This window comes from Thunnus thynnus, chromosome 14 (assembly GCF_963924715.1).
Source record: "Thunnus thynnus chromosome 14, fThuThy2.1, whole genome shotgun sequence".
NCBI lineage: Eukaryota > Metazoa > Chordata > Actinopteri > Scombriformes > Scombridae > Thunnus > Thunnus thynnus.
The window spans coordinates 15,733,947-16,020,887 of record NC_089530.1 but is presented as its reverse complement, the minus strand read 5'-3'; the positions used below and the strand labels follow the sequence as shown (position 1 = coordinate 16,020,887).

The 286,941-nt window shown below is 40.1% G+C and overlaps 17 protein-coding genes and 2 long non-coding RNA genes across 36 annotated transcripts; 9 read left to right on the top strand and 10 right to left on the bottom strand.

Annotated features, from left to right (window-relative positions):
* Positions 1-34,982: 34,982 nt before the first annotated feature.
* Positions 34,983-43,268, bottom strand: chst3a (carbohydrate (chondroitin 6) sulfotransferase 3a). Of its 2 annotated transcripts, XM_067610205.1 has the most exons (5): positions 43,195-43,268; positions 42,794-42,941; positions 40,456-40,618; positions 39,764-40,297; positions 34,983-37,945 (listed from the first exon to the last, which is right to left on the bottom strand). In XM_067610205.1, exons 3-5 carry the CDS (start codon positions 40,533-40,535, stop codon positions 37,249-37,251), a joined length of 1,311 nt encoding a protein of 436 aa, XP_067466306.1. In that variant the 5' UTR covers positions 40,536-40,618; positions 42,794-42,941; positions 43,195-43,268; the 3' UTR covers positions 34,983-37,248. The 2 variants fall into 2 exon arrangements, with proteins under 2 accessions (XP_067466306.1, XP_067466305.1); XM_067610204.1 differs by having other exon boundaries at positions 42,794-43,252.
* Positions 43,269-50,205: 6,937 nt separating this feature from the next.
* cdhr1a (cadherin-related family member 1a) lies at positions 50,206-64,027 on the top strand. 2 transcript variants are annotated; one of them, XM_067610202.1, is made up of 17 exons: positions 50,206-50,563; positions 51,406-51,501; positions 51,941-52,086; positions 52,208-52,258; positions 52,374-52,463; positions 52,620-52,706; positions 53,334-53,450; positions 54,459-54,602; positions 55,494-55,572; positions 55,699-55,799; positions 56,191-56,394; positions 57,186-57,338; positions 57,462-57,626; positions 58,569-58,636; positions 60,867-61,095; positions 61,192-61,449; positions 62,790-64,027. In XM_067610202.1, the coding sequence occupies exons 1-17, from the start codon at positions 50,485-50,487 to the stop codon at positions 63,354-63,356; spliced, it is 2,634 nt and encodes an 877-aa protein (XP_067466303.1). In that variant the 5' UTR covers positions 50,206-50,484; the 3' UTR covers positions 63,357-64,027. The 2 variants fall into 2 exon arrangements, with proteins under 2 accessions (XP_067466303.1, XP_067466304.1); XM_067610203.1 differs by having other exon boundaries at positions 62,018-62,882.
* Positions 64,028-66,691: 2,664 nt separating this feature from the next.
* lrit2 (leucine-rich repeat, immunoglobulin-like and transmembrane domains 2) lies at positions 66,692-71,649 on the bottom strand. The gene is made up of 3 exons (XM_067611110.1): positions 71,438-71,649; positions 70,380-71,170; positions 66,692-68,559 (listed from the first exon to the last, which is right to left on the bottom strand). Exons 1-3 carry the CDS (start codon positions 71,545-71,547, stop codon positions 67,748-67,750), a joined length of 1,713 nt encoding a protein of 570 aa, XP_067467211.1. The 5' UTR covers positions 71,548-71,649; the 3' UTR covers positions 66,692-67,747.
* Positions 71,650-72,792: 1,143 nt separating this feature from the next.
* lrit1a (leucine-rich repeat, immunoglobulin-like and transmembrane domains 1a) lies at positions 72,793-79,387 on the bottom strand. The gene is made up of 4 exons (XM_067610197.1): positions 77,390-79,387; positions 76,471-76,931; positions 75,228-75,533; positions 72,793-74,914 (listed from the first exon to the last, which is right to left on the bottom strand). Exons 1-4 carry the CDS (start codon positions 77,509-77,511, stop codon positions 73,848-73,850), a joined length of 1,956 nt encoding a protein of 651 aa, XP_067466298.1. The 5' UTR covers positions 77,512-79,387; the 3' UTR covers positions 72,793-73,847.
* Positions 79,388-80,691: 1,304 nt separating this feature from the next.
* rgra (retinal G protein coupled receptor a) lies at positions 80,692-85,420 on the top strand. The gene is made up of 7 exons (XM_067610200.1): positions 80,692-81,003; positions 81,402-81,558; positions 82,024-82,145; positions 82,847-83,000; positions 83,102-83,219; positions 84,522-84,635; positions 85,256-85,420. Exons 1-7 carry the CDS (start codon positions 80,925-80,927, stop codon positions 85,397-85,399), a joined length of 888 nt encoding a protein of 295 aa, XP_067466301.1. The 5' UTR covers positions 80,692-80,924; the 3' UTR covers positions 85,400-85,420.
* LOC137197083 (uncharacterized) lies at positions 82,082-100,367 on the bottom strand. The gene is made up of 3 exons (XR_010931347.1): positions 100,283-100,367; positions 82,833-82,982; positions 82,082-82,168 (listed from the first exon to the last, which is right to left on the bottom strand). It is a non-coding gene; the product is annotated as an uncharacterized lncRNA (long non-coding RNA).
* slc18a3a (solute carrier family 18 member 3a) lies at positions 95,282-99,123 on the top strand. Its single transcript, XM_067610199.1, has one exon. The coding sequence runs from the start codon at positions 95,758-95,760 to the stop codon at positions 97,318-97,320; it is 1,563 nt and encodes a 520-aa protein (XP_067466300.1). The 5' UTR covers positions 95,282-95,757; the 3' UTR covers positions 97,321-99,123.
* chata (choline O-acetyltransferase a) lies at positions 98,693-107,411 on the top strand. The gene is made up of 15 exons (XM_067610196.1): positions 98,693-98,809; positions 99,132-99,227; positions 99,618-99,809; positions 100,253-100,371; positions 100,979-101,032; positions 101,159-101,339; positions 103,184-103,361; positions 103,474-103,643; positions 104,262-104,362; positions 104,500-104,628; positions 104,715-104,837; positions 104,928-105,069; positions 105,275-105,337; positions 105,430-105,567; positions 105,704-107,411. Exons 2-15 carry the CDS (start codon positions 99,180-99,182, stop codon positions 106,133-106,135), a joined length of 2,070 nt encoding a protein of 689 aa, XP_067466297.1. The 5' UTR covers positions 98,693-98,809; positions 99,132-99,179; the 3' UTR covers positions 106,136-107,411.
* Positions 107,412-107,570: 159 nt separating this feature from the next.
* On the top strand, positions 107,571-109,168 carry c14h10orf53 (chromosome 14 C10orf53 homolog). The gene is made up of 3 exons (XM_067610201.1): positions 107,571-108,014; positions 108,093-108,212; positions 108,525-109,168. The coding sequence occupies exons 1-3, from the start codon at positions 107,921-107,923 to the stop codon at positions 108,587-108,589; spliced, it is 279 nt and encodes a 92-aa protein (XP_067466302.1). The 5' UTR covers positions 107,571-107,920; the 3' UTR covers positions 108,590-109,168.
* Positions 109,169-109,413: 245 nt separating this feature from the next.
* On the bottom strand, positions 109,414-125,817 carry ogdhl (oxoglutarate dehydrogenase L). Of its 2 annotated transcripts, none has more exons than XM_067610194.1 (23): positions 125,673-125,817; positions 124,748-124,974; positions 124,095-124,265; positions 123,201-123,303; positions 120,860-120,975; positions 120,599-120,753; positions 119,943-120,089; positions 119,765-119,855; positions 119,481-119,660; positions 119,234-119,362; positions 118,666-118,845; positions 118,410-118,562; positions 117,629-117,731; positions 117,269-117,397; positions 116,672-116,822; positions 113,966-114,093; positions 113,703-113,881; positions 113,476-113,547; positions 112,824-112,949; positions 111,812-111,884; positions 111,551-111,714; positions 111,315-111,469; positions 109,414-111,184 (listed from the first exon to the last, which is right to left on the bottom strand). In XM_067610194.1, exons 2-23 carry the CDS (start codon positions 124,970-124,972, stop codon positions 111,061-111,063), a joined length of 3,054 nt encoding a protein of 1,017 aa, XP_067466295.1. In that variant the 5' UTR covers positions 124,973-124,974; positions 125,673-125,817; the 3' UTR covers positions 109,414-111,060. The 2 variants fall into 2 exon arrangements, with proteins under 2 accessions (XP_067466295.1, XP_067466296.1); XM_067610195.1 differs by lacking the exon at positions 125,673-125,817 and adding an exon at positions 125,438-125,568.
* Positions 125,818-126,747: 930 nt separating this feature from the next.
* On the bottom strand, positions 126,748-154,279 carry parga (poly (ADP-ribose) glycohydrolase a). 4 transcript variants are annotated; one of them, XM_067610191.1, is made up of 18 exons: positions 154,185-154,279; positions 153,341-153,400; positions 152,504-153,163; positions 152,230-152,362; positions 151,358-151,480; positions 151,148-151,228; positions 150,203-150,277; positions 145,745-145,837; positions 144,422-144,576; positions 139,509-139,588; positions 139,340-139,400; positions 138,249-138,324; positions 136,613-136,760; positions 131,942-132,020; positions 131,678-131,786; positions 130,989-131,094; positions 129,551-129,679; positions 126,748-128,812 (listed from the first exon to the last, which is right to left on the bottom strand). In XM_067610191.1, exons 2-18 carry the CDS (start codon positions 153,367-153,369, stop codon positions 128,631-128,633), a joined length of 2,319 nt encoding a protein of 772 aa, XP_067466292.1. In that variant the 5' UTR covers positions 153,370-153,400; positions 154,185-154,279; the 3' UTR covers positions 126,748-128,630. The 4 variants fall into 4 exon arrangements, with proteins under 4 accessions (XP_067466292.1, XP_067466294.1, XP_067466293.1 ...); XM_067610193.1 differs by having other exon boundaries at positions 154,012-154,258; XM_067610192.1 differs by having other exon boundaries at positions 153,341-153,403; positions 154,095-154,258.
* Positions 154,280-155,329: 1,050 nt separating this feature from the next.
* myofl (myoferlin like) lies at positions 155,330-176,190 on the bottom strand. 2 transcript variants are annotated; one of them, XM_067610187.1, is made up of 55 exons: positions 176,026-176,190; positions 175,685-175,847; positions 174,839-174,894; positions 174,611-174,702; positions 171,257-171,365; positions 170,947-171,043; positions 170,116-170,285; positions 169,598-169,726; positions 169,135-169,197; positions 168,993-169,043; positions 168,780-168,810; positions 168,580-168,695; positions 168,337-168,463; positions 168,143-168,246; positions 167,968-168,036; positions 167,834-167,877; positions 167,663-167,745; positions 167,503-167,541; positions 167,148-167,272; positions 166,906-167,019; positions 166,431-166,608; positions 165,958-166,082; positions 165,731-165,840; positions 165,329-165,521; positions 165,044-165,199; positions 164,755-164,886; positions 164,479-164,642; positions 163,953-164,067; positions 163,151-163,253; positions 162,895-163,034; positions 162,633-162,797; positions 162,262-162,349; positions 161,946-162,023; positions 161,593-161,774; positions 161,282-161,440; positions 161,084-161,185; positions 160,700-160,861; positions 160,427-160,592; positions 160,261-160,331; positions 160,151-160,165; positions 159,967-160,065; positions 159,396-159,524; positions 158,419-158,574; positions 158,190-158,281; positions 157,926-158,096; positions 157,640-157,788; positions 157,366-157,505; positions 157,147-157,235; positions 156,974-157,069; positions 156,731-156,872; positions 156,526-156,625; positions 156,187-156,380; positions 155,999-156,108; positions 155,761-155,908; positions 155,330-155,640 (listed from the first exon to the last, which is right to left on the bottom strand). In XM_067610187.1, exons 1-55 carry the CDS (start codon positions 176,077-176,079, stop codon positions 155,602-155,604), a joined length of 6,294 nt encoding a protein of 2,097 aa, XP_067466288.1. In that variant the 5' UTR covers positions 176,080-176,190; the 3' UTR covers positions 155,330-155,601. The 2 variants fall into 2 exon arrangements, with proteins under 2 accessions (XP_067466288.1, XP_067466289.1); XM_067610188.1 differs by having other exon boundaries at positions 167,503-167,538.
* Positions 176,191-188,117: 11,927 nt separating this feature from the next.
* Positions 188,118-192,596, top strand: LOC137197074 (centrosomal protein of 55 kDa-like). Of its 3 annotated transcripts, XM_067610185.1 has the most exons (6): positions 188,121-188,292; positions 188,439-188,504; positions 188,793-188,952; positions 189,214-189,340; positions 189,721-189,776; positions 192,161-192,596. In XM_067610185.1, exons 1-6 carry the CDS (start codon positions 188,224-188,226, stop codon positions 192,187-192,189), a joined length of 507 nt encoding a protein of 168 aa, XP_067466286.1. In that variant the 5' UTR covers positions 188,121-188,223; the 3' UTR covers positions 192,190-192,596. The 3 variants fall into 3 exon arrangements, with proteins under 3 accessions (XP_067466287.1, XP_067466285.1, XP_067466286.1); XM_067610186.1 differs by lacking the exon at positions 189,721-189,776 and having other exon boundaries at positions 188,118-188,292; XM_067610184.1 differs by lacking the exon at positions 192,161-192,596 and having other exon boundaries at positions 188,118-188,292; positions 189,721-189,874.
* Positions 192,597-192,725: 129 nt separating this feature from the next.
* LOC137197073 (free fatty acid receptor 4-like) lies at positions 192,726-196,921 on the top strand. Its single transcript, XM_067610183.1, has 3 exons — positions 192,726-194,267; positions 194,345-194,476; positions 195,211-196,921. The coding sequence occupies exons 1-3, from the start codon at positions 193,728-193,730 to the stop codon at positions 195,595-195,597; spliced, it is 1,059 nt and encodes a 352-aa protein (XP_067466284.1). The 5' UTR covers positions 192,726-193,727; the 3' UTR covers positions 195,598-196,921.
* Positions 196,922-197,082: 161 nt separating this feature from the next.
* On the top strand, positions 197,083-204,304 carry LOC137197072 (cone cGMP-specific 3',5'-cyclic phosphodiesterase subunit alpha'-like). The gene is made up of 22 exons (XM_067610182.1): positions 197,083-197,754; positions 198,062-198,214; positions 198,720-198,809; positions 198,975-199,115; positions 199,240-199,314; positions 199,417-199,481; positions 199,613-199,679; positions 199,810-199,857; positions 199,990-200,139; positions 200,429-200,572; positions 200,666-200,731; positions 200,840-200,986; positions 201,116-201,223; positions 201,318-201,427; positions 201,515-201,602; positions 201,712-201,812; positions 201,957-202,064; positions 202,154-202,217; positions 202,312-202,386; positions 202,487-202,570; positions 202,710-202,860; positions 202,964-204,304. The coding sequence occupies exons 1-22, from the start codon at positions 197,287-197,289 to the stop codon at positions 203,002-203,004; spliced, it is 2,544 nt and encodes an 847-aa protein (XP_067466283.1). The 5' UTR covers positions 197,083-197,286; the 3' UTR covers positions 203,005-204,304.
* A 2,929-nt stretch (positions 204,305-207,233) lies between these two features.
* Positions 207,234-213,483, top strand: LOC137197071 (leucine-rich glioma-inactivated protein 1-like). Its single transcript, XM_067610181.1, has 8 exons — positions 207,234-208,000; positions 208,161-208,232; positions 208,829-208,900; positions 208,991-209,062; positions 209,940-210,011; positions 210,418-210,587; positions 210,681-210,845; positions 210,974-213,483. The coding sequence occupies exons 1-8, from the start codon at positions 207,804-207,806 to the stop codon at positions 211,789-211,791; spliced, it is 1,638 nt and encodes a 545-aa protein (XP_067466282.1). The 5' UTR covers positions 207,234-207,803; the 3' UTR covers positions 211,792-213,483.
* Positions 213,345-245,045, bottom strand: LOC137197069 (serine/threonine-protein kinase MARK1-like). 6 transcript variants are annotated; one of them, XM_067610174.1, is made up of 19 exons: positions 244,677-245,045; positions 241,693-241,893; positions 236,483-236,536; positions 227,307-227,355; positions 226,600-226,665; positions 226,144-226,214; positions 222,648-222,704; positions 221,903-222,139; positions 220,066-220,185; positions 219,258-219,357; positions 219,009-219,121; positions 218,717-218,918; positions 217,818-217,999; positions 217,511-217,605; positions 217,207-217,347; positions 216,813-217,064; positions 215,815-215,841; positions 215,149-215,193; positions 213,345-215,032 (listed from the first exon to the last, which is right to left on the bottom strand). In XM_067610174.1, exons 1-19 carry the CDS (start codon positions 244,725-244,727, stop codon positions 214,687-214,689), a joined length of 2,409 nt encoding a protein of 802 aa, XP_067466275.1. In that variant the 5' UTR covers positions 244,728-245,045; the 3' UTR covers positions 213,345-214,686. The 6 variants fall into 6 exon arrangements, with proteins under 6 accessions (XP_067466275.1, XP_067466276.1, XP_067466278.1 ...); XM_067610175.1 differs by having other exon boundaries at positions 217,511-217,602; positions 244,677-245,044; XM_067610177.1 differs by having other exon boundaries at positions 218,765-218,918; positions 244,677-245,043.
* An 8,327-nt stretch (positions 245,046-253,372) lies between these two features.
* On the bottom strand, positions 253,373-274,095 carry efemp1 (EGF containing fibulin extracellular matrix protein 1). Of its 4 annotated transcripts, none has more exons than XM_067610171.1 (11): positions 273,876-274,093; positions 273,152-273,255; positions 272,930-272,975; positions 272,454-272,732; positions 259,572-259,694; positions 259,156-259,275; positions 257,694-257,813; positions 257,341-257,460; positions 256,337-256,463; positions 256,055-256,247; positions 253,373-255,366 (listed from the first exon to the last, which is right to left on the bottom strand). In XM_067610171.1, exons 2-11 carry the CDS (start codon positions 273,230-273,232, stop codon positions 255,205-255,207), a joined length of 1,371 nt encoding a protein of 456 aa, XP_067466272.1. In that variant the 5' UTR covers positions 273,233-273,255; positions 273,876-274,093; the 3' UTR covers positions 253,373-255,204. The 4 variants fall into 4 exon arrangements, with proteins under 4 accessions (XP_067466272.1, XP_067466270.1, XP_067466273.1 ...); XM_067610169.1 differs by having other exon boundaries at positions 273,866-274,092; XM_067610172.1 differs by lacking the exon at positions 273,876-274,093 and adding an exon at positions 273,346-273,370.
* A 1,142-nt stretch (positions 274,096-275,237) lies between these two features.
* LOC137197621 (uncharacterized) lies at positions 275,238-283,980 on the bottom strand. Its single transcript, XR_010931486.1, has 2 exons — positions 283,866-283,980; positions 275,238-277,803 (listed from the first exon to the last, which is right to left on the bottom strand). It is a non-coding gene; the product is annotated as an uncharacterized lncRNA (long non-coding RNA).
* Positions 283,981-286,941: the final 2,961 nt, after the last annotated feature.

Sequence of the window (286,941 nt, the reverse complement as noted above, 5' to 3'; positions counted from 1 at the left end):
CTCTGCAGTCCTAAAGTAGAAGTCATCTTGATGGAAACCAGGACATTAAGCTGGTAAATGTGTATATACAGTACACATGATGTTTTAAAACTCGCCACAGTTCACTTTCCTTTTCTTTGCACAAAAAGAATAGAAGGATACACAAACTTCAGCTCTCTTCGTGCTGCTGCATGTATATATTGTGCGTGTGCTCACAAAAATGAAGATAATCTGCACATGTTAGTTTCCATAGAGTTTGGTGTTTATGCTTGTGCATGGGTATAGATGCATGCATGTGTGCGCATACTGTGTGGATCTCTGTGCCTGTGCAAGTTTTACTTCAGTCACAGGAATATACTGTATGTGCTTGGTTGTGCATTCAGTTTTGTACAGACCTCAATACCTTTAGTGGCAGCTTGCTCTGTGTTGTCTGTAGCAGGTTCAGGTTAGAGAATGAGCACATTTAACAAACATTATTATAGTGTCATCATAAAAAAAATGGAAGCAGAAACCTAAAAGTAACAACCTGAACACATGCTCTTAATACTTTGTTAACTGAAAAATGTACACAGAATTGAATGCAGGAAAATATTAAGTTTTTCTAATGTGACCAAAGTAGTATATGGTTCTTTTCACAGGCCCCACAAACTTTTTTACATTATTTAATGACAACAAACCTTGATTTATATATATATATAAATTTAATATAGTCACTTTCTTAATCAGTGGTATGAGGGCTTTTGTCTTTTCTGAGTATGAATACAGAATACAGGCTTCTTGGCTTGATGTGAAATGCCAGGTGAAAGTCACCTGAATCAAATGTAGCTATTCTATAAATTTAACATTAATGCTGAAAGTTTGAAGGAGCTGATTTTCGCTAATTGGACTCACAACTTATTCTCCTACACACCTGTCTGAATACAAAGAGTGTGCAAAGATCACTTTTTCTTTCTAAATTATTTAATAGAAACACAATATTTTAAATAACACAATACTAAAAACAGATTATCATCATTACATTTCAGTTTAAATAACCTGTTTTGCAATAAACATTTTTTTCCTTGTGTTAATACCAAATCAGAACCTGCTATGTCCACCAATGCCAGCAAGCAGGCACAACGCATTCTGGTCTATGTGCAATCACTGAATACAGCATTCCTGTTATAAATCTGTATCATGGCTCCTCCAAGCCTATTAAATATCTAGGGAGGTACATTCTTAGTGTGTGGGTGCTCCTTTGTGTGAGCCACACATTATTTGTCCTTCATTGTTTTGAGAAACTGTTTCTTGTGTGCTATCAATGTGAAAAACAAGAATTCCTTCTTTACTCTGAGATGACACCTCCTGATTGATGCCTTCTGTTCACACTGATCGTACATTATAGAGCACATTACAGCATATTGCGCATTTCAGTAAGGGTCATTTTCAGAAAGCCGTTTACTCTGCCTCTGCAGAAAATCTTGAATAAATTTAATTGTCTGCATCCACCATCAGAAATGACTTTATGCGTTTTGCTTCATAATTAAGAGCTTTCACATCCATAAACTTAAATCACTGTGCACAGCTGTTGAGGTGTAATTAAAGCATTAAATATGTGAACGATCAACTCCCACTAAACAAGATGACACCAACACCCCCAGCACAGAACTTAGAGGTGAACTGCAAGCTGGCTGAGCTTTTTCTAAAACTAAGACCTGGAGTGTTTCACTCTTTCTTCTGTTTTCCAACTCTCAGATGTCATTCCCATAAATCTCACTGGTTCGCCTCAGCATTAGCAGCTGAACTGATGCTAACACCATTAGCTGATGATTTAATGACACTGTAGATGAGGACAGTCATCCTCTTTCTATCATTCTCTCTTTTTTTCACCCCCGCCTTCTGGCTGAGGATACAGGGAATCTGTGTGTTTTTGAGGATGAGGGTGGTGGTGCTCGTATCTCATCCACCTCCATTACGCCAAGGTCACTCCGTTGCTTTTCTTAATGTGATCAGGGAAAGTGTCACTTTTGCAGTTCTGTGGCAGTAAATAAGAACTGGCTCTAATTTGAATGTAGTGTACCAGAGGCCCTTTATGGGTTGTTAATTTAGTGTTTAAATACATTTAACAGTTGAGAGAGAGTACTGATTAGGCCGGCTCTCCAAGTGAAGGCTATTTTTCTCTCCACTATTTCCACTGACTTGCTATAGATTATTATTGTTATGATGTGACAGATGAACGTCATGCTTATTTTGAATTAAGAGGAACTTCAAAGGCAAAGAGAGCAATAAAATGTGTCATTTTCTTAAATCATTTCTCCTTTTGTGTCCTTCAAGTTTCTAATTTATTTATTTTTGTTAAAAATAAAAGGTTTTGTTTAAAATGCACAAGTTAACATTTTAAATTTGCATACGTACAGTAAGCACAGGTTTTAAAGTGACTTATAGCTGTCATAGACAGACATAATGTGTTATAATTTTATATCAAGAATGAATTTGTGCAGGTAAGTTTTCATGTCTTGCATCTATATATCTGGTCAATATCATCAAATGGCCATCATGTCATAAGTTTGCACTTAATAATGGTAAATCTACTACAGTTAGTACATTAACACACAAATAAATTGATACATGGCCTCATTTGCTGAGCTAATCCTAAAGAACAGCCTGCAGGACTTCAAGTTGTTCACTATGAACCCAGCAGCAACAACTGATGAAGTCCTTGGCTTTCCATTGTCTTTTATTATTTTTTTAAGCCAACACTTTCGCCCACTTCCTCCACCAGCTGAGAGCACACAGTGGCCATGAAAGCCAATAAGGCCCAGCCAGCCACCTCCACACAACAGATTTCTCCTGACACCTAATGCCAGTTATGAAATTGGGGGATAAGTTAATGTGTCACAGTAGCATTGATTTTTCATTTGCCTCTCGCTGCCCCCAGTCCCAGAGCCAGCCCAGTCCTTTCCTTCATGCTTCAGGATGGATTACTGTGGCCCCCGTTGAAACGGAGCATCGTGGGGTGACAAGGGAGCCGATGCGGGTGTTCATGAGAGGTGCTACACCTGATTACAGGCGACACCATACCACCGTCATCCACTGTGTCAGGAGGGCTCAAATATCAACATCAACTCCTTCAGTGCAGTTTTAATTTACCCAATAAGAAAGTATTCCTAAATATTACCTTTATTAAATATGTACAGTATTATACAATTAATTTAAAGCAGAAAATTGGCATATTATTTATTTTCTGTATCTGATCTATAAACTGACAGAAATTTGAATTCAGCTCTAATGATGTGATGAACAATAAGAAGGCCTCTACAGCGGGGATAAAATGAGTGGTACAAGAAATCTGGTGCCTGGTCCCTATGAAAGGAAAAATACGCTCACGTAACAACAACACGGTGCTCAATGAGCTATGTCCTCAGTTCCATATGAGATTGGTTAATACAAAAGCTTGCTGGTGAAAAACATTGTCCTGGTCCCAGTGACAAAGACAAAGTGCCTGTGTTTGGCGTACGCGAGTCAAAGGGACAGGTGACGACAGGGAGGGAGACCAGGGAGGGAATTTGAATTTCACATCTAGGAGGAGGCAGCATGTCATTAAAAACCCTAATTTCAGTGTCAGGTAGACTTACAGGTGATCCATCATCTTGTCAGAAGAATTTTATTTTATTTTCAAAGGAGTTCAAAGCAAGCTTTCCAGACTTTTTACTTCAGTTTCAATTAGATTTAAACACAATTAACAGAAAAGTCTAGTCCCATGTGTATGGTCGAGAGATACCTGCCCACTCATGCAGATCTGGGGGAAAACAATTCATAATACAACTGAATACCAAACATTCTACATAAATGGGAAAGTAACCAAACTCTGTCAATGTTTTATATCCACAAGCACAATGCAACTATATCATAATTAATAGGTTATATAACTCCAAGTTAATAGTCCAGTGTTGCACACATAGCTGCTGCAGCCCTCTTCATATACCACCAGCAAACTGCATATCAGCACCCATGAATGCCATTTATTGGTACATTTCTAAATGTTAACGCCTGTCAACTCCAATCTCTCCAAAGGAGGCGCACGGAAAATAAAATGCATCTGAGGGGACCTGAGAGGAGGACACACGTTAACCCAGATAGGCTGTGACAAAACACCATTACCTTCTCCTGTTCACACAGCGACATACAGGACAGCTAGTAGTCTCTTGTCCCTGGGAGGAATCCATCTAAATGAGATGCACACACACACACACACACACACACACACACATGTTCACACACTGTGGGAGAACATTTTTTGAACAAGAACCGTAAACTTAGTTTTCTGTTTCTGTAAAACATAAATCAGCATCTTTAACTACTCTTTGTTCTTAAAGTTGAGCCACTATTAGAGATAAGATAAGATAAGATAAGATTATTATATATATTATATTATTGGATCATTAATACTGCTGCATTAATGTATAAGCAGCTTTTTTATGTTATAGCTGGTTGAAGTGCAGCTAGTTTTAACAACTTTATGTACTGTTTGGAAGTTTAATCTATAACAATGCATCATGTTTTATCAGCAGATCAATTGTTAACTAACTATAGCTGTAAAATAAACGTTGTCAGGTAAAAGGGTTAGGGTGCAGTGAGTGGATGAAAATACTCAAGTGAAGTGCAAATACCTCAAAACTGTACTTAAGTACAACTCTTGTGTAAATATACTTAAATGGCGGCATTTGTATAGTATTTTTACATGTGGACAGGAGGAGCTGGGGGTATCAAAACTCCAACCCTGCAATTAGTGGACGACCGACTTGACCCCTTGAGCCACATATACATTCCACCATTTTATGCAGAATATGAATGAATAGTTAATTGTGCACTACTAAACGCACACTATAAAAGACAGTCTCAAATCCTTTACACCCTGAAGTGTGTAGATGTTGAATGGTGACAGACCTCAGATGGATGTGACACCAGCAGTCCATCCACAGTGTGCTCCTGCTGGTGTCGTAACATGGATATATAACCACTGTCGTCCTTACATCAGGCTGCCTAAATGGACAAAAATGCCAGAGCAGCAAAAAAATGGCGAACAAACCCAGGGCTTCATTAGCAGAACCTTCCCAGCATGCTTTGCGATGACAAATGATTGACTTGGAACAATATCTAAGGCGATCAGGATAAAGTACCAGCCATTTCAAGGCTCAGCAAAATTCAAATTCTAATTAGACCTTCCACCACATTCCAAATAAAAATGGGTCCCTAGATGGTTTACCCTATCAGGTGTCTCTCCCAGTCCACTGAAACAAAACGAATAAAGAAAATGATTAAAGCGATAACAAAGGCATAAAATTCAAATTATAGCAGCATCACATCTGGGATCTGTATGTCACTGCACTACCATTTCTGCTCTCCCTCTCTTTTTCTCTGACTCCTACTAACCCATTCAAACACACACACACACACATACACACAGCATTCCTTTCTTTCTGCATGAGGGCAATCAAAGAACAGATCAAAAGACAGAGAGCAGGAGAGAGAGAGACAGAGAGAGAGAGAGAGAGAGAGAGACAGAGAGAGAGAGAGAGAGAGAGAGAGAGTGAAAAACAGGGAAATTAAAAGGTAGAGAGCGAGAACGCAAATAGGCTCTCAGCTTTAAGGTTATTAATGACTCCTCAAAAATGTGCGACTTTTCCAATCTCTCTGAGAAGCGCTTGAAGGAGCCTGCAGATGAAGCTGACCTTCACAATGTTCTTTGGTCTTTAGTTAAGAAATTCACTCACCATTATGGCATCATTAGGGAAACAAGGATAAAATTACTCCATGGTTAATGACCTATAGGATCCCCACCAAAATTTGTTTCAGATCTAATAAAACTGAGCTTAACACACTCGAATGAATTATGAGGACTGCTACGCGGGGTATTAAAATGTGGGGAAATAGATTTTCTGAAGCTAGGAGGACTGGACTTTTCAAATCAGATAGTAGAATGGAATTTTCTGGGCAATAAATTCTACCATGTCTCAATTTCATTTTTTTTTCCTCACAGAATTTTTCAGGCTATGATGGAATCTGTGAGTGGGATGGCCTCTAAAAATTCATTGCCAATTGCCGTCTCCTCCTCTATCCCCTTAAGGTAGATAGATTGATGGATGAATGGCTAAATGGGCAAATAAGTGGAGAAAAGTATAACCGAACGAAAACTCAATGTATGATGGAAATAAATGATTAGATACACATAGAGATACTTTAAAAAATCCCAGAAGGCACAGCAAAGGAGATAAGCAGCAAGTGCCTTCAAAAAGTGTCAAAATCCACATTGATGCTGATTATTTTATGTGTTTACATTTTCTCTAGCTTGCCGCTAAATTTAGTACATGCCAAGCTGGTCATTAACATAATGCAGGGGCAGTTGAGAGGACACACAGAAACTCATTAAAGGGGACAATATAAAGCTGCAGGCAATTGTGCCTCTGCAACATGCAGCACATACACATGCATCAAACTGTACTCACTAACACACCTATGAAACTCTGCATGTAGCTCAAAGAAAACTATCATGAAATAAAAAAAGATGCAATTTTAAAAGCAGCATTGGTTTAGCATGGCTTGCTTGCAGCCCCTGAGAAGGGGTTTGTGAGCTAATGGCATTTGCTCTCTTTAAACTTTAATCTTTCCTATTAATTCCCTGCAACTGGAGAATGTGCGAGAGTTAATGTTCCATGAACGTGTTTCTCACTCTGCAATCTCTTCAAGCTAATTACCTTCAGGTGCTAAATGGGGGGAAATTGCAATCCATTTGGAAGGGAGAAATTTCACCTCCCCTTTGCCTATGTAACACTGTGGGTGCAGTTAAAAAGAAAGAAAATCAAACATAAGAATCCAGATGTAGAGTACATTTAATCAAAAAATGGACACTCTGTGAAGAGCCCTGATTGGCTCTCCCTTTCCAAGGTAGCTTTGGGAGAGTAAATTGCTTCCTGCAGTTTCCCGCCTCACTGCTTATTTTGCGGGTCACCTGGAGGTCAGCAGGTGCATCAGTGGACAAAACGTCGAACAGATGTCTGACTGACGTGGATCACGCAGATTGGCAATCAAAGTTTTCTGAAGAGAAAGATGAGGCACGCTGAATGGCCATTCTGAAGGGTGAACACCAAGGAGATACAGAAGAAGTCAAAATACAAATTAAAAGCAGATTAAGTCAACGTGACAGATTCACGGTTGCTTGTACGGAACATTAAATCTCAGGGAGTGACATGGTATTTGTCAATGACAGAATCAAGTTGCCAGTATACAAATGGTTCCCCAAGTCAATCACTAATCAGTAACGCAGGATGAACAGGCTCATTGCAGACAAATAGCTTTGATAAGTTTTACCTTTTAAGGGCTAGCCTGTGGAGGAGGGTTATGTGAAGAGGAAGTAGAGAGAGATAGGGTCAGGCCGAGTGAACAGTGGGGGTTCTTCACTCTCCACAGAGGAGCCTGGAGCGTGGAGGGTCACTTTGTCCCCTGTTTGATCTTTGTCTTCAGATGACACGGCAGGAAATTAAAGATGAAAGGAGGTTCTGACTACTGTCTAATAAACACAGAGACAGAATGCCCTCATTTGCTGCCACATATCCGGTCTAAATATGTCGGATCCGTGGGTGATCTGCTTTCCCCCTTTTCAGGCAGCACACGTAGACCTGGATTAGCCAAGCCCTTTTGTACACAGACTCATCAAAAGAGCAGACTTATCCAACTGTGTGTCAACTTTAAGAATGTGTTTTTGTCAGGACAACTTTATTTGTTTTGAAATCCACCAAAAGTTACAAATTGAAAGCTGCATATGTGAACATTTATTGTTTTTCTAACTCATTGCCAATGCACTGTAAATGGTCTTTTTCATAGTCATTAGATGCAGTGGCTGTGCTTAATTCATCACTGAATATATTTTATGAGCATACTTAAGAGATAAAACGATTTGTATCAAAAAAAAAGTCAGATTGTAATTTATGTAAGTAATTCCAATACTTTAAACAAAAGGGAGGTGGTGTCCTGATGTGCAATGAAAAAAAAACAGCAACACACATTTTTTTCTTGGCCATATTTCTTGTGTGTAATAATAAATTGATTAGTAGTGGGGAGTACTACAAACAGTCCATATCTTAGACAAACACTCATAGTGCCGGCCCTGAGCTCCCACCGTGTTGAGGAATCTCCTACCAACAGCACTCCCTCCCATTTATCTCAGTGGCCGAGAGCTGGAATAAGAAGAAACATCAAAAGGAGAGCATCCCAGATAACTGTAGCACTGTTTTTCTAACACCTTATGAAAAACACTTCCATTCTGGTAACTAAAACCCGAGAAAGCAAGATAACTTACTCGGTTGCACTCTGTGTGGCCTTTTTGCTCGATCATTTCATGTAGATTGCTTGAAGGCATAAGTAAACCCTGAATGACCGTTGATGTTTTCTTGTGTTTTTATTTTTTCTGAAGCCTGTTACTGTTTTTTTGTATCTTCCTAAAATGCCAAAGCTATTTGGTTAAATCATTAGAGGTGTTATGATCGTAGAATGGCCCAGGCGAGTAGCATCCCTGTGTAGTAGTGAAAGGTTATTTTGTTCATGAACACTTGAGGGTCCACTGATCCCTTGTAAGTGTCTGTTGGAAAATGCATTGACATTTTACGTGAATGGAAAAACCCTCCTCAATAGACTCTCTTTCATTGCTCTTCAGGTTTCAGGTCATTATACCCGCAATAGGGGACCACTCAACCTAGTTTGGTATTACCTCTGAGAAAACCCTTATGCTACTTCACTTACTCCATTCACAAATTTAGTTTCAGAGGTGAGAGATATAAACCTTTGACCTGAGGAGAGATTTTGATCACGTAAAGGTGTTTGTCCTGTGTTAGCATCATCGATTATTTTTTCATAGCTTGAATTTAGGAGAGATGATGTCATTGCCATTGCTGTAATTTTTAAACTCACATAAACTCACATAAATCAATCATTTTTTAAAACATTTTCCAACATATTTGTCAGCAACAACAATGTAGCATTGCCAATAGATTTGTTGCAATTTTCTAGATTCATATTGAATATTATAAATCATAAAGATATATTTCTAAACCCTAAATAATAAAAGGTGAGTTGCTTCCACTCATATATGACGTCTATGTGTAGATACATGTGTGCACTCATTTCACATATAATGTATGTGTGGATAAAGATACTGTACAGTGTACCACTATGTACAAATGCTCCTGCATTCAAAAAATACTTAAGTAATAATACAGATGTATTATCAGCAGGTATCACAAGTAAAAGTAGTTGTTGTGCAGAATGTCCCATTTCAGTTTGTTATATTATTATATTATTGCAATGTAAATATTCATGTATTAACATATAAGCAGCAATTTAGTGTGGCAGCTGGTCGAGGCAGATATTTCAACTACTTTAAATTATTTTGGGTATTGTTGTCTATAACAATGCATTACACTTTATAAGACCATCATTGTATATTTTGTATGCAAAATTATAAATGTAGTGGAGTAAAAACTACAATATTTTCCTCTAAAATGTAGTAGTAGAAGTTTAAATATAAAAATAAAAATACTCAAGTTAAGTATAAGTGCCACAATCAGACTTAAGTACAGTACTTGAGTAAATGTACTTTCCACCACTGGCAGCAATACCTGAAAAGTATCATTCAATCCAAAAAACAATACAATCTTTGAAGTGTGCAAAATAATGTGTCGATTGAACTATTTTCATTATGAAGCTTTTAATTGTGGTGTTGTTGTCTTTGGAGATATTCCTGCTAGTTTTTATTAAAAGAGCAATCTCAGCTACACAAAGATATTTTTATTGCAAGGTTATTGCATTGGGTTGCATTATATCATATATACTTTTTCACAGGTATTGTTGTGTCCACCTCCTGTATGATTTCAGGGAATAAAAAGTGAAGTAAAGTTTCTCTAATCAAGCAGGGTTTCAGATATAGTCATGAGCACCAATCTCCATAGACAAGTCCATTCAATGTAAATGCTGCACCTGCCACGAGTTGTAAAAGCTTTTGCGATTTCAGTGAAAACAGGGTTCGCATCATTTGGAAAGGTAGACTTGCCATTTCACGCACCAGTATCCCAGCAATCCGTAAAGACCTGGAGACATTCCTCGGCAGGATTAGAATTTTACGATCACCACGAAAACGACTTCACCCCCAAAAAGTCATCCTTTCCATATCTGCTTTTCTTGCTTTGTCCCCAAAATTTTGACTTTAATTGCTTTAATATTCTCTCTATAATGTGTTAATAGTGTATTCAATAGCATAAATTGTGAGCATTAAATTTACCATTTTCCAATTTATTAATGGATAACAGCGGGTTATCAATTAAAAATACAACATATCTTACAGCAAAACCTGAATAAATAACTGCCAATTAAATTAAAAGTTTTATAATTCAGGTGCCCACCAGCACTGAACAACACTGAGATGGACAGAGACTGTATGGATAGTAGTTGGCCAGGCTTCCCAGTCAGGGTGAGTCGGTTCAGACTGATAACGTAGGTAATGGTGTTTCTGGAAGAGTGGGGCCAGATGAAACACACCACACAGACAGATACCACAGGCATACTGGTCCCTTCTGTTGGAAAATTTCATTTTTTCCGGCAGGAAGCCATGAATGCTGAGGCTGAATCCAAATCCGGTTTTCCGCACTTTATCAGCGTGTGGCCCACCAAGTGGTGAGATGGTGGGGGGAGAGGAGGGCTGAGAGGGGGGGTGATCCACTCAGCCGAGACCCTCCACTTTAATCCAATTTACAGCCTCCCCCAGCAAAAGATAATTACAACCCTTAAACCAGCTAGGAGAGGGGTAGAAAGAAAAGGCCTCACTCACCCAAACTGTGCCTCTGGCCCCTGAAGTCTGCACCTAGAGAAAGAGGAGAGGGGGGGCTCTGTTAGCAGGACTCAAGCAAAGGCATTGTGACAAACTAAGAGTGTGTGTAGCTAATGAGGCAAAGTGATTTTTTTTGCAGCAAATGGATGCCCGCTGGGCAGCAGTAGAATGCGCCCCGGGACTTCTTTGCTCGCTGATGTTCACCACAGATGTAGGGGAGGTGTATTTTAGGTTGGTATTTCAATAAGTGCGTGTGTACTCCATGAATTGATGTACTTCAATAACGCATATTTGTCCTCTCTGACGTCTGTGGTCACCATTTTGTGTATTAACCCTGCATCCAAGGATCCTATTCCTTTTAATAAATGTTTAATTTGTCAGGAATTTAACGCCATATTTAATTTGTGTATTTATGATGTTTTTGTAGTTTGCTTATAAATGGAATGAGCCTGTTTGTTTTGTTGTTTTTTTGCAATAAATATAGGCCTAAATAGCTTCCACTTGCTATAATTATTACAGTAAACGGACGCTCTGGAATTAAAACTTAAATTTTCACCCCATTCCTTTTCCTGGTCTGCGTCTTTGTCAGAGGTCTTTGAAGTGAGAATGAAGGAATGGGGTTAACTTTTGCAAAAGAATGTGAAGAAATAATAATGAAGGGGCTCACAGGGGAGCGGAAACGCTGGCCAGTCCTAATTAATAGAAGGAGAGACACTCCCAAAGTCTCCCATTCACAAGCTCACAATGGAGTTCTCCACCAAGCAGAACCTGGAATGGAATATGGGAGGAGTGAATGGAGACAGAGTAAAAAAAAAGAGGGGGGGAAAGAGACTCAAGCCCTCATTCTCTTTGCACCCGTCTCCTTTATTGTGTTTCTATTTTATAGCATCAGTCCCAGGCCTATGGTCCTATAGTGCACGTTTCTTTCAGTGAAACTGTGTTCAGAGAATCCCACTGGTCAGTTTTGTAAATATGGGCCCTGGCAGTGTGCATGAAAGGATGGCACATTTCCAGAACTTATCCAATGTAGGCCTCTCCTCCTGCTCTTTCAAATATTGTTCCATCCTCTCCTCACCCCCATTACTCTCTCTCTCTTTCAGGTGCATTAACAGTGCCTGGAGTCAAGAGCATTGGCAGCCTATATGGAAGTTGGGGGGATGTGGAGGGGTTATTTTGCCACAAGTCAAGTCAAGAGGGGAGGGGTTTGTGAGGGGCAACAGAAGAAGTGTGGACCCACCTGCCACTCATTATCCTCCCAGTTAGAGGGTTTAGTCTTGACCTCTGAACTTCAGAGCTGCCCCACACCACTAATCTGTTAATTAACCGAGAAATACCCTGGAAAAACTTTGAACGGCCATTGTGTGTGTGTGTGTGCATGTGTGCACGCAAGTGTTTAAGGAGAAGTGACAACAACAGCAACAGAGAGAGGGAGATGTATGGTGTATAGCGGGAACACATTGTGGCATGTTACTCTGTACATAGCTGGCACATACACTCACCACAGTGTTGCTGTAGAAGTAGGACACGTCAGCCATTTTAGCCGTTTTACATAGTCAGAACTCATGTTTGTTGCCAATGTATTCATCCATCTGATAGAGGAGATTTCTACAGCTTGATGACACTCATTACATTTTACCAGGCTGTGAATACATCACATACATCTTTTTTATTGTTTAATTTTTTATGATTTGTGTGGAACAATTTGTTTTTCTTTCATGATGCTATGCTATGTAGTTAAGTGTAGTGCAATGTACATGTATACTGTATAGTGCAAACCATTTGCTGTTTTTTTTTGACATTGTAAACCTTGTACAACAAGTTTCCGCAATATTGCATTTAATTATGGTTGTGTCAATAAAGTAAATTAGAATTTGAAAATCACTTACCCTAAAACAGTGACCATTAGGTTGCAACTAGCAATGACTGTAGACGAACCCTAATCCAAGTGGTCACAAGACAAATATGAGATGTCGCTAGATGAAATAAGAAAAAAAAGACATTTCTGCAGTACAAATTATGTTTATTTTCTTGTGAATTATCTCTAATCTTTTGCTTTTTTTATTGTGAAATGTCATATTTTTTACACTCTTCAGACTTTTAAAATCATTCAAATGAAAAAATACAAGAATAAAACATTACTTAAAAGGTTGCCTGGTCAGCTGCTTGAGAATTTGTACCATGGCTCTTTTGAGTCACTGTCCTCTAATGCTTGATTATCTTGCCTCACTTGTAAGTTGCTTTGGATAAAAGCGTCTGCCAAATCACAAAATGTAAATGTAAATGATCACAGACATATTTAATTTGTGACAAAGGGTCATGGGTGGTCATAGATTTGCTTTGTTCCTTTGGAAGGACAATTATGAAAAAACTCACATTGTGTTTTAAGAAGGGAACTTTTTTTTGTGGCAGATTTTAATTCAGGAGACAAAGTTCTTTGTTTGCAATGTAATATTATATGTAAGATGTTGTGTTCATGTCACCACTGCAGCATTTCTGGTGTTTTATACTGTAAGTCTACGAGGGCTGGGCACTTGTGTGTGACACAATAAACATCATAACTAACTAACTAGCTATACAAAAAAAAAAACAAATGTATTAATACATTTCATACATTATAGCAACAAACATTTGGACCTTCTTGTCATTTGCTTTTTATTTCCTTGTCCTGGCCGCGTCAAAAGGCCTGTTTTATTTAAGCTGATTTCTGATACATTATTCTACACTATAATGACCCCATAACACTAATATAATAAACTATATTTTTCTTGGTTGATGAGACACACCTGGTAGTCTTGCTGTAAACAAACAAAAATCTCGGAGGTTGCTTTGACTGGTGAGGCAGCTGATAAGTGGGGCAACAAAGTCAATTAGTTCTGTGTTTATTAGTATGTGACAGGTGCTGGGTCATGCAGATTAACTCACAACCCTTGGAGGGATGGGACAACAATAATGGTGAAACATGTCCGTCCGACCAGAAAGTAAAGGTAGCAAAAGGAACATAGCAAAGCCTGCTCAATTAATTATGTGGATTAATGAAGTTCTGCTTGATTAAATGTCGATGGCATTAAAAACGCCTATTTTTTCTCCCCAATGTGACATAATGGACACTCTTACATAAATAATGGAATCCTTCATGGTTACGGAAACCAACACATTATACGTTATGAACCACTCCTCCTCTTGAACCCTCAATCGATTAATTAAGGCTATTGGCCTTGATTAACTAATTGCAGGTTTCATACAGGTTTGACCTCTAACCTTCAACCTTCCCTGACTGGGAAGGATATTGATTCAAGGGGAATGGTTTATTTTCAGCCACTGCAAAATTACCTTTAAAAAGAGTAGCTGACAGAGTGTCTTTTCATTGACCTGTTGTAACTATTGTTTTTATACACCTCAGGTTGAATGAGTGCCTCAAACATCAAATTGCACCTGTTTAGACAGCTATTACATTAAATAATTGTCAAGATGAAGTGGAGGATCAATAACACTCTGTTTTCTGAAAGCTACTGATGCAAAAACTTACCTATCCTGTGATAATAATACATTTTTTATTACTTTCAATATAACAAATGAATTATTTTCACTGTTTCTCTGTATAAGAGTGAATGTGATTTGATCAATTTGACAGAATAGTTTGTTGCATTGCATTAAACCATAACCTCTCTCAATCAAAAGTGTGTTTATTTCTCTTTTTTCTTATGATGGAGGGTCTTTCTGCTTTTGTGACAAATTAAGCATATGATGTTTGCAAATGCGTTTACAGCATACAGAAACTGATGTTTAAATAACATCAAGAAAATGCTCGGCCTCCTAACTTCATGTGCACCAATCAATCACCGGTCAGTGGAGCAAAGCGATGCAGGCATAATGAGCTATAGTATGGTCAAACTATGGTCAGCCTCAGGATGTCCTCTTCATGGTAACACTTTGATCCGATTACTAACCGGCCCCCTCCTGGTCTTTACTGTTCATCTCAGTGAGTTTAATCTCTCAGGGTCGTAGCAGGTCTGGGTTTGTTCACAAATCTGCCATAGCTGTTGGGTAAGCAGTGGTGTTAAAGGGGAACTCCACTGATTTTACACATCAGAGTCTGTTTACAGGTCTTGGGGAGTCCTGCTACACACGTGAAAAAAAAAGTTGCATAAATCCCTTTGTGGCTTCATGTGACGTTGCTGGAAACTTGAGGCCAGCGGCTCGAGGCTACATTAGCACTCCACTAGCATAACACACATCATTCTCCAACCGAACAGTTGCTGGGCAAGTTGCACTGTGGATAATGTAGGTGCCAGAGAAGATGGATGCGTGGAAGGCAATATCTCTGATTCTGCAACATTGATTTTGATCCTTTTTACTGTCCATCATGAGTGCAGTGCTAATCGGTGTAGAGCTCTTCAAAGGAAAAATGTATCAAATAACTAAATTAATACACAAAATGCAAAGGGAATTACATGTGATAAACTTCCACTGTGTACGTTTCTTATTAGGATGAACAGATACTGCCACAGTGCTACTTTTCCTTGCCACTATTCTTGTCATCACCATGGAGCCCAACTGTAAACAGCATTAAGAGTTTGTTAATATTTAAACAACTAAAGTCATGACACAAACTCAACAACATAACTAGAATCTGACCTCTAAATATCAGTTTTGGGTAGATGATTAACTAAAGGTCACGTTTGTCTTTGCTCTCTTTTTTTTTTTTTTTGTATTAAATCCAACAGGGTGCCTAAAATATTAGTTTTACTGCACCTTCCTCAAGTGGATTTGAGGATTCATGTGAACAAAATCCCCCTGGCAGAATTCGAAACACCACTGATGTGTCAACATATCAAATAACCATTGTGAAATGCCATGGCTGCATTCATTCCTTGTTTTGGTGCTTGTTGAACAAGGCGGCATGGCATTGCTCTCCCCTCACCCTGTGGTCTGTCCTCTGGGGTGCAAGGAATCTGAGTCACTCACTGCACATCAGGCTTCCCCCCCCGGGGGCCCTGGCACTAGCAGAGGCAGGTTAACAAACTGTAAAGGCTTCAACTGAGCAGCACACAAACTGTTTTCTCTCCACAAAGGGATTGGCTCCAACAAATGTCATAAGCCTATAATGAGATAGCTGATCTCGGTAGTAAAGAAGAAAAGAAAAAAAAATGCTTCCCCTCTGCAGTCAGTGGCTATTAGAGTCAGTGAGAGTAAAAAAGGGAAGCTTCCCCATTTTCTTAGAAGCCCTCGGAGGCTGGCCAACATGACAATGCTGGTCAATTAATTGGTGAAAAAGTGAAAATCCAATTAATGTGTATCAAGCTGGCAGTTTTGCATGATGATGGCTCATTAGGAGACCAAGCTGAGGGTGGAAGAGTAGATGGGTGGAGGGGCTTAAACCCCACTCATTAAAGCTCTGTCTTTCTCAGTGGGGTTTTAGGGACTGGCTTATTTATGCAACAGGTTCTAAACAAAACCTCAATGTAACGCTTATTTAATAGATTGGAAGCTGATGAATTCCTAAATGGCATGGGTGGGGTTTCTTTGGTTCTCGGGCATAACTTACTTTCTACGTAGTTGCTGCACTTGTTCATAAATTCATGAAATGATGGCTTAAACAACAGTAAAGAAGTGAACATCGAATAAGTTTTGAATAGTCACACACACACACACTCTCGCACCTATACAGTATGTCAGTGCATATTCAGTCACACCCAATACATACACACATACACATGCATATATGCAAACAGTCGGTTTTATCTGTTTTTTTATCTGAATCTGTTTTATACATTTATTTGTTTAGTTGTTTTAACCTGAATTTAAAAACCCAACCAGAGATGGGAGCCTCAAATTAGCATCTGTATTGTGTCTGTTAAATAAACTAACACATAAATAATACATAAATATTCTTGCAAAGTTTTAGCATCAGCAACATGCAAACCATCTTCAGTTCACACATGGCACATGGTTTATATCATTGTGGCCTGAAGCTGGTCAGTATATCCCTATGCTTTCAAATTAACCAATAACTGTCCTCTGTCAATTGAAATACTAAACAGGATATGTAACAAAAAAATGCACATTGGAACACGTAATTGTTTCATAATGTAACATGTGCGCACAAGAGATGCTATCAAAATTGTTAAAAAGGGGGTAATGGTCCTATCATTGCTCTACAAAATGAGATGATGGTGTTCTCTCGGCTACTTCTGAACCTCACCATATACTGACAAAATAAAGAATGTGCTCCCATACTCTCGCAGCCCGCCTGTGTTTGTCTAGCCTCTGCCTCTATGTGTAAGATTAATACTCTTGCCACACTCTCATAGAATAATGTCACTTTAATCTTGTTTGGGGCGAAATTCGAAGTGGAGTGTGTCTACTTGTTTCCTGAGATTACTTCATCTTTCTTTCGGCAGCGGTGTGTGACTCTGCCGCCTGCTGTCCCCTGGCATTGGATGTCCCATTACCCTTCACACGCCGCAACTTTCTGCTGTTTGCACAACACTGGCCACAGGACCCAACAGGAGACCAGTATACTATTGATGTTTTAGTTTTTCTTTACTACTGCAAAGCTCATTGTAGTTGTGCGTAGCCTACTATAGACAACTACAGCCAGTGGCTGAGACATTGTGTATATGTTTCTTTAAAATGTTTCACTCAACAAAGAATATCACTGCGTTATGTGTTGCTCTTGTTTTTGGACTCAAACACATTATGTACCAGGAAACAACATGATTTCTTCTGTTTGCTGCTTTGTCTTTCTGTTTTACAGCAGCAAGGCAAGCCTTTGTTGTTTTGAATGGAGGAAGAATTAACTTACAATTTACTCCGCCAAGCAAAAAATACTCACTCTACTACTTTCTCAGATTATTGAAAAAAACATTAATTGGAGACTAATTTGAAATGTGTCCAGATTTTTTTTCCAGTAGCCTATGAAAATGTTTCTCATATATTGTACCTCAAGCCTCAATTTTCAGATTATGAGCCCATTTGCTATTCAGTAACTTGTATTTGTATTCTCATTCAATAATTTACAATAAGTGTCAGCACACTTATGCTTTTCCACTGTGTTGACCCCAGCATTTCTGAGTGAATGAGCTGCAGTGCGTAAGCTATAAATCTCTAATGAGGCTTGATGTAAACACCACGATACAAACCACATAAATTCCTAACACAACAACTCAGTCATTTGCACCTTTTGCACACACACACACACACTCAAAAACACACAAACACAACACTCTGGTCCAATAGCCACAATTCAAGATGTGTTTATTCTTTCTTTTTTATTGTCTTTTTTTCTGTAATTACTATGTAAATAAATAATTTGACTTGACTAATGCACTGAAGGTCTAAATCTATTTGGATAATTGCATGTTTCTTATTAGTTAATATGAATCACAGTTTATGTCAGCAAATGGCCAGTGCTGCTGGTTTTTCGCAGCTTCTTTAAGTGTGAGTTAGAGAAACACACTTTGTATGGCAAGCCTTACGCGAGAGGAGCAGTGTGTTTTTCCCCTCACTTCCTAATAATCTATTCTGTTCAGCCAGCTGCATACATTGACAAATGTTCCCAGCATTAGGTATTTACCCGGTGAAAGGTAATAGATGCAAGGGTTTAAAAATGCCTGCTGCAAGAAACAGCAAGCACACTGGGAGAAAAAAAAAAATCACAATAGGAAACATTCTTCTCTTCTTCGCAACAGGAAAATTGTCTATTTGCAATAGCCAACACTGGAACAAAGCAAGGACAACATTTAAGAAATTTTTTTAAAAATTTGCTTTTCTTTATCACCAATATGTGACTTAAGAATTTTTTTAAATTATTGAACACTGTTTATGAGGAGGAGAACACTGTGCAATGACAATGTGCACTGCTTGACCTAAAAATAGAATGAAGAAGGAATTACTGTTTTGTTATTTACAGTCATTGTTATTTACATTTCCTTGTATAATTGTGTCCTATGAATGAAGAGTGCATGTGGGGGTTGATGTTCTGTTTGTGTGGCTTCATTCTGTTCTCATCTGTCACGAGCTGCACTGAAGTTCTTCACAGATTCATTCATACTCTGCTTAAGATACAAGCTAATTCACCACCATTTGTATGGTAAAACACACACACAAATGCGTATATACACCCTGAGTGATCCAGGGGTTCAGCTTTTCAGTCTAATCTGTAGATTGTCTATTAGGTTACTTTGTTGTAATTTTCCTTCACATCTCTCTCTTTGTGATTTATGTTGCTTGTTCTTGGAGTCTAATGAAAGCTGTGACAGTGCATTAATGAGGCTGCTTACTTTGACTGAACTCCACTTCCTCCATTTACCTCCCTCACCTCAACACACATTTCCTCTCCCACTTTTTTTTTTGTACTTACTGTTAACATTGTGCCCACTGCTACACTTTCTTATCTCACACTTCTCAGAATTATTTTCGTATTTACTGGCTCTTACTCGTGTTACATTCTTTGACATGGAACAATGTTAAAATATGATGCTGAGCAGGGCGATCAAAGCAAAACTGTGTCAGTGTTGGAGACAAACAAGATTACACTTTTGTTCATGGTTTTCATCTGTGTTCTTGCCAATTTCCTTTTTTTATATATATATTTTATCTCCTGTAAGTACAGTATCACTGTATTACTAAAGTGGAATTCCCATTTATGCATCTATCTAAGCAAACACATACACTTGCTTATTTAAATATGTATTTATAGAATAAATGCTGTCATGTTTGTGGAAATACTGCAGATAATACTTGGATCAAAGCCGAGAAATGAATTACAGAAGTTGTGAAAACATGTACCAGATTTTATCAATTTAACAATAATCAGAAATCAAATAAAGTCGATAATAATTAAACAAGATATTCAAAATAGATAGGAATAATGTCTCAGTATACTGCATATCCACTGCTGGCCAGGGGATTTAAATGAACAAAACGGCATTACAGACACAGTTAAGAATCAAAGAATCTGTTGGTGTTGTACGCTTTCCCTCTCAGCCTGCTGGGATTAATGGATAACTCCGGTGAGAGACGCCTCTGTTCTTAGGCAAGACAAAATGACCACAGGCAGCCAAAGAATTTGGCGGTCAGTAACTGTAGCTGTTTCCCATACATATATTATTATAGCAATAGCAGCAGTGGTGATTGAATTTCTGACCTTTTGTTGAAATGGTAAAGGGGGAGGGGGGTGCATTTCAATTTTTGTTGTGTCATTCATGTCTTAAAATAACTACAGGGATGAAAGATCATGGGTTGATTCAATTACAGTGCTGTGTAAAGGCTAAAGATTACTGTATTCTACATGGAACCTCACTTGTACATACCTGAGATAAATATAGATACCGATTTCAAACACTTTAAATGGTTTGAAATAGGTTAAGCGAACACTCTCATGTTTGCTCTTTGGAGCCCAGTTGGAGCCTAAAGCTTACAGTACAGTAAACAATCATTTGACAGCTACAAAAATGAAATGACACAATTATTTCATTCACAAACAAACCCAACACATGGCTCAATCAATAAAATTAAAGCATGATGATAAAATACATTTATAGCTAAGTACATTCTCAAGATGACAAACCTGATATTGGACTCTTCATGTCACAGAATCCATCCAACACTTCAGAAACTAAAAGCCGCCAAACTAGAAAAGTTTGGTGGTAGAACCTGGCTGGCTCTGCCAATCAATAGCAAAGTTCACATTAAAAACTGCTGACAGCTGTGGGAGAGAGTTCCCACTTTCATCTAGCGCTGTCTGACCCTGCAGCTAACCTCAGCGTCACCCTCTCCCTTCGCAGACCTGTTCTCTTTATTATTCTTTGTCGCATCCCACAGCCCGACCCACAGAACTGTCCCAGCCACGTTTTTCACTTATCACCAAACTTTTGCCTCATTTCATTTTTTTTTTTTTTTAATGAAAGAACACTTCACTTGATAGCCTTGAACCGACAGCCCTCCACTCCCGCAGAGGAGCCCACCCAGCAGCTCTGTCTCACCATATCAACTTGTTTGCTGAAAGAAGGAAAACGAGCTCCCCGAATGAAGTGTGTGTGTGTGTGTGTGTGTGTGTGTGTGTGTGTGTGTGTGTGTGTATGACAGAGAGAAAGAGGATTTGTCTTTCCCCTTAAACTTACTTTTTTGTTTATCCTGTAAAACCTCAACTTACTGTTAAAATGAATCAGCTAACAGAGAGTGGAAAAGACAGAATATGTAAATAAAAACAAAAAAAACCCCCACAACCCTTGATGATTTTCAGTCGGTGTGTCTGTTGAACTTTGGTCTTTTGTTCCTTACAGCTGGATTCTTGGTGGTGGAAACGAGAGGCTACCACTTGACAGTCATTGCTCCAAGATGAGGTGCCTCTGTGTTAATGCAGGCCTCTGCTGCCCCTTAGGGGTGGAAGAAGGAAGGATTTTTGAAAAAGTTTGAAATTTGAATTTGAAAAGGCCCCTCAGCAATGGAGGGAGGATTTTTCAGATGGGTGCAGTTTACCTAAAACTAATGTTATGAGTAACATCTATTTCTCTGAATGAAGGCAACTCAAATTTAAATTTTTATTAGATGTTTGTTTTTTTGGTCATGATGATGAATTATTTTTGATTTAATAATATTCTCTCTGAGTGAAAGTTGGGCCTGAGCATTTCTGTCAGCCTGGTGTTTGGTGTGTGCGTGGCAGGTCTAATCCCATTAGTGCTGCTGATCCTGGGCCTCAGGATCTGCTGTGTCTCTATCAAACCTGCTTTATGCTTTGTCTGTTCAACTCCAATCTGTTTGCTTAGCAGCAGCAGTAAACAGTCTTGTTTTCAGGCTGGACATAAAAAAGACCAAAGCAAAATCTCCTCAGGCTTGTTACACACCTCTTTTCATTGTTTCATTTGTGTACGTCAACATCACGCTGAACAACTGTTTTACGTGAGCCTCATGAGGAAATATTTTAGTATCATATCTGTACAACTTCTCCATCTGCCACCAGAAATGTTAAAATTGTCAGTTTTAGCTTATGTATAGCCAATACTGCCCCCTGGGCATCGGAAAGAGATTTTATAACCCCCCTTTGTCACTTAAAATTCAAAATGTAACATTACAGGTATTTCCATTTTGTCTGTGCTTAACTTGAAATTCAATATGAATAGCTTTAATAGGATAAATCAGGAATATTATATACAAAATTTAAAAAAATGTAGCTGATGGTTAAATAATATAATTTTAACATAATGAAATTATAATTAATATAATGTAAATCTAATGTCTTTCCTGTTAATGTTATAGTGTTTGCACTCATGAGTTTCATTACAAAGTTTTAAAAAAAAATGTTATTAAAACTTTAAGAAATGACCTGATCATTTCAGCTGTGAAAAGTAAATTCACAAATGATTCACAGTATAAAAATGAAATGAATACAAAACAGAAAAGGTTTGGGACTATTCTGAAAGTAGAGCAGGAAATGTTGCTGTGGAAACAAGGTGCTTAGAAGCTGTGTAGGTCCACATCAAACCCTGTCAGCAAAGGTCAGAGCTGGAGCAGAAATATAGATGCTGTAACATTTGTAACAGAAACTGGCTCTTGTCATGGGGAGTGTAATGTTTTGCGGTGTTTAGGAGGCTGAACTGGAGATTGAGAGGTGCTATTTATGTCATACAGTCAGATTAACAACGGCCAAACTCTTTTATAAGGGTGTCTGACATGAGATGTACTGGTTCGAAGTGCAAATATTAATTATTGTCCTCGACTGGTTGCTGTTGCTGACAAGAGGGTCTCTCCGATACCAAAATGCAAAAAATATGTATTGCACATACTCACAAATGCATTAGAGAGAGCTGGGTACAGTCAAAATTCATTGTTCATTTTGGTAACTACTGGATAAACCTGAAGGATCAAAATCAAAAAGAGTCATCTCCCAAATCTGAATCCAGTCAGTGAATTGTAACTGCAATTTTGCAATGGCTGTATTTTTTTTTTTCAAATCATACCAGAACTTAAACACAAGGCGAGTTATACTGATTATGACTCTGGGGCAACGTTATCTAATCACAGTTTGGTGTCAGGTAGTATCAGATGGGCTGAGGAGGATAGTGATCAGGTAACCTGAAATAATTCTGGTCTGATTTAGAATCACCCCTTAATGAGCTTGTGGTGATGGTGCAGTTAGTTGTTTTAACTATGAATAAGTCAGACTGCTCAGCATCCCTGAATGCCTATCACCAAGAGGCCTTAAATAGGGAAACCTATATCTCCTGGGAAAATAAGGTGTCCAGTACACCAAGATGAGAGGTGGGCAACTGGAGGAGTGGGAGTTCAGGTATCCCGAGGCATAATTTATGAGAGAGGTTAAAAGACATTGACTTCCAATTAGGCACTGTGACGACGGTAATGTGAATAACAGCGTGGCTTACATTTCCCTAAAGAGTTTTGCATTCCTGAAACAAGCCATTTGTGGTGGCACAAGACAAGCAATAGTCCACAAGTTCCACTTTCACAAAAGATCATTTAAAATGTTTTTGTGAAAAAGCTGCAAGTGTGTTTGTTGTATTATTGTAGCCTATATTTGATTATAATTGTAAAGCAATATCATGTCAATCCTCAGAAATATAGGATAGAATGATAGAGTGGACAGTTGCATTTAATTTATCATTAACATTTATCACATCAATTACTACATTGTTACATCGATGATTAATATGATTCGTTATCAGGAAACTTTTTTTTTTCATTTCAGCATCTTTTATTTTGTCATCCCATCTTGTGAAACAGGATAACATAGCAGTTTGGCTATTTTAAGGAAGAGATGGTGGCCAAATAGAGGGCCAGGAGGAAGTGTATGCAATCTCATCATATCCTAAGGTGTTAAGTTCCTTTTTGTGAGTATTAGTACATGCACTTAACCTTCAATCCCCAGCCACAGCCCCTTTGGGCTTGTTACCTAAGAAATATGTCTCCTCTTTTCTCTCCTCGGTGAGGTTCCCCTGAAACTTGTCAAAGAGACAATGTAGAAGGAAGTAAGAGATAAAGTTGCCAGGCTCTCTTTCTGTGCAGTGTTTATTTGCTGTGTCAAGGATTGAGAGATTACACTGTTTCTACGCGGTAAGGGAGGAATCTGGTCAAGCATTGCCTCAGGCTAAAAACATCACTTGAAGAGGCAAAGGAGGATTACTGACACCTGCATTAAGAACGAAAATCCTGACTTGGGCCCATTTGCTGTGAGTAGGGAGTCATCATCAATCATTTATTTTAAGTGTGGACAGAGACCGTTTACACTGTAGGGACATTATATTGGGTAACGGATACTAAACTCTGAGAAACTGTACAGTATTAAATGGCTGTTCTCGCTCCAAGTGAACAGTTGGGATAGTATTCCATCTGTTACCAAAACATTTAGATCTTTTTAAGTTTTTGTGGGAATAAAAGCATAATCTTTTTCTGAACTTTACGGAGCCCCCTGAGAAAAAAAAAAAAAAAGATCCATGTGTTTATCTGTACTCTCTGTTTAGAAATATGTGTGGTTTATAAACCATGCTCTTGGGTTCATAATCTGTGCCCTCAAATTATGAATCCATGCCCATAGATTTGTAAGAAATTTTAAAATTATTTTTAGATATTATAATATTATTATTAATTATATTATCTTTTTTTATTTTTAAATAATTTTTAAATGTATAAATTGTCTTCACCCTGTTTGATGCTTTATAACTGGATAAGCAGTCGCACCATAAATGGATGTCTCTCAAATTGTCGTGACACAAAGATTGGCTAACAAGTATGCCTTTAAGCTAATGTTAGCTACTTCCCCGCTACCTTCAAACTGAAAGGTTTGTTTTGGAGTGAAAAGCACAATAAATACAATGTCACACAATAAAAACTGTAAAACAGGGATTGCAAATCTGAGGGCACAGTTTACAAATTGATTTAATTCAAGGGCACGGTTTATGAATCCGAGAGCACTGTTTATAAATTGTGTGTACAGAATTCTAAAGATTTCCGAGATAAATTTCTCATTTGACCCCAGGGGGGCTCCATAGAATTTGGTGTCATTTTAGCACTAAAAAAATTTTTTTTTTCCATTAACAGATATTATAAACTCATCAGTAAATGATAGAGATTAATTTGTGTACATTTTTTTGCCACATTCATGAATATGCAGTGCCATATTTTAACATATAGCCTACATCATATTGGCATTTACAACTCTTATTAATTGTTACCTGTCCTTTGTATTCAATCTACAGATGCCCACTCAGAGGCAGTGGGGATGGTAACTCTAACCCACATGCTGTCAACAGTGTGATTGATCACCAGCAGATAAACATCAGATCAGTGAGAGAACAGGATAGACATTGATCCCCAGAGGAAGAGAGGACTTGTCACACACCAGCATACACAAACCTCTGCAAAACATCTGTCAAAATACCACAGTGACAGAGAACTGTACCTCTGTGACTAACATGGGAACCCGCAGACAGCTGTCAGCTGTTTGGGATGCTGGTTGATGACCAGAGAGTACAATTCTTTTCCATTACTTAACTCAAAAACACTGTCCAAAAAGTGAAAAGTTTAAATATGGCAAAAAGTGACCAATAATATTTGAAGGTGTGCAACTCTCCTTCGAAAGTGGAGAATTAGACAAATAGGCAGTTCGTTGTCTTTTATTTCCTGTAGGACAGCGGAGATGAACTCCTCCTGCCCTAAGGCACACCAAACAACAGAAGAGGGTTAAGTATCCCCTGTTGTTCGTTTGGCTGCCATAAAGGATCCCCTGTGGCAATACTGTCACAAACAGAACAGAAAACAGAGTAAGAAATGTGTGTGTTTTTACAAAATGTCAATCCCAGCGGGTCACATGAAGCTCTCTCACCTGGCTGGGCCCTGAATATGTTTTTCCTGTCATTAGCTACAGACCTCATGCGATGCCATACTTAAGAACAGAAGAAAGAGAGGAAAAGAAAATGAATGAGAAGTGAATGGTCAGTCTGACAAAAGGGGGCCAGCCTTGCGTCGACAGGAAGAAAAGCATTAGCGCCCTTTATGTGCATGGCGGCGGATTTCCGTGTGCTACACTGTCAGTGTATTTTCCCCTTAATTAAAACAGTCACAAGTTTCATTGAGCGGTGAATCAAAGGGTGACTACACCATAAAGCAGACTCAACTCTGTAACCCTGAGTATGTGTGTCCACATGTGTGTGTGTGTGTGTGTGTGTGTGTGTAGAGTTTGGGAATAAGACTCAAGCACACACAGGGACTGGGGGATGAAGGGGATTTAAGCTGTGCCCATTCCCATGGTCAGTCACTCAGAATTGGTCATTACTGTCCTGCCTGGAGATGAAAACACAGCGATTAAGAATTACTTGGAGGGGAAACATGGCCATTTCTAAACTGCCTCCCCTTAAGCCTGCACCCTCAAAGACACAAACAATTTTAGATCCCTTTATAGTTTTTTATTTACATTTTGTCACTCAAATAATATTCATGAGTGACTTCAAGCCGCCTGTAAATGCTGCCTGAGTTTGAGACATTACCTTCAAACCAATCCCACTTTCTTACTTTACCTAAACAAATTGTCATGTTAACCCTATAGTGAAACAGAGCTGGCTTCTCCAATGACAAACCTCGCCATCTCTCAGCAGAATAACACAGCAGGACAATAGCAGACTCAATCGAGGCAAGGGAAGATGCTTGCTCCACTTTGGCCAGAGTATGGGATCTCCTCTCTGCGGCTTTGTCATACTTGGACTCTGGATCAGGAGAGGACCCGATCCCTAACGGCCTAATGACCCAACACTTTCCACACCATTTCATTTCCTTGACAAGAGAGGGGCAAACCTGCACCTACGATCATACCCTCATCAATTATAAATCATCCAATGGTCTGATAATTAAAAATGCAACATGATTTTTTCACCCCCACCACAAGACACAAACCTTCTGGGTTTTGTTGGAGCAGTGTGGGATTCCCCTCTCATGTTTTCTCCAGGGGACAGTCAAAAAGAACGAAGGGCATGAATTATGCAGGGAGGATACATAATGGTAGAAATTGCTAATCATAGCTCACGCAACTTGAGAAGGTTGAACCAGCAGACTGATTGACAGAGGGGTGCAAAGAAGATGACTGAAGATAAGGTAACACTGAGGTCAATAGAGTCTTCTGTTGGGGTTTGCTGTTCTGACATTGGTGGGGTACACCCATCACTCAGGACAGAGGTGTACTGAAGAGCACTGGCAATATAAGAGGACAGACTGACAGAATGCTATTGCTATTTTCATGTGTTTGACTACAGTCCCAGATGAGGTTTGGGCCAGTGGAAGAACATAAATAGTGTCAATACCATATTCAACTTCATGAAGTTTGATAGCTGAGGGTGAAACATATCATTTCTCGAATCATGTAAAGATAAGGCTGTAATAGTTGGATAAAAGCCACAGTTTTGGAGGTAGCTTGATAAAATTTTAATGAAGACAGTGGCAGCAGTGACGGGATTGAGTTGTTTGACAAAGCTGACATTCCCAGCAGTAAATTTTAATCCCCAACTCAGGCACTTCAGATAGACCTTTCCTATGGGGATCGGTGTCTGGAAGATATTCAGCTGCACACTGTTACCTTTTGTTTTATGTCAGTCTAACATAACCTGGCTGCCTTTGTGAAGTTCACGGGGAGATTAGGGAGTGATTAAGAGGGTTTAGGATTACTTAGTGGATGGCACTATATCATATGATATCAGTTTCTGTTGAAGATGCTGCTATCAGTTTTGCAAGATCAGTTACATTGTCTTTGCACTCTTTTACTCTTTTGTGGTTTACGATCCTGAGTCCTGCCAACAAGGTTGTTTTCTTCTTTCACTTTTATTTTTTTCTGTTTCATTGTAGTGTATGTATTTTTAAATTCACTATAGAGTGCCATATATTTATGCTATGTATATACCTATTTCACTTTGTATATGGAGTGTCTTGGGTACATAACTTTCCTTCAGAATGAATGAAGTCATGTCTCGTCAAACCTCATCTTACCTTAGCTCAATGTATGCTACGACACCCAAAAATTTCCTACAAAGTTATTCTGAATGAAAAAAGTAACACATTAATACACAAACACTGCCTTCTTAATTACATATAAAACATATTGATCATTTATAGATATTGAATGTCTCAGAGTACAATTGTGCGGTACTTAAAAATCATCCATGTCCGCCAAAGACCTGCTGACAAAATTGTGTGAAACTAGACAGGAAATTTTAGAGTTATTTTGGAAGCTAATCATTTAATGAATGAGTGCATCCAACTGATGTCTACTACAACTATTATCATTTTGTTTTGGTACATCTAACATAAAAAGAGAATAAAAATAAAGTTAACAACACACAGAACTGAAATAGATTAAAGGGCTACAATTGCAAATACAATAATACATTAACTCAAACCACAGTCCATTCACATTTTTGTTGTGTAATACCACCATTATCAAGACTGTGAGTAACTTGGTACAGAGTGTGTGTGTGTGTGTGTATGCTGTTTATTGTCACTCCTCTCTCTGTCACAATGATAGAGTGTGTGTCTGACAGGTGCTGTGATGTCCCTGACCCCATTGTATTCAACCAATACAGGCTCCTCACACAGGAAGAGCAATGGAAACAATGGTACAGGTGAGTCTGGGAGAATTTCCCCTCAAGGGCTGCCCACCTGACTGCTAGGGAGATGTGTGAGTGAGTGTGTGGGGAGTGGGGGGGGGATCTGTTGACACAGTCATGTTGTGGGGGCTCGCCTCCCTTATGGGGACAAAAAGCAAGTCCCCTTAACATAAATTATTAATTTTAGGGTGAAGACTTGGTTTAAAGTTAAGGAACATTTTGGGTTGCCAAGTAGGAAACAGAAACCACACTTTTGAAGTCAAAACAGGAGTGAGGTAAGGATGTGTGATGCCAGCATTACTTTTCAGTATGGTCATAGACTGAGTGATGCGAAGAACAACTGAAGACTAACCTAGAGGCATCAGATCAGATGGACGCTCTCTTCAACACTTGAAGACCTCAACTTCGCAGACGACTTGGCACTGATCTCATACCCACCACCATATGCAAGAAAAAACATCCCGTCTCAACACCTTTGCACAACAATTAGCTAGAGGAAAACAGAGGTGATGACCTTGAACACGCAAACCAATACAAGTAGATGGAATAAACCTACCCACAACAGAAGAGTTTATATATCTTTGAAGCACTGTTAAATATGATGGAGGAGCAAGCAGTGACATCAAAAGCTGATTCAGCAAGGCCAGAAACACCTTCAGAATGCTTAACAATGTGTGGAATAGCCAGGAGCTGAATCCAAATACGAGAAAAGCATAAATAGTGGGTTTTTATGAATATTTATTTTGTGCAAATATTAAAAAAATTATTTGTTTTTGGGAAGAAAAAAAGGACGTTTAAAATAACAGCGCGCAAGTCAGGACTCGATTACATTGTTGTCTCCATTTCTCTCCTCTGATCTGCTCTGCTGTCTTTCTCTGTGTTAAAGATGTATAAATAATTGGAGGTCTGTGTGTTGGATGAGCTTTGGTTGAGTAGTCTCGCGATACCAGACAATCAGAGATCTCCCCGTCTACCGATCGCCTGGGGATTTCTAAATGTAAGGTAGTTGCCTCAATGGCAGCGAGTACAGCTGCTAACAAACCTACGCCACTTACATTTTTTCAAGGACACGCCTTACCGGAAATAATGCTGTCCCCCCATTCTCCTCCGTAGTGAACTGCATGTCACCACCCCAATATGAAGGACCAACCTAAAGATTTTGGATTAGTTTTTCAATACTCTTTTTAAACTCTAATTTTTTCCACCCAGTTTTAACAGTTAAAGCTGAGAGAAAAACAAAAACAGGATTGTTACACCTATTTCCACTTGTATTGGAATAGAAATACAAATAATTTTGCTGTCTCAACAAATACAGATACAAATACAAATACTGGACTCTCTGCACATCCCCAGTGTGGAAGTCCCCCCGCTACACCATCAATAACTGTACCAGAGCTGTATTCTTTCTACCCTGAAATACAGCTCAGAATGCTGGACAATGACAGAGAGCGACATCTCAAAGCTGTCAACATTCCCCACAAGGAGCCTCAGAAAACTCCTGCATAGAGAGACCTGGCATCGAGCAGTGGAAAGAGAACTGACAGCCCTGAAGCAGACCGGGGGTACCATCCAAAAGTTTGCCCTAAAAAGATAGGAGTGGAGATCCTTTGTTGCCGGCCTTCATGCCAGTAGGCATAAAGGGCAGTAAGTAAGTAAGTAATTAAGTAAATAAGTAAGTTTAGGGTTATGTTAAGGTTAGGGTAAGGCAAGTAGTGGTTACGGTTTTATGGATAAGGTTAGGATAAGAGGATAAGTCTCCAGGAAATGAAAGTAAGTCAATGTAATGTCCTCTGAAGTTATGGAAACACAACTGTGTGTGTATGTGTATATGTGTGTGTGTGTGTGTGTGTGTGTGTGTGTGTGTTTATGTGTGTGTGTGTGTATGTGTGTACTGTTCATGTTGTGGGGACATAAATCTGTTTTCACTCACATTTTAGGGAATCGCCTTAAGTCCCCATGACATAAATCATTAAATTTTAGGGTGAAGTTTAAGATAAAGGTTAGGGTTAGGGTTAGGGTTAGGGTAAATCCCCAAAATATTAATGTAAGTCAATGTAATGTCCTCTGAAGTGATGCACACTTTGAAATGTCTATGATGCTTTTAATATTTGAGTACACACAGTTTGTCTTTCCCCACTAGAGGGTGTCCACTTCTCTGGTCAGAGCTTACCTATAGACAGAAGAAAACGGCCTTAGCAGTATACTTACGCTCCTCACAGTTAATCCTCCTCAACATAATGAGATATACAATGTTAAATGTTAAGATGTCTTTAGACTCTGTATCCTTTTTAACTCATCTTTGTCTGCAGCACAGGTGTTACGTTCTAAGATGCTCCTCATGAGGGATTGCTCTGTACCATTCAAGATTAGTAAGTAAGGGGACATGTGTGTTAAGTTCAGCCCTGGCTGCCTGCCTGTCATTATTTGCGGATTAGTGCTGGCCTGCACCCTCTTTGATGTGGACATCTTTCACACTTCCGTCCCATTGAGCTCTAGGGAACGGTGAACGGAACGGAGAGAGACCGACAATGGATTGAGGAGGAACAAGCAGGAGTCATCTTCTGCTTTGTCTTGAGCCGCAGAAAAACTTCCTGTAATGAGGAAGATAAAAACGTCACAACAATTACCCCTGCACATATGAGCAATCACCTGTGAGAGGCCCCTCACACATACAAATGCACATATGCCCACATGCATATAGAGCATACATATATGCATTTTGGCACGTCTGTGTGCACTCACATACTGTAGGCTACATAGTCATATACTCTCTGTACACACACACATGCACACACACACACACACACACAGAGGGGAAACGTGTGACACTCTTGATGATCCTGTGGGGTCTACTGCCCTCTGCAGGACACACAGGAAACAGTAAGTTCAGCACACTATGTAGTCACATCCTAGCTTTTTATGAACATTATATATCCTAAAATTATCACTGAAGATAACTACCACATCAGTATTATGTTTTAGTACATAAGGCTGAGTTTATGGTCTTAGTATTAAACTATGTTTCTCTGGAGCTGCTTCCTAGTCCAATGAGCCAGCCTATCTGTCCATGGCCAGTGTATGGCTGAGTGGAGCCACCTTACAGAGGCAAACACAAGGCTTCTTTCAGGCAGAGCAACTCTGGAGGCATATGAGGGCACTCAGTGTTCCACCCCAACCACAGGATTTATTTACCTTCCAACGAGGGGCAGCCAGTAAGAGGAGATAGAGTGTGCTTAGAGAAAGGTAGGGGTGTAGAGGGAGAGTGTGTGTGTGTGTATGTGTGTGTGTGTGTGTGTGTGTGTGTGTGTGTGTTCGCTTGAGAGGTGGAGAGCTGGACTGGAGCAACATAATCACTGTGACACGGGATAGTTTAAGATAGAAAGTGGATGTCATGATCTAAAAAAAAAAAGTCAAAGCAGACACGCACCTAAAAAATACACTTAAATGTTAATTTTCGGTTAGACACAAATCAAGAAACAAGCAATGATAACCTGTCCAAATTACTGTAAAAACACCAGGGTGTGACGGGATGTTTAAGAGAGGAGGAACATGGATGAGAGCCAGAGAGGTCGATAAACAGGGGTGGGTTTCCTGTTTCTTTAGCCCTCTCCCTTTCCCTTCCCTTAAACAGCACAAGTAGAGTCATTGAATCTGTGTGTGCATACAAGCACACTGTGTGCATCTGTTGGTACAGTAGTTTAATGGCATGACAGTCTTTAAACCAATGTCACCCTTGGAGCAAGCAGTGCCAAATTGTAACCTTAACTTTCTGGCCGTGTTATGACTTAAGTGAGAAAGTCATTTATGTAAAAGCTTCCAGGTGAACAGGCAGGCACCTATTCATTGATGTGTCCATAATACTTACTTTATACATTTCATACTTTCATAGCCACAAAATGTTTGGTGTGTTTGCAAAGAAGTTAAGAAAACAAAAAAGAAAAAAAAGATGCATGGTTCATGAGAATTTTGTGATCAAAAACTGAGGTCAAGGGTCACAAAAGGCCAAGAAATCTGGTAATCATTCCAGTCTAAGTCCAAGTCATAATGGACTTAATAAATCTGATGAACTTAAATATCTAATCTAACTAAAACCTTTCACAGAAGACAAAGTATTCAGGTTGTTTTCTTCAGCAAAATAAGTGACTTGACTATTTAAAAAACAGCAATGTAATTTGTTAAATTAATATTTCAGCACATTCTGTCTTCTTAATGCAAAAAAAAGCATCATGGTGAGATTTACAGTGTAGGACATGTGAGTCAAATCAGTGAAATCACAGGACAAGCAACATTGACATAGAAATAGAGTCCATAGAGAGCTAGGCCTCCATGCTGTACAGACCATTCAAATTAAAGATTCATTCAAGAAAAGTATTTTAAAAAATGTAGCCAATCACATACATGATTTTTAAGGGTAAGTAAAGAAAGAGTAAAGATTTGTTAAGTAAATAATAACTAGTACTAAACCCATCCAGTAACTGCACATTTTATTGAGACTATCTGGTGCTCAGTTGTTCAAACACCTCATTCTCTTTTTGTCTTATCGACAAAAGCTTTTCCACATGGGCAAGTAGTCAAATAAATAGTTCATTTTGACAAAGATGAAATGATTCCTCTTTGTCAAAGTCTCTAGAGAGAAGACGCTTGAAGCGATTACATTTGGATGTGCGATTGCATGGAGCAGATACATTACATCTATAATTAGTGGAGTAAATAAACACTGAGGACTCAGCCCCAGAGATGACTTTTCTTAAATTTAAGGTAATGAGAGAAGACATCTAAAGGAGATTTAGAAAAAACGGTCACCAAGGAATTCATCAGACTTAAGTGTTTAAGACTTTAAAAAGTCACAATTGTTCTACTTTGGATTTTCTCCACAGTGCCAATTATCTGTGTATATGAGTAGCCTCTTTGTCTAATCTTAGATAGAATTTCTGTGACATTTCAATTAAAGTCAGCTGTTAAAGAAATACATGAATGCAATTCTAGTACACATTTATATATATATCTATAAAAAAATATAGAAAAAGAAATATTTCTTTTTCTGTATTTTTTGCTCTGTGAAATTCTGTATTTGGCATCCATATGTTTCCATTTTACTCAGTGAAATGCATTTTATTTATATAAGTTTACTTAACTAAATTTTATTTTAAATTCACTTTCTTCTGTGACCTTTTCAATCTTTACTCTGTGACTTTCTATTGTATTTGCTAGTTCCTTGAATGACCTCTTTATGGATTTTATTTCTGTTTCTGTGAGCTCATCCAGATTGAATCACTGACACAAAACTCCATTTTTAAAATAGAGAACACAAATTATTAATGCTCAAGTATCAAAAGCAATGATTTAGAGGGGAAACAGGACTGTCAAAGCCTTAATTGGTACCCAAGACAAAACTTCAGAAGAGATAATGGGATTCAGATAAGTCATTTGTAAATCATTTTGTAAATCTAACATACTCTGTTCTTGCATCCACTACACATTTTCACTAAGCAAAATTATGTATGATGAAACCACTTGTGCTGGTAAAACATACAGGGACTAGTGGTGCTGTATGGTAATTAAAAACAACACAGGATGCCTTGAGGAAACTTTAGACTCCACTCAGACGTGGATCATCAGTGACTTATTACCAAGACGTTTCCTCTTTTGCTGGATGGAAACATCGACTGTGTTATTCTGTGCTATGCCATGAAATGATCTGGGGAGAAAAATCAGCTTGACCAACAGCTGTGAACTCTAAAGTGCATTCACTCAGCTGGGGCGTGAAACAGAGAGAAAGAATGCAGACTTGAATGGGCTCCCTGTTTCGGCTTTTTTTTTTTCCCAGTATCTCCCACTCTGCCTTTTGGGGATCCCTAGCAACAGCATGCATTTGAAAATGGAGCTGGACTGAGAGAATGCAACTGAGTAAACAATCCCACATTAATTATCATGAAGTCGTCCTCAGCCTCTGTGCATTTTAAAGCTTAAAATATATTACATTGATAAGAAAGAAGAAATATTTGTTGTGGAATCTATGAAGGAGGAATGCTTGATGTCTGAGTGCTGGTTATCTGCAGAGATGTTTTTCTACTGACGAGCCTTGAAAAGGAAATGCAGAGGTCAAGAAGTAGGAAGAAATGATTAAACTCCTTCTCTAGGAAGAGATCTGTAGACACAGATACGGCACATTGCCAGTGTGGTCAATTTTAAGCTTATAAAAAAGTCAGGTTGGTACATCAAAATTTGAATCTTACAGGCTACCTTTATAAATGAAATATGCACACATACTAACAAACACATTCAGGTCATATCATAATGAGAATACCACAAACAAAGTGGCTGTTTGTGCCAGAAACACTTTCATAACAATTTCCTGTTACAATTCCTCCTCTGGACAGTTGATGGGAATTTTATACCATGGGGAAAAGTGTGTTGAAATACCAGTGTATTTCAACACACTGGATTCTTCAACTGCTGAAAAATCATTATGTTAGACTGAAACAGCATTTACAGGTTGATGGAAATATTAATGGCTCCATAAAGCACCATTTTACAACAAAAGAATCATTTGAATTATAATTTTAATGAGAGAAACTCGAACATTTACATCTGTAAAAAAACAAAAAAAAAAACTTGTGTATGTCCTTACTGAGTTTATGGATGGACAGCGGAGAGTTTCTGTGGACCAGAGCCTGTAGTCAAGTCACATTTAAGTCACAAGAATGAGTGTGTTATACATGCTTATTCACTTGGATGTGAAAATCAAGGATCAATGCAAAGCAGGTAAGACAGCAACAGTCCCATTTGCACACACAGCTTGAATATTCAGTAATTGAGCCAATGCATTGAAAGGACTGGTCTAGGCCATTTAATAATCACTAATAACAGAGCTTTGAAAGCAAAACGTGGCATTTTATTAGTCAGCATTCAAATTACTTGTATTTCGCTTTTTAAGAGTTTGGACTAAAGTTGGAATGTTTTCAAGGATCTGAGACTTGACTTGGACCTGCCCCGAAAAGACTTAAAACAGCTCTGCTATTGATGTTATGATTTTTTCCGCCATGACAGCAAGCCACTGTTCTCTATGAAAGTTGAAACCACCACAGTGGTTACAGTCAAACATACATTTTCATGACAGATGAATAACTACAAAACTGTATTTGTCCCAAATGATTACTGACACATCTGAATTAGCTGAATGTATAAACTGACTACATCCATTGTTTCAGTTGATATCTGAATTAGCTGAATGTATAAACTGACTACATCCATTGTTTCAGTTGCACTTGGTGTTTTACAGTATACATTTTGGCTAAAATACTTGAATAGTAAGTCTCACCAACCTAAGACTTACTAGTTGTAATGTATTCATATTTGTGTTCTCAACACTACGGTAGTATAAGCCCTCTACTATATGTACCTCAAATGCATATCCCTTTCCATGAGCAGCACAGCATTTTCAGCAGCGCCTCAGCCAAGCTGAACACAATGCTGTCATTGAACTAGAGTCACAGTGGATACCTTTATATACCATCAAGAGTGACAGTTAACGCAAAAGCACCTGGGTTTTGCTTAAAGTCATAGGCCACATTAATACAGCACACACACACACACACCTTACATATTACTGTCAGCTAAACCCTCAACACCCAAGAATCTCACAACTAATCATTTTAAAGGGTGAGTATATTGAACTTAGCAGGTCTTAACTTTGAGCTGGGAAGTGATTAATAAAACTACTTGTACAATCGAATTTTGTTCTTGTGTCCATGAACACACGTTGAGATTCAGGGCAGTTTGCTGACAGGAGCTTCGGTTTATTATCAGGGATAATGTTTATGTGAAATGACACCCAAAACAGCCAGTTTAGTTAGAAGTAGAGCAGCACTGAAGGATGCATTGCTAAAGCTATTTCTACTGGATTTTCAACTTTTTACAGATGTACTGTATGTTGAAGACACAAGGTCGGTATCTGAAGCAAAATATAGGCATTAGAAATATAGTGCTTCTATAGCAGAAGAGCCTTATTTCATATAACCTCATGAGTATTATATATCCATCCTTAACAACCTATTTTCTATGGTATACTGTGGTGAATGTGATCATGTGAATTAAATCACACAGGTATTGCTTTAAATGGCATTTGAAGACATTTCACACACCAAACTTTTGGAAATAATATGAATACTCCTCTTTTCAACATTCACTTTACCTGAGTCAAATACGTAAGGCCCTGTCAAAGCATATCAGGTCTAATGTGATCAGTTTTCTAGTCTAGTGAGGATCTATCAAAACACAAAACAGATTGAACTAGGCGTTATTAAGCACTAGCGTCATAAATCATGAGCAGACACACACACAAACAAGACACACATACATCACTTTCACTTTAGTTTATCCCTGAAAATCTAAATATGATCAACTATCAGTAAAATCTTACATAATAATCTCTTACAATTCAGGCTTAACGTCTATGCTTATTTAATTGAAATAAATGAAACACAGAGCATGACATAAAGCTTAAATACCAGGCTTCTCGGTGAACACAAATAAATACTTCTCTTTCTCAAGTGGCTCTTCATTGTTACGATGAGGCACGTCATTGGTGAGTATGGATATCATTTTATAGCCCAAATGTTACTGTCAACAGTAAAAAAAAAAGAAAAAAAAAGAGTGAAATGCATTTTGTGTCTATTATGGCAACTTTTATGACGAGTTTTGGTTTGTGCAATAATGGCTTCTCTCAGCTCCCATCCATCCTGTGCAGTTTTTTTTTTTTTGTTTGTTTTTTTTTTTTGCAGATTCACAGTTACATTTTTGACCACAAGGTTAGTGAAACAGTTTCTCCTCCAACAAGCTGATGGACTTATCAGTCAGTGTATTTTCATCATCCACAAACCTGTAGCCAAACAGCTTCATGGTGGGTCCACACACTCTCTGCACTACCTGAGCCAGTGTAAAGGGAATACTAAATCTCCATTTTTCTGCCTGCTCTGATGAGTTCTTCTGCGTGGAGTAAATCCCGCTAGCTTCCTGTGTGGTCTGAGTGTTCCTCAGAATCCACTCCCTGGCTTGGGGACTAAATGGTATCCCTGTGAACTTGTACATCTCCTCTGCCTTCTGCATGGGATAGCGAGCAATATCCTCATAACGTACCAACATGTAGCGGCTCCTAAGCCAGCGAGGTTGGCTCAGCCCCACTTCTGCAGACATCCTAATGTGGTCACAGTTTCCTTTAAGCCTTTTGACCTCCTCGTCATCCTCAGGCACCTGGCCGTCCTGCGCCCAGGCCTTCCACGTCTGGTACTTTGAAGAGAAAGCCACCATGCGGGATGCTAAGATGGCCCGTGGATCACGGACTAGCTGGATTATTCTCACATCCAGGCGAGGGTCCTCCACCAAAGGCTGCAGCGTGTCCAGCTGGCGCACACGGACAGTCTTAATGGCATGGTGTTGCTTGGAAAGGCAAGATTCAGATGCAAGAGTAAAGTTGAGCGGCCCACAGCGACGAGTCCTGCAATGATACCTGAGACAAGAGAGGTTTAGTTTTTACATGATGAATATCTTTCAATAGAGCTGCAAAGTGGGAGGAGTTATTTCAGACAGCTATGATTCCAGAAGTAAATGTCTTGTTCATTTTTTGCCCAGAAAGTTGAAGGTTCTGTATGTAAGAATTATGAAGCAATTCACATTTATTAGTCGTTTTTTTATTGCGTGAACAGGTTGTAATGGAACTTAAAAAAATGAGACCTTCCCCAACTTTGTCAGTTGCCTATATCATCCTGTGGACTGATTTCTATATGGAGGACCTGGGACAGATTTTCTGCCAAAATCCAACGGATGTGACGTTTTTGTGCGCTCCTGAGTGCCTTGCCTCTCTCCTGCTAACGTCAACAATGAGACAGCTAGCTGTCTCCGTCAACCACAACACGTTTCACAACAACACCACCGCAATGACAAGTCGCCCACTCCTGAGTACACACACAGCTAAAACAACATTATTTCCACAACAAAGGAGCAGAAAACAAGCTCTAGAGCGATAAAGGAACATAACTTACCCCTTTTGTTTTTTCTGATGGTAGTCCAAATGTGGTAATAAACACATATTTCACAACAAACCTGCAGCACATTGCTCCCTGGCCACAGCTCACTGAGCCTACCGGTGTTTAGTAAACACGATTGGTAAAAAAAAAAAAAAAGTTGGCCGTTTGGGTGGTTGAGTAACGCATATTTTGGTGGGTTGTGTGAGTGTCGACATGTACAGCAGGGGGAGGAGGGGCTGACTGACTGGGGGTGAGAGCTGATTTGCAGAAACATGGTGCAAAACACAATGTTAGAGATCTTTTATGCTATTATGCGAAGTGTAAACAAGGGAAAAGACATCATCTCCGCAAGCGAGCACCCAAGCATGAGCAACAGGATGCTGACTGCAGCTAACTTAACGGCCACCGGTGTCACTAATGAGAAGGAATTTCTGATTCCTACATGTATAACCTTTAAAGAAGTTGGAGCACTTCCAACACTTACATGTGTATTAAACTCTCTTGGCTAAATCGTCATTACAAAAGATGAGCAAATGTGTTATATCTGGCTCTTTAAAATAAGGTACTGTGGAGATAAAAGTCAAGTCAGCTACGACATCCAACGGCCATTTTGGAAGAAACATCCAATCACCAAGCTTCAAATTGTGTAGCATTTAGGGCTAACAATTATTTTCATTGCTGATTAACCTGATGATTATTTTCTGGATTATAGGTTAGAAAAGGTTAGAAAATGGCTATTTTTCCTTAAATGTCTTGTTTTGCTAAATATAAAGTTAAACATACAGTACATGAAGCTACACATTACATTTTGCAGAAGTGCATTCAGTGTCATTGTGAGATTAATTCAGCAACTGTGATGCAATGTTTTGTCCACCGTCAACGTCACATTCAGAACATTTTTTTTTCTGAATATGCTACAGTTCTACAACTAGCAACATTGGCTGAGGCTCACCAGTATCCTACGCAGTATGTTGAGCAATTCACCATGAAAAACTGACAGAAAAAGACAGGACTTCTCAGAACTTCTCAGTTGAAATAACTGAAACTGAATGCAATGACATAAAGCTATACTGTAGTATTGTTAAGATATCCAGGAGACTCTGATGTTTTCATGTTCAAGAACATTAACAAGATAATTAAAACAAAACTTTAGAATTTTCAGATTCTAAAGTGATAAAAAAATACTTCTGGAACCAGCAGCTCCTCCCTCTTTCCAACCAAATCACAGTTACATTTTAGTTTCTCTTTTAGAGTCAACATTTTAACCTTGATTAATAAACGTGTATATCTAGGGACTTTACCTCTCAAAAACATCTTTGATCACAGGAGAGCAGACAGGCTCTTCACAGAGCGATAAACTAGACTCTCTGCGGAAAAGGGCCGCGGTGACGTGGTCCTGAGGTGGGGGAGAAATGAACTTCTCAAGAGGAGAGAAATCACACAGAAAAAGCCCCTGGAGTACATCCCGGTAGATTCCTGCCAACACTGTCCCGTTGTTGGCCTCTGCAGCCATGGTCAGCATGCGCTCTACGTGCCACAAAGGCTCAAACAAGTAGAACATGTTCTCTCCGTGCTGGTTGAAAAATTCCCCCACGAATGAGGAACCTGTTCTCGTGGTGGCCAAGAGTAATATGTGCTTACGGCCACCGCTATAGCTGTAGGTGTCTACATCATCTTCTTCAGAGAGATTAGAGTAATTCCCTTTTGTACCAGCCTGTTTAGAGAGCAGCATTTTGAGCACCATCAGGGAGCCATTTTGTGTCGTGTTGCTGTAATCCAGTGGAGTTTGTGGGGTCTGCTGTGGAGTCTGCCTCTGGATCAGCTTATCAGAGACCCTGATGAGATACAGGCTTGATTAAATAAAGTCAATTAATAACAGATGAAGCAGCATAAACACCTAAGATAGATCTTATATTTTACATTTAGCTGACACATACACAAGGAGTGTACAAGCAAAAGATCCAGAGTCTGTAATGAGCAAACTCTTATATACCTTGATAGGATGTTGCTCTCCTTTTCGATGATGACCAGGGCCACAATACAGATGAAGACAATTGCATATTTGGTCTTCATTCTTGAGTCCTGGCTTTGTAATCAGACGTCTAGTCGGTCAGTGTGTCAGTCATAGCTTGTTATACTGAGGCTGGAGATTCATTCTGAAATAAAAAATGTACTTCTATAAGCCAGTATGCAAACTAGATGTTATTCCTGGTTTTCAATGACACTTAAATGACACTAAACACCACCCGTCAGAGTTAAAATCATAATCCTGGTGCACACTGTGTTTTGCATCTTGAGACCACTTTCATGAGTATAGAGATGAATAACAGTGGATGCCAAAGACATCATGCTGAAGACATAAATCATAACAAAAATAGTGAGAGATAAATTATCACGTTTGTTCTGACAGATTAAACTAAACTCATACAGTGTTTGTGATACATCAACATGTGGTCACAGTTTAATTGAACTGAAAACCTCAAGAATGTTTAGCAGCTTGTACAACAGCTTTTAAAAATCTGTCTCACTTCTTAGAACCACATAAAAGGACAGCGTAGCTTTTTAGTGGGATTAGAGTCGAGAATAGAGAAGACGATGAGATGGGAGAGAGGGAGAGTTTATGTAAACAGGGGGATGTTTTTTAGTGCCAGCAAACACTGTGGAACATTTGGTGCTGAGTCAGGGGACATTGCAAATTTAGATTCCAGTACTGCATGATTTCAATAGCTGTATTCTGTAGCTGAATTGCTCCTTCTGACATCCATCAGGTACAGTCATCATTCCTGGGATTCAAAAAGTGTTCCCACGTTGTAAACTCATTTTTGAGTCACAAGCCTTGACACGCAGACAGTTGGGTGATCTTTGATGCTAATGTTCAGGAAGCAGATCATTGTTTATCAGCAAAAAACAAGTCACGGCTTGGTTTGAACATCAAATCTTGCATCAGCTGTAGTGGTGTCCTTACCATCCTTTGAGAGTATTGCATCACCCTACTTTGTTAAAAGGGAAATTCAGGCATACACACAGAAATGTTGAAACAACCTTGTTTGGAGGACAACTCCCATGTATGTACTCATACCAGCTGACCAAAGGAGAATGTGTTCCTCAAATTCTTATCACATTGCTCTTCTGTGAAACAAATGAGCTATTTTGACCATGAATTTCATTTGAAATGATTTAATATAACAAATTTCTTAATTCTGAATTTGTTTTCTCAGTTTTTTCACATTACTGAAAAAGAATTGCCGACTATACACCCCCCTCCTGCCATTTGGACCTGTCAAGAGAGTGAATAATTTCTGCAAAGCATATCATTAAGGGAAAACCACAGTTTTCAAGCCGTTGTAGAGTGACTGTGTGCTCTGTAAGTAAATATCACCCAATTATCTGAGCTTAATACGCCATAGCCGTCAAACTGTCAGGCTGAAGCACTTGAGCTGAGCACTTTTACATATTCAAGAGTCACTGGAGCGTTTGGCAAATCTGACTATCTGCTCAAGCAGAAACACACATCACTCTGTTTATCATCTCACTACAAATTACATTAATGGCTGCCTTCAAAGCCTTCAAGCGCTTGCATCTCATGGAGACACTGAAAGCTAAATTCCCACTGAAGGCTTTGCTGTTCATCCAGAGGTGTTTGTGTAAACAACTAACCGTTATGGGCAAATACTGGAAACCATTATAATGTGTGTAGGTGCTGTTTATCATTTTCATGGGATTTGAGTTTATATGTCATACTATTTGCCATTTAGAAATGAAGGAAACTAACCCTCTCTCTCTCTCTCTCAATGTGTGTGTGTGTGTGTGTGTGTGTGTGTGGTGTCCATTTAATCCTATAGCAGGCATTTAGGGGGAGGGGGTATTGAATAGGAGCATTTCCAACATCAACGAACCAGAATGAACAAAGACTAATGAATACTTCTGCATACTATTAATCTCTGGTGAGCATGACGCTTTCACAGATTCAAAATTAAATGTAGAAAGATGGTTATATGAGCAACTCACATCTTAGAATAGAAAGAATTATTGATTATAGTGGACTACAAGGCAATCACAGCCTCCATATTCGCATAATCATCATTTATACCTGCATCCTATGAGGAGACACGTACACATCACACGTGTATGCTTTGACAGAAGTGGGAACCGTGTTTATCTGTATCGATATGTATCATTATGCACCATTTACAACGTTTTACGCGCAGAGCAGCAGGATGTTTATGCTCCAGCGGCGGTGCGCCGGTGGCTCTAAAGGTTGTTTGTATCGTTTTGAGTCACCCCGTCAGTAAATTAGAAATGAGGATGTTGAGGTAGCGGATAGTACAAACCTTTAAGCTGGCCTCTCTCTGCAAGCGAGCAAAACATCCCCGATCTTGTGAGAAACAGTGTCTTCCCATCGTAGCATCTTGCTGCATTGTCTCGGACAAGGACACACTGCTTCATTGTATCCTCTCCTTGGACGCGGGCTCCTCCGCTCTGCCAGATGAATGGGAGGCAGCGAGAAACATCGACGTTTAAAGAGAGCAAAGCGGACGCCAAGCGAGAAATAACGTTTGTTTCCTGAAATATTGCTTAAATTATGAGTCAACAATTAATTAACGCAGCGGCACAAAAGTTGTCGCAGAATTTCCAGCTGGATACCCGATAGATATAGAAGCTTTAAATGTGACTGAAGTTTGGTTCTGTGGTAAATTTTCATCGCTTCAAAACTTTCTTAAACTTTTCTCACGTGTTGGAGCGCACCGCACGAGCTGAGCACTTTGAGGCCCGCTCTCACTGCGTGGGACATCCTGTGTAGACGAGGTCACGTGATCCCAAAACACCCTGCAATTATGTATAAGACGACCCCCCCACCCCCGTTTGAGGAAGTGCCTACAGAATTTAGAGGCGATGCCACTTTGTATACTGCATCTTTTTTTAAGAAACAAGCGTTCAATTGCATGTTGTGATTTTGTGTCAATTTCAGTTGCAACCCTGTTAATTAAGGAAGCACATCAAGTCATATCATTGCCTCGGATATCCGAAGAAGATATCTTCATTTTCTATATTTGTAATAAATGTCTTTAACGAGCCCATCCGAACATGTTAGACGACATATACAAATGCTCCTATTTGAATGATAATTTGTGTCTGAAATAGTTTTTCTACAAAAAAAATCTACATCTACTCCTCCTCCCTCATTAAAAAAAAACAGAGACCATGAATTTGCAAATATTGTTCATTTCAAAAGTTAAAACTTATGGATGCGAGATGTCTCCTACTTTAGTGAAAATTAAATTTTCAGTCTATGTGCACTGGAGGCTTCAAGTTTTCACATCATGCTTGCCCAAGTTTCATACTGGATCACGACTGGCTCCTTGCGATGTCACAGATTGTTTGTAGATACACTGCGCACCTTTAACTCAGACCCAGTCTCAACTTCTCCTCCTCTATGTACCTGATCATGACTTGGAAATTGGTCCTGACAGCAACCCTGTTACCTTTGTAAGATATGTTATTGATTGAGAATTGATCATCCATAGGCAGAGCAACAATGTATGTGTCACAATGTATCTTGAGCTTTGACACATTTTCATCCCAGGAAGATGAAACTGAACAGATGGGACTGTGAATCCAGTCTTCTCCTTGTGGGTCATATGTTTCAGTACTATAACAGGCCTGCACTACATGAACATTTTAATGAAATGGTTAATCACTGCTATGGTTGGATTATGTTGGGGTGGGGCTAAAACCTGGTAGAGGGGATTAATAACATCTACTGCAGGTCAAGCAGCTGCCCTTTTTTATCAGCCTCCTGTCACCTCCCACAATATTAGAAGTTGAAGGACAGTTATGAGCTGCTTCACATTCACATCAGCTCCAAGGTTTCCAAAATGTGCACTTTGTTTCTGCATCACTCCTGTGTTACTAAATAACGAAATACCTGGAAGGTCTTTATCATGTACACATTGTGGTCCTAATAAACCTGTTTCACAGGAGATAATTTCAGTAGGAAATGCACTGTGACACTGTGGTCTGTGTGCAATCAGTGTTGTTGGACAGCAAGTGTAATGATAATCACTGCTACACTGATCTACAATTCTAGATAAATAAATGTATATCCCAACATTCTGCACTCATGTAAATGCACTGTTAAAAAAATAATCAATTGCAGTGATTGTTTCACGTTTATTTTCCACCACCGGTTTTTCACCACTTGGGGGCAGCAGTGTAAAAGAATAAAGAGCTGCAGCAGAGAATCAGAGAGCAGCTGTCAGCATCAGAGCTCAGGCTTAGTTTTAGCACCAGTGGCCAATATGATGCACGCACCCAGGTGTACATTTCAGATTCACCTAAAAGAAATATGTAAATTGCTTTTTTCCCTAATTGTTAATAGATATTTGAATGTAAATGAGATTTTTGACTATACGAAGTGGATTCTGTTAGATAAGTGCCTTTTCAATATTGAAATTTGGGTTTGTTTTTAAAGGGTAGTTCAACAGAAATATTAGACATATGTTTTGGAGGTATTACATCAGTAATTAGGTTCAACCATGAGCCAGTTTTTTTTTTCAGGATTTTTCATTGGGGTGCAGGCCTACATGTTTTGTTTATTTCTTTTAATTCATTTAAGAATAGAATTGATTTATAACACAGTTTAGGATTTTATCTGAGTTCAGATTTCATGTTTCCCATTAGTAAGTGAGGGCTAACAGCTTATTTTAATACTCATTTATTGAGTATTAAAGTGTGTTTACTGAGACAAAAGTTTATTGACTTAATTGAAATAAAAAATACTCATTTGTGAATATATGGTCTTCATCTGTTTGTGTTTGTGATGAGCAAATTTGTAATAGTCCAGCAGGCTAAAGTTGTGGAATTAAAAAGAGTTAGAATTCACACATAAAAATGAATTTCTGATAGATTAATTAGATTTAATTCAGCAGCATTCACTGTTCAAACAGCACAGTGAGACCATGGTTTTAATGCCTCTCCTGGTGCGGGGACAGATGGAATAAGGTTATATTCATTGGGATTTATTTTGGTTTACAAAAGATTACATATAAGTTTTGATGTAAATTATGAAAGTCAAAAGTTCAGTTTTCATCAGGGGGCCAAATATTTTTGCTGTAGGGCCGGATTTGGCCCACAGGCCACAGATTGCAATCATCTACAAAATCATCTACTTTGTTTCCTGAGCATATTTGAACTACTTTTAAAAAGGTTGTAATTATCCAGTGTCTTTGAGTATCTTGAAAAGCACTCTATAAATAAAATATATTATTATTTTTATTATTGATTTTTTTTTTTTTTTTTATGTTTTGCATGTGATTTACACATATTTATTTCTCTGTTGCAAGTATGAGGTTATTTTTTTAAGGTGGCACTGTAACTTCCAATTTGCTGAACTTCTGGTGTAAACCACTGATGAGGCCTCAAGGTTTTTGTTTAAATCTTGTTACAGTCCATAATACAGAACTAACTTATTCATAAATGATCTTAACATGTCAGAGGACACCTGATAGTAGTCATTTCAGTTCACAATGATTTCTTACAGAAGTAAAGTGTCATATCTTTTAGGATTTTTGCTTGATTCATGACTTTGTACAGTATGTTCACTCTACCAGCACTCTCTGAGGTTTATGAAATGAAAAGGCTGTTAACCTACAGTATACTCTACATGGAGAGATTAAAGGAGTGACCTAGTTTTAGAGTGGACCAGGACTAAAAGCGAACCTCTGCCCTTGGCAAACCGCACTAGAGATTATCAATAATAATCCAAAATGGAAAAGCTGAATTGGGTATCTTGACAACAGGTGCTCTAACAGACAGAGTGATCCTGTAGTGACACAAGTGCTGTAGGCTACAAATGATTTAAAGTTTCCCTTTCTATTTTTGACCTGGTAAATTTCATCCTTCCAAGTAAGCGATGCAAATTTCTTTTTTAATGCATTTTTTTTAAAGCAGGGGGGGGGGGGGGGGCAAGGATTTACTAAGGCAGTTTTTGTGTTCACCACTACAACAACAAATATTTGTACTGATAAGTTCACCATACTGGACAAACTGCTGGAGACACTGTTTTTGCTATTTGTCATGGAATGGAGATATTGGATGATACTTTTGAATATGATATGATATACATGGTGCATATTTGGTATACTTGGGATTCTTGTAATCCAAAATGTCCTTGATGTCTTAGTGATAAACCGTTATCTGCAATCTACATGCTTATTTGACATTTTTATAGATCCTCACGTTTCAGAGACATGCAAAGGACGAGGGCCAGACTAATTCTACATGCAGCTCTCTCTGTCAACATCGCTTCTTGATAAGAGGCCAGAAACGTGCTCTAAACTTCAGCCACATAATGTAATCATACACAGAAAATCCAAATGTTGCTGAGGAAAGTATTTTTTCATATAATCATTCCATGTAATTTGAAAATAAAATATATATGCTTTAAATATTATTTCTTATGATAAAATAACTGACCACATAGGGTACAATATTGTTTGTTGTTTGTTGTTTGTTGTTTGTTTTTAACTTAAATGACATTACCACTTGCACAAAAGTAGAGGAAAAGCCACTTTATTTGTACTTAACTTTTTCTACACAGGGTAATTCAACATGCCATACATGAGACATTGAGATAAATGACAGAATAACATTTCTAAAAAGTGAAACCCCAGTTAAGATAAAGTAATATAAGAAGGGAAAGAATAAAATTTGCACCATAGATCTAAAGCCCAGACTGTAGCAAAATCCAATAGCAAACAGATAGATGTAGCTTTGATTGGAAAGTAGTACAAGTCAAAGCAAGTCTTAGATTTCCTGTAGGTAGGGGAGACCAGGGACAGTTGTAACTGTGTGCTTACAAAAAAGGAGCCACATATGAAACTCACAGAAAAAGTTACCAGCAAAAGTGTGTTTTTGAGGTAAAAATTTTTTTTATAATTTTCTATCAGATTTATTTTTTGCATACTGTCTTGAGATCAAATGTCTAGGAAACCAAATATGTATTATTAGAAACATTGTTTTGTAAGCTAAAAGTACACATTTGCCATGTGACCCTGTACCGTTTTCACAAAAAGAGGCAGAGCCTGGTGTGCCAGGGATCCAAATCACTTCCCAGAGTACGGTACTGGACCCCCAAGAAGGTTCTCTCCACAGAACAGGAAAACCCTAAACTCTTTATCAAGTTAAGTCAATATCCCTTTAATGGTAGGACCATGACTGAGGTGGTCCATCTGGTCAACATCCACCATGAATTTAGAAATTCTACATCCTAGTCGATTTATACTGATACAAATATTTCAGGAAACACTGAACCTATTTAGCTGCAGGTTTTGTCTTGTCTATTGATGACAGTAATCCATATCATGTGATGCACATGCAACAGCAAGCTAAAGTGATAAGCACCTCTGTGAAATTTCCCCATGGGCAGCCTAACGGCTCTACCCCCCAACAGGAACAAAGAGGTCAGCATGTGCCGCTGTGATTGAAGGCACAAGATTAGAAACTAAGAAGATGACAGATAACAGATGAGCAGCAAGCTTTTATCCATATGATTTTTTACAATGATCATTACAAGGAGTCAGAGACAGGTTTTTGGAATGTGTGCACTGATGCAAATCTGCAAGTTTACATGATTAAACAAAAGTCACACTCACTATGACAGGTGATAAAAAACATGATAATAATCTAATAATAATGCACACTCTATGCAACATGTCCAACAGTCGATTCTGTGGCTGCTTGCAGCAACATTGTGTGTGCTAATTGTGCTTTACATTGATGTCTGATGATGGAGCCTGTGTGTCCACAGACAGGCCCCGTGCATTACAAGATGAAGAGGGATTAGACCACAGTGGGTTAATCTTTAGGCCCGCCATCTGCCAGTACCATGAGAATTAAACCTGAAGCCACGGCCTTTACCATACAGAAGTAACCCGACAGGTGATCTTTTCCAGTGAATATATTGTGTGGCCATTATGTGAAAGTAGGACATATTCTGCTTCAAAGGGGCATAAAAATCATTGATGTGCCTTTTCACTCCCTTGTCTTGACACAGTAGTTTTGTCATCTAAAAATTCTCACTTTACATGCAGGGAATTTGACTGCAGCCAGAGGTCACTGATCTCAAATCAAACACTGATGTTCCTCAAAATTTTTGTTGGTGGCTTTCATTCTGTATGTGTGTATCCTCTTTATAACTGTGTGCCAACTTACAGTTTGCAGAGAGCACAATTTGTGCACCAAGCAGCCACACAGAGCTCGTGCTATATACAGTAGTATATATTCAACCACTCAGATTATAAAGTAGATTTAATTTCAGCATGAGAATGGACTGTAAAAGGTTTATTCATGTGTATAAATCCCTTTGCATGCAATATGTTTTGATAGTGTGCCACCATACAGTTGTTCTGTATGTATACTTGATGTATTTCTTCGAATGGGAATATATTACGTGTGTAATATTATTTTGTCCTTACCATGTCTTGTATAATACAATTTGCTAAAATGTTTTGGTTTACACAAATCTAAAAAATCCAAGCATTTTTTGGTGTTTGTTTGCAGATAGAGGACATTTTAGTATTTGAAAATGTCCTGTACTACTTACAGTGTAAGTAATCATAGAGTGAAATTTACAAAACTGATACTTTTGGATTTACGTATCAGTTTGACTCAGATTGAGTATATGATTAAAAAAGAGGATCATTGAGTCATTTGAGAGACTTTGAGTGGCATTCACTCACTTTTTGTCAGGATTAATGATCACAAAAAAGACATTAAATTAACATGAAGACATAGCTAATCGATTAGATCAGGTTAGTGTTTTCAGGTCGATGATCTTAGTCAAACTGATGACCTCTGGGTTAATATTATATAATATTTATTTACAAGTGTTTACCTCTGGGTGGCAAAGAAGATTATCAGACGACAAGATTAGCCAGCTCTGTGCCTAAAATACTATTCAAAAAGTCCCAGAAAGACATTAGGTTAATCAGTGAGGTTTTTAATTAAAGAGACTCAACACAAAGTTAACACAGTTCAAATGAATAGAAAGAAAGATGCAATCCAAAAAAATGACAATTTCAACTTGTAATCAACATTCATATCACATGGCAAAAAAAGTCATTCCGTCTTGTTTGTCACCACCATTTATTTAGATCCATGCATTAACTTCACTTTCTACCATAACAACCGAACAAGAATTATAATCTCATGAGATCATTCACTACTTTCATCTACATCATCCTCTGTTTTATGATTATTCTACTAATTGAGTAAATAGTGGAGATTTTTTTCTTTTTCCTTAATGCAACAGATGGTTGTGGAGTGCATAGCAGATGGTACTATATGCAGTATGAATTACAGTATAGATTCTGTATCCTTTTAATCCGTCCACGACAGAGTTGATCACAGCACTTTACTGTAAGTCAGATGGTTTTAATTTAAAGGCAGATCACAGAAGTCACATTTAATTCACATTCACCAAGGACTAACACACCTTCAATAAGTAATAATTCTTTATAGATATTATGACTGTTAATGCAATACCACAATGTTAACATAAGCAAAATATTACAGTAGCTGAAATTGTGATCATTCATCATTTTTAGGCAGACATTAACATCCTGAAGTGTTCAATGTAATGACAGTATTTCTGGTAAATACAAAATTTGTATCAGAATTTAGAATGATATTGAAAAACAAAAGGATAAGTAGAATTTAGCCATACAGTTTCTTGCCTTGAGAATAAAAGATATTGGTCTACAGTTTTTTTTTTTAAATATGAAAAATATACCTGTCCATCGTCTGCAAATTCCTTTTGTCTCACCTGTAGACATCCCCTGTGGATTGGTGGTTGAAGAAGAAGCCCGGGTGGACTGAGGAGGCCCAGCAGTAACTCTTAAGATGTGTCATTGGATTAGCACGTGAGTATCTGCCTTTAGCCTCCACAGTCGCCCACAAACACCTTGAGAGCTGCATCTCATGTACAAGACTCCGAACAGAGGCATCTTCATGGTGCAATTTCATGACTGGATTCTTTAGGATGAAGAATGTAAAGATCTTACATTTTCCACTGTTTTTTGTGTTTGTGCATGCCTGCTTTGGTAAGTTTAATCAATTCACTCAACTTACAGTTGCATTACATGGTTGTGATCAGATTGTGAATATTGTTCAGATACATCTACAGATACAAGATACAAGAGCCTCTAGGTTTCTCAGTTCAAAGTAATTCTGTTCTGTTTTCAATTAATTTATGTCCTTGCCTAATCTGTTTATTGTGAATTTATATTTTGTGTGACTACCATACTGATTGATTTCTTTGATTTATGAATTAAGGTTCAAAGGTTATTTGAAATTAACACAGCTACAGAGTGTACGACTGTGATATTACATATAAAAACAACATTATTTCTGCCACCAGAGATCTCAGGTCTATGTATAGAGATGGTTTCTTAGGAGCTTGACGTAATTCACCTGTAATCCCATTCAGAATGACCGAGAAAGCAGGGGGTGAAAGCACAGTAGAGATAGCTTTGTTCATGTCGCTCTAGTATTTAAAGTGTGACTGTAATTTTGATTGATTTGACAATTATGAGATAATGCTAAATGCTGGAACACAGTTTAACACTGGGAAGTAGAGAAGAGTCATAAAGTCAGCAAACTAACTCAGTACTGTCCGTTATACAACAATATCTATCTTAGTTTGCTAACATTAGCTTACCACCGTGAGCCACTGGACCTACCAGACCAAGTAAAACTGTTGCCCTGAGTGTGGTACATCAAACTGATAAAATGTATGCGCTTAAGAATTCAACTTTCAATTTGTAAGGGGAAGATTGCGTTATTTCTTCTTTCAAAAGTTACCTAGTCTTGTGTTAAGGTGAATAACATAAAACTTGTAGTATTATAATACTAATTTAATTTTGATTTATGTCCTTGTCCTCAGCACAAGCAGACTTTGCCCCCTATTTCTATGACAACGGACCCTACAGCCACAATGGGAACCTGGCCCTGTTTAGCCTGTCGGAAGACACGCCTGTCGGTGAGCTTGACTTTTCACACACAGGACATTCAGTGTGAACAGCTAATAGGCCGGTGGAGCAACCAATCAACAAAATGACATGTTTTGGTTTAGAGACCAGTATGTTAAACTGTCTTTGATAGATGAACAGATGTTGTGTGGCATGCTCACGCTAACATGCTCATCTGCTGATGACACCTGTTGGCCAGTTTTCTGGCTGTGAATGTGGTGCAGCTGTCCCTCTACAGTGAGGATACTTAATATATCGTTGCTTACTGTGTCTCAGCCTGGTTTGTTCCTCAGCAGTTTTTAACCAAACATTGAGTTAACTAAACTGCAAGATACATATGTCATAACCTGGTCCCTTTCGTGTACATTTAAAAAACATTTACATTTTTACAAATAACTCTGAACCAGTCGACAGCTGATCTTAATTTAACTAAATTATGTCTTCATTTAGGTACACAAATCTATTGCCTCAATGGCACAGACCCTGAAGGCCACGAGGTGAGGTATGGCCTTTCCTTTGATCCTGGGTCCAAAGAATACTTCAGAGTTGACCCTAAATCTGGAAACATCACCTTAGTGGAAAAGCTGGACAGAGAGGTAAACTTAATAGATGACATTATGCTAGAAAAAAAATATCAATGTGACTCTTAATGTAAACTTATAATTATTTTGCAATCATGTGTGTCTTCATATTAACTTATTTTCCATCTCTGCTCAGAAACAAGATTCTATTGATGTTCTTGTCAGCATCACAGATGGGAAAAGCAAGGTATCTAAACTCAGTGTGTGATTATGCTAATCCATGATTCACATGAATCAATATGCACTTGAATCCAAAGGTCATGTTTCTTTTATGTTTTATATGTTGTTTATTTTCTTTACAGGTTGTGGAAAGAGTCACAATATTTGTAATGGACACAAACGACGAAAAGCCTGAATTCCAAAACTTGCCTGCATTCATTGAAATACAAGAAGTAAGTTAAGCTAAACGTGCATGCTTTTTAACCTAAAAATCAAGAAAGAGGGTATGTTAAACATATGAAAGAGTGTATTTTTTGTCAAATAAAATAAACAAATTGTGTGATTTTTCCTTAAGCTCTATATGGTGTGATCTGTTGTGCCCATTTTAGACAACAGCGTCTGGAAGCAGCATCTACAAAGCTGAGGCAGTGGACAGAGACACAGGCTCAGGGGGCTCCATCACCTACTACATCCAGGTAGTTATATGAACACTTTGAAACTTGCCTTTCATAGGAAAAACCAGCTGAAACTGGCAAGATCTAATGTTAATCTGTGTCTGATGGGAAGAACATATAGATCTACTGATAATGAGGTTAACATCATTTAGATTTGCAAGTGTTCATGTGTGTGATTGTGCATTCGCCTAAATTTGCTGGTGTAGTTATGGAGATGGAGATTAAATCACAATTACATTTGTGTCAGGTATTGGGAGCTTAGAGGGCTGCTTTGGCGTGGGGTGGCAGGGGATGTTCGTTTGCACTTTGGGCTATTAAGACCAGAGAACAGCTGGCCTAGAGTGACAGTGACGAGTGAGGCCGTGCACATCTGGACACAGCAGCTTTCACCTGCCTGCACTGTCCTTGAGCATATGGGCTCTTTACATCCAGATGGACAAAGAGATAGACTTTATACAGGATGTGGCCTAATTCAAGTCGCTGGTGAGTGTTTTTATGCAGCCATCTGACCACTTTTCATGATATCTCACGTGAGTGGTCATAATGGGGTTTAGGGGTTTCAGCGACAGGCTTTTACTCATGTGACCTTATTTGAGTCTGTGTGCGTGCGTTTTTAAAGTCCTGCTTTTGTTCTGTTCTTTGTTACAGAATCCTCTGCCCAGTTTGTTTGCCATTGACAGACATAGTGGAGTCCTCCGTATCAAATCTGGACAAATCTTGGACTACGAGAAAACAAAGACACACTTTGTCACTGTAATTGCAAAGGTAAAAGGTGTATCACAACTCATTAAATGTTTATGTTGTGCAATAGTGTGATTTCACCTTGTAGAGTTTTGGACCACAAGTAACGCTAGGAGCATTGTTTTTGCCAGCAGCTCCCTGATTGGTTTGTATCTTGTGTTCATGTGTGTGCGTGTGCATGCCATGAGCACACTGTGGTTTCAGGCATCATCAGGCCACTTATTTACAGTCAGTGGTGATAATATGCCAAGAAACATAGCAATGATCCAACAAAAAGTAGGGAAAAATGAGTGGAAAACAATGCAGGTTTCAAAATACTTTCAAAATTGCCTTTTGAAGATGAAAATGTATTGAGCATTGTTTATTAGGCCTCAATGACACACACAATGTGTTTTGTGAGATTGACATTGAATGAAGCATGTATTTGTTTGTTTACAAGAAACCTCCACCAGTTATCTTTAAATATTTAAGAACAAAAGAAACTCAGTATATGATATTTAGCCAAGCTAACAGCAGATATGAAAATGTCAGTCTGTCAGTGGGACAGTCCACCACTTTGGTCCAGACGGAAATATCTCAACAACTAGGCCTACTCGAAATTTTATGTACATTCATAGTCCCCAGAGGATGAATCCTAATGACTTTGATGATGTCCTGACATTTCATATAGCACCATCAGTCACAATTTCAATGCTGTACTAATTAGCAAAAATAAGCATGCTAACATGCTAAACTAAGATGCAGGTATAAGGTTAATCATGTCCACACATGGTTAACATAATACCTGCAAAACAAAAGAGATCATTTTGTTGAAAGATTAAATACAGCTCATAGTTGGAAACTAAGATGTCATGCCTCCACCAGCAGTAAAATTCTCTGAATTTAATGATACTTTAGTTAACATGCATTAATAAAGCTTTATGAATACTACAACATATAAACATAACAACAGAGAAAAATATCTAATAAAATTACAATACTCCTGTTCAGAGATTATGTCTTTTTTAAAATGTATATTTGCTTTTGTTCCAGGATGGTGGTGGGAATTTCAATGGAAAGGAGCAATTTCTGTCTTCTTCTGCTACACTGACAATCAATGTGATAGATGAACAAGACACGCCGCCATCTTTTATTGGGACACCCTACTTTGGCTACGTTTATGAAATCTCAGTGCCAGTGAGTATGAAAACATCTTCCAGTGCCACTCTTTGGTTGTAGCATTTCACTGAAAAGCATGGAAATAAGTCTTACAACTATTCATTACACAAGTCATTAAAAAATTATAAAGATCTTATAATTCCTGTCATTTGTTTTGTATTACAGCATAACGCTGCCATCTTTCATCCACATCATATTGACTTATCACAGCATAGCAAGCCATGGTAACCTAACATAGTGAATGCAATTCATTTTTCTTTACTTACAGTATAAATAAGAACCAACAAAAGATCCCCAGGCCCACAACAGTATTATCTCATATCACACAGCTTTGATTGCTGGCATTTTACATTCATGCCCTTGCTGTCTTTTCTCACAGCATGTAAAAGCCACATTATCTACTCAGTCACAAAATGTCACTGCAGTGGCTCATCGCACAACAGATATTACACCGCCAGACTTTCATCCAAACAGGAATAATTAGGAATAACATGGCATTTTAATGTGCCTTTGAAGGTCTGGTGAACCTTTGGGCAAAATATTTTTTTGAGGTTTATTGAGACTATCTGTGTGGCAGACACAGGGTGACTCAACACTTTGTTAAAAATACTGCTTCATTTTTTTTGAAGGCATTTTGTAAGATCTTAACCTGTAGCCTATTATTTGTTTTTGCCAAGGCGCTGCTACCAAATACTGAGTTACATCATGTGAAGTGACAAATTAGAGCTGTCCATTACTTATTGGACAAATATGAATTAATATTAAATAATTTTAATAACTTCTGTTTTACAGTAATCCAGGTTTCCAACATGTCATCCATATATGCTGGTATGTCCACAACTAGTTATCAGTCTTGCTTAAATATTTATTTACTGTAACAGCAAAACCTCTCTGATGATCTTTTCCCAGGGATCTGAAATATTCACTGTTGTCGCAAAAGATGGTGATGTGGGAAACCCAAATCCAATCCATTACTCCTTTGACGATGGTAAGCATATCACTCAAAGAAAACTAGAATCATATAAGCAAAACAAAAGTGCAGCTAAAATTTGTCGCAGAAATTTAGGCATGCTTCAAGTAGCTTGTACAACATGTCTGTTTCTTGTCTCTGCAGGCGATGATGGTGCTTTTAGCATCAACAAAACAAGCGGCTGTATCACCCTGCTGACTCTTCCCATTTTTCTGAAAAGAGAGATCTTTAACATTAAAGTCAAGGTAAATTGTGCTGCATCCATCCATTTAGTTTACTGTAAACTAAGATTCAATACCTACATTCATTCTCTTGAGCTTCACTCTGATAGTCATGCTACTTTCTCTTTTACCTTTTTTCAAATTGCATGCATGAGAAGAAAGAAAAGAAACACAAATTCCATCATACTCACTGTGTTTTTAATTCTTTGCCTATTTCCACCTGCTGCTTTCACAAATTAAATGACAGTGTCCATATTTCAAAACAGTGAGATCTACTAACACTGTAACCTTATATCTGCGGAGAGAGCAAGGAGATATCTTATTTGATCAACTAAAATATGGATTTTAAACTGCATTTAAACTAGAATTTGTGATAAATATGGGCTGATTGGCATAATCTTTACCTTGTGTCCAGGCATCAGAAGTAAGTCCTGAAGGCAGACTCATGGACTATGGGATGGCCACGGTAGTGATCCGGGTGGTGGACCTGAACAATAATCCACCTACTTTCTATGGAGAGAACGGCCCACAAAGCATGTTTGAGTTGACCATGTATGAGCATCCACCAGAAGGAGAGATACTCCGGGGGCTGAAAATCACCGTCAACGACTCTGATCAGGTGGGGAGACCATAACGGTCCTCCAGATTTTCTCATACGCTGATTGTGATTAATACAAAGATGACACAAAAATAGCAGAAAATTGCTATTTTCAGTGATGTTTTACCGAGCAGGTATCATCTGTTAGCACTGAAAAGGGTATTATTGTGTTTGGAAGTTGCCTCAGTTAGCCAGGAGAGAGGAACAGTGATAGTTGTTGTGTAACACTAATTTTCTGACCATATTACATTGTTATCTAATGAGAAACTGATTCAATCAACATTCTCCGCACCACAACATTGTGTGCTGGCCAGAGTCTGTCTTTCTGACCATGAAATGACTTTAAGCCTGCCATTATCACAGACAATCCTTTTAAAATTGCATGTATTTGAAAGTAAGCCAACACAAATTAAAGGTGCTCCCTAACTATGCCATTTGTCAGCTTACACAAGTCTCTTTGTGTTTCTAGCTCCTTGTATGAGCCTCGTCCAAATGGCTGATGTGCACCTAATATTATCTCTGATAATACTGTTACAACATCAGGGCACACTCGCTTTGTCCACTGATATGTTTCACCAACAATAATATTGCTGTGACTGATATTTATTTGTCTTACGTTAATAATGGAAAGGCTTTTATATTGATTGAATGGACTGTATACTACATGGATTAAACTGTATGACTCCTGGTTTGCAGTGGCTTTGTAACAAATGCAGATTACTATAAATAGGTTCATGTATGTATAACATAACTGTCATTTTCGCCAATGAGACATTTGGAAGAATATGATGATTTGCATTGTGTACTTGCAGGGCGCTAACGCTAAATTCAACCTGAGACTGATTGGACCGGGACGAATGCTGCGAGTCGTCCCTCAGACTGTGCTCAATGAGGCCCAAGTCACAATCTTAGTGGAAGACTCTGCAGCCATGGACTATGAGAAAAACCATTTTCTCACATACAAGGTTAACCCATCACTCTAACTGTGCATCACAGTATTGGAATTCATAAATGCACATTTTTCAATAAATGGCAGGGATATAAGTTTGGCATCTTTATTACATTGTTTTGTCTTTCTCCTCTTTTAGCTTCTTGCAGTTGAGATCGATACACCAGAGAGATTCAGCGCCACAGCAGACATTGTCATCCACCTCCTGGACACGAATGACAACGCACCCAAATTCTCCTCTGATTACTACATAGCCAGAATTCCAGAAAACTCACCCGGTGGCTCCAATGTCGTGTCAGTCACGGTGAGTTAGTCTTCATCCTGTCTAAAAATACATGTCATCACCAATGTACGTCACTCTGGACTAAAGAGGAATGCTGATTTTAACAAAATGCCCAAGAGAGCCATTAATTCCCTAAATGTAGACTTTCGGGGGGGTGGGGTTGGGATAATATGTGAAAACATGTAGATAAAAGCTAGGCGAGGTAAGCTGCCAGATGGCTATCACTTTCATTTTGTTGTGTAACACCAAATTCCCAGATTTTTTTTTTCTAATGCTTAGCAGCACATGCAGCTGCAGCACAAAAATATGTGCAGAGATAACATGAATCATTTTAAGGACACGTTGGGTTTGCAGGGCCATTAAGTTTAAAAAAAAACATTTTCCAATAATATATCATTTATTAGACAGACAGATAGATAGATAGATAGATAGATAGATAGATAGATAGATAGATAGATAGATAGATAGATTTTTTTTTAGAGTATCTCATCCTTTGCCCTTGTCAGTTCATATCCTCCCTGCAGAGACTCAAAGCAGCAGGGAGGCTCACTAATAAATCCTGCCCTTGCGTGAACACCACAGAGGCTTGTTGACTTGATCCCAGGCAATTTCAATCAGATAAAAGAACAGCCAACAAGTGACCTTGGACACATGGAGACAGTGAACAGGCATCCCTGCAGCGACAGACAGACAGATTAGCTGATGACATGATGATGTTCCTATGACATCAAAAATCAGTCTTTTTATAGCTTACCCCTGTAACATCATGTTCCAATCCCGTTCGGTTTACTGAGTCGATGGTGGCAGACAGCTCACTTTTCTGCTCATTTGAGAGATACAGAACATAATCAACCTCAATATTAAAGAGAAATTGCAGATTATGAAAGCTACGTTGAACTGACCCAATTTATGCAAGTGATACAACCATTTCTCTGTAATCTGTTTTTTTCTGTTTTACTACAGGCAACAGACCCAGATTCAGGACCTTGGGGTGAAGTGAAGTACTCTATCTATGGATCAGGGGCTGACCTGTGAGTATAAGAATAACTTAAGCCGAGCTTTGCAGGGGGATAAAAGGAAATGGGCTCTTTTCACAGGAGGTAACTGGTGGGCCCCCTTCAAATTCCTCTCATCCTCACAACATGATTCCATCTAGATATCTAGATATCCAGATATACCACAATGCCAGTACACCTCTGCACATTCACTGACATTTACTTATCAGTTCTTGAACAGCATTATCTCAGTTTCAAGTCCCATATTTAAAATATAAATCTGTCCAAGGATAATAATCTTGTTTTATTCTTCATGGGGGATTTTTTTTTTAAAGTTTGAACTATACTGGATTTCAACTAAACCATGTTTTCAAAGTGTCAGTCTACCTTTTCATTGCCTCCCATGTGTCTATTCATTGGTCCTAGTGTATTATGTGATTATGTCAGAGTAAACCTGTGTTTGCGGAGAAAACCAGCTGGTTATGTTCCAGCAAATGAGAATGAAAAAAAACAATCACAAACGCTTATACAACATTATTAGCAGTTTATACCCTTTTGTCAGCAGGAAAAAAACAGATCACACTTCTCATTAAAAACATTGAAGGCACAAATAATCACAGGAATACAGTTGAATTAAATGACAAAAAGAAAAATTTTGATCTGAAACAGACCAAGGCACCACTGTATATGAAGACCAACTACACCAATATAACACATCTGCCTGTGAGCTGTACGGAAATATACAACTTGGTTCTGATTATTTCACCTAAGCACTATAGTCCCTCAGAGGATTTCCTGTTATTTTCTCTCAACTCGACTTTTATTACATTTCCAGTAGACGTCTAACCTTAGAGAAAAAAAAAGGGTCAGCTGTCACTGTTTTCTCTTGATATCAGTTTGTACCCAGCTTGCCTTTCCTTTCATATCACTACAGCTAGACAATAAATTACTGTTGAAAATTATCTGTTTTTTTAACCACATTTCAAACTACATGTGTTAGACGAACAAAATACCTGAGATTGGACACAGCTGTACCAAAGTATGCAAACGTAAACAGGCAGGTGTATGTCAGTAATGTTCAATTTCTTGGGGCTGTTCCCAATAAACATGTAGGTGAAAATAAAGTATGTTTGGACCTCTCACTGCAGATTTTGATCTCTGTAGCAAAGAATTAGAGGAGATATGTGATGTCACATGGCATCTAATAAAAATAAGCAAAGTAGAGAGATTTGGAATACTTTTAGCTAAGTGCATATACTTGTTTGGTCAAAGCCATTTTGTAACTGTGTCACTTCAGATTACTTCGAAATGCCTTTTTGAACTTGAAATTTGTCACGAAGCAACACAACGCTACACTTCTTGGTTCTGTGTCTGCAAACATTTAGCATGTTGCGCTCTACTTTTTTACAATATCTTGTAGAATACTTCAGCATATGCGGTATAAGGCCATGCAGTCCTGCTCTTTGCCTGCTCAACTTCTGTCTTAGCTAATCCTTTAATGAGATTGGAGGAGAAAATAGATCGCTCTTTGCTTCTGACTACCTGGCAACTAAACAAGTCAGTCACTAAAACAATCTAATTCCACTCTTGCTCTACACTGTATGTTAGCTGTTCACATGTTCATGACTTAAGAGCCACATTGTATTTGCATGGGACAGTAAAGGGTTATTTTAAAGGGATAGTTCAACATTTTGAGAAAAAAATATATTTGCTTTCTTTTTGAGATGTAGATAAGAAGATCAACACTCTTGTCTGGCTCTCTCCAAAGTTACGAAATCCACCCAACAACACCTTTAAAGCTCACTGTTTAACGTATTTTATTTGTTTCGTCCATACAAATACAGAAAGAGTTAGTAGCTGTTACTATTTTTTACAAACAAGAGTTTATCCATCTGCTACATCTGGCTACATCTGTGCAGCATTTCCAAGTGTTGCTGTGCTGGGAACCTCTCTGAGACGACAAGATTCTGGGAAGTCAGGGAAATTGCCAGCACATAATTCCCCGTGAAACCACATAGATACACTGTAATCTATTTATTACTTTTGCTCAGTTCTAATTTAGGTTAGGGCCATCAGTAGCACAAAGAATAGTAAATCTGACCTGTGACAGAAGTACTAAACCTCTGCAGAGGATGAGGAACTCTAGAGGAAAGTAAGGGTGGGCATGCAATAATCATAATCAGTATTCAGTGTTCTAGACTGTATAGAAAAGCTTGTATGAGGTAAATCTGAATTAAGTTTCTAAAAATTATGTTGCCATTTACAGGTTCTTTATCCAGTCTGCATCTGGGATCATCTACACACAGCCATGGGCAAGCCTGGACGCAGAAGTGAAGTCCAAGTATAACTTCTATGTGAAGGCAGAAGATGCAGAGGGAAAGTACAGCCTGGCTGAGGTCTTTGTGACTGTGTTGGACCTGAATGACCATCCACCTGCGTTCAATGACAACTTCCTGGAGAAGACCATGGTGATTGGAGCACCGGTGAAAATAGAGGTATCTTGCTCTTTTGTGATTTACTTTTGTGTCTGAAAAAGTGAAACTCAGGATCACGTCAGTAACGTTACAATTTTATGAAATGCATTCCCACAGGCTGTAGACGATGATGCAGAAGTACCCAACAATGTTATCGAGTACGCCATCATGAAAGCCGAGCCAGACAACAACATCTTTGACATCGACGCTGACACGGGGGAGATCATGCTAAAGTCCTACATCAAGTCCATGGCCATCATTCAGAACATCACCAAGCAGAGGGACTGCACCTGGTCGCTGGTGGTGCAGGCCAGAGACCGAGGCCAGCCGTCCTTCAGCACCACTGCAGTCGTCAAGATCGACATCACTGAAGCTGTAAGTAGAAATAAGATAGATGAGTAGCAGCATGTCAGTTAAACCCAGACAAATGCTTCCTGTTAGAAATAACTCTTGATTCCAAAGAATAACAAGAATAATACAATATGATAAATCATACTGGTTTTTCGAAACATTACAAATACATGAAAAATTGAGCGTGAATCTATTATTTAATCTGGGATTCATTGTGTCCTTGAAAAATATTTAAAGATCCCCTCAAGACATGTTTCAGGACATATAAAATCTCTGCTTGGAATAATAAAATATGGAATTTACAAACATTATAACGGCATTGTTCTGCTGCCTACATAGTGCAACTGCCCATTCCCTTCATATTCCCAGTGAAAATTATGATTTGTAATGCAAGCCCTGAATCTGATGCTTGATTGAGAGTTGAGCTGTTTTAGTTAGATTTTAAATAGCAAATGTTTCTGTGTAATCATTCCCTACTATCACTCTACATCACAGCCTAGGAGTATCAGTTTCACCAGTTGATTGCTTGAGTAGCAGTTTAAAAGTCATAAAAGATCTTAATCTCACACAAATTCAATTGTCATGTTTTCAGATCAAATCCAGATTTTTCTCATACTTCCTGGGCCTAAGGAAACGTCCAGGGACTGTGTTTGGGATTTGTTTGACCGTTGTCACCTTCGCCATTTCACTGACAATCTTCATTTCGACCGTTATATACTGGAACTCTGTGAAAAAGTCTCGTGTACAGTCTCAGGGCAAGATCAGAAAGATTATAAGGAGGCCTGTGCCATAAATGAAGCTTGCCTTGAGATCATCAGCACAACAGTACTGTTGTTTCTACTCTGTGGTACTAAGAATTTGTAGCAATTCATATTTAAATGATTTTGTAGTAGAACAAGGCTGTGTCTGTAAAAGAGTACAGGAGCACAATACTTCCCATGATTTATTTATTTTTTCATATTTTGATTTAGTACTCACATAATGACACCACAACCACAACCAAAGTACACAAATTAGTTCTGTTTTTTCATTTTCACATCAATTCATGTCTTAATTCTCAAATGCTAAATGGTCTCAGCAATAGGTTTCCCAGTCAACCTCTCTGATCTTGTCTTGACAAAATATAAAAACAGGAGAACAGTGACAGTAATACAGCAGATAGTTATATGTCAGTATACTTGCAGTAATTTATTCCTGGATTTTACAAGTTTTGCATTTTGCACATCAAATGATATATTTAGCCAAATGATGAATACATGCAGTAATATAGTACATACAGGGGACAATACTTAGAAGTTAATCATTGTGTGACAGACTATGACTTCAGTCCCATGGATGTGAATTCTCCCTGTGCTCTTTTACAGACCCAACTCAAAGGGGGGCCTTTGGGATCATTTTTAATGCAGAATAGAAACAAGCCATTGCAAATCCTAGGCATGCTTGCTGGTGTCATTAGTCTCATGGTCATTGTCACGGTCATGATCTCCACTGCAACATTCATGCGCAACAAAAAGTCCAACCGGATCCTTCCCAACCGCCGCGTGAGGAGGAGGCCACGAAAACAGCACACCTGGAACATCAAAAACCCCTTCAAGAAACCAGAAAGACCTGAAGAGAAATTCCGAGTTAAAGAGGAGGAGCAGGAGCCAGAGCCGCAGCCAGAGGTCATCGTGGAGAATGTCAACTACAACAACAATGTCACCAATGTTGTGAGGCACTGGCCCCCGCCACCCAGCGCCCCGAGTCTGCCCCCTGCACCACCACCCTACATCCCAGGGGAGAGGCAGTGGGCGGTACCCACCGTATCCGCTGCTGTGGCAGCTAAGCCTAAAAAGAAGCCAGTGATAACCAGACAGGACACTGTGAACAAAGCGCTGGTTTCAGAGCTCAAGATGAGACTGGAGCAGAAGAGGATGCTGAAACATTCATAGTGCTATATTGTATGAGTGCATGTGTGTGTGTGCGTGTGTGTGTGTGTGTGTGTGTGTGTGTGTGTGTGTGTGTGTGTGTGTGTGTGTGTGTGTGTGAATTAATCACCCTTATCTATCAATAATGTCATTTTCATGTGATGGGGAAAAAAATCCTGTCATTCATTCAAAACATGTTTCTATTTTATGACCAGTCAGCATGTGATTCTTGTTCAAGTTTCTGTGTCATTTTCTAACACATAAATCTCACCTTTTTGAACCATTTGTTGACACACTAGTGGCTTAAACTTCTTCAACCCAGATCCCTGGTCGGGAATGAAGTCATTCAGATTTCAACAAGCAAGACTGTTTATTTGGGATCCAACCAAGCTCCTTACAGGGGATTTCATGACACTTGAACTGTCTAAAGAGATCAGCCTGAGGGAAGGGAACCAAAGGGATCACGTCAGGAAGACTTTTAATCTTTCAGCGCAGGTGTACAGCACTGTTTAGAGCCCTGTTTTGCAGCAGTCACAATACAATATGTTCCTGATTTAAATGACTGTGTTAATTTGTTTACTATATGTGGTGGTGTATCTGTTTAAATGGGTGTCTTTTTTTGTCTGTTGTGGTCAGAACACCTATGTGGATTTTATTACTAATAAACAAACATCATTTGTAATTTCAAATTTAAATGAACATGCAGTCAGATTATTGACAACTCATTAACACAACTAATTGACAATTTATGAGTTTTGAAACGTATTTTATCTTTCAACTGATTCTTCAGATGTTCAGGTTAACAGGGGGACAGTGTGGCATATCTGGCCACAACCAGCTACAACCGCTCAGGATTAGAATATACTTAGTCCAGGACACTGCAGGACTGTAGTCTTGAAGGTATTGTGAAACACACAGAGACTGGTTTGTTGCCATCAGTTTAAGACCAACACCTTGTTAATGAGCCTGTAAATATACTCTACTGCCCCCTTCTGGAGATAGAGAAGAAGCTGCTTGGACCATAGCACTCATGCGAAAGACAAAAAAGGTTTGTAAACACAGATGTGAGATTGTTTTGCCTCAGAGTAAAGCAGGCTAAAAATGAATTTTTCATGGTCTTACAGGGGACATGCCGAATCCTTGAAGCTGGTGCAGCATGTGTTGAAAAATAGACAAAGTAGTGTAGTCCAAAAACTGAATATTGTGGAGTCACGTGGAACAACAGAAATGTGCATATGATCTGATCATGATATGAGATGTTTTACAATTGCTGTTGTTTTTAGTAAAACCTTACCAGATGTCCCACAAATATGTAATATGTTACTCAGACACAAGCCCTTTCTGCTCTCTTTAGCTCCAATTTCAGTGTGAGCATTACCAATTATGAAGTTACACTGAACCACTCACTGGGTATTTGTGTAGACATAAGCCAAACATGCACACTATTTCAAAGTTACATAAAACATGAAATTTGCAGATTACCCTCCCTAATCCAAGGACCAACTTGTTCATCTTTCTGCAATATTGCATCGTTGGCTAAAAACCAAAAGTCCATCTGCCCTGATCTAGTTTGGACTGACAAGATGTGTGGTGTGTGACTGGTGTTGAACTTTCTGCAGCTTCAGCTGGCACGTCTCACTTGGTTATGATGACGCAGGGTGGACTTTGGGGATTATTCTTTTTTTATTTGACAAAGTAAAAACTGAGATATGACTTGCTGCCTCCTAAAATCAGTCAGATTATACAGATGTTTTGCTTCCACAAATGTGTGAGATCAGTACTCTCCCAAAAATGCTTGAGGCACCAAATCCAAATTTTAGGTCAAAATTGTCACATACGCACACATATACTTTTCAATGTTGCAAGCTGTTAATGCTCTGAAGTGAAATGAGGGAATATGAGGAGCAGCCCAAATGATCATGCATTATGCCATGTAAGAGGCAGCCAGGATTACTGGGCTATTTGATAGAGGATTACAGAGTTGAAAGTTGCAAAAAGCATTGATGCTTTAGAATGAAAGAAAGCTACGCACAGGGTTCAAAAAAGCTTCTTTAGTATGTGTTTGAAGCAACTTAGGTTCTAAAAGGTAGATACAATTTACCTTTCAAAATATGTGCGACTCTACGGGGTTAACCTCTAATCTTGGACATGAGATCAGCAGCTGTGTCATGCTTAAATAATACACTGCTTTATGCAATATGAGGTATGTAAGGAGAAAATAAGATAAGCACAAACAATAAAGATGTAATTCATATGAATTCTGCTGAAATAGCTGAAATTGAGTGTTTACAGAATTCACAATGTCTTGTGTCATACACAGTGGATAAGGATTACAACAAAAAGCAGCATCAATCCCTCACCCACAAATCATATAAACACATCTGAACAAGCAAGAAAGCAGATGTGTCTGTGCTCCAGAAAATGAGAGCTGCCAATCTTGTTTAAAACCCTGATCTTAAGTCAATAGAAGCAGGCCCCAGCAGAGATGAACTGATCTCCTTGCGTCACAGGGGCCAACACATGGAGATGGAGGAGGGGGCTCATGTGATCTGATCATAAAGTGACGGCAGGAGAGGATATTGGAGAGGATGCCAGTGTTTGGGTCTTATGGTCAAATGAACAATGCCATTGGCCGACGAATATCCGATGTGCCATCTGTCTGGGTTGGTCAGCAAAGATCATGTTTGGCGCATGCCTTGTTGCATGTTGTGTTTGCAGAAGTGAGAGACAGAAACTGTGACGTAAATGTACAATGACGCAGAGAGGATTAAACATACAGTATGGTAATGAAACTGCACAGATCACATATACGTAGAAATACAGTTTGCTTCAGTGGTACAGTGAGTAATTGTGATTATCAATTTCAGTCCCTTTTATGAAAGTAACTTTAAATTGTTGATCATTTTCAGTCCTCCCAAGTTTCTGTTTGTAAACTTGTGTTATGGATGAATTTAATTAAGATACCGTATGAGTAAAGGCTGTGTAATACAGCAGACAGTAACACTGTGTCTGATCAACTAGACATTCAGTAAAAGGCTTTGACGGATAAGTTCACATTTTTTCTAACTGTCTTAAAACACATCAGGTGCCCATATGAACATTTAAAGAGGTTTAGCTTGCTGTAATGTTCCTCTTGCTAATACTGGCCATTAAACGATCATCCCTAAATGTGCTTACAATGTAAGTGATGGGGTACAAAATCCACAGACCTCACTGTGAGCAAAAATATATTCCAAAGTGTATCTGAAGGTAATTTGAAGCTTCTGAGTTTGTCATAGGCGCCTTTAACTTCTGACAGCTGCTTGCAAAGGTCAATGTCAGTAAATGAATGGTAAAAGATTCACACACACACACATACACACAGTTTAATTAATAAATCAGTTTAATTGAAATTATGTATTGTCTGGTAACCTTAAATATACATAAGGGATAAGGAATTATGGTTTTGTCATTCATAATGCTGTTTTGAAATATTTTCTCTCCCACAAATTCATGCATTCCCACACACACAAACAATTTAATTTAAAATGACACGAAAAGCGCTGACTTGGGAAGATTTTATGTCTTTGAATGTGATTTGTCTTGTTGCTCTCTTAGCAGGTTAGAAAACATTGTAAGATCTTCTTGTAACAATCATCCTATTCACCCTATTCATACACTGTATGTACAAAATGTGACTGAATCAAATGTTTGTGGAAAATTCAATGAAGACATTGTCATTAGCAAAGTACAAACTTGCAACAAATAACAAATAATCACCATTTGATATAAGATGTTTTCCTGTTCCAGATGGAGCATCATAAAAAATATGTCAGCTTAACTGACAATGTTAGCAAGGTGAGCAGAAATGAAATTAGATGAGACAATAGATAAATAAATATATAAATACATAAGACAATATTAAAGTGCTATCACAGAATCAGATAAAGATCAAGAAGAAAAGTATACAGCTAACAATGATAGATCTATAAAAGTCCTCATTAGTTTGTCATTTTGAGCAGTCTTCCATTTAAATAAATCACAAAGGCTTCATGTAAAGCAGTAATCAAAATGTGTGATAAATGAATTGAAACACAACATAACAAGACAAACAACATAATGCAGACAGAAAAAAAGCTGCAGCACATTCTCTACATTGGTGCAATTCCTTGAATTAAAATCTTGACATAATGGTCATCATTCACATCTTTGCAAAAACCTCCTCGGCCTAGAACAAAGGAAGAAATAAGATTAAAACCCAGGCAGACAACATGTGGATTCTTCTGAATGTTGTACTTATATGTGTATCAAAATCAACATAATACAGCAGATCTATTATTTTCTGTGTTTTCCAGCAATATTAATCAAACACATGATACTTTACAAAAACAACTGATAAAAGGTGTCACATATGTTACAAGGTAACTGATAGTAAATTAATATAGTTCAGCTGTGAGTCTGCTGTGGTCAGCCTTGCCCTTATGCAGTCTGTCTTCTGACCTCCGCCTCACCTTCCGGTCTTCACTTGAATCTTTGTTGACCAGGTCCTCGTCGCTGGCGGCCTGCAGGCTGTCGAACGTGCCTTGCCTCTCCCGCTCTGCCTCTGATGAGCTGCTTTCTCTCCGTCGGTTCTTCCATGATTCCATGATGCCCTCCAGACAGGCAAACTTAGTGTCCGTGGTGCAGGCATACATGCCAATAGGCACAGCCAGCACCATGGCTAAAACTATCACCACTATATGAATCAGCTTCTCCCTTTGTTCCATCTCAGTAATGTCACTTCCTGTTACGAACATAATGCACTGGCCAGGACGTGGTGCCTGGTTCTTAAGGGTTACACAGATTTCATATTTGGTGGCAGGCATCAGATCAGAGACGGAGTACGAGTGAATCCCAGGGCCAATGTAGATCATCTCCTTCTTATTAGCGTCTGCACGTCCAAAGTGGATGGTGAACCAGGTTTCGGTGGGGTGGTCCAAGGCAGCATACCACTCGATGGAGATGCCACGAACTGTCTGTTTGGCGATGCGGATGTCAATGTAGACATTTTCGTCTCCACCAGCGGGTGCAGCTGGGAGGAGTGGGGACTGGGGGCCATCAGGAGAGCGGACTTCCAGGAGGATGTTGACGGAGGAGTTTCCAATGAAGTTGACAGCGGTGCAGGTGTAGACACCGCGGTCAGCCGCGTGAATCGAGGGGATCACCAGGAGGGATCTGATGGTGTCTTCATCTACTCGTTCCTGAGACTCTGGGAGGAAAATAAGGGTATCCAATGTTATTTTAAGTTGAACAAAAATTATACCACCAAATTCGGGTAACTTTTTCCACCTCAAAATAAATTCCTTTCAGAATGAAAGCCAATTTATCAAGCCACAAAAAAAAAAAAAAAATTCTTGTTATTGGAAGACATTTTGACATATCGCAGTAGGAAAAGCACAAGTGCAAATAATAAAATGAATGACTGAATCCCACTTAGCTGCTTTGGTTTCAGAGTCCTGGTATTTTGCATTTTGCTTCACTGTCACACTTCCTTAGCCTGATTTTAAGAACTGTGGTTTTTCCTACTGTGAAAAGTCAAAATGCCTGCTGTGAAAAAGGTCTACTGATCCCCTACACACACAGTACACAGACACACAAGGAAAAAGGCGCAAGTATGGAGTCCTACATAACAGACATTCACACACATTTATGATAGACATCAATTGTTTTAGGGATTATCTTAAAGTATAATGACACTGTAACATGTTGATACTCTTATGGTATAGTAATTAAATGGTCCCTGCATAAAATATGTATTTAACAGGCAAAGATTAAGAGTGAGATTTACTATAACTAATTATCTAACCAGGAGCAGATGATGTGGTCAAAACATCAGTCATGTTCATATGGAATAAAACAAGTGGTAACGAGGCAGCAGTGTGTGTAATTTTTTTTCCCTCATGACGTTATTTGCTATTCTAAATCTGCATCATTTTCAAGAGTCTATAATGGCTTTATTAATGGCTAAAAAGCATTTACTAATGTTTTATCAGTTAAAAGCTATTGATAGAATAAGAATTTTGGGTTGCCACGTTGGAGCCTCAGAACAAAATGTATTTATGAACAACTTATTAACATTTAAAAGTGCTGACTTAATGGATTGTTATACAAATCCTTTATTAATGACTTTTGACATTTATAATCACAAATGGGTGACTAACTTTTGCTGTTGGCTTATTAAACAGCGAGAAACCTGTGATTCTTTATTAATGACTTATCAACACAATCTGGACCAAAATCCATTTATCAACAGTTTATTAACATGTATCAACAGACTTGATGGTTTATTGGAAGGTTAGACACTCATTACCCTTTAATAATGATTTTATTCATGTATACTCCCTTGTACCAGCAAGGGAGCTTTCTCAAAAACTGGCCAACCCAAAGTTGTTGTTAAATCTATAAAGCATTGGCAAATTATTTATCAACTAGTAAAGCCATTAGCTACAACTTAAAAACTCTTTATATCCTCATTAGAAGTTTTTCCATTAGAAAAAAATAGTACTCTTACTCATTATTTTGATTACTTTACTTCTGTTTGCGTACTTCAAAGTATATGAATGTCTATAAAAAGTGATTTTACTTGAGTACAGTTTTAGATACTCTACCACAGTGATAGATAGATGACTGTTATCAGTATAGCACTGATAGTGTTAGGGACACTAGTGGGAGCAGCAGTTTGTTACAGTGTTCCCATTAGTTTACTATGGACTGGTTGCTTGCAGTCATGACCTACAGTAAGCACTCCGCACTGACAGGTTAAGTCTAATGACGAAGAGGTTTACTTAATTACACAGTATCCCAACACGGCTGACATTAGGCATGCAGCGCACTATAATCTCCAACACTCTTAATCAACACTGATGAGAGAATCAGTGGTGATTACATCGCGATAGGCCAATATCCAGATTTAACTCCCCTCTTCTTAAGAGGTCTGCGATTAAAATGTGTGCTTAAGTATCTAATTTACTACAAGATATCACTCGAGCTGGGTGTGTGGATGACATGTTGTGGACATCACACTCTTACCATGAAATCCTCTGATTATCTTCAAACCATATGTCCACCACACCGCCGGGTCTGGCCTGGCCTTGGCGAGGCAGCGCAGGGTGAGGTTCGCGCCATGCGGCAGGCTGATGTTGGTGGACGGGGTGGAGACGACTGGCTTCATGCAGGCCTGTATGTCTACCTCGTGGAAGAACCTGCCCGCCCTAAAGTCCGGCCCTGAGCAGGTCAAGTAGGAGTTCATCAGTATAAATGGGGGACTCAGGGACCTGATGAACTCCACGAAGCCCTTCAGGCGGCAGTCGCAGAGCCAGGCATTGTCGTGGAGCGCCAGGACGACGTTCGGCCCGGTAGCGGTCGCCTCCCGCTCCTCCGTACTCTGTAGTTTTTGGTAGAGAGGCCAGTTTTGGAAGACTTCCTTCGATATGACCGTAAGCCGATTGAAGGATAAGTCTAAGTAAGTCAGACCTGGCAAATATTTTAACGCATGCTCCGGCAGGACGTCCAGCTGGTTGTGCTTCAGGTCCAGGATCTTGAGGGCCGGTGTGTCCTCGAACGCTGTCCATGGTACTGAACGGAGTTTGTTCCCCTGCAGACGGAGCTCGGTCAAGTTCCCCAAACCCTCCAGACCCTTCGAGTTTATCACTGTGATATCGTTAAAGTTCAACCACAGGTTCTCCAAAGCGGGCGTTTTTGAGAAAGCCCCACGGGGTATTTCAGTGAAGTGAGATTTTTCTATTCGTATTTTGGTCATATCATCTGGGAGGTTCTCTGGTATGGCCCCAAACGCGCTCTCCTCCATACATATGAGTGACCTGATTACAGGGAAGAGTTTAAATGAGCACTTCAGCCTGATACTTCAAAACATTTCTTTTAAAACCTATAGTGGCTGATTAGGACACATAGCCTATCTACCCCCAAACTTAACATTCTCGGCTTTATTTGGGAAAAAATGTACTCTTCTGCTCATATAAACATTAACTCCGTCCTTGGAGTATCTTCTGTCACCCACTGACACAGTAACATGGGTTAAACACCTCAGCCTTGGCGAAGATTAGACTATATATAAAAGCAGATCTTACCTTCCATGCCGGTCCTCTACACAGCTGCAGCCGCGTAAACATTGAGAAAAACTCTCATACGCCTGAATGTTGGACACAGCTATAACTAGCAGGTAACAAATTATGTCCATAGTCCGCGAAAATTCCTAAAGATGAGGGCTACATTCGTGCTCAAGACATGTCGAGTGCGGCAGATGAGAGAAGCTTATTAAGCTTAATCCCTGACGTACAGCGTTCAGAACAAAGTGGAATCTAATTCTTGGGAAAGACACATGATTAACACTCGACGGAGTTGACACACTATATATTTAAGTTGGTACCACATGCTGATAAGTAACACTTTATAAAGAGTTTATAAATTGTAACTAATGATACATCATTTAATAAAATTTTATAGATCAGCAAGTATTTGGGGTTGCCAGGTTGTGAAGAAACCTGACTCTGACTGTTTGTGTTTATCCTTTCTGACTGGCAGTAATTCACTTTAATTTAATGAACACACACACACTCACTGAGCATTTTTATTAAGAACACCTGTGCAATCTAATGCAATCCAATACAACAGCTCTGCCATAAATTACGCTTTTACAAAGCTTATACATTTTCAGTTTTTGTTGACATTGTCAGAAAGGTGATAGTTCTACCTTATATTTATTATTGAGGTCGTAGTGGGTGGTGGTGGTGTACTAGAATGCATTACATTGAAAAGTGTTCCTAATATTTTGTCCACCCCATTAACATACATGAGGGGTGCAAAATATTAGGAACACTTTTCTTTCTGACAACAAAAACTGAAAATGTATAAGCATTGTAAAAGTAGAATTAATGGCAGAGCTGTTTTGTTGGATTGCATCAGATTGCACAGGTGTTCCTAATAGTGTTAGGTGAGTGTATTTTACTAATGGATTTGGATTCACACTTTCTAAATAAGCCATTAAGACTGCAGACTGCAGTTGCACATGTTAATAAGTTGTTAATAAATGGATTTTGGTCAAGATTCGCTGCATGGTTTTCCAATTAAAGAGCTAAAAAGATGAATGTCCTGCTGGAGGGAAGTTTTAAAAATCTGGCAACACAAAAGTCTTCTTTATTAATGGCTTATAATTGATCTATGAAGCCTTATTGTATGATTTATTAACATTGGTAAAGTCATTACAACTGCCAAACTCTTTATGAAGGATGTCGCATCTGAAACTGAGAGGTCAAGAGTTGTCAGATGCTGAACTCAGTCCTGGAAATGAATGAATTAAAGCATGTAATCTGTGTCACCCTTTTCAAATCTTTGCTGAGTTGAGACCCAGTTTGACAATGAATCAATATGGTGAGGTGAAAGTAGAGATGTAAGAACACACACTGCTAATTTGATATGTATATATAAAAGTTTATTTAACTATATAGATCTACATTTAACGGGGTAATGATGCCTCTAGGTGGCACAAAACAAATACATAGAGATATTTCAGTATGTGTCTCATTGCTGGGAATTGTTTAACATTTTTAGATCATTTCCAGCCTATTTACATCGTGTCATAGTTCACTCTTTTCTGTACTTCTCTCCAGCTCCAGCTTTTCTCCATTCACCAGATCGTTGAACCATGCCTATGTGTATATCTTCTCTGAGAACATATGACAGATATATACAGAGGCACAGACTTAACTGTATATGTAAGTGTACATCATCCATAAAAGTATTTACAAATCATACACGTACATATATGATATAAACAATGGTGTATCTATTATTGAGTTCCCTTTAAATCAAGTCAGGTTGCAGAGGTTTTCTTCGCTGGGCCATGCAAGTGAGATGAAATATAAATTACAATGATTTTCTGTTTTCTTTCGTGTTTTCTCTTACAGGCTTAGTGATAAAAAAAAACATTCTTTTAGGTGTAAAAACAAGAGTGTTTGAATGTTGCCTTACTATTAATGTACGGATACATGTATGACAGTCCAGTGAGTTTCACACTATCTGCAAGAAACATGAAATATTCTAGAAACCCAGAAAAAACAAGTTAATTAAAATGTCAAATATTCTCTAAACTGATATTTCCATTATAGTGCACCGTGCAAAAGTCCTTTGATAGAAGCTGGCTCTCTGTGGAGGTGGAGTTGGTGGCATGATCCAGCGAGGAGGTACAGGTGGGGGGGAATCCCACGGCGTGGGCGTATGGGAGCGGGTGGGAGGGGGACTGGTGTCAGGATGTTGCTGCGGGTGAGAATATTGGTAGTGATGGGGATACGGATGTGGGTGGGCATGTGGTTGGTGATGGGGATGTGAATGGATATTGGGGTTTGGACTGGGACGTGGATGTGGATGTGGATGTGGGTGTGGGTGTGGGTGTGGGTGTGGGTGTGGATGTGGATGTGGATGCGAATGAGGGTGAGTGCGAGGAAGATGGCGTGGAGCGGGAACCGGAGCTGGAGCATGACGTCAGCAGAAGTACTCGTTAGGCTGTCCCTCTATTTTAGCTGTGGCCTCAGAGTCCAGGCTGGAGCGGGCTGACAACAGCCTGTTGGACTCCTCGGGGTTCTGTCTGTTCAAATACTCGCCCTCGAGGCCTTTGGCCTTTGTGCCAGGCGACAGTGTCTCAAAGGTAACATATGAATCTTGGATGTCCTTGGATTTCTTTCCCCAGTATTTCTGAATTCGTCTCTTCAGCGCCCCACAGCACACGATGACAGTGAGCGGGACCGCAATGACACAGGCCACTGTGATCACAATCACGTTAATGAGCCTCTGGGTGCCAGTAGCACTGGCTGCTTCATCAGTGGAAAATATGACACACTGCTCCTTCTTGGGGATCAGCCCCCTCACACACACACAGGCAATGTACTTGGTCCTGGGCACCAGCCCGTCGATGGTTACACGGTTCTGCCCCGCCCCAACATTTATCTTCCTCATGTCCCTCTCTCCAAACACAGCGTACAGCACACTAAATGCTGTCGTGTTCTTGGCCTTAGGGGCTCTCCAGTTCAGATAAATCGTGTTGTCTGTGTCCCCTACCACTTTCACTGAGCGCACCACCCTGTCCGGGTCTTGCTGCAGCGATGAGGTGTTTGCTGCCAGGTTGCTTAGATTCGTCTTCTCCAGATCCAGTAGTGCATCTGGGTTGGAGGAGGTGGCAGGCCCAGTGGTGGCTCTGTCAGCCAGGCTGTAGCTGGCTGGTCCAGGATCAGGACCAAGCCCAGGTGGAAGGCCAGGGTCCAGGGCGGGCGGGGATGAAGGGGCAGAGGTTGGAACCACATATCTGGCCACTAGTTTCTCCTGGTAGGCGGCTTTGCCCATCGGGTTGGGTTTCTTGAGTTTGGCTCTCTTGTCATTGATGGTTTGGTTCCCCTCAGGTTTTGGTGAGTTAGAGACAATGAGAGAAACGACAGCCTCAGCGTCCCCCGCATAGTTGGTGGCCTTGCAGATGTATTTCCCTGAATCACGGAAGGACACAGCTGGGACACTGAGGATGGACCAGGTGATTCCATCCTTGGAGGTTTCCTGCTGGACTGTGTCAGCAGAGATAAGAGAATATGGTTGTTAAACTATGGTTACAAAACAACAAAATGACAAGAGTAGATTAAAATATGATGTGATAACTGAGAAATATCATAAATGTGCAAAGAGACATCAAGCAGGCGATTATACAATGTTACATTTATCATCATCAGTGTTGCATAACTCACTGTTGTGGTCACAGTTGTCAGTCAGACTTACAGCCTTACTATCTCCACTGGTAGCTCTCTGTTTAATTAACAGTACTACGGTGCAGACAAAAGCATCTTATCTCAGACTCTGACATCCAAAGATCTGCTGACTCACCTGTTCCATTCAGGGCCCGTCCATCCGCCCTGCGCCACGTCAGGTCTGGGATGGGGACTCCAATAGTCCCACAGCGGAGCAGCACATTGTTTCCAACAGCGCTCCGGACTCGTGCCACAGCTGTGTGGATACGTGGCAGCTGACAGCGCCGCAGCTCTGCGTCACTGAACAAGACCCCCGACACACTCTCTGGTGCTGAACACCGCAGCCTTGTGTCGATGAACGCCACCGAGAGAGTTGGAGACTTCTGGAACTGGACCAGGTCATAGAGTCGGCAGTCACACACCCAGGGGTTGTCATGGAGACCTGAGTGTGAGGGTACAAGTGAGGCTACAGGAGATAGTGATAGACCAGCCTGCAGATGGCCGGTGTGGATGTTAGGATGTTAATCCTGTAAGAGGATTAACATTTAATTCATAAACTACATCATGACCATGACTATGGCAATGATGGTGATGATGATGATGGTCATGATGATGATGATGATGGTGGTGGTAGTGGTGGTTGTCTAGTGATCAAGGTCAGGTTTTGCTGTCATTTTACCCTTTTGTCCTTGACCAAAGAGCCAGCCTTTAGATCTGAAACTGGAACATCTGTCCAGTGTTTCAGAGTAATGAGGATGTGTTAAATGCAGAGGACAAATGAGAGTAAAATGGACTTTGTATTCTTAACACACAAAACGCTATTAAGTACAAAAACACTGTGTATGAATTTTTTCTACAAACAAACAAAAATAAAAAGCCAACCAGGCTTCTTCCACACTAAATGAAACTATGCACTTGTCTTCGTTTCTAAAGAGTTAATTGGTCCAGGCTGAGCAAAGGCACATATAGAAGCATTGAAGCATAAAGAGAAATATTTTATTCCAAAATTAGAACTTTTCTATTTGAGAAAAAACAATTTGACTCTCAATTAAGAGCCAATTTGAGTGCAAAGAATTTGAACAATAGGACTATTTAGTCATAAGCTTTTTAGGACATACCCCTGAAAATGTAATTGGTCTTAAAACACTAAACATGTTCAATTGTTTTCCAAAGCACATCCGAGCTACATACATCAACAGATGTGTTGCTTAGCAACGGTTTGGTTCAGCTGCTGCTTTGCGCAAAATAAATTAACACACTTCCCTTTATGCTTGGTGTTTAAAATCGCTCATTAAATTCTAATTTGAGGTAAGCATAAACCACGATCTGTAGGTTTGGATGAATGAAGTCTGGATGTCAGAATGCGCACTGTCCCTTACCAAGTATCATTTTGGAGCTTTCTGGCCCTTGCGCAGGTTTTGCCGCCAGCCAGGTGGACAGCACCTCGGCCGGCAGGGTCAGCAGGCTGTTGCTGGACAGATCCAGGTAGGTGAGGTTCTTGATGTAAGTGGTGGCCTCCGCGGGCAGCGAGGTGAGCTGGTTGTTGTGCAAATCGAGAAGTCTCAGACTGGGCATATCCATGAGAGACTCCCAAGGAAAGGCGGTGAGGGCGTTCCCGTCCAAGCGAAGCTCTTCCAGGTTGAAAAGTCCCCGGAAACTGTCCGGGTTCAAGGCGGACAGCGTGTTGAAAGACATCCACAGGAATTCCAAACTGGAGAGGTAGTTGAAGGCTTCGCTTGGTATCCGCTGGATGGCTGTCTTCTCAATCCGTAGCTTGGACGTGTCAACAGGGAACCCGACAGGCACAAGAGATATCTCGGGATCATTGCAAATGACGCTCCTAAAAAGAAGACAGCATCTATTATTCTTCCCAAATAACGCATTAATGCACATTTTACAAAGGAAAGAGTAAAAAATCACTGAATATTAAAATTTAAATGAGATTAAATCATGTTATAAACTTTAAAGGACACATATGTGGTAAATTCACAGGCAGCAAAAATGCTGTGGCTATTCTAGAAAAAAAACTCATTCCCCAATCCATCCAGACTCCCATAAAACGCATAGACGGGGAGGTTGAAAGTGCCTTTGAGAGATAATCCTGCATTAAATAAAATTGGACTGACATGCACTTCCTGAATTATCTTTTGTACACGTGTTCACCTCTATGCAAACATCTGCCCTCATAGGAGAACAAGACCTGTCCCTCTAAAAAAACGCGTCTGTGCGCACAAATCAGAACACATTATAGTGTGATATATTGATATAAAATCACTTCTATTTGCAAATCCTTCTTACCTGGCCTTTGATCCATCACTCAGGTTGTGGTAAAAACAGCTGCACTGCGACGGGCAGGAGCTCACTGGGGAGACAAGTTGACCTGTGGCCACGTAGAGCCCCAGGAGCAGGACGAGGAACATTTTGGCCCACTTTTACGCATACGCAGCTTGCCTACATGCGCCCAGTTTGCGCCCACAGAAGTCAAACAGACTTGCTTTTTTCTCTCATTTACAGGAATATCATCCGCATGGCTTTGTCCCACCGCTTCGCTGTCCCATAGTGATCAGACTGCTATGAGTCCCGAGATAAAAAGGATAGACAAGGATTAGTGAAAGGACTGGCGTTCTTTTCATTTGGATGCGTATTGCATCCCGGAATCCGATAGGCTGCGCAGAGACGTCCCTATTTATTATCACAGAAAAACACTTCCGAAATGGTCATAATCCACTGTGATGTTTGGATTTTTTTTTCTTTCCCTCAAATGTAGCTTGTTCATTTGAGCCCTGCCGTGACTGTTAATCTGTAAGTGGAAGGCACTATGTTTTGCCACAAGGTGGCCCCTATATCATAGCATGTGGCTCATACCTTGAGGCCTGCACAGATGTTCACTTAACATTTGACTTGGTCTGCCTCTCTTTTTTTTTAGAATATTTTTAATAATATTACCACAAAAACAACTAATAACTCTGCTGTTAGAAAGCAGATACAGAGATTTAAATTCACACAAAATAGCAATAAAATATCAATATACATATTTAATATTTTATGAGGAAGCAATCATCAATATATATTATGTTCACATAAATTACACATGTAGACTAATATTTTTTTCAGAATACAAAAAACTGTAATAAGGAAATTATGATTAATCAGTTTGAATGAAACACTCACAGCAGCCTTTAGATTTCAGCTGTGTAACCCATTTGGCAAGAATCCCACTCTACTAGGGAAAATACCACCAATTGTAAAGCTTTTGTTTCACAATGTAAGTAAATACTACATGTGTTATTTGGCACCTTTTCCTTGTGTTTCCCCTTGTATTTCATCACAACACAAGTTCAGTGTTACACTTGGCTGGCGCTACAAAGTGTGTCGACTCTGGCCTGAAGAGATGGCGAAATGCAGGTCTTTAATGTGTTTGAGCAACTTGGGACTTTACATCTCCCACAGCAGGTCAGATGTCTGAGTACACAATCAGAAAGAGGTTTATAGATCCATCTATCATTAATAGAGTCAACAGTTATTGCATTTAAAAATATTGAATATATTGTAGTCTCTCTCTTTCCGCCGTATACCTGTGTGTGTGCTTATTAAATCGTTACTTCATTCATCCTTTTTATCTACTGCTCTTTACCCTCTTGTATTAAAATCCCTTTGAGTCACAAGTCTGTCAGTATGTATGGTTTTAGAACTGTGCAGGTCTGTTCTGAGGCTCTAAACGTGTTGAGCAATCATGTTCCCTCGCATTAAACAACCTAAACATTCCATGTTGCACTGCTAATCTCATTTACTGAAGCCAATAAAGCCTTCCTTTTACTTTGTATGAACCAGAAGGCTAGGCTTTGTTTGAAGTGCAATGTCATTCATAGTGTGCAAAAAGTCTCATGTAAAGATTAAATGGCTTCATGTCATGTATCATACAATATAACTGCTTGGCTAAAAATAAGCAACGGGTGCCAAATTTAATTTAGAGTTTGCTTCACTTCACAGCCTTTTTTTACATCCACTAGCTTATTTTTTGGCCCTATTCAATCTGGGATGTGATAAATTACTTAAAGCCTTCGCTGAATGTCAAAGTGTTGTTATTTTCTAGTGAAAACAATTTTAAGATAGCAATTTTGGACTAAAAAGTCAAGCATATATGACAACTGCACACCAGAGCTCATGTTGGGGTCAACTAAGGACACTGGGATTTGGGATTTTTTCTTCTACAACACTGAGACAACTGCAAGAAATTCAACTTACTGTTACAATGTCTCCATTTTCAATTCTAACATTCATTAGTTTTCTTATTATAGCCACATGACGCTTTTAAATAATACAGCACATTTCATTTTTAACAGGAAGTACAGTAAAGTGCCCTAAAATTAATAAATAATTTAAAAAAAAAACATTGCTAGATTTTTTGAATGATGATTCAGACTTCCATATGATTTAGCACTTTATACATTTTCACCTATATTTCCCAAGATTCCTGATCTTATAATCCTGAGAGTGAGACAGACTTCAGGCACACAATGTCAGGCTTGTTTCCATGCTGACCCTATGGCACGAAAAGCTGCAGTTGATGTTGCAATTGAAACATGACAAATCCATTGAAGGCTGGGGATGATGGTGGGATTTCATGTTATTTACACATTTTGTTCGGCTGAAGTAGCATTTGAACATCCTGGCTTTAATTGTGGGCCACATTTTTCCCTCATCACACAGTAAACTCCAGATTGAATCAAGCCTCTGCCAACACATGTTGTGTCTGCAGTTCCAAAAGTGCAATTTTGTTTTGTCCTGTATCATTTCAGGCAGACACCAGAGTTGGTTTAATCTCTTGAGGTCAGCGTGTCTGTCAAAAGTTTTATTCTGTGCACAAAACAAAAACAGAAGCACGGTCAACAAAACAAATGCTGTTGCGGGGCACTGAAGTTTCACATCCACTCGTCAAAACAGAGTCCTGCCATATGGGACAAAGGATTACAAAGATACAGACCAACATGGATCCTCAGTAGTGTATTTACACTAATCACTTTGTTTCCTTAATCAGTGAATGGGCAGGGTTCCTGTGATTAACTGAAATTCATCACATACTTTTTTTTTGTTTTAAACATAAACTGTGCATGAGCTGCAAAGCATTGGTGTGCATATCAAACGCTGGCAATCTGAGAATAATCAACCACTTATTCTTATCTTTTGCCTGCAGATGACAGCTCAAACCATATGCCTTAACTCTCATTCACAAGCATATTTTAACACTGTAGCCTCTGGATGTAACCTTGAAATCAAACACTCATGCTCAGCTTGCAGCAAAAACACAGAGCTCTAAGAATAAAGGGAATCCTTGTTGCAGTTAATGAATGGGGATCTTTTGATGTTACAGTTGGAGGATTTTGTTTTCTCACTCAATGTGGGTGCAGTTCTGATTGGCAGGAGGCTGCAGCTTTACAGACACCTGTTGTGTCTCCTTAAAGCGACGCGGTGTTACGGGCTGCATCAAACGTATCCATCGTCTGACATCAGCAGCGGCTGCATCCTCACCGGGACACACAAGCAAAGACACAAAGGCTTGTTGTGTAACTAATTGAGGGCTTTACTGTTGCGGTGGGCAAATACGCATTAAGGGTTACGGTTTGTGTGGTTATGATCATTAAGACATTCCTGCACGGATTGGGGCGCGAGAGAGAGGGGGGCTTTACATAATAAAGTGCATGCTTTTCACGTGAAATGCCCCTTTAAAAGCTGGCTTCCTTCGGTCACACTGAGGCACAACGTAAACGAGCGGATAGAGAGGAGTGAAAAGTGTGTGACAGCTGCACTTTTGTTGTGTCAAATCGGCTTCAGGATGGTCTCGTCTTACCCTTTACCGGATGGCTTCTCCGAGTTCGATGTGTTCTCCCTGGGATCTTGTCTGCTGGTGGAGGGTGAGTGTTTTCGTTTTGTGCTGGAATTCGGCCAAATACTACGAGGGCTGCATCAGCTGAGTGTAACATTAACCTATGACAGGAGCGGGCGGCCAGCCCGGCCACTGACAGTGTGATATAGTGGGAGGACTTCTGTTTAAACTCGCAAATTAACATTCACTTATAATAGCGCGTAAAAGAAAGAAACGACTCTGTTTGTGTGTGGGTGGGTGTGGGTGTGTGTCGATGTTTGCAAAGATGTTTACGCTCATGTTAAAAATATCACGGAGCTGCATGATCATCATCTACAACAACAACAACAATAACAAGCATCGCTATGCTCACTGATTTCCATTCATGGCTGCATTACTGAGCTCATTCATTCACGCTCTTTCGTGTTTATTTCTGCTCCACCAAAGGTCTCTTGGGCTTCTTTCTAAATGCGGTGACAGTCGTCGCCTTCCTTAAAGTGAGAGAGCTGAGGACCCCCAGCAATTTCCTAGTGTTCAGTTTAGCCTTGGCTGACATGGGCATCTCTATGAACGCCACCATCGCTGCTTTCTCCAGCTTCCTGAGGTGAGTGATGTAACCAACCTCCCCACCCCCTATTTCATAATGAAGATCAAGCTCTGGCTATATGTGGCCAAAAGGAAATATAATGAGCGAATAATACCGCTGTCAATACTGACTACCAGTCCTTGACATGAATAAAAATGGAGCTGTGGAGTCGGTACCACGCTGGAGAGTCTTTTCTTATTGTGTAGAGGAGGGGGAGCGGTCAATACACTGCTAAAGCCTATGTCATGATGTGCAGAGGATTTTCAAGCTGTAATCAGGAGATGGGGGATGCTGTCCACAGTGATCATGTGTCCAGGAATTAAATTATATACGTGTATATATATAGTTTTTTTTATATATAGACCCATTGTCTGAAAGAAGTAAATTAATTGATTGTCATAATGGCTCACCCAAAAGGCTACTATTTCTACTCATTCTATTTAAATGAATAAACTAATTTACAAACATACCATCTGTCTCCAGGTATTGGCCTTATGGCTCTGACGGATGCCAGACTCACGGTTTCCAGGGTTTCATGACGGCTCTCGCCAGCATCCACTTCATAGCCGCTATCGCCTGGGACAGATACCACCAGTACTGCACCAGTAAGTCACACCTGCTTCCATCCCTGCCCAGCAGGAAATGAATGAGACAAACAAATAAAAAAACAAAAAACAGATGCATTCCACTTTCCCTCCCCCGTGCAACACATGCTCATTCAGTCACTCACACACTCATGACAGCCACACACACTGAGAAGGTTTTTCTTCTTTGTCAACAGCCGTAAGAGGCCAGCTGGTCAACAAGTGGCCTGTTGTCTTTGTCTTTGCAACAGACTGTTCTTATCACCATGTTCGAATAATAACAGACAAAGTGTACTATTAATATAAAAAACTGAGCAGTAGTTATAGGCAGATAAGAAAATTGTGTTTAAATTGCTACCTGGGAGACTTCAGTGTTAATAGAAAACCTTTGTCTTACGGTACCATGACACCAAGAAGGAAAGTAAGACCTGCTGCTATTTTTAGCCATCATTAATAGCAGGATACAAGAGAAGGAGGAACTGACTCAACACCTGAATTGCAGTTCTCACACCTTTCACTGTGGTTATAAGACAGCTAGTTACTCCGGTGTTAAAACAAACAGCTCTGCCTGCATGATTTAATATTGGTCTTGCTATCATTAAAAAGTAGTGCTTTAACAGTACTTTACTAGATTGAGAATAAGCATGTAGTTTAGCATGGATTCATATTGTTGGAGGTGTTAAAGACAATGGTAATAAATGTTTTGACCTTGTTCTCGTCAGGGACAAAGCTGCAGTGGAGCAGCGCCATCACTCTGGCTATATTTATCTGGCTCTTCACCGCCTTCTGGTCCGCCATGCCTCTCATTGGCTGGGGAGAGTACGACTACGAGCCCCTCAGAACCTGCTGCACTCTGGACTACAGCAAGGGAGACAGGTATTGAACACACTCTTCACAATGTTATCAAGACAAACATAGACGTCTTTGTATCCTCTATTGCCTAATGCCTTTTGCTCATTTCTTTCCCCCTCCCGCAGAAACTATGTGTCCTACTTGATCCCCATGAGCATCTTCAACATGGCCATCCAGATGTTTGTTGTCATGTCCTCCTACCAGTCCATTGCACAGAAATTTAAGAAGACTGGAAACCCCAGGGTAAGTAAACAATGAAATCCAACAGCTCTAACAACATACAGAAGGGTTAGAAGTGGTTCGCCTTCAGCAATTTTATGTTTTTCATGCTTCAGTTGCTCCAAAACCAAATTTAATGACATGCTTGACACAGGTAGAAATAGAAATCATTCTGAAATACAAGAAACTGGCAGTCATAACTAACAGAAGAGTTATGCTTTATGCACAAATTCTTACAACATTAGGATTATTCCTGCTTTGAAGTTACCTATTGGGAGGAATCAGAGGAATTCTCCATATATTGACATCTATTTAATCTCTTCCTGGCTCAAGCACAAATTCCTGGTGTGGTCTGTATTCAGAGGAACAAAATGGGGTGTGTGAATAGGGAGGTTGCTCACTGTGACAGATATAGGTCATTGCTACAGGGGGAAGACCGAGTGCTTTATTCAGGAATGCGGACAGTAACTGGTGCGCTGTGAAAAGAGTAATGTATTTCCAAAGAGCAAGTTTAGTAGTGGAGTTCCTCAGGGGTTGAACCAGGTTGCATTACTTTATGTTGCATAAACCTATTACTCACAGTCATCTGAGTTGGCTGCAGACGCTTTCATTGCAAGCACAAAAGGCTGCAGATACACCAAGCCTTCCACCAGAACAATGCAATTATGTAACCATGAAAAAGCTTATAGTCACACACCACCCAATATGTGAAGCACATGACATGTACGCTGTAAAACTGGGAGGAATAACATTGTCCAGATGTGTCCCATGGCCAAGAAGTAGTGAGATGTTGTCTCTGATGTAGCTTTATGAAAACCCTCAAATGCCTCTGTAACTAATTTGTCCAACCCACAGAACTTTTTTTCTTTTTGAAGTCTAGAGGGAATCCAAAGATCCCAAATATGTCAGGCTGAATTTTGGAGAAATGTGTATAAAATGATGCTCAAGATACCTGCAATATTTCCATTTGATGGAATGGTGCAGCTATAAAAAACTAAAGGGGAAAACTGGATTTTAAGGGGTTAACTCAACACTCAGAATAATGCCTGCTTTGGCCTGTGGATTATAGCAACCTGCCTCTTAACTCTCTAGCTGGTTCTGTTGTCTAAGTGAGCATGAATGATCTGAACACAGATACTGTTTTTCTCCCAGACATTATCCCAGCCGTGTGACTTGCCCCCAAGTAAAAATCCTCATGACACAAGGCATATTTGTCTCCTCCACTCCTTATGGTTGATCGGTAACTAATCATTCTTGTTCTGATCCTCTCTCTCTCTCTCTCTCTCTCTCTCTCTCTCTCTCCTTTCTACATTTATCCCCCTGTAGTTTAACCCCAACACTCCTCTAAAGACTATGCTGTTCTGCTGGGGTCCCTACGGTGTCCTGGCTTTCTACGCCGCTGTGGAGAATGCCAACCTGGTCTCCCCTAAGCTCAGGATGGTAAGGACAACTACATGCACACAAATACCCTCCAACTCAGACATATTAATGAATATATTTTAAAATGAAACTCATATAAGCAGCTCACACACTGGATATACACACATATAGAGTAAAATGTTAAATCTTTGTCCTTATCCATAAGACCTTAAGCTACGTTGGTTATGTAATTTTTGTTTATGTTTGTTTGTATTGCCTCAAGTTGCAATATTTTATTTTTCTTAAAAGGATGCAAAGACTTGAATAAGGAGCTTGAAAAAATAAAATGTTCATTAAAGCGCAAAAATGTGTAGAATTTGAAGATTTCTGACTTTGGCGCTCCCTGTGGTGGAATCAAAACAGACATGCAGAGCCAACTAATAATAAAATAAATGGGCAAAAAACAACACATACAGTAGACCACACCAGTTTGCACCAGGATTGTCTCATTTTTCTACAAACAAAATCCATCAGAATCATCTGAATTCTGATATAATCATATAAGAATTCTACACATAGTGGCTTTAATTAACAGTTCTGCTTGATAACTGTATTTTGGTGCATTTTCATAAGAATCTGTAGTGCTTCTTGAGGTCTTTTGAGCACCAACAACCTTTTTATACTTGCACCTGTCTCTGCAGATCGCTCCTATCCTGGCTAAGACCTCTCCCACCTTTAACGTCTTCCTGTACGCTTTGGGAAATGAGAACTACAGAGGAGGCATCTGGCAGTTCCTCACCGGGGAAAAGATTGATGTGCCTCAAATTGAGAACAAGTCCAAATAAACTAAGCATGCAATAATTGTACACACTTTCTGTCCTGGTGGTTTCTCACAGGTACCTAGATGTTTCTGTTTGTGAGTGAGTGTATGTGCATGTGTTGTGTCTTGAACAGTGGTAGTCATTGTCCCTCGTACTGGATTTGTTGTCCATTGTTTCTGCAGTTGTATTTCATAATGGATTTTATGAACAAAAATTGAATCGGCATATTGTAAAAAAAAAAAAAAAAAAAAAAAAGTAAATTGAAAATGTCCAAACAGTTACTCTTGAGAGGGACTACTGGTGCTACTGTACTGTAAATGCAGCAAAACTTTGGATTTGGCTACTTCTGTAACAAACATGTGATTTATCTGGTGTTCTGGGTTCAGTGTGAAATCTAATGTGATTTCTGTTATTTAGTAGGGATGACTTTCATTTTGAGTTCATCATAAGAAACTCTTACTGTAAACAGACATAATCCATGTCATCGAAATATTCAGTTATTTCCAAGATTGACTTAAAATACAAGCAGTCCTACAAAGAAAGTAATGTATGGACTTTAAACCCAAATTATGTAGCGAATATTGGCGTTTAATCTTTTAAATTGTTTACCTCAAACATTCATGTAGCTTTACTTTTCTTTTAGCAGAAGCATGATATAAATAACTGGTCCACTTGCCAACACCTCTGTTGCCAAAAGGCAATCATCTGAGCCCTGTCAATCATCCTTTAGTATCTCTTGGGTGCAAAATGTCCCTTTCAGTCATTCAAGTCATTTTTCTCCTCAAAAACTGCCTTTCTCCATCCTCTGGTCAAAGAGGGGATGCCTTAAAAGATATTAATGCAGCTAAAAAAATCATATTTATGAAGTTTGTACCCTCTCTGGGGACATGACATGACAGGAAGGCATCCTTCTTTGTTTACTGCCCCTGTCTGAAAGTGTGTGCATGCCACTGATGTCTCGTCACGCTCTGTGAGGTCAGAAGTGATCTCTGTATCCAGAGTAGAACAGCACTAATCCTCAAAACAAGAGGACCATTCTTCAATACACAGCCCCCACGACAACTTAGAGATTAGTCCGTGGCTGTAGATTAACTGGACGTGCTTCTCGTCTCCAGATTTGCATATAGAATAAAGGCAACACTCTCTGCAGTATATAAATAGAATCCAAATCAGAGAAGCAGGAATTGATTATTGGTATTCGTTTAATAGAATTTATAAATGATTCCTGGTTTAGTAGGCTTTGAAATTGAAGTAGCCATGGCTGCTACGTAATGTCTTCATGATTGAAACACTATTTAATTTACCTATTTGACTGTTGCAATCATGAAATAATATGAATATTACTTTTCCTGTTATGTATAATTTTGTTTCCTCACATACTTTACGGTAGAAACAGGGTATTGCTTTGACATTTCGCAATTATTTTTTTGAAATGTATTGTCTGACCACAAGGTTAAGCAATACACAATAACAAACTGGTTATCATATAATCAATATTCTTACAGTAGGTTTCAAAAACCAAGTAATCCACCGTTGTGGCATTGTTTTAATATAGCATATGATTTAGTATAATACAGGATAACAAGGTATGTTGTTGACATAAAAGAAACATACAACAAGCCTGACTTGAGCAGAGTGTGTTTCTAAATTGAATAACATCATTACAAGAGCCGCTGATCCAAAAAGGGGATATTTTTAACATGTCCCATTTCTATAAATGTCGCATGCATATGGCTTGTGACATCATGATGAAAATCCTCAACAGCACAAACAGGCCCATTCACACCCAAACTCTCCCATGTAATTGGACAAATAGCTTAAGTGTGCAATTCTTTGAACATTATAAAGATTAGCTAGTAGTTGACTGAACATCTGGAGCCCAGGTGACAATTAGCATTGATCCCTAAGAATCTTGTAAACTCTACAGACTTATATTTCCAATCTTATTTGTCATGGTTTGAAAAAATGTACTGTCTGTCCATTTGCTGTTTATAATTCAAAGAATGTGATCCTCCACAGAGAGATTAAACTGAAATATTAACAACTTGCAAAGATCCAGCAATTCTTGTTTAATTAATAAATGATTGAAATGGTATAAATTCTTTGTCTTTTTTGCATTATTCATAATCAAAAAAGCAGTGGGGTGCTCATCTAATGCATGCTACGCAACTACTATTAATAACTAAGATTTAACATATCCACAGTGCTGGTGACATTTCAAATGACACTGATGAGTGTCAGCGCAATCACAGTGAAGTAGACATTCAACAAGCATGATGAAGATAACACCCAGAGGTTGCAACGTACAGTAGAAGCTCCCAGTTGGTGTTTCTAAGCAGATTAATTGACAGCAGCCTGTCAGTGAAGCAGGCTGTTGCATAATTATGTGGTAATGACACATGTGCAGCGGGCAAACCCGGCCCCTGTAGCATCATTTACTCCAGCTAATTCAATCATCTGCCTGAAAACACTATGGATTACACTTTTCTGATGTCAAAGAAATTAATTTGAATTAAGGATGAAATTTTGCCACATGAATCAGTCCTGTACAGATTATTTTAATTATATTTGGTATAAAACGTCCACCAGAACCTTCATGACATGAACATCAAAGTCCCCAGATACTGATGGACATATGGAGCTGTCATCTGGCGGGAAGAGTTACTTTGACCCCACTTCCTAAACCGCTGTAGGCAAACATGGTCATCTGTCAACACGAATGGATTTTTAGAGTTTCAAAGAATATTATGCAATAAATAAATAGAAAAATAAACTTCACATCGAAGTAAAAAAGTAATAAACCCATCTAGATCTAGTCAGTTGGACTTTTTTCCTTTAACTTAGAAAACAAACATCTCTTGGCCTCTGTGAACTGGTAAATAATGTTTGTACAGAGTATTTTGTATAATAACAGGGATTCCTTGTTCACCCAATGGAGGTATATATAATATGTTAAAATTTCTCCCTCATGTTAAACGTGCAATAGTATCTAATAATAATTTATCACCACAACTGATATTCACAGATAAATTGCTTAAACCACATTCGCCAGAGACTTGCGTCAAATCACCGCTGGATTATGTTATACTTTGAATCCAAATGTCTGGCAGACCGTAGTTTGCCTTTTTCCCCCCATCGGCTTTCCCTCCCTTACAATCAAACATATTCAGGTACTTAGAGTTCACTGAGGATTATGTCTGGTCAACCAATGAAGTTTTCATATGGGCCTTTTGAGAGGATTACACAGCAGCATGACCATGAGTGCAGGAGAGAGAGAGAGAGATAGAGAGAGAGAGAGAATCAAACGGAGTGAGGACTCTTCCAGAAATAAATAATGTAGGGGATGCTGAGGATGATTGTAAAACAACATAGAACTGGTTTAACTGTCAATCCTACCAATCAACAACAAGCTAAAGATCATGTGATCAATTGTATTGATGTGCCTTGCAGTAGCAACGTCACAGTAACAATTTCCAATTGTGGATTAGAAGAATCAGCTGACTGTAGGTAAATAACATGCGGTTTATTCATGTTAAACTATGCTTCATTAACTAGCTGTTGAATACGTGCTAGAATTGGAAGAATATAAAAAATGATTATAATCACATGGTACCACTTTCTAAAAAGGCATCCTTTATAAAAGATGTATAAATTGTAACTAACTTTACTGTACTAATGCTTTATAGATCAGTTATACGCCATTAATAACAACAACTGGCTAAAAACATTATTAAATTATTTATTAACCATAAAGTCATTAGTTATAAACCCTTGTAAAAGGTGCATTATTAGTCAAGAATAGAGGTTAGGTTGTAGCATTTTTCTCTCTCTTTTATTTAACTTAGTTAAGTAAGTCATATAGGTGGCAAACATATACAACATTTATGCCAGACTCAACTCAAAGAGGCAAAAACTTAACAGTTCCCCCAGTCAGCCTTATTCTTAATCCTTCCTGTGCAAAGAATTAAGTAGCTGTTCAGTGAGGAGTGGAGAGAATAGAGTCTTCCCTCCAACGTGTAGCGCATAATTTTGCCAAATCAACACCAATCAAACTGGATCACAGTGTTTAGTAGAATCAGACGGACAACACCTCGTGATTGACCTTACATCCAGCCAGGCGCGCAAAAAAAAAAAAAAACGAGGTGAAATGTCGGTCTGCTGCCTCAGGTCAACCACACTTTGCTTTACTCTGTTAGTGATCTTAGCTGTCAGATGTGAAGCCGATTATATAACCCCGACCCCATAAAACTGCATATACACACACACACACATACACATGCACACCAACACACATCCTCTTGTTGAGCAGCCACAGGACAATCAATGGTAATACTGAACACAGCTGCTCTTCCAATCAATTCATTGAACTTGAGAAATCACGCCATTTGAATGCAGCAGGATTTACATGAAACAAAATGGAGATGTAACAACATTGTATACACATCTTTACACAACAAATATACACCTAACAAGTTACATATTAGGGGAAAAAACATATTATTTGTTTAGAAGAAACAGTATTTTTACAGGATTAGTGTTTCAGTGTAATCTGGATTAAAGTAGGGCTGTGCGTCACTGCTCTTTAGAAATCGCTGTTTTAATTCAATAAACCGCTCACTTTGACCAGTATACGGTGGACAATATTGTGACCAGTTCACACTTTTCACATCCTGACTTACACACAAGAGCACACAGAGAATACAACAGGTTGTAGAGAAATATATAACACTCTGCTGAGCAGCGAATGTCACAAAGATCAGGACCATTTTTACTGTTACAGTCATGATGCTAAGATCATTTCATGGCATCAGAGATGGTGCTGATGGTTCTTTTGAGTCTTCACAAACGCATGTAGAACACTTCACACTATTTCCTTTCATTTACCAAACTTAACTGCATGATGAGGTGCCATTTTCCTACCTGTTGCCGATTCACTGAGACTAAAGGTCAAATCAGTTTATTTAAAGAACACATTTAAAAAGAACAAACACTGACCAAAGGTGACAAACTTTATCTGTGTTCATGCAGGGGCGGTATGTTTACATGCAATTCTCCTCTTTTGTCAATATGAAACTCCGCAGTCAGCATTAACAGCAGCTGCACTATGCTTTGATTAAATGAATGGATTTCACACATGGGGATGTTGTTGCTTTTAATCCATTCAGCTACATGGATTATGCTATCAATCAACTTTTCTTGCTTTTTCAAATGCAGAATACGTACAGCACCAAGTAAAGGATGTATATTTAATATTGCATCGCTTTCCATTTCCATCTGTGATCAGTACACTCTCCTCTCTCTAACTGCATTTACTCAAGCACTTTTGCGTTTATCTGATGGCTGTATCTACTTGTTTCTTTCCTATTTCAGATTACAGTAATAAGAGGCAAACTTGCAAACACAGTATTACTACTGCCAAGACTTAATTTTGTATGTCCAATGTGAAACTCACAACAGAAAGGTGGCTTCACAGTCTGTGAATGAAAAATAGTAGATTTTCCTACATCCAACTCAACTTTTAAGGACGTCTCACAAAAAAAACCTTCTCCCATCTTCTTTCCTTGATTTCCTTCTTCCTTCCTTTTTCTCCTTCTTTCCATATTCCACTCTTTTATTCAATTAACCCTTCCTTCTTTTCTTCCTTTCTCTGTTTGATTTTAAAGCATAAAATATTCCCCAAAGTTAACCATAACTTTGCTCTATCTCACAATAAGTACTTTTTTACAATTTCCTTTCCTTCTTTCTTTATTTCCCTTTTCCCCTCCCTCCTTCTATCCTTCCTTCTTTTCTTCCTTCCTCTTTTCAGTTGTTCTAAAAGCATGAAAATCCCCAAAACTGGAGATACAAGAAAACCTAAAAACACTACTTCTGTTTAGTGTGTTGTTTAAGTTTGCACTGCTAACTTTTGTTGACCCTTACCTCAGTAATATTTGAACTTTTATCTTTACTTGTGTTATTCCACTGTGGCAGTGATACATTTCTTTAATAAAAGGATTTCAGCAGGTCTCCCACCACTATCTGCTACAGCTGGAATCATGTGAACTCTGATAGTCTGATAATCGAGGAATTTGCCTTTTGAAGGCCTTTACAGACATATCTCTGCCCTACTTTCTGCCTCGGCAGGCAACTTGTTGCTATTTTCTGAATCTTTACTTTCAATCTATCCATTTACAGATTTCAGTTTATGTAAAAATAACTTCATTTTGTAACCATTCAGTGTCACCACCAGGGTTATTTCTGGTGTTAAGGCTGTGTGCATTTGGCTGCAGTGGCTTGGGATTTTGCATGACCATTAGAAATTAATACTTTGGCAACTGCACAAGATTACGTGGTGATCTTGAATCTCCTGAGCTTGGTTTCAAATCAGATCAGAGCAGAGTCACCGGGAAAACAGCAAAAAAAAAAGTTGATCCCCCCACCCCAACACAGCCAATCCAGTTACGAGGACAGTCCTGACTCCACCCCTGACAACAGCCAAGAGGACACTGAACTGAAAACTGACATTTTTTTCCAGAAAAAAAGGTGAAAAGGGGTGACTGGTGAAGTTTGAAAAGTGTTTACACTGAATCTTTGTGGTTGTTTACCCGTAACTCTTGGCTGTCTGTTTGTGTCTCTCGGGTGAACCAGGAGCCTACACCGAGTTTAGGCCTTCATGATTCTGCTTAAGCTTTCCAGTTACAGTTTGTTCACTGAGGGAAATAAATGTGATTATTAAAGCTGTTCTCTCACTACTGTGACGTAACATTTAGTCTAAAAATAAAACAGAAAGTTTTTGAGCCCCTTTTTGGTTGGATTCCTAACATTCATTGCCTGGATTTAACCTGTTTACGTCAAACAAAGCCTCTAGAGGGAAACGACAGGCTGGAACTGAACAAGGCAGAGCACTGTATTTACTTTTCTTTGACGGTCTCAAGGCACATTCATGCCTCTCAACTCAGGACCACTGAACTACTTCAGGAATCAACCTTTGTAGCTGTCTGACATACTTATAGATGCAGATGATTCAACATTATATGCTGTGTGTACAAAAACAGTCCTGGATCTCTAAAGAGAGGAGAGATACAGATAAGATAATAACTAAAATAAATGTTTATATTGCACAAATCCAATCCAACATACTGTCATATATCAAGCATTGTATGAATGGAATCCAAAAACTTGACTGACTGCTCAAGAAAATAGTGGGTCTAGTTTAAAAAATAATATTGAAAATATTGAACCGCAGATAAAGTTAAACAATTTTTGCCATTTAGTCTTTGTCATTATGACAGTACTTATTTTTTCAGACGTTGTCTGCACTTTCTTGTGTTGTACCTGATGTTGTATGTAATGTTATATTGTATGGATATCATATGGGTATCATGTCATTATAATTGGTTGTGTCAATGCATATATGAGCTTGGTGTTGCCTGTTGTATTGTCATTGTTATTATGCAATTGTGAGTTGAGTGTAAGCCGTTCCGATTTGCATTAGGGCTGCAACTAATGATTATTTTCATCTTTGATACAAAGAGATTCAAATTACTATCATGGACAACAAGGAAAAACAGGAAATAATCAAATTTTAGAACCTGAAACCATCAAATATTTTATATTTTTGCAAAAAAAAAAACTGAAAATAATGATTAATCGATGATCAAAATAGTTGCCAATTAATTGAGTAATCGTTGCAGCATATTTTCATATGGATCCCAGGATGATCAGCTGCTGTCATACAACTGCTAACAGGGATCTAAATGAACAAACACACATCTGATTGTGCACTCACACACTGAGCAGCAGGAAAAAAAGTTATCACTCTCACAGTTTTCCCGATTTCAGTGTCTAACTTGTGTTTTAAACATCTTGTATGTTTATCTTGTAGTCATTAAAGGTGTTGGCTCAGCCTGTGACTGGATCATCAGGTATACGATGTGTGTTGATATATGAAGCCTTTTTACAAGATACAGAGTGCTGACAATGTAATGTGGGTATTGTTACACTTTGACAAGTATAAAGAGTTATAGTTGGAAATCAGTTAAGTATTCCCTTACTTGTTCACTGGAAATCTACAGGGATATGAGGACATCTACTGGCCAAACAAGGACAGATGACGTACACAAAGTGGTCCAACAGGGATTTTTTTTCTCCCTTTTTGCATCAATAAGAAACATGATTGAAACCCTGAGATGTCAATAAAAAACTCATTAATAAATAATATGTTTACACATACATAACTGCCTCCACTTTCATTACATTTATAGAATCAATCATCATCAAATCATGTTTTAGTGCTAAAAATAAAAAAAAATCAGCAGATTTAATTCTATATCTGCAAATATTTAGAGGGGAGTTCATACTTTTATGGGCCCATAGTTCAAGATTTGAGGTTTTCCTCTAATTAATCGTTCCTGTCTTTCTCCACTAGATGTCAATACTGTTCTTTCTCATGCTTCACTTCTAATTATCAATCTACCACAAAACATGACCAGCCATTTACTGTCATCTCCAAGCTTAAGTTTAGCTCTTTCTGAAAACAAATAGCTCTGCTGAAAAAGGCAACAGAAAATAGACAACACTTTTCTGGGATAATTTCAACAGTTTACAATCCAATTTTCCTTTTTTTAAAAAAGTAATTCCAACAAAAGGTGTCAGTATCTTAAAACAAGCCTTAATAAGACAGTTGATTCCAATCTGAAAATTGATTAAAGAAAGTTCTCTAAAGGGGCTGATCTGCATTTTAAATTGAGTTATTTCTCTCCATTAGTAGATCGCTTTCACTATGATCAGTAAATGCTGCTGGTGACAGCTGCTGGAGCTTCTCTGCGCCAGTAGATGGCAGGATCGAACTAACTTTCAACTCCCAGTTCACTCTACTCATGCAGGGTGACAGTGAAACAAATGTGATTTATGGAAGTTTACTCAAACATGAGAGTAATTATGCCATTCTCTGGGTTAAACTGAAGCTATTTGTGTTCAGCTTGGACATTTAAACTTTGTGAGGTTCATTTAAAAGCTAAAATAGTTCAAAAGAACAAAAGAGAAAATCCTAAAAAAAAAAAAAAAAGAACAAAGGTTCAAAAGAAGACATTTTAGTTACGTGCCGTTAATGCGTTCAGATTCAGGATGAAATCCAGTCAACAGTTTTTCTCGGATATTTTGATACTGATCGTGAAGATCAAGCTCTGACATTGTTCAGAAACAGAGTAGCAGTGGTAAGATATTTCTCTTCCAACCACATTTATCATGCACACAAGAGGAGGTGAAAGCGCAGCATCAGCCTGATCAGGGGTTCAGATACGGGGGGCTTGATCCTAAACTAACGTCAGACACAAACAACTTGCTTCTAGAAAACAAAATGCAGAGAAAGGTTGTATTAAAGGGAAATACATTTGGGGAAATTACAAATTTTTGTAGTTTTCTTCACTTCCTTTCAAGGACGTCGTATGTGGAGCTGTCCACTCCACTTTGGTGCTGAAATCAATCCGTTTTGTTTTCAATAAATGCAGTAATCTGTGTGTATTTTTATTTCTTCTTCTTTGAAGCAGTGTTGTTTGAAGAGATCTAGTTTAATAACATCAGATTTCCTTCCTTCCTTTCTGAGTCCACGTAAAGTTAAAAGCTAAACGTTGCCAGTTTCAGCGATTAAAAAAAACATTCTACTTTTAGACTTAAATCAAGTTGAGATTATTGTCATTTCAAATTAAGATGGTTCAGTAAAACTGAAGCAAGCATCTTTAGTTCTGTTTTGAAGCAACTGGCTGGACAGCAGTGTGCACTCGGGATTTTGTGTTTAATTAGCATAAAAGATCTGCTAGAGAGCAGCAGGACTGTGCGTCACAGCCAGCGGGCGAGGATGGGAGCGAGGGGGGGGGGGGACACCTATGGGAGTCAACAAACTGCAGTGTGTATTCCTTCCACGGCCGACAAAAACCAGTCCGGTTGATGTGAAATGATGACTTAGCTCACAGCGTTACAGGTGACTGGAGACAGCTGGGAGCGCCTGGGAACCGGAGAGGCGCTGCAGACGGACCTAAAACAGCGAGTGCGCTGATGGAGCCGGCACTGAATCCCTAACCTGTGAGTGCTGTCCGGGACCAGCACGTCACCTGAATGACGGAATATGAGACAATGAAGCAACTAGGGACGACAGGAATAAAACGTCAAGTCAGTTTTCCAAGAGTGGAAAAGCGCGTGCGATGACGGACGGCGCAAGGGACAGAGAAGAGGTAAAGCAGAGGAAAGTTATCTAGCTCAAGAAGGGCTCCCGGTGCTGGATAGGAAAACTTAATAAAAGACTGAACAGATGTGCCAAGTGTGAGTAATTCTGTAGACAAATCAACTGGGGGAAAGGCGATTTTCTTTTTGAAAAGACGAGACTTGAGCCGGAAAGAGAGAAAATCATGGAGCCGGAGGGCACCACAGAGGGACAAGCCCCTAATATGGCACAATCTGCCGCCTCCAAACTGTCCCAAATGGGCGAAAGAACTACTAAAAAAATGGACAATGTAATGCAAGACCCAGTTCGGAAGAACCGGTTTATCCTAGTGATAGTCTGTACAGCACTTTTGTTAGACAATATGCTTTACATGGTAATTGTGCCAATTATACCTGATTACCTTGAAGAGCTACAGAATGCAGCGGATCGTGCCGAAGCTGCTGTGCAGCACACCAACTCCACTAACACCACCATTCACAAAGCAGCCAAGGGGAACTTCGACCTACAGATAGGTGTTCTTTTTGCCTCCAAGGCCATCCTGCAGCTCCTGGTGAACCCGCTAAGTGGCACGTTTATAGACAGGGTCGGCTATGATATCCCACTCTTCATCGGACTCAATGTTATGTTTCTCTCCACCCTTATATTTGCCTTCGCTGAAAACTACGCGACTTTGTTCCTGGCGCGCAGCATGCAGGGCCTCGGCTCGGCTTTCGCGGACACTTCAGGGATCGCTCTGATCGCAGATACTTACACAGAGGAGGCAGAAAGGAGCAAGGCGCTGGGTATTGCCTTGGCTTTCATCTCCTTTGGAAGTCTTGTGGCGCCCCCCTTTGGAGGGGTTCTCTATGAGTTCGCAGGGAAGCGGGTGCCTTTCCTGATTCTGGCCTGTATCTGTCTCACTGATGGTATATTGTGCCTACTTGTGCTAAAGCCCTTCTCCAACCGAGAAAGAGAAAACATGCCAGTGGGCACCCCCATTTATAAACTGATGATTGATCCCTATATAGCTGTAGTGGCTGGTGCTCTGACAATTTGTAACATCCCTTTAGCCTTCCTTGAGCCCACTATTGCCAACTGGATGGAGGAAACCATGCACTCCAGCCAGTGGGAGATCGGCATGACATGGTTCCCTGCCTTCTTCCCTCATGTCTTAGGTGTATTTCTCACTGTCAAATTAGCAGCCAAGTACCCCCACCTCCAGTGGTTTTACGGGGCAATAGGTATGGTGTTCATAGGCGCGAGCTCCTGCACAGTGCCAGCCTGTAAAAACTTTGGACAGCTCATGATCCCGCTGTGCGGAATCTGTTTTGGCATTGCCTTCGTGGACACGGCGCTGCTGCCAACTCTGGCTTTCCTGGTGGATGTGCGACACGTGTCAGTGTACGGCAGTGTGTACGCCATCGCAGACATCTCTTACTGCGTGGCCTATGCCCTGGGGCCCGTGGTGGCTGGACAGATAGTGCACGACCTGGGCTTTGTTCAGCTCAACTTAGGCATGGGCCTCGCCAATGTACTTTACGCACCGGCGCTCCTTCTGCTGAAGAACGTGACGCAGATGAAGCCGTCTTTCTCCGAGAGAAATATGCTCCTAGAGGATGGCCCAACAGGACTGTATGACACTATTAAGATGGAGCAACGAGAGAAGAAGAGAAAGGGTTTATGTACTACGATCGACGAGAATGGCATTGAGACATTTGTGCAGCGCTCCCATTCAGAGGAGGAATCCTCAGGGGGAGAGTACGCGTAAAAGACCTTTAACTGAGTGTAAAACTATCAAAGTGCCCATGTAGAGTTGTGTGCATCCCGTCTGATCCAATCAATTGCATAACACGATTAGGATTGTGTAACTTCATCAATTATTTACTGCTTCTGGTGACAGTTCCTCCGGGTATTGTCAAATCAAGTAGCTTCAAGCTTGTGCAGTAGAAAGGCGCGCGCTGGCGTTTATTCATCTTTAAGTGAGAGTATTGTGAACGATTTGTTGAGATAGATGTCTATTCATTAACAGTATTTATCACTGTATCAGAAAAATGGATCCATATCGTATTCAGGGATTATGTGTAAATGTACTTTAACAAAAAAAAAGAACAATTATAATGTATGCGTGTAATCTGTATTCATTTTTGCCAGAGTTGTGCTGCTATAAACTCGATATGCAATACTGTGTGTCACACAACAGATTTAGAAAGATAAAACAGAAGGAATGGAGCTGAGATCTGCGTCTTGTTGTCTGTTTATTTTTGGATGATGTACTTCTGGAATGCATATTGTATGATCTGCGACTGTACATACATGTATATTCATGTACATAATTAAATCAATATTATGTGAAAGACATTATCAGTGTTAATTATTTCTTCAGATATTTCATGAAATTATTCATTGCGGTTTAGAGAAATATATTTTCTTTTATAGGTGAAGGAATCCACAAAATCAAAATCCTCGTGATGATACGCTTTATAAATACAACCACAATTTTAAAACTATGTTTTTCACATTTCCTATTCCTAGATAATTTTGAAGTCAATTAGATTAAACTGATTAAGGCCTACAAAGACCTAGTTTTGTGATCCTTGAATGAGCAATACAAAACAACCGAAAGTGAATCCAGTCCATTATAGAGAAAGTCACTTCTCCGAATAAAAAAATACAATTGGAACAAAATATAGTGCTGATTTCATGTAGGATCCTGAAGTTTGATGTTGTGTGTAAAATAAACAATTTGTCCAAAAAAATGCAAATATTTGCATATAATATTAAATACACAATGCCAATTAAATCAGTCAGATGCATTGAAATGGAAGCAACGTCTGCGCCCAAATGCCTCGATGGAAAATGTAAAAAAACATTCAAATAGCCAAAGCAAGAAGTCCATGCAAAAGACATCCTAATTGTTCTTCTGCACAGAGTGCGAGCATCTGAGCCGTTCAGTCGGTGTCTAAATAAGGTGGGGTGAAGATGTGAAGTGCCAAATAAACTTCTCGGCGAATAGCAGGACTTCTGGGAGGAGCCTGGCTGCCAAGGAGGGTGAGGTACCCTCTCAGCATCTCTCCTGAGCCAGCGAGGGAGTTGTGCTCTTGCCATGCTGTGGGGGTTGAAAGATGCTCAAAATGATTAAGGTGGTGAAATTTAAAAGAAATTCTGCCAGGAACGGATTCCAGACAAGATGAACAAACCTAAACTTCTTGCTTGAGACTCAGGACGAGTAGGATTGTTTGTTTGCTTTTTGCTTGCTGGTGAGTAAACATTTCATTGTTATATGATGGATTATTTCAAATTTGTAGATTTATTATTCTACAGCTTATTAACATAAAATGCGCAAGTTTGGGCAACTATTTTGAAAATTATGCTGCATGTGAAAATCTTACAAAGTGCGCATTCTTGTATTTTTGTATAGTAATTCATTTTTTATTGATTAGCAATCTACATTTGTCTCAAATATTCCACCAGGATGTCTACAGATAACTTCTCTCAGTCGTCTGTCAGTGACGGTCTGTTTTTTAAAGCGCATCCTCTTGCCGGAACTTAATACTGATATAATTTTATTTGTGGACACAGAGTCTCTGAGGGAATCAACCTGCTTGACTGCCCCTCTGCACCGCCAACATGCCAGTTCTGGACCGAGAGCCCTCAAAAGATTTAGGGGGCGGAGATGTAAATATCTTATGTTTATCTGACTTATATGGACATAGAATATATTTCACTTGCGTTAGAGATGTTTATCAAATAAAACTAAAGATCATTAAGAAAATTAGGGCATAAAAGTGAGTTTTAAAAATTGAGATTTTGTAAGAGGTTGATAACAACAATTCACCTTTTCATTAAATTTTCTGTATTTTCATCAGAATGAGTCAAGTAAAATAAATCATTTCCAGTTTTAAAAAGTACAGATACAAACTTATTTAGTAATCTATTCAAATTATTTTCTTAATGTGATGTATATGTGTCAGAGCTGGAGACTTTGAAGTTTTCTATACTGAATTGTGGACACAAATTTAGTAAAAATTGTTCATGAAAGAGTTTTCCATCTCTCACTTTCTTCAGCGTCTGCCAAAGCTGCCGCTCCCCACCCTGAAAGACACACTGGACATGTACCTGAGGTGCATGAAGCACCTGCTCACTGAGGAGCAGTTCAATAAAACCCAAAACACAGTGAAGCAGTTTGGAGCCCCTGGAGGAGTGGGGGAGCTACTGCAGAGCAAACTCGTGGAGAGGAGGGAGAGCAAGGCCAACTGGGTAAAAACACACCAAACACCCCAAAATATGCTGTGCAATTAGCAGCATTAAAGCATCAGGTTATACTGAGATTTAGAATACTACATTACAAACACACAAGTATTATGCAACAAAAGATATCAGAAGTTAAGTTGCGTGAAAAGTTTTTTGCCCTCATCATTTTATAATCACAATGGTACAAATACAATATAATGCAGTTTTGAAGGCCCGATTAGTAATTTTTTGACCATACACATTTTAATTCCAGTCCTGTTTTACATGTTTCCAAAATATTAGTGATGTAAACAAACATTCTACAGTGTCCAAAAACATTATGGATTTATTTTAAACATTTTGATTTCTAGTGTTTAAGTACCGAAACATCAGCAAATCAATTAGGGACTGACGGCGGGCTACTCTTTTGTTTGCATTTAGCTCACAGATTGTTCCATTTCACTTTGTAGGTGTATGACTACTGGCTGAATGACATGTACCTCAACAACAGACTGGCTCTGCCCGTCAACTCCAGTCCTGTGATGGTTTTCCCAGAGCAGCACTTCAGAGCTCCCATCGACTCTTTAAGGTATGAGACACAGAACAACCCAGAGACAAAATGAGTCATGGGAAATCTCACAGGGTGATTCAGTAACACAGGACAGACAGAATATATTTTTGTCTGATGTAGACTTGCCTTGTGACTTTCACTACAACAGGCACAGCAAGAGAAAAAAGCTGCATTTTGTGTTGGATCATAAAAAAAAAACTCTTTATCATCACTCTACAGGCAATTTTTGATTATTAAGGCATGAAGACTTAAGAAATGATAGTCAAACTGTATGAATTACTCCAAGACTGGCTTTGATCGAATATACCAAAATGAACACTTCCTTGCAACACATTGACAGATAGGGTCATTACCCAGGAAGCCTTGAGGGCTGAGAGGCCAGGTCAGGCTACTGGTGGCAAAGTTAATAGACAATGAAGGCTGCTGTATGTTTAAATGGTATTGATCTAGGGCCAGCTCCTTAAGCAGATGATTTACATAAAGCATTTATGCATTTAACTGTAACACAGCTACACAATAAATCAGAATCATTCCCTAAAGTCAAAGGAATACATGTAAAGAGTGACTAGTACAGTATGTGTGTGTTTTGAGATGTATTTTACAGAGCATGCTGTTTCTTCCCTAGGTTTGCTGCACACCTAATATCTGGAGTTTTGGAGTACAAGACTCTTCTTGATGCGTAAGTGAATATATGAGAGCAGAAATGAGTCAAAACTTTAGAGATTCAATCAGATCAGAAATATTTCACTGGTGGTTGATGTGTAAAAAAATTAGGCCTGATGAAGTCATGTGTGTCTGTGTGTAGACGTGCTCTGCCAGTAGACTACGCTCGGGGCCAGCTGGCTGGAACCCCTCTGTGTATGGAGCAGTATTATCGCCTGTTCACCTCCTACCGCCTACCGGGGCCTGAGAGGGACACACTCGTGGCCCAAGAGAGTAGTGTGATGCCAGAACCTGAACACATCATTGTGGCTTGTAAAAACCAGGTCAGGCAGTCAAAAATATTTCACAATTGTCATAGACTAGTTTGACAAAACAATCCCAACTAAAGGTCCACTTACTAGTTTTCATCATATCGTACCATGGTCTTCATCGGTGGATGGAGATTGCTCAGTTGTCATGGAGATGGATCTGTTGACATGAGAGTGCAGCACTTTCAGGACCTCTTATCTGTGTTGGCTTATAAATAAAGCATAAAAAAATCATTCTTGACCTTCGAAATAGCAGTTTGATAAAACGATCCCAACTCAAGGTCCACTTACTAGCTTTTTCCAGAGCCTTCAGCCATATAAAAATCATCAGGAGTCAGAAAAGAACTTTCATTCTTATTAGTTGATGAGCCAACACGAATCTCCATGACAACCTATGAAGACCATGTGACACAGCACGTCAGATGCGCTCCAATACAAATGTGAAAATGTTGAATGATCCACCGATCAAAAACATCAGTATTGTAATTAAAATAATAATTTGAAGCTAGTATTACTCATTAATGAAAAGAAGATTGAACAACAGATGATCCACAGTTGTTTATTGAGAGTATCGCCTCACAGTAAACATCAAACAGAGAACGTTTAGAGTGATGGTTTCATTCACTTACTTATATAAGGCTACACATCATGTTCCTGTCACAGTAGAAGGATCACCTCTAGCTTTAGTCTGACGGTAAACAGGCTCTGCGGGCACTATGCTAACTTATCTCTCAATGACTAATTGACAGCCAGAGCCCATTAACAAGTGCTCTCTGTTAAGTTAATTAGGTATAGCGTGTGTGACATTTGCACATCAGCCAGCAACCTTCAGCACAGCCACTATGTTGCAATTCTACAGGAAATCAAAGGGGTTTACTTATTACCACCATTAAGTCCTTTGATGAGAGATAATGGACCAGGGCGACAACTAACAATTATTTTCTTTATGGATTAATCTGACAATTATTTTCTCGATAAATTGCTTTGTCTATAAAATATACGAAAACAGTGAAAAATGTATATATTGTTATAATTTCTTAGAGTCAAGGGTGACGGCTTCAAATGTCTCGACAAGACAAGAACAGCAACATCAGATTTATGTAGACTATATAAACTAATTCACCTCAAAGTGAAAAAACTGAAATGGTGCCACTGGACACTTTTGAGTGGAAGTTTTATTTATTTATTTACTTAAAGGATAATTCCAATTTATTACAACTTGGCTGTTATTTGCGTAGTTTGTGTTATCATTCTAATTGGTAATAATTACTTTATACTCAGCAAGTCAACTGCTGGGACTTGGAAACACAGCAACATGGCTTCAACCAAATCCCCAGGTTGCAGAAAACAAAGGCAAACATTTAATTTTTCACCACAAACTGTCTATTGTAAACACCCATCACAGTTTACAGACTGACATCCTGGTCCTTTGGCCTACCGTATACCAGCGTACAGTGATTTCCTGTTCAGTGTGGTTTCAGGTGTGCGCACTTTCAGTTTCATCTCCAAATAAAGTGGGTTAAATAACCTGGCTGAAGTCATTCATCGTATCATATTTCCAGATCTTAACAATTACTTAGGAAGGACCAATGCTGTCATAACCGATGCAAATGATAACTAAAACTATGTAAACAAGACCAGTGTTCTAATAAACCATATTTATCCTTGACATATCAATTGCCCTGACCACGCACAGCCAAGCAGACATCCATGTGTCCATGTCATTAGTAAACAAATCCTCCTATGTCACTGCCCATATAGTCACTCAGGAGCAGCATAGATTCCCAGCTAATATTAAAGTGATATTTGAGAAACAAGTGCACTGAAACAGCTTGTGTCCGATCTGAACCTCTGTCCAGTTCTTCGTGCTGGATGTGGTGATCAATTTCCGCCGACTGAATGAAAGAGACCTGCTGACTCAGCTGGAGAAGATTGTCAAAATGGCTGACAGTGAAGAAGAGCGACTCCCACCTATTGGTCTTCTCACTTCAGATGGACGGACAGAGTGGGCTGAGTCTCGCAGTGTGCTCATGAGAGGTGAATTTCTAATACAAGTCCTATTCTTTCCACTAGAAACTGTCTGAAGTCAAGTGGATACCAATCTTTTTAAGTCTGTTTGTCCCACTAAATTGACTTTTTTCTGCTCTAGAATCAACCAACAGGGACTCCCTGGACATGATCGAGCGCTGTCTGTGTTTGGTCTGTATGGATGACGCCAGTGGGCCTGAGCTAAGTGACACCACGCGGGCCATGTTGATGCTGCACGGAGGAGGAGTGGCCAAGAATGGGGGCAACCGCTGGTACGACAAGCCCATGCAGGTTAGCGAGCACAGTTAGCAAGTAAGGCTACTTTAATAATTGCCCCACTTCACTTGTTGCACACTCTGAGCTGGAGCCCTGAATTATATTTGAGAATTAGTTATTTGAGAAAAAGTTAATAAGAAGAATGAAATAAAGATGAAAGTGTAGATGAATGATGGATGCTATAGAATGACAGAGTCAATTGACTTCTTTAATTACTGAGGAAAATGACAGACATGACAGTGAGAAAATTCATGTTCTGCTCTTACAGCGCCAGAGGATGTAATTAGCCAATCCCTCGCCAAATTAAGAATTTACTTGGAAGTTACCATTGGATAATAAGCTCCCAGCCTGAGAAATGTAATTTGCATGAACTTTGATATATGTGTTTTGATAAAGAATTCAGACTACTTGAATGAATTTCATGACTCATATTCACTACGTAGAGAGTTCTCTAAATAATTCCTTCACTGCAGGATGTAACGTATTGAGGGAAAATGTAGTTTCAGTGTATAGCAGAATGCACAAGTAGTTTAATGAAACTGCAACTACACAGGAATTGAATCTTAGTTAATCTAGTATTGAAGTATGGTTGAACTTGAGGAAACCCCACTGAAAGTCGCGTGACTGTGTCAGTTTGTTGTAGGAGCTGACGGCTGCTGTGGAGTTGTGTGTGAACACTCGCCATTTGAAGGGATTGTCCTTGTGCAGTGCACAGAGTATCTGCTCAAATACATGTAAGAATAATTTGATTTCTATAATGTAAAATGATTACGTGACATTGTTGATATATATTTAGAAAAACAAAGTAGAACTTTCTAAAAAGGAAAAAAAGGGAAAAGCTAGTTGATATTATATCCCCGTGTGACACCAGGACTGGCAGTCCATCAAAGCTGGTGAGGGCTGCAAGTGTGAGCGAGCTGCCTGCACCACGCAGGCTCCGCTGGAAATGTACTACGGAGATTCACAAACTCCTCGCCTCATCTGCTGACAAACTCCAGAGGTCTGAGTTTACTCTGGTGTTCTATTAAATCAAACAAATGAGGAAATGCTTTCTGCTAATAGCAAAATGTATTCTTATTTGCCCAGGATGGTGAGAAATCTTGACATGAATGTCCACAAGTTCTTCAATTACGGGAAAGAGTTCATCAAAAAGCAGAAAATGAGTCCAGATGCCTACATCCAGGTTGCTCTTCAGTTAACCTACTACAGGTAAAAAGCTAAATGTTACAGGACTGATTCTTACATGTAACATTAATCCGCAACTCAGAACTACAAGACTTTTTCTCTTTGTTACCAAAGATGTCATGGCAGACCTGTGTCGACCTATGAGAGTGCTTCCATACGGCGTTTTCAGGAAGGCAGAGTTGACAACATCCGCTCAGCCACACCAGAAGCCCTGGCCTTTCTCAAAGCAATGACTGATGGGAAACTGAGCACAAGCGTAAGATGCTAAATGAACGGTGCAGCAGAGTAAAAAACTCAGCTTGAATAAAGTAGTGAGGCTGTCACTTGTCTCCACTTTTAATAGTGTCATTCAATCTTTAGCTTCAGTCTGTCTTGATGCACTCCACCATGAAAGACTATGCTTACTGTAAATAAACAGGTTTTATAGCCTCATATTGATTCTCAGTTGTTTACTTCTCCAGGATGCAGAAAAGATGGAGTTGTTACGAGGTGCCATAACTGCACAGACAAAGTATACTATTCTGGTAATTATTCTCTAACCTCGCCTAGATTTTATGTTACAATCTTGACTACAGTAAAAAACAATACTTGTGCATTTTCTTTTTTCCCGTTTCAGGCAATTACGGGGATGGGAATAGACAATCATTTACTAGGATTACGTGAAATCGCACATGAACTGAACATGGAGAAGCCAGAGATATTCAAAGATGAGGCTTATCTCATCAGTAATCAGTTCATTCTCTCTACAAGTCAGGTAAACTCATATGATTTTAATACATCATATCGAAACTATGCCCATACTTGTCTTAACCTTTCTACCTACAGCAGTATTTGAGCACACTAGTAAAACTGTCCATAGTTCAGCACTGAAGTGTTCACTCTTCTCTCAGGTTCCCACTACTGTTGAGATGTTCTGCTGCTACGGACCCGTGGTTCCAAACGGATACGGCGCGTGCTACAACCCTCAGTCAGACCACATCATCTTCTGTGTGTCCAGTTTCCGCGAGAGCTCGCAGACGTGCTCAGCAGAATTTGTCAAGTGTCTGGTGCAGGGACTCCTGGACATGAGGGATTTGTGCAATAAATGCAACTCCAGCGCCAATCCATCAGAGCAAAGAAAGGGTCAGACTCTGGAGATGCATACACAAACGGAAACAAACTGGCAGAGCAAAACACAGCAGAGACCAGTTGACCTGAGCAAACATCAGCAAACCCTGCCACAAGTTCTAGTGAAGGCACCAGACCAGACTAAAGTGGAGGCTCAAACCCAAACCTCAACACAGGCAGAGCCACAAGCTTTGAAGAACGAAAGTAAATCATAGAAAACTGTTGATGCCATTGAACACAGTGGTAGTGTGATTTTAGATGTATTCCTTTTGAGTCCTTCACAAACTATACAGTGATAAAATGATACAAAATGTTACGTAAAACCTGTATTGTTATATACTGTTTTGTAAAAGTGTTGTTGAGAATCTAATCTGCTCATTCTTGGAGAATATTAGAATTGTTAGGTTATTATAGAAGACCTTTCTGCTGCTGTCACAAAAAACACCCAATACACACAGGTTATTAAAACGTCTGTCAAAATGGCTTCTGTGGGTAAAAAAAAAAAAATCAAGCCAAATTTGGGCTTTTGATTGTTGTTTTGCACTAAATTGAGATGAATCAGCCAAAAAAGTAAATGTATTGTTGGGGGACGATCAGTGCAGTTGTGGTTGGTGGTAAATGAGCAAACGTTAATATGGGAAAAGAGATACAAACATACACAGAGGTTCATTCTCTCTTTTACATATCTGCATCATTTCCTCCATGACACCTGTCAGTCAGTGTGATGAGGCAAACGTAGTCTGTGAGTTATGATAAATGGCCGACCATCTCACTATATGTCAACTTGCAAATAGCATGCGGCTATCTGATGATTTCCTGAAGATTATGGTAAAACTAGAATCTCCTATGCAAATATCATTTGTGTTGTCTTCATAAATTGTTGTGTCTATTGTACCAACAGTACATGTGGTATTACTAAAATGTCTGTTTAAAAAAAGTATCCTTTCATAAAATCAGTAATCATATCTTTAGACAATTAGCTCATATCGCAGTGTATCCCATATACTAGGACTTACACTGTGCTAGTGTAAAAGGAAAGAAAAAGCAACTGACCACAATCTTAAAAGGATACTTTTCAGTTTATTGAAGAATGTTTAGTGTGATTAAAACTGTGAATTTGTAAATCTATGAGCAAAATATATCAATTAAGTTATTTATTTTTGTATGATATAACCACGTGTTGCAGGGTATAAATGTGAGTTTGAAAAGTAAGTATATGAAACTTACTCCCAAGAGGTGATCACTGTGACTGTCAGAGTATTGTATTTATAACTGTTGAATATTAAAAAAATATGAATAAAAAGAAACCAAAATAAAGACTTATGTTAATTCTGCTGTTTATAGATGGATATTGATGCATATGAATGTTTTAGATGCTCGGACACTGTGCTTCATGAAATATAGTATGTTGTAATAGGTGTAACAACAACACCTCACACACAGATCCACTTGTATTGTAGAATCAGGATATGTTTACGTTTTGTTTTTTAATTAAATATAATCATGACTAATGATTGAAATGAATTTTGAATGAAAAAAAACTTTATTTACCATAGGATACTGTGTCTACATACATCGTTATTATGAGACACAACCTAGTTATGAGATGTGGTCATAGGTCAAGTTTTTTAGAAAGATTTTTAAATTTTTTTAAAAAAAACTTCTCATAAATTTGTCTTAGAATCTAACAATTATTGAACTTTCGATGATATATTGTCTTATATTAAGACCCACATATTAAGATATTAGGACCGTAATCTTAAGACTTAGTATCTCATGCTTTTCTGGAACATTTCATTGTATAACTATAAATTTGACATATTATAATGATATAGTTGTAAAAGTGTCTTAATCTGTCAAAATTATCATATGTCATATAAAGAAAAAAAAATATTTATGATTCTCTGTTTTTGCACCCATGCACTTAACTGGAAAGGAGTTCAAATAAACTAGCAACAGGAGCTGGTGTGTGATGGTTACCATAGAAACTACAACAAACAATGCCGACAAACGCACGGGTGACACTTTGCCACGGACCTTATAATTCCAATGGAGTGGTAAAGCACAGGACTTCCCGCCTGCAGGGTCTCCAGGGTATGTTTCTTTTCCCACCAGAGTCCAGTTAAGATGTGTTGTTTTAGATGAGGTCAAACATTGTCCGTATGTCTGCAGCCGCTCTGAGAGCACGCGGGCACCAGTGCGTCTTGGAGGAAACGCGCGAGTGGAACATGGTGGAGCTCGTGGTAAACGGGGAGACCATCTTCATCTGTAATATCAGGCAGCTGGAGTTCGGTGAGTTTGGTTAGTTTTGACATCTCCACGAAATAACGCGTAGTCTCTGCTTCTCCTCTGACGTTCCTCCACCGGTTTTACACTTCAATGTCTGTAAATCGACCGGTGAGCATTGTGGGTAATGTAGGCGCCAGGTTTTGACAAGGAAGAAGGATGCATGGAATAAGATGTCGGATATCTCGTTGTGTTGCATCACTTTGTATCCCTTTACTGTCCATTGTGAGTCAATGTGACAATGTTATAGAGGATTAATACTACATCTGTACTCTGACAGAATCACACTGGCAACCTGTTGTGCTTTTCCCCCCCAAGGTGGAGATGGTAAACTGGACCCTGTTTGCAAAGAAGCTGTTACTGCTGTGGAGAATGCCCACTGAAGATAACAGAATCCCACTCAGCTTTTAAATAAAAAATGCAAAATACATTCAGTGCCAGTCAAAAGTTTGGACACACCTAATGAGAAAGTGTGTCCAAACTTTTGACTGTATGTTCATTAAAAGGTTTTTTTCTTATTCGCCAAAACAATCTTTTCAAGCTACATGATCTTTATTGCAGTTTTATTTGTATTGTTAAATTAATTCACAGGTGTACTGGTGGAAGGCTGGATTAACAGCTAGTCCTAGTGGGCCACTGCCTCGGGGCCCGAGACCTGCAGGGTACCCAAAACTTTGCGCAGCAACTTGGTCCTATAAGATAATTTTCTGGGCCAGTCTTGTAGAAGGAGCCTGTGTGAAAATTTGGTTTGAACACATTTATTTATTTTGGGCATACATGGTGCATATTCTTAAGTTTTGTTTATGTAAACAACAAACAAATGAGCACACAAGAAACCTAGCATACTGGTTTATTTTTGTTTTTCTTGGCAAATAATGAATCTGCCACATGTAGTCCGCTGCAGGATTAATTGCAATAACTTTGGTGATCCCTTAACTTTTACAATTTTAATTTGTCCAATGCTTTGGTTTATGACCAAACACCTAGACAACTAATGTCATTCCTTTCAGCCTAACCTGTACTTTGTTAATTAGCAAATGTTAGCATGCTAACATGTTACAGTGAGATGGTGAACATTGTATACTGGCTAAAACATAGCATGTTCACATTCAGCTCAAAGAGCTGCTAGCATGGCTGTAGAATCTTAATCATGCTTTTTTTTACAAATAAACCGTAAATTATCTGCAACTAAACATCACAACCAAAGCACGTTGTTAAACATATTTTATTGCATATGTCATTATTCCAAGTAAAGTGCAGCTCCAACAAGTTTTGTATGTTCCAGTACATTTTTTTTTCATTAATAAACTAACACATGTAAAAACATTAGATATGTAAATTTATGTTTGGGTATGGCTTATAGTTAAATCTCCCAGCTACAAGGTAAGCTACAGTACAGCTGAACAATAAGCATAATTTAAAGTAGCGTTTCAAAGCACAGAGGTAACTAACATCAATCCTGTTTAATACCTGGGGGTTTAAATGTGACAACGAAGCGTCAGTATTGCTCTCAAAGCATCCAAGACTTTGCTGTGTTTTTGTGTGTGTGCATCCTTCAGCCTCCAAAGACGAAGCTGAGCCTTATGTCCTAAGTAGAAAACACTGCTGCAAGTCTCTGTGCCAGCTGGCTCATGTCTCCTGATGAAGTGAGGTGTGACAATAAATACAGACTCCTCCACTAACAGCTAAGATAGCCAAAGCAAATACAGGCACTAAACCTACTGATGTGTTAAATTTCAGGAACAGTCTTCATACCTGTGATATGTATAATTCACATTAATTATAAGTACACCAGTGTGGTGTTTATTGTGCGTCTTGTAGCATCAACTATTCATCTACAAAATCAATATAATACAAATCAATACTACTAATACTATTCAGCATAGCAGTAATGGAGGTATCTACTGTACTAAAGCTACTGCAATAACAATGATTGTCAGGAATCTTAGTTTTATTATTATTAGGGCTACAAAGAGTGCACTATTGCTACTTCACCACTCATCTACAGTATAGTAGTTGCTAAAGAGACAGTTCTGTGACTGAATGATTTTATTTACTGTCTGTATAATATTTTGCAAGGAATGTTTATTTTGAAACAGAGATGTTGGAGGTGTAGCACCCTTTCGAGGATAAAAATCTTTGTGGTGACTGTGCTTATTCTGTAAAAGCCTTCATAAAGGCCCCTTGCTGAGTAGTGTTGATTGAATAAAGTGCAGATTCTCCCTGTAAAGCCAGGATCAGACAGGAAAATAGCTCGATCCACCAACTGTAACCATTTATTTTTTGTGGAGGTTTTTCTTATCTGAATCCAGGGTTTAAGGATTGTAAAGCCATTTGAGGCAAACTTGTGATTTTGAATTATATAAATAAAAGTGACTTGCCTTCACTTGACACGGGGTATGGCCAGGGAACGAAAACCATTGCAGAGCGCAATAATTTGTCATTCTATCCCATGTAGTGCGTCACAGTGGAAAACAAATGATTCTGCATTTAGGAGACTTTGTAAGGCCCTGACAGAGTGAGTGTGAGTTTGACAATTTCTTGTCTTCTCTCGCCTAGTTTGATAACATCTAGGATGTCTTCCGTGGCACTTCTGACACTATAGTAGTCGCAGGTCATGAAAGACATAAATGTTGTGTAGTCTGATTCAGGCATAAGTCAGTCAGTGTGACAGAGTTATCTTTCACATAAGGTAAAAAGGGGTAAAATAATGTTCACTAAAAACATTAGGCTATGCTCCAGATTGTCTCAAATTTAAAAGAGCTCTGCCTCTTTCCCACATCAAGACTTAAATTGCCCATGGTTATTGGAGATGAAACTGCACCTCCAGCTTGTCTCACGTTCCACAGCTCCATTACATGTCCCTCCCCTCAAAGGCGCTCAGGTTGAAAGCTGTGTCCATGAACCTCTTCAGCTCATTGAGGTGGGTGGACTTGTTCCCTGTTGCAGGAGCGGCTGCAGGGTCCCGTCCCACATACCTGAGAGAAACATTAAAGGTTTGTGTCATTGTGTCACCCCTGACATGATTTCACCTGATTCTCTCACTGCATTGTTCTAATGTGCACGTGTCATGAACAAATCGGATGACAAGTGAACAGAAACGCTTACCAAATGGGTTTCTTGTTGGCCACCACTGTGAGGAAACGTGGCCGGACGTAATCATAGTAACCCATGTTCTTGTGCTCCTCCTGACACCAGACCAGCTCAGCATTGGCATATTTTTCTGCCTCTGCTCTGACCAGGTCAAATGGGAATGGAGAGATCTGAAGGGGAAGCCGCAGATTAAGTGGAAGAAGAATTAAATAAGTGGAATAAGAAACAAACAGTGGAGAAGGATGAATCACCTGTTCAAGTCTGATGATGGCGATGTCTCTCTCCAGGTTTTGCCGTTTCCTCTCTTTAGCCAGTTCATAGTAGACTTTGCCAGTGCAGAAGATCACCCTTTTCACTTGGCCTGGGCTTTGACTGGCAGCTCCCACATCTGGAATAATCCTTTTGAATGTACTGCCTGCAAACATTAAATATGATATGTTTCCCATAACTGTAGACCAACATTTGTGACACATTTTTATCTCAAATTTCAATGAGGTAAAGTAAAACTCCACCTTTGGCCAGGTCATCAAAACTGGACCTTGCATCGGGGTGCCTCAGCAGAGATTTGGGAGTGAAAATAATCAACTGTGAACAAAGGGAGACAGTTTCTGTCAGCTACAAACAGCAGATTGATTCTGTCATCCGTATCTTCATTGTGGGCTTTGAAAAAACTCCAGAGATAAAAGTTTTTATCTCTTTTCACGCTAATTTGTTGCCACCATATAACACGCAACATCAGCATTGGGAAAACAAAACATTTCTTTATCAATCAAATAAATAAAACCCTTCGTGCTCAGCCGACCAAGTCTGAAATTTCAGAGTTTTTCATAGAAAACAAACAATATTATTCCCTACTGGCCCCCTCACTAATTTGCTCAGGAAGTAATTTTCTCATGCTCCGCAAAGCATTGCATTTATGTGCGACAGGGGATCAGTTAAGACATTCACTGTGGCTGAAAACTGTAAGAGACTGAAAAAAAGAGCAGTGCAAATACAAAAAAGAGAAATTATTTACACTCAAAAACTTTATACCCACACTAGTTCTACTTTTGGACTTCAAAGTACTAATTAGGAACATTTAGTACATTTGTATATAAGGTGGGTAAATGTTTTCTGAAAATTGAGATTCTTTTTGAAGTATGGCTGTAATCCAGTATTATAACAGTTATTTTTAACAGTATGTCTGTCATAATGAAGCAAATAAAGATATAACTACAGTTTGTGCCTCTCACGTATTCATATTTAAGACTCTGATTGATACATATCAGACTCTGTTTTCCTCAAAGATAAATACAAGTCAAACAAAATATTTCTAATGTCAGTTTTTTAAAAGATATCTTCCAAACAGCTGTAAGTGTAAAGTATGCTTTAGATTTCTCTTTGAGGAAAGCAATGGCTTATATGTGTAATTTGGACGCAATCTATGCAAAGTTTCAAATGTAAAAACAACCATGACATGAGAAGCACAAACTGAAGCGAAGCACTGCACAGATAAAATATAATGAAGACAGTGTTACGCTTTACCGGTTTTCTGAATGGCAGCAGAATCTGCCGTCTAAGCACATGACTGTAGTTAGCAGGCGTGGAGCAGTTGACCACGATCCAGTTACAGTCATTCAGCTGCTGGACTTCAAAATCTCCACTGAACTCCTATGTAAAAAAAGAAGTGAATAACAAAATAATTTTAAAAAGTTATTGACTCTGAAAACATAAATTTAACTTCATGTAGATGCAATTACAGAATTATTGTTGTAGCAATGTTTTATCTCATGATTGGGCAGGAGAGGTACTGCAGAGAGGTACTACCCCCCCCCCCCCCCCCCCAAACACACACACACACTGCACAGAGAATGTTAATCCCTTGGTATGCTCCCACTAATAGGTTGATCAATATCCCATTTGTAAATGAATCTGGTAGGCTTCTGCTGATACAGCCCACTGTGGCTCCCTCCCTGATGTTCCCTCACACCAGCTCACCCTTGGGACCTGAGTTACTGCTGAATATCAACGCTTTGGAGGCCATAATGAAGAGACTTATCAGCTTTAGAGAAATTGGCAATCATCACTTAAGCCATTACTGAAGTGGTTATGACATTAGCATAGCCAATAAAACAGGAGATTGTTGAAGCACACAGTGGAATGAAAGTGTTTACATGAACTGTACATGTGAACATACAGGGAAGTGATCAGGGTCATCTTTGCTCATTTGCAGGAAGCGCTCAGGTCGGGCTGATGAATGTTCTGGACCCTGACGACAGAAGAGAACAAGAGCAGGGCACATAATGACAAAATGGAAGAAGAATCCCACCTCATATATTCCAACAAAATCAAAATTCATCTACAGAATTACATACTTATTCTATTTTCTAAAGTAGTATAGCCTGGCTGATTTTTACTTCTCACCATTCCCTCCATCCCATGTGGCAGCAGTAGGACAATGCCGTTGTTGCGGACCCACTTGGCCTGGCCCGAGCTGATGAACTGGTCAATGATACACTGGGCTGTGTTGTGAAAGTCTCCGAACTGGGCCTCCCAGAGGATCAGAGCATTAGGGCTGGCCATGGCAAAGCCAAGCTCAAAACCTGAAGTCACAGGCATCATTGCACAGAGCCACAAAATGACTTAGAGTACAGCATGCTGTGTAGCCAGAGAGACTTCAGTCTTACCTAGAACTCCGTACTCTGATAAAGAGCTGTTGCAGACAGTGTAAGGAGCCTGGTTGGCCCACAGATGGTTCATGGGAACACAGATACGTTTGTCCACCTCTTGGTCATGCAGAACATGATGACGGTGACTGCAAAACATAAGTGAGGCAAAGACTGAAACAGGCAAATAAAAAATAAAAAATAACGACTGCTATGCCAAGTCATCCATTTGTGTTTGGTACTTAAAAAGACTGTGGAGCATAGAAAATCAATCAATGTAATGACATCATCTGTTACTAAGAGAGCATATTAATGTATCACATTTAGCTGACATTAATGGATGGAGTAAGATCTTACCAAAAACGACCACACAAAACCATCTAAGAGGCTGTGACACAACTAATGCAACTACTAATTATTTTCATCATTGACTGATCGATCTATGTTTTTTTTTTTTTTTACCATAAATCGATATGTTGTTTAGTCTATAAAAAATCAATAAATATAAATTGCTTGTTTTGTTTAACCAACAGTCCAAAACCGAGATATCCCATTTATCATTACCTAAAACCGAGAATAGCAGTATATTTCCAGTTTTGCTTAAATGGTTAATCTATTACACTGCAGATTATCAATTAATCTATCTATCTAGGACAAAAAAACCTAAGTGCTGTATTTACTGCTACAGATGGATAGTGACGCACGAACTAAAGATTTTCAGGACTCTAGGCTGATGGAAAACAACAGATTTTCTAAGAATTTTTGTGAACAATCTTAACCCAGTAGAAGATGCAGGCTAAACACACAAACACTACAGTCCCCAGTCAAGTCCATACAGGCACTTCATGAAGAGTAGCGCACTCTCTCTCATCTTCCGTCAGTATGAGGCCCAACAAGAGTTGATGGGAGCGAAGAGCCAAGCGTTAACAAGCTCTGATCGTCCACTCGCTCCCAGTGTAGGAATCAGCCTTCAAAACCAGCACGATGAGACAATCACTTAAACCCCTTTAACATCACTCTAACGACGTCTACACACACGCATACATACACTCAGACACACATGCAGCGCTGGAGGTTATGTAATGGTCCTGGCGGAAGAACTGCAGGAAATAACCAAAATCTATTGATTATGATCTTGAATTTGATATATTACCCCCTAGAAGACCAGATAATCTTGAATTGAGTCCTTTGAATAATATCCTCCATAATTATGGACTAATGAGGGCACATAATGCGTAATTGTTTTGTTTGATCCTTGCTCTACATTTGCAGGATATACACTTTCTCCTCAAGAAATCCTTTGATGAAAGAATGAAATGGAGAGCATCCAGCATTAATTGAGGTAACCCACATCATTTCCCGTTTAATTTACTCAATTCGAAGACCCAAAAACCTCATGAGAATGAGGTCTTTCTCTGGGATTGCTTCATAAACTGTGTGCCAACCTCTTTCGTCTCTCTTTCTTTCTTTCTTTCAGGTGTACAGGCACATGCACACTTACACACACACACACACACACACACATCCTCTGCCTGGGGGCCCCATTAGTCAGGGAAAGGGGTGCACGGCGCGACGCATGCAACCCACCCAAACACGACGACTGAATCCATTAGTCCGCGCTGGTACGTACATCGCAGATACGCAAGCAGGCTCACTCGACTGTAACATGCCAATATGCTGCTAAGAACTATGAAGGGAAACAGAGTAGTGGGGGATGAGAAAAGTGGAGGTAGGAGGAGGAAAAAAGCAATAAAGGGTGGTAGGGGGTAAAGTATAGCTGAAGTACAATGAGAAAGAAAGGTAACACAAAGGACCAAATCTGAGCTGAAATGAAAGTAAATAAACAACAGGTGATACAGAGATGAAGTGTTTGATGTCATTTTTTTCAGCCAGGCAAATTAACCTGCTGAAGGGGACAGCGGACGGGGAGAAGTAGATGTCAGTGGTAAATGCGAGACAAAAAGAAGAAGCCCCGTAGCCTCTGGTTAGTTAGTGTGATGTATGTCGCTGAGAGCTGAGAGGGGGGCGGGGGCTGTGTCAGTGAAGATGGGCTGGTGGAGAAATGATAGGGGACAGATGAGACAGGCACAGTGAAAGGGGGAGCTGGTTTTTGTTCATGTGTCACTTGTTCCCTCCATACCATGACAACACCATGTGGGCTTCGCAGTTCCCAGGAGACTGTGCTGACGTCTTCTGTCTGTCAGACTCCCTTTGCCACCAATTACTTAATTCACCATCTTTAAGAGAGTGTTCTTTACCCTTTATGGCTGGTCAGGCTTGCTGACCCTGACTGAACAAATGTGCCAATTTCATTTCAAAATAGTAGATTTGGGGCAATATCAATTTAAGAGTCATTGTAGGGTCGGATGACATGGTGCAAGTCATTGCCACAATATCAAGGATATTTTCCAAAATGATGTAATTCCACTGTAAGTTGTTTAATATCACCCAGCCCTTCGTCATCGTAATGAGAGATAAAGCTAATGTGTGAGCTCATTCAGTAAGTGGAGGGTGTGACTCCTCACAGACTCCCAAGCTATAAAAACCAAGATGGGAAAAATCAATATATTTACACTCTTCCTTCAATAACTATACTTGAAGATCCTTTATCACAGCACCTCCTCCTAGTACAGAAGAGAGCATTAATACAAGCAGGCATAGAGGTTTAAAAAAAATAAAAAATCATACAGATCCTTTTAGTTTTCAGTTGTGATTACACAGACTCACCTAAAGGTGCCCCGCTCTACATCTTGCCCACTGAGTCGCACATGGATTCCATCTTTAAGAAGGGAGCCGAAGGCCATGTACTCTCCTAGAGCCCAGTCCATCTGCCGATTCTTCACCAGGTCAGCCCGACCGCGCAGGATACGAGACACACCTGCAGAACACACACACATACACAGGGAAAGAAAAATTTAAACAACTGATATCTTAGGCGAGCACTGGGGAAGGGGGGTGTAAAAGCAATGGACTGATGTACTGTGTTGTAAATAACATTAAAAACTCTTATGGCAGTCTAAATGGCTACAGCGTGAGCCCGATCAGCTGTGCAGGCAAAACACCTGCTGTTAGGAAATGATGTGTTTAATGGTAAACTGCTTTAAAAAAAACTCAATATCATCCCTGCAGAAAAAAACATCCAAAAATGAATTCTGGCTCTTAGGTTAATGTGTTTTACAGATATTTAGCAGATTACTCAGGAGCATGAATCCCATAGAGATGTTTTCTTTGTGTAGATTTCTAGCACAACTTATCAGTATCACTGATACTGTGTTAGCCTGTTTCTTTGCTGAATATTCTTCCTCACAGAGCGACTAGACTCACCAGGGTGGATCTTAAAATCTTCCAGAGGCACTGAGCTGGCTGTCTGGCCAATGTGCTGCAGGACCTCCTCATCCAATCCTGTAGGGAGGCAGCTCATGCTCTTGGGCTCTCCCTCAGCTGTGAAGAAATCTACAGAGAGACACAGCGTCACTCCAGCAGAAACAAAAAGTATTTACAGAGAAAGCAGTCAATTAAAAGAAAAGCTCTTTCACAAAAGGTGAATATTATAAGCCTCACAAAGGTAGTATTTGTTTTAGAGTTATTGGATTGCATTATATTGTACAGGTGTTCACGTCATTGCGTCCACCCTCTGTGTAATCAGGTTTCCTTTCAAAATGCAGGGACAGTAATTGTTCTTACCAGGCCAGGGGGAGTCTAGCCAGTGTCGGTTGTGTAAGATCTTTTCATCCTTAGAGCTGGTGTATGCCTCCTCACATATCTTGTCATATTTGGCAACCTCTTCCTGCATCCACATTTGGTAATGTGTGTTGGGAACAAAGAGAAATACTGTATAAGAACTGATAGATAGTTTTTTACTTTAACTAAACAACTACAGCTGACTAACCAAAACTGTACATAGCTGAGACAGATAGGAGGAAACAGAAAATGGGAGAGAGAGACATATTAAAGAAGGAAAAAAAGTCTCCAGCAGCAGTAATGGTTCTGCCTTGCTATATTACAAATGGGCTTTTTACAAGGGTCCAAATAGCAGGCCACACAACAGAAAACAATGTCCATCAAATGCCATGAAGTAGTGCACCATTGAGGTGCTGCAGTATTTCTCTGGCATCTGGTAAGAAAAAATGTTCAGAATGGATTTTACGATCCAAGTTTCTGTTTTGGATGAAGAACCTCAGCGATTCCACTGAATGGCGCCAGAATCTGAGGTATACTTCAACTTCATTGACCAATATATACTCTACGTGAGGGATTGTGAGGCTGGGTGATTGAACTGAGGCAGTAAATTGAAACCCAAATACAGCAGTGCTGGCACAACATATTTACTTGAAGGCATTCCAATATCTAAGTGTGATTTAATGCACACAGTCCAGCATATGGTGATACAAAATAAACCAGCATACAGTAGTGGCTACCAATATACTGTATATTTAACAAGAGCAAACAGCATTAGATCACAAACCTCAAATTCCTGCAGTGTCACCACTCCCTCAGCAATGAGCTTGTCGGAGTACTTTTTCAGCACATGCTCCTGCCGACGGATCTGTTTGTACATCAGCGGCTGAGTGAACATGGGCTCGTCCATTTCATTATGACCAAACCGTCTGTAAGAAACCTGTAAAAACACATGCACCTTAAAAACAAAAATTGTGGTGTGTAGATGTGTGTGCTTGTAATTGTGTTTCCTGTTAATCGATTAAGGCTTGGCTGTGACTGACGAGGTCAATGACAACATCCTTGTTGAAGGTGGTCTTCCACTCTGCAGCCACCCGACACACGTACATGACAGCCTCGGGGTCATCGGCATTTACATGGAAGATGGGTGCATTCACAACCCGAGCCACATCAGTGGGGTAAGGAGAGGAGCGGGCCACACGAGGGTCAGTAGTGAAGCCAATCTGAGAGCAACAATCACATCTCAAAGTTGATAACTTGACATTTAGAGCCTAAAATCACAGACAAAATTATCAAAATGATATTCAGTACAACAAAATGTGCTCCACTGTTGATGAATAACATCAGAAAATCTCTTTACATGTGTAAAAAAAAAAGATTTAACAGCTCATTATGTTAGTTTTCATTTACAGTTTTCTTGGAAAAAATTATGAATTTAAACTACATAATTGTGTAAAACAATAAAACAATATGATCATATCTTCCTGTCGACAATCACCAGACGGTCCCAGTCGTTATTATAAAAAATAGCATAAGTAATAGTAGCAGTTGTAGAAATTATATCAATAACATCAGGATTAGCAATAGTATTATTATTAAACCTTCCCATACCTGATTGTTGACCACCACGTGGATCGTACCATGTGTGGTGTAAGAGGGGAGCTCACTTAGGTGGAAGGTCTCATACACAACTCCTTGTCCAGCAAAAGCAGCATCACCATGCATCAAGATGGACATCACCTGGGAGAATCATAGAAACTGACTCAACAGCACAAGGTAACAGTGTATCTGTCATGCAAATCCACATTTACATCACCAATGTATCCTTCCATCATGTACCTGTTATAGTAACTGTTACCTTTTTCCCCTGAGTGTCTCCTCTGTAGAACTGCTCAGCTTTGGCCTTGCCCTGAACCACTGGATCCACTGCCTCCAGGTGGGAGGGGTTCGCCATGAGTGACAGCGTGATATTCTTGTCTGTCTCACGGTTAATCCTCTCGTGGTACATCCCAAGGTGGTATTTGACATCCCCTGAGCCCTACAGGCATAGAAATGGTTATGAAATAAAGCATCAGTTGAATGCTCCAGACCTATTTTACTCTGATAGTCTTCCATGCCATCATCTATCAATAGTTTCCTCACCTCATCAGCAGCCTCTAATTTGGGGTCGAACTGGCAGAAGATCTGATCCAGCTCCTTACGGATCACATTGGCCAAAACATTCAGTCGACCCCTGGAAGCAGAGTTTACAAAGTCTTCAAGTATCAAATGGAGGGAAAAGAATTACCTGTATGCATAGAGAGGTTGTAATTCACATTACCGATGTGGCATCCCCATGATCACACTGTCGATGCCTGCAGCGCTCGACTGGTCAATGATGGTTTTAAGAGCAGGGATGAGCACTTCACAGCCCTCCAGGCCAAAACGTTTCTCTGATGACCACTTCCTAGCCAGGAAGTCCTCAAACCTAGACATGAAACAAAAGTTCTGTTTATAACAGTTCGTGGATGTTCTGTGCCACCAACAGTTAGCTTTACACAACTGCTGATACTGCTACGGACTGATAATGATGATATTGGTGCTCCGGTAAAGAACTTTTGTAACAATGCTATGGTGGTTGGGGGTATTTGTACTCAAGCATTTAGCAAATTTATTTCAGGACCACTGTGTGTGTGTGTGAATAGGAACTAGGAAGTCAAAGATAACATGCAGCAATGTGGAACAAGCAAGAATACACTAACAAGATTACACACACTAACAATAAGATCACTTCCAGGAACCTCCAGTGACACCTGAGATCGTTTATCAAAGATGAAAATGAGCTCACATGAAGAATGGGGTGTTTATCTTTCCAAATATATGGGCAAACCAGAGTTTTGTTTATGTAATGCGAGTCCCTGATGTGAGCTATAACTAAAAGTGAGGTATCGTGCTGTCAAGAAAATGTGAGTCATTAGATCTTTAATCATTGCTGACCGTGTGGATCTGATCAGGCGGGCTAGCAAAGTTCTCTTCTCAGCATTAGTGAACTGCATGATTCCTGGAGTCTCAAATTTCTGACGGATCCACTGACACTGGTCCACGTTGTTAATGAACATGAATTCGACTCCTACGTGACCACAGTAGGATGTCTGAAAAAGAAGAGATTAAAAAGCAAATAGCATGGTACAGTGTTAAGGCTTTCTCTCATGATTAAACACATTTGTCACATTTGACACAAGCACACAAAGAAAGTACCTCGAGTCTGCGTATGATCTCTTTCAGAGGAAGAGTGGTCTCTCCTCCTCCGATGAAGGTGGTGGAGGGTAGCTGAAAGCTCCTGTCCAAGTCAGACTCATCAAGACCATAGAAACCTTTGATGACGTCATGTGAAACAAGTTTGATTAAGAGATTTAAGGCCAGTCTATCAACATGTATTAACAAAACTACCCTCCCTATTCAAAATTAATGATCGTTAAAGCTTTTTTAAAAATTCATAATTTATTTTTTCTTTCTAGTACTTCACTGCAGAGGCAACAAGCTAATAACTTGCAGGGAGCACACTTCTCCAACAGAGCTACACAAAACCCAAATAGTCAAACTAAAGAACACCCAAAACAAATCCTTTTCCACACTTTTCAACATTCATAATGCCAGAAATCCTGCCTTCATCAAAGTTTAATTAATACTGTTGAGATCCTAAGTTATTTCACATCTTCTGGTAATCATGTGAATACATTTGTTAAGTCAGAAAATACTGACCTAACAATTATGATAATAGATTTATTATTTAAGTCATTAATCAAGCAAAAATGGCAAATATTCACTGGCTCCAGCTTCTCAAAAGTGAGGATTTTTTTTTTTCAAAACTGTAAACTGAACATTTACACTGTTAGTCAGAAAAAAACATCAATTTGAAACTATCACTTTGGGCTCTGAGACATTGTGATGGGCAATTATCAGTATTTTTCTGACATTTTATAGACTAAATGGACTGCATATACAGTATATAGTCCTTTTATACCTTAACAGACAAAGCACTTATAATTTGCCTTACATTCACCCATTCATACACACACTCACACTATAATGGTGATGGCACCATGCAAGGCAGTTTCGAGTTCAGTGTCCTGCTCAAGGACACTTCAACATGTGGACAGAAGGAGCTGGGGATCAAACAACTAACACTGCAATTAATGGACAACCCCGTAAAAGCCTCCCCTATTACTCAATTGACAAAACATAATAACCAACAGATTATTTGTTAATGAAAATAATAGATAGCTGCATCCCTAAGTGACTGTAATTTAATTAACAGGGTATGTATGACTCTGCAGTGAATTAACTGAAAATAAATCTATATTTTTAACAAAGTCAACTGGTTTGATGTCAAAAACTGAGATTAAAGCTTAGCTAGAAAAAAAAATTATCCAAGATGTACAGTATTTTTTAGACAGTACAAAATCAGGACCTGTGGAGACACAGCATCAGTGTCGGCCGCCCCACATAAGTTTCCGTGCTGACAAAGCCCACCTGAGAGAGCTGGTCAAGCTCAAGATCGCAGGCAACATAAGAGGAGACAGGTGCAAATCATATTAGGAACGCAGCAAAGACAAAGGGGGCCAGGAATAGACTCATGTTCTATCAGCTGACCAAATAAGGGGCCACGGAGGCTGTCATTAGCTTTCATTAGGGAGCTATAGTCCTGGTGACAATACATAATGCTACGCTATGTCCTGACACACACTGATCACTGATAACAGCAGCCAACAGAAACAATGTCTCTCTCTCTCTTTCCTCTTTACTGGCTATTACTGTAGACTTCGATCGCTTTCTGCGGCCGTCCCACATCCTCCGACCCTCAGTCCACTAAATGAAATGGAGAATGACAAGAGCTACGCCTGAGATTAATGACAGCATTAGGCTGACCAACCCGGACCTGGCAGAGAACGTGATAGGGCCTTTTACACTGAAATACCACTTACACTCTTCGGTCTGATGAGTTATGCAACCCTGGATCAGATGTGTGTGTGTATAATGCGTGTACAGACGCACATGTATGTACTGTATAAACCCTCAGAGGGATACAGAAATGTTATTGAAGTAAAATGCGGGAAAAATCTGATATTTTCATTATAAAGCAAATTAAGCTTTTGAAGTAATGGGAATAATATGCTTAAGACGGAAATCCTTCTGCAAGTATCCTGAGTTAATTAGAGGGAAGGGCTTCTATAGTGGGAATCTCATCAGCATATATACTGCCTGTAGGTAAACTCCACATGCCTTTAGGTAGGAGAGAGAGGTATAAAATAGGAACTCTTTACCTCCTCTGTACAAAGTCTGAACCAGAAAATGTATAATTAGACCTGCAGTTTCAACCATGTACCTCTGTATCAGCATTTCAAGAATACATGTGGCACTTTCATGTATTTTTGAAACAATACAGCCTGTTGTAAATGGGTTTCATGGTTAAGATAATCAACTCAAGACAACAACAACTTGACAGAAAAAATATTTCTCTTGTCACCATTTAGACTTTTGGTTTGTGTCCATAATGTGCGACATGCCTAGGATGAGGGCAGGGGGTCGTGAGTCTCACCTAATTTATCGATGGTGGTGATCAGGTCGGAGGGAACGAAGGAGTCGAGGTCGGCTTCCAGGATTCCCAGAGGGTCTAACTGGGCAACATGGTGACCACGAATCTACACAAGGAGACAGGCAGAGATGTGGAGATGGGGGAAGGTAAGAGTAGAAAAGGTATAAAAAAAAAAAAAGAGAGAGAAATTGACAGGCAAGGAAAGAATAAGAAAATTCAGCAAGGTGATGCCATCATGATGCTGAGTATAAACAGCTGGAGAACCTAACATTCAGTTATAGGTCAACCTCTTTGAGAAAAGAGCCCCGTGGGACTGCTTTTATGTCTGTGTACACACACATACTCATTCCCACTAGGATTGCAACAAGCTGGGAATAAAAGTGGCGCCTTTGCCAAAAGACAGAATTTAATAAATCCCTCGGATAGTTCCTCGAATTAATTTGAGGGCGAGGGGAAATGTTACCACCTGTTTTGTTTAAGTAGTCTCTTTGATATTTCCATTTTCAAAAAGCAGCCAGGGTAAGTAGGTTAGAGTTAATCTTGCAATTTGCATAACCTCGTGCAGTGACAAACAAATTGTATATTCCTTTTAATACAAGGACGCCCAGTATAAACATCTCTCATTGCCAGTTGCATCTGTTTTGGCAAGTCAAGTGGATTTTGTTTGTTGCATTTTTCACACACACACATCGGAGATACAAATAGTCAGTTGTGGCTCCCGGTAGATGACATCTTAATTCTGTACACAGACACTACATTAAGATTTAAATGGATGCCATGAGATGTGTGATCAATCTTTTAATTTGTAAATAACACAAATCCACATTAAAAGCTGTGTTTGTCAGTGTGTGTGTGTGTGTGTGTGTGTGTGTGTTCCTCACAGCTGGGCAGAAGTACCTGGTAGGCTCTAATGAGAGTGTGCACAGCCAGGTGGTCCTCCACCACTTTCTGTGCCATGTCTGTTGAGTGGGACAGCACTCGGCCCTGGAGCAGAGCGGAGGGGCGTCTCTCATCCGCCTCGCCAGACGGATTAGAGGCCTGGATGTTACGGAAGAATGTGTCCCAAGACTGGAACATAGAAAGAGACAGATCCAGCAAAGGCAAACAGGGCCATTGAAAACATGCACTAAAATTATCCCTGCTTCTTATTGACTAATAAAAAAATCAGTGGACACTCTGTCAAAGATTTATTTTTTGCCTTTTAGTCACAATGTAGGAGAGAGGTTGGGGGATGGTGAAATGATGGTGAAAGGCTGGACAGAAATCCAGGACAATGCTCTAAAGCATGTCATACATGCCCTAGTGAACATTAAGTGCCCTCTAGTCTGATATAATATGCTGAAGTGTATTTCTAAACCAACACAGGCAACAGCAGTTCATTGTACTTAAGCTGCAAAACCAACTCTGGTGCCAGGGGTGCTGTGCATTTCCCCCTCTGCAAATTTCCATTCATGGGCAAACAAAAAACAAATTAAAAAAAATTTAATTAAATATTCCAAACTTTTTCTGTCATAATGTGTTGAAGAAAGGCGCATGTTGCACACTCTTACCTCATGTACGTTTTTATGATCCTCCAGCCAGGCAAAGTACATCTCCTCCACATAGTTGGAGCTACTGGTCACCGCCGAGGGAACGGACGCAGCTGCCCCGGAGGAGCAGCCTCTCCTGGGGTCAACCCAGCGCCTGGCCGGGCCCTGTCCACACCCTCGCAGCCACTGACTCCCTCCAACACGCCCGCCCCTCAGCACACCCGCCAACGCCCGGAACTGACTCATGTCTGAGAAAGCAGGGAGACACATACAGAGGAAGTTGGGGGGTTAGAAAGAGTTCAGACTCAGCATCTCTTAAACGCTGTGCATGCCTGTGTTTGGCGTCACATTTATTGCAAGTCATTTGAAAGGAATTTTTTTTTTGAATGTCACATTTCGAAAACAATATTTGAGCTACAATGACTGATTGTAGGTTACGCATCTTAGAGCGCGTCGCACTTATAGGAGACTTAATTGCGCACAGGCTCGTTTATGGATTAAACGACCTTTACAAACGTACGTTTTCGATGCACTTAAACGAAGCAGCACAGATTTAACACAACCTCTGCAGAAGTAAACACGGCCGCGTAAAGGCCTGTGCCCTTCCTGCGCAACGTCTTTACAGCTGCAAAAAGCGCGTAACCGCGAGCTACCCAAGTATGATGGTCTCCTACTGCAGCATCTAACCTCCCCTAGTTACAACTTCCTCACCTTCTCCTGCAGGACGCGTTTTACTGGCTCCTTCAGGCTACAGCGCCGACATCAATGCCAAAACATTGCCTATTTCATTCTGGCTCTGTCCACTAATCCCTCAACGTCAACATAAATCCTCATAATCTCCCCTCGTCTCTGCCAGTGGAAATTTAACGCGCGGTATCACGGGAAAAAAAAGGACAGTGTTTTTTTAAATGTCACCTATACGCTTTATTGTAGAAATTGTATTTACCTTAGACTGCACCGCTCTATGGCTTTATTGTCATCGCCGAAGGGTGCAAGTGGGACAGGTATCAGTGAAGGTGACACGGATCCGAGTGTCGTTTGGCACGCCCCCCCAGCGGGTCAGGTGGTGCCTCCTCTGCACAGAGAACTGCCTGCTGCACCCATAGGTGCCAAGGTAACTGCCATACACAGCAGCTCAGTGACAGAGAAAGGAAAGCAATCAAGTTCAATTATATTTCAGATGTGTATTTTGTCTTGATTGATATAAATGAAATTATTAATAATTATTTGTTTATAACAGCAACCACTTACTTTAAGCCTGTAATTACAAAATCTATGAGGCTCTGTACACTTCTCATCCAGACAGGAATTTTTTTTCCTCCACGTCACACCACACATATGTCTTTCTCCCTCAGTGTTAATTATATAAGCCAATTAAACTTTTATACAGGCTGAACATGAGTCATTTGAGCAAGTGGTTTCAGATTGATGGGCCTCCACCTTGAGTGGGTTAAACAATAAGATAATTGGCCCTCCCTCCAGCATCTTTCCCTCTCCTCCCCTGCCCCCGCTCTCCTCCTCATCTAAGATTTTCATCATTCATACTCGCTGGCACAGAAGCAACCAGTATTATCAATCATAACAAACACAACACTGAAAAGGGGAAAATGGAGTGGGCACAAGTTGCTAGAGGCTCTACCAGACAGAACAGTGTAGGTCTAAATATCAGAACATCACATTAATCACAGCATCATTGTGTGTTTTTTAAACTGGTTGTCTTTGTACAAACTAGTAGCATTTCCTTTAAACACCTCAATGCCTTCTTTAACTATTAAAAGATGCTTCACAGCATACTGTAGATAACCTGTAGATACTAAAAGCAAAACAACAATACAATCCATTATAACACTCCATGTTCCCTGAAAAGAGTTCTTCCTTTTTCATTATTTGCATGTGTACAGCATTTGTGTTTGCTGCTGCTCTCCAGGTGACCTGGAGAACATAGGGTCAGGCAATTATGAACTGAAATGCCATTTTGTTGTTGTGACTCTGCTGCCTGACAAAGATGGAGTGAAGACCAGTTGCTTTCTGGCGTTTTATTAATAGTGTTCATCGATGAAAAGACCTGTGCCGCCAGGGTAACATTACGAGCTTACTGTTAAATTACATCCTGTTTAGAATAATTACATCACTGTACGGGACAAAACTGAACCAGCTGTTCAGTGTTAAAAACAGTTCTTGTCTGTGGGGATTAAACCAGTGACTATTTCATAACCACCTCTATTTCTGGTGACATGAATTGTTGCTGAAATGTGAAAAACATTCAATCATCATTGTTGTTGATTATAGTTATTCATTTGTAGGAATTGCCTGGCATGTTCAGTGTCCAAATAAATCTTAGATTTGCTTAAGGAAGCACCAGTAACCTAAATAAAGTTCATGCCCAAGTGACCCAGGCTCACTGCAGCCATTAACAGTTACTGTACTGTAGGTCTGCTAAACCAAATTGACTTTGTACATGAGTCCACAGCTCATTTGGGCGATGCTGGGCTCAGTGCAAAGAGCGGGAGAAGCAGATAATCCACTTACCCTAGCCAAGCCTACACACCATTTATGGAAGTCCACGTCATGAGGTTATTTAGGAACTCTAATTCATCTAATAAAGCATGTTTGGAGGCAGAATTAAATTTGTCCGAGGGCCCGAGGTACAGGTGCTGTCACAAAAATCACATTTCAAATTATTAAATAATGTATGATTTCATGAAATTAAATCACAAATCTGTGGTGCCAAAGCGCAGTTAGAGGAGCCTGCAATAAAATCAGTTATTTCTAGATGATCTATGAATAATTCAATTACCCTGATGTGAAGAAAACACATGTTGAGATTACTGCAGAATGGTCTCTTGACATTATTTTAACCATTTAGCAATAAAGCACATCTCATTGACTTGAACAGAGAAATACAATTTTAACAGGATATATTTTAATTAAGAAATTATAATAAAAAGAGTACAACCTAAAAACCTAAAGTACATTACTATGCAATACATTTACAGCCTTTAATCTATTTATGAAACAATCATTAAATAATACCCATACCATCAATCAAAAATACAGTAAATAATAAAAAACAAAACCGCATCCCCAAAGTAAATGTTGTGTAAAAACATTAACAAAATAATATTTTGCGTGCAATTCTTTCTATATCTGCTCCCCCTTTATTTGTACATACAGTTGGAATACTGTGCTTAACACTGAATTTATTTGAAGATGAATGATGATTCTGACCATTTTATTAATTGTTTTGACTCATATTAAAATAAGCATTAAGGACAATATGTGTGTAACTTAGACATCCTAAAGGATATAAAAGAGCAGCATATATTTGTAGAATATTTGATAAATAAATGTTACCCATGCATAGACTACAGTATGGCATCTCATCGTCTCTCTGCATTCAGGAGCCTCATCACTGCCTGGGTATATGGTAAATAGAGAAGACAACTCATCCAAAAAAAAAAAGTAGCAAACACAATATAAGACAAGATAACTAGGAAGGATTATCATGTCCTGGATTATTAAGAGTGAAAAGTGTCCACAATCATGCATATGAGGAATATTTGGCCGTATTTGGGTTTCATCAAACGTAAATATTTAAGAACAAAAAATTCCACATCACATTTAGACTAAAGAAAGGCCTAACAGCAACCAGTATTTTACTATTGCTATAAGTCTGAAACATTTCACCACATTTGGTGACATACTACGAGGCTCCTATAATACCACCAGCAAGAAAGGCAAAACTGTGTTTTGGTAGTTTGTGTGTTGGGATCACAAACTTAAAGGGAGTGTGTGTAAGAGAAAAAGTGATTGTAAGCACAAGAATGAGGTTTCTGAACCTGGAGTCTCTTTAACACAGAGAGACAGAGAAGGGGAGGGAGGTTAGGTTGCAGCTCTCCCCTTGTTAATGAGAGTCTAATGTTACAGGGGACATCCCAGAATCCCTGGTGGAGTCCGAGGCAACGGCGGTCGCGGTGGAAGAGACGTTCTCGTAGATGAAACTGTAGAGAGTGACGTCAGGTCGAGTCGTGCGGCAGTTCCTGCAAACCAAACTGGAGTACTGGTTCAAAAGGCTGTACAATCTCCCTGTGATGGGAAAGAAAGGTGGAGAAGAGAGCGGAAGATAGAGAGAGGAAGAGAGACAGCGGGAGGGGATGGTGCATGGGTCAAGACGGGGAAGAAATATGGAGGGAGATAAAACAGGATTTGAGAGAAACAGACAAAAAGGACAAACAGGTTGAGAGTCAAAGAACAAGCAAGAGAGAACGAAATTGCAATGGAAAAAAAAAAAAGGAAGAAAAATGAAAGCCTGCTCAGGCTCATTTATAAATCAAGCGCACATACACGCGCACACAAGCCGTGAGCTTTTTCTCTGTAGCTCCACTTTAGGAAATGGATGGCTGGAGGGGAATTTCTCTGAAAGGCTTCAATAAATGTCAGCGGAAGAAAAATGAAAAGAGGGGGAGGGGAGACGCTGGGGTCAGTTCAGGCAGTAATCCACTCTGCGGCTGAGGCTGAATGGATGGGCTGAGGAACAGAGATGCTCCATAAGGTGGAATAACTTAACATACAGATGGACTGCGTTCTGTTATTTATGCGTACTGTCCCCGTAATGACGCCAACAAGGACAACCTCCACCTGCTGTACAAGCCTCAAGAGCCCAACAATCTCAATCCTGTTCATTATGTAATCTACTGTAAGAGCTCAACATAGGCAGGGCTGACTTTAACAAAATGATAAATGCAGCTTGGACACCCAAAAATAAAAAAAATAATAAAAAAGAAAGAAAAACTAAAAAGGTTTGTTTTTGTGTGTGAGTCTTACCCACGGTGACTTGTCTCTCCGTGAGGAAAGTGTGCATTTCATGAACATCTCTCATAAGCTGAGCATCTCCAAATGTGAAGTACGCCACGTCTCTCCCAGCCTCTGCGGCGGCCATCAACTGAATCAGCGCTGATAAAGAGGGAAGAAGAAAGCTAAGAAGAAAATTCAGGCAACAATAATACATCATATAAGCATTGTTAGGATCCTTCAATTTCAGAATGAAATCACGAACATGTAATCGACCACTGAAAATAAGCGGAGGAAACTAAGTAATTGGTCAATAAGCCAGATAAGGTACGGCCTCTGGCAGAAAAGAACACGAGTGACGGGGGCAATTTGTATCAGAGCAGTAAATAATCCACCACTGGTAGCGTTGCCTCATCAACAGCGCTCAATCTTTTAGCCCTAGCAAATTAGGTCTTAAGACTTTTAAATATTTAACAGAATGGATATTGATTCCAGATTAATGAACACACACAACAAACCATCATTTGCAAAAGGTCTGTAATCTTTACAACAAACAAAACAGCTCGGTCTTATGTAACTACCACATCTCATGTCACGCCGGGGACTATAATGTAAAATACAGTTATTGCCTTCTAAAAATACCCGCTATGCTAATTCCAGGGCTAATGGGCGGGGGTCCCCGGAAGCTAATATCATCCTCGGGGACTTTGACAAGTCCGGTATATCTATTTATAGCGAGCTGCAGAGGGAAATTAACACCTTCAATTCTAAATGAAACTGTACGCGAACATAAAAATGTTACTCCAATCTCAAAACATTCATTTGCATTCATAATACAGGACATTTATGGAAGATGTGTTTTTAGCATAGCCTCAATGAATCCACACTTAACACAGCAGTAACTTGTAGTATTAGTATAAGATAACTTTAAGTTTATGAAAATGTGTCCACAACAGGCTAAAATTTGCAGTGTGTAGCACTCGAGGGGACAGTAAGGAGGCCCCTGCTTATGAAGAGTGATGTTGTGTAAGCCCACAGAGACCTGCATCAGCCGGGATTTATGGTGTCCCTTCCCTGTAATCAATCGCCCTTTTAATGGAAAACATAAATGTGTGTCAGCTGATCAATAAATGGAGGGAAGCAACGGATGAGTGACACCCTGGGAGAGCTACTAATTGACCAGAAGGAGGTTTGAGAGAGACCGGAGTCTGTGACTGTGCCGTACAGTAGATAAGCAGGAAAGCTGAGTGTCCTTCAGCAGGGGCTTAAGTGAAGGAGGGGGAGGCAGGAAGTGCAGATGAACGGGTGAATCCTGCCTGAGCTACTGCTGTTTACTTCCTGCTTGAGAATCCAGAAATTTTAATAACATTTTAGCTCCAAAAACAGTTGATTTCTTCATATCTGTCTATGCACGCAGTCTTTTCCTTCCTTCCTTTTTTTGGAAGCATGTTTGTCATTCAGGAAATGATACCTTTGAGTCGTGTGTCTCCACCGAAAGCTCCACATCCCCAGTTGCCTGTGGCTACTGCAGAGAGGTGCTTGCTGTTAGCATTATTTCGGAAGAATCCACAGTACGCCTGGGATAAATGTGGAGGATAGGAGGAAGTGAAGGTGGGGAAGAAAAAGACACGAGAAAAGCTTTATCAATATTTTTCCATGATGACTTGGAATTTAAAATGAAATTAAGACTGTGCTGTAATGAGAACGTTATGGTTGGACATCAAAAAGCACAAGGTTGAACTATTAGCAAATTTAAAAAAGACCTGTTTTAAATAAAACAAAGCACACAAGTGTATAATATACAGCATTAATGACAGTAATACAAATATAAATAGCTGTTGTGTAGCACGGTCAGAAAAGCTGTTGGTAGCCTTGAGCTAAATTCAATGGTCTTACAGATCACTGAGCCTTTAATTAACATCTTTGCAGGTGCTATCTGGCAATATGTCAAAGTTCACCACCATGAGCTTTTAGTCAAAAACAACAATATAAAATTAACAATATCTGTCATATCCAGCATTAACTATCATCAACTGGCAATAACATCTTTAGGAAGGTATCAAGAATTGGAGCTGTATCTTATCGGTTTCTTGTATAAGCGTGTATTTACTGTATTCTCTCGATCACTGTTTCAAACACAGACCGGGACATCTCCCTCACCTTGTTGAGCTCTCTGCTCATCTTCTCGGGGAGAAACTGTTCTAAGAAGTGCCTGTATTTAAGAGCATCAATAGCCACGATCTCTGTACATCGTCTCTGCCAGTCGTCCCTGGAAATGAAAGAAAAGAAATGAGAGGGATGAGATTGACAATGACTTAAAACCCATCTCTACTCCAATTTTTTCTTAGTGGATTTAAGATTTTGGCTTTAAATTATCAGAGCAAAAATCAAAAAATATGACATAGCACTATGAAAGAAAAATACCTGGGAGTCTCATCATTGTGGTGATCCTTCCATTTGTAACTCTCAGCATAGCCAGAATACTTACTGTACTGTTCAGTACCTGCAGAACAAGACAGACAAAGCCAAAGGGAAAAAAAAGACATTATTAAGTATTCAGCAGTCAGAGCACACAGTGGGCCTAAATCCGTTTCAGCGCCTTATTTCTTAAATCAAATTTAGTGCCTTCTATGCTCCCCATGTGAGTACACAGTATCAGCTTGTATTGGATTGTCATGAGTAAAGGCCACTGATTTAATAAGTAATCTGCTTTGGGGTCTGAAATGAAAAGCTTTCAGCCATAACAGGAAGAAATGGTTAGAACGGAAGAAGCCAACACTGGTTTGCAAAACATGAAACGTCACCGTATCCTGCATTCACTGATGGGGTAAACACACATCTGTTATGAAAATGTTACCTTTTAAAGGCTCCATGCATTATGTATTAGGTATGAGGTAGTTACAACATCCTTCAATGAACAGCAGGAATTAAACAAATGATTAACACACTGTAGGAGTTAAATGTGCGACTAGAAGAGTGAGAGAGTTTTGTAGTCCATAGTCCACGATAACAAGAATAGCTGAAAACATGTCAAGAGCAATGTTGAATTTCACACTTGAAAACCAGAAGTAAAACACAACTTCTTATTTTCTTTTAATTGACTTGATTTAATTTCAAGCATGTATCGTCAACCTGCACTTCAACTGTAAAAACAAACTTGAAGTCCAAGTGTGAACAGTGATTTCTTTTTTGTGCCTTTTTATGACAAAGTAGGACTCAAGTAAATGGCCTGTACTGGAGCCAGGACATAAAACAGCATTGACAGTGCAATTGGGTAAATGAGACTTATGTTTCTGTTTCGAGTAAAGCCTTAGCTCAGTTTTATTTTTAATCATAATGACGAGGTCACAAGTCCAGCCAGTCAAATGAAGTAATTTCTACGACATGAGCGACTCCTAACGTCAAAGAACAGGCTGCTCATATCACTTTCTCCATCAGCAGATCTGTCCTCTTCTTCCTTCCTCCTTCACCTTGATCCTATTTATCCTGGCAACCGCCCATGACAGCATCCTGGCATACAGGCCTCCATCACTAGATTACATCGTGGCCTTCTACCTTCCAATCCGAGAACGCCAATGGACAAAAAAACTGGCGAGACGTTTCAGTTCCTACTGTCTTAGAAAACGCATGTCGGGACACCTCTCAAGACAAAGAAATGTGATTAACTAAACAGAGGAGCAAAACAGAGACAGGAAGAGATAAAGAGTCTAGAAACAGACTTAAAGAGGAAACACTGGATGCGTGCAAGGAATATTGTGCAAGGTTTTAATGAATCTATGCCGTAACTGGCTCATTCCATTAGTGGAGCAATGACCTTAGTTGGGTTATAAATTCCTTTCTGTCCAAATGTAATAAAGTTAAGTGGAGAGGAGGAGGAGGGACATAGGGAGGGAGGCAGAATGATGGGAGACAGGGAGGGGGACACTGAAGGTGACTTGGAAGAGACGAAAAGACAACACGGCGCCATTGCGTGGCTTGCTGAGAGGAAGTCGATTCTTACAGTTACCGAACAGAAGTGGTTATGTGAGATTGTTTGGTGACATTACTGGAGTCAGGGGCTCTAACACCACACTGGCTCTTCCTTTGGTTACTCTGCTGTTCACAACAAGCCTATAAACACCAAGAAATGTGCAGCAGTAGACAGACAGGGCTGGGAGTGTCCATCAGACTATGCAAACTCTTCATATTTTGTTTGTCCATGTGCACTTTCTCTCTTCTATTGGCCACATGTTCAAAGAGGACTGCAGCAAGAGAATCAATCAAGTACAGATATCTGGGAACGCCAACGTCTCACGTACACACAGCCAAGTTAGCATACATGCCCTCATGTCAAGAGGATGGGTTTATCAAACAGGATAATGATGCCCCTTGTATCATCAAAGGCAAAACAGAAGGCTCACTTTATGTCCCAGTGAAATACAAGCTCCAAGACAGGACAAGTGAATGTTAAATATTAGCTTTGCTATGCTAACGAGATGAAATGGCAATAAAATAAAATATGATGCATAAATCAAGTGATCAATTCATCAAGACTTTAAATTATGTCCACCCCTACGTGTATGTTCCCATTTTTTTGGCTGTAAAAATGTACAAAGGCTACCAGTATTTAGTATGTGCCTCCATGATCTTAATCTGTGTTTGTCCCTTTCTGTGACAACTGGTGGGCAAGGTACAGCTGAGAGGAAAGAAAAAAGGTAAGCTGGTCAGAGGAGGAGGAGGAGGAGGAGGAGGAGGGAGGCGAGTGAGAGGGCAGAACATTTAGACAGGTTGACCGAAGCAGAGTGAGTTGGAGGTTGAAAAATAGAGCAATTCTGCTAGAGAGAAATGAAGGATAACTGGGCAGTCCCAAGTGAATCAATGCGATGGATTTACCTTCGGACCCGATGGAGGGATGGGGGGGTGGGGGGGCTCAATGAGCCCTGTGTGTTTAGCCCTGTGTACTGAGGACAACAGATACAGCCTGTGGAGACTCTAGTTCTACTTGAGCAGAGGCACGTGTGATGTACAGATGTGTGAGGTTTCTATAAAGGAAAATATCAAGCAATATCATGCACTATATATCCAGGGCTATTGACTCCATTTAGACTGTACTAGTATTTGCTTCCTGCTGGTAATTACAGTTGTGCTCATAAGTTTACATACCCTGGTAGGATTTGTGAAATATTGGCCATTTTTTGGAAAATATGACTGATCATGCTAAAAACTTTAGTTTTATTCAGGGATAGTGGTCAGGGGAAGCCATTTATTTTCACATAATTGTGTTTGCCCTTTTTGAATCATAATGATAACTGAAATCACCAAAATGGCCCTGATCAAAAGTTTACATACCCTTGAATGTTTGGCCTGATAATAAACACACAAGTTGACGCACACAGGCTCATTTGGCTATGAAGGGTAAGTTTCCACACCTGTGACCTGTTTGATTGTAATTAGTGTCGGTGTATAAATAGTCAATGAGTTTCTTAGCTCTTGAGAGACCCTGCACATTTCATTCAGGGCTGCTCTGACTGTACTGGATATTGAGCCATGGGGAAAGCAAAGGAACTGTCAAGGACCTGCGAGAAAAGGGAGTTGAACTTTATAAATCAGGAAAAGGATATAAAAAAGATATCCCAAGATTTGAAAATGTCAATCAGTAGTGTTCAAGCTCTGATAAAGAAGTGGAAAACTAAGGGTTCTGTTGATACCAAGCCATGGTCAGGTAGAACAACAAAGATTTCAGCCACAAGTGCCAGGAAAATTGTTCAGATTGCAAAGAAAAACCCACATGCAACTTCAGCTGAAAGTTGCATTTGGCTGTTTCAAGATGCACAATAAGGAGGTACTTGAACAAAAATGGGCTGCGCGGTCAAGTTGCCAGAAAAAAGCCGTTACTATGCCAATGCCACAAAACAGCCCGCTTACAATATACCAAACAGCACCTAGACAAGCCTCAAAACTTCTGGAACAAAGTTATTTGGAGTGATGAGACCAAAATTGAGTTTTATCGTCACAGCTATAGACAACAGGAATGGGTCACATCTTGCAGATTCTGCCAGGGTATGTAAACTTATGAGCACAACTGTATATACTGTATACTAGTGTGTGTAAAGGGACTAACCCTTATTTACATACAGCACTACTAGAACTAGAAACCCTCTCTGGTCTTATATGACCACAATACATTAGTTTTCTGTAACTATTGATCCACAAGATGCTAATTGGTACATAACAGCATTAAAAAAAATATATACCATGACAGCAATGCTTCACTGTGTGTCTGCTCTACAACGGCTCCACTTCCTGCACCCTGTGGGCCAATAAGCACTGTCACAGAAAGTCTTAACTGGGTAGAAACATTACCTGTCCTATTATCTAGTTTTTCCTTTTGTGTGTTTATGTGTTAAAGTGTGTGGGAGACACCACAAAGATGTCTTTGAGAGTGCCATTTTTTCTGTGAGAATGTTATGAGAACTTCACAGCCAAAAACAGAAACAGAAAATCGTAAATAATCATCTATCCATCCATTTTCTGATGCTGATCTAAATCCCAGATGCATTGGTAGAGTGAAAAGCAAGGTAGCCCAGACATCTGTCCCCTGACCATGTCCTCTCCTGCTGGGGGATACCTTAGCACTCTTGGGTCAGGTAAGATATCAGTGAAATCTGGATCTGCTCTGTGGTCTCCTCTTGGTCCCCAAGGGTGAGCCAACACACTCTACGAAGGAGAGTAATTTTAGCCACTTGTGCGTGCAATGTCATTCTTTTTAACACTGCCCTGATAGGTGAGAGTTGGAACATCAATGGATTGGCCTTTAGGCTCTCCTCCCTCTTCACCACTCCAGTCGGGTACAAAGTCTGTACCACTGCCGACACTGCATCAATCTGTCTGTCCAGCTCGCACAGCATCAGACCTGAAGGTGCTGACTCTCATCCCATCTGTTTCATACTAAGTTGCAAACAGCTGTGTGCGCAGAGGCAATCCTGTGGTCACCAAACCACATGATCTATACTCATCAGCTGTACATGGAAATTCTGCCTATGTGCCCACAGAAAACACTGCTTGACTAATTGCTAAGAAAGGCTGAAAGTCCAGCACGTGTGTGTGACAGCCTACCTGTGACGATGAGGCATTCGTTGTATTCCAACGCTTCAGTGAAGAGACGGGAGACAATGAGTTCAGGGTTGATGAGGAACCTGATCTCTTCCTGGACCAGTCCATGTCCTGTGACCCCACCGCCTACAAACCTGTTTGCAAAGTCCACCTAGTAAAATAAATAAATGAATGGCACAATCCATCAGTTCTCGAGAGTTATTACTTCTGTTTGACATTCTCCTCTTCTTTACGCATGGTGTGCAAGTCACAATGAGACAGACAATACATTGCCCTCTATCCTATCCATTCAATGCAGTTGAGGTGAACTGTGAGGTTTGACTACACTTCCATTATTTGAACAAATGACTCTATTAGTGTTTCCTTATTATCTCTGACTCACTGTGGTCATTTAATACAGATAAATGTCTAAGCATCATAGCACTGCTTCCTGCTTGGAAATAATCAAATCAGGAAATCATAGCAACACACATTAAATCTATAAACACTAAAGAGACAATTCAAATACCAATAAAAATGTACTAATAATAGTGAAGAGAGCAGTGATGCTAAATCTGCTCTAAAAGGTGCAGACTTCCAGTATTTTAAATATTGGATGTCAATGCGTTGGCATTCCTTATGAGGGGTCACTACTAAACTAACATTAATAAACAGACTGAGATATAAAACCAAAATTACTGATGAGATCATTGGAGAACTGTAGCTGTTTGTGGTTATTTTTGGGACTCCTGTTTAAATGTAGGAAATGTTTTGATGTGATACTGGGGCTTCACTCCTTGTTTTTGTGGCATGGATAAGAGGACAGCCCATTCAATCACAATGTCACTCTTTAAACAGTCTGTCAGGGGTGAGGGTTCTGCTCACTGGCCCACATCCGCGTCAATCTGTGACAGCGAGTGTGTTTGAATGTGCATGTGTGTATGTTTTCCTCACCTCATTCACTCGTTCACCCCTAACCTCACCCCCTCACCCTTCAATCTCACCTCCTGACAGAATGACAGCCCACTCTGCCCTATCGAAACTCAACACACAGCCGATGCCAGGCCTGCTGAGGTAACCATCAATCCGCCTGCAGGACTCTTGGCACGTTGGGTCACCCCAGTGAGTTGGCTCACCCTTGTCATCTTTCTCTCCATGCACCTCCTTCTCCCTCATCTCCCACCCCAGGGTCCTCTCCTCCTACCCTTGCCTCTCTGAGCTACTCATGTGTATACATCAGCTGTCAGGCAGAGTTAAAAAAAATGCACCCACCGCCCTGGAACACTGAGGGGCACGAGGAGAGGGGTGAATCAATGCAGAGAAATAGAGAGTCAATAACGTACACAGATATGCACAAAAACACCCGGTTTTGAGCTGAGGGCGTTGGACTCAGACGAGCAGTAGAGTCTGTTTGACTTTTAAAAGCTGGACGCAAGGCATGTTTTGGTTCATGTTTGTTAGGTTTGACTATGGGAACGGTTGCCAAACAGGCATGCTACATCAAATCTGACACTAAAAACCAGCAATCTTGACACTGAGCTTGTTGTGCCACTTTTACAAAAAGGCAGAAAGTTTTTACTATGATTGAGAGGGTCTGACTTTTATGATGCCGCCAGGTTAATAAGTAGTTTACTTGGCAAAACTGTAAAGAAATTCTTACCTGCAGCATCCCATATCCATCATCCTCAATCGTCCCTTCACAAGTGATGTGTAGGCGTGTCAGCTGAGTCTGGGAGCTTGACAAAAAAAAAAGATCGCAAAATTTCCAGTTATACCCCTTCACCAAAAAGTAATTACCAAAATATGTGTATTTAATTGGTAAAGGGGTAAAGCTACAACAAGCTTCAGCAAAATGTGCATGTACTGAAAAAAACCAGAGGTTTAATAGAAATAGTGCTTTCTTATACATGAGGTTAATTAGTATTTGTTGGGGTAGTACACATGAAGGAACAGAAATGTCAGGAAACAATGCTTCTAGAGTTATTTGAATAAAATAAGATTATACAGATCTCCTTAAACCTTTCTAGTCATTACGTTGTTGGGACCTTTTTTGGAGCAACAGCTTCAACTTCTTCAACTTCCTTGGATATGTTCCACATATCTAAATTTTCCCCCATATTCTATAAGGCAGATTTATTGAGACTTTGCGAAGTTGGATGGGGAGTATGTGTGAACCATCTGTGAAGCGTTCATCATTCCAAAGAGTTTCATTGTGATTCAAGTCTGAGCTTTGCCTGGGCCACTGAAATGTTGATTTGGTTGTAAGTTTTTGGTCGCTGTCTTGATAGAACATAAAATGCTGCCTCAACCTCACGTCTTTCCACAAGAATGTATCTGTAGTTTAACACCGTTCAGTTTCACAATCCTTCCCACAGCACAGTGCTGCCATCATTTTGTTCTTCTAGCAAGATCTCTCTGAAGAAGAATCTGATGTTGTTTTGATGTTGTCTGAATGCTCTTTAGTCTACTCAGGTAAAACCAACTCAATTCAAAGTTGTTTAATCAAGTTATAGGGGCACTAAAATGATTTTTGATACATTTTAACTACCTTTGGAGTGTCACTGCATATAAAAAGACTATTTACTGAAACAAAATGTAGTAAAATTAATATTTGACTAATTTGGAAAACATATCTCCTTTAATATGGATTATTGTGTATGGATTATGACACAAAGCCTAATTTTATTTCATTTAAATTCAAGTTAACAGATGCAAATCAGCAAATCATTAAATTAAAACAGAGAGTAATACCTTTCCCAGTTTGGAGGATTGTTCAGTACTTGTCTTGTGAATGTCACAAGACCCTTGGGCCCTTGAAAAAAAGAAGAAAAAAAAACATATTCAAAAATGTTCATATACTGAAAAACATGGAGAGAAGCAATAGTTTCAACATTTGCAACAGATTTTTTTTAATGCTTACTGGTCTGTGTAACTTTCCTGAAGTAACAGAACAGAGTTTTCAGTTTCTCAATTTTTCTTGGTGAAGAGCCTTCAAACAACCTGAAAAAGAAAGAAAAAAAAAGAGTTTTGTAGGGTACCGACTTTCTAAAATAGTACATCTGAAACTCTCCGAGCCAAGAAAATGCTAACTTTAGTCTTAAAATTTATTTTTTATATATTAAATAAAATGATCTGTTACACTTTAGCAGACAAGAGGCTTTAATGTTTCACTCAAGGTCATTATCTGTAGCTCACTGCACAAGCATGCTATGGCATGTCATGAGTGAGGTCAATCTTTCAAACTGGCACGATGTCTCTCCCATCTACCTCCATCCTTCATACAATGGCACTGCCTGAGGCTCTGTTTCAGTTCTTCAGTTACCATAAAAACTAGGGTGGAGGGAGGAGGGAGAGAGAGCATTGGGTGGACAGCTTAAATCACCCCATACTGGTGCTCTCCTTCCATTAAAAGCGACCTAAGCTGATGACTAATCACAGTTCTCCATTCATCTTTCCCTCCTACCACTTTCTACCCAGAGGAGTGAAGAAATAAAACATAGGGGACAAATGAAATTAACAATGTAATGCACTAAAAGCCCTTCAGTGAGAATGTATTCAAGACCATTCCTGCATATCAGATGTGTTTTTCCCCCATTTTAATTCCTTACTCATGCTCTGTGAACACCGCCAAGTCCCTTAGTCAGTGTCAGTTTGGTATAATGTAACCTGGAGGACAACCCACCTATGAGAGAGTGTAAGTGTAAGGGAAACACTGCTGGATCTGGCCGAGATTTCTAGTATAGCCACTAGTCGTACCTTGTTGAGACAAGAGCAACTAATTGCAAAAGATATAGTAACAAAATATAATACAGTAATAATTATTTTAACTTATTGCCTTCTCCACGGTAACCTTATCTACTATATAAGGTGCACCAGGAAACAAGGTTTCTGACAGTTTTATCATTACCAATTGAGCTATTTTCATCCAAATGAGCAAGGTCACACATGGTCACTCAGTTCACAAACAAAAAAAAGAGGATTTATTTCTTAATAATGAGCTTTCATTGTTGACCAAATTGTTAAAACAGGTTTTCATATGCCATTTTCTTCTCAAGCAGAGGAAAACACAAACTAAAGAGATAAGTCTCTGCCTTCTTTCCTCCCCCTCAAATCTATCCATCACTTAACGCAGGACAATCCTTGACAGTTCTGCCAAAACAGCAATCAGCAAATTGCTTGCTGCTCTGCCTGTCCAAGACAGAGCGCTACTGTAGCCGATAAGCAAAGTGACGGACACTCCCTCAATTACAGGGGGAAAGGGAGGGCCAGTAACGATCCACGGCCCATTTTAGACTGCACTGGTTGTCTTGTCTTGTCTCATCTTCTCAGAAACACCAAGACTTTTTTTCCCTCCTCTTGCTCTTTCCTGTATTTCACTGCAGGCAGAAATGCTGATAGTGAAGCAGGCCCGAGTGCCTGCAACCGTGTTCTGGCGTGGGTCTGAAACAGCCAGCCCTGCAACTGGAATCGATGCTTACATTATTACAGAGGCCTCTTTACTTAGCCCGCCACTAACGTTTGATGTGGAGGCAGATATCATGCACTCATACAGATGACTGATTGTGAGCATACGATTACGGTTCTGATAAAAATAAGGGAGTTGAAGGAGGGAATGTGAACCAAATTAGAGATGATCAATACGATCATCGCCGGGATTCATAAAATAATACCACCCGACCCCCAAGGGAGAGCAGATGGCTAATTAGACTCCAACATAGCAGTTAGGGCCTATGCAGATTGCAGGGTATATCAAAATTATACCCTTTATGTTCTGCAAGGAGCATAAGCACTATCATAATAAGGTAAAACCAAACTGAACATGTCCGAGTCTGTCAGGCGACAAGACCGGAAGTTATTACACACTAACGGGGAAACGGTGCCTCAAAGAAATGTGGGAAAATTGAGTTGAGATGAAATCTGGACTATGTTCAGTGTGAGGTGACTACAGTCTGTAAATACAGTAATAGAGCTGGTAACAAAATCTTACTTTAACTGTATTATCAACCTCCACCTCACCAGCACACAACATCTCCACTTTCTAGCTATTATCATGAGGTGAGATGACAAAAAATTCCCACCAGAAAACAGAAAACTCAAGATAATGAGAGGCCAGAGATACAGTAAGTAGACGGGTGTATACCTTAACACAGTCTGTCAAAACATTAATTTGTTTCAATTAGCCATCCAAGGCTCTCTCAACAGACTGCTGGTTCTGAGTAGGTAGACACAGAGAACACCAATTTAACACTCCTACACTCTGAAACTTACTCCCACACAAAGAAAACAACAAAAACATGGTGTTCACAGAGATTCTCTGCCCACAGTCCCATCCCAAAGTCTATAAGGTGACACGGGCAGTTACAGCATGCAATATTACCTCACAACTCTTAAAAAAAAACATAAATGTGCTCTTTGACAAAAATCAAATGCCTGCAAGTTTCCAGCTCTGGTGAGGGTGGTTGAAGGGCTGACGGAGGGCTGTGGGGCATTAGAATAAACAAATGAGTGGGAGTATTGGAATTACATTTTCCCTGTAATATGTTGAACCAACTCTTCACAACAATAATAATAATAAAAAAACAATCACAATTATAAGAAAAATACAAGAACAGCAATATACAAGCACACCATTAAAATACCATATAAAAGAAATTTACAAATAAATCATCCAAGTGAAATTATTGCAATAAACTTAAAATCAGCACAACAGAGCTGTATTATGTAAACAAATAAGACTTGTTGTCAGGTGACAAGTCAAGTCTGTAAAAATGTGTCTTAGGATAGGATTTAAAAACAGGAACAGTATCAGCAGATCTAATACAAACTGGAAGACTGCTCCAAAGCTGAGGTGCCAGTACAGCAAAAGCTTGATCACCCTTTGACCTTAACCTAGACTCTGGAACAGCTAGCGGGCCTGACCCAGCAGATCTAAGAGGCCTTAAGTTAAGAGCTCACTGATGTACTCTGGTACCTGGCCATGTAAAACCCTGTAGGTCATGAGTAAGATTTTAAAATGGATTCTAAAAGGAAATTGGTAATCAGTGCAAAGAAGATAAAACTAGGGTGATGTGACAACAGCGTTTGGTCTTCGTCAGAAGTCTGGCAGCAGAGTTCTGCACAATCTGAAGTTGAGCTACAGCTTGGGCACTGAGAGAGGTAAACAAGGCATAACAATAGTCCACATTAGAGGAAATAAAAGCAAGAATAATTTTCTCTGTATTGCTAAAAGATAACATTGCTCTGATCTTGGAAATATTGCTGATTGGCAGGAACATGATTGTACCAATGTTTTGTGTGTAGCTCACTGTCGAAGATAACACCCAGGTTCTTAGCAGTGCCCCTAATGTTTGGGATAAGGGGACCAAGCAGTGGTTGAACTTGGTTATGGAGGTGCTCAGGGCCGATGATAAGCACCTATGTATTGTCAGAGTTTAACTGCAAAAAGTTTTGTGACATCCAGTCTCTCACATGAGCTAAGTAGCTCTGGACTGTGGCCAGCTTGATGCATTCAGAGGGTTTAATGGAGAGATATAACTTTGTATCGTCTGCATAACAGTGAAATGAGATGTTATGATGATGAATGATATGACCTAACGGTAGCATATACAGAAAGAACAGAACTGGTCCAGGAATTGATCCTTGAGTTTTGCCACATATTGTCTGTGCAGTTGAAGAGATGAATGAATCAACTGAGACAAAAATTTTCTATTTGACAGATAGGAGGAGAACCACTCCAGGGCCTTTACATAAATGCTCACCTAATCCTTAAGTCTAATAATTAGCATAGCGTGATCGATGGAGTCCAATGCTGCCCTAAGGTCAAGCAGCACCAGTACAGAGCAGTGTCCAGAGTCTGCAGCCATTAATAATCCATTTGTAACCCTTAGAAGATCTGTTTCAGTGCTATGTAGCTTGTGAAATCTCGATTTAAATTTCTCAAAAGTTCAAGAAGTTGTTCATAAACCAGTTTCTCAAGAATTTTGGAGATGTAGGGTAATTTTGAACATACAACAGAATGTCAAAAGCAGGGAAATGTGAGTAGACCTTGAAAATGTCTGTTAAACCTGCACTCATTGTTAAGAAATAAATACAAAAAAACCAATGCTGCTACTCTGTTGAACAGCCAGATACAATCAGTTCACCTTCTTATGACCCACTGCATGCAACAGCAGAGGACATTTTAAACTCCAGTGCTGCACTGGACTTCCTGGACACAGCACTTATTAGCTGAGTAAAAACATCAGATTGATCTATTAGGGGTTTTCAAGGCAGTAGTGCCCCCTTATGGAAATCAGTTTAGTTTCTTCTGTATGGTAGACTCACTAAAAACAGAGACACTCAATCTTTACAAATTCTACCAGCTTGTAATACATAGTTTCAATTCATTGTGAAAATAATAATATATATATATATATATTGTTAATTGTGTTCAATGCCCAATTACTAAGAAAAACACTATTGAAAACTAGCCCTAATAATGATCATGCCAATAAAGACTTGGCAACATGTTCCACAGTCACCGAGAACTAGAAAAAGTATAATGAGTCTAATCTGGCTCCTGTCTGACAGCATAGCAAACTTCTCTTATTCTTCCTGAAGCATGGAGATCTGGGCTACACCAATGAGGCTACATCAGGATCAATATCTGAGTCTGCAAAGATATACTCAATCTCCTGTTAAAAGTAATGGCTTGTATGGGGACTCAGCGAAGGACTCAAGGGGCAAATCTCATTTTGTGTACAAAATACTAAACGACTGCCACCCACTCAATTACTCTAGTGAGCTTACTGATCATTGTTTCGTGTCTATCTGCAAGGGAGAGCGTGCCTTTACCTGTAGAAGTTGATCTCGGGATAATTGCAGTACTCTGACTTGCGAGAGTTGCGTCGGGGGAATGTGCAGAAGAAGGCGTTGGCCAGAAGACAGGCTATTTGCTCCTGAGACAGAGTCAGGGAATGGTTCATCCGTGACTTCAGTAGGGGGATAGGCTAGAAAGAGAAAAAGAGAGAAAATCAGAGATGACTCAAATCACAATAAAAACACAGTAGTGAGTAAAGGTGTGGTGTCAAAGCAAAGAGATAAATGCTGAGGGACTGGAGATCAGAATGGAAAATGAGCAGAGACCCTGAAGAAACATACAAGGTTACGTGGGTGCAGTACTGTAGGTCTGAGGGCTAATGGGGGTAGATAATTAGTTTAGCAATCTAGCAAGCAGAAGAGACATGGGGAGTTCCATTAAGTAAATGGGTGATAGTAATTAAGGTCCTGGTTTTCTTGCTCTCTCCCAGGTTCGCTCAGTCAGACACACGGGGCCCATCTATCTTCACTGATTAGAGCTAAAGAGCCTCCCAAGGCTGCCCAGTTAGCAAATCAATACCAGCTCTAATAACACACACTTAAACATTAGCCTTGACGCTTAATACTGCAAATACAAAGCGGATAGAGTCCGAAAGCTTATCAAAATGCTACAAATTATGCTTTTCTGAGGTGAAATCTGTACAAGAAATTCCCCACCTTCCGAGCATCCATGACATTCTGACTGTGGTCTCTTGCTGAATTAACTTTATTGAATTGAACTGAGGACTATGAAATATATAACTGAATTAGAAAAATAGCAATCTTGGAATTCTTACATCGCTACAATAGATGACAGAGAAGGAAAATTAAGACAAATAGAGATGACATTTAAAAGATCCGTGACACGAATGAGCTCCATTTAATGTGAATAAAAGAAGAGGGCCTCTGAGGTTTGATTGGGGTGATATCAAACCCTATATCCCCCAAAATACATTGCTCACTTTATTTTATCACACTAGAGGAGACTGGAATTTAAATTTCATAACCAGCCCCGGTTTAGTGGAGCACTGAATGCAAAAAGTAAGTGGAATTTCCTCAAGTGCACAAGCATAACACATCAGTTGGATGACAGGATATGAGACAGACTTCTCCTCTCTCAGCCCTCTTTTCTAATGAAGCAGTTCCTGATATGGATCCAAAAAGGGGCATTTATTATCTACCAGTTGTAGCTCAGGAGCTGCTCCTGCACAACATACACCATCTAAACCTTTTTCCTCCTCCCTGCTGACTTAACACACCTACATCCACAAAACCCCCTTAACACACTGTGCATATTAAAAAATACAAAACTGCACTTACCATCGTGCAGAGGCTAGGAGCACTGAGTGCCAGGTCGACCATGGCTGGTAAAACGGCCTCAAAAAGTTGTTGAACCTCAGAATGCTCGAGATACTGGAGAGAGGGAAAAAAACAGGCAGAAATATTGTTAAATGGGATATCTCTGTGGAGCTGACTGCCTAGTTAGGCAGGCAGTTACTCAGACCCGGCAGCCAGACTGATTAGATCTGAAGTGACATATTGGTTTGTAATACCGCCGGTTTTTCCAACCCAAATGTTAAGTAAAAGATCAATTTAAGTTGCAACCCATTGAAAGATTTATTCATTTTTACCTTTTACCTTGTTAGCTAATACATACATTCAATTAATACATTTTAAAATGTTGCTTTTTTGTTTGTTCCTTATAAGTTTACTTTAAAATTATATTATTCAGTCATACCTTATTTTATATACAGCAGGTAGATTTATGACAAAACTGCAACTATGACAGTTCATCCCTACATTGCCTCTATTTTTATAATTCTGCTTCAACTGGAAATACAGTGAAATGTCAGAGCTCAGCATTTTGTTTTCTCCATTAAGTGTTTTATTTATTTATTTCTTTTATGGTTTAGTAAGGTTTAGAAAAAGAGACAGAACAGCCCAAAAATACATGAGGAGCCTCCAATGACTTAATGAAACGTTGAAATGGTCTAATAATGGTTTGACGGTAAGTCTGAGGTTGTAACCCAATAACAGTAACCAATATCTAAGGAAAAACACTCAGTTGTCTCATATCCAACAAGAAGAATCAGTGTCGGTAAAGATAACAGTGGTTTATTGTTGTTACGGGGTTCTCCTCGGATATCAATAATTCCAACCCTGTGCTTTACTTCAGCAGTGAAAGAATAAGAAGAAATGCTGCAGAGAAATGCTGCTACTCGCTACACAGAACCTGTTTCAGAAGAAACTACCATCAATCTGGCACCGAGCCTGCCACAGCCGAGGCATCCATACTTCAGCCTATAGCTTACCTCAGCATCCATCTGCAGTACCCTCTAAAATAAACACCCAGTTATTCCATCATAGACCCAGATTTACAACGCAATCACTTATGAGTGTATTGGCTTCGAATGTCACTGTCATCAATCACTTGCCTTATTCTATCAAGGTAAGCGGGGTAGCTTGCACTGATTAAATGGACCTTCTGGAGCAAATGCAAATGACCAATTGTGGAGAGATTGGCAGAGTGGCTTGATTTCCAACAGGAAGTCTTTGGTGGGCGATTTGGTCGGGGGGCATTTATATGGCTGTAGAGCAGGTCTGACTAAATGCTGTCAGAAGTAATGAGATGGCAGACATCATAAAGCGCTCCTGTGGGACTAATAGATGGTAGTTGGTGATGCGGCAGGGTGAGGGTAGAAAGATGATCCCCCCCAGCCTTTCTACAGCTAGAGCAGCCGGCCGCAAAGGTAACACACAGGTTAGGCTCCACACACACACACACACACACACAAACTTTACCTTTCACATCGATATACTGTATATGAGTTCCAGCAAGACAGCCCAGATTTACAGCTGCATAAGCTAATGATCGATTGCACTCTGATCTGCCATCCATTCTGCTCTTAACAAGTTATTTTCATTTCCTGGCAGCTCCACCTACGCAACTCTTGATTTCACATTTTAATTTAGAGGATCAAGAAAATGTTTTTCAATGCATTAAGTGAACATAATATATTTGTTTTCATATTCATTATAAGAGCAAGGTTTTAGGAAACAAACTGGCATTTCTACACTTTTTAAAATAACTGTGAGAAAGAGAAACAAGCGACAAAGCACAGAAGTGAGAAGAAGAGTGAAAAGTGTGTTGTTGTCTTGCTGCTGAATGTTCATGAACTCCATTGGAACATCAGCCGTACTTACTCCTGGACTGGTTTCCTGCTCAGCCCTCAGACATTCATCAGAAAGTGACACAGTGACAGTTTCATTTGGCAGGGGAGAAACACTAAGACAATTTACAGACAAGCCCTAATTTGGATAACTGTTTTTTTCCTCCCTATGGCTATTACACATTGAGCAGAGTGTCAATCACTGGCCCAGGGGCAGTGTACCTCTTGACAATTACCACAGTGTTGCACAAATGTTGTTCCAGATTTAATTAGGTGTTCTTGACTCAGGAGTAGAACAGTTAGGATTCAAACTCACCAAAAACTACAACAGAATATGAGTACATATTTCAAAAAGGCATTAACAGAGAAGCAGTACAATGTATTCTGGCAGTTATTCATCAGTTGGGTGGGCCTACATCAGCGAATAGCTGTAAATTCAGTCCATGTGATTCTTCACTACATTAGACTATGTGTGAAAGATAAATCACTTAGGATGGTGCATGTCTGCTGTTGAATGGCAGCTGTTAATCATTTCTGCTCAAGTGTTGGCATGATGCTCTGAATACCCCCTCACCCTGCATCCATCAACTGACAATTAAACTGACAGGAAATAGTTGCAACCAGTAGGTATTCTGCATCTGTTCATATTATTCAATATATGTATGTGTTGATTAGAAATGTAAATTCAGTGATTATATTGCAAATAAAACAATGTTTCATTTTTGCTAATGACTGCACATTTTATAAATTTTGAATTAGGGCTGCAACTAACGATTATTTTCATTGTTGATTACTTTCTTGATTAATTTTTTCCCAAAGCCCAAGGTGACGTCCTCAAACATCTCCCTTTGTCCTGCCTATCAGTCCACAACTCAAACACATTCAATTTTTGGTCATAAAAGACTAAAGAAACCAGAAAATATTCACATTTGAGAGCTTGATTCAGAGAATTTGGGCATTTTTTAGATTATCAAATTAGTTGGCGATTAATGTAATACCAATAATACAATAATACAACTAAACAATTAATCGACTAACTCTTGCAGCTCAATTTTGAATTCTGTTAACTTTTGATATTAAAACCTTCACTTGTCCTTCTTTTGTGAGCACCACTCCTCTTTGAAAAATGCCGTGGCAGCAAAGAAGTGACAGAGAGGGGGAAATACCTCACTCAGGCCAGTGAGTGGATGGCTGGTTCCGCTGACGCAATAGACTGGAAGGGCGAGTTTCCTGCTGGCCTTACTTAGCATCCTTACAGATTTAATGGGTCCTTTTAATTAAATTGGATTAAGCTATAAAATGGCTGAGACGGCTATTGATCAGCGAGCTCTCTGCTTTACTCTAAAAAATGAATTCAGAGAGGAGAAAAAAGCCCATTTTGGAAAGGTCTGTATTTATCTGAGTAATCAGTGATGAGAAGGGACAGACACTAGATATCTGATTGGACCACAATATGTATCAAATGCTTCCACTTAATTGTAAGAGCTCCATTAGAATAATTATCTGGTTCATAGTAGATCTAAACAAGACATGAACTTACCCAGAGAGAATTTGACAACAAACTATGTGCTTTGATTACATGTAGGTAACCAAAGGCTTCTGGCTGAATTTGATTTACTCTCCATTCAAAGACTCTCTTCTTTTTTTGGCAACTTTGGGTGGTAATATAATAATAGTTAGTCTGCAACCAAATATTGTGTTCCTTACCAATTAATCCACCAATTGTTTTCTTGTGTCAACAAATGGCAAAAAGTGTCCATCACAAGTTCCCAGAGCCCATGGTGACATCTCAAAATGAATTGTTTTGGCTGAGCAACAGTCCAAAACCCCAAAATATTCAATTAACCATCACAGGCAATTAAGAAAACCAAACAACATACACATTTGAGAAGCTGAATTTTTTTCTTAAAAATTACTTTAATGATTTGTAGATTATCAAAATGGTTGCCAATTTATTTGCCAGTGCACAGGCAGTACTACTTATACTGTATCTGTAAGATTCTGTAAAAAAGACTGAAGGGTTAACTGGAAATTCTAAATTCATTAAACCGTTTTAATAAGTAGTGTCATAACAATGAAAGACAGGTAAATATTCATCCCACATGGGAATAAGTTTCTCTAACAATACGCACGTAATGACAGTCCCTATCTGTCTAAACAACGAGTGTTAAAGTAAAGGGAGACAGAAAGAGAGAGAGACGTTCCCCTGGTTTACCTGCAACAGCTGCTGCCGCCATGCTCTGTGCTCATCTGTCCTAACTGTATGATACATATTTGCTCCTATGAGACCCTAAGGTACTTGGGAGGGGACGACGCACACTGATGGGCTTACAGGCAAACAGAGAAAAGCAGGCTCCCCTTGCTATAACAACTCTAGTTTGGTATCAACTTTTGCTTTATTTTTCATTGCGGTAAATTTATTCTTATTGAGGTTTCCCATTCAAACAAGCCTAACATGGCTAAGAAATGTTTTGGCAATACAACATGTTCAATAGGCTTTAAGGGAGCCATTTCAGTCTTTCTGCTATCTTTTGTTTACCAGCCCTCCCTTAAAAAACAAACAAACAAAAAAAAAACAGGTAACAGTCATATGTTTTATGCAACTTACCTCTGTGCAAAGAAGGTTCAGGGCAGTGAAGTCCCACTTCTTTGCATGGGCTGTGTTGTATCTCAATATTGCATCCTGAAGAGAGAAATTAGGAGTTATTTATTCATAGAAATTTGTGAAATATATAAATTCATACATATCTGCTTTATGGCAGCAGATTAACAGCAGGTTTAATGCAGAAAAAACATATAGGATCGGATCCCAAGCCTTCTTTTAATGCCTGATAAAACAAGCTATGCAAACTCTGCCACCCTGTGGTTGTTTATGGAATTATTTTTGTATCTTTGAAACTGCTGGGACAGTTCAATTTGAATATTTTATGAGCAAAAATTCTCCAATATCAGAGACATGCTGTCTAGATGAGCAACATACTAGTTGAGAGGGACATTCCAATTTTACTAGCCAATACCATTAGTTAAATTTGAATAATTTGAAAAGGCATCTTGTCCTCTCTGTTTTGGCCTTCCACCCACACTAAGCTGGCACTTTTCACACCCAAAAACAATGCTTTCAGAAATACTGACAGGGTGGAAAACATCTCACATTTTTGTGGATGGGAAAATCAAAGCTTCTTGCCAAAATTAAGACGTATGCCTACTCAGACATGCTCAGCACTGTGTTTCGGTAATGTTGAGAAACTAACTTTATGTCACCCATTCACTCTCTGCTGTCTCTCATTTACAAACTTAATGGTGTGTAAAGATCTACTGAAACACAATATAAGTAATCATGGAGAGGAGGATGTGCCAGAACAGAGGCTTGCTATTGCTGAGACCAAGGAGAGTAAAGTGTCTGTCCCGTCCTCACCAGATGATGGATGTAATGTGCAATTTTGTTGTTTGCTAACATAGGGGGAAGGGATAGGTTGACAGTTAGCTGTTTTCCTAGGTTTTGGTATTTCATTGGGGACAGAAACTTCAGCCCAGCCCAGCAAAGCTGTCTTACCCTCACATCCAGAGAACTTTTGAACCCTCCCTGCAGGGCAGTGTGGATCAACTCCCACCGACTTTGGACACCACCTCCATCCTACATGACAAAACAAAACACACATTACTTTTACAACAATGTTCCTGCAGTAACTAACCTTATTGTATATCGGCATGTTTGGATTAAATGCTGTCATGCAGCTTAAGAGCAGGACTACAACTAGTATACCTCAGTCTCCATAGGAAACAGATTCTTCTCAGAGCAGGGCATCTTCACAGACACATCATCCCACGCGTCTTTGAACTTGGTGGGGTACGGGACAGGGACTTCTCCCTCTCTGAGGAGATCTGTCTGTAACAGGGAAACAAAATGGCAGGGAAAAATTATGTCCTCACAAGCAACTGCTGTTTACAGAGCAGCAATAAATTAGATACTTTCCCCCTGCTGACATGGTATGGCACTGATGTTGTGGAATTAACAAGGATAGCCACTTAGGCTTTAACACTATGGACCCTTTTCCTTTGAAAACAATTAATGAGATTGCTTAATAGGCGTGATGCCTCTTTTTAATACATAAGGGGCATACAAGCTTGTTATTTGTCTTACAAAAAGTCAGATTACAAACATGTTCCAACTCTGGCTTTGGCTGACTGAACAGCTCAAATAGGTTTTTGTATAAAGACTTGACAGACAAAAAGCAGTAATTAAAATCCAATATCATTCTTGATTTATGGGGTTGATGGGAAGAGTCAAGTTTGGGTAATATTTAGAAAAAGTAGTGGCTCCACAGCAGCACTGACACTGTTCCTGTGGGACTAGCAGAGGAGGACACAGTCTGATAGGAGCTTTACTGACAAGAGGCCCTAAGGGGATCATGGAGGATGACTTCGCATTGCCCAGCACTGTCTCCCTTTTCCTCATTCCCACTGTCAGTGTCTAAACCACCTCTTTCACATTCTCTCTCCCACTTTTTCCTCCGTTAAAACACCAAGTGTAATTCCACCATACAAGGCCCACTCACATCTGCATGCTTGTTTTTCTGACTGCAACAATCACATAGAAACAAAGAACACAAACAGAAGTAGTAGTTGCTAACTCACCCTGACTGTGACAGTGTGGTTAGGCACTACTTTCAGGTGAGACAGAGGGGGGGCACACTGGGGCATTCTGTTCAGCTCATCTATGGGTGTCCCCAGCCATTCTCTGTCCATGTTATGCAATGCGAATGACACACTGTACAGAACAAAAGCAGAACAGTGCACTATAGTATTACTGGAGGACATTATGAGCATAGTGGAGCTAGCACACAATATGAAATGTGATTCATCAATCCTAAAAAAAGTGGCACAGAGAGAGGTGAAAATGTTGAGGTACCTTTCAAAAGTTGCACCTGACTGGCTTCCAATTAAGTCCTGGCTCATATCAGATGAGCCACTGCATTCTGCCATCTCAGCACCCTCAGTTCCCACGACAACCTGATGGACTCTTTCTTTCGCCGAACTTTGAGAATCAGAGTCTTTGACAAACTGCTGAGCTTCCTTTACCTCAGCCTTTGCACAGTCAGAGTCCTCCACACAAGCACTGCCATCATGATCCCTGTCTGAAGAGTTGTTGACAAGCAGCGTTTTACAGACAGGGCTGTCAGGACTCAACATCTCCACATCACTGGATGTGCTTACACCCTTCCTTGGACTGTAACTAAGACAGAGGGTGAGTTTTGGATTGGGGGAGTGTGCAGCAACACAGGTTGTTTTTACAGGACCAGGTGAACTGGGCCTCTTAGATTTCTGCCCGTTAGAACAGTGTGTTTGAGCTGTATTACTTCCGCTGCTAGCAAGACCAGAATCATCCAGCACACCTGCAGACCCACCATCCACTGAATTTTCAGATGCTTTGTCATGTTGCGTGTCCCCTGTTATTACACAGTCTTTGTCATGCTTTTGAGGTCCACAAAAGAGATCATCCTTTTCATCTGTAAGGTCTGTTTTTGGAACATCCTTCTTCACACCACCTGGCTTGATATCAGCAGTCACACTGCAGCAGAACAGAGAGAGAACAAAGTTTCACAGTCAAATATTATCCATTGCAAGCTCATTGCATCTGCCCTTTTGCCCAAGTGCACTTTGTGACCCCTAATTAACCAAGTAAATGCACATTCCTTATTTAAAAACTTGCGCACACTTAATCCTAATGCTCACTTAACTGCTTTACCTTCTTTGAGAATCCATTGCTTCATCCATCTTTGACAGGTCAGACAAGATGAATCAACAGCTGCTTGAGAAGAAAAATGTTCACATGTTGAGAGAAGCTGCGTGATTTTTTATGTTTTAATACATGCCTACCAAGTTGTGATAAAGCTACCTACAACTAGAGCCAAATAAAACACTAAAATGTGTGTGTCTGTGTTCGCACAGAAGCTACATTCAGACCTCGGTAAGAACAGCCAGTAAAAGTTAAAGAGGTGTTTTTGGACTTTATTGGGTCCACTTTCTCGGGTCATGAAGCTTGACAACTCGTTGGGGTGAGTCGTGTACAAAACAAAGTGCAATCAGCAATAAGTCTCTGTTTCAGTGTCTGACGGTCATTTTGTACAAACAAGCTCAGCATACCACGAAGAAAAACTAACCCACAAACACTAAAATGAACTAGCTAACTAACCTTAACCTATAAAGCTAGGTTACTTTTGACTTTACCCTCACGACAACAATAGATACTCAGCTGTCGGTGGCACAACATTTTGACCCGAGTGATTTGGTTAGCAGCTTACTACCATAACACGAATACATCTTTATGGACAAAAAAGAAACAAGTCATCTTGAGCTAACGCTAACTTAGCTTTAAGTGGCTGGAAATAGAAACGTTAGCCATTATTTGCTACCTACGATGTTTGCAGATAACAGCAACGTTATTCAGCCTGATCAAGCTAGCAGCGCTGTCTCCATTAAAACGAAACGATACAACTTACAAGCATGCCCCCTCTTTGTGTGAGACTTCTGAGTTGGGTGCATTAAATAATTATTTATTTCTTTTAATACACAACTATTTCTCTCCACACCTAGTACTCCAAATGTTATTGTCCGGTTATTGGTTTACTTTCGCTTCGTCGTTGCAGCTGCTGTGCCTTGACGGCAGGATCACTGGGACCAATCAGAAACATTCTTTTCGGTTAAAGAGGCGGGATCATGAGTTGGTATCCTAGCAACTGGATCGAAAAGGAGTTTATTGTCGTGCACCCCGACAGAGTTTTTAACATACTAAATAAGTAACCAACAACTACAGTATCCGTCTTTTTAAAAATGTGACATATCAATCATTTAAAAAATCATTAAAACTACTTGACTTTACTTTACTACTTGACCCTCTGTATATAATACAGCAATAATAATAATAATAATAATAATAATAATAATAATAATAATAATAATAATAATAATTTCAACACTTTATAAGACACTTCATAAGATAATGGCTCTTAGTTTTACTGTTTTTCAATGTTTTCTTTTTTTCTTTACTTTTTTTTTAACTTAAAGATCCCCTCTGGACATATTTTAAGATGTATGTAAAATACTCTACTTTGTGTCTGATATAGTTTTTTCACAAAAAAAGTTAAATTATCTTGATGAAATCCTTAAAATGACATCTGTTCCTTCTCCCTTATTAAAAATTTCAGAATTTAAAAATATGCAAAAAATACTTAATCTCAAAAGTTTTCCTGCTGGACACAAGATGTCATCTACTTCTACTTCGCTGTAAAGTCAATTCTGTGTTTGTGCACTGGAGGCTTCAAGTTTCCACATCACAGTTGTTGAATATTGGAACAGAATATTGAAAATCCATTTTTATGGATTTTCAATGAGCACAGAAACTTTCCACTTTCGGCAGATGAATGTGAAACAGCCTTCTAATTTCAAACTCTGCACATACATCTTTCTGCACAGTGAAGCTCAAACATTCAACTGAAGGAACAAGAGGCAAAGTACATTTTTGATTGAAGGGGGGCCTTAAATTATTATATGATTTTCTATATACATGTACAAGTATAAGTGTAGTTAACCACAAACTTCACAAAGCACGTACATGTTTAGGCAACTAAAATGGACATAAAAAGTACTTTTTTGTTTTGATACTGCTAACTAAATGTTGGTGAAACATTTTTTTCTGTCAATAGCTTACCAAACATTAGCACAGAATTCACACATACAAAATATAACAACAAATTTTATTAAAATATGAGATTCTTGACATTTTTCTAAATTTGAACATATGAGAAAGTTTTTGCTATACAAGAGATACAAGTAATACTGGTAGTGCAGAAATTAAAAACAGCTCTGATAACGTGATAGGAAAATGCTGAGTGTCAGTCTGCTATAGCATCAGTAGGGAAAGTTATTGCATATTTCTGAGTAACAGTAACAGTAAATAGGACTGTGGGTTCTGCAGCAGGAGGACAGACAGCTTCTCTGCAATGCTCCTTAGGAGAAAGGCTTCACAATCTTCATTGAGATGTAGTTCTGTGGATACAGAATGGACATTAAAATTCACTCAGACTATAATAAACTGAGAAAAACTGTTTGTGTGATTAAAAAATGTAGTTTTTCAAGCAAGAAATCAAGAAAACTGAGTGATCTTACAGGTAGAGAGTAGAGCAGGATCCCAAGGAACAAGAGGACCAGCAGAAGAATAATCACCCCGATGAAAATCCATTTGAATCTGCGCCAAACTATGAACTTCATGGTCTTGCAAGGGTTTGTAAACCAGAAGAATGATGTGTCAGGACGGCTGTTGAATGGAGACATACAGACATTTTCACACAATGTAAATTCATGAAAAACAATTCACAACTGTGTTTTAAGGAGCCAGATTTTTTACTTTGGTGGCTCCAGTCTGGGATTCATGTTGGGCTCATCTCTGCCTTTCCCAGCTGGTCTCTCTTCCATCTCCTTCTCCTCCACTATTTCCAGGGTCATCTCTACTTTCCCCTGTGAAATATTGAAACACAGTCATAAACAGTGACTAGGAAAATATAACTAGGATCTGTGCTGTGGACATTAACATACACCAAGCACGTGTTTCCCATCCTGCTCGATTGCACATGGCCACCAGCCTCGTACAGACTTCTGGGAGAAGAGGGAGTTGGGCTGTGGTTTCTTGGAGGAGACTGAGCCTGCCATTCCTGGCAACATCTTCAGGTTGCACTTTTCTGGGGTCTTAGCAGGAGGGATCAGATTGAGAAGGTCCAGCTCAACTGAGCCTGTCACAGAGATATGGATAGAAAATGAGTATTTGACTCTGCACAATGTAGATACAATGCACATTGTTATAGTTCTCAGTCTTTCAAGGCTTTCCCTTTGCATGCTCGTGGCATTAATTGGGGGATAACAACAATGCTGTTTCACCTAAGTAGTCATCCAGCGAGAATTTGTCATTGTCCCATATCTGGACGATCAACTTGGGAGGAATCCGAAATTCAGTTTTGTCCAGATTCCAAAAGTGTTCCTATAAACAGACAGAAAGTTTGCAATCATACTATCACAACAAAAATTATATGGTTATAAACAACAATCACTCAATGTTTTGTTCCTGCTCCATGATTTCACTCACTTTCCTTGAGACAACACACAGCTGTTCTGCAGGCAAGTAGTCAAACCCAAAGATGAACCTCCAGTTGAAATTTCCATCACCGTCCAGGGACCTGTAATGAACATCAGTTTTCTGCTTGTCCTCCTCCATACCTGGCATCCACCTAAGATACATGGTACAAATAAGTAAAAATGCATATTTAAGTAAAACATACAGTATAGTGGTACAGTTTAATAATGAAAGTAAACGCAAAAGTAACTGCACCCTTTGACATAGATGTCACTCATGTTTTCTCCAGTGATGCTTGTTTCGTCCAAAATGACATCAGTTGTGTTCCAAACAATGGCTCGCAAGAAGTACCTGTTTCAAAGATATCATTATATTTCATCCTTCAATCGTTGCATTAAAATCTTATTATTTTGTCAAGCGTTTCTTACTTCTTGGCTTTGCGTGGGGTGATAACACATGGAGGCCCTGGCATACCAAAATTCTTGGGGAAGATGTCCACCCACATTTGAATTCGTCCCTGCATTTGCAGAAAAAAGGATGCCTCATTTAAACAAAACTATCATACAGTGACATTCATATATTTATTTTACAGAGCTCTATATGTGTGTCTCTGCTACAAGACGAAGTTTTAGTGCTGTTGTTTTAACCTGGGACAAGTTGGGTTGGTGGGAGCTGTGCAGGGTTCTGGTCTCAACATGCTCTGGTACCAAGCCCTGGTTTCTGAGGACATGCAGAGCCAGTCTCTCTCTGGGTGGGCCCAAGTGTGAGTGGATCACAGTGTTTGCCTCTGCAAGTGGCACAGCAGACCACAAAAGATAATGATGAAAGGACATTATATCACTTTATGTTAATATCAACGACACAGCAAATGTGATAATAGAAGTAATAAATTGACTAATAATAAGTAGTAACAAGCAGTACCAAAATCTTGCAAGTTGTATTGTTTTCCTGAGAAAGACAGTGAGCTGCCGTCTCCTTCTATGCGTGGAGGAGGGATACCTCTCACCCTGGCCATATTCTGGAGGATTTGAGAGGGCATCAGCTGGTCTCTCCATTGATTAATCCCTGAGCTGCAAGAAAATGGCACCAATAGAACCTTGTACATCTCATTTGACTTTAATCACAGAAGACAGGTAAGGTAGGATGTGTCAGCTGTACTGTAGATGTGGTATTTGTAGTCATACTTCACAAAAGAGCACATACTCACACGCAGTACGTTTGCGGCAGTCCGCAGCAGGACCTGAAACGGGACAGAAGTCTGTTCTCCAAATCGATGATTGTCTCACCGACTTTTTCATCTCTGCTCAGTAAGTCATAGTCATACACAGAAATCTTCAGATCCTTGTCTTGAGGCAGGAAGCAGGACAGCTCAAACATCCTGGACAAAATTGGAGGACATCATATTATGTATTTGTTGCTCCTTCAAAAAATTTAAAAAAAGTTCTGAGAGCAGGACATATCAGTGTCTCACCTCCCAAACTCTGGATGGAGAGTGTTTGGTTTGTAGTTATCTCTGTCATCCACTGTTTTCCTTCCCAACGTAATCTTAATGTATGGGTCACACTGAAACAAGAATGCAAAAAAATGTTATCTTAGCTACAGTGGCTTCAAGCGTCTTTTTCACTAAACATATAGTATATATTAATACAAATCTAGGGCATAGTTGTGATTCAAATCTTTAAGCTTAATATAAAACTCACCATGCCATTTGTATCCTTAGGCTGCAGGTCAATACAGCGCACCACATAAAGTCTGACCAGACACTCCTGAGGTCCGCTCTCAGGAAGCTCTCTGAACTGGCGGGGTGGAGCTGGCACCCCTGGGTCATCAGGCAGTGGGTAAATCTTGAACGAGCCCTGTATACCACCAAAGAGGACAGCACCATAACTTATATAACACCTCATCTTTTTTGGGGGGGTAGAATGATTTCAGGCTTTAAGCTTTTACACTCTCACAGGAACTTATCCATGTTCCTTTCAAGGTAAAAATAGATTGTAGAGTCGGAGATGATAAATGGGCAACTTTAACCACCACCTAAGGAATAACCTGTCAAAATGAAAGAAGCTGCTGGACTGTCCAATACATAAATAAGCACTGGATCATTTTATTCTAGACATAAATATGTTATTCTACTAATTTTCCCATGCCTCCTTAAAGTATGCATCCTAAATATCAATTTACTGATATTGTGCCTCCATATCCACATTAAAATGCAACATCATTAACCATTCAAAATGTCTTTAATGTACCAATGACACAATTTAAGACTTGTAAAGACAATCATAAAACATATACAGTATTTATAAGGAGTAAAACCTAAAAAAACCAAAATATAATGATAAAACAGCCACAGTTGATCATGGCTTTATTCCTATCCCCAAGAATACAACTTAGCTTGGCAGCAACAATTTTGCTGCCTTTGATTACTTTAAATAAGCAATCTGCAGGCTATATACATTATGTCAATATCTCAAGGGTTACAGCAAATTCTGTACCATTTCACAGCTGCCAAAACTATTCATTGACTTTAACTAAAATTCTTAAATTATCCACCAGGGGGCAGACGAAGGCTAGGAAAAATAGCTGTGCAATAGCAGAAGCAGTTATTGCTCACATTACAACAGTTCAGGTACACTGGGAGGCTGTGTGATACTTTCTCAGTGTTTGGCCTCTTTACCTTGAACTCTCCCACCACCGAGGGATCATCTTCCTCATCTTCAGTCTTTCCTCGCTGGAGTTTGAAAGTGCTGCAGAAATCAGTGAGACCCTGGAATTGCTCAACCTCTTCTAGTTCACTGTTAAATACCTGAAAACCACACAACATAGTAAAACAGATACACATGACACATATAAAGTCACGAAGCCACATGACATATTTCAGTTTCCTCTACAACCAGGTCACAGATCAAAAAACACAAATTACGTCTATTGCACCATTGCACTATCTGCTGCACAAGGCACAGTCAAACTTCATTGTGAGATTTGAATCTAACTGTACTTCTGCCTCATATTTTCAAATAACCCCCACATTTGTCTTACTGCTCATGTCAGTATCTGAGGAAAAAAATATTGTTTTGGATATATACAACAGTTCTATCTACAAAACAGACTAAAACTGGGAATATCTGGTCAAAACCCTGTCTGACACAGCTCACTGGCTGTATCTTGTAAACACAAGCACAGATTGAATCACTTCTTCTTGGAAGGAACTTCTTGTTTTTTCACAATGTCTGATGACATGTTCTAACCTGTAATGTGTCATATCCCTTTTTCAGGTAAGGCCCACACTTCTCCTGCTGTCCAACAGAGGCATAGAACTTACTCCACCAGTCTACTGCCTCCTCTTCCTACATGATGGAAAGTAACAGTAAAGTTATTATTTTTAGAGATGCTATTTATCAGTAGCGTATCTGTGAAAAGAGAAAATCTCACCTTTTCAGCTCGAGCCTGCAAAGTGGGAAGCAAACAAAGAATACTTATCAATAAAAAGAAGCAGACGGGATATATTGTCTCCCTACTTTTGTGAGTGCATTATTATTTACCTCAGTTGTCACGATTGGTCTCCCCTCAATGTCTATGACAACATCTCCCTGTGCAGCTGCTATCATTGCCACTATAAAGTTAATGAAAATAGGATATCATAAATCTCTACTGTGCTGTACGTAGCTGTGTGTGTATGTGTGTGAGTCCATGCATGTATGTGCGTACCTCTAGCAGACATGCAGACTTCACTGTTAATGCGATACGGGTCACAACGGAACTCCTCCAGGCAGTCAATGGTGCACTGACCTACTACAGGTTTCCTACCGAAAGGTCGGTGGTCGATTACCTTCAGGACGATGGGAGGGGTGTACATCTCCTCTTTGGGAAGAAGCTAGGAAAAAAGTTTAGAAAAGGCCACGCAAAAAATATTTAAAATTGGCAAATGAAGCACTGTGTATGAATATTTGGAGTAGGACTAGGAGGTTTGAGGGTTAATACCACTTTGAGTTGCAGCACAGATCCCGGAAAGTTGGGGTTCTTTTTGAAGTTCTTGATGACAGCGGTTTGAACAATCTCACCACCACATTCCACTATCAAACTGGGAGAGGAAACTGTGGCCAATTGGTAGGTCTTCATGTTCCTCAAGCCCCAAGTCAAGACCTGAGATCAAATAAAAACACATAAACACACAAAAACCAGACTGGGCAGATTGCAAGACTAACATGGTGATAGGAAATGAGTGAAAGGGAGGAAGGGAGTTACACATGAGAAATGCAACCACAACAGAAATCTTAGGGTTGGGCTGGTCTTGCCTGATCATGTATTGTGTGTGAAGGTAATTTATAGCGGCTGTCAGACAAGCTAGATGGTTTGATGCTGTACCTCAATCGCAGTGAGCTGCACTACAGGCCTGATTCCCTGGGGAACCATGTAGAGATTCTCCCCCCGCCGAGGAGGGACCAGGGGCAGATCTCCCTCATTCACCTGGAGGGCAAAGCACAGCATCATCTCTAGTTCAGCATCTATAGTTTCACAAAGTTAAATTGCAGTACAATTTACTTTCTTTAATGTCTTCTTTACCTTGTCCTTCAGTAGAAGCTCAGCAGCCAGCAGTACTTCTCCAGCATTGCGTCCCTTTTTGGTGACTGGGAACCACAGCAGCCTTGGGCTGACAGCCACACTGGGGTTCAGTTTCACTACTGGGGGGCATGTACAGCGACCCATGGGCTCATCTTTACCCTAGTGAATAAAATACAGCAGCACACAAAGACTTCAATATCTACCATGAACTTCAGTTGTATTTATAGGGTATAATTATGTATGTCTCTGTTTGATCTGATTAATAGATATATAATTTGATAGAAATATATCAGTTTAAGTCTATTACGCACCACTTGATCGCTGTCATACAGCTCCAAAACTACATCAGGTGGGTTGCGGGCAATGGTTTGCGGGTCTCCATAGATTTCAATGTCCTCAAAGATTAGAGTCTGATCCCACGTGGGGTTCAGAGTGGCCCTTATGACTTCCGTGGTCTTACTCAGATGCAGGAAGGACACGTGGGCATAAGGATCTGGAGACGACCAAGATATTATTGTGATTGAAATGTGAGACAGGATGTGTGAATTTTGGTGATTTTTACTTGCAAAGTTGTACATCACCAGTTGATTTCATTTATTCCTCTTGATCAGGGTTTTATTTTCTCTGGTTATTCCCAGACGCAGGTTCTCTGCTTTATTTTTACCTGAGAAGCTGTCTTTGTCCATGGCACAGAGATTCCTCCCCTGATACACGTACACTCTCAGATGGTAAATGTAAGACCCTGAAGGGATGGATCATGTTTATCAGCATTTGGAAATTCATCACCACTTAGAACAATGTAATCTCACAGAACCCACTGATCACAATCCCACTGATTAGGCATGTGCACAAATTTATTCTGATTTTACTGACTTCTTGATTCAATGTTATCTTTCATTAGGACTTGTCAGGAAGTAGTGATAAAAGAACCACCAAGGCTTTAATCAGCATCAGTGACCTTATCTAACCCAAATACTTACGGTTAAAGTGGCAGGAAACAGTGGGTGTGTTGGCACCAAATCGCTTGGCCGTATCTGCTTTACTGGCTTTCTCGTCCACATCAACCCCCTGTTGACATAACATAGGGTGAGGTGCTTAAAGGGGTGCTTCACAGCAAACATCTGAGAAAAACTGAAGAAAATTTGAAGAAAAGAATGCAGAACTAAAATAAACTTCCTGAGTTATTTGCCAAGACCTGACAGGAACAGGCACATGCAGGAGAATAATGAGAGGATATGACTCAGATGGCATGAAGTAACTCCTGTTTCCATGGCAACTGCCTCATGGGGGGACATTTAGTAATACACCATTTATTTAGCAAAAGTACTCAGGGAATTTAAGTCAGACTCACTAATGCCCCCTCCAGTTTGAAGATGGCTGAGGCCCCGATGCAGTCTGATGGAACCATCTTTCTTCTCCAGCGGCGGCGGCGGAATGTGTCAGAGGTGCGTTCCTTCCTGTGGAACTTCCAGCCAATCAGGGAAGAGTATTCCCAGCCTTCCCCTGGTTCTCGCCTCTGTGGAAGAGATGAAGACAAGACAAAAGTGTGAAACTGCACTCCCAACATCTTTCAAATCAACATCTACTCAAATTCTCATCTATTTCTTCCTCACCTCAACAGGAGCCACTTTATCAGATATCTTCTTCCTCGGTCTTATGAGCCTCTTCCTGCGATGGATATGGTACATCTTCTCTGCTGCAACCCAGGATTTGGGTTTATCATCCGGAGGAATGGTAACCCCATATTCCCAACCTAGTGCAAAAAGACACATTGACCTGGTTAGAATTGCAGTATTTCAACCATGAAAACACCTTTAATAAAAGATTTTTATCACATATTTTTTTGTATCAATAAAGTGTTCATGTTACCTTTCTCATCTACAGCTCTGTTGCTGTCAAAACTCCAGTCATCCTCCCAGGCCCATCCAGATGGACACTCAAAGGCCCCTGGGCTCTGAGTCTTTTCTCCATTCTACACCACAAAGACACTCTCATTAATTTTGGTGATATACAGTATATCTGTATATTTGTAGCATTTGTTGCTTAAAAATTCTTTATTTTGTTTGTTTCCATGTTGATAAATACTAACATACACAATATTGATCGCCATTTAATTGTTTAAATATACCCATAAATATATACTAATGCAGATTACAGCTTCACCAATGCAAAGAGTTTCGTACTTTTCATATTATTATTAATAATTATAATCCTTAAAGCTGCATTAACTCTTTTTTGGGTTCTGATGAAGTCCAATACTCACTCTCCTTTGTTTTACTCTCCACCAACTCCTGAGGGTAATATCTAGCTCTTTCGCTACTAAATGCTCCGCAATGCTCATCAATTAATTGCTAACGTTGTCTGCTTGCCATTTGGTGCTGGGCAGGTTGCGGACAGTGAATTTATTAGAGCTTTTTATCTGAAAACAGCTGCCTGAAGTGTCCGTACAGAGACCAATGAGACTGAATCAAATCAGTAAATGCAACTACAAAGCAACTCACCTGTCCTAACTACATAATAGCACAGGAGAAATGGATAACATTGAAAGCTAACATGAAGAGACAGGCTTTTGTCCTGTTATCTTCACCCACATTTTTCACATATTGTCCAAAAAGGTGAATGTGTGTGAGTGTGTGTGTGTGTATGTATGTTTGAGAACAGTATGTTGTACCACGTCTGTGTAGGGCTCTGCAGCAGGCTTCCACTCCCCACCAGGGAAACGTGTTTCGTTCTGAAAGACTTCATCTGTGAACTCTGTATGGCCCGCATCTGCTTCTGTCAACAGGCTGTGGAAAACACCACCATAACATAAAGGTTGATGGGAGACTTTGTGACTCAGAAAGTAGCTATGCACGATACGATAAACAGAGAGGAACAGCTCAGGAAGAGCTAAAATTATTTACATGAACCTTGGTGGGAGAATGTAAGCAATGCAGAAGTAAGGGGCACTTAGGGAAGGAGATCTCCTTATGCCAAAATGCTGATGGATGCCAAAATTCCTTTTCATTTCCTGCAATTGTATTTGTGATATGACTTGTCATAGTGGCTGGTAGAAGAAGTGATTGATGACTACTTCCAATTAAGATGGTTAAAGCTGAACTATAAACAGCCCTGTTCAACTGCACAGTGATAACAGGATGTTTATCCTTGAAACCATAAAAGCCATGAATCACAGTAAACCATGCGTGTAAACATACCATCGCTCAGGGTCCACAAACCAGTCGTCATCCCATTCCCATCCACGCGGTGGCAGAAAGCGTTCTTGTTTGAGTTTCACTTTTCCAGTCACATTGGAGAACTTATGGCGCCCAACCAGGCCAGTGGTTCCCCACTTCCCAAACACCTGGGCCTGGTTCTCGTACTGTAGAGAGAAAGCAAAGAGTGAGACTGAGAAGAAAGAAATGTTACAGAAACCACAATCAAAAAATTCATATGTATTCTAAGAAAGCTAATGTCTTTTCAAGCTACTGTACCATTTCAGCATATACACTGAAGTTTCCCTCTGAGAAGCTGTTGAACTTCTTCTCATGGGCAGAGAGACCGAGCCACATGTTGACCCGCAGCTGAACAGGGATCCTCACACCTTTGTTTTTGTCCATTGGGTACTGACAAAGAAAAATTCATGAGAGAGTAAGACTCTTTCTGAAATTTAATAATGAAATACATGATTAAAAATCGGGTTTGTAAGACCTGCTGAACAATGGCAATAATAAACAAATGTCTGTTGCCTTGAATGTCTTATTGTTTCGACTAGTCTTATACCTGCATGAAGATGGTCTGAGTCTGTCCGCAGTGTTTGCCACATGCTTGTTCACTGAAGGTGGAGTACAGAATCTGGTTTGCTGGGACTCGGGCAAAAGCCACACGCTTCTCTCCTCTCAGCATCCAGATGATCACATCTGGCATGCTGTTCTGAGGCTGATGGAGACACAACATTTCATAGTGAAGTCATATCTTTTTATAGCCATATCATATTTTTGCAACTTGGGCTCCATACAGTAAAAAGAAGAGCTGCATGCAACCATTGCATAGTTTCTTTTTGCTGACCTCCACTGCCAACTGTTTGATTTTGTCCAACCAGTCTTCAATGTCACCAACAGTAGCTTTGACATCTGTGGCCTCTTCCTTCATGCGACTGGCCGTCTGTCTGAGACTATCCAGAGCAGCAGCACGCAAGTTTTTTATTTGGAGATCAAGTGCAGTCACGTTGGTCTGGCCCTCCAGCGCTGGAAGCTGTAAACTGTCAAAACACTGTTACTGAAAGTAACGTTGAATGGGAACAACACAAGGTCAAACAATAACAGAATTCTACCCGACAGCCACCTACAAATGTATTTGACCTAACAGGAATAACCTCACTTCAGTTTTCAAATGATAGTTTACATTATAGCATAACATACTACATATAATTCCAAGGTCCAGTGAGGGATCTGTGTGGTTCTATCTTACCTGTTAAGATCCTCAATCATGTGGTTGATAAGTTTGAGCCAAATCTCTGCCAAACGTGTCTCAGGCACCTTGGCTACGATGGCTGTTTTTAAAGAGGTGAGGTGGGACTCCTACAACAAATTACAAAGACAGATGAAAGGAAATTATTGAGCTCTGCACTACCTGCAAAGACATGTGCAATGTTTAGGCAGGCATTGTGCCAATGTGCTAGTGTGACTTATTCTCACCAGTCTCTCAGTGATGCAGAGGAGAATGTTGACAAAGTCCAGACGGTAGCTGATATCCTCCCAGTATGAAGTTAGAATAACTACAGGCTTCGTGTCAGCCCAGGGCAGGTAATAGTAGTGATTACCTGTAGGATACAAAATAAATATACTCAGTCATTTTAAAGACAAGTTGTGGAACTGACCACATACTAAGAGTTGCTGTCCATGTGGTTCTTGACCTCAAAGAACTGGGGTGTCACAGAGTTTTAACAGTACATTGACTGATTTATAGTTATATAAGTATTTATAGTTTGATTATTGTAATCAAAATAGATTTAGGTTAGAAATATATATGTATAATTCATTTGGAGCTCCCACCATGATCTTTACAGTAAGTCAGACAACAAAAATGTGCCTAAAAAAATTGAGAAACCTTCGACTATAACATGTAATAAGCATGAAATGAAGACTTTGTTATGTTGTTAGTTTCGTACCATCAAACACAGCAAAACTGTACTGGGTGGTGGACGCCAGGGGCTTGCAGGTGGAGTCCAGCTTGTTACCATAGTTACCAATGCTAACCTCGAACTGGATTGGCTCGCCTGGCTCTTGGAGCATGCATGCACTGTGGAACACAGCGCAGAGAGAGTACTTCCTCCTCCGCTGGTATTTCTGTACTCAATTACAAAAGGATGTGGCAGTGTTAGAGGTCAAGGCAGTAAAATCTTTTCCTTTCTCACTTTCAGTTAAAAGTATCTTCTCTGACCAGCTCAGACCAGCTATTCTGATAGAGACTGAGCTCATCTTCTCAAGTACAAGGTACAAGACAAACACTGTAATAACATTGTCAAGGAAAAGTTTCATTGAGCAATATGTCAACTTTCAAAATTCCAAACCCTTTATCGCAAAAATTAAAAAAGAAGTCAAAATAATGACAAGTATACAAGGTCTATTTGGTGCAGTGCATACCTGTGTCACCAGGATGTCATCACTGGAAATGTCTTCTACGGTATTGTCAACCTTCCCATCCAGCTGAGTCGACAGCTCAACAAGGACCCTCCCCCTGTAGGCGACCCCTTCACCCTGCAATATATCAAAGTGCAACAATACCATGTACACATGAAAACAAAATATGATGTGAACAACACAAATATTAACATAGCAAGCCACAATTGCTGAACCCTCCATACTGAGCTTATAGGTTAGGTTACCTTGCCAAAGTTGAGATCCTCGTATGGGTCAGGGAGGCCAGTAAATTCTCTTGGGCTGCCATACAGGTTGACGTAGCATGGCCCAAACGCTGGGAGAAAACCAACCTCAGACGGTACAGTGCTCACTGTAACACACAGACACTCTCTTTAAATCCCATCAGCACATTCTCAAGGCTAAAATAATAAGATGGGAGTGTAGACACATAAACAAAAGCAGAGGGGTTATTTGAGGTTACATGGTAAAATAAATATAAATATCTACTATGTAGCTTGTAATGATAGTCCATAGTCCAATCTGTTTTTGATGTAAAACATTAAAACTGTGATTATATACAGATCATAATTTCTTACGTACATTCAGATAGCATGTTGCCATTTTCAGCCCGTGTGTCTGCTTCAAATGAAAAAAAAAACAGATATATTAGATGTTGTTGTTGTAGATGTAGATGTTGTAACATCCAAATTTAAAAAACTGAGTGACAACAATCAAAACATCACTACAGCAACATCATTACCTTCAATCTCTCCCCCAGAGGAGGACAGTTTGCTCAGATCTAAAAAAGTCGTTCCTATGGCATCATCCTTGGTTAGACGATCCCTGCCAAAGAGTAAAATGGCATGTCAACTATTGGTTGTGATATAATTGTCACTTGTGCAGCTGTGTATGAATGAATTTTAGTTCTTACCAGTCATACATAGTCAACTTGATGCGTTCACACATGGAAGGGAACTACAGAGGCAGACGGAGGTGTGTGTCACTGTAATTAGTGCTGAAGGTTAAAGTGTTTTTGAAATTTGAATCAAGCTCATAAGATTGTACCTTGACTTGGAGGTTGATGACTTGATTCCACTCTGGATTAGCATTCTTCTCAATGATTTTAGTGCACACCTAAAACAAACAAACAAAAAAAGATTCATAAAATTTCACATTGACAATATTCATAAATCAAGAACAAACAAAAACCTTTTTTTCCCTTTACTTAATCATGAAATACCTTTTTCCCAGCAAAGCTGACTTCCAAATATGGATCCACCAAGTTTTTCCTATCTCCATCCCCTCCAAAGACTTGTTTCACTGTCTGAACAAAGGCATCATCCACTGCAACAGAAGGTACTTTGTAAGTAGAGATATCTCAGGGGGTGGGGGGCGGGGCACTGGAAGCTTTGCAGGAATTTATTTGTCACTTACTTTGTGGCATATCCTCTGCACGGTAGACTTTGAGGCTGAGTGTGGCCCATCGCATTGTGACACCAGCTGGCACCAAAAGGTTGCTCTCTATGTCGTCCTGCTCCTCACTTATCTCTCTCCTTTCAGTCTGTATCCAGGAGAGGAGAGGGAAGGGGAGGAGATCATGCACTTATTCAATACTGATCTTTACTCAGATCTATTTGAGAATTTTCGGATTTTGATTGTAAGTAAAGGCACTCGTACCGGTGGGTCATCCCCAGTCCCCACAACAAATATGCTGACTTTAAGGTAACCTCGGGCCCCTGAGCTGGAGTCATCAGGATCACTCAGGAGGAGCCACTTCCTCATTATGGCATGACCTGGACACAGTATAGTATTTAACACATTCAGACATCTACATACAGTATATATATATATATAGTATGTATTTTACATATACTGACCAGGTTCATCATAGATGTAGCCAACATCCAGCTGGATAAGCAACAGAAAAATGTAAAGTTATTACAACAAATCTGAAATCTGTCAGCCTACTGGTGATAAAAGTTACAATTCTGCAAAGCCCCAACTAGTGAGTGATACATTTTCTATGGGTCAAAAATAAAAAAATACATGTAGCAGAGATAAATACTTAAAAAACACTTGAATGGCCATACCTTGAACTCTCCCATTAGACTGTCAGCTCTGAGGGAGAAGGAGTCATAAACCTGTCAAGAAAAAGAAAGTAGTTAAGTTTCAACAGATGCAGAAAGTACACAATGTCCTTTTATTCTTGCAAAAAAATGCATCAATACGCACCTTAAGACTAATGCTCTCATCAAACAGCTCTGAGGGGAGCATGTTAACGTTGTAGAAAAACATCTGAGGGACAGAAAGAAGTCATAAATGAAGGAGCATTTCTCTTGTCACTGTATGAATAAGACACAAATTGTTATCAGTGATTGTGACAAACATTACAGGACTTACAATTTAATAGCTGATATTTTTATGCTTTGGCAAAAACTGAGACAAAGAAAAATGCATAGGAGAAGAATTAGATACGGGAGAAAGCTGAAGATGCTGCCTTCAAGCTCCAAGCTGTCATATCACCAATGCCGATAAAGAGAGGAATACCTCAGCAGGTTATTAAAACTGGTGGAGATTAAGCAGCAAAGAAAGAAGACAAGAGGATGTTAAAAATAGACAAAGAAGGTAAAAGTAACACATTTTTAAAAAGGAATGTCTAAAAAACTGGTATTTTTTGTGGTGATGGACTCATTACCTCGTCAAAGAAGGGGTTATTTCCTCTTCTGATTCTAGTCCTGTGGGTCTGTCCACAAACATTCACCTTCACCACTGGTTTGACGTTGTTGCCAGGCAGTTGTCGACCCTCGATAACTCGAACACGAATCTGAACATTGCAAGCGACAGTGAGGCAGCTGAACAAACAGTGAGGCAGTTTATCTGGATCGTTTATGAAAAGACACCATTGATTAATTAAACATGACAAATATCAGCTTACAGCAGATACATTTCTGGGCCTTTCACAGGAACATGAACAAGTTCCCAAAGAAAATCATATGTGTGACATTGTTTGCTCTGATGCAAGACCAAGAGGATGTTCACATGTTTGCAATGACAGATAAATGTTATAATTCTCTTTATAATGGCTGGCCCAGTCATCAATGTATATTTACACTGGTGAAGCCTGCTGTCATTCATAATTAGCAATAAGAATTTAACCCTAAATTAATCATTTGTCATTACCCAGGAATAGAGTAATCAAAACTCAGACAATACCTGGAAGTCCTGGGGTTTATTGGCCAGAGCTCTATGCCTCTTACGACTGAGACGGATTGGCTTGTGGCTAGGTTTCCCAGGCTGGTTTGGTGAGATGGCAGCTCCTGGACTTCCACCCTGACCCCCTCTGTCCACTTCTGTCTCCCCCTCCTCCCTCTCCTCATTGCCTCCTGTGGCAGCACAATCACAATAATTACATTCTTTAAATAATTATTCCAAATACACATGGTGCTGTTTTCCAGGCTTGATTTATTACCATCATAAACAGATAGCAAATGTCATAACATTTCAGACACGTTTTTCTTTACACAAAATGTGATTGAAACCTAAAATAATCAAAGAACCTTCTTTGTTTCTATTAGGAGAATACCCCGAAACCAATAATATTAAAACAGTTAGCAGCAGTCAATAAGTGTATTGCACTCAGTTGGGAAGACAGTAATCCTCCAACTGTATCAGTGCTTTGTTGTTGTTATGCAGTGTTCTATATTGAAAAGTTATGTATGATCTAAGGAAAACCCCCAGTGAATTTTGTAAAGTTTGGGGTCCCCTGTCAGATTTCATGGAAAAACGTAATCCAGTTGCTGACAGGGCACATGGGAAAAATGGTATTAAACTACTTTGTTTTGGTGTGTGTTTTTTTTTTTATTTGATTGATATTCATCTTTGTGTCTTTTTTATCATTGTGGAACTTATATATGGATTATTGTAAAGGGAAGTGGTTTTCATTTAGTTTTGTTCTTTTGAGAGGGAATTTTAAAAATTCCAACATTACCATCTGTTCTCATTATTTTATCATCATGTGTCTTAACTGAATGGTTGCCTACTTACCAGCATCCATCAGAGACATGTCTCCATCAGGTTGATTATTTAAGTTTGGAGTGCTGCTGGCAGGTGGCTCATACCCAATGAGCAAATCAATGGTTGCCTGAAAAAAGCGCATTTTCTCTATTAGCATTATCAGCTCCAATGTATATGTTTAATACCAAATGATATGTCATGGGATTCAAATTCAGTTACTTGTTGTCTTTACAGATTCCACTGATTCAAAGTTGAAGCTGATATTCAAAAAATAACAGTACAAATAATGTAAAGTGCATGCAAACTGTCTAGAATCATGTTATAAATTTAAGGTATTCACCCCAACGGCCTGTTGTTTTTCATTAATCAAGGGCACATTCTTGGATGGGAGGGACCTCACGTTACCACTGGCCAAGTCTCTAAGAGAGATCTTTGCTGAGCCTATGAACCTGAAAAGAAATTGCAGAATTATTTATTTAGTGAAAATTCATTTGAGTCTGTATTCAGACGTATGTCAACAACGAAATCTTTGCAGCTGGGGAGAAACCACACCTTTGTTTGAAAGGGAAGCAAAGCTGAATAACCCTAGCAACTTCTGTATAAGGAAGATGCTTTGCCGCAAATTTATGCTATGACAACATTAGGGGATTGTACACAGTGTTTTATGACTGTATGCTGATGGTTTCCACTTCCCAATTTCACTTCTTCTCTTTCGCTACCAAACAGATGATTAATAAATGATTAATAACCATCACGGACCAACCCTAGATTGCAAAACATAAGAGGTTTTCTAAAATAATTTCAAATCGTTTAAGTCCATCACAATCTGGATTCACTGATCAATTGCGATTACAGACCATAACAGAAGCACCACCATGTTTGACAGATAAAGTGCTATGCTTTAGTTGGTATGAGCTGTTCCTCTTTCCATAATTTTGATAGAGGTTGGTTTTTGTTTCATTTGTGAACTCTACTAGTTTCTAGGTTTCTGTACTGCAACCTGCTGTCCTGTTTTTGCCGAGAAAACATGTATGCCCACATCCTGGAGAGCATTTAAGACTTGCTGTGCTGTCATAAAGGGTTGTTCAGGAAACATTTAGTAGCCAAGAGTCCAATTACTTTTGAACCCTGAAACTTTGGGCACTATCTGTTAAAAGAGCTATATCTCCCACATAGTTCTTTCAATATTGATGTAAACCTACTCAAATTAAACCCGAGGCTTGGCACTTCAATGTAGTATCCATTTTTTTATTTCAAATTGAATGTGCTGAAGCACAGAGCCTGAAAAACAAAAGATGTGTAGCTGTTCAAATACTCACTGTCTGGACTGTATATCTAAAAAAAAAGCTCTCCCTTTGACAAACATCCATTTTGCCTGGCTAATTCTTGCAAAAGAGCCATTTGGGAGCCTCAGTAGTGTCTTTCCAGAGAATAAATGGTATACTTTGCTCAGTGACAAGCTGGTTACATAGGCAAGCCCTTAAGATGATGAAAAAGTGCATGAGAAAAACTGAATGATGGAAACAATTAACATGCACCACAGGCATGTGCTGGGCGTTCTGTGCCCAGTTTAAGGGTGGACAAATTTAAAGGCAAAGGGAAGTCTTAAGTAAGCACACGAGAAGAGGGATAAAGATTCATGATTCTGCTGCTCAGACTCTCTTTTTCTTCTTTCTTGTTCTCAACAGTTGTGTCATTTTTTATCATTACACAGAGCTTTAAAAACTGTGCTTGGAAAGCAGGGTCAGCAGTAGAGCATCAGACTGAGAGCAAATCTAGTATGGCAATTTACTGTTCCTGCCGTTGCAGAGGCCACATGCAGTGATTGGTTTATACATATTAAAATTTGTATATACAACTCTCCTCATACTAGCGAACAAAACGTTGAACCCTAGTTTCAAGTATTTAGAGCTGCGCCATTGAATATAAATAACTATAAAAATAATTTTCTTCTACTACTTTCCACTACAGTTAAACAAAGCAACTTAACCCATAAGAACCCATGGTGACACAGGTGTCACCAACCCTTTCAATGTCCTTTATCCTTGATTTTAACTCATGAAGTCCCTAAGTGATATCTACTGAACATCCGGGTGCAGTCATGTGACAATGTGTGAATCTGTGTACCCATGACATCACTTCCAAAATGGCAGTGTGCCTGGTCAGCAAATGTGATAGAACTAGCTAATTTTAAAAAGCTTGTTTTTTGTTATTAAAGGTAGGTTTCAACCCATTTAACAATTCTGATGCTTTAATAAGATGTCCTGTATTACATTTAACCTGTTCTGACCACATTTCTTGAACAAATTGATATAAAACAAGTTAGGGAAATATCGTTATGACATATATGTTACATTACAGATCTTTGACACTGAAGGTAGAATTTTAAAAAAAAATCAGAAATGTGTTCCTTGTGGTCCATTTGGTCTGTTTTATATTCCCCATAATTTTCCTTTAAGGAGAAATGGGTCGGGGTTCTTATGGGTTAAGGGGTAAAAAAAAAAATTGCCAGACAAACTGAGCAGTCAACACTGACTGGCTGGGGATGGCTTATCTTGATGGTACCACAGATTAGACGGGGGGCTTTCTGAGTCACATTCCTTTTTATAGATTTTCCTAAATCATAGATACGGTGTTTAGTGCATTCCCAATTGAGCGCATTTCCCCATAGAATCAGCTGTGTGTAAAGTTCATTTTGCAAAGCATACAGGCTGAGCTAGTCATCACAGATGACAAGCCAGCGCAAGCTCTGTTGCTCACTCCCCACCACATGTGTGTCAGGCAGTAATCATGGAAAAAAAATATCCAAGTGCATTCGTGGCTTCATGGCTGAGGCAGACAACCCTCCACCCCAACCCCCACCTCTTAAGCCTGCTCCAAAATAATTTATAATGTACACAATCATTCACTAGAGTGACTCAGTGGAATTGTTGTTACTTGAATCTACCAACTTGTCTGCACGGCAGAAAGACAAAATGCCTCAGACTCACAGTGTTAATTAAAAAAATGCACATATGTGCCAAACAAACAGTTACACAAGAGAAATTTATGTTGAGTATAACAGTCTGACTCTATCTTAAAGGGAAGGTTTAAAGAACTGACTATTCTTTCCTTTTAAGGCAACATTCCCAGTAAGAGCTAAAGAGCTATTGTGTGGAAAACAAAGCCCCTTCTTTACTAAAACTGCAAGTCTTAACACGGTGGCACTGCATCATGTGGTTATACAGCTCTGTAAAGTTAGAACATGATATTCTGCTCCTTAGGAAAACATCATAATAACTATTTTCAACCATACTGTTGGAATAAATAGCACAGCAGTTGTAATATCGGCAGTCAAGGTACGAATACTAAAAAGCGAGACAGATTATAATCACGTCTGCATTCTCAAAAGGTAAACCTTTAAGGAGGGCTGAGGTTTCCCTTTCAGTCATTACCTGCACTACCTGGCATAACATGGGTGTTTGGTGTTTTGGGAGGGGGGGTTTCCTCCTGCCTCTGAGTGGTTTTCACTCAGAGGCAGGAAGATGTTTAAATAAGCAGTAATTTGTCATGCTTTGTGTTAGTCTGAGCGTCATGTATTCATTCAGTCCAAGAGGCAAAAATGCCTGCAGCACTCCTGCAGGCATTTTTGCACTCCTGGTTTGGGACAACGCAAGTTTGAATTATGTTTTAACATGTTGTAAAGTTCACATACTTGTGTTTGCCGATTGTTTCATAGTCTTTCACCACCACATCGATGAATGAGGACGCATCCAAGGTAGAACCTTTCAGGTCAAATTCAAGCACCTGTAATTACAAAAAAGAGAGACTGTTACAAACAATTTTAACCCTGGTAATAGCAGCTCTCAGGAGAGTTATCATCTCCCAGTTAACAAGTTCACATACTGTAACTCTCACATATTACTGTCAATTTGCCACTTACTTCATTCCATACAGGGTTTAATTCACTGTCAATTGCTTTGGTTTTCTTCTTTTCACCTGTAAGAACAATCAATCACTACATTTATTGGCAAAAATTCAAATATACAAAAAAGAGAGATCTGGTGTTACAATATTATGTCAACAGTCATGGAGAAACACTGTGGACACAAACAAGTTTCCAATCTGCTTCTTCCATGAAATTAATGACAGAAATAACATTTTACAGTACTGTATGCTGGGAAATCTAGTTTTGTATGAAAATGAAGAATAAGACAATAGTGGCCAAAACAGCTTCTGTTCTCTGGAGACAGAGGGATATTCCTGGCCTTATAAGGATATTCATTTTCTATGTGAGTCACTGCCAAAATATGCAAACTTACTTAAGTCAGTGGTTCAAAGTGGGTTCACACAGGGGTCCAAGAGGGGGTTGCAGGGCATCCCCAGCAAAAAGTGGGATCATTTATTTTCACTATAATTTCATCCATAAGTAACACAATGACATAATGTTTAATTATTTTGGCCATAGGTTTCATGCACTTTCTGTAACATCTAACAGCAAAAATCTTATCAGATGGGGGACCCTGGGACAAAATCTTATCAAATGGGGATCCATGGTTTCGTGGAAAACGTGTCAGTTTAGGGATCCTTGACGTGAAAAAGTTTGAGAACCACTGACTTAAGTAATAAATCCATAAACTGCTTCTACATTACATTGGAAAAATAAGTAATGTAAGTAAATATTTATAAAGACAGGAAATATTACACTTTTATGGACAGCTTGATAAAAGCTCTCTGAGAAAACAGTTACCCGAGCACACACCTATAATTAAAGCAGTCAATGACTCACCTTTGAAGATAATAGTAGTTATTGGATCAGGGTTTCCAAGTTTCTTTTTGGGGATCCCACTAGCGGACTCAACAACGACCCGCAGCATCTTTATGATGTCCAAATTTACTCGAAGTGGACCATATTCCGCAGAGAGAAAGAGACGCAGCCCTGGCAGAGGGAACTGAAACGAACAGATGTGAGGAGGAGAGAGGGTTGGATACCGGAGGGCAGTCATGCATGAGTCATGAAGAGGCATGAAACGTACCACCCAGCCCGGGTCAACTGGTGTCATGGGTACACCAAGTTACCTGTACAGGACAGCCTACTGTTCTCATTACCTTTTATAATATGTTTCATACCTTTAGTTCATTTTGTTTCTCATCACTGTGCAGTACTGTGGGTTGATTCACCATCCAGGCAAATCGGCGGGTGTTTGTCCTCTGGTCTTTTCTTGTGCTGCAGCGCCCCCCAGTGGAGCAGATTCATATTAGTCGAAAACATGCAAATCTACAGTAAACTTTCTGAGTTTTTTTTATATTCAAGCACACCTATATACCTTATAAGGTATAAACGACCGTGTCAGCAATACTGCCTTTTGCATCTTGCACCATTAAAACCCTAGATAACATAACATCACAGGTGAAGTAAAGAAAAAAATAATAATGGTGCCAATTCAATTCTACAGATTTACATTAACAGCCCAACCACATTCAAATTGAAAATGCAGTGCAGTTTATTGTGTCTTAGTACACCGACTTAAGGCAAGAATCAGACAAAAGAGCCGCACACTCTAGAATAGCTCCCAGTAATTCTAACTGAGCAACACTTCAATCTACCAGAGACCTTCGTCCATTCATTTTCTTCTGTCTGATTCTTGCCTTTAATGTGATTTTTGAATTTCAATTGGTTTCAGCACAGTCTTACTGGCCTGGGATCAGCAGGATATACAACAATGACGATGAGAAAAAAATCATAGCATGCAAAAATATTTTTGATGCTTTTATTGTTAATGAGTTCCTAATATGTCTAAATTTAACCATGTTATATTTCATTTTTTATTCATCTTTTTAACACGGCTATCAAAAGTCAAGTTGAAATTCAAAGTCATACCTAAATATTTAATCTTTCTCTTTTTCTATGTTATGTGTCCCCATTAAAGACATATCCTGTTTCAGAGATTTCTCTATTTACTTAGTACTTCGAGCCCTCTATATTAACATTGATTAGTCATTAATGCCTTTTTGGATCGTTTTAAGCATAGATTACTTTTATTATCATTTTCCTCTCTAAAGGTTATATTGAATATATGCACATTATGAAGGTTATCTCTTTATTATGTTTTGTGACAACTGTTTTTGCATTTATGAGCATCTCTATTTATTAATCTAGATTGTATTGCCCTCTATATACTGTCTTTCTGGTCATGGGCATTAAGTTTTGTATATAATGCCCTTTGGCTCATAACACCAGTCATTGTTTTCACTGATTGCTGAGATCACACCTTCATTTGAAGAGGCTGCATCAGGGTGGTTCATTCGCAGATGGATCCTATTATACAATTATGTATTCTCTTCCTTGATTGGTGTTTGAACCTCGCTTGTTTATATATATTGTCATTTCTTCTGTTTTTTTATTACACTGATAATGGCCTCTGGCTGAAACGCCTCCATTTCTGTCCACAATAAATAATAAGAAGATTGTGAAGTGTCAGTGTTTTGTTTGTTTCATCCTTGCCACAACCGTGCACCTGATACTCTTCAAGATTTGGAGCTTTTTACTTGTGTGTGCTCTGGAGCCATCCCCCTGGCACGTCTGTCTGCCTCTGTAATGTGCCTCTCATTCTTTTATTCAGTCCCCTGAGGCCTTGGAGAGGCCCTTGGAGAAGAACAAGCAGTGGCTGGAATATGACCAGCAGAGAGAGGACTGTGTGAGGGCACCGCTGGAAAGAATATTATGGCTGAAGAAGCAGCTGAACAAAGCCAATCAGGCCCACTCACAGCTGCACAATAAAGACCATTCGGATGGTGAGCCAGAGGGGCAGTGGGCACTCACCACTGGGGCATCAAAGGGCAACAGACTGCAACAACAAGGTTTTTAAGATTTCTAGATTCCTCTTGAGTAGGCTGCTATGAAAGAGAGTCTGTGGCATTGCACTGAATTGTCAAAATCCTGTGTTTTAATACTGCATAGTGCATGTGTAAGGCTGTATGTAACATATTTGTGTATAGATCCAAAGAAATGGAGAGGCAGGTGGAGGAGTTCAAGCAGCAGCTGCAGACTCATTATCATTGCTCTGAGGATGAAGAGCAACAGCTGAGGGACGATTTATCTTTTATTACTCCAATGTACTGTACTTTTCCACTTGCCACAGATCTGGAGACCCACACATGGCAGAGGGTTACTTCCTCCATGTGAACTAGAGGAACAAGCACAATCACCGGTTGGCATGTGCTGATGTTCTGCACAAAAGGGATGTGTCAGCTACCGCCATAATTACACTGACAGAGCTGTATGAGAAAGGTCATTCTCCCTCGTCTGTACTGGACACAATGAAGTACAACCTGCAGGAAGAAGAAGAAGAGAACTATCTCTATGCAGCAGCAGACCGCTCCATCTGTCCAGACCTCCAGTTCTGCTACAGGTGAGTTTATCAAAGGTGGTATCTACACTTGAAAAAATCCAAAACATTACAAAATATATTGTCAAAAGGTGTTGTCCCTGTGTGAAAATTTGAGAATGTGCACTTTCTTTGTACATATGCATTGACGTCCATATGTATTCAGACACTGACACAATTTTTGTTATTTTGGCTCTATACTCCAGCATTTGAAGATATTTGTAGATATATCAGGGAAACTTAACTGTGATAACTGTAGCCATTTGTATAGACAGACTGACAGTTTCAGAGGATCAAAAGTGATTGGACAAGTTCATATAAACCAAATACAACTGTCACACCCAGTACTTGGTTATATATTTTTTTAATTTGATGACTACCTGACTAATTTTTAATTAATCTAATCTAATTCTGGATTCTTTGAGCCTTTCTTATTGACCAGTATTGTTTTGCAGGAGGCTATGAATTTTTCTACAATTATTAGCTACCTTGATTCTGCAAACTGTCCTTCCCTTGCAATATGTGCTGTGGCTGACAAGCATCTGTGCTACTAACATTAGGCTACAGCTGTTAATATTAAATTCATGGAAGTAAAAATGGTTTGTCTTTGTGCCCATAAGATAAGCTAAGGTAAGCCTACAGGGTCAAGTAACACAGGAGGAGATTAGAATGTCCCTTTTATTTTCATCAATGCCCACAATGCTCTCTTTCAGATTTCATTAAACTCTTTACCCTATGCACCCATCCACTATGGGAGGGGCCACTCTTCACCCTGAAGGGACGTGACTGAAGATGGATCAAATTAATCTTTTCGACTTATGTTGCACGTTCTATGGCAGGCAGAGTGGACATATATTTACTTGACATAGTGTCTTTGGGTCATTTATAAACTAATTTAGTATAGTTTTGTACTATTTTACATTAAAGTCCAGATGAAACAGCATTTCCAGAGTATCTTACTTCTGTATCATGCTGTATTTCTGAGTGAAACAGGATAGAGTGGTGGGACATCACATTGGGAGGAATTTGATTTGAACATTGAAAAGTGGGCATGTCCTAATGAATCTTAGCTCTGTGCCACTAAAAGTTGGAGATTGATTGATGGGTGGATGTCACGTTTGGTTATTGGTTGAAATGGGTTGGTTCAAGCCTACGTAAGCACACATCATATTTTGTTTTACAGGGAGAAAACATGATTGGATTTTGATAAAAGAATACAAAGAATTTATTTTTTTTGTATTTTTTTGGCATATATTGTTGAATAGGTGCACAATATGGCAAGACAAAGTTCCCGGGTTTTAAGCCTGTTTTGAATGTTGATAAGTAGTAGCAGCCCTTGAGTTTACATTTGAATCATACTTTGTAATTTTGAATGTAAACATGCAGGAAAAAAGAAGGAGAAACTGAACTATTTACCTTTGATCTACCTTTGTTCTAAAGATCAAGATCAGATAAATAGAATTGAACCCTAAAGCTTCATCAAAGAAATGATACCGTTGGTATTTGTGATGTCACACTGCAGGTCAGGTCACTACTGTGAGAAAGGAAAAACATCAAGAGATAACAAAGGCAAACCAGTGATACATAGAACACAGCAGAGCTTACTGAAAGGAAAAAGGAATTCCAAGATACCAGCATTGAGACATTTGAAAAAGACACTAAGTCCGTCTGCATTAAGTTGGACAGATCGATTTCAATTGTGAAAAACCAAATGACTACCACAGAACAGGTCCACAACATGGACCACATTAAGCTTCATGAAGAGGTTCAGAGGCTCAAAGAAGAGTTGCATAAAGAGACAGCCTACAGAATCCAACTTTGCCAAGAGTTGGATGAAAAAAATGCCAAGTTGGCATATGAAAAAGGCCTCACAGACATGTACATGAGGAGAGAGGAAGAAACATGGAAAGAGTTACACTCTCTTTACCAAGAACTGGAGGAGATCAAAGTTGCATATGATAAGGAATGTCAAAGGCATGAACGTGACCTGCATCTGATCCAAAAATTGAGTGCTAAACAGAAAACCCTCCATCAAAATGAATTGTATAAAGAGATGGCCTATAGAATCCAACTTTGCCAAGAGTTGCATGAAACAAATACACAGCTGTCATACCAAAAAGATCTCATGGACATGTACATGAACATGTACATGAACAGCGAAAAAGAAACACAGAATGAGTTACACTCTCTTCACCAAGAACTGAATAATATCAAAGTTGCATATGATGAGGAATGCCAAAGGCATGTAAGTGACATGCTTATGATCCAGAAATTGAGGGCTGAGCAGAAAACCTTTCATCAAGAGATGGCAGTCATGCAACAAGTCGCCTCTGTGAAGGAGGAGGCTCTTTGGACAGAGTTTGAAGAGCTTAAAGCTCAGTATCTCACACAGCTCACACTCAGCCTTCAGCTCCTGGATGAGAGGGAGGAGAGTGAGCTTGTAGAGGAGGCTGAAGTCTCTGAGGAGAAGGTCCCAGAACTCAGGATTTCATTCTGGAAGCAAGTCCGCAACTTTCTGGGGTTGAGGAAACCAAAAAGGTAGAAGAAGAAGAAGAAGAAGAAGAAGAAGCAACAGCAGGAGTCCAACTGAGAAACCTCCTCCTCCCAAATAATATTCATGTCACACACACACACACACACACACACACACACACACACACACACACACACACACACACACACACAGGTTTGTGCAGCAGACTTTCATTCATTTTGGACAACCTAACCCCAACCAGGACCTCAGAAATGACATTTGGACCGGGATGTGGTTCCCATGAGGACTACTTATCCTGACAAGGTCAGTGTTTATACCAGAAACACTCCCGAGAGGTAACGTGCATACACATAAACACACACACACGCACATAAACATACACGCACACACACACACACACACACACACACACACACACACACACACACAAAAATAAATAAAAATCTCTCTCCCCTACACCCCACAGGAACAGGCTCTCTCCCATTGGTACTGGGGGGTTGCTCATGATGGGTGAGTGAGCGACGGGGTGCGTCCTCCAACAGTCAGTTTCCTCCACAGGGCCTGGAGGCGGCTAAGGAAGGGAAACCCCCAGACCCACGCTTCCTATTAATTAAGTAATTAATTTATTTGTTGTTCTTATTATTATCATCATTTTTATTTATTTATTTTTTATTCATTGATTTATTTTTTCTCGTTGTGCTTATAACCACCTAGCTACACACTCACGCCTACACACACTCAAAATCCATTTGATTTTTTTCTTTTCTGCTTTCACCGCTGTACGTCCTAAATGCATGTTTTGGTTTGTTGCTTGAATCCTATAACGTCATCCATTGTATTATGTTCTGTCATTGCTTTTGTCTCATCTCACTAAACACACACACACACACACACACACGAACACACGCAGGGACTGACTGACTCGCAGCTTCTCTCCACTCATTTGCCGTCACAGGTGGCCCGCCCTCCCACGACGTTCAGCACCAGCCTGCAAACACTGAATCAGCCAGGTAGTCTGGTCTTTATCCAACAGCTCAGCGTCATACCTGGTTCCTGGTTCATTGTTACACTTTCTTTGGGTGTATTATGAGCTCCAGTCTCAGGAAAGACAGTCAGTCAGACATTTATGAGGCGAAAGTGAGAAAAGGTGCATGAATGCAACCCGTCCCATTTAAAGCTGCAGGGTGACGCCACACTGACACCTAGTGTTCACAGAGGAAACTATACACAAGAAAATAACATTTAAGGGCTTTTTAAATTGAGAAAACGATTGATTGATCAAATTTGAATTAAATACCTCTCAAACAAGAATTTATTTAAACATATTTACCAATCCATACAAATTTTATTTCATTTAATTGTGAATTTATTGAGCCTTTCTTATTGACCAGTGTTGCTTTCATCTCTCCTGACAGAAAATTATCAAATCAAGTAAACGTGAGCATTTCATGGGCGTTTGATGCTGCTTTTTAAATTCAATCAATAAATGCTGCTTTTAAACTCCTGAAAACTTGGTTTCAATTCATAATTTTTTCTTGATTACAATAAATAGTCATGGCTAAAAAAAGCATCAATCCAAGTTAAAGTTTTGGGGAAAAAACATGACCAGTGACCAATTTATTTAGCCACTTGAGCGCAGCAGAAACAATAAACTGTAAACACAACTCTTACATGATCACCTTATAAAGTTGTTATGGTGAATTTGTCAGCAAACAGTTGCCTATTTACACATTACTCACAAAGGGACGCAACAGAAGAACTTCAACAGAGCCTATAGAGTCACTGTTGTGTGTTACCATGGTAACAATGGTACCTGGAGGAGAGGTGGAGTGATTAGTTCATATGTCGACGTATATGTTGTGTACATATTCCACCATAAGGTGCATTTTTCCTGTTTTTCTCCATGTGTCCTTGCTAATAACAATAAGAAATCCAGGATCGTTGCTTTGAATGGATCAAAGTGTTTCACTCTGCCTGCTGTCCCACTGCAAAGATCTGCAGAGACCTGCACACAGAGCACAGCTTACAGTCTAAACATAGGTTGTGCTATTTGCTTCTTGTGACATTGCTTGTATTACTGCTCTGCAAGGTAATGTGTGAGTTAATTTGTGCAAGGTCCCTATTCTGAGAGACTATTTACTAGCCATTTCTTCATCGCCTTCTTAAAATTTCTCTCTGATTCAATGAGTTTCAGCACTACCGTAAATTTTCCAATTGCAGCTGTGTATAAAAAGGTATTTTTGTCTATTGAATTCTTGAATCTAAAAAGAATCAAATCTGTTGAGCTGCCTCTTGTTGCATAGTTGTGATTGTCTCTGAAGCAATTAAAGGAGTTGGACAGATATTTGGGGACCTTGTTATGAAAAATTTCATGGGTAAGTTAAGTCCCAACTTGATTTGTGTGACTCTATCTTCAACTGCAAGCCAGTTAAGTTATTGAAAATATGCTGAATCAAGATGTGTACAGGGAGGTAACTTTAACACAACCCTAATTAACTTGTTTTGGGCCATCTGGAGTTTATTTTTGATGTGCTGTGGTGTACTCTTAAACCAGGAGGTGGCAGCATAGTCAAAGTCACAATAAACTAATGATCCAGCTAACATCTTAAGAGTTGATCTATCCAACAACCCTGATTTTCTTGCCAAGAATTTAGTGTTTTTGCAGATTTTAGAGAGGGCTTCCAGAGCCATGGCCTCCCCTGATAGATTTACATCCTAAATAGTTCACTTTCAGTCAGTCATAGTGTATTCCCACCTCAGGCCTGTTTTCGTGTGTGTGTGTGTGTGTGTGTGTGTGTGTGTGTGTGTGTGTGTGTGTTTGTGTGTGTGTGTGTGTGTGTGTGTGTGTGTGTGTGTGTGTGTGTGTGTGTGTGTGTGCATGCGTGCGTGCGTGTGTGTGTGTGTAAGTAAGACGTGCTGTAGGGCAGGTGACACATCATAAAAGAGCTTTTTTATAGAGATTTTTCAGTTTTTTTCACATGTATCCTCCCTTTCTCTTTCTCTGGAATCTTATTCATTTCATTGTTATTTCCTTTTCTTACTACCCAGCAAACCATTCTTTGCCTACCCTTTACACCATGTACTTTAATGTATAATGCTTTGTATACGCCTTGTTGGAATGCAGTGATTAAAAGGTGTAGACCAAAATACGCATCATCATGGTATATAGATATTTGTTTAAAAAAATGCCTTTTATATATTGTATTTAATATTATTGTTGATATTTGCATATTATTGTGTAATTATTAATAATTTGTCAATGTTTATAATTTTCTGTACTGCTTTGGCAATATAGGTTTCTGATCTGTCATGCCAATAAAGCTTATTTGAATTTGAATTTGACATCATCATGGTATTTGCCATCACCACAACTCATGACATCATGAGAATGCTTCCATCATCTTCCCTGACCTTTATTACATCATAGAGTGTGAATGTCATGATACAAGTTGGCACCAAGACATAGACCTTTTAGATATAGTCCCTGTTCATCAGAGTGAACCCACCTATAATTGATAGAAATCTTTCATCAGAGACGCACTGTTTAAGACAGACTAAAACCACAGATTGTGATTCCACAGCTTGAATCCACCAGAAAATGGAGTCAGCCAGTATGTTGCCGAACTGTGAGACAGAGGAGGTACTCCTTAAACAAGAAGATGAGTTGAAGGCTCAAGTCCAAACTTATGAAGACAAGGACAAGGTGCTTGCTGCCAAGCTGGAGGACCAGAATAAAGAAATAGAGTCTCTCCGCCAGCAGGTGAAGGAGACAAACAAGGCCTTGCAGGGTGCTAAGAGAGAATGTGAGGGACTCCACAAAAAGATTAAGTACCTGAATGGTTTGGTGACTCGAGAGGGCGCCATGAGATACCAGGATGCATCCATAAGAAAAGGGCTTAACCAACAACTGAATGAGGTGCAGAGACAGTTGGAGGAAGAGAGGAATTTGAAGGACAAGTTCATGGTGGCGGAGAAGAAAGCAAGGAAAGAAGCAGAACGGTTGCAAGAGCTCCATAATGTTTTGAGCTATGTGAAGTCTGCTCAAGATGAGCCTGAGAAGACAAATGTGGAGACACTGGAAAAACTGGAAGCACTGACAGTCGAGTACAGCAACAGCAGAGAAAGGTTTGCTGCACAGATCAAGGAGGAACAAGATAAGAACATGGGTTTGCAACAAGAACTTGAGCTGATAAAACTTTCATACAATGAGATCAAGCTCAAGTATGAAACTGAGCTCAAGTTTGAGAAAGAAAAAAGTGATAACCTACAGAAAGAGCTGCAACAGGAGAGAAGATCTCATGCAGAAAGGATTTCAACTGATCTGGAGCTTTTAAAAAAGCTGAGTGCTGCCAAGGATCGTCTGCATCAGCAGAAGGAGGAGGAAATCCGAATCCTGCAGGAAAATGCATCAGAGAGGGAGAGCTCATTTGCCAAAGAGTTGGAAGATCTCAGATCACAACTCAAAGAGCTGACTTCAACCAACCTCAAACTCACTGCCAACGTTAAGGCAGAGGATGAGAACTCTCAGGACCTTCAGCAGGAAACTGTTGAGCTACAGGTCAAGGTGGTGCAGCAGGAAAAGGAGCCCCTTTGTGATTCGCAGGCCCTTGAGCTACTGGACGAGGTCGGTGTCTCAGCAGAAAATCTCCCCACAAAAACTAAGAAGTCCTCAATATGGAAAAGGTTCCGCCACTTACTGGGATTGAAGAAGAGAAAGAGGACAAATCCATAGTGCTACTAAGATAGTACACCCCACACACACACGCTGACCTAGGTCCTTTTTGGGGACCATTGTCCCCTATGATACACACACACACATACTCTCTCTCTCTCTCTCACACACACACACACATGCGCACACATAGATACAAACACACATAAATATCGCCTGTTCCCCAGCTGTATAGCAATATATAGGCTGGGGCTTTCTCATGCTTTATTTCTCATATCTCACCGCACAACTGGCACAGCATGCAAGCGCACAAACACACACACAAACACACACACACCATGCCAGAGATGACACTTGTTGTGCAATTGACCAAAATAAAATGCTTTTGGAAAATAAATTGACTTTTCTCCTTTCTTCATAGGGGAGTATATATGGTCAATTTTGACCCATAACACAACAGATATAACAATAATTGCTCATTTTAACACATAAAAAATATAAACAAGTTATTTTGGGATTTATTTTGTTTATCATTGGCCTCTCATGGTCTTATAATAATATAATAATAACTTGCCTGTTCTGTTCATCATAAGAAATAAAATAGATACATTTTGCCTATTTTAAACTCAAAACAATGTGTACATTGTAAGTTAAATAAAATAATAAGTCACTTAGCAGATAAAACATTTTACTGGATGATAATTAATGTTTGTTTCAGTGCTTGTTAATGAATTCAAACACGAGTCAAATTTGACCCACTAAAACTAAAGGTGCAAACCTTTCTCCAACACATAAGGAGGGTTAAAATGTCAATAAAATACTGAAAAAATATATGTTCTGCTTGTTTGATTTTATTTCAGTGTAGAATTGGTAAGTGGTCTTACAGCCAACACTGAAAGCTCAATGATGTTGTTAATGTTAACAACATTTTCATCCTGATTTTGTTTAACAAAAAATGTGTCAAGAGGTGGCACACTTCTTAACAGTGACGCCTCCCTCTCTTTTTCTTCTCTTTCGTTTGCTGCACAGTTGGTGCTAGAATGGATGGGGGAGGGACGGTTATGTGCACTCTGCCGTGATTGAAACAATCAATTACAGCAGTGTTGAGTTTCTGACAGTCTGCCAAAAAACACAATAAGAGTTTTCTGACAGAGATTTCAGCATGCAGGATTTCAGCCGTATCTGACTGCACTCGTGTGAATCAAATGTCAAACTGAAACATGAAATTTAATGACTCTGCTGACCTAGATTCTTTTAATAAAGAGGCAGAAGAGTCGAAGGGTATCTAAGTTGTGCTTTTTGTAGTTCATCTTCAGAACATTGTAGTTTAACCACGGCAGACCCATGTCAATAACATCCACCATCGCATAATTACGTAGCCTAGTGTAAAGTGTTTCTCTTAGCACCGTCTTCTTTTCCTAAGTCCTTATGAATTCTCCTTCATATCTTTCTTTGACCTTGTGACATTTCCATTGAGGTCAAGGAAAAGTGGTTAGGAAAAGATGTTAGGACGTACTTTTCGACCACAGCCCCGGTCTGAAAAGTGAAGCCAATGTATAAGTGCCTTGAACCTGCATTCTTTCTAATTGCCATCAGGGGGCAACTCCACTGGTTGCAAAAGTCAGATTGTATGGAAGTCTATGAGAAAATGACCCTACTTCTCACTTGATTTATTACTCCAGTAAACTGTCTTCTTCAAGACAGCATGATATTTATTTTGTAAATTATGGTCCCATTTAGAGTAAAATAGACGATAAAGTATGTTTTAGGGCATGGCTACCTTGTGATTAACAAGTCTCTACCACAGTGACAACGTTGATAATGTAACATAACCATGGTGTAACCCCAGATTCACAGAGTATATGCATAGCTGCCGCTATTTCACTGTTTTTTTTCAGTTCATGAAAGTTAATTGTAACATTTTGGTTCAGGATTTGGTTGTACTAAAAAACCCTGTAAGGAGTCAGCTGTTCAGTTTTTCTGATAAATACATTTAGTTTTAATAGTTTTAAGTTTTAAGTTTTTCACAAGTGGAAATTAGCATTAGCATTATCACAGTTAACTACATCCATACTGTAAATGCACCGTGCTAACCAAGCTAGCAGCTAGCAATAGGATCAACTCCATTGACTGTATATAAATATTTATATACAGTACAGTATACTGTATATAAATATTTATATACAGTCAATGGCTCCATTGTTATTTCCTTCCAATCCATATCCAAGATGGTGTGGGTCAAATCACTAAACTCAAGGCCTCAAAACAGCAGTCCACCAACCAATGGGTAACTCTACGGTGACTATGTCCATATTTTTTTTACAGTGTATGTTTATTACTTATATGTAAAAGTAAGTAAAAAGTACATAAGTATTATCAGCTTGATGGAGTAAAAGTATTGCAGTAAAAGTAGTGGTTTGGTCCCTCTGACTGATATTCTATGACAGCTAAATATATATAATGTAGTTGAAACTAGCTTCACCTCCAGCAGGTACAACAGTAACATTCTGCTTATACACTGATGCTTTAGTATTAATAATCCAATCGAAAGATTTTAAAAATGACTGACTTAGCGGCTGTCAGTGACACTGCACTTTAAGAAACTTCTGCATTAGCTTCAACCTCAAACAGTGATGGTTGCCGTTTGGTTCCTACTGAGTTTGATTTACCAAGCGACTCTCGCCTCCTACCAGTTTTACACCACTAGATGGCAGCAGATATATTTTTAGTGACATCCATATGAACTAGTGAGAAGCCATTTAGAGGAAGAATACATGTTCTGTTTTTTAAAAATACATCTCCTCGTACAGCGCCGTTACTGTGACAACGTAGATATTTTACAGGTCATAACACATTTGGATTTGATGCTCTAAATCCTACTGTGCTTGTGTTTTGGGCCTTGTTATGACATGCAAAACTGCAGGTAGTTGGGTAAAACCAGTTGTTCATTTACATACAAGCTGTGCTGTATTTTACTGTTGTCTAATAGGTCTGCACTTCAAATGAACAGCTGTCCACCAGTAATGTAGTAGAGCTCCAAAATCACCTCAGAGATGTAAGTACTGTTTTGTTGCCATATAGCTGGAAAAGTTCTCCTCTGGTGTTTGTCCATCATTAGCCAATCCAGCTTCCAATAATACTTTACTTTTAGTTTTACTCTCTACTATGTCTATGTGTGTGTGTGTGTGTGTGTGTGTGTGTGTGTGTGTGTGTGGGTTCCTAAGTGAGGACGTGTGCCTGTTTACAGTATACTGTACATGTCTTGCTGGGTGTTTGTGCTTTGGAGCCATCCGCCTGGCACGTCTGTCTGTCTCTGTAATGTGTCTCTCATTCTTTTATTCAGTCTCCCAAGGCCTTGGAGACGAACAAGCAGTGGCTGGAATATGACCAGCAGAGAGAGGCCTATGCGAGGGCACTTCTGGACAGAATGTTATGGCTGAAGAAGCAGCTGAATGAAGCCAATCAGGCCCGCTCACAGCAGCACAATAAAGACTATTCAGATGGTGAGCCAGAGGGGCAGTGGGCAGTGGACACTCAGGCAACAAGGGGCAACAGACTGTAACAACAAGGTTTTTAAGATTTCTAGATTTCTCCGAAGTAGCCTGCTATGAAAGAGAGTCTGTGGCATAGCACTGCATTGTCAAAATCATGTGTTTTATTACTGTATGGTGCATGTGTAAGGCTGTATGTAACATATTTGATTGTGTATGTGAATGTGTTATTTTTTTCAACTTTTCATTTTCATCCTCCTTTTCTCATTACAGAGGAGCACGGAATTAGTCAGATGCAGGAGTACTGTGAGGGGCTCTTGCAAAAAGCCAAAGATCAGCTGGAGGTGCTCAGGGAGCAGGTCAACATGACCCACCAGGACCTGAAAAGAACCCAAAACCGGTATGTCTGCTGCTTAAAAGTAACTGATACAGTCCTGTTCAAAGTGGGAGAAAGTTAGGATGGTAGCCAGCAATATGGCAGAAAAATTGATGTATAGATGCGAGGAAAGGAAGAGGCAGGTGGATGAGCTCAAGCAGCAGCTGCAGACTCATCACCATTGCTCTGAGGATGAAGAGCAACAGCTGAGGGATGAGATCAAAGACCTCTGGGGCAAATTGGATGAGGAGAGGCACATGTCAACTGACTTTGAGCTGAAAGTAGATCTTCATAGAATTGTTTATTCAGTAGGTGGGGATTATAAATCTTTGATCATACAAGCGAAGAAAGACCCTAAATTTAAAAAAAACAAAAAACAAAAAAACAAACTTCTCTCTTCTCAGGCATGATAAATTGTCACCATGCAGACCAGGAAAGAGTTGCAGACCTGGAGCAACAGGTATGACAGGCACACTCGCTCAGTATCAATCATCTCAGTTTTGGTCCCTCATCGTCTTTGAAAACTTATTTGAATAAATCCTTAGTATTAACTAGAAACTGAGGGATGTTTTTTAATCCACCCACTAGTCTTTGTGATTCCAAGCCTGACTTATTCAGAAATGCCACACTTTTACCTCTTTGCTTTCTAAATGGGAAAATATCAGCCCTCACATGAGCAAGGGAGATAATTCTTTCTATTCAGAAGTTATTACTCCTACACCTATACTTTATTATATTCCTCACTGTAGTGCCAATTTCCTTAATTTTAGAAGCAGATGTTCAGAGTTCTGAAGATGCTGCAAAAAACCAGAGACCATGTAACAAAACAGTCAAAGATTGACATTAATTAATTAAACACTGACATTAATTAATTGTTGGCATTAAATTCATTTGGAGGTGCATTGTTGGTGTATTGTGATTTTTAATATACACTCTACTTTCTTTTTTAGTCTCCACCAACTCCTGAGAAAAATATCTAACTGTTTAACTTTAGTCAAATTATCCTCTATGTTCACCAACTAGACACTTTAAATATATGTCTCCTCATTGTTGCTGTGCAGGTAGCTTACAGTCAGTATATGGAAGCTGTTTTGCTGGAAACAACTGCCTGCTGCAGCTGGAGAGAGGTTGATGAGAGGGGAGTTATGGAAAACCAAAACAATGATCCAAAATACACTAAAAGGCTCCTTATCGGGTGTTTAGACTGAGAACAGCCCTGCGTTAAATCACAAAGGGCTGTGTTTTTCAAAGGGCTTTTTCAGTTCACAATTTACAAAACAAAGAGAAAAAACTCATGCATAAGACTAAAATCTCAAATACAATGAATAGTTATAAAGTGCTCTGTGATAAAAAGCAGAGAGTTCACTGACTATTCAGGTCAGTCTGGGAACAGCACATGCCAAGGAAGGTTTTGATTTTTATCCAAAGTTTTTTTCCTTCTGAGGTCAGCAGGCACATGTTTAATGACCATGTCGCTGTCAGTCACAGTCTGTTTGATGACCATGGCACATCTGGTTTTCCACAGTTTAACACACACTAAACTGATGATCAGTTGGAACAGTTATTCTTGTTTGGAAGGCATCTTTTCTTCCAGCAGACCATACATGACAGAGTTTTAGTTTAGATTAAATACTAATCCAAGGCCTTGTAGTATAGACCAGACCTCCTGAGCTCTGTAACAGTCCATCAGGAGGTGTTGCTGTGTTTCATCATCATTACAATAAATCATGGGACATTCTTTTGTTGTTACATAACAACTCCACAAAACAACGGCTCTAACAGGAAGTCTGTTAACAGAAATAAGCCACTGAATACCTCTAATGCTCTCTGATTTTTAAATTTTTTTATCACTTCAGTGATTACCTACTGTGTTATTAGTTAGATTTTTATATTTAATTAACTCACCATATTTAATATCATTAATCTTTTTAAAAAATTATTTTACTCGGTAGAACATTCCAATCTATCTGTAAATGTTTGTGTTGTGTAATAAAATCTCCATGTATTAGTTTATACTCACGACCATGTCTGCCTCTCTTCTTTCTACACACTAGTGCAGTGCCCATTCAAGACATCCCTGTTTGGAACGGGTCGATTTCTCAATACCTAGAGAGAACAGTGTCCATGCCCTAAATGTCTAACATGCAGACTATTGGTAGATGCTACAATTTACCGATGCTCCCTAAACGCCTCGCATGCAGGCAGGCTATCAGGGGACTACAATTTTGAGCTGAGCTGAAGCTGAACTTTCCATGACTTTGAAACCTAATTATATATACTTGGTGATTTTTTGAATCATTCAAATTTGGCGGGGTGTTTAATTACAATAAGAACACATTTATAATTGCTTTAAACAGATTTAAAGACTATTTATAATTATCTTTGCAAATATTTTATAGTCAGTATTCATGATAGTAAGATGTCTATAATTATCTGTATTAGATTCATCACATTTTTTATATGATAAGCAAATCAAGACCTTCATTATACATGGAGGTGAGCAGGTTTATCAATATAGACCTAATAAAACTCAGTGGCCAGGCCATCTGGACCGGGGCTATTCCCAATATTGAAGTGTTTGATGGCCTGTACTACTTCGTCTGTTCTTATCTCACCAATAAGTGAAGTAAAAGTGTCCCAAAAAAGTGCTCACAATTGCAGTGTGGGGGTTTGCCGCTGCATCACCAAAGTGGTTTCATTCAAATGAATGATGAGGCTGCATTTGTATAACACATATTGATTAGAGCAGCTTTTAAGTTTTAGTGGTTAAGAATGAGAACTATTAAAAGGTGACTTAATGACCCAGAGCTTTTGTAACGCAAATGATGGATGACAATTTTTTAGAGGGACCAGCAAGATCACAGCTCATGTGAAGTGACACACCCACCCCAACAGCCCACCAGAAACAACCTGACATTCCCCTCACAGCAGCTTGCTGAACAAAAGCTTCTTGGAGTGTCTCGGCTGCCGGGCCGAGTATCCTGCCAGTCACTACTGAGAAGTGATGAACCACCTAGAAATCTCTCTAGACTGAGCTGAGCCTCGACACTCCTCATTTCTGCATCCTTTATAATATGGATTGGTTTTGATCCAGATGTTTTGTGTTAATAAACTAGTTTTGAGTTGCTGGAGTTGTACCTCTTGAGTATTGAACCACTAAAGCTTTGGCTAGCTGTACTAAAACTGCACAGTTTGTATTCTTGTGTTCTACATACTTCCATGCTAGAATATATGTATTTTTTGTAAGTATTTTTACAAAAAAAATAAATTATTTGTGTGATACTTTGATAGATAATGTTGCTACTGTTGGTGTGGTGTGTGTTACTGTGGGTCTTGTCCCCTCCCATGTCTCACACTGTTCAGATCAGATGAATAGCTCAAAACAGCTTGTGTAAGTTAATCCCTGTCCTGTGCTATTTCAGGACATGGATTAGTATTGTTAGCCGACAATATGGAGAGTCAGAGGTCTGTGCAGTGGCGGAGGGCTTTGAAAGAGAACATGACACCAAGAGTTAAATCCAGGCTAACAGCTTTAGAAAAAGATGCTAATATGGTTTAGGCACCTCTTTACTTACTGTACTTTCAGGAACTTTTTATATGGAAACATATTCATGGAAAGTTAGAATATGAGCTTAGCCTGTCTAAGAGGCAGACTTAAAGCCGAGAGGGTGTTTCTCCCATGGTTTCTCCTGTGGCCTTCTAGGTTATCCACACCTGACCTAACAAAATACTTTTAGAGAAAGGAGCACGTGTGTTAGGTAATTTATAAAACAAATATTTCTTAGGTAAATTTAATTTCTTAAAATCTATCCCTGCCAGGTTTAAACAAGATTTAAAAAATATATTCTTAGGACAGCTACTGATTAGTTAATGTAACACTACTCAAGAAGTAAACCTGGTAATCTGATTCACAGCGTAAATAAAAGTGGTGTCTAACTAATTAGATCACAGCTAATTTGTAATTTACACAGTGTTGTTGTTCAACAGCTGCACTGATTGAAGATTAGAACTTGGATAAACCTGCAGGGAAGTCGTGTCAATCCCTGTCAATAACAAACTAATGTGCTATAATTGAGAGCCATCCCTAAAGAAAGAGCCCACAGTGCACAGGTCTAACCATGCTTGATGTTGTTGGGAAAGTGCAAAAACAGACAAAAGGCAAAGGAAAGGTGACATGGCACAGAATAAAAAAATGAATAAAAGAATGAAGTATGCAGAACATCTTGTAATGTTTGTCTACCTCTCAGGGAGAGCAAACAGCATCAAAAAGGCCTGTCGCCACCCTCCAACCCTCCTCTTCCTCCTCCCCCTTCTCTTGTATCATTTAATGCCTTATCAGCATCTTCTCCCCATTCACTTTTCTGTGAGAAATTAACACGCATCTCGGATATAAAAACCTTTTTCAGCCCATATGGATTTAAACCCTCACACTCACTTTCTCCACTTGACAAACTTCACATATTTTTCCTTCTTCTCTGAGCCGCACCACTCTGATCACGTTGCCACCGCTATTGTCGAGACCTTGGTTATCTCCACTGTCTTCCTGCTCTCTGTGGCAGCGAATGCAGTAGCGGCAGCCCTGGTAACCTGGGAACGCAGACTGCTGGCCAACAAGACCATCCTGACCCTCAACTTGTTTGTGGCCGACCTGCTGTTTGTCAGCATGATCCCACTGATTGTGGCGGTGCGGTGGACCGTGTCCTGGACGCTGGGCTATGCAGCCTGTCAAACTGTGCTGTATGTTATCTGTGTGAGCGGCTGTGTCACCATCACTACCCTGGCCTCCATCAGTGTGGAGAGAGTCCAGGCTATCCTCCAGCTGCAGACTGTCCCCACTCTGAACCCCAGGATGGTGACAGCCACCCTCACCTTCATCTGGGCCTTTTCTGCATTCACATCCATTCCTCTCAGTGTGTTCTTCACTGTGATGGAAGTAGATTTCCCTGAGCAGGTAAGAATGGTCAATTAAAGGAAAGCTCCCTGCTCTTTAAAGTACTTATTTTGTGTATATTTTATACTTCTCCTCAGGAACGTGTCCACATCTGTACTCTCAAGTGGCCTGACACGACTGGAGAGATTGTGTGGAATGTAGCCTTTACAGCTCTGTGCTTCCTTCTGCCAGGACTCGTCATTGTGGTCAGTTACAGCAAAATATTACAGGTGGGTTTATTTTCTGGGTGGCTTGGTCAATGGATCACTAGTTATCACCTATAAAACTGGAACATTGAGGTCAAAAATAAAAGGGAAGCAACATTTATCTGTCTGTCAGACTTATCACTGGAGACTGAATATTTGCTTCCCTTACGCTTGAGTACTTTTGATCTACTTGTTTGATGAATATTGTTCATTTAAATTTGGTTGGTTTTTTTTTTAAATTTTAAATCTGTGCAACAATTCCCATGTCAATCACTCATTCAGCATTTAATGCCAGGTCATACCCATTCATTTACGGATTTATTGACATTTCTCTTTGTACCCTCTGTGAATATTTGTCAATTCTGGGTCATTGTGGAAACAAAGATGCGTGTGCTCTATTAATTACTGAAGCTGAAAATGGTACCTGCGTGTGTGTGAGCTCAGATCTTTGCACTGTCAATATTGCATTGTGCAACCAGTGTTTCTAATGTGGACATTAAGATGATACAGACAATAGGAAATGATTCTGAGAAGCCACAGATTGATTTTAGCTCTGGAAAGACTTTATGAATGTTTTAGACACACTAGGGTCACCAAATATTAAGGACTTCATACTTCATATGTACAGGTAAATCAATTTGGTTTCATATCTCTTTTGTCCACAGCATATGTCACAAGGAACAGAGTGCCAGCATTATTAAATATGATTTTATCATTGCCATCACATTAATGATTTCTCCTCTTCCCTGACCCTCCAGATTATTAAAAGTTGTAGGCGAAGGCTCCAACCCAGAGACAGTCACTCCCCTGTTGGAGACTCGCTTGAGTACCAAGTCTCCCGCCAGGATATTAAACTCTTCCGCACCTTGCTGGTCCTTGTGCTCTCTTTCTTAATCATGTGGAGCCCTATTTTCATCATCACCTTCCTCATCCTGGCAAGAAACTTCCTGGGCCACCCGCATATCTCATCTACAATGTTTTTCTGGGTGGTAACGTTCACACTGGCCAACTCAGCCCTCAATCCCATCCTCTACTCTATCTGCCAGTTCAAGAACAACTGGCGCAGGGTGTGCTGTCGCTCGGTTGTCGCACCGCTGAGAGAAGGACCTCGTGCCAGCCGTCGGACACAAGGAATGCATCCATGATAATCTTGATTGTGTCATCAAATAGGGAATTCAAACTCACAAAGAATACAGTATGTTGGCCACATTCCTGATTAGTAATACATCTTTTAACCACTTAAATTTCAGTAATTTCTTTTTCACTCTACAAAAATGTATCTTACCTTGAAATGCCATACAATAAATGTTGTGTGCTGTATCTTTATTGGTAAAAACAACACATGTTAGTATTAGCTGAAATACTCAGCTGTCAGCTATTTGTGCCATAAACATTTTCAATATTGAATTGATTCTTTAAAAAAAGTAAATCTGGTATTCACAAACTAACTGCATATTAAGTTTAACTATTATTGTTTAGGTTTATTCACAACAGTCTGATATATTATAAAATTCTACATATCAGACTTTGTCAGGGATAGAACAATAAAGTCCATAATATTGTCCCTGATATTTTCACTGTCCATCAACCACTTAATTGTTGAATTGTGCCAAAACTTGAAGCATCAAATTGAAAGCTTTTTTTTTTGGTCATGTTATCGTCTTGTTTTGCCTTCTGGCGCCTTCTGGCATGGGGAAACACATTTGTGTCTCATCATCAGATCATACTGACGAATGGCAGTTGGCCTGCAAACCGAAGTAATTGAACTCCAAGCAGCAGTTAGAAATCCCACTTAATCCTGTCAATGGTTAAATGTAGCTGCTATCTCACCAAAGTACACAGTGGGCCAGGAGGGCCAAGCCCATGAGAAAAACACTCATTTCTCTCTGGTGGAGTGCCTTTAGATGATATTAGACCACGGTGCCGCTGGCTGTCAGTGCTTGTGCTGACCTACACTATTTCAGGTTGCCAGATTTCACTATATAATTACATCACCTCTGTGTCTGTGTCCCAATTTTCTTATTGTGATAGCATTGTGTAAAAAAAAAACATAACTGATGCTGAACATGTGTTTTTGAAGCGCTATTCGTGGTCTATGTAAGCTCTGAATTCTTTATTAATTCTGTCCTCAAATCACTGGTTCTCATACCAAGCTTCTCAGACACCATAAGACACTTAAACACAGCTCTTATCAAGTGGTCAGTGACTCCCCTGACCTTCTTTGCCCAGTATTATTGTTATGGTATTATCCTTATCCATCTAAAATTCATACAGTGGGCCTTTCCCCCACTATGGTTACCAATTTTTTAAATGAATCAACAGTATTTTTAATGCTGCTAAAGCAGCATAGACCTCACATTTACAGAAGATATGCATCGGTGAACTTGGTATGTTATCAGATATATTCAGAAAACCTAGAAGAATCAATGCAGTCTTGACTTCTTCTACAGTGCAGGTCGTACCACTGATGCCATAACCCAGCTATCATTACCTGTGATGGGATTGGCCCCACTAAAATGACAAGTGGCTGGATTTACAAGTTAAGAAAGCTCAGGGGCTTTATGACTCTTGCGTCACAGTCATTAGTGCCCCCTGGGATCCCCTTACCTAGTAAGCCACTCACTACCTTCTGTTCCCGGTGGAGACGGTTGGAGCTGCAGCTTTGGTCCTGTGTGTACAGAGGACTTTGGGAGATGCCTCAATAGCGACTGCAACGCCACATTTTCTGTAGGCCACCTTCACTGCTCTGCTCTTCCTCCATCTAGCTCTACCCTGTCAGAGAGGAGCATCTCTGTGCAGCTTCAGAAGGGAACACTCATCCAAACTTGGACAAAATGGGAGACAAAGACACTGTAGAGAAGTTCCTTGACAACAACCCACAGTTTGCTAAGGAGTACTACGAAAAGAAAATCAAGGCAGATGTGATCACTGCTGCCTTCAACAACCAGGTCCAGGTCAAAGACCCAGCCTCTTACAAGGATGTCTCTACCATCCAGGAGGCTGAGTTCATATTCGAGCTCATTAAGGAGATTCAGGGCAACAACCCGATGGAAAAAGCCCTGCATAGAATTCTCCAGAGGATTGCTCTGCTGATTCATGCTGATCGTTGCAGCTACTTTGGCTACAGGGCTCGTAACGGAACACCTGAGCTATCCACCATCCTCTTCGATGTGACACACAATTCTCCATATGATAGAAATATAGTGAACCCCAATGTAGAGATTGTTTTTCCCACTGACATGGGAATTGTTGGATGGACGGCACACTCCAAGAAGCCTCAGAACATTGCTGATGTGAAGAAGGTGAGCTGAACAATATGTTTTTAGGGGACAAACTGACTAAACCAGACTGTTGTACTAATTAAACATCTGAGAAAACGTAGATTAATGTTGTAATTTTGTCTCATTAAACACCAAAGACACATGCCACACATCACCCATTAAACTGCAGTTTTGTCTGGAGAACAAATATATAGCATATATTTAATTTTTCTTTTAATTGTCATTTCTGTTGTTGTGATGCCACAGCAGGCATGTATGAGTTTTACATTGATCTTGTGGTTGGTGTATTATCACATTACTTTTAACCATTCTCTTGTGTTATTTTCAGGATTCTCATTTCAGTGACTTTGTGGACAAACAGACCAAATATACCACAAAATGCATGCTCACTGCTCCCCTTATGAGTGGAAAGGAACCCATTGGTGTCATCATGGCACTCAACAAACAGGGTGCTGATGAATTCTCCAAGAGTGATCAGGAGGTGGGTGTACAGGATGTTCATTTTTAATAACAGGGTATTTATAGTGACTATTAGTGCGTTTGCCAGAGTGACTCACAAAAGACGAAACCAAGCACAGGCTGAACTTGGCTGTGCTGAATAGCTGAAAGTATACCATTGAGGCTGCAGGGTGTACTTGCATGTGTTACCACTTGTAGTTAGACACAAATCCAGTATGAAGGTGACACTTTGTTTTGACTTGCGAGTTAAAATGGCCAACTTTAGCCCAGCAACTTCCTGTCTTTGACCTGTATATTTAAAAGCTTGACTTTGTACTTTGGGTCACCATTATGACAGCTCAACTTGTAATCCAATTAGGGAGGGGAAGCTCAGACATTTTATTCTGCCTTGTTTTTATGACACTTGAGGTCATCCAAGGGACTGTGAAGATATGTCAGAGAAAGTGACTGTAATCTGTCATCATTCAAGAATATTGAATACAAATGTTTACTGTATAAGGCAATATGCATCTTCTTTGTCCTTGCAGCTCTTCAATAAGTATATGAACTTTGCCGCTGTGGTCGTTCTCCAAGCCCACACTGCTTACATGTGGGATGTAGAGTCCAGGAGAAGCCAGGTAAAAATACACAACAATAATCCACTTGTTCCTTCTGGTTTCCCCCAAGACAAAAATGGAAAATATTTCTACTGCCTTCTACAAGTTAGAAATATTAATTTTCACAGCTGCACTAAAATAATAAATGGAATGAGTCATAAGCAGCAATTCTTTTCCTCGCCATAGGTTTTGCTGTGGTCAGCCAGCAAAGTTTTTGAGGAGTTGACGGATATTGAGAGGCAGTTTCACAAAGCCTTGTACACAGTGAGGACATATATCAAGTGTGAGAGATACTCTGTGGGACTCCTGGACATGACCAAAGACAAGGTGCGTTGAGGAAAATGTAACTTGAGTAGTGACAGAGCATAGTTTGAAAGATTGTTGCACTTGTGCATTTATATTAATTATAAAATGCAGTACATAACATGATTTGGGCCTTTTTCTTCACCAGGAATTCTTCGATGAGTGGGCAATCAAACTAGGAGAACAGGAGCCATACAAGGGCCCAAAGACACCTGATGGCAGAGTAAGTCCAATGCGGGTTTGTTATTGTAATATTATTCTTATCCACCAATGTGTGAACATGATGACAATATCAATAAATACTCTTTTTGTCTAAAACTTTCAGGAAATCAACTTCTACAAGATTATTGACTACTTGCTGGAAGACAAAGAGGAGATTAAAGTTATCCCGTAAGTATCCTCATGTACTGTAGCACATGTATCTGGCTTGGCCTTTATGCAGTTTTATTTTCACATTTTATAAGGTCAAATTGTAGGCCAGTCAGAGACATGCAGTTACTCACTCCTCTCTGAACACACAGCGGCCCTCCTGCCGATCACTGGGCTCTGGTCAGCGGACTCCCCTCATATGTGGCTGAGAACGGATTTGTAAGTTCCACTTTTGTTATATAAATTTTTTGGTAAAAAAGTTCAGTAGAATACTTCCAGTTGAGTAATTGTTACTGATCTGCTCCTCTACAAACACACATGTAATAACTTTTTTTTTAATGTCTCCTAGATCTGCAACATGATGAATGCTGCAGCAGATGATTACTTTTCATTTCAGGTGAGACAGTCAGTGACTACTGACCATGCGTCTTTCAGTTAAATTCACTTTGTTTTTTTATAGATCTGGCAAACATTACTGTGACTGTTAATGACTGAATAATCTTGATTTTCAATTTGGTTCATTTGACAGAAAGAAGAAGTGGATGAAACTGGATGGAAGATTAAGAATGTCCTCTCCCTCCCTATCGTCAACAAAAAGGAAGAAATTGTTGGTGTTGCCACTTTCTACAACAGAAAAGACGGCAAACCATTTGACGAGAATGATGAACAAATTACAGAAGTACGGCAAACTGTCTCTATCAAGCTCTTGTTTATCTTGTTTTACTGTTTAAGACAGTTTTCTAATAGTGTATACTATACACCCAAACTGCTTTAATACATATAATTCATTTAATTATATAATTTCTAAAAACAAACAACAACTTTGTTTTATGTTTAATTCTACAAATATTCTTATAACAAGTTAGGTAAACTAGTAATATTCCTTATTTTATTTATTTAGCTATTTTAAGAATTGAATTGAGTAATAATTATGTAATAATTGAAGTTTTCTTTGTTCTTGTCACTAGGCTCTAACTCAATTCCTTGGCTGGTCCACTCTGAATAGCGACACATACGACAAACTCAACAGGACAGAGTGGAGCAAAGAAGTTTCACAGGAAATGCTCATGTACCAGACAAAGGCAACACCAAATGAAGTGCAGTCCATTCTGGTAAGCTGACCCACTTCACTGGTATTATTTCAACTAGATTGAAAACAGAACAGTAGATCAAACTCACTTTGAATTGTCATTCCCCCCTGCAAGAACACTCAAGAGAAGTTTGGCTCTGATCCAGAGGACTGTGACCAGAAGGAGATGTACAAACTGTTGGTGAGCACTGTGATGTGTCAGTGATGTGTGGTGTTTTTTCTTAGACTACAGCGCTCCTCATGACCTTAATGTGATGCCATCATGATTGTTTGTGTTTCCAATGTGCAGAGAGCCAACATCCCTGAAGCCAAGAACGTGGAGCTGCTGGAATTCCGCTTCAGCGACTTCCCCTTGTCAGAGTTTGACCTCATCAAGTGTGGCATCCGCTGCTTCTTTGAGCTCGGGGTGGTAGAGAAGTTCAAAGTCCAAGCCGAGGTACGGTATAGTCTGGAAACCTGCCTCTGAAACACACCTCTTAAGCTGCTGTTTTTGTGTGTATGTGTTGTAAGGTTGCCTTTGGCTGATCTGAGGTGCTATATTTGTTTTGTCACTTCTGACGCGCAGACCCTGACAAGATGGATGTACACCGTTCGCAGGGGATACCGTGACATCACCTACCACAACTGGAGGCATGGCTTCAATGTTGGCCAAACTATGTTCACTCTGCTGCTAGTGAGTCAGACCTCTTTTACTGATATTTCTGTTTTTCTATTCCTTGTTTTACTGTTTGTTATAACACAGGGTTTTCTTCTCTGATCCTCAACAGACAGGTAAACTGAAGAAGTATTACTCTGATCTTGAGGCCTTTGCCATGGTTTCTGCCGGATTCTGCCACGATATTGATCACAGAGGAACCAACAATCTCTACCAGACAAAGTAAGGTGACATCAATGACAAATAAATACTGAGAAATTGAATCAAAAAACAAAAAAAACCCAACCTTTTTTCACTGGACTCTTGCAGGAGTGCATCCCCACTGGCAAAACTGCACAGCAGCTCGGTTATGGAGCGACATCATCTTGAGTACAGTAAGACACTGATGGAGGATGAGGTGGGTGGTTTGAAATAGACAAACATTTCTTTGTGTCCAGTTGGATCTTTGAGGAGGGAGCTCAGATCTTGGCTGGTGTCTGACTTCATTCTCCTGCTGTCATTCACAGAAGCTGAATATCTTCCAAAACCTTCAGAAGCGTCAGTTTGAGACGGTGCAGCATCTGTTTGAAGTTTGCATAATTGCCACTGATCTCGCCCTCTATTTCAAGTAAGGAATATCAGAAGTTTTGTTGCACTGAGAGTATGTTACATCCTACAGTCAACATTAGTAGTATTTAACAGTTTTAGCGACTTTTAATGAACCTCAAGAACTTTCAGAAAGATCTGATACAGTAGCTTTCTTGTCTTTCAGGAAGCGAACAATGTTCCAAAAAATTGTGGAATCTGTAGAGGGGATTCCAGAGGAGAAAGAGAGAATCAACTACATCTCCAACAATCCAACCAGGAAGGAAATTATCATGTAAATACATCATTTATCATATCTAGACTGTCTATTCCATGTTGATGCTCTTCAAAAAATGTTCTTCAGTGTTGTCATATTTTCCACAGGGCAATGATGATGACAGCTTGTGACCTGTCAGCCATTACCAAGCCATGGGAGGTTCAGAGCAAGGTGTGTTCATGTCTTTGGACTTTCTATACTGAAACATGATAACAAAGCACCCACCCTCTGATTCTCATTGCTTTACTGGTGCTGTTGGTCCTAGGTTGCTCTGATGGTGGCAGCAGAGTTTTGGGAGCAGGGAGACCTGGAAAGGACAGTTCTTGAGCAGCAGCCTATTGTAAGAACTTTGAAAGATCTTTGTTCTGTTGCTTGCATTGTCCTTCTGTATGTTGTCATGACATCAAAATGATAATCATCTACTGCTTCTTCCTCTTTAGCCAATGATGGATAGAAATCATGCCGATGAGCTGCCAAAGATGCAGTGCGGTTTCATTGATTTTGTGTGCTCCTTTGTGTACAAGGTACCTTCATACACAACTAAAACATTATCGAGTGTGTATAGATCCAAACCTATGAATACTTCATGTTGCCTTTTTTTCCAGTGAAGTTCCTCATGCGGCCTCCTTCTCTCCCACTTGTTTGTCTGTTGTGCGCTTGCAGGAGTTTGCTCGCTTCCACTCTGAGATCAGCCCCATGTTTGAGGGGCTGAACATCAACAGGGGAGAGTGGAGAGCTCTCGCAGACGTCCACGAAGCCAAGATGAAGGCTATTGAAGACGAGAAGAAAAGGCTGGAGGGTGGAGACCAAGAAGGTGAGGGCTGATGTCTGAAATCCAGCGCAGTGCCTCGCTCCTCCTGCTTCATTCCACATTTACATTGTCACCCCTCTCTAACTGTCATTTGTTCATTTTACAGGTGATGATGGCAAGAAGTCAAAGACATGTGTTATCTGCTAGACCCCCAGGACAGCCAAAGTACTTATGAATGTTTGTCTGGATGTCTATTTGTACAGTGTGTGTATGTGCATGTGAGAAAAGTTTGCAGGGAAAGGTTCGCAGATGAGGGACTTCTAATGTGCAAAATCCCTAAATTATTATTTTTATATACTGAAATATTTAGTGTTTCTGATACAGAAAGCTATTTTAATTAGAACCAGTCTTGAGTAAATAACACTTGTATGTAATAGTATGAAAACATTCATTAAACATTCCTCTTGTATACACTAAAAACTCAAAAGAATAGGGCTTTCAATCATTAAGAGCCCACATGTATTTTATTATAAATATTTATGCCAAATATAACATGAGGATATTTAGCTCACTTACTCTGGCTTTGGACATGATGAAATTAAATTGAAATGTGAATAGAAATATATGACTGTATATATGATGCAGTTGAATCTGTTATATATATAGTATATACATATATATGAATATTTTTGGTACATAAATACTACAATAAATTGCTCTCATTTTATAGAGGAAGAGCTTCATAAAAAAAATAAATAAATAAATAATTGCTTCTCTTTTTTTTGCAAGTAGTGCTTTCAAAATTTCAAGCATATGTCCCTGGCAAATGGCTGAGAGATGTAAGAAGATTTGACTATATTGGATTTGTTATAAGCCAGTTGGAGCCCCATGGCTTTCCTTTTTAAGTCCCCTGCTTACATAAAGTAAAAATACTGCCACCCTGCTCAGAAGTCAGCATGTCCAGAGTCCAGTGTCATTTACAGGACAAGAAGGTGTCATGTAGAAACACTGTGCAGCACCCATAGCCTAAAGACACAATGTACTACTATACAGGAGATATGGCTTTGTTTGAGTGTGAAAGAACACATTAATTATGCAATTTGCTGTGATTTTGAAAGAGCTGAAATGTTAAGATTTATTTTTCCAAACCCTGTCTTATAGATTTTTTAAAAGAGAGCTTTGTGACATGGGTAGAACATATAGCAGGATATTGTCAGATTTGATTGTATTTTGGTTTTTGATGCAAGTATTTTTTTTGTTTGCTTTCCAACTATCACAAATCACAAATTGGCCTCTGGGAGTTTTACAATCTGTACAACATCCTCTATGCTGGATTCTGTCATGATATTGACCACAGAAGAACCAACATAAGAACTCTGAAACTCACCAAATGCAACCACTGCAGTCAAACATGACTATCGTGCAAATATTGCTTGAAATGTAAACAATTTTATGTGCAATCATGTATAAGGCATCAAAAATGTAAATAAAGATTGTTTTCAAGTCATGGCTGCTTTGTGCATATTAAGTGCATTTTTTTTAGCCAGACTGCACATCAGAAAATTAGAACAAGGGCAGGATGGAAATAGTAATTTTGTGCCTCGTTTCAGCCGGTGCCTTACTGACTCCATGACCGACCACATGCCTGCCTGCATGTAAAACCACATTCACTACTGAGGCAGAGCTAAAGACGGATTTAAGAGAGCAGGGCTGTCCAAACATCACTTTTTAATCATCTGCTAACAAGCTTACGAGAGACCTGCCTGTGTTACTGATTAGGAACTGGGGTCTGTTTTCAGACTGCACATATCTATTCATCTAACTTTATTGCATCCTATATGTATGCATGAACAATTAGAATATGTATATATCTAGCCAAGGTGTGCAATCCTGCACTACCTTTAAAATCACAGATTACACAGTGAGTGCAAAAGCAAGAAAATTTATTTAAGGTCCTTCTGAAGGTTGCAATTTACAAGTGTGTACATCTTTCTACCTTCCTGTGGGTTTATAGGTTGTTTAAAGTAGTGCTTCAACTTTTGACCTTTGACCGTTGGCATGTTGTTTGACCTCAGGTGGGATGGCTAGCAGATGTTGTGGTGCGTCATATGAGAATATCCCTCAAAGATCTGCATCATGCAGACACAGCTTTCACTGCCACCCTGCTGCTTCTTACTCTGCTGTAAAAATCTAAAAATCTGTCCATAATAGGCCTCAACAGTTGCAACTATTGTGAAAATGTTAAGAAAAGCTAATTTTTAATTTCTAGTTTTTCAGTGACTCACAGGACCAGTAAGAGTGAAAGTAAATACACAGTGGCCATGTGTTGCTTGAAAAATGTGCAAGACAATTCTTGCAACAAGTGATAAAACAGCCTTTTGTTGAAAATTTTGTAAAAGAATATTTAAAATGAGGGTCAAAATAACACTAGCACTGCACACTGTGCTGCTTGCAATAATAGTAAATTACTTCAGTAGCCTAATATAGACTAATATGTTCAAGAGGATGTGTTTACTTATGCCTCAGCCATGACTGATCATCCCTTTTAATATGATTGGCTCAGGCAGGTGACTGACAGGTGCGTGTGAACTTCACAGTTCATACATGAACCAGAGAGCATCTCAGTTACAGAAGCCCAGCGGTGGCGTCATAGGAGGTAAGCCAGCTTTGTGGACTGACAGCACATCTTAAGACAGCATGTTGGTCCAGAGGTCAAACAGCAAAACATCTCCTTCACTGGTGGAAGGAGATTGTGACATTTATTATGTCACACCACATAATGAAAGTTATTGCCACTGTGATAAAGATTAGAGAAAATGATGATGACAACAATAACATAATTTAGTAATAAGGAAAAGACAAGAAAAGAAAAATGGAAAGAAGAAAACGAAGATGGAAAGATAAAACTTTATTGGACTGTAGATTTAAAAAATTACCACAAGAAATAGTAAGGTTAATTTTTAAACAAGTTCTCTCTGTTACAAGGGAACAGAAGAGAAATGCAACAAAGAGCGCCCATAAATCTATGGACCTCTAACAGGGCCCTCTATTCACTCTACACTTCCCTCTAGTGGGGAGGTTAGTCATTCAGGGCTAACTACATCTACAATCCACCCCAAATGTAATGTTTGTGTTGGGAAAAAAACATTTCTTTTTAATGCTATATTTATTTTAGATATAGAGTCTTTTTAATGGTGCTCATTTGTGCATAGTTACTAATTCCTGGTATCAATTAGTAGTTACAGAAGGCAGATAAGACAGATATTCAGAGTCCATTGAAAGTTAGAAACAGTTTCATTAGCTGTGGACATCTCTGTGGTCAAATAGTTGCAGGACAGTGTGCGTTCTATTCTGGTGATGAATGATGCCATTTATGAAGCACAGACAGTATGCGCATCATCTTGCAGCACAACAATAATATCCAGTGTTCTCCATTTAGTCCAATAGCTACTTGTGGAAAAAAAAGACATTTGCTGCTTTCTGTCCCTTCCAGCTTCTCCATTTCCATATTGAATGTTTCCTCTCAGAAGAAGGGAGCCATCTTTAAGAGTCTCTCTCACTAATAGCTTTATTCTTCCATCACCCTCTAAAACAGTACAGCAGCATGAAAGAGAGTATGACCTCGCTCCTCTGACTGCCCTGCTTTCATTTTTACAGGCAAAATTGTGTTATCACAGTAAACAGACATTGGATATCAAATGGCGTAATCACATCAGGGATAGAAAGACTGGAGGTCCAGAGCAGTATGTTTTTATTGAGAGACCTTTTTGTTAAAAAAAAACAACCCTCCTGCATGTTTCTTCCCAGAACAGTTTGGCGCATACAGGCCTGTCAGACACAGCAAGTAAACATATTAATCTTACAACTCAGGAAGAAATTAGATGATGAAGAAGACCATGTAGGGCTCCCAGTGGGTCATATAGTCATGTCTGGCACAGCAAGAAGAGAACAAAAAAGCAGTAAAACAGTGTGGGCAATGTAATGTTTTTAGCAATAAAATATCAACTAATGAAGGTTTTTTTAATGTGGCTTTGTGGAGTGAAATAAACATGATGTCATGCAGAAAAGGAGGATGGGAGCAACTCTTAACCTGTCCTTTGTCTGTAAGGGGCTGTTGGGGGGATGGGGTTCATTTTACTGAGGCAGACCAGCTGCCAAAATGACAGGAGGGCTTCCCCACGCCCCTCCACCACAGGGCAGTCACATTTTGCATCCATCAGTCGCCATAGAAACCACGCACAAACCAGGAAATAAACCCCAAATTTGCAAAAAATCTCTGAAAAACCCAAAGAGCTGTTAATATATGAGCAGTACATGCAGGTTATATAAATGGTAGGATGTTGGCTGTCAAGTGGGCCACACTGAGCCAATATTAAAGCTATATTTCAATGATGACAATTCATTTTCCTTGGGTTTCCCTGCCGCTTCCCGCATAGAAAGCCCGTGTGCGTCTGCGCCACAGGCAGCAATCCGCTGGCTCATGTCAGCGCTTCTTTTTTTTTTCTCCAGCTGATTCACGAAAAATTACACAATTCCGTTGCCTATTGGCCGCAATCCTCCGAAGAGCTTAACGCGGAGTGTGTGGCGTTTGCTGAAATCATAGGCGTGGTTTTTTTGGATGGAGATGCTCCGTCTGCTCCCGCTGGGATCCCCACCTGCCCTCACACCGCTTCTGTCACCGCGCCAGCTGGCATTTTATTGAGCTTGAGCCGCCACAGCGCGCATTTGATTTTATATTTGTCAGAGAGCTTATAGATTTTTTCAGGGGGTCTACGCGTAATTACAGAGTCGTGGACGTAGGCTACGGGGCGCACGGATTACAGTCTATGCTCCAGAGCGGCGGCGGCGCACGGCGCTTGGTGAAGATAAACAAGAGCGGACAGCGCGTCGCTCGGCCTGCAGGCAGAAGAAACAGCAGCAGCAGAGCGAAAGGAACCACAGCGGAGATCCTGGTTCATGTGTAGGACTGTTCGACGCGCAGGTCGTGCCCGCGGCGGTTTGCAAGGATGGAAAATACACGCAAGATGCCTAAAAGATTGCCCTGGTTCGGTTTACTTGTGCTGGCGTGTGTTTTGCTTGTAGTGGACAGCAAGAGAGCCAGGCAGCCTCGCTGCCCCTCATCATGTACATGTACCAAAGATAACGCGCTGTGCGAAAGCGCAGGACTGATCCCTCGCAGCTTTCCCTCCGATGTCATATCACTGTAAGTCATATTTATCATTGTTTATAACGAAATCTCAGCCAGTGTTTGCCATGACAGAGATTTACCAATGCAAGCTCTGCAATATAGACGTGATTGTGCTGCTGGTATATGTCTGTGCTTTAAGGCTTAACAGTGTGTCTGTCGTGTTTTCCTCCCTCAGATCTTTCGTCAAGTCTGAATTCACTGAAATCCCGAAGGAGAGCTTCATCCACACGCCTGCCCTGCATCTCATGTGAGAAATCGCTCTGGAGCATTTTGTCTTTGTTACATGCTGTTAGTCCCCAGTGAGATGATCAACGCCATGTTTAATGTTCAAGACATTCTCCCCTTCACTGATGCTAGACATGAGAATCTAAAGGATCATGTAGCTGTGTTGATTGTGATGGAGAGCTTGAACAATGTTCATTTAGGAACAATTAGAAAATTATTTCCCAACATGCCTTTTCATATCATGTTAGAATATTTTGTGTGCTGGGTGTTCATCCATGTTGCCTGATCATGTATCTGTGTGTATTGTGAATCAGACCTGGTCTGGTATCAGACTTAAGGGGAATCCCTCCTTTTGAAGAGGGAATCCCCTTCATGGGGTGGAGTATTGACTGAGTCACCATGTTCTTCAAAACAAACATGTAAGACTGAAGGAATCCGAATGGAGCATTGATCCTTGTCTTTGATGTATTTGGGTACTGTTAAAGAAGAAAGGAGAGGGTTTTCTATCAGACAGATCCATTTTTTCAGAGTAGACAGCTGCTAATGTGGGAGGACAGCTTGTTATTATCCAATTTGTGGCCCTGCAGTAAAATATTAAGTCAGGATCTCTTTGTGCAGCCTCTTCACAGCCAACAACCTGGATTCTATAAACGAGGATGCTTTCCTTGGTCTTCCTCACCTGGAGTATCTGTGAGTAGACAACAAAAATTTACTCTGGAATCTATTTCTAAAAGCCATCATTGTCTTCTTCCTCGTGCACTTATTCAAAACCTTTTACAGATTCATAGAAAACAACCAAATCAAGTCGATATCGCCGAATGCTTTCCGCGGACTGAAAACCTTAGTGCATCTGTGAGTATACAATTCTTCAGCAAACACACAAGTGATAAGGATGCAATTCTGATGGTCCTTTTATTGGTGAGAAAATACAAGGAATTTTGCTGTTATTTGTATCAGTTAAAGATGTTGCAATTTGTCTGCAGGTGCAGGGAAGCAATGAAATGCTGACAAAGTTTATTACACAACACCCATTGCACCAGACATTTTTATAGGCACTGTGCAGCTGTTAAAACGATTATAAAGCAAATCCTGTCACCTTCACTGTCCAACTTAATAAAACTTTGAAGCTGAAGACCCATTATATATACATTTAGTAAAGTAAGTAAATAAAATGTCTTAAATCCTACATTGTGCTGAGAGGGGAGATCAATCATCAATCTCCATTTCTTTTAGAGAAAGTAAAAGTTGAGATTTTCTCACTTTGTTGGCAAAGACCAAGATGTCAAACACAAGATGAAGTGTCATGAAATTGAATACAGCTCTAAGAAAATCTTCTTAACAGTGAAAACTACTTTTTTCCCCTAACCCTAACCCCTTTGTTGCAGAGAAATCCATAAAATGGCTGAGAAAGCAGCTCTAAAAATAGCTTAATGTTTCCTCAAACTCACAAAAAGCAATGTTCCTGCCTTCAGTCTCCAGGGTGGCAATGTGTGCCCAAGCTCTTTAACAGATATCCGTATATTCCACTGCAAGGAAATGCTGCATAACCACATCCACATTTAGGTTTTGTGAAGCAGTGCAAGTTCCCCTCACAATACACGTAACACACAAATAAAAGAATCTGTGTGTCGTTTGCATTTAGTAATATGAACAGGGAAGGATAGGAGAGGTGAAAGCAGTATATTGATTAATTATCACAGTGCACCTGCCATTTTTCTCTCTTTTTCAGGAGTCTGGCTTACAATAATCTTGAGACTCTGCCCAAGGATTTGTTCAAGGGTCTTGAGGCCTTGACTAAAGTGTAAGTATGAATTTCACTCTTGCAAAACAAAAAGATGAATTTCATTGTGTTACATAACATATAATATAGCGATTGTGAACAATGAGTTTTCTGCACAGTCTATATATAGGTCGCTGCATCATTATTCTACTTCAGCCAAGGCTTGAAAAGTGTGTGGGCAGCTGGCGCATTTAACGCCATTAAAATTACATGTGAGGAATGCAGTGAAGAAGTGTTCAGCTCTCCTTTATAGTCCTTCTTGATATTAATGAGAGCAGAGTGTGAAGCGGAGAGGGCCAGAGAGCAAAGCTAGCAATCATACTCCAGCGGCTGCAGAGTTTGAGGATGGAAATCCATTGGGAAAGCTGTCATTCCTGTCAGGCTTTTGAGGGTTTGGATGTTAGTTTGGTGGTTTTACTCCCCTCAGGGACTTGAGAGGGAACCAGTTCACTTGTGACTGTAAGCTGAAGTGGCTGGTGGAGTGGATTTACAGCACCAATGCAACCGTGGACCAGATCTACTGTAAAGGCCCGGCCTCACAGCTGGACAAGAAGATCAACGATCTGGTGCCACAGTCCTTCGATTGCATCACCACAGGTGGAGTGAAGATATGACACCATTCTCACAAATTTTTCACAATTTCCCTGACTTCTTAATGTTATTTAAAGTGTGTTTTTGATTCTCTTACAGAGTTCGCTTCCTACCAGTCCATGAAGTTCGAATCTATATCTGTGGAAGCATTTTCCTTTGGGAGTGACCAGTATGTGGTGTTTGCTCAGCCCTTCATTGGGAAATGCAGCTTTCTGGAGTGGGATCATGTGGAGATGGTCTTCAGAAACTTTGACGATATTGACAGTAAGTAAAAGTCATTTCAAATATTCTGTCACTGTGAATGAGCTGTAAGAGTTAAAAAGAGAGGGGAGGCGAAGTTGGAAAAGCAGCCACTAGATGGAGACATGAAGATCCTTCTTTCTCTTCACCAGGCACATCCACAGTGATCTGCAAACCTCTGGTGATTGACAACCAGCTCTTCATCATTGTGGCTCAGCTGTTCGGTGGCTCACACATCTATAAGCGCGACACCTCCGCCAACAAATTCATTAAGCTCCAAGGCATTGACATCCTCAAAATCCGCAAACCAAATGATGTTGAGACTTTCCGCATCGATGGAGAATCCTTCTTCGTGATGGCGGACAGCTCAAAGGCCGGTTCCACCACCATCTACAAGTGGAACGGCAATGGCTTCTACTCTCACCAGTCGCTCCACCCGTGGTACAGGGACACCGATGTGGAGTACATGGAGATCTCCTCCAAACCTCACCTGATCCTGTCTAGCAGCTCCCAGAGGCCCGTCATCTATCAGTGGAACAAAAGCACCAAGCTGTTTGACCGACGCACCGACATCCCAGAGATGGAGGATGTCTATGCCGTGAAGCATTTCCAGGTCAAATCCGACCTCTTCATCTGTCTGACCCGCTTCATTGGCGATTCCAAAGTGATGCGCTGGGATGGGGCCCTCTTTCGAGAGATGCAGACCATGCCCTCTCGTGGCTCCATGGTGTTCCAGCCTTTCCCTGTGGGCAACTGGCAGTACGCCATTCTGGGCAGCGATTACTCTTTCACCCAGGTGTACCGCTGGGATGCCAAGAAGGGTGAGTTTGTCCACTTCCAGGAGCTGAACATCCAGGCGCCAAGGGCCTTCTCTCCTGTCTCCATAGACAACCGGCAGTTCCTGCTGGCCTCCAGTTTCAAAGGGAAAACCCAGATTTATGAGCACCTGGTTATTGATCTGAGCAACTGAGTGATTGTTTTCTTGACTGGTTGTTCAGTTGAGTGTTTTTGGTGTTTAAAGTTGGTTGTTGCAGCAGATTCGGTGCTGAACACTGAGAGGGATTATCAGTTGATCCTAACTTGAGAAAGGCAGACATTTCTCTTATTTATTTTTAAAATCTTCCATTGAAATCAGTGCATGATAAACTTAAAAAGATAAAGGCTTGTATCTCAACCAAATATATTTGGCTGAGATGCACACTGAGTTCAATGCATGCATCTCAAGTTAGGATTAGACCCAATATGTTGCCAAGACATTAATGCATGACCAGGGCCTCATGCGGGCCATTCCATCCTGATGAATGCAACATCCATGCTCATTAATCCATTAGTCCAAATCTAGCATTGGTTAGTAGATTTTTTTTTATGTGTGTGTTCAGGCATTCATGTGACTCAACAATCTTTATACATTTTTAATCTCATATATTTATCTACAAAAAGTAATAACGAAGTGGTACTTTTTAACCTATTAACATGTTAAAGGTGCAGTGAGCAGGATTTAGTGGCATCTAGGGGATAAGACTTGGCAGAAATGGAATATAATATTCATAAGTATGTTTTAATTAGCATATAGTCACCTAAAAATAAGAATTGTGTTTTCGTTAGCAAAGAATGAGCCCTTAATATCTACACAGGGAGCGGGTCCTCTTCCATGGAGCCTGCCATGTTTCTACAGGAGCCCAGAATGGACAAACCAAACACTGGCTCTAGAGAGGGCCTTTCGTATGTTTAACTAGTTTTGCTGCCAGTCTAGGTTCTCCTACACACTTGGAACAGGAGGGGGAGGGGTATTCAGGTTGGTGCAATCTGCAGCCTCACCGCTAGATGCCACCAAATCCTACACACTGCACCTTTAAACTGAACAAATCTGCCAAAACGAAATGTTTACATTTTTCTGTCTTTCCACTTGTACGCGAAAATGATTTGTAAATGAAGCTTTTGTAAGTTTTAAGAGGGACCATGCCAGTTAAGATACACATTTGTTAAGGAGATTGATATCGTTTTAAAAACATGTTTATAATTTGGAGAATTATCAACAGAAACATTGTGTGAGATATCCTTGCAACTTACATTTTTATCGTCAATGGTTTGTATGATGTTTTAGGTATTGAAAATGATGATGATGTTTTAGGTATTGAAAATACAGTTTTTCGTATGTATGGAAAACATTTTTGGGCACGCTTGGAACTATTTTCACACAGGTAAAGGAGCTGAAATGAAAAACTGAGGATATTGTTCATAATGCTAAACGTTTGACTAACATGTATGCAAAATACATCAATAGTGTCATCATTAGGATTAAGTTATTGGCTAATATCATGCTATTTAGAGTCAATAAAAGTTTACATCATTAACTGTTCTCATCTGAGCTTCCTGCTGGCGCTGTGTAGCATGACATGGCTTCAGTGTGAAACGCCGGCAACCTGGTCCTCAAAGCAAAATAACACACTAACACATCTACGTCATTGCTTGAAGTTAGTTGTGTAATTCTGGATTCAGCCATGAGAAATCAAATAAAATAAATACAAACAAATAAAATCCTTTTTATTTTCTCCAACAAAGTGCACGCCTCAATTCTACAAAGCAGCACATTACAATGTAATGGAATAAATACAGTAAAATCCGCTGAATTAAAAAAAAAAAAGAAAAACACAAGCAAGGAGATACACAAGTACCTGCACAATCACACCGGTGGCAGGACTAAATCAGGCTCTTTAGAAAGGCTCCACGAGACTTCTTTCAAGGTGCTTGTTTGAGTTTTTCATGCATCTTCAGTCCTTTGGATAAAGACGTCCTGTTGTCCGCTTTCTAAAGGAAACCAATTTAAACCCTGCTTTTATGTAATTGAGGACTACCAAACTAACATGAAAGAAATACAGGTGCATACTCTCATGTTCATACACGTCACCCTGGAAAACTTGTGCAATCGCAGCAGGATCCCAAATCACCTACCTACTGCTGAGAGAAAATAAAGTGAACACATTTTTTCAGTTTTAACTGAACTTACTACTCAAGTCTATGTGGTGCAACTTAGTGTTTTTTCCGTAGGCAAATAAAATATAACATAAAAGGCAAGGGAGCACATCCCTTAATATTCCACAAAATAATTTAGAGCTCTTTAAATAAAATTAAAAACACTATTTCCATATGGTGGCTCTTAAAAAAAAAAAAAAAGGAATAAAAAAATCACAGACCAAAAGGATAATGCTCTAAGAGACATCAATTATATTAGGAAAGAACTCAAATCCCATGAAAAAAGACAGTATTGACAATAAAATTCTGTACAGAACTCAAAATCAATATACAATACAGTACCTGCAGATGTTATGCATACAGTACAATTCTCTTTTTACATAGTTTTAGTATGGGCTCCAGCCTGATCTATATACTGACTTAACACAGGTGGAAAAGCGGCTATTTTAGCTTTCAGTAATTTTAATGGTTATTCAGCGAGGAGAGTAGATCTTGTAGTAGGCGTTTAGAAAAAGAGACTGAAAACATTATTGCAGGATGGTCATCTTCAGTTGCATACTGCATGTGTTACATGAATGTGTCCAATGACGAGGAGCAGTGGGCTGATGAGAGAGACAGAGGGTCGGACGGAAGAAGAAGAAAAAAAAAAAGAGTGTTAGCGATTTTTGCTATCTCTCCGTCACAGAGGTTAAACCTTGCGATATCTCTCTGATCCACTACCCTGTACAGTACATTCGTGGCCAGTATTGCACGTTACCAGCCGAGTCCACCCTGATTCTGCACGGTGAGGACCTTCAGTGCTGAATTTTGTCCTGCAAGTCAACACTAATCCAGTGATGAGATGAGACCGTAACCAGAGCTCACCAAAGACTGACTGGGACTCCATCTGCTGTCACAGTTTGAGCTCATTGGCAATTTTGCAGGCGATATTCTTAAAGGCGATGGACGTGCCTGATATCCTCTTGAAGCGCACGCCGTTGAGGGAAAGGCGGGGCAGCTTGCACACCTCCATCTCCCACTGCACCAGGTTGTCCTGGCGAGCGTCGCCGTGGACGCAGAAGAGAAGGAAGCGTTCGCGCTGCTCATAATCGCAGCTGTTGGCGTCCAGAACCTTTCGGATTTCTCTCATCATCTCAGCGGGCTCCATGGAGGAGGTGGTCTTCATGCTCCAGGTGAAACGCAGAGAGCGGGGTTTGGAGTCCCGACCCACGTCCTCTTTAGTATCACCAGACACACTCCTACAACAGAAGAAGACAGAAAGAACAAGAGACAGAGCACAGAGAGAGAGACGTTGAAGGTGGCAGAGGTTGGTTACAGACTGTCTATGAAATCCACATCTCAATCATGCTCTCACCTTGGTGTTTCTGTCCTGGCACTGGCCTCTCCCTCACTAGGCACCCTGAAATAAACCAGGAACACACTGTTACTCCCGTGAGCTGAACATGCGTTCCCCCACCCTCTACGAACACCACCCCCATCATCACTGGACAGGGAGAGGGGGTGTCAGGCATCATGCCAGGAAAAAAATCCACACTCCTGGGTATCAGGGTTTAGCACACAATGAGGTGACTGTGACGTTTTGAGGCACACACTATTTTAGCTCCTTCACAAATGCATCATCCTGTCTACTGTACGCTACCTTTCCTTAATCCCCAATGATCTGTAAGGAGTGGAAATGTGCTAAATCTTTGGTTCGGCCTCCACAATTTGTCTGATCTTTTCTCTTTTAAGCTCAGCATGAAGACGGGGGAGAGTAAGGAGAGGGAAGCCAGCAGCTTGAGAAGCAGAAATCGTGGCTTAGTACAGGAAAAGCCGATGAGCCGTGAGGTTTGTTCTCGAGGCAGCGAACACAAGGGAAGGACGTACACGGCATAACAAGGGTGTCAGTCAGTAGGTAAGGATGTGGTGTAGTGGGCAAGTACGTAAGGGGTTAAGGAAACATGGGCCAAGGTCACAGTGGGCACATAGTTTGTTTTTTTTGACAGGGGTTACAGGTGCAGCAAGCGTTGTATTCTCCTACCTCCTGGTCGACCTGAAAGACAGAGCTCTATGCGGGGAGAAAAGGAGAGAAAGCTGTGAGCCTCTACCGGATGGGCCAGCGTGAAGGTGACACAAGGAGCTGACTACTGTGCGAATGAGGAGGCTTTATCCTTTCTTGTCATACTGACAGCAAAGGGTAACAGAGTGAATGCAGAATAAGTGATAAGGTTTGGGAATCAGAGATCAGAGAGTATCTGTTTTAAAGAGGCAGGAAGCCTGTGTGTGACGCTAGCTTTGTTTTCACTGCTGAAAAAGTTTAGTTTGAACATGTTTTGTTCATGAAGTCCTGCTTCTTAGTTTCGTTTGTTTTGGGGAAATTTTGTTATTTTTATCCACAGATCTGTTTTTAAGTCTCTAAATGCACTTTAAAGGTAAACAGATGACCTCAGCGTACAGCTTTGCTCAGTTACTGGAAATATATGACATCAACAGTTACTCTATCCCACTCAGAATGTAGCATTTACTTGCATTAACTATTTTTTATTTTCAGTTTGTCCAATACTAAAAGATAGATTAGACATAAAGTAAGTTCTTTTTAACCATACAATCAGATGAAATACAGCAAAATGTAAATTACAGCCCTTAGTTTGGTTAGACCAGTCATCCATTTTTAAAGAGGTCTAAATTTGCATTTCCTTAATTTGAGCAGAGCTACTACTCGATTCAACTGACTTTCCGTATCTGTTACTAATCTCACCATCTAACATCTAACATTCAGACTGAATGCAGAGACATAAAAAAGAAAAGAACAACCATTCCTTCAGTCTCATATGCACCAGTGTTTAAGTCACACAGGCAGTATAAAGTGGAACACTGACTTTTGTTGTTTTTGAGGGTGTTCAGAATCTCAAGCAAATGTTTGCAACTTCAACATTTATTTCACATCGCCTGCCAAAAGGATTGCAAGTACCTTAAAGGTGCAAAAAGTATTAAGCACAACCTTGTGTATCATATATACAGCCAGGCGTTTTTACTAACCTGCGGACAAACTTGGAGGTGATCTTGCTGATGATCCCAGTGGAAGTGCCCCTTCGTTGCTGAGCGAGAGCCCCTGTATCGTGGGACAGCGTGGGTGAGGCCGGGGGGCCGTTGTAGGTGGCACTGCGCCGGTCTCTGAGCTGAGCCCCATGGAAGGTGCTGCGACTGGTGGTGCCACGAGGGAAACGGTTCTTCTCCGGGGTACTAATACTGTGTGCAGACGGAGAGGTGGAGGGACCCCGCGGAGAGGAGCTGCAACGCGAACATTATCAGAGAGATTAGCACATGTGTCAAAAGAGTCAGCATCATCATCTTCGCTGCAACCAGACTTTTACATTTAAATACACATTAGTGGCTGATGGTGATCATTCATTGGCATGATCAGGCTGCTCACCTGGCTTTAAGCTCTGTATTGTCGTCGATGGGGGGCAGTGTGCTCTTTGAAGGGTGTCCTGACGATGACATGGACTTAGTGTGACGAGGTCGTGTAGAGCTTATTGCAGTCGAAGGGGTGCTCCCTGACACCTCGGTTAAACTGGGACCCAAGGGCAGAGAATATTAGCACACAAGGATAGACTATTAGATTTCACCAAACCTGCTTATTTGTTCTGTATTACAGGGATTACACAACAAGCTAAAAGAGGAAATGACTTTGATGTCACAGGTCTCTAATTGAGCATAAATGTGTTTGTTTTTACCTGCTGTCTTTGCCGTTGGGAATAGCTGAATAGCGGTCAGTGGAGGATCGTTCACACACATATGTGTTCCTGCGAGTCATTGATCCATTGGTCTGCTTGTGAGGAGAGACACCGAAAAGATGATTTTAACCTGACCATATATTGGGGAAATATGATCACATAAGTAGTTGAATAATTTGGTTGAAAAGAAAAAAAAAAGGATAATACAATGAGGCACAAAAATATGAAGCTATTATCTCTACTTTTTGTTTATATGTATGTGGTGTATGTGAATGCATGTGTATGAACGTGTCCTCTACTTCCTCACCCCCACAGCACTTGTAGTTTTCTTTCTCTCCTGCACTCCCAATGGTGAGGCGGGGACGTCTCCTTTTGAAGTGCTGAGCTCCAGCCGGCGCGCTCCGTCCCACTCCTCCCTGTGGTCACTTTCCACACTTAAGGCCTGGCCGCGCTTCGTGTACGATACCGCCGGGGGCACAGACGGACCCACTAAGAGAGGCAAACATAAGAGAACAGATTTACATACGTTTGACTCATGATGTCCTTATTTCTACAACTCAAATATCAGGAGGTTTTTAACAAAAACAAACAGACAAGGCCAGTGTTTTTGTTACAACAGCATCAAGCAAAGCCACTCAAAGCCATAATTTACATTTCATCCCATCTGTCAAATTATACTGTGCAACGACAGACACTTTGTTCAATATGTTGTACAGCTACAGAAGCCAAGGTGAGCAGGTACAAAGCAAAGCTGTTCACTCCTCATGCTTTGAGGTGCTGTTCCTGAGGGAGCTGCAGGAAAGCAGCCAGCCAGCAGATGGCGCCAGACACAATGGCCCCACATGACATAGGAGGAAGCTGCTACGCAACCAGTGCAGTATTCAGGCTGAGTCACACACTTGTACGTTTAAGCAGAAAATTAAACATTAAGCACAGAAACCGGTTAATCTAGGTTTGATGTATGCCCTTTTTTCCAGTCAAAACTATAGGGAAAAGATAACATGTGATGCTTTATCAGCTTTATCCTGTAATATAAGAACACCAGTGAAGCTGGTAGTGCTCTAGTGCCTTGCTCAGAGGCAAATCATCTGGGTGGATACTGGTATTTATTCATTGGGCAAATCCTCAGTGACTAAGAGCAACTTCCCCCTACACAACACGCAGCCAGCAGCACTCTCAGAGCAGGGAAGGACGGGGTTACTTTACTTGGCTTCTCTACGACACCACCACCACCACCACCATCATCATCCCCACCATGATCACTGTAGCGGCGCTGCTTCTGATTGGCCGAGATGCTGCGTGTGACCTTGGGATGGGCAGGAGAAATGCTGGAGCTGTTGTTGATGTCGCTGGTCGGTCGCTGTCGTTGACCCAGGATGCTGTTAGTCAGGGGCTCGCTCCCCTCGAACTGACATATAAAGACACAGGAGGAGGGATACGGTCACATGATATTACAACTGGTGATGATGTTAAGATGACGTAAGATGAAGAAACTGACCTCTGGAGCTTTTCTGCCCAACAGTAGATAAGTAGCCATGACATCATCGTACTTCTGGCCATGTAGAGACTCTGTGATCTCATCTTTAGGGAAGCCCATCGTCACCATGAGCTCTGTGGGCAGACAGAAGACAACATAAATCAGTTAGTCCTGAACATGACATACAGAGTGACATCTACATACACACACACACACACACATACACACACACACACATATACACAGACACACACACACACTCAAACACACCTATTCTGGATGAGTCACTGAAGTCCGCCTCAGGCTCAATGTAAGGCTTCAGCTCCTCCTCCTCGTGACCCACATTCATCCAATGGTCTTTCATGATTTGCTAACAAAGAAATGAGACAATTAGAACTCGTGTGTGTGTCCAGTCCAATTAGATCAACTGTAATTTCAGTCATTAATCTTTTAATTGCAGATAATTAATAATGACGCACATCCGTAATGATATAATATGATATGTAAGTGCATTTCAAATGACGACACAGAAAGATGAGAACTGGATGACTTATTTATGAAATATATCTGATCACCATTTCAGCTAGGGCTGAACAATATAGAAATCAATTGTTATTATCGGTGGAGAAATCTTTACTATTGAATTTCAGCCTGGTCCTGAGTGCAGGGTTGGTATTGACTCTGCACAGAAGAGTATGAATTGAATTGACAACTACATAATGTTTGCAAAGGATAAACAAGCTACAACCATCCCTGATAAGGTGAAGTATAATGCACGCAGGATTTTATCGAATAAATCCTGTTTTACTTCTTAAAATGCTTCAACAAATTCCATTTTGTCTTATTATTTCATTATTCTTCAATCACAGAATTATGTAAGGCCTCCCTTTGATTGCAGATGAACACTGTTTCCAAATTTCCATCTGACAGACTGCAAATTGAAGCATTCTGTAGGTTCATAATTAACGACAGCAGCACTTACTTTCAGTAATAATTGCAAAGCAGGCTGCTGTGCAAAACATTTCTGAATGGAGAGCAAATAACTGTGAAGATGTAACAATGCAGGTTCTGGTAGTACCTCCAAACTGCCTCGTTTGACAGGGTTGAGCACAAGTAATTTCTTCAGCAGGTTTTCACAGTCTGTGGACATGTAGAAAGGAATACGATACTTTCCCCGCAGGACCCTCTCCCTCAGCTCCTACACAGCAAGCAACACACAGAAACAGAGAGATTAAATCAAATAAGAAGTGAGAAGTGAAATATTCCTTTAACAAAGGAAGATCACTCTCAAGGCAGCTTTGAAAACTCATTAAAATTTACCAAATGTAGAATTTCCTCTTTTTCTTGTATTAATTGCTGCTTCATGAAATATTTCAAAACTGCTGCATAATTAATTCAGGGTGGATAAACCACCATGTCTCATTCCAAATGATAAAAACAGGAAATTCTACTCTTAATTTGCAAATTAAAGTAACCCTGTTTCAAGTTGATGCATGTAAACATCCAATCTCAGAAAAGTCAGTTTAGTTTCATCCTCCAGTTCCAGTATGATAAACCTAATTAAGACAACAGGCTGCAGAACTTCCCTTTGCACTGTCCGTTCACTTTGCCCTTTGCCGTCTATGTAAAGTTAGACACAAACAGAATTATGCATATTGATTAAAAATGTCTCTGAGAAGCATTATTATAACTTTTACTATTAGGAGTATATAGGAAGTCATTCATTTTCCCTTCTGATTTGGAGGACAGATTAAAGGTCTCAATATGCTTCGAACTAATTAGGTCATACGTATTATAATGTTAAGGATCCCCTCCAGATATGTTCCAGGACATATAAAAATCATCTGCTTAGAATATTAACTGAGTCTGACACATTTCTTTCACAAAAAATGCTCAGTTACCTTGTTAAAAATCCTTAAAATTACATCTTCTCATTCAAAAAAAAAAAATCCAAGATCTACGAATATGCAAATATTTTCCATTTCATAAGTTAAAACTGCTGGATGCAAGATGTCTCCTTCATTGAAAAGTGGATTCTCAGTGTTTGTGTATTTGAGGCTTCAAGTTTCCACATCACACTTGTCTAAGTTCTTTACTAGTCCTCAATTGGCTCCAAACTAGTTGTGATGTCACAAATCATGCTCACAGGTACAAGCCTTAAAACTTTCCACTTTCAGCAGATGAATGTGAAAACAGCCTCATAGTGTCAAACTCTGCACATTCATCATTCTGCACAGTGAAGCTCAAACATCTAACTGAAGGAACAAGAAGGGAACCCCCTCCCCTTCTCGTTCCTTAATATCTGTTCCAAATGGTCACACTTGAATGAGGGGCCAAAAAGCCTGTCCACATAGAGAAGGGAAAGACGCCATTAACTGTACAAATGGAGAAGACAGCTCACATTTTTGTCTCAACTTAAAGGTGTTGCCTTTGTTTGTACACACAAAAAGTATAGTTGTATGAAGAATGAACAAATCACTGCATTATTTGGATGGATATGATTGTCGGATTGTCTTATTTGTTTATTTATTGTGTAAAATGCACATTAATCAACATTGACATTTTTACACCATTAATGTGAATGTGCTCAAAAGCTAAATGCAACTGAATTCTCTTTCAGAAAGTTAGATAGTTATATTGTCAGGCCCAACGTTGCCATTTGAAAGGGGTCGCAGATGCTGTTTGATTTGATAAGCACTCTGTCTGAAGCATATCAAGGCTTGTGTGTGTTTGTCACAGGTAACAATCATGTGTAAACTGCTTTACTCATGGTAAAAGTATGGCTAATCAGAAAGTACAATATCAAAGTTAAATGCAAAAAACGTGAGTAAGACCTCAACTTTTTATATGAATACATTTTTCTGTGCACTTTAACATAGCCAATTACACATCAAAAAACTGTAACACCTACACACCTTTAGGTTCTGTCCGTCAAAGGGCAGTGATCCGCTGACCAGCGTGTAGAGGATGACCCCAAGGCTCCAGACATCCACTTCTGGTCCATCATACTTTTTTCCTTGGAAGAGCTCTGGAGCAGCGTATGGTGGGGAGCCACAGAAAGTGTCCAGCTTACTGCCTACAGTGAACTCGTTGCTGAAGCCAAAATCGGCTATCTTGATGTTCATATCTGCATCTAACAACAGGTTCTCTGCCTGAAGTGCGGAGAGATGGGGAGAATCAGGGTGTGGTTTGACAGGTTGTTGGCACTGACAAAACATGATTGATCAGAGTGTGTTTTTCTAAAGATGCAAGACATGGATACTAATCTCGAGAAAGCAAATATCAAGGTATCAGAGAGAGTAAAGCCCCATTCAGACGGGATTTATTTCTCTAGGGCAGCTGGGGTGATTTAACCAATACAACAGAAAAAAATAAAACCATCGGGAAAGCAAGACCCCTTAAAGATTTGGGCTGTTGTAATGTCAGCTACAGGTAATGGTATTCTCCTTTTCCCATTCATTAAAAGTATGTCATATTTGCTATTAGCAGTTCCTGTTTGCAATGGAGCCATAGATATACAGACAACTATCACTGGATTAGTTTGATACTGAAGAAAACTTCAAATGTGATGATTCTCAGGCAAGTTCTATGACTTTTAAGTGGATTTATGGAGGTTTATTCATCTGAATGGGGCTTTATAGAGAAAATGTGGGTCCTCACCTTTAGATCCCTGTGTACTATCCTCCTCTGGTGACAATACTGCACGGCAGACACAATCTGGAATACAAACACACGAATGTCGTAGGACATTAAAAACAGGTGTGTTGGGTAAGAGTATAGGCCCTTTTCAAATCAGTAGTTACAAGGTGTATTACAGAGAAGAGAATAGACAGATGTATAGTTGTACAAACGATGCATAACATGCATGCGTGTAATTGCTGTGGGGGACGGGGGGTCATTTCCCCCCAATATATGAAACATGGCAATTTGTCCCCCCCAATATTTGTAATTGTCATGACATCAGAGTCCCCCAAAAGCTGAAAGAAAGCTAATTTGTTCCCCTCAATATTCAGAGTTAAACCAACTCCAAAACACACTGGATGTGTATCATTCACAGAAAACCTCCTGCATCTTGTTTGAGTCGCCCTGAAGTCTGGGGTCATTAAGTCTTTTGAGCACCCTGTACTGTCCCACCTTAAATCAATCACGGACCCACTCCCCTAGACCCCCTGCAGTTTGTTTACAGAGCCAACAGGTCTGTGGATGATGCTGTAAACATGGCCCTTCACTTCATCCTCCAGCATCTGGACACTGCAGGAACCTACACCAGGATCCTGTTTGTGGACTTCAGCTCCACCTTTAAAACCATTATCCGACCCTGCTGCCAGCTCTCCCAGCTGTACATGCCTTGATCCTACACGACGCATTACATTAACGCAACTGTATAACTTATTATAAATTATGCATACTGCATACACTGTTTACTCCTGGTCAATACCCTGTGCATTCATCCCACTCTCCTCTATTTAATATTTAAATTTCTATAAAATCTATAGCTGCTCCTCTCACCAGAATATATTTTATATTTTTGTTTTCTATTTCATTTTTTTTATATCTTACATTTTCTTCTATTGTAAATTATTTTTTATATTATTTGGAACCTCTTATTTTTGTGTATATTTTTGTCTGTATATTTTTGACCGCTACACACTATAACAACACCAAATCGAATTCCTTGTATGTAATCTGATTACCTACTTGGCAGTAAAGCTGATTCTGATTCTGATGTCATCCAGCAACAGCAAACACAACAGCTGTAAGCACAGTGTGCGAGTATGCGTGCCAAGGCTTTGGGTCCATTCTGTAGGTCCCGAGGGCTTCTTCAGCCCCAAATGTTTTAAGCCTGGTCCTCAAAACTGGTATTTTAATGTAACAGAGTGGAACTTAATGTGGAGCGTCGGAGGGAGGATGAAATTATGGTGCTGCACATAACAAGATGCATACAGGCCAAGGATGTATTATAGGCAGTAAAGTTGCTTATTACAGTTAACGGAGCACTTTCTGCAGTGGTTTCATGCTTTTTTCCACATTTCAGCACAGAGATTGGTCCATAATGAAAATTGCAGAAAGTGCAAACACCACAATTTGCGAGGCTACAGTTAGCAGAGGTGTGCACACATACTTCTTTAGAACGCAAATCAACTTTTATACATTTTGCTTTTACTTCTCTCAAGTATTTTGTATTTATTAAATAACTTGAAATGTGTGTCAAAACACAGCTATTAATGTGATTCAGGCAGGTCTGAAACAGGTTACATTAATGTCTGAATCTTAACAATAATGTCATTCAGGTGTCTGTAAATATAATCCAGGATTTTGCAGAAACATTAGTGGGAGTACTGATGTTCTGTTTGTTGCCCACAGCTGGCTGTGCATCAGATTCTTTCCTTTGACTTGATCCAATACTGCAGCATCATGCAGCAGCTGAAACAATAAGTGTCTTTAAATTGAGAGAGCAATGGGCACATTTACGCACGTGGCACAGCATCTTCATTAACACACCACAGTATCGGTCAGGATATAACTGTAATTAATGTTCTGTGCTCTGCTATACATCCGATAGGTCAGCTTTTACACACAAATGCCAGGTTTATACTGTGAAATTATTTGGAATAAAGCAGCGCTTCTGGATGAATCTGGCGCTCCATCATAGCTGTCGAGACATTTTTATTTTAAGTAGCTAAAAGTCCAAGATAAGCTTATCAATATGCACAAAATGGATTTTCAGTGTTTTAATTGTGTTCTGGGACTAGACTGGCAGAGATGACCTTTTTAGCTGCTCAGATAAACCTGGGCCTCTTTTGTTCTGGTCCATTTAAAGGGTCAGTTCGCCACTTTTTTCTCCCATACCTCTGGTAGTATCTCTCCATTCAAAATGTTTTAGGTTTATTTGTCCAGGTTGAAGAACTGTCTCTGAGATTGTTGCCTCCATCTCAATACTGTAACTCCTCAACAAACTGAATTGTTTATTAGGTTGATTTTCTACCCAAAATATGATGATTGTGAATAACTTAGTGCACCTCCACCTCCATCCCACCACCCACACCCATATCCACTTGGTCCCCCCCAATGTCTGACTGAAGATTTCACCTCTGATAACATGCAAACAAGATGTATGAAAACATCCACACAAACATCACAAACCACAAAATTTGAAAAAATAGTATTCATTATTGCGTGAAGCTACAACCCTGGTTTATCTCAGGTTAGCAAGATTTTTTCATCAGCAAAATTAAATGTAAATTATGGGCAATTTTTTTCACAGGTAAGAAAAGCAACTAAGTCAATAATGATTCAGATTCACTGTGAAGGAGAGTCTTGATGTCTTTAAGTCAAAAAACTTTGCTATCTTAGTACTTAATAAGTTAGCATCACATGGAAAAATACCATTCATTTTGATTGTTAATGGTCAATAAAAATACAAAAAATAATTAATTTAAATTAAATTGGTTTACAGCGGGACAGAAGGGCATGATATCTTTTCCAGCTTGTGAATAACTGAGCTGTTATAATCTTTATTTGAGGTTTACGAACTGCATGCAATTCAATTTTGCGCTTTCTGTGTATCACACAGCGAGCTGTTGCTATGACAGTTGACAGGAAAATCTCAACAACATAGCTACAATATCAATCAAACAGAAAACACAGTATGCCTCCCACCTGTGTGCACTCAGGCACGCGCATGCTTCAACACTTTTACCTTTCTGAGTGCTGAGCTATGTGTACTGTGACACACACAGACACCCACACTGTTTCACACACAGTTCATCTGAGTCATCTAAGACCCTCTCTGAGGGATTTAAACATGGATAGTGTGGACGTGAAAGATGGATTATCAGGATCTTGCTTTAGCTATATTGAATAATTAGAGGATTGAAGGACAAATACTCTGATTCTGCTCATTGTCAGAGCATAAGCAAGCATGAAAGAGGTGAAAACATGAACTGCCGTAGATGCCTCGTTGTGGAACCACTAGGTGTCAGAGCCGCATCTATAAGGAAGTAGTGCTCAACCCCCCCGTTCTCTTCGACCAAGCTATCTTCATCTTTCCTCTGCAGTCAGTGACGAAGCTTGATCTTGGTGCATGCAGCCTTCCCTCTGAAAACACTAATGAAATGACGACAGAGGTGCAAGTGCTGTGATGCCGATGACTCACCTGTCTGAACTTGGCCCTGGCCTCCTTCTCCTTCATTCTGCCATGAGCCACCAAATAGTCGAATACCTCTCCTGGAGCAGATAGACGAAACATACAATGATCAATCAGAACATTGTCATCATGTGATCTTCATTTTATCACAACGAGGTTTGCTATAATCATGTAATCATTCATGTGAGAGTTTGTTAGATAAAAACAACCACCGAACGGCATGTTTTGCAAGTATTTGAGCTCGAGTTACAGATTTGTAAAGAGTTTTCTGTGATGAATATTACATTAGAGGCAGCTTAAACTTACATGACCTCATGGCACTATGTACTGTCAGTGTTTTTATCTGGGTGCATGCATAATAAAATGGCTCTCGCACCCGTAGTGTGGAGATAACAAGCAGGAATACGCTTGCAAAATCAAGCAAATGTCACACATTTAGTGGATATGCATTAATGCTTCACTCACCACCACTGGCATACTCCATCACCAAATAAAGTGTCTTCTCGGTCTCAATCACCTCAAACAATTTCACTGCAGGAGAAATTGGAAAAAAGGGTAGAGTGAGGGAGAGAATAGTAGACAGGAATCAAATAAATTAGCTTCTTAAAAAACATTGTTTTGGCAAATGGAGGTTCCAGAGTCAATGGAGCTCACTGGTGTGGTTAGAGTCCCCTCACTGCATTAAAACTGAGTCTGAATGAAGCCCTAAATACTTTAGGAAGGCAATATCTTCCATAAATGTAAATTGCCATCACTTCTAGTTATTAAGAAAGCATTTGATTGTAGCTAATGCTACTGTTAAGATCCTCAAAGATCCTTGGGTCATACCTTAGCTTCTAGTAGTGCTTTATGGAGGATATCACTCAGTTGTGGAACTTCAGTTTGATGTTATTCTTACTTTGAGAACAGGAAATCAGATGAACCCGCTCAAAAATATCAAATAGATTTATAAATACTGTTTATCCATTGCTTTTATCACAACTCATTTATTACAAGGGAACAAATAACACAAAGGGAATAATTCAGATTTAAGTGTGATCTCTGATTTTTCAAGTTATACCGGTTTTAATTGGTGCTGGGTGTTGGTTTAATAGGTAATACTAATTTGATTTAAATGAGAGTATGATTACTAGGCTGTCATTAAGCTGTTGTAGATTCCTCTTTGAACTTACCTATATTTGGATGATTTAGTATCTTCATTATTCGAACTTCCCTGAAGAGCTGTTGAGACACAGAAGAACATTTAATGCATCCAAAAACTCGCAAAACGAGCGTCAACTCTCCTGGGAAAGCACTGGTAGAAAATGTTATAAAACACTGATTAGGGAGATGAGCTGCAATAAAAGTGTGTATTCCTCTGAAACTGGATTACACTCCACAGGAACATGAGAGGACCTGAGGATCATGGGGCTACTGTACTACGGTAAAGCAATATGACTGGTACAGTGACAAGCCTGCACTAAACCCTGCCTATACAGATAAGGAGCAGAATTACGACTCCACCAAAACGCTGCAGTCCAGTCAGCAGCATCACACAGAGCCAGCCGGGTAGCGGTGCAAAGGCCTCCAGCCAGTTCGGCATCTGCAGCCTCATATAATCATCTTAACATGGACACGCAAAAAAACAGAGCAGCAAAATCATATTGATGCTTTAGTACTGCAGGTCTTAAAAACAGAAGCAGAATTTAAACATCTAATGAGATTTATATTGATACTGTAGAGGGGGAAAGTTGTTATCCATTCTTAGGACAAACCTCTAAAAGGAAAATTCGCCAGTCTACTTTCTCCAAGCACTGTGTATTACAGCTGAGTGCAGAGGCAGATAGGAGAGCATAGAGGGTTATAATCATTTAAAACCGTCTCCTCTATCTTGCCAATGACTGTTTATGTCAGACGAGCTCCTCCAGCCACTTAGAGGTGCTGTTGAATCATTTACATTACTGCTGATTCCCAGTCGTGCTGCGCCGACGCTGTGCTGAGTGTTAAGTTTCAACACTCACTCGACTGGGATTTAGCATCTACTGTCCTGCTACCTGGGACAGAACACAGATTTAGAAATTTGCTGACCACTTTGATTAAGCAAAAAGGTTCCTGAGTGATACTTTCATCTCCTGTCGATTTTAAATTGACAGTTACTCAACATGTCATTATCTATCATGTCAAATCAAGAACGGGAATGGACAGTGGTGATGCATATGCACGTGTGTGTATATCAGTATATGCGTGCAACTTTTCTAATGGCCTTTTAGGTCTTACATAAGTGCTGGGGTAGTCTATGTTTCTAGGTCATCAAACACAGCCATTATACCAGTGTGAGCAGGCCCGACTCTGTGGGACCTCTCAGCTACAGTCTGGTTCAACAACATGCAGGTACTCTCTCCTCTAATTCTCTTCTCAGTTCTCTGTCTCTACTTGCTCGCCTGCTTCTCTCTTTCTGACACCTCTCACCTCATTAGACCAAGCACACACACACACACACACACACACACACACACACACATATACACACACAGAAACAGAGAGTTGCTACAAAGGGCTTAAAAAATTAGGCTGGAGATATTCTATGTATTTCTTATTTTCAACAAATTCCATAAAAGGAAAAGAAAGAAAGAAAACAATGTATTTATCCTCCTATCATGAACTGCCTGTGTTGCTAACCCTGATATAGCGTATTCCTATGAGCCATAGAGCTCCATTGTTGTCCAAAAATATCAATTGTTGTTCCTTGATGTTCCTATATTACAATGATCGTGGGCACTGTAGTTTATTTGAAGTCAATGCCGCATGCAGTACACAGTCCTGCAGCTGTAAATACTCAATAGCGCACCAAATGCGTATTAATTCGCAGCTGCAGATAGTCCCCAACAAATGCACAATTTACTCCTATTTGAGTAACATTTGCTAAAAACTACAGTGCCCAGCTGTGTCAGGAAATTACATGGCCTTTTAGAAACTACATATTTACATATTTGTGACTTGTTTTTAACGTTTTAAGCCTGACGTTATAAGGAAACAATGGGCTTGTGGTTGAGTGCCACAGACAGGGAACACATTGTTACTTTTGGTCTTTTCATGGGACTTGTTGACAAGAAAAATATAGAATAATGTCATAATTCAAATTCAGGACAATGTAAATGCAACTAACCTGATGAGTGCACAGGAAAAGTCAGGATATGTCATAGTATTAATAAAATGTCTAATAGAGGTGCATAACTGCTGATTCCCCTTTGCAGTTGAACTATTTTAATAGTTTAATACTTAAACTGCGACAACATAATATGCTGCACAACCATGATCAGGCACTATCATTGTATATATATAGATTAAGAGTATGGTCCTTGTTTTTAACTTAAGTTCAGTTTCTAGTTAAGGTTTTAGCTATCTTTATCTTTACTACTTATTTATTATCTGCCTTTGTTTTGTAATTCTTATGCTGCTACAACACTGCAACTTTTCATGAAAGGGAATTCATAGAGTACTTAACAACGTACTCTATGAATAGTGATGATATGATAACGATAGCTATCAGTTTGACTTTCAAAATGAAACATTTTAAAGGAATATGTGCTAATGCAGCTTTCAGAGTTTAATTTTGTTGTGGGACCATGTTTTTGTCCACAGTTCCTTAGAGACTCAGAATAGCGAACTTCTCCTGTGTGGCGAACCCTGCTCCATATTCATCAGCTGCTATGTTGGCCTGAGAGGTTCCCCCATGGTAACAAGTCAATTAGAGTGGAAACACACTGACATAATAACCAGAAGATGTCCTGCAGTATACAAAAATAAACACATAGGTCACAGCCTCAGATATGCATCCTCCTATGCTTTAACATGTGACGCATCGTTCAGGGCAGAAATTCTTCATTATTCTGAATGAGTGATGGAGTAAACAGTCAGTGTTTTATCTTGATCTCTATCTCTGCCTCACTCTCTCTCTTTCCCTCTCTCTCTCTCTCTCTCTCATTTGCGTCATTGCCCTAAAGCCCCTCACATGGGAAGCACGCGTGCAGCCACTTGGAAACAAAAATTAGAACAAATCTGAGAAGGGCTGTGGAAAACGACGACAACAAACACAGTGCCTGTCAATACAAGCTCAATAGGGATGTTGCCACCATGGAGGCTGACAAGAGATAATGAGTTTGGGATCTTTGATCCAGTCTAGTATTAAAACCAATAATATCTACAGGCACGAAGGGGAGTCACAGCTTGGCATAATGCAGGTTATAAGGTTGTTCTGGACAAGGTGAGCATGTACTGAATATTTGGGCCGAACTTCCTGTGAGGCTAAATGACCTTTTCCAAACTAAAGTGATTAAAAACGCTTGATGCGGTTGATGAATTGAGACAGTGATTAAAGAAAATGATTACAAAAAAAGCTGCAAAAACAAAATGTGTATCACACACACATGAAAACACACCGTTTCCAATGCGCCTGAATCTCAGTAGTCTGTGCCAGTGACCTACTTCCAGCCACCCAGGGGCGCCCAGACTCCCAAACTAGCCTTAATTACAGCAGAGTCCCCATGCAGAAGGAGCAGAACAGCAGATATCAGACTGGGAACACTTACAGGAACTGGCTGGACTATTTCAGTCACAGCAGCACAGCTGCTCATTCAACATGGAGATTATTGATAAGATGAGTAGCCTGGAAGCTCTCATCCCTCTAATGAGAGTGTGCGTGCATGTTTTCATGTGCACAGATAGTATTTCAAAACCATACATCAGTAAGTAACCACTGCTTTGTTTGTCAAAGAAAGACAGCAAGAGACAGAAAGACAAACACAAGGGCAGACAGATGGATTGAAAGCCTCGCTGACATTTAGACAAACTCTCCTGTCCTGTCCTCGACTCCTGAGGTACTGAAAATAACCCCAACAAGAAAAGGCACATCTCTCTGTCCCTGTCTCCCTCTGCTTCTGCAAAGATATGCCACTTCTTATTCATTAGGCAGCAATAGACTTGACTTTGACCAAAAAGACCATTTAAACAATCAAAGCCATGACAGCACTGAAAACATATCCACACGTAAATCAATGCATATCTTAGCAGCCTTGACATTGGATTTATTTTATGATTCACCTCAGACAACAGTGCCGTCTGTCCAATCACATTCCACTCATCTGAACAAGATCAAAGCTCTGTTCGCCCATGGGCTCCACAGCATTTCATTGGCTAATGCAGAGTGGCAGGCGCAAGACAGACATAAACAACAGCCATTAACAGAGCTTGACCCCATGGTGGGCTTTTTGCAACTGGCAGAAAATACATAAATAGAGTCCAAGTGTGTTGTTCTGAATGTTTCCTGACTGACTTAAAAACTAGAAAAAAATCACACCATCACACTCAGATAAAAGACATGAAGACTGAAGGTTAGCATTTTTTTTTTTTCGAGAAATTTTGGAGAAGCTCAGTGTTTTTATCGCTTCATTGACTTTCTTCACTCTGTTTTGTGCCACACAAGGCAAATGTTTTTTCTGAATGTGACTTGCATTTTAACATACTGAACAGCACAAGCTTTATTTGTGTGAAACAGCATACCTACGTTAGCATGTCTGACTAGTCGATCATGTAACCTTTCGTAGTTCATCGCTGTTATCATCCTCACTGAGCTGAAGTAATGAAAAGAAACGATTGTTATTTACAGATTAGAAAGGGACAGAGTGCGGTGGGATGGTGGGATGAGAGCAGTGTTTGCTCAGTGAAAGAGGGGATTAACGGCAAGGCCTATTTTGGGGATAAAATGCCTAAAAACCATGACAATGTCAACATCCCTGACCACAGATGACATGTGATGCATTTCCTGTGGCGGATCTGAGGAGGTGCTTTAGAAGCTCAGCTGACCTCATTTCCTGTTAGAGTGAAACCGCCACAAAGTCACACCCGGCCAGAGAACGCCAATGGGCCATAAAGGAACAGACCAGAGCTTCATTCTAACCTCATGACTCATTCTGGGCTCTACAAGCATCTTTTAAATCGAACACATGCAGGGAAACACTACACTGACAAAGATAAGCTCAACAAAGTCAGTGATAAAATCAAATTTTCATCTCTGCAATGTGAACCTCAACTAAATCCTACTGGGAAATGAGTGAGACGATGCCTATGTTTGCATGTGTATGTGAGTGAAATTATGAGTACGAGTATGCATGAACATGTGTGAAATGTTGTCAAAACCGTGACTGAAACTCTGAAAAGAACAGAAGTTCTGCCGGCTAGAGCCTTCTGCATAAAGCAAAGGATCTCCTCCTGTGCATGTCAGTATGTTTCATGCAGACTTGTGTGTGTGTGGTTGTATAGGATCTGCCAGAGCGCTGGCTGTGCCTACAGTGCCAGATGGTGTGCCCACAGCCGGGCTCCTCTGGGACCATAAAAAGAGAGATCAGTGGCATTTTGACAGGCTAACATGAAAGAGCCGTTAACAGTGGAGCAGTGATGCGGCCAAATCAGACCTCTCAAGCCTCGCTCACCCACACTGACAAACAAGATCACAAACAAAAAACTAGTACTATTGTTTGCATGGTGCAATTCTTCTCCTGGTTTAACCTTAGTGCAAAATGTCTAATCAACTTTGATGCAGAGCAAGGTCAGCTTAGACACCAGATTTCCAGAAGCACCAAAGAATGCTCCAACCTCTGCTCTTCAAGCATGTAAAGATGCCTGAGTCACTAAATCAATAATTATACCCGTCTCCGCCTCTAAAAATAGCCTGCTCAGCTATACAGAATGCCATGTTTAACCATGAAAATGTGCACTGTGGTATGATCAATGTACTGTCCAGTGCAGAATGACTACAATGCCATAGATGTTAAGAGGAGAAAATCCATTCTAAAGCAGAATTTGTGTATGTCTTCTTGAATTTAAAATCCATTCATCGTTAAATTTTCTCGCTGCTTTCCCATGGTGAGAGTCATGATGGGAACAGAGCAAGCAGAGCAGCCCAGACACCCTCTGGGAATGTAGTCAGATTCAGTCTAGACTTCTAAAAAAAAATGAAGAGGGCCTCCAACAAAACGAGCAACTGAAGCAAAAATAATGAAATAACTGATGTCAGCAAGATATGCTGACGTCACTGAAGACCGAAGATGTAGACAGTACCCAGTGGGAACCTCCAACTGCAAGAGAAGATTTCATTTTTTTATGATTTTAGATATTCCGCAACGAAGTTCATTGAAGGATAAAATGATCCACACTACTTCTATAGATCTGTTTGTTTATATCAGAGTGATGGTTTTCAATTATTGCTCTCTGGACCCTGAACTTGTTTTAATTAAATGTTTCAATTCTAACCATCCAATCTGATAATCATTGCTTTTATCTTCAATTAACTGGCTGGTGTGATAGAAAACCAGCAGCACTATAATCCCTAAGGACCAGGAATGGCAACCAAAGAATGACAATGTTTATGTTTTTGTTTCTAGCCCAGACTTCATTTTTCCCAGATATTACTTGGCCAGTCCAATGTTGAGAACTGTATTAAAGGATATGGCTGGCAATTTTCTATATTTTCTTATGGTCAACAAATCTCATGTGCACAGCCAATCCCACAATGAGCCAATCCTACTTACAATCAGCCTGATATATCTCATTCCTCTGTGCTGTAGACCTCCATCGTTGTCCAAACTCTATTAAAAACATGTCAATGAGGCACACTGCTTCGCTGGGTGACATGTTTCTTCACCACAAAGATTATGGTCACGTTAATTAATTTAGAAACAGACTAATAACATGATCACGGTTTTGGTCTCCAGATAGTAGTTCTGTGTAAGGCAGATGCCACTGCACATGCCTGGGAATGCGATTCTGTTTACAGAACTTCGCTAGCTTGTTGTGCTACATTTCACACCGTCTTGACTTTATACTAAAGTTCTTTGAGAAATTTGCAATGTCTGGATCAGACTCTGAGGGCAACAGTGGTTGTAAGCACTGATGTAACTTGGGTGCCAAAACTTGGATTCCTTATTGCCTCCAGCAGAACACAGGATTCAAAAGGTAAAAAGTGGAATTTCTGTTGTGCATATAATCGTGTGGTCCAGACATTTCCACAACCAGGTACAGAGCACTTCATTTTCTACTGCTAACTTCATACAAGTTGAAAAAACATGGAAAATATAAAAATATAAAGTAAATATAAAAATAAATATAAAGTCTATACATTATGAACTATATTCCAGTGCATGTACAGTGGCCTCTGCGTTCCACGGAACTACTCTCCGGAGACTCAAAAGGTGATCACTGTTATTAGACTTTAGAGCTGTTTCTAAACAAACTATAATGCCCAAACTCTTTGTAATGAAGGAAAATGTCACCCAGTGCAATGATGTGGCTGACTGACATGTTTTAAGTAGTTTTTGGACAACAACAGAGGTCTTCGGCACAGACGAATAAGATCAATCAGGTTTTGGATACACACACAATACCTGTAAGTACCATTAATTCATTGTTGGTTTAGCTCTGCATGTGATATTTATTGACATTAATAAAAATATAGAATATCACCAGCTATATTCTTTAAGGTGGATGTTCCCTTTAATGCTGCCATAGTGGAGCTTTTACAAGAATGGCATAGGACACTGAGTCAATGAGACAATCGATTCAATCCGGGAGACGACTGCTGCATTATAAGAGAAGCTTCTGCATTGCAGATGGCACCTCTGTATACCATTACAGCAATCTATAGGAGTGAGCACAAGACATTAAAATATACAGCTACATCATGCATTAAGTCTCCCACACAGGCATACAAATACATCTCTGCACTCAGACACAGATACATAAACACATTAAATATAACAAATGAGCACACATACACCCAACAATGCCAATGTGCATGTACATGCTTTTACACAAATAATAGCTATTCCCCCATAAAACGCCATAAGACTTCTAGATATTGACCCTCTCGGATCTACTGCAGACAATATGTGAAAGGCCCACTGAATAATTAATCAGAAAGACCTGATTGGCCTGCAGTCTCACATGATATGTCTGCCCTGCTACTGTACGTTTATCACCAGGCAGCGGACAGCATGACCCATCGGGCATGTAACCACTCATGACCTAGACAACACCAAAATCGTTGAAGTCACTGCCAGTTTATATTCTAATCTAAAAGCCACACACACATTAGCCTTTAAATGTTCATCACCCCGCTGTGTGTGCACAGATTAGAAACCACATAATGGGCTGTTTAACAAAAGAGCTCACACAATGAAAATAAATCTCAGTCAAATTAGATGAGTGTGGAAGTGAGATCTTGAAATTCTCGCAGCGTCTTTTGCGCTGATTGGCTGAAGAATTGCAGTCGGATCCCATTAAGATCCAAGTCAATTACAGATGTGCTTTGCTCGTGGAGAACAATGCCAGGAACAGAATCATGCTAGAAATGCCCTCATAGGCTAAAAATTGTTCTTGTGTTACAGATCTGCAAGCAGGATTTCATCTGCAAGCAGGATTTCAGCCAAGAGACAAATTTGGTCTCATAGTAGCCCAATACAGTTAATCAAACCCCGCTGATTAGCCTCCGCCAGTAAAACTCATTCAGACCTATATGAGATGGCAGACGTTTTGGGAAGCTAATTGTTGTTATTATTTAGTCATTAAGGTGCTTGCAGCTGCAAATATTTTCTAACCCTGATGAGTCAAAGCGAGATAGAGGCCCAGAGATCCATCAAGACATCAACTGCCGTTTATGTAGGTGTGGTGGTTATAATGGTCCATTATTATAATGAGTCACCACGGCGTTGCTTAGCAATTTGCTCATCTTTTACAAAACACTAAAATTAAAAAGAGTAGCAATGCTACGATTATGTCATGACCATGAAAATAATTCATGTCAGTCAGCTGCAATATTTTTAGATATAAAACACAAAGTAGGTGATGCTGGCTCACACTGTAGCAGCGCCTGCTTTCCTTCCACATGGTCTAATCTGCTATGAGGATTGTGTGTGTTTGAATGTGCGTGTGTGCGTGTGTTGGTTTAATGAGCAGAAAGAGCTGGATTTGGACTCAGTAATCAGGAAACGGTCCCAAACCCTTCGTTGTAATTGGTTATGACTGCTAGACAGGGGTAAGTGACAAACAGGCAGGCAGGGGTATTTTTAGCTGCTCCTAACCACAAACCAACAGAGTCAAGAGTGTGTGTGTTGGGGGGGGGGAGGGGGGGCTGGAGATTAAACAACCATTGTGGTCTCTCCTGACTACATCTGATTACATTATGTAAAACAGCACATCCTGAGTTCAAAGAGTAAAGAAGCAGGGTAGCAAGAACTGAAGAATGACTAATGGAAAAGCCAGGAACACTGCAACCGTTAATGTTACCATGTGGCTGTAAAATGCCGACACAACTCACCTTCTGTAGACTGGTGGGATTCAACTGGGTTTTGTCTATAATCTTCACCGCCACCTAGGGAGACAAGACAGGAAGACAAAGACAGGAGAAGAGAGGGACAGAGAGAGAGAGAGAGAGAGAGAGAGAGCGAGGAGAGGAGATAAAAGATAACCGAGATGTCAGAACTAATGCTTAGATTTGTATTTTTGTTTTGGTAGTAAAGTGAAAGCCTGCGTTCAAATGAACTCTCCTCATTATTTCACCATTCTGCTGTGAGGCAGCTTTGTCAAAACATGTCACAGCTGAATGGGTGAGTTCAGTCTGAACACACCTTAAAGCACTTCTGTTTAGCCGTTTGTGAAGAGATGAGACTTTGATTGATGAAGCAGAGATTTAAAAAAAAAAAAGAAATATTTGTTCATTTGTTCTTGATAATGAATATGAAACTGAATGTAAATGCATCCACACACACACACAGTCTCGAGGCAGACAGACGGAGAACTGCAAGTAAGTAAAGTGTTCCTGTGTGGTTGCCAGGACTGTGTTAGTATATATGACTCTGCAGGTCGGTGATCTACTGTTGGCTCTGCAGATCTTGCTAGGCAGCAGTCTGATGATCCATCCATCTTAATAATCACCCCAAAGTGCAGACTGAAACAGACCTGCTCCCCTTCATTTTCTGAGAGCTCAGCAGCTTTCACAAAGCCACTAGAGCCTCACTCAGCCATACTGCAGACTCACCAGTAAACTCATACATTATGCAATGAGTGATCGACAGAGCAGTTTTTACAATGTAATGTAATTACACTGTAAAGATACACAAGGCTTCTTTGTCATAGCAATACATGCATGATTCACTCCAACGATAATTACACAGTTTTATTACTTAAAAATGACAGGATAAATGTGAACGCAACTTGTTCTGGCAAGCCGAGTCTCACCAAAAGGTGAACCACACAATCTTTTTCAGCCACACTATAGAGAGCGCAGGGCTCTGAGGATGGCACTGTTATTTGGTTGCTGGTTGGTTGGTTGGTTCAAACCACTTTGGAGCAGTGAGGCCTCTTTGGGCCTCAAGGGGAATTTAGACTCTTCAGCTGTGAGCTAACAGACCATTTAACAGAGTTTCAAATGTGTTTGTGTTTATTCTCTGTTGCGGTTTGTAAATGTCAACAGCATACAGGAAATGAGATGCAAGCTGTTTTCTAGCAACGCAGTTTCATTGAAAGGGGCTACATACTGGTTTTCACTGCGTTTTAAGTGTTTTAATGAGAAGAAGTGACCTGTGATCAAAAAAACACCAGAATGCATAACAAAAAATAAACAAACACGGTGCTAAATTATTGGAAAAACATTTTTTCTATTTGTAAAGTTTCAAAAATTTGAGTCGTTAGTATTCAAAGATACAGCTTGATTGATGTCAAATCAGTGCATACTCTTTATTATTTTCTCTTTGCATGAACCAGCACAGATTTATAATTTGTTTTCAAACTGCCCAAATATTCAACTGTGAATTATTTATGATATGTAATAAACTAGGTACTCAATAAGTGTAAATTACATATTTTATAGTCATAGTATATCATATGAATTGGAACACCAATGGGGAACCAGATTAAACATTTTGCAACTAAATACACAAAGTTAATCACTCCAACGGGACGTCACAGTGGCCTAGTGGTCAAAAACACCTACAATGTAAATGCAATGTTAAAATTACAAATGTAAGTAGTTCCTCTATCTCAAACATGTGCTGCAATGTGGCACAACTGTATCAATACCACACTCAAGAACTGAGTAAACTAGGCTCATTTTGTCTTGGGGTTGGGAATTCCCAAAATGAGATTCTGACACAGAGGTTTTATCTTTCATCACTGATCTTTCTGTAGAAGGGAGGAGGGTGAAAATTTTCCGCAGGAGATGAATGATACCATAAAAGCCTAATTGCAATTTATAAAAACAGCAATAGTGTGACTCTGGGCCTTAGGAGTGCTTAATAAGCATGCTTCAGTGGATGCAGACTCAGACTCTAATCCCAAGAAGCCTGCTAAGGGGAAAACCAGAAGGCAAAATGCTGAGTCATGCTGGAGAAAATGCAGGTTATTTAATCCCAAGCAGGGTTTCCCTAAAATCTACAAGATGCTGGGACATTTGATTTAATCTGAACCTGGAAACTGCGGTCCATAATGACATCGATGCTGTGAAAGGAGCAGAGTCTAACAGGGAGAAGAGAAAGCAGAGTGAAGGCTCGCTGTGTGTAGACACACGCAGTACGCAGGTGGTGTCTATTTGCAGCCTTTCTTAGGTGGGCAGGTGCACAGACGGACCTCGCTCCCCTCCTCTCTGCTTCCTCCTGTCATGGACTACTCGGGCGGAGGCATGTATGAGCGTGTATGTATATGTGAGTGTGTGTATGCGTACCGCTGTGTGTTTCCAGGTGTCCTCATGTGTCACTCTATTGTTCCAACTTCCACTATTCCCTCCGCATGAGTCAGAGAGATTCATTACATTTCCTCTGCTCTACACTGTAAAAATATTTCCCTTCTTCTTCTCAAATTGAGAGATTTGATAAATGTGTACATGTGTGTGTATGTTTCTTTCTAATGGATTGAATAATTCAGTTCCACAGTGACAGAAGGGCTACGTGCATCACCGTTAATTATTCAGCGCATTTGTAATACGCGGGCCATATGCTCCGCACCGTATGCAGGTCTTGTGATGGTGCATGCATATAAAACGCGTACAGGTGAATGTTCAGATAGAGGACGTGGAGGGGAATCTTAGTCATAGCATCACTTGCGATGCTGAAATGCTTTACACGTTCCTCTGTGATTTTATTTCCCTCTGAGCTCTTTCTTTTTAACAAACCACAGGGTCATGATCTCTGTGTTCTAAAGGGAAGCCTTATAGCAGAGTATAAGGTCATATGTCATACAAACAGACGACAGACGTTGCTGTTGTTGGGTAGGTAGCAGAGCAGGGTGATATGCTCAATCAATATCACAATATTAATACTAGAATACACAAAGAATCCACATAAAATCCTTTCATTATCAGATTAAGCAGACTATATGCTGTACATATACTATATCCATCAATAGATACACATGAACTAGCTTTGTATATACAGTATTACTCATACAATATTTGTTCCGGTATTCTTTACACAGCCATGCAGTCTTACAGTATTTGTATAGCACAGTTTCTATGCAAAACAATGGGATTTGGTTCTCCACATTGTAATTTCACTATTCCTACTCCTGTCTACTCCTCTGTTTACGTAATGACATCTGCTGCATGTCTGTCTGTCCTGGAGGAGGGAAGGATTTGTTCTTATTTTATCATTAAAGGTTTATTTTGTGGAGTTTTTTCTTATCATAAACAAGGGTCTAATGATTGAGGGTATTGTATAATAATATAATTGTAAATCTGTGATTTTGGGCTATATAAATAAAATCCACTTGACTAGACTTGAGTTTTATCCATGTATCAATTATCATACTTGCTACTTAATAGCTGTATTTTTTTGTTTGCTTTTTCTTTGTTAAGCTGTATGTCTATATTTGGTTCTTTCAGTTCGTTTGTTCTCTGTAGCATGTGTGAGTATAATGAGAGTTACTGAAAGCTGGAGTCAAATTCCTTTTATGTGTCGACATACTTGGCCAACAAAGTATGTCAGGTTTTATATATATATCATAAATATGGCAAATGTGCTCAAAATCACATATAAAATAATCTAATTCACTTTCAAAGCAATGAACTCTGTTTCACTGTTATGCATTGCACCAGATAAAACTCTTCATGTGTAAAACAAAACTATTTCTTGCTTCTTTGTTGCAATAATTAATTTATAAAACCAAATTTTGTGATAACATGATATTGTCATGTCATTAAGATATTTATGTAGATAATTAATGAGATATTTATATTTCACTTAAATTTGACAAATTAAATTGATAAAATGATTAAGAATAATATTGTATCATCGCCCCACCCTGGTGGATAGGAGATGAGGGCATATGGCAGAGTTTCCATCTGTGGAGCTGAGAGCGTGTGTGTGTGTGTGTGTGTGTGTATGTGTGTGTGTGTGTGTGTGTGTGTGTGTGTGTGTTTGATATGTGTGTTTGATGTGTGTCCACATCCTGTAGTGACCCTCTTCAGCAGATAGAGGACACTCTGTCATGTAGAAGCAATGCTGTTCTGTCTCCTCACCTTTTTTTCTCCAGAGGGCTCTTTTTGATATTTTTCTACAGTGTGAAACTTTTTTTTATTCTAGCTGTGAGCTGAATCTGTGCTGGTTGCAGACTCACTGGACTCACGTTAAGATAGCATCAGTTTTAGTGTGGCTGTGTTCTTTCCACCTGTTCTCTCTCTCTCTCTCACTCTGATCCATGTCTTTGCATTCTGATGAGCCAGCAAAGGCACTCGGGCACACAAAGCAGCGTCTGACCTTCTCTGCAAACACCGGGTAGCATACCCAATACGCCTGTTTAACATTAGCATTAAAGGACGCCGGATGGATCAAACTTTTACCGCTTGGACCTGGGAGAATATTTATGCCTTGAATACTCTGATATGACCAAATACTCAATGAAACTCGGAGGATTAAAGGATGCAAGTGGCTAAGAAATAGACATGAGAGGATGTTTGAGGTCCATTAGAGCTGTCAGTGAGTGCTGTGGGTCCTGCTGAGTGAAAGACAGTGAACAGATCGCAGGTCATTGTTTTCTCCTTAGGGAAACAGAGGCTTTAATTACAGACACACCAAAGCAAAGCATCTATCACTTTGACAGGCCAGCAGTGTAGGAGCGTGTGTTTGTGAGTGTGTACGTGTGTGAGATAGACAGAAAGAGAAAGCTCGACCTGAACAGATCAGGATGGTGTGAACATGGTCAAGAACGACATAACCCAACAGGCCAAAAAACTGAGTTTAACTTAAAGAAAATCAAGCTTTCATATATACATATATATATAATAGCTTTTCAAATATAATCTTTTAGTAAAAAAAGAATTCATTATTCAGCAATAAATATGGTCCTTTAATTACAGTCTGGTCGCTCTGTTGGATGCATAAACTTGTAATTCTAATGATAGATTTAGGTAGCAGATTAAGTCTTTAAAGACTGAGGCTGCCATTGTAGGTTTTGGGATAAAGAAAGTATCATATATGAACAAAAGAACAATAGAACAATACCTAAATGACTCATAAATACAAATCAAACTTCTCTCACCTCTCGTCCAGTCAGGACATGTCGTGCCAGCTTCACCTTGGCGAAATTCCCCTTCCCAATGGTCTTGAGGAGGCGGTAATTGCCAATGTGGGGGTGCTCCTCCGTGGAGGTGAAAGAGTTGCGACATCGCGGCAGGCTGTGGCGACTTGCAGACTTTGTCGGGGGAGCTGGGGGTTCAACAAAGCCGTCCACTGACGAGTGCTGCGGAAAAGCCATACGATTGGAAATCAGCAACATCCTCATTCCCAACCTGGAACATTAATTTATATACAGTAGACACCAATACTACAAATCTCTGAACCTCTCTGGCTTTTTTGCACACTCCAAGAGGACCCTTCCTCGTGCTATATAGGCTGCACATATAGATGATGCAGCAGAGTGCTGCAGTGGAGGTTTGTGTGTGCCAAAGCTGGGATATTCCCTCTGCAATCAGAGATGAACCCATTAGCTGAGTTTCAGGTCCAAGAAGAGGATCTAATGTTCTACTTGTGCATGGGTGCATGTGTATATGTGTGCCTGAACATATATACATGTACATACACAAAGTAGTGCCCTGTATCCAAGCCCAATGAGGAATTATGTGTGAGAGAATCAGGTTCCCTCCTCTCCCTCTGTGACACCTTAACCTCCTAACCTAAAGACCTTATCATACACAAGACAAGATTCGATAACAAAAGAAAGTGAACTCCTTGAACTTTGTGCCTTTGTCCAGCACAGAGTCAAGTGTTATAACAAGAGTTATAACAATGTTAGTGGCTCCACGGTCAAAACGGATAACAACAAGTGTCCCTGTGATATGGCATGTGAAGGTGAATTAGGAACAGCTTGCTGTAAGTACAGTGCTGGCACAGGCTATGCACCGTCTCTGCTGGTCTGTTCTCTCTCCTCTACAACAGCTGCTAATGTCAGTCCAGGTCATAGATCCCATGATCCTCTGCTCCTGAGCACCACGCCCAGCCAGAGAATAAAGCCTTGGTCTGGTTACCCAGGCTCCACTGCTCCTGTTTCATCAGGGAAACGCTACACCCTGCAGGGTGCGCATCACCTCAGCTAGCCTACATCCTGACAGAAGGAGAGCTACACTGCAGGATTCAAACACTCCCCACTGTCACAGAGTGTGTGTGTGTGCGTGTGTGTGTGTGTGTGTGTGTGTGTGTGTGTGTGTGACAGGGAGAGAAAAAGGTGAGCAAGGAGAAATTTTGATTGAATGCCAGTCAAAGTTAGCACCCTCGTTTCTAATGCACCAGCACTCTCTCAGAGCTCCATGACAAAGCAATCTGTGTAGCTTGCCTTTCATATATACAGTATGCAGCTGGTCCACACTTAAGGGATTTCAATTCTTTACTTCAATTTTAGATCTGATCTATATGGCACATGTGCATGACTGGACACACAAACGTACACTCAGCAAGGCTCCAGATTGTCTAAATGAACCGAGGAGCATCAGGGCAGGGAGGTGATTTGAAGCACTAATGCTTGATTAATACACAAAGTTTGTTTCATTCGCCCATCCATTGACTCCCTACCACACACAAAGATGCAAGCACATACTGACGTTATGTCTTCAGGGAGGCCAGACATTAAAAAATAACTGACACCTGCGCAGACACACACACATACACACATAAAAATAAGAAAGCCAGGAGAGAGTTTCTTCTATTTTGCTGCACTAAAAGCCACTCGTCTCTCTGAGTAATAAGCTGTTATGCAATGCAGTTCAGCTGCTAGTGGGCCCTGAGGCTGCATGCTGGAGACCAACAGAGGCAGGCTAGGCTGGCTGGCTACTGCCAGTGCTGCTGAGGCAGTGCTTAAATAGCCGCCTAGCAGTCTATGTCTATGTCTGTCAGACCTACAGCCACATTAGACTGTGAGACAGTTACATTAACACTCCCTTAAGCACAATGCATTACTGAACACTGGCAGAGAATACTCAGATAGCTGATATCATCATGTTAAGCTAACATTGGGGTATGTTAAATTTGAATTTTATCACCTGAAATGTATTCCTGGTATTCCAGATACATGTGTTCTTATAAATGGAGACATTTGAATAACCTTTCAAATACTGCTTCCAGCTATTTCCACTGCTTGTAACACAATATAAAACAAGGAGGCTTTAGTCTGTGTCTCGTCTTGTTTCCAGGAAAAAAAAAATCAGACAAACCTAGATATGTCAGAGCCTGTCAGCATACAACAGTCCTCATCTGGACTGATCTCAAAAGAGGTATTTTTCAGTATAATGCTGTGCTCTTTGTGCGCTTGCGTGGGGTTGGTGTGGTCGGTCATAAACATTCCTTCACACGGTCAATGAGAAACCTCCAGCGCTTTAACCCATTTCTGTGCCTTGTTAATAAATATATGCCTGATTGCTGCTTCATCAGTGTCGTGGCAGCGGAATGGTGAATAATAACACCCTCCTCCTCCTCCTCCTCAACAGCACTGAGCGTGCAGTTACAACAGGGCCCAATAGGTGATGGATGTCACATTGCGATGCTACCAAGCGGTTGCCATTGAAAAGTAGGGCAACATCCTCCCCCACCCTCCCTAAATATTGACGTTGTGGACCAGAAAATACCCCCAGTTGCACGAGTGGAGCAACACCATTTTCTCACAGGCCACATAAAGGCACCGATTAAGTCTCAATGTTAACATTCAAGCTTCGCATGTGCCATTAAAACCAGCATACTGACGCAGTGCGTTGTTTAGGCCAGCCTTATTGTGTTCCGAAACTGGGACAGACAGAATCAAACTGCACCTTTATTCTAGGTTATTCTAGGCTCCATGCTTTAATTCCCTTCAGAGGGAAGAAGGGGGGAAAAAACCGGGAGTGCTCATTGGTCGAGTCGCTCTGCAACACTTTAACACCGCTGCCATAAACCTGCACCGAGCAGTGCGCAAAATATAGGCTACCCAGATCCCCTGGTCATTATTATTCCGCTCCCACGTCCAGTATCACACTGCTGTCTCTGAATTACAGCACTTACATTCTCGGTGTCCCGCTCGTTCACCGTGGGCAATGGCGTTCTGGTCGACATCTTGTGTGCTTCGCAGGCCGCTCAGCGATGCAGCGGGGCTGGGCAGAGCAGAGCAGACACGGCGCGGTCCGTCGGTGCCTCTGTCCCCTCTCTACATCCCCTGGAAACACCGCAGACAGCGGCCTTTTACCGCAGCATAGCGCGCACAGGGCCCCAGCCGACACGCCAGATTTTTTTATTGGCTTTGTGCACTTCCCTTCAGGTAGGCTAGTGGCAGACAGAAAAGGAGGAAAGAGAGACTGAGAGAGAGGGGGGGAGGGAGGGAGGGAGAGAGAGAGAGAGAGAGAGAGAGAGAGAGAAGGAGAGAGAGAGGGGGGCAGGCCAGGAAGATGCGTCGGTAGCGGATGGGTCTGCGCAGCGCATCTCAAACCTCCCACCAGGAAGGATGGAGGGATCTCTCTCTCGCCCTCTCTCTCTCTCTCTGTCTCATACACATACACTCTCTTTGTCTCCTCTTTATAGCTCATTATTCAAGTCACCAGAAAACAGTTAAGCACACAGTTGGAACATTGTAGATCCGATTTAAACCAGATCCAACATAGGGAGTGTACAGCCTGCCAAACCGGGCCATATTACAACCTGAGGATATATTATTAGCCTGGAAATGGTACAGTAATGTTTCATCATGCAACACATTAAGAGCATACAGATGTTTTGCAGTATAACTGGATAAAATATTCAATTAAGGCTGGAAAAAATACAAGTAAAACGCCCTATTTATTTTATTTATGTTTTTAATGATGCTTTTGTGATTTGTGTCAACTCCTTAGTTTAACCTTAATGGTTTAATGGATGGTTATGGTCGAATAGCTCAGTGATTTTGATTTATTTGTTCCTGTGTTGCTTGAATATTACAATGTGGTAAACATTGTCCAGAGAGGCCTAGTTCAAGGGTAAGGCCTGTGTGTGTGTCACAGTAAACTGGACAGACTTTGCCATCTGTTGGATCATAACAGCATTACACCCCCTGTTGTTCCTCTAGTCATCACTGATAATATTACAATAAGTGTAATTTTCCTGAGTGAGGTGGGAACAAAAAAACTGGCTGCTAATAGGAGACAGATTTTGCATATCTCATCCATAAATCATTACTTGGGTATTTCTGGGTGTGGTGATGATTAAATATGCACGGAGGTGTGCGTGCGCACTTTGTCCACTAGGTGTCACGCTGCACCTGCAATATGCTGCACATCTGTAGTTTTCCACATGTGGGGCCCGGACAAATAACGCCATCGCTCATCTTATTCCTTGAATTACATTCAGCTCTTATCTTCCTTCTCATAAATCATGAATGCACTGACGTGTTGTATTGTGATGAGGAACAAGCGGTGCAACAAGAGTTTATGTTCATTGCTGAGTCTCTCGTCTGAGATGTCTCGTCTTCTTTGTGTCTGCAGTATTATTGTGGGATCCAGACAGACAGTGCACCTTCCTGGGTGTTACATGACTGATGGTTTGTCTCACACAGCAGAGAGGCCCCAACCATAACAATAGACACAGCATGACATAACGTATCACAATAACTGATGGATATAGGACCTGAAAGCCACTGAGAACATTAGGTCTGTGTTTATGGCTTTGAGGAATCTGTAGTTTATTTTTCACCAACTACAAACTCAGTCCCATAACACCAGATCAGAAAGACCGCCCCGCCTTTCCCATCTGCAGAGTCAGGGTCAGTGCTCAAATAAATTTCATTGAGAAATGTTTTGTCTTCATAATGTTCTTAGTTAGAGAAACCAGAACAATATGCAAAGAGATAAGATAGTTCAACAAAACAAAACGGGTCCAACACTGAATCTTGGCATGTAGAAGGGCATTTTTGGAATTCTGCATCTGATCCCAGGATGGATTGGATCCCAACATAGCAGATCTTATCCCCTCTGAGCCCTAACAACTGGGACCAGCTAAATTATTCCAGCAATACACATCCTTTTAATAGTGAGATATTTGGCTGTGTTTTGCTTGTATCTATTTTAGATTTGATAAGATTTTCCTAGTTTTGTGTGTGTGTGTGTGAGAATTTATACAGTCACACAATGAAATAAAATGAATTCCATTTGTTATTTGTGTTTATCAGAATGACTGACGTGTACTTGGAATGGTAAACCTCTCCCATGGTCTTGTTTTGAGCTGACGCCTTCAGGATTCTCTTTCGTCAGTGCTGACGCATTGTTTGCGCCTGAGATTTGCATTCTGTACCTGAGTTGCACTGCTGTGGAATGTAATGGGCACTGACACTGGTTTAATGAGTGCATGTACACCCAGGGCCAAATGCAATTACATGCTCTCACAGGCAACCATCAAAAAACAGACAGCTGTTAACAGCCATTCATCGCGGATGGTCATGCAGTTAACTGTATTTGTAGGACGGGGGGTGAGAGGAAAGAGTAGAAAGACAGAGAGGGGGGGGGGTTAGCTAAATTCATTATGAGACAGATAGCGGAGTAGCATCTGTCAGCACTGGCAGTTTACCACAGCTCTTTTTGCCTGACTCAGTTTCACCAGTGAAAGTCCAGCCACGCTTTCCACTCAGTAAAATGTTTGCACACATCCTGCAGAAGTGTGGGAAATATCGTGAGCACATAGGTCATTCAGGAAGGAAGATGTTTTGTAGACTTTTGCATGCTCACATTAGAGTTATGGTCTCATTCATTTGGGCTACAATTTGAATAAATGCAGTTCCAACTTTCCCAGCACATGTTGCAGTTCTGATCACCAATCGTCAATTTCAGCTAAAAATACAAAAATGTGTTACAAATAAAAGAAGTCTTCAGCAGACATTCCTGCTTTGGAAACCTGTTAACTGCACACCTTACAAGGCAGAGCTTGCACTCTGCTGTCTGCTCTGACAAGTCAATAAAACCCACTGGTATGCTGAACATTTTTGGTAGGCAAGATAGATATGAGGCTGCAGTGGAATTTGATCAGGCAGGGAGCCAGCCTTCTGTTCATTACAGAGCTTTCCAGCAGTCACACACCCTCCCAGTGAGCACACCTCAACCCGAGGAAAAGTATTACTGACTGGCACGTCAAGAGCCTTCACCCAACCTTTGCCTCCCCTCACCTGCCTGTCTTCATCGCTGTCACACATGCATGTGTTCACGCCCACACACGCTACAGTAGGCTACATACAGTGCGTGCACACGTGCACTCGCTCTCTCGATTTTTCCCAAGTTGCATTGGGAGGGATGGCAGGAAAGTGGAAAATATGAAAAGGCTTGAAACTCCAGGGCAGATGTGAGCTGACAGGGTGGGAGAGATGGAAGTGGAACCGGGAGTGTTGTGAGATTTAGCTGCAAAACAGTTGCTTTCCAACATGTTTTGTTCGATTTTTTTTTTGTACCACTGTGATCTCAGGCTCCAAGTTGATAAGATGACCTTGACCTTAGGATGATCTCCCTTGAACTATGTCCTGCTTAAGGTTAACTTTAGACCAACAAGAGCTCAGCAGACAGACTCACCCATCACTCTGGAACACTTTCTAATAAGCCATACTTTATAAATGGATTACAAATGATTTATACATCAATAACAAACCATTAATACGGAGAACCTTTGGGATGCCAGCTTGTAAAAAATCCCTTTGGCCTTTTGACAGCTTACTTTTTGGACAAGAGCTGCGGAGCATTTGAACCAAAACCTTTTGGTAACAACTTAAATACATTTACACCTGCAGACTTCTTACTTTGTCATAGGTAAGGCAAGATCAAGAAAATAAGTGAAAACATCTGTGAGGGTGGACAACAGGAACCTTAAAGAATTCAAAATGAGTTTTTTCCTTTTTATTTCCCAAATTTCCCTTACATAACCCAAGGATCTAAAATAGAGGGTGTCATATTTTGTCAAGATTTTAAAGCCCTGTGGGATATATAAATGAATGTGACCTGAATTGATCTTCTGCACCTGATTAGTTTTCTTCCAGTTCAACTTACAGAGAGCAGAGAGGCTAGCCCTCACACTGTGGCAGCTACATTTTGGAGAGTAGGTGGGTATCCTGTACAACTTAAATCACTCCACTGGCTTATACTACCGAAAACATAAAACACATACTGTACATTTCTTGGCAGCAAGTCAATGTCATTTTCATAAAATGAAGATGTTTTTATCATCTTATATTTGCATCAGCGCCCACCCTCTCTCTTTTTTTTGTTTTCAGTAACCTAGTGTGTGTGCATACTGGTAAGTCTTCTCTCATTAAACACATTTTCATAGAACTAGCTGACTGATGCACTCCAGGTCCAAGATTACTGTATTTCCTCCCCTGACCCAGCAGCTAATGATAAACACTTCACTGTGGAGCAGGCCCTCTGAGGAGAAATATAAACTTTTTCCCTGATATGAACTTGTATCATAAAAGGCTATGCCATTTACTGTTACTGTACTTGGGGATAATTATCATCCTTGTATATCATGTTTTCCCTTGTAATTATGTCATAATTCAAAGGCTTCCCCGGCGAGCTAAAAACGGTCAGGTATGTCATCATATAACAAACTCTTCTCTGAGGAACGGGCCTATTAATTGTCAGGATATAATTACATTCACAACACCCTGAGGGCCCGTCTCGTTTAGTCATCTCAGAGTTACTGCTCCAAACTATAATTAGAGAATGTAATCACACAGGTATGGACCTCCAGGATTTATTTTTCAGCCTGACTGAAGGCTGATTGAAACGACATCTGTGGTTGGGCACCAGGCAGGAAATGTTTACGACCTGGCATGTGTTCAGCAGCCACATGCAGTGGCACCAGGCAGCATACCATACCAGCAGAGTTCCCAATTTACATACACAAACATGCACACATGGATGGGTGGTTCTGCTAATTTGTCTGACGTGTGTACATTCTTGTTACCTCAGGAGTGATTTCTTGAGTGGCATGCACGTATGTGTGTGCGTGTCCCTGTGAATGCTCTCGTGTGGTTATGCCACCCTCGTGTGGCACTTTTTGCCAGTGTTAACAAGTGACCTCATCCCATTATGTCTTTCCGATCTCAAATGCCATCCAATAAACTACTCATTTCTCACCTCTTCATGCACTCTCTCTCGCCATTAAAACACCTCTTACCTCTGTCACTGACACCCACTCAGCAAGAGCTCAAGACAGGCCAGGGAGAATATGAAGTACCTGCACACTATGAAGTGATTGTGAGTGATTTCTCAGTGAGAAGTGATTAATTACTTGAGTTTCAACAACATTTGTGATGTAGACCTTAGATTGAAACTTGGACAACTTTGAGAGGAGTGAATGTACTGTATAAATTAATGACTTTGACAGAAAACCTGTGCTATGAACTGGGGGCATGGAGTTTGAAAGATACAGAGTTCTAACATGCAGTGGAGGTCTAATGAAAGACTCTATTATTGCATATTGATGCAGTATATATATGTATATATATATACATACATAGAGAGCGAGAGAGGGAGAGAGAGAGAGAGAGAGAGAGAAAGAGAGAGAGAGAGAGAGAGAGAGAGAGTTGCATTATGGGAATTGTAGGACCCAGTGTTTTTGAAGCTTGACTCACTATCCTGACTTCAGGTCAGGATATCTCAGCCTTTGCTGCTTCAATGTTGACCATTTTCATCTCTCTAAAGTCCTAAATTACTGGAGTACCCTTTTTGAAGGTACCATAGGGAGATTTTGTCCACTAGTAGCACTATGGAGCAATATTTTTACAAATATAGATGGGTGACAAATTAAAGGAAAAACTGATACAGACCCGAATGCTTGACCCCTACAGTGAGGGGATCTGGTGGCTCTGCTATGCTGTGGGGGGCATTTTGCTGGCATGGTTTGGGTCCACTTGTCCCCTTAAAGGGAAGGGTCATTGCAAATCAATACAAAGTTGCTCTTCCAAGGATGACAATGCCACAATTCACAGGGCAGGAGGGGTCACTGAATGGTTTGATGAGTATGAAAATGATGTGAATCATATGCTATGGCCTTCGCAGTGACCTGATCTCAACCCAATTGAACACCTATGGGAGATTTTGGACTGACGTCCGACTGATATATTTCTCAAGAATGGTGTTCATCCCTCCAGAAGAGTTCCAGAGACTTGTAGAATCAATGCCAAGGCTGAGGAACATCATTCCTCCAAAAGATATTCCCTCATTTGGTGTTTTGATGATGGTGGTGGAGAGCGCTGTCTAACACGTCAGTGGAATATCTCCCCTAGGTGTTCAATTGGGTTGAGATCTGGTGACTGCGAAGGCTTTAGCATATGATTCACATCGTTTTCATACTCATCAAACCATTCAGTGACCCCTCCTGCCCTGTGAATTGGGGCATTGTCATCCTGGAAGAGACCACTCCCATCAGGATAGAAATGTTTCATCATAGGATAAAGGTGATGACTTGGAACAACTTTGCATTGATTTGCAGTGACCCTTCCCTTTACGGGGACAAGGGGACACCAATGCCAGCAAAATGCCCCCCACAGCATAACAGAGCCACCAGATCCCCTAACTGTTGGGGTCAAGCATTCAGGCCTGTACTGGTTTTTCCTTCAATTTGTCACCCATCTGTATGTGTAAGCATGCAGGCACCAATACACAATACAGTTGCTAGTTTCACATTATTTGATTGATCAACAGTTGGCGGTTGTAACCATTGACTGTATATAAATATGAACAATGTGTCTCCACTTCCTGCTGTAATGCACAAGTGAAACCAAAGTATCTCCTTTCCGGCAGCTGCCATCTTGCTTGTGTGATGTCATTTGGAGTCTGCGCTATAGAGTTGGGCAGCAGGATGACGGCCCGCGAGACATGCCCCCTCAGCAGTCCCGCCACCTGACGGAGGTTTGAGAGCGGCTGTCACAGCTGTCAATCATGACGTCACACACCCTTTGTATATTGACAAATAACTAATTAAAAACAAACTTATCAGAAAAATGAGCACTTGAACAAACATCAGCATGATAAGAGCTACCTAAAATGACAGACATCATTTTGGGGAAAAAATTTATTTGACTTGCACTCTGATATTTTAGATTGGCCTATGTCCCATTTGCTAACATGGAGGAGGCGGGATTTACGACCTATACTGCAGCCAGCCACCAGGGGGTGATGGTGGTAGCGCTTAAAGAAACGTAACAATACGTTTACAAAGGCAAGGAAGAAGACTGCAAGCTAGCAAACATGATTGTAAACAATGCTGGATTTAAGATTTAAGAACTAGCGTAGATGTTTTATGAGGAGGGAAATGCATTTAAAACATTTGTTAGGCATCAAGGAGACACAATGCGATTTGGTGAGTAACAATGAATGTTAATATGACTGTTTACAAGAAAACTTCACAGGGCACCTTTTAGTGTATATTGTGCTTACATGGCGCATCTTAGTGAATAAAACTGTGTAAATTAGCAAAGTTAGCTGATCATTAACTCAGGGTAAGTGGGGGCCCAAAGCTCTTTTTTTTGCCCCGAGTGGATGAATCTAGCCCAGACTGTAACTTAGGTAAGCAGGTGAACTGTATTTTGGTGTTCTGTACTGTATTTTTTCCTTTACTGTAATACAGAACCTGACCTTCATGTTTTGTATGGTAGAAAGAATCATTACACTGTAGATTCCTTGAGGATGAACAGCGTTTAAGGATCAGCTAAACTCCACCAACCATCAATCATCTTTACTGATGTTACAATACATTCCTTGATTCTGAAATATCTAGTTGCTTTTTGGCAGATTTAACAGTATAAACTGGAATACATGACTGTTTAATATGAACAGCTCACAAACATCTGATCCAAAACAAGTTCAAGAGTACAAAAAGCAGTTAGAAAAAGACTGTTATTGCATCACAACAAACATTCAGCCTTCCGAACTTACATGACTAATTAGTTTTCTTTTCTGTGATCTTTGGCCAGTGACTTGGGCTTTGATCTATTTAATAAATCTAATAGTGAGCAATGAAATGTCTAGCTATATGCAGGGAGATTAAGTTAATTATCTTCACCTTTACACTGAGTGGAATATTAATCAAGAAGCTGAAAATGTTGCTCTTCTTAAGAGGTTCAGTGCATGATTGTGTCATAGAAAAAGTGGGTGAGCAATGTTTTCTCCTTGGGATTGAATCATGCACGGACAGCAAAAACAGAGAGTTCCTATGAGCGAGGAGCTGAAGATGGGGTTAGGGGAACAATGACACATCATGTATCATCTTACAAGTCCCAACGCTGCTCTGACTAAAGCTCTAGACAGCAGAATGATTGAGTAACAACTTACCATAAAACCACTCCCAACCAATTTCAGATTCTAAATATGTTGTGTGTGTGTGTGTGTGTGTGCAGGCTTCACGTTTGTCCCTCAGCACACATTGACCCAACATACTGTATTAATATATCCCCCCTGGTTCTATTTAAATAAGATAGATATGGTGGCTGGTGCATCATGTTCACTGCATTTATCATTGTTATATTCAGATGAAATCATCCTCACGTTTTCCCAAAAGTATGGGAAGAGCAGTGGAGCATTTCTCACAACCACTGCACTTTCCATTATACGGCATGTGAAGTGAAGTCAGATCGTGTTCGCTTTGGCACGTGCACCGTGCAGAGCTGCATTTCTCATGATTCACATTTTCAAAAACTGATTCCCTGCTTTGTTTTGAAAATGTTGGATTTAAAAAAAACAGCAGGACCTGGCCCCATTTATCCATCATATTTTATTCAACAATATAACTTTTGCTCTTCAGAGTACAATCAATATAAGATACATATGAAAAAATATATTTTAAATAGAAGAGGAAAAAAAAAACATTAAGGCATTTCATTGAAGGAAGTCTTGACAGCACGAATGATTAGATTAGTGTTATATTTTTTGTGTTTATACCTCTAAGGCACTATGGCTGAAACCACATGAAAGATGGATAACTTTCTACGCTTTTCTGCACACAGAGTGGTGATGAGTCCAACAACATACTGCACTGGTTAATGTGGTTTTCAGTGCTGCGTGTCCACAGTGTACAGTGTTTCAGCAATAAGCCAGAACAGACACATGGAGTCATGAAAGGCAAAGCAGGTAGTGAAAGATTTCTGCCAAAAGTGTGGTGGCATTGTATTAATACTTTAATAATCCCCTGTGTCGCACATGCACCAGCTACAAGGCAAAGCGCTGTAATTATCTCTATCACGCAAGCCAGCCTGGTGCCAGTGTGACTTGTTGCCTGGGACCGACATTAGAAAGCCCAGCTGTTGCTCTGGAGAATTACTGTGGCACCAGTGAGCGGTCAGTCGGCTTTAAGCGAGCACAGAAGTGCATCATGCCAAGGTGTGTTATGAAAGCCGACATTTCCTGTGCGTGTTCTTGAGTTCGAGGCTCACTGTTATTGCCTCTCTGACCGAGGGCTGCTAAGACTGCATCACAGAAACGCATAAACAGCTCAACCACATCCACAGAAACCCGGGGCAGCGAACAAGCTCTTTCTCACTCTTTCCCTCTCTCTCTCTCTCTCCCTCTGTGTTTCACACTTCCACTTGCTTGCATGCATAAAAAAGGCAGTCACGCACGCACACACGCGCACACACACACACACACACACACACACACCACACACACACACACACACATCCACACACACAGATTTGTTACCTAGTTATGTACATGACTTAACTCCTGAGAGCAAAGTCTACGAGCATCAAGCCTGTTGTCGTACAAAGTTTAGTACTCACTCAACTCACTGGCAAATTCCCTCCCTTTACACTTCTGAACTGTTCTGGACTTCTTTGGAAATTATTACTCATGAGTAAAACTATACACAAACTTGCATGAATAGCATGGTGCAGCAGCACTAACCCCTACAACATTTTTCAACAGAAGCTGTGATTTAAAAAGGTCTGTATATGATTTTTTTTGCCTCAAAAGCTGCTCATACTGGATAGTTGTCATTTACATTTATATAGAAAATATGATTTCCCTCTCTTTCTTAAAACAGAGTGCTTCATTGATGCACACACAGGTTTACTGTAAGAAGTTGTGGTCTGAACAAAGTGATGAATGTAGGTACAGCTGCATCAAAAATTCATCACAGTTAGGATGTGTGTCCACTAGGCCTCTTTTCCTGAGTGCCACTGCTCTGTTCCCAATTGTTTTTAGTATGAAAGCAGCAAAAAAAAGCACTACAAGTGAAAATGCTGCATCAAGCACCTTTCTTGTGTTCACTTCAGGCACTTTTCAGGTCAAAAATGTTTCAACTTTATAGATGTTAAGTGCTTGAACACTAAAACTCTTCATCACAATGCTTCCCTGCACCTTGACAGAAAAAGATGCCCAGTGGTCACATTACAACACCAGCTGGACTTTCATGAGCAAGCCTATTGTAATTGCTGTGCTGCTGATCTGGGACAGCCTCTGTTATATGTTGTATGCATGTAATGTATGAAAATGTACAGTATGTTATGCTGATACAGGCATCTGCTGTGTTACACTGTTATGTTTGCTGAACCAGACTTATGTTAGGCTGCGGGGAGCTGCGGCGCTCAGAAAGCATAGGGCCCGACTATGATGGTGAGTCGCAACAGTGAGCTGGAGCGGTAGTTCATGGTCAGATGGTGAGTGATCATCTCCAGGTCCACCACATACTCCCTCGGGCCTGACAGAGGTTTGGTTAGCACCAGCATGGCACTCACATTGCTGGAACGCTGCAAGAAAATATGATCAGTCAGTATGTAAGCATGTAAATACAGAAATTAAATCACATACAATGTAACATTGGTAGGATGTAGTACATTGGAATAGATGCTGCTAGCATTTTTTAGCCATGCTAGCAGAATGCCTCTATAGATGGCAATGTCGGTCCACCACTTTGGTCCCCATTCACTGGCCCCAAATGATGAATACTAATGACTTTGGTAATCCTATGACCATGACGTTGACATTTGCAGTATTGAGTAAAATATCTCAAAAAATATTGGATGGATTGCTGTAAAATTGGGTACACCCATTTATGTGCCTTTCAAGATAAATTGCTGACATTAGCATTTAGCTCAAAGCACCCCTGTGTCTAAGCACAGCTTCACAGAGTTGCAAGTCGTTGAGAGTGGCAAATAATATCTTGGAAATTGGGGAGAACAGCATAACTGTAACTACAGATAAGACTTCAGATAACTACAGATACAGATGCCATATGTTAATATAACATCAGGTTGGGTAATAGTACGAGGTGGCATCAGAGGGATGATAATAAAGGATAGATTTAGCTCTGAACTGTCGATTTTAATAGCATCACACCACTGTAACAGTTTAGCATTTATTCTCAGCACATTACCGCCCATTACACCCTCCCCCAGCTTTTCGTGCAATACAAAGAAATAATTCCCATCAACTTACCCGAAGGAAAAATTCCCCTCCCTCATTCCCAGCTTTGATCCTGAAGGTGTTGTGTGTGTTGGCGTAGATGTTGGTGGCTTGGATCTGGAAGATGTCCGCTGGCACAGACCGGTCCGCCTGGATGCTCATGTACTTGTAGACAATTGACGGTGGGAGACCCTGGCACTCAGTCTGAGATCGACAGATACAGCGACTGCAAACACACAAAAATGACGACAATCTCTGGCAGGACTGGCTGCAATGATAATAACGCAACAAAATAAGTGGATGATGTTTACTCACTTTTCAGAGGTTTTGGTATAAGGCGCCTCGCAGGGGTCTCTGGGATAGCAGCGGAAGCCTCCATAATAGTTCCAGCACATGTCCTCCTCTGCGCAGTTATGTGTCCCTGTCTCACACTCGTTTATGTCTGGTGATTGGCAGAGCGACAGAGAAAGAAAAAAAAAGTGTTGAATAGCCAAAAATAGCTGGATAACAATGCTGATATCCCCCACTTCCAAAACACACACAAACTCTACATGCTTAATGAATCAGAGCTGTGAAAACACAGGCTAAGTTCAGTACAGTTTCAGGAATGGTGCTTTAGGGTTGTAGATGCATTTCCAGCAGCTGTGGAGACGCAAGGAAACACAAGAGGGAAGCCTGCAGGGCTGTAGTCGAGGGAAGCCCCCGATTCAACACCACACAGGCGTAACAGCAGTTCTTTCCCTGCAGCACCAATGAAAATAGCTCCATCAAAAGTGCCCCAAACCACAGGGCTATTTCTGGCACAGCAACCTGGATTCATCACCAAAAGGTCCCTCTGACACAACAAGCGGGATTCATGGCTCCCCCTATAAAGCCTGCACCTGACCGAGGGGGAGAGGAAAAAATAACAGCTCACTCTTTGAGGGAGTGCCGGAGCTTCAAATAAATCCACTTCAAGAAACCAACATCATGCATATAAATTCACAGAGGTGGCTTAGCAGGGCAACACAACGTTGCTGTGTTTGTGTTGCCTAACCTCTGCATTCTTTCCATGACAGTGCTGGTTGAGAGCAGCTTTCATTCCAGCATGAGAGGTAGAATAGTGGATGATAGCGGGAATGATCAAGTTCCTCTCAAAGGTTATCTTCAAAGAGTTCAGGAAAAGGAGGAAGGGAGGGAGAGAAGAGGACTCACTTGGGAACTTGTTGTGTGTGAAAAGAGAAAGGAGGATAAAATAGATAAATAAATAAACTAAGAAGGGATAAAAAAAGATTGATGGACGGAAGAGGGAAGAGGAAGGAGGTGGAGGAGTGCAGTACCTTGACACAACCTATTCCCCTGGAGCTGATATCCTTCTGGACACTCGCAGGAGTAACTTCCTGGGCTGTTAATACACTGGTACTGACACATGTAGCTGGAGAAGCTGCATTCATCAATATCTGTCCAGGAAATATGCACACACACACACACACACACACACACACACACACACAGACAATGAAAAGAAAGATAAAAAAATGTTTTGGATATGTCTGTATGACAGTGTGCACAAACATGCATGTATCTACTACTGTATATCTGTATATAGTATGTACAGTATGTGTGTGTGTGTGTGTGTGTGTGTGTGTGTGTGTGTGTGTGTGTGTGTGTGTGTGTGTGCCTGTATGTTCACCTTGGCATGAAACCATGTCTTGAGCCAGCTCGTAGCCCTGCTCACACTGGCAGAGGAATGAGCCAATCAGGTTGTAGCAATGGTGCTGACAGGGAGTCTGCACATCACATTCGTTCACATCTGGAACAAACGCAGGCGTTTAACATATATGGTTAAAGGATAATTCTGGTTAATTGCAACTTGAAACTTACTTTCATAGCTTTGGCCCTCATTTCTATTGAAAATATTAACATTGCACTTGCCAAGTTAAACGGTGAAATCTAGGAATGCAGTGTAATTGCTAAAAAAAACCCCAACTGGGCAAGAAACACAAGCAGTCAGACGTTCATACAGGTTTTAGGTTAGCAAAACTCTTTGGGTATTATTAACTGAATGGTCAGCTGTAAACACCCATCACAGTTTACAGACCAACTTCCTGTTTAAAGTTTGACCTGCCATACTTGCCATAGAGATTATTACCAACATTTCAGGTGGTTGACATTTGTTTTTATCTCCACACATAGTGGTTTAGATAATTGGGCTACATTGTTGGCTTGCTTACAACCTGTTCATCTGACCATTTGTTTCTTGCCCCATTTGACTTCATTGCACCAATGTCGCCATGTTCTCAGATCTCAGAAATGTGTGTGTCCAAACCACAAAACTATGAAAATCCAAAGATGAGATCAAAGACCGAAGTTGTAATCAACCTGGAGATATCCTCCAGAAAGAAATAACAAAACAGTAACAAACTATTTAATTTGCTTATTTAAATTTGGCAAAAATTCTCTGTTGGTTTCCCCACTACAGGCCAAAAGACGGCAGAAAGACAAGCACATATGCACACATTCAACACAACACATGTGCACATGTTTCAACACAGCTGGGAGCAAAGTCATGGGGCTTTGATGGATCTTCTAAATATGTTTGAGAAATAAACAGCTCTCTGTCAACGCACAACATTTTCAATAACTGTCTTTGACTTCAGTGGGAGATTTGCTGTGTAGATTCAGGTTGCACAGCCAGTCTCATGATTGCTTTGAGCTTCTAGGCTTTCCAAGCAGCAGCTTGTGCACCAAAGTCAAACCTGACCTTAAAATATCTGCATCCTGAGAAAACTGAGGACTGAGAGAAACAGGGAGACTGTTAACAGCCATCTGCTGTTGTGTATTACGCAACATCTCTTTACATCTATGTGATTATAACTTTATTTAGCTGTACTTTTATTAATTGCCCTTATTAATGCTCAGATGTTTACTTTTATCATGTTTTATCATGTATGCCTTTACTCTATTATAAATGCTTGTCCTTTCAGTCTGCAGAAGAACAACAGGTGCACAAATCTACTGATATTCAGTCTGGCAACAGTTTAACTGGAAATCCACACCAACACAAGTTATCTGACAGGCCACTTTTGAAAAATATCTTTATAATTTGATGTCGTACGCATAAACACACTCTCACACATGTGCACATGACTTACCAACACAGCTGTGGTTGTTGCTGGCCAACTTGTGACCTGCGTTGCACTCACAGTAGTACGAGCCCGGGGTGTTCACACATTTGTGCATGCAGTAGTGTGTCAGGGCACACTCATCTCTGTCTGCAGTTCAACACAAACACACACAATCATGTACGCAGGCACCACACAACGGCTGGATGATGTTCATTCCCGTGATCCTGAGTGCATTAGCGAAACTGGTGAAATGAAGTAAATTTGAAATCTAAACTTACTGACATTAACAGGATATGAGTTTGACAGAAAGATAGATAGCTAATCCTTAAAATCCACAGAAAATGAGATCAGTTCCAGGTACAGAAACATTTTCAAGAGGTCAATTTTAGTCATGTGATAAAGTGAGAGGTGTGTTTGGTGTGTCTGTGAATGACAAGACTCACCTACACAGTGGTCTCCGTTCCTTTGGTAGCCTGGAGGACACTGGCAGGTATAGGAGCCTCTGGTGTTGTAGCAAGTCTGATCAGAGCCACAAGTGTGTCTACCTGTCGCACATTCGTCTATGTCTGCAATGACACACACAAAGACACACACAGACACACTGAGTAGAAGCTACAAGCAGTTAATGCCTGCTGTACCGTATGTAGAAACATATGGCAGACATAGCAAAGCAACATGTCTGGACTATGTGTACCCTGCGATCTGTGATGTGTGAACTGTTTTCCACAGACAGTAAAATCAGTGATCACTGACACCATCACATCACACACATATGGGCATAAACACACGTGTTCACACAGAGAGCAGGCGATTAAATAAAGAGGGCTTTTACCCAGCAGCTCAGGGTGAAGGGGAAAACATAGATCATATCTTCTACTAACAGGACAGCTTTTTGAAAGGAGTAAGTGTGTGTGTGTGTGTGTGTGTGTGTGTGTGTGTGTGTGTGTGTTTGTGTGTGTGCACAAAAGAGGGAGAGAGACTCAACCGAGTAGCTCTACTGATAAGTTGTGCTTTCTACCGTAACGCCTCCCTCTCTCAACAGACATCCATTAGCCCAGAAGCACACAGATCCAAACACATTCACCTTCTATCTCACACTCCATCATTAATGAGTTATAACATGATAAGGAGTGTTTTTATGTGTATAAGAAGCTTAGTGACACAAAGCTTCTGTGAAAAAGATCCACTCTCACTGCTTTACTGCAATGTAAACAGTATATACTTTAGTTTGACTCACTTATGATGAATATGATGTTTTGAATGTCAAAAATAACTGGAAACATACGCACAATCAGCAGTGTAAGTGTCAGGTTTTGACCAGGTTAAACCACCAAAAAGTGCCTTTTTTCTTTCTAATTATTATTTTCATTGAAGCCATATTACAGAATATTAGAGTGAAAAAAGTTACTTTTTCAACAGAAATGTTAATTTTCCAGCTTTGGCTAAAATAAATAACTCAGTAAGGGAAAGATTCTCCCTTTTGTTGATCTTAAAATCACATTTTCAATTTTGGTTTCTTTGAAGCCAGAGTTTCTTAAAAAAGGTTTTCTCACAATAACATATGATGTAAGCCGCTCATCCCATTTTTGGGAACTTCTGTCTTTCTCAATCTTTCTCACACAAACACACACACACACACACACACACTACAAATACGCCCATATACTCATCTCTACAGGCACACCAGCATTCCTCTTGGGTGGTCTGACACAACCCGTCATATGCAGACAGCCAGTGGGCATCAGTTTAACAGTATGTCAGACAGTTATCCTCAATACCACACGCATACACAGGAAAGGGGGGGGGGGGGTACTATTACTGCATTGTGATTTGACACGTGCGTAACCTAATAGCAGTCAAAAGAAAAGAGACACCTGAATCTGAGGTGAGTGGAAAACCTAAAGTTGTGCTCTTCTCTCCTAAGCAGGCTGTGCTGCTTTGATAGATATGACTTATATTAGACTTACAAAAGATCCAGTCTTTAAAATGGACCTGAATTATATGTGCAGGCCCAACTTGCTGCAGCACAGATATCTTGAACTGATATTCATCATGTGATGTGGTCTCAGCTGGGAAAGATCATGCCCTTTGAGGGCCTCAAATGCCAGTCCCACAACCTCCACTCTCCAGTGGGACTGGTGCCGGTGAGAAATGGGCTCCACTTGCTGCGGAAGAGCCAGTGAAACAAAAGGTGGACAGAAGGTAAGGTGTTTTCAAACCTTAAAAGGAGGAGAGGGAAGAGGGCTAAAATGTGCTCAGCTCTATGGGGGCACAGTGATAAGATGAAGTCAGTACATTAGGGACAAAAGCAGGGCTTATCTAGAGGTGCACCTGAGAGACATCAGGTGCAAACAGCATACAGAGGGAGAATGCACAGATGGGGCTTGTTGCCCATTGACTCGCTTTGAAAAGGACAAAGATAAAAGCAGTGTTGTTCTGGAAAATCTATGCTCTGATGTGGCTTGAAAGGCATCTGGGAAAGTGCAACCAGCACCACCAGGGGGATACCGACTAACTAGAAAGAAGACCAGAAACTTTGTGACAAGAAGCCCTGGAGCATCAGGGTCTGCAACTTTCAGATTCAGCCTCACAGGTCAGGAGATCTACCTATTCTGGATATGGATGATAGATTTCCCATTGTGGTATGTACGGCCACAGATATGCGAGTACAGCTACAACCACAACTATTTGTTTTTGCATGATTTATAAAGATTTAAGTGGGTTTATCCGGTTGTATCTGTCCTGTCCGGGTAACAACGTCAATATGGTCTAACTTCATCCCTTCAGTTGATGATACAGTAAATTCAGGTCTGTGTTACCTTGCAGGTCACTGACATTCATTATAAACATATGGTTAAACAGCTTCAACAAAAACAACACTTATCTATGCTGTAATCTGAACATGCAGAAATTTGCAGGCTGATGCAAAAGACAACTAAACAGTTGCCAAAGTATTAGCTAGCCTTGACGGTTAGTTAGCTGAACCCTGGGGTTGCAGTCCTGTTGTTTATACAAGAGCAACAAAATATTTGAATGAATGTCAACAAATTGTTCAACAGAACACACCAAGAGTCGGAAGCTGAGATCAAGTTTAATGTGAATCATAAGCATGCCTACTTACTGGAGGTATTTAGTGATTCATTGAGACTGGAAATGCCCTGCCTTCTGGCAGTACATTCAGACAACACAAGTCCGAGACTCCTGATTACTGATAAAAAAGTTCATTGTTGATGTTGTCAGAGTGCCAAGACGCAAACAAAAGTGTGTTAGACAGACTAAAATAGACTTTAGAGTCTACAGCTAGCGGTTCTGTGAGGCTATACCTTGATCTAAATGCTGACATCAGCATACTAACATGTTAACAATGACATGCTAGCATGCTGAAGTCTCGCAGGTATCGTGTTTACAATTTACCACTGATTTTGACCTGATGGTGGTGCTAGATAAAAAGTAAGGGGATCATCAAAATTATTATAATTCATCCTGGGGGGACCATGAATATTATATCAAGTATCAAATTGTCACATTTGAGAAGCTGAAACCAGCAAACGTTGCCATTTTTGGCATTTGGCAAATTACTAAAAACAATTTTCTGTCGATCGATAATTCAACTAATCGTTGTAGTTCAATTTCAATCCATTGAATAGTTGTTGAGACATCTCTCTCAAAGCCACAATTGTGAAAATGTCGACTTCCTGGTTGTTCTACAAGACAAGTCAGGGAATTAGCCAGCGATCAGCAAAATGGTTTCATCATAGGAAAGGTTGTATTTGATTGAATTGTTCTACTGTTGCGATTGGTTTAAGCATTGCGATAAGTAATTAGGGTGCATAGTTCGGCTGATTGCAGTTGGCACACTTGACTTTAATCAGACTGAATTCAGGACAAAATCTGAGCCAGAGCTGGTCCACATACGGCCTCAAGACTTGGGCCATGAATCAACTACTGAAATATAGCTGCATTTGTTCTAGTTTGGGGTCATTGTTGCCAACCAGAATTACATCAGGTGCATTTGGGGTGATTTTGAAGTGCCATTCAGCTGGAAAATGTCAGACAACAATGACATTCATGCCACTGTTGGGCAGAGTGGTTTTGGCTACGTAGATGGCTACATGAATCACTAAACCAGGTGTCGCTGGTGCAGGGCAGTTGTCTGCGACTAGATCATGTTGCAACACTGTCCAACATGAGGTGTAGAAACCATGAGCTGTTACAGAAAGAACGTGCGGCACATGGCTGACTGTAAATTGCTTAAATGTGAATAATTCGGTGATGCTTCTTAAGAAGTTCTATGTACGGAAAAGTCAGAGTCATCCTCACTCCCTTCAAGAAAGCTTAGAGATCTCTAAATAAAAGCATATGTGCTGAAAGCAATCCAAAGGTTCACTCACGGGAATATCTTGCGGTAACTGCTACTTTGTCACTAAACCTTTAAGAAGCTGCCAATACAAAGTTTCACAGATGTTTGTGTGTGCGTGTGTGTAAGTGTGGGTGGGGAGGGAGGGCATCCCACACTGGCTGGCTCTTCAGTCCCATAAAGCCTCCACAGCTTACCACATCCAGTACAGTCCATATAGTTTACACAGAAAAACAGATTTTTACTGCAACAAGCCATCAAACGTGATGATGTGTTGCGTGTGGGGAGAAGTGACTATTCTCTGAGGTCAGATTTTTTTTTATCAACATTTATTTAACACAGCCTGTTAGTTTCTAAGATAAGGCTGTCCAGAAGAAGAGTGGAAGATGTGGAAGGAAAGAATGAGGAGAAAGGGTGGAGGCCTTTTTTTTTTTTTTTTTTTTTTTAAACAAAAAAGCGCTTTTTAAGATTTGAAGTTAGATTTACGGCCGTGTGTGCATATGTGATGTCAGAGTTAAAAACTCCTTGCTTTTCAGGGAGATTAATTCTAAATGCCTTGTGGGAATTGGGGGAGTAACGGGGATGGCGGCAGCTCAAAGAATGTGAGTGTGTGTGTGCGGACGAGAGGGTGGGTGTGTGTCTGAGGTCCCGTTTGAGGTGCTCGAGCATTAAATGGCCTTTTGCTAGACTTTACGGGTCAAACACTGTAAAGAGGTGCTTCTTTGCTGTGTGCGCATATGTGGGTTAAGTCCGTGCATATGTGTGCAAAAAAAAAAAAAAAAGGCATGTGTGTCCAAAACGGGGACTGAAAATTGTTTGGCCTGAATTCAGAACAATGTGTTATTTGCTCCAGATTTATTCTGACATGATAGGGCTTGTTGTAATTATCACTTGAGAGCATTTAGTCTTGTTTTCACTGAACCACTGCAGTGGAAAGCCGGAGTTGTTCCAAAGAACAGTTGGAGCCATCCTGCTGTTGGACAGCATCTCTGTTTCCCTCTGATTATTGGATAATTCAATCTTTGGGAAAGCAGGGGGCAAGATGTGCGATGTTAATAGCCCATAAAATTTCACAACGTCAAATTTATCAGCATGTCATACACCAGCCCCTGAGCGTTTGGTTTTGCTCAACCTCAAACACCTTAATATCACCGCTCCTGGCAAATGCTGCACGTTGTTCCTTTTTTGTGCGTAATTCTCTCTGCAATGCGGTGTGAAATGCAGCCTTCACTGTCTTGTACACGACCTCAGGACTAATGGGAGTGGTAGTGTTTCCCTTTCAAAGCAAGCCCAAACACAAAGCTGATAAGAAATCAAAGAATTCAAGACACTCGAGCCTTACATTCGGTGTATTTCCATCCGTATTAGGGCATGAAATATTTCCATGCTCTGGCTATTCGCACCCCTCCCAAGATTCCCCTCTCATCGCTCATTGTTCAGGAGAAACAGGATTTTCAGTCATGCTGACACTTACTAACTGATTTGTGAGTTTGTTCCGCACTCATCTAAAGGTCGGGCAGAGTCTTGACGTTCTTGAAAATCCGTCCAGTGTGCCAGCTACATTCCCATTTTGCTTCGACTGATAATAACCTTTCCTGTTACTCTGAAAATGCTCTGGAACTCTCCTGCTATTCAACATGGAGATCAATCACTTTACCCGCCTGACTGTAGCCATTTACGGCCTTTGAAGCACATTTGTGGCATGGAAGGAATGAAACCTGTAAATGTGGATGCCGAAATATGGTCAAAATATCACTGCGATAACATAAAATCAAGAAGAGAAGAAACTCTGTGATCGCATGTGAGCGTCACAGTGATTTATAGCAGCCCTGTGTCCCTTTCCATCATGAGGTAAACGGAAAGATCAACACATGTAAGCACATCAGAGGAGGAAGCAGCTGGCCGCTGAACAGGCACCGACCTCAGGGAGAATAATAACAACAACATTAACACCGAGGAGGCACGGCAAAGCTGCTTCCCCCCTTTGCTCCTCTCTGCCATCGTTGATGTGATGGCAGGGAGGAGTCAGCAGCAAAGCACACGCACAAGCCAAAAGAGCGGCTGCCTGCAGGATGGTTGGATTATATTCATGGAGACAGAAAGGTACTCTGGCAGTCATAAAAAGCTGATGAAATACTGTCACAGTGGTATGTCCACTGGAAATGATTCTCTGCAATGACATTTATTTGAAGATTCCTCGTGTAATGTGTATATTTTGTTTTGGGATGTTATCACTGTGGTTGCTTCAGTAAGTTGTTGAAGTTCTTTGAATTCTTTTGGCTGTTTTTAAGATCAAAAGGTTAAAAGAATATTTCCATGGAGACATTACCAATGTCAAAATACATCCAGCAATTAAAGGAGCATTAAATAGTCTTTTAAGAACTTTATTAGCAGCTGAGGAGTTACAACATCAACAAGTTTCTGCGACACATCCTCATCATTAAACGACCACATGTACCATGCACTCCAGAATGACCCATGGGAGTGCTTTCTAATATGCTGCCTCTGTTTGTGCTTTCCAAAACTGTTACAAATCACTGTTAAAAAATAATTATGTTTTATGGTGTGACAACGCTGTGGTTAATGTCTGGTTTGGTTTAGGCCCAAAAAACACTTGGTTAGGGTTATGGAAAGATCATGGTTTGGGTTAAAAGGATCCCTTGAAACATGGTGTGGGTTAAAGTTACTACTTCCTTAAAGTTAGGCAACCTTCGTTGTCATGGCAACAGTAAACACTACGACAATCATAGTTAGGGTTTTTAAAAAACTGTCCTGACTTGTGGTTGGAAACCTGACACTTGCGGTTGGAAACGGGAAGCAAACAGTGGTCTGTTGCAGCTAAGTCCACTTTTTGCCATCTATCTATCTGGCCATCCACCCAACCACAGATGTATAAAGAGAACTGGATACAGGGAGAGCTCCAGGATTTGAAGCAAATTTGACCTAGCGGCCAAATCATGTAATTACAATGTCAAAAAGACTTTTTCCCATAGACTTACATTGTGAAACAGACGTCTGTAAATCAGCAGATACATTTTTTTGAGCATCACAACCCCCACGAAATGACTTGTTTCACTATCAGAATTTGATCCATTCGGTCTGATCACGTTTATAAAGTCTAAAAGAGCTGCACAACTGAATTGTTTTATCCCCATTCGAGTTAGCCGGAGGGCTAAACTGGAAGTAGCCGACAGAACTGGCAAAAATCACTAGTGCATTTGCTCTATGGGCCCCAAAGAAGCGGAAGCAATGCAGAAGAAGTTGAACTTTTTTTCAAGTATATCCAGCTGCAGCAGCAGCAGCACGAATGTGAAGGAAGCTGAACTTCCACACACATTCACAGAGTGCATGGAGATTCCAGTAAAGGTTTTGTAATGGACCCCTAGTGCTGCTGACTCATCAGAAATATTATAAAATAATAAATGTGAATGATGTAGCACATTACCCCCTAATGCAGTGTAATAAAAAGTCAAAAATTATCAGTTATAATCATTGTGTTGGGGTGTTCAACCCATATCAGTAACATACCAAACTAGACAGGCTAATGTGGGATTCAGAAATGAGACTAAAAATCATGTTTTCAAGTTTTAGTAAATGCATGTGTTTGAAACTGTAATGAGCCCAAGATGTGATGTTTGTGAAAGTTATTCAATTATTCACATTAACGTATTAAAACTATATGTTGATGTTCATAAATATCAACATTAATTTATGAATATATTTTTAGCAGTTAGACAATTCATAGTTTATCCTCATTATTTCTGCTTAATAGTTGGAACCTATATTGATACTTAGTTTTTCAAATTATTTGGTCTTCTTAAGCCACCTTTTGTTTGCGTTTATTCATTGATTAGACCACATTATTGCATGCACAATGCATAGACTAGGTTATCCTCATTCTTTACTTAATAGTTGCTAAAATTGCTACCTTTAATAACATTTTCAATTTATTTTTGATCTGCTATGGTCTATTGTCTTCCTCAGCCACCGTAGTGTTGTGTACAAGTGGGCGTGGTTTGGACTCTGCAGCTGCTGCAAACAAATTATGACAATTTCCTGGTTTAAAGGGGTCATGGTTTGTAGGAGGTGTGGTTTGTAGAGTCTGCAAGGCTGCAGCCTGACCCTTCTCATTTTTTTGGCTTCATGTGCTACTGACCAACTTTCATAGGAATGAATGGGGCCCCGCCTCTGACACTGTATCCAGTTCTCTTTATACATCCATGCACCCAACCAGCCACCTCCAAATAATTTGTCACCTAATATAGACGTCATCTGAACTGCGTCACTTCTCCGGGTCATAATTACAATAGCCACTAGATGGCGAGTGTCACTCAAATGTAACTATAGTTCGTTTTTGCTGGCTGAATTTTTGACCTATACTGTCATTTTTCTATTGAGGACGGGCTGGGCCAAACATCTCAGTAATGTTGATTTACTGGTACTAACCTTAGAGCCGAACCAATACTGGATTTTTGAGGCTGCTATCAATGTTGACATCCAAGAGTTAAACAAGACTTTAAAGAGCTACAGCCATGCTAGCACTTCTCTAAGGTCGTACTTAGGCACAGAGGTGTTTTGTGCTAAATGCTAACATCAGCATGCACTATGAAACCGAATCCCTAGATTTTTTCCCATAAAATTCAATTAATTTACCCATTAATAATAATGGAGTAAAGTATCTATTAATGGGTTTTTAGGGAATAATAAATGGATGGAAATAAATTAACATTTAATAACTGAATGGATTATTTGCACAGTTTAAACAGCTCTTCATTAGTGTCATTAGTGTTGCAGGTATTTGGTTATAAAACAAAGATTAGGCAAATTACATTTTTTACCTGATGATGGTACTGGAAAATAAATACATCACCAAAGAAATTATAATTCATCCACTTGAATGAACTTGAATGTGTCATTAACCCCATAGTTGTTGAGATATTTCAGTCTCAACCTACCGACAGACATCACTATAGCGCCACGCTGCTAGCATAGCTAAAAAGCAACTACAATTAAAATGCTCAAAGACGCTACACTCATTCACCAAAAGCTAGTTGTTACAGCTGAAGCTGCAGAGTAGCAGGTGCCCCGAGCTGGACAGTAAAATCACAGGGCACTGGGACAATCACACAGCGAAGGCGTACTGATGCAGGACAGTGCAAATCATCCGTCTGAACACAGGTGGAAGGCAAGAGCTTAGCTGGTAATAGGAGGGTTCAACAGGCACAAAGGTGTGCCTCAGGTGTCTTTTTGTTTGAGTAACAAAGTGGGTCAGTTTTCATCAAGCAAAGGCTTTGTGTGTTTGATCCCACTTCCTCCTGTCAAACAACAAAATTGTTGCAGAATGTTTTAATTTAACATCCTGTGTATCCTGTATCGTATTCACCTCAGTGTTCCCTCTCTGTGCAGCAACATTTTCCATATCTGTGCTGCTTTCCCTTATCTTTGATGGATGTTTACAGAGAAACAAACAGTAACAGGATAACATCTGAAGGAATTTCCTGAGAAACTGCAATTGCTCCCTGTGTTTCCTCACATCTTTTTACATTGTCTGTGGATCGGTAAAGACCCATGGCTGGGGCTTATTTCTTCAAAAGGTATTTGTCATGACGAGACAACAACAAGTGGAGCTATAAAGTATAAACTCTAAAGGTCAAATCATGAAGCTCGCTGGCAGTGTCTTGTTGTGCTTCGCAACTGCTGGGCTCTCTCTGCTTGTTCTGCTCTCTGCATTCCTGCGTCTCGCAGATCGATCCGATGCTTATCTTTCAAGGTGGTGAGTAATTCCTACCATCACAAAAGATGGGAGCAAACGGAAAAAACAACCACCACTGACATTCCAGAGATATTCCTCCCAAGTGCATTGCATGTTCGTGGAAAAATGTTATTGCATGCGCTCGGCCTTGTTCGGAAAAGTACACACGTTCTCTGTCACACAGGGCTTAAAGAGTCTTAATAGAACATATTTAGGAAAGATTTCCATCCAGTGCAGGTGAAGAAGCGTCCAGACGTAGCTGAAATTAGTCAGGCATGTAGGTGGTAATGTGGCCTACCTGACCTCAGGAAACCAGACAGGTAAACAGGAGTGGCATGTCCTTTCATGTCCCATACTGCAGTGCATGAGTATCTAATTTAAAGATGAAAAATAAAAAGGCAGCAGCTAAAGTATGTAAACTCGAGACTAAAAGGAGGAGAATAACAGAACCCACATGGTGTAAAACATGATATCATGTATCTTTGGCCAACATCAAGATGCCTGAAAGTAAAGTTATGTTAGTATTTCTGAAACATGGGGGAGTACTCACAAAACAGTGAGAATCATATATACTGTATCTGCTTTTTCACAACTGATTTGATGGACGACCTTCATTTCTGGGAGGAAGTGATCTCACCTCTGCTGAAAATAAGACTTCATATGCATACACAGGACTACAACAAGCTACTTGTCAGCATCTCACGGTAGCAAACACAGTAAGTATGTGTGCGTGTATGGTGGGAGGGGGGGGGTCATGGAAATGAGAGGCATCATTAAGCTGTCACACATACAGTAAAAGTTTATAGTTTCTCTATGTGGCAGCGCTGGAGCAGGGCGCCAGCTTCCCCTATGTGTCACTACAACAACACACACTTAAGCTCAGGTTCACATGGAGGGCCAAAGGGCTTTTTTTGCCCATATGCAAATAGCTGACCACATGGAAATGAATATTAAAGCTACATTTAATTGGATAAATATAGGTACAGTGTATTATATAATTTGTGGTTTGTTTCACTTTTAATCAGCATAAAGAATACTGTATTTCATATTAGCTTTTTTCCTTTTCAGAAACTTTTTTTTTTTTTTTTTAGCAATTTAGGTTGTGTTTTGGAAAATTGGCTCCATTTTGTGCAGAGGATTTAGCTGATCTCGCCACACACCGCAATAAGTCACCAAAACAACTCGAGCCATGACGTTGTTACAACCTGGCTTGGTTAGTGCTCGGGCACTTCTGTGGTTATTTAGTCAGTGTCAGCCTTTCATCCTCCCCTTTGCCCTACCTGACTCGGCACTCTAGGCTTCCTCCACAGAGTGGTGAGTTAGCAGGGAAGGAGCCTGCTGTAAGCGCTATTTGATACACTGAGGTTTCCCCCTCCCCATTGGAAGTTAATGGGAATTCCTTCGCTAGCAAGATACGTAGCTGTGCAAAACAGCTACTGTGGAAAAAAAAAAAATGAAGAAGAAGAAGAAGAAGAGGAGACAATTCTATGTCCAAGAACAATTGGCTCATTGTAGCAAGTTAAAGGTAATGACAGAGAAACCGGAGACTGATGTAAACAAAGATTATAACACTATACAGCAGGAAAAAAAACAGCACGAGACGCCTTCCAGTTAAAACTACAGTCATTTCAAAGCAATAACACTGACAGTAACAGCCTATCTTTGTTTAGCCCATGCACTGAAACCACATGCCAGTGAATGAGTAAGTATTATACCTATGCCAGCTCGCTTATGTGGTTACTTTAGCTGATATGCTGCCATGTTTTACACTCCAATAAAACCTAATTGGGTTCCAATTCAGAGAAACACATAAAGCACCTAACACATATCTTTGCCCCAGGTGTAAAATCAAATTTGTTACTTTCACTGCAGCCCTGTGACCACAGGCCTCGCCACACCACCACTCACCACACACCTCTGCCTTTTTGGCAAGAAGAGTTCCTAACCACTGAACACATGTACGGTAATGCACTTTGTCTAACATTGTATTTATAGAGCAAACTTTTCATACACCCCCCCCCCCCCCAACATCTCTCTCTCACATTTAAACCAAGACAGATGACAAACTAAAGGCTGTAAGAGGTTACGAGTGAGATATCAGAGATTCTTTCTAAGGTTCAGCTATGAACATCTGGCACAAAGCAGCAACGAATGGCACCACTGTGTGTGTGTGTGTGTGTGTGTGTGTGTGTGTGTGTGAGAGAGAGAGAGAGAGAGAGAGAGAGAGAGAGAGAGAGAGAGCGAATCTTTTAACCACTCCCCATTTGAGAGGATCAAAGAGTCTCGCTCAAACACACCCACACAGTCTTGTGCAGCTACCAAAATCAAAAGCAAGTCAAGGCCCGGGGAATATCCACTAAAGGTGTAAAGGTTTGCCACAAATTATATATATTCTCCTTGATTTTCCCCTGAAGCAGACAACCTAAAAACCCCAAAACAAGAACAATTTTTAGTTTAGTTGAACTCAGGCCAAAAACATCACGCTGCGAGCGACCAAAGAGTTTAGAAAACATGACATCACGGCGAGGAAAAAAAACCGAGAAGCTTGCAACACATCTGGCTGCTACGCATGGTTTAGCTGTTGATGGCTGTCAGACAGATGGATGAACAGTTCACCTTTGCAGCTCTGATTATTGAGGCTCTGAAGCCATTAGCAAGTAATTATCAAATACCTACAGTACGTGGCTCTGCTAGAGACACATCCTTCCAGGCAGCAGCGCTGCATCTGGCCAAGCGCAACAAAAGCACAATGTTGATATTCAGGAGATAAAAACCCCTTAAGGCCAAATACTTTTCAGTATCAAGATTGAATTCTGTTTGTATACTGCAGTACACAGCAGTCAGTGCAGTGGGATTCCAATCTGTATGACATTTTTAAACTGTTGTAATCTGTCTCATGAAGGCCTCCTTGGCTGAAAGTCAAATTTTTGAATATTCTGGAAGATTAAAGAAAAAAATATTCATGGAGCGAGCATGGCAGAACATATTTTGTGGTTCCACCTCTGCTCCTGCTGACAGAGTCCGATTTCTCTCCTGAGGAGCTTGTCAACACCACTTGCTGAGATAAGAGGAACAGTTTCCATGTGTCAGTGTAAAGTAGTCAAAAATGAATGGCTAGTTTTTCAAGATACTTAATATCATCTTATAGTTGAAAGGAGAGGTGGAGGTGTGCTTTTCTTCCCCTTTCAAACCCAGCCTATAAGCAGCTTATCTTACCTCTGCAGAGGTTTTGGTCATCTGCAGTGAATCCGGATGAACAGCGAAGGGTCCGGGTATGCTGAGAGACCCTCGGGCTACCTGGAAACCGTGGGAGCTGAGGTGGGCTTGGTGGGACTGGAGGGACGGGAGGGACAGGTTCCGGCAGCGGCACCTGCTCGCCATCCTTACTGATATAGATGACGGCACTCTTGGGGAGGCAGAGGTACCCACCAAAGTGGTTAATACACTGCATCCCTCCTTTGCAGGCATCACTTAATAAGGTACACTCGTCGATGTCTGACACAGAGAGAGCAGCATGACAAGAAAGATAGAAACAAAGACATTAAATATGCCACTTCATTTTCTGTACTGGAATTATTTTAACTAGATAAAGGTACAACTTACTTAGATGAAAACAAATGAAAAAATAAAGACAGGATTACACTCATTAAGCATGAAAAGGGTTTTTTTCAGTTCTATTTGGCATTTCTCACCTCTGCACTGTTCCCTCACACGGTCATACTCATACCCTTCCGTGCACTGTGAAGGACAGATAGCGATCACCATAAGATATTTCATATGTAAACACATGAATCCTGTGTTTTCTCCATCACCAAGTGCAGGTAGAGAATCTCAAACAGACCAGCGACTGTTAAACCTGTACTGACATTAAACACTTTACTGGTAAAAAACAAAACAAAAACCCTTCTACTTACTGTGTAGGAGATGGGCTCCTCAGCCTCCTGGGAGAGGACGTGTGTGAAAAGCGCACAAAGAAAGACGCAGATCCCCAGCATGTCGACGAAACGTCGGAGTGGCACTGTAACGAGACGCAGAGCAACAAAGTGGATAGAGCGTGCAAGATCATTTTTTGCTTGACAAGCCTACAAGTTTTAATACCAGTTATTACATCATTGATGGCATTGCTTAACGAGTCCCAACATCTCCCGCTGCTGGCGTGATGTTTATGTTGGCAACGCTCCAGCTAAATCTGCGACTTCAACTGAGTGAAGTCTTTTTCTGCTGTTTTTCTCCAAAAGGATTAGTGCGTAATACGCGTAAAGATCGTGCGTAAACATGCCCTTGTGTGTCAGTCAGTGTCGGGAAAATGAACGAGTTAATCAGCCATGCAGAGCTCACGTTGATTAAATTTCTACCTTTGCACTAGATAGGCTACATGTGCAACTTTAACAAGCTGCTCGATCAAATATTGTGTGCGCTCTCTTGATTCCAGCCTTGTCTCGGGATACTGACACTTGTTACTGGAAAATTCCTTGAGACAGGCGAAACTAAAACAGAAACAAGTGGCACTGCAGATTTTGTTCTCACTCGTTGAGATGAACAGCCCTTAAAGAGTGTATTGTTTTCATTATCTGATCAAAGCGCTGTGTGCAGTAGCTTTGTCATCCCGTGGCGCCTTGGAGACGTACCTGGAATTACCTGCGGATCTCCAACTCTCCTGGCGTGTTGAAGAAAACGTCCCTGGTTTATGTTTTGTTTTGTTGCAAATCCGAGAGCTCGCGAAGCCTTTTTATCCTGCAAACTGTGCAGTGGATGTTAGATGGTTTGTCGGAGTGCAAGCAGCACTTGTGATGAACATGCGGTTCGTACAGTATGACATGCTGGGGGCGGTGTACCGGGCAGGTTGAGCTCAGGGTTTTTCTCTCACCGGGGTGCAGTAAACGATCAGCAGGCTGCAGTGGCTCCCTCTATGGACTGACGAGTAGTGATTAAAAAAAAAAAAAAAAAAAAAAAAAAAACTTAAATTCTGTATATTATCAGAAAATTATCTATAGTCTAAACTGAACTGATTATACTTTTATTATTATATACGTTTATTCATGAAAAAATATTTTTCAGCCTAATAAATATCACTGCATTTCTACTTTTGGCACGCATGCATTAAAGCTTGAACCTAGAATTTATTGATCAATAATTCATTACAGATTACTCAGTTAAAAAAATCAGTACATCCTTGCTTTCTATTAAAAATTATGTACCAGTTTTCTTTTAACACTCCTTTAGGGAGTTTAGTGGTGTTATCCTTATATTTTGGGACATTTCAGTATTTTCTATGAGGAAATCCATGTTCCATGTCATTTTTACATTCTTACACCATTTCTGTGTGTTATTTTAAGAATATGTCTCCATAAGGTTGGGTGGATGTGACTTGTAGACCCCATCATGCTGTAAGGGACCTCAATGCCTGTGTATGTGTATGTATATGTACAATATGTGTGTGCAGCAGGTGGTAAAATCAAATCATGTGTTGAAGATCTCTGTCAACAACCACTACATTAGCCTCTAATACATTTCATGGTGTTTACAAGATGCCTGCGCTTCAGGAACATCTGCTGGAATTGGCATGGTTTCCTGGATTTCCCATGGGTGACGAGACAGCAAGTGATTGTGCATATGCGTGTGTGTGTGCCAACAGCTCGCTGATATGAGAGGACAGAGGAGGCACTTGGCACCGGCTTCCTTAACGCTGACCTCCTGACCTTTCCTCACAGGGTGTGGATGACAGAGGATTGCAGATACATTCTGCATGTAGCCATATCCTCTCGGCGTGAAGTCAAACTCAAACTTCTCTTAGCCAAAACCAGATTCTTCTCTTTCAAGATACAAATCCAGTGTTTAATTTTAAGAGTTTACCAGTTACAGTTAAACACATTTGGTCCTGCACTGTAATGATGTCTGCTCACATGATGACTGAATAAATCAATGAATAATATAGCATTGTAAAAACCTATAGGAGATGCAAGTACACACTTAGAAAAAAAAAATAACTGTGCAAAAGGCTTCCACTCTTCACTAAAAGTTTATTTTACTTGGCATGCTTTTCAACAGATGCACAAAAAAGGCAGAGACATTAAGATAAAGCCCTCAAGTAATCAAAGCCGTTTTGAAACAGTTTATAGAGATTAATAGAAGATTTTATCCAAGGCAGATGAAAGAGAGGTAGAGAGAACATTCCCCTTGGTGCTATTCCTCACTGGAACCAAATGAGACAGTCGTGCTTGCAAATCACAGAGGCGAGGCCGAGGCGGGTGGGTCCCCCCCCCCCCACCCCCCTCCCTCCCGGGTGCATCTCTAGGTGTGAGAAACTCTCCACAGAAATATTACTGAAGTCAAAGCAGATGATCCCTCTCATACTGACATTACAAACCCACAGCCAGGTCAAACAGATACACATATATTAAACCGTATTCGTGCAGAAAACGTGCTAATAAGACCTCATATGACCGAGGCGTCCGGTTTGGTCTTAAGTGAACAAGAGGGGAACATAATACACCAGACAGCACGAACATACATTTAAATGTCAGAGTGATAGATTGGACCTTAGCTTAACATAAGTACTGCTTTGAGTTTCTCAACATCTCTGTGATCATTATTACCTAATCCCCCAGCCCACAATGATGACTAACATACATACACACACACAGAGCACACACACATTCTGGGGTAACCACATGGCAAGTGTGTAAAGTATACTGCTGAGAATCTGTTTATTATCACTGTTGAACAGTCCTAGGGGTAGAAATACAAATTTTAAACTCATACTAACACCTAAATACACCAAGTGAGTAAATTTTTTCAGAGCATTAAAAAGAATCAGCGCTTTGTGATGTTTCTTTCGATGCTGAAGGCAATGCATCAGGTACTGTTGGCTATTGAGCATCAGCCAATCAGTTCCTGATGCAGTATCATCCACATCAGAAAGCTCTTCCTTCACCCCAACATCAGTGAAGGGGAAACAAATGCTGAATAGTTTAAAACACATTTTTGTTCCTGTAATATCTCCTAATGGTGAAAGAAATGGTACAAAAACTCATAAAAACAAGCCATTGTTATTCTTTTCATCCTGTTCTGATACAATAGCCGGTACTGTACAGTACACATCATTGTAAGTCAAGATGGCAGCAGAAGCATCTGGAAAGTGAATTCATGCAAATTCAAAATGGGCATGCATTATGAAAGAGCTGCAAGAGATGAGGCTGCACTTCAAAAGACTGTCGAAAAGAAATTTTTTTTAAAAAGTGGGGAAGGGGGATGTGAGAGGAGGAAGAGCAGACAGAGAGGGGTGTCTGTGAAACGCGCTTGTGTAATTGCAGTGACATCTTCATTGAGAGCCCTCCATCTCTTTCCTGTATGCTCCAAAGGGCGTTGCTGATGCCGGTCGATGGGGAGAGCAGCCGAGGCGCTGTGTTTAGCATAATCCCAGAGGCCATTGTGAGAGGAGCTAGTGAACGACTCACAGTTGCCAGCTGAGATTTCACCAAAACACAGCAGAACACAAGGAGAAGGGGATGAGACAGGAAAATCAGAGGTGGAGGAGGGGTAAGAGTGTGGAAAGGACTCAGAGACAGGAGGATTGGTAGTGATAATGATAAAGAGAACAAAATGCATCTGTGCGATATATTACATTACATAGAATCTCAAAAAAGTAATATTTTGTATGTGTGTATTTTGCTGAGTCGTGGGGGGGCCGGCAGGAACAGGGTGGTTATGGTTATGCCCGTCTGCGGTGAGCGCGCAGCTTGTGCAGCATGAGTACATCAAAGAGACTGCAAAATGTGAAATGTTTTCTTCCAGGTGGACTGCACCTGTTGGCCCTCATTCAGGACTGTAATTCAATGATCTGCCCTATTTTCTTCTTTTAAACAATCTAGCTGTTTTGACTTTAACAGTCAGGCATAAAGAGATTAAGCAAAACTGTCACATTGCAACATTTCTTCTATTGTGCAATGATCATTCTCTTAAGCTCAAGTGTGAAATCCTCTTTGATCGATGTTTCAGGTGAGCAGACGGTTTTTGAACTAACCTTTGGTAAACATACTGGTCTCCTCCTAACGTTTTGCAGAAACATTCAGATAAAAAGGAAGAAATACGTTGCTCAGACAGTATACCTTAATAGTTTATGTTACATTAGACAAACTGCAGAATCTCTCCAGGTGATTGTGAGAATATAAAGCACCTTCACAGTTGCCTGCAGAGATTACCCAGTCAGCCCTAAGAGTCATCACTCTGTCCTGTGTCTTATGTACACACACACACACACGCAAACATATAAGCACACACATACACGCACACACGCTGGTCTGTGGTGGGTATGTGTTATATGTATAAGAGTCAATTGGCAGCAGATGGTTAACACCGATCAGGATAAAGACCGAGGTTTGACCCCCCCCCCCCACCGTTCCAAAAGGTCCTCTGTTACCATGGTGACAAGGCCAAGGCACGTGCCTCCCATTGTTGAGCTGTATCCTCCAGGGTCAGGCGCACAACCAGTTAGAGGTCAGATGTCACCCTGGCCTCTCACTCAGGTCACCACTCACCAGCCTTCAGCCTTTGACCCCAACAAACACTGAAACAAATTGAGGAATGGGGGAGAGGGGAGAGGATGAGACGGCAAAATTAAAACATATTTACTCAACAATTCTGCACAATGCACAGGAGACTCTGACAGACTGAAGCAAGTGCTCTGCTTCAGGTGATTTGTTGCAGATAAGCAATGTACAGTACAGTATGGTGGAGATTCACTCTGCCTGTTACAGTATGTCTCCCTCTTGTGGCGAAGTATGATGCAAATGTAATATTTTAGGTGGACTTGGTTCAAAGTGTGGCACAAAATACTGAATATATCCCATTTCTTTCTGCATCCTGGTGGTCTAGAGGTTAAGTCCTATACCATAAAACCACAACGACCCCTCACCATGACTAAATTCTGGCTGAGGACCTTTCCGTGTCATATCCCCCTCCCTCTCTCGTTCTCCCCATGTTTCTTGTCTGCTAATGCTGGATTCTAACAAAACACACAGTTTTACATGTAACACATCCACATATTCATCACAGTCATGCATAGTTTGCGCTGAAAAAGCCTCTTAACCCAACCATATTCTTTTTAATTAACAAAAACATTATCAGCTATTGCGGCTCAACTGACCAAATCAGACACATGTCCACACATTTTGGAAAGTCTTTTGCCAGAGGTGCCATCTATTCCATTGAGCCTCATTGCATGTTGGGATATTCAGGTCATCGAGTTGCAAAGTGTTGCTCAGGCGTTGACAAAAGAAAAATCTTAAGTTTATTAAACGGAACAGGCTGACAGTCCACACTTTGTTAGGCAGTGAATGAACAGAGTGGTTTTGACAGGCCTAACCTCTTAAGCTTCGGGTCCCACTGAGCTCGGCACAGCTAGAGCTAAATGCCATCTGTCCCAACATCATGAGGCCCCCCCAACCTGTCCCCCAACAGTTTAGCATAAAAATCATGCAACACTGCTATTAAAAAGGAAGAATAAAGATAATTCTACTCATCTGATATCTGATAGGCCATATATATATATATATATATATATATATATATATATATATATATATATATATATATATATATATATATATATATATATATATACACACACACATATATATATATATATTTTATAAAGCATCTAATTTCAGTAAAGACTTACTTTTCGCTCAAACATTTTAAAACTGTTCAGGTTAAAAGCTATGCAAACGAAAGCTGTGCTTGTAATCAACTACTAATTTGGTTTTGAAAAGGAACATGTAAGATATGCACTATGGATTATCAAACAAAACAGCTTTCTTTGAAGACTGTAATGAAGTGGCTGTGAATGTATTTTTTTATTTCATTGAAGACTGTAATGAAGTGGCTGTGAATGTATTTTTTTATTTCATACTTTTTTTACTTTTGTAAATTAAATCATGGTATGTTGTTCTGTCTACACCTGTAGCCCGGGTCTTGGGCATCCACAAGCCCTGCTGTAGGGTTAAACTTGAAAATAAAGATCAGAACAGCCAGAGCAAACTTTGAATAACATCATTGCTTCACTATGACAAAAAATCCTCACAAAATTAGATACGTTATTTTAAAAAGTTTTGTTTTGCAAACAATCTGACTTAAACCTCATATTTTGACCATTTAGGGGTTGTTTTGGCGGGTAAGGAGATAGTACGGGCTCTGAACCGTTAGCTGGGAAGGTCCAGTTCCTGCAGCACATTACCGGCCTGACATGGACAATTTATTCAAACCACAAATCATTGTTTTCTTCAGTTAGTCTCTCACTGTGACTTATCAATGGCTTTTTCAAATTCAGTCTTCAACAAGTTCATTTTACGCTTTACTGACCTCCGCATACAGCACTGAACAATAAAATAATGATATCACCATATGAACTTTAGTCTCCATCCTTTCACAATGTTGTCTGCTCCGTTAGCTGTCATCTAACGTTAAGAGCAAAAAATGACCTTTGTGCCCTGCAGCCAATGTGTGTGCTTTAGCACTTCATTAAGGCCCCGGACCTCCACTGTACAAGCAATTGTCTTCCTCTAACAAAAAGACTGACGCATTGTATCAGTTGGAGGTAAATTTATCAAAGGAGGCCGATACAATGGACAGAGCAGCCCAAATTATGAAACAGGTCTGTAAGGGGCCTCCTGGTGAGCTATATTGTACTGTTTGTTGATGGTCCAGTTAGGACTGAATGATGTGGGGTGAGACTCAGATGGAGATAACGGTGCAGTGTGAGAGAGTGTATGCAGAGAAATGCTGCATGTAGACGTACTATATATGAGTCTGTAAAAGCGAGTGCATGAGCAGCACAGTGTGCAAGCGTTGTGAAATGGTGTGGGGTTGTATTTACGATGCCATGCTGAGAAACGCAGGGAACCCACAGACCTCTCAGAGGTGCACACTGGCTAAAAACAATTGGGATCTGCATGAACTGATGTGACATGTGTATTTGTTCCAGCTTTTCCGTTAGAGGAGTCCTACTGCAGAGGTGAAAGACAAAAAAAAATGAATAAAGAAAGGGAGGGAAAGAGGAATAGCAGCATGGGGGGGGGGCAGAATGGGTCTGGCAGAGTAAAAGGCATCAAACTGTAACAGTACCAAGCCGCACAGAGGGATGGCTTCATCGAGAATGTAGCCATGGATACGCCACCTCATATTCAAGTACAGTAATATGCACATAAAAAGAGGTCGAATGCATATTTATATGAAACTGAAGAACATTTTTTTCAGAGAAGTCCTGGTATAAGTTGTCATCAGTAGTCATGTGCATGTATACACCAGGATTACAAATCTGGAATTACAAAGCTGCAATGACTAGTCGATTAATCGTTTATTCAGCTGACAGCAGATTCATCTGCAAATATCTGGACAAGCGATTTTTTGTTTTGTAATTTTTTGAGGAAAAACACTGAAGATTCTCCAGTTCCAGCTTCTCCAAAGTGAAGATTTGCCACTTTTCCCCGTTTTATAATCATTGTAAACTGAATATGTTTGGATTTTGGACTGTTGGTCGGACGGAACAAGACAAGAATTTGAAGGCATCGCATTGGACTTTTCCAATATTTTCGACTATTATAGAGCAAACGAATGGTCGAGAAATTAATCAACAAATTTAATTGATAATAAAAGTAATCGTTAGTCGCAGCACTACTAATCTCACCTTTACCCAAAACAATCTGCTGGCAGGTGAACAATCTTTAGAAGAGACTGATAATTTATTATAAAACACTTCTCTGTCGTGCTGGGGAGACCAGTCTTTTAATTTACCAGTGGCTCGGTGTGGGACCTGCTGATATTTAGCCCTGCACTGCGGTCTCAGATGAAATGGGCCGATGGCACATCACACCGACTGTCCTCACCATATTTATATCCCATCTCAGTTATTGGACGCATAATTCCTCCACACATCTCTTCAATCTTATATCACCCTCACAAACACACACACGGCTGACTACAATTATAATTTCATATGCCCCAGTGTATCAGCCATCCAAGCAATTTTCTGCCATTTAAATGTGAATTTATGTCTCATGTAAATGAGCGGGGAGTCGATTTAGGCCCATTGGACGGCTGGCCTTTTCCCAGGGAGCATTCTGTTATAGGTCTCTGGTCATTTCAAGGTCCCCGTTCATCACCTTGATTTAACAGACAGCGCCGACATTGGATGAGGCCTCGCCATCTTATCAACTTCTCCCCTTACCTGAAACAGCACATTCTAAATACACCATCACCCAATCTTACATAAAGTCGCAAGTCATTTTTATAAAGCCTCTAAAGGGGAACATCAAATGTTAACCCAAACCATCTCCCCAAAAGAATATCGCCCCTCTGCTCTTAAAACATCTGAGGTTTCATTTATAAGAGGTCCTTCATTTAAATGAAATCAGGTCCCGTGGTATGATTACTTTTGACTCATAAAAATACAGAACAAAAAAGTAATGATATAATTTAAAATTTCAGCTCTCTTTTATATTATAAACTGGAACAATGAGATTTTCCTGCACAGTATAAATATATATCGCCTTTTAAAATGTGTCATAATTAAGATTGGACCGCAAAAAAAGCAAGTTTCACTGCGGGCTCCTCTCTAAGTTGAAGGAAGTGTTAGTGTGGTAACCTGTGGGTCATCTGCTGTACGTCAATGAACTTCACAATGTGTGCACACGGCTCAACTCCGGCTACACGGATGTATACTTTCAAACCTGCAGCACCCCAATGTACACACAAGGAAGTTCTTTTATATCTAATCTTCAGTTTGTGGAAAGGTATCATCATTTCCTTATCAAGGTCTGTTTTTTAATAACTACTCTATGTTACTCTATGTTGGGTTTCTGGTTAAATCATTACTTAAGATGAAGTCTGATTGTAAAACAGCTTCATGAGTGGAACTGCAAACAAGTATTTAATTTTACAAGGACGACTTTGTATCTCTTTAAATTACAACATCTTCAATCCTGAGGATGAAACCTCGGACAAAATGTTGTAATTAGTGCATGTTTAACAGGGTCAGTTATTGGCTGTTTTATTGGCCACATCACAACACTGCAAGCAGTAATGTGTGACCTTTACAAAGAGCATTTCTTGACAAGCCCGCACACATCACTTCAGCAAGTCCTATCAGAGGGCAGGTTTCATTCTACATCTAAGGATAAAAAACAAAAAACAGTTGAAACTTTAATTTCTTTAATATTTTAATAATATTTGTTTTCCGACTCTTTTATTCTACACGTGCCAAGAGGCCGAAATAGTGAAAAAGAAAGAATACAATGTGGTTGTGCTAGCGTTTTTTATTATCTTGTTAACACAAGTAGTTCTGTATGGTGTGCTTTTTTCCTCTATATGCTTTATGTTAGCCGCCGCAGATAAATGTGAAGTGAACCTCTCAGCTGATCAAACTATGTTTGAAAGACAAGACCTTGACCACCCGATCGGTCAACTGCTCTTATCAAAACAATAACCAGTCCACCTGCTGCTTATCACACGCGCTCTTCAAAACTGTTGCCAATATTGCAAAAGAGCCCTCAGCCAGCTCCCCAACGTTTTCTTTTATCCAAGGTCTTTACACTTGTCTATCAACTACAGCTGGCTTTTACCTATACCATAGAGCTATAGTTCATTTGATGACATCATTTCTTAGTTTAATGAAATATGTTGTTAAATTTTAAGTTTGTAAAAGAATTCACAATAGGAAATTAGGGAGTTTTGTAAGAACAACAAAAACTGTAGGTTAAAGGCAAAACAAAAGGCACAGGAGAAACGTGCCTATTGATATTCCTCAAACGTGATGACAAAATAAACGGGCAGTTGCAGATGGAAGGGAGGCACATGCAGAGCTCTTTAGCAATTGACCCCAGGAACATGTAGTGAGAAAGATGTCAAGCAGGCATGTGGAAGCATCAATAAGAGGTTAATAAAGGTGTACAGTAGTTACAGCGAGGGTAAGACCTACAATAACATGCCTTGTACTGTACAGTGTGTGTTAAAGGGTGACGTTTCAATGCAACCGCAAGAAGTGGCCCATCCCTCTGTTTTTTATTTGATATATTACTCTTATTTTAGAATTTTAAGAGTGTAGAAGCCACAAGCATTACAGACATCATCATGTGCGGATATTACTGCAACTAGAGGATCAAAGCCTGATACAAATAGGGGGAAATTAGACTTTATTTGACTGTGTATAAGAGGCTGATTTATAAGTTACATCATACAATTTCTCCTCTGGTCATAAAAGTTTAAAAAGACATGGCACCGCGCAAATGTGTTGCGTGAGTTACGGTGCAGGGTTGAGACGGGAGTCCAGAAAATTGCAGGGTTGCAGGTAAAGTGCTGTGTAATTCCAGCCCCGAGAAAGGACTTGAGGGACCAGCAAAAGAGCAATGCGGCTCACCGTGCTTTTGTGATTGATAGTCTCTGTCTGTGCAATAGCTGACTGAGCAACATGTACATCTCTCTTATTCACACACTTAATGGCGTGCACATGTCCTATAGTGTGCTCAGTTTAACATATATGCACCACAAGCCATATGTGTAACGTGCATGTGGAGTCTCCTTTAAAGTAATACAAATCAGGCCCGTCATGGCGGCTCATTTGGTGAAGGAACATACCATGCACAGTAACTACGACATCCGGGTTTGGAGACCGACCTGGGAGCTTTGTCGCATGTCCTCTTTCATCCCCTGCTCCCTCCCATCTTTTCTTTTCTCCCATCACGGTCCACTGTTGAATCAAGAAGAAAAGCCAGGGAAAAAAAAAATCTTTAATCTTTGAAATCCTTAAGAACTGTGCATAATATTAACGTCATTACACTTTGTTGATGATATGGATCAACAATACTGCATTACTGTACGAGCATATCCCCTCCCCCCCCCCAAACCCGTGATCCTTTCACGTCTCTGTTGTTGGGTGCCAAGACATGTCTGGTCTGGCTTTTGGCCAGGCTGGGCTGGTCGCCACCACTGCCCCAGCAGCCTAGCAGGCAGGCCTAGCTTAAAGCTGACACATCGCTAACATCAGCCAGGGAGAGGAGACCTCTGGGAGATGCTGAAACATCAGCACAGCAGCACCATTTGAGATTTACAAGGAGGGACACACTTGCTCATCTGTGGTAGAATTTAAGAAAATGTCACACTAACACTGTACAACATTATTTTAGTCAGATTTCCTTTGAACGCTGAATGATTACATGTATTTGAAGATACCTGTGAGGCGGCGATGATGTATATTAGCAGAAAATAGTGGAAGGGCACTAAAAACACAACATACCAACAAATAAATGCATCATCATTCACATGAAGCTATGAAAGTGCTACTTTTCCCTCCCAAATAGGACAAACACAGACCAACGTATTGATATAGGCCTCGTTTTCAGCGGCTCCCATTCAGTGCACTGTGGTATTAAAGGTGTGGCATGCTAGAGCCACAAACACATAGAAGCAGTCTACATATTGAATAAATTAGTACACTGGTGAAATAAACGAACTGAATAGTGAAAATTGTCATTTTTAGTATTTAAACAAATCAGGTATGGAAAAACCAAACACCAGATTCCTGCGAAGAGAATATATTTTCTTCTTTACAGGTATTTTTTGAGGAAATCGACTAAGCATCATAACCATTAATGAAGGTTCTATGGATTTTTACAAACAATCAGGATCTAATTTAAACATCAGCAGAATAAATTGAGTTACATTTCAACAAAGAGGTTAAAACATTATTGTATAAGATGGAACAATACTTAAAAGTGCCTCTTCATTCACATTTATATGATTATAATGGCCGCCCTTTGTGCTTAGCAAGCCATGCAAATGAGATTGGCAGAAACGAGCATGTGTCATCGATACGCACAGATATAACCAGGAGTGCCACTGATTGATGATGCAAACCTTCTCCCTATAGCCTTGTTTGTGACCTCTGACTTCTCACCCCTCGAGGGGTTAAACTTATTACCCTTTGACTCGTGTGACCTCTGATGTGAAAGGAGCTAGATTGAAGGATGACCACAAGCTTAGGTCCTATTGGCCACTCTCTGACCAAACTGTGGCCAGAGGGCTGACCATCCAAACCCTAGAGGGATGTGACCCTGGCCCTGCCACACGCTCTGTGGATAATACTATTAACAGGTCAATACAAGCCTAAAAAAAAAAAAAAAAAGGGGGGGGGGGGACGCTCCCTTAACCTAAAGGATGAGCAGAAGAAAGAAAGGGATGATGAGGAGATATTGTTGAAGAAACAGATTTGCAGGATGGATTTTGGGGTTGTTTGTCAGGTCTGTTTGAACAATAGTCACCAATTTGATTTCCAAACAGGGATGTAATGACCTGGACAAATTCTGAGTAACCCTGGCAATCAGAGTAGGGCCGTCCTGCAAACTTCAACATTGTTAAAAATATGGTCATTTACAGAATGTGCGGTCATTATTGTGTCCTGAACAAACAAACAAAAACTATGAGAGTGAGTCAAATGTCTTCATTCATTTAAGAAATTCTCAAACAAATCATATAGACAAAACATTCTAGCTTAGTCATCGCATGTGAAAGCTCAATGTTTCAAATAAAATAGATATGTTAAATATAGAATTAAAACAAATACAGAACTTATGTTTCTGTTGCACAAAGAAATAAAATGTCTAGAGTAAATAATTTTATCAGTATATTAGAGGAGTGTTCTTACATTGTAGCTCAATCTCCAGTCTGAGTAGAAAAGGGTGTACTGGGTGTTCGCCAATACAGCACGTTACATGCAAGACATGTGCTCTCTCTCTATCTCTCTCTCTCTCTCTCTCTCACACACACACACACACACACACACACACACACACACACACACACACACACCACGTTATAGGCTTACTAGCCATTTTTGCTGCCATCTCTGACTTATTTCTTTCTAATAAAGCATATAATCTGGTTCGGCACTTAACTAATTAAGTCTTACATGACTCACAATTCTTTTTTGCCTGGTACGACTTAACAGACTAATAGTTTTTAAAATAGTGTTACTGTAACAAACGCTGGGCAATGGGACAACCGTTAACAGACTAAAAAAAACTCCCAAAATTCACTCTGTTCATCTCTAACTCTTTCACAGTCACCATCATCAATATCACACCCGAACAACCACAATACTGCTGTTACTGCAAATATCCTGCCATGTATTTCTCTAGAATTGATTTGACTGAAAGCCTCTACCCAAAAACCATGAATAGGCATATTAAGGGTGTACACAAGGCATACATAATGCGCTTTGTCTCCCTCCACCCCTAAGAGTTGAGCGCCAATAAAAATAAATAATATGCAAGACTAAATAATGCAACAAGCAGCCAAAAACCCTTGACCCCCGTAAAATTAGTTTTGAAAAAGGCATTACTTATAAATTTTATGAAATCAAATCGAGCTGAAACACATGTAGCTAATAGAATCCACTCTGCTAAAGTTGTCAGACCTACGGCTATACTAGAGCTTGTAAACAACCACACAAACATGCATTTAGTCTCACACAGACACACATGCAATCTCACAAACACATACACATTAGCAGCAGAGGCTCACGGATTACTCTAATACATGAGGAGAGGAAAATCAAGCGGAGAAGGAAAGAGCAAACCAAAGAAACAGAAAAATTAGGATAAATGGAAGAAAGGAGAAAGAAAGAAATTGTAATAGTACCTTCTAAAGCATCCAT

Excerpts from the sequence above, each read along its gene's own strand:
- LOC137197074 (XM_067610184.1), top strand. The coding sequence starts at position 188,224 with ATGTTCTGTTTTTTAAAAATACATCTCCTCGTACAGCGCCGTTACTGT. Across the intron at positions 188,505-188,792 it reads TCCAAAATCACCTCAGAGAT|TCTCCCAAGGCCTTGGAGAC; the intron begins GTAAGTACTGTT and ends TCTTTTATTCAG. Across the intron at positions 189,341-189,720 it reads CTGAAAAGAACCCAAAACCG|GCATGATAAATTGTCACCAT; the intron begins GTATGTCTGCTG and ends CTCTCTTCTCAG.
- LOC137197072 (XM_067610182.1), top strand. The coding sequence starts at position 197,287 with ATGGGAGACAAAGACACTGTAGAGAAGTTCCTTGACAACAACCCACAG. Across the intron at positions 201,428-201,514 it reads AACAATCTCTACCAGACAAA|GAGTGCATCCCCACTGGCAA; the intron begins GTAAGGTGACAT and ends GGACTCTTGCAG. Across the intron at positions 202,387-202,486 it reads TTCTTGAGCAGCAGCCTATT|CCAATGATGGATAGAAATCA; the intron begins GTAAGAACTTTG and ends CTTCCTCTTTAG.
- chst3a (XM_067610205.1), bottom strand. The coding sequence starts at position 40,535 with ATGAAGACCAAATATGCAATTGTCTTCATCTGTATTGTGGCCCTGGTC. Across the intron at positions 40,298-40,455 it reads GAGAGCAACATCCTATCAAG|GGTCTCTGATAAGCTGATCC; the intron begins GTATATAAGAGT and ends GTATCTCATCAG. Across the intron at positions 37,946-39,763 it reads ATCAAAGATGTTTTTGAGAG|GTATCATTGCAGGACTCGTC; the intron begins GTAAAGTCCCTA and ends CTCTTGTCTCAG.
- lrit1a (XM_067610197.1), bottom strand. The coding sequence starts at position 77,511 with ATGTTCCTCGTCCTGCTCCTGGGGCTCTACGTGGCCACAGGTCAACTT. Across the intron at positions 75,534-76,470 it reads AAGCTCCAAAATGATACTTG|GTCTCCATGACAACCCCTGG; the intron begins GTAAGGGACAGT and ends CCTCACACTCAG. Across the intron at positions 74,915-75,227 it reads ACGGGCCCTGAATGGAACAG|TCCAGCAGGAAACCTCCAAG; the intron begins GTGAGTCAGCAG and ends CTGCTGACACAG.
- parga (XM_067610191.1), bottom strand. The coding sequence starts at position 153,369 with ATGGATGAAGCAATGGATTCTCAAAGAAG. Across the intron at positions 151,229-151,357 it reads TGTTTCCTATGGAGACTGAG|GATGGAGGTGGTGTCCAAAG; the intron begins GTATACTAGTTG and ends TTTGTCATGTAG. Across the intron at positions 129,680-130,988 it reads TGGAGACACACGACTCAAAG|CGCTGATTCAGTTGATGGCC; the intron begins GTATCATTTCCT and ends CCTCTTTATCAG.
- slc18a3a (XM_067610199.1), top strand. The coding sequence starts at position 95,758 with ATGGAGCCGGAGGGCACCACAGAGGGACAAGCCCCTAATATGGCACAA.
- lrit2 (XM_067611110.1), bottom strand. The coding sequence starts at position 71,547 with ATGGACATAATTTGTTACCTGCTAGTTATAGCTGTGTCCAACATTCAG. Across the intron at positions 71,171-71,437 it reads GTAGAGGACCGGCATGGAAG|GTCACTCATATGTATGGAGG; the intron begins GTAAGATCTGCT and ends CCCTGTAATCAG. Across the intron at positions 68,560-70,379 it reads GATAATCAGAGGATTTCATG|AGTCTCAGGAACGAGTAGAT; the intron begins GTAAGAGTGTGA and ends TTTTCCTCCCAG.
- ogdhl (XM_067610194.1), bottom strand. The coding sequence starts at position 124,972 with ATGAGTCAGTTCCGGGCGTTGGCGGGTGTGCTGAGGGGCGGGCGTGTT. Across the intron at positions 123,304-124,094 it reads CTCTCATTAGAGCCTACCAG|ATTCGTGGTCACCATGTTGC; the intron begins GTACTTCTGCCC and ends CTCCTTGTGTAG. Across the intron at positions 114,094-116,671 it reads GTAGAGCGGGGCACCTTTAG|TCACCGTCATCATGTTCTGC; the intron begins GTGAGTCTGTGT and ends TATGTTTTGCAG.
- myofl (XM_067610187.1), bottom strand. The coding sequence starts at position 176,079 with ATGGTGAATCAACCCACAGTACTGCACAGTGATGAGAAACAAAATGAA. Across the intron at positions 164,887-165,043 it reads CTCAGACCATCTTCATGCAG|TACCCAATGGACAAAAACAA; the intron begins GTATAAGACTAG and ends TTTCTTTGTCAG. Across the intron at positions 162,024-162,261 it reads TGTTTCCTGCCACTTTAACC|GGTCTTACATTTACCATCTG; the intron begins GTAAGTATTTGG and ends CCATCCCTTCAG.
- c14h10orf53 (XM_067610201.1), top strand. The coding sequence starts at position 107,921 with ATGCCGACAAACGCACGGGTGACACTTTGCCACGGACCTTATAATTCC. Across the intron at positions 108,015-108,092 it reads CCGCCTGCAGGGTCTCCAGG|CCGCTCTGAGAGCACGCGGG; the intron begins GTATGTTTCTTT and ends GTATGTCTGCAG. Across the intron at positions 108,213-108,524 it reads TATCAGGCAGCTGGAGTTCG|GTGGAGATGGTAAACTGGAC; the intron begins GTGAGTTTGGTT and ends TTCCCCCCCAAG.
- cdhr1a (XM_067610202.1), top strand. The coding sequence starts at position 50,485 with ATGACTGGATTCTTTAGGATGAAGAATGTAAAGATCTTACATTTTCCA. Across the intron at positions 52,087-52,207 it reads TGGAAAAGCTGGACAGAGAG|AAACAAGATTCTATTGATGT; the intron begins GTAAACTTAATA and ends ATCTCTGCTCAG. Across the intron at positions 57,627-58,568 it reads CCAATGTCGTGTCAGTCACG|GCAACAGACCCAGATTCAGG; the intron begins GTGAGTTAGTCT and ends GTTTTACTACAG.
- chata (XM_067610196.1), top strand. The coding sequence starts at position 99,180 with ATGCCAGTTCTGGACCGAGAGCCCTCAAAAGATTTAGGGGGCGGAGAT. Across the intron at positions 99,228-99,617 it reads AAGATTTAGGGGGCGGAGAT|CGTCTGCCAAAGCTGCCGCT; the intron begins GTAAATATCTTA and ends CACTTTCTTCAG. Across the intron at positions 105,070-105,274 it reads ATGGGAAACTGAGCACAAGC|GATGCAGAAAAGATGGAGTT; the intron begins GTAAGATGCTAA and ends TTACTTCTCCAG.
- LOC137197069 (XM_067610174.1), bottom strand. The coding sequence starts at position 244,727 with ATGTCGACCAGAACGCCATTGCCCACGGTGAACGAGCGGGACACCGAG. Across the intron at positions 241,894-244,676 it reads ACGAGCGGGACACCGAGAAT|CACTCGTCAGTGGACGGCTT; the intron begins GTAAGTGCTGTA and ends GCTTTTCCGCAG. Across the intron at positions 217,065-217,206 it reads AATACAGAGCTTAAAGCCAG|CTCCTCTCCGCGGGGTCCCT; the intron begins GTGAGCAGCCTG and ends TTCGCGTTGCAG.
- LOC137197073 (XM_067610183.1), top strand. The coding sequence starts at position 193,728 with ATGGATTTAAACCCTCACACTCACTTTCTCCACTTGACAAACTTCACA. Across the intron at positions 194,268-194,344 it reads AAGTAGATTTCCCTGAGCAG|GAACGTGTCCACATCTGTAC; the intron begins GTAAGAATGGTC and ends ACTTCTCCTCAG. Across the intron at positions 194,477-195,210 it reads GTTACAGCAAAATATTACAG|ATTATTAAAAGTTGTAGGCG; the intron begins GTGGGTTTATTT and ends CTGACCCTCCAG.
- LOC137197071 (XM_067610181.1), top strand. The coding sequence starts at position 207,804 with ATGGAAAATACACGCAAGATGCCTAAAAGATTGCCCTGGTTCGGTTTA. Across the intron at positions 208,901-208,990 it reads CTTCCTCACCTGGAGTATCT|ATTCATAGAAAACAACCAAA; the intron begins GTGAGTAGACAA and ends AACCTTTTACAG. Across the intron at positions 210,588-210,680 it reads CTTCGATTGCATCACCACAG|AGTTCGCTTCCTACCAGTCC; the intron begins GTGGAGTGAAGA and ends ATTCTCTTACAG.
- rgra (XM_067610200.1), top strand. The coding sequence starts at position 80,925 with ATGGTCTCGTCTTACCCTTTACCGGATGGCTTCTCCGAGTTCGATGTG. Across the intron at positions 81,559-82,023 it reads GCTTTCTCCAGCTTCCTGAG|GTATTGGCCTTATGGCTCTG; the intron begins GTGAGTGATGTA and ends ATCTGTCTCCAG. Across the intron at positions 82,146-82,846 it reads ATACCACCAGTACTGCACCA|GGACAAAGCTGCAGTGGAGC; the intron begins GTAAGTCACACC and ends TGTTCTCGTCAG.
- efemp1 (XM_067610171.1), bottom strand. The coding sequence starts at position 273,232 with ATGCTGGGGATCTGCGTCTTTCTTTGTGCGCTTTTCACACACGTCCTC. Across the intron at positions 259,695-272,453 it reads TGACCAAAACCTCTGCAGAG|ACATAGACGAATGTGCGACA; the intron begins GTAAGATAAGCT and ends GTGTCATTGCAG. Across the intron at positions 255,367-256,054 it reads GAGGGGAATTTTTCCTTCGG|CGTTCCAGCAATGTGAGTGC; the intron begins GTAAGTTGATGG and ends ATTTTCTTGCAG.